General features: G+C 42.2%; 1 protein-coding gene across 1 annotated transcript; it reads left to right on the top strand.

Moving 5' to 3' along the window:
- The first annotated feature begins 78,503 nt into the window (after positions 1–78,503).
- Positions 78,504–281,673, top strand: FSTL4 (follistatin like 4). Its single transcript, XM_050979863.1, has 15 exons — positions 78,504–78,724; positions 83,115–83,250; positions 93,676–93,709; positions 145,472–145,720; positions 186,995–187,251; positions 190,734–190,854; positions 245,689–245,855; positions 256,822–256,942; positions 263,075–263,236; positions 264,258–264,392; positions 271,075–271,193; positions 273,895–274,044; positions 274,644–274,751; positions 277,696–277,805; positions 280,971–281,673. Exons 1-15 carry the CDS (start codon positions 78,504–78,506, stop codon positions 281,671–281,673), a joined length of 2,793 nt encoding a protein of 930 aa, XP_050835820.1.
- Positions 281,674–288,358: the final 6,685 nt, after the last annotated feature.

Here is a 288,358-nt window from a genome sequence, read left to right as displayed (position 1 = left end):
ATTTCACAGGTGAATCATGACTTCAGTTGTCCAGTTTGTAACACCTTTGAGGGCCTTGCTTTCCCCTGCAGAGGAAAGTGTTCTAAAGATCATGACCTTCTACAAATCTGTTTTGTTTCAACTCTTAATTGTTTAAAGACTGTCATTATGCATCCTTAGTTTAGTTCTCCCACTCAGCCTCCAAAACGTTAATAAATGGCAGAAAAATGTTAAACATGGCAGAAAAATTAATATACTTTACACTACCAGCCTTTTTTTTCTTTTAACAGGTTGCTGCCTGTAAAATGTGTTTTGAAATAAGGTTTTGCAAAACTACTCAACTTACTCTGGAGCATAAACTTGGGATCCAAACTTCATCATTGGGATTTGTTTAAAAGTCCTGGTTTCTTGCCTGGCAATCACTATTTACAACAGTCAGCACAAAATTACCAGTCTGGAACTTTGAAGGCATTAAGGCAATTAACTTCTCATTTTGTGCTCAAAAGAAATCAGACACTGTTAATGAAATCCTGTATCTATGTTCAAAACTCTCCTCTTGCATGGACACATGGTATTTGGTGCAAATATCTCTCCCAATTCTGTATATACAGTGCAATGCCTGCCTGGGCAATGTGTGCATGAATCCAGCCTCCCCAGGACTTTTGGCACAGCATCATGCCCTAAATAAGTGGTTACTCTGGATATCCTCATTCCAAATGCAATTTACCCTGAGTGCAGCCCAGATGATGCCTGCAGGACTTGGTGACATGCTGAAATACAGTGATACTTTTTCTTGCATCTGCCATTTGTTACCCCAGCTCCTCTTGGTCTGCCTTACACAAAATTGGAATTTGGTCCAGAGAATTGGAAGGCCAGGCTAACTTTTACCAAGAAGATGTTGTAAAGGGCTTGTTTTGTCTTCTCAGCCTGTGTGAGTTTGAAAAGAACAAGCTGTGAGTTTTAGGGGTTCTCTAAAAGAGCCCTGTGAGGTGTTGATGAAGAGCATGCTGAAATGTTGAGCACATGGATGGTGCCATTTATTCTGATAAACATTGCATGTGGTTACTGTGTTTTCAGACTTCATCCCTTACATATGCAAGCCATGAGCTGCTCACCTGGCTGCCAGCATGGATAATTTCCAGGTGGATGTTGTTTTGTGTGCACAACTCCATGCCTACTGTTAAAAACTGGGCAGAGTTTTAGTACATGAACAAACAGGATGACCCATACTGAGGCATCCACAAGCCCTTCCTCCTGTTGGTACAGATAGCAGCAAGCACAGTATTTCTCTGGGTGGACAATTTGCATGGTCTGTCATCTGTGAAAGTGAGAAGGTTTAAAATGCTCCATAGTAAATTACTGGAAAAGTCAGGCATTGATGCCTGTGGGACTGCTGGGACTTGTGCAGGGTGTACTTGACCTCCCCACTGCTTCACTTATCTTCCCAGGTACATCTGCTCAAAATTCATCTCTCCTGAGTGCACATTTTTGTTCCGTGACTTGTCAGATTCACTAATGTTGATCCCTTACTTCCATGAACGTCAAGACAACATCCATTGACACAACTGGACAGACACGCCACTGCACTGGCCAAACCACCTCAGAAATGTAGACATTTTTCTAGAAGTGTTCTAATAAAATATTGTTCAGGTTTGCTTCAGCAAAGTACAAACAAGAAAACCATTTACCTTGATCTTGCAGAGATTTTGACTAAGGGATACCATTAAGGTTGAGGAAAGTGGTTAACTACAAAGATTTATTCACTGTGGCATTTCAGTACTTAAAAAGAGGGGTTATAAAAAAGAGGATAGTGATAGGAGAGTGGGGAATAGTTTAAAAATGAAAAGAGGAGAGATTAGACGTTAAGAGGAAATTCTTGACTGTGAGGGTGGTGAGGCCCTGGCACAGGCTGCCCAGAGAAGCTGTGGCTGCCCCACCCCTGGAAGAGTCCAAGGCCAGGCTGGACAGAGCCCTGAGCAATCTGGTCCAGTTGAAGGTGTCCCTGCCCACGACAGGGGGCTGGACTAGATGGTCTTTAATGTCCCTTCCTACCCAAACAGTTCTGTGCTATACCTCATTAGAAGATGTAAAAAAATTTGTTTTTATAATTTTTTTTAATACTTCAGGTTTCATTGGTTTTCTGTGAAGTTCTTTATTTGTGGGATACATAGACTTCTGAGATGTTCTAAAACTTGAAAAAATGCACTTGCTCTGTCATGGCTAAATGCTTGTCCTACTAATCCAAACAGCATGGATGTTTTACTGATTATAGTTCATACTCTAGGAAGCAGGAAGCAGCTCTGACCCCAGTGTCATGGTTTGGGTGAGAGGATGTTGCTGGGTCTTCAGTACAGCTAAAGGTGCAATAAGAATCCTTTTATGTTGGGTATATGGCCACAGAAAGCTGGATAGAGCCTAGAAACTCTTCTGACTGCCCTGCAAATAATCAGGGCTTGCAATGTTTTTTTATTACAGACCTATAGACTAAAATTTTCAAAAGCAAGTCTGGCTCTTGAACCTGTGCCCTGATGGGTCACTTGGATATAGTCTCCATAATTCTCAAGGGCCATTGCTTTAAAGGTGGCAAGTCAGGGCAAATCTGGCACATAAAAGCTTGTGAAGCTCTGGCCAGCACCAGTTTTGAAAACACCCGAGTGCTGGAGTGAATTATAGCGATACACTGACAGGCAACACAGCTCTGCCTCCCACCCCACCCACACAATAAAGGAGCTGTTAATTTTCATATGCCAATTTGTGCACTGTGATCTCCTGGGAGCTGCTACATGTTCATTTCATGGGAGCACAAAGCCATGGGCGGGTAGGGTGGAGAGTGAGCAGCAGGATTTGGCTCAGCCCTTGCAGTAAAATCATCCACCATTCCTGAACCCACACCAGAACATTGCTTAGCCTATGCCCTGGACTGCAAACAAATGTGTGAGCTCTCTTATTGCATTTCAAAGCACTCCCTTTCCTGGCTAGTTTTAGTTCTTGGTATCTTAATTATATTTTTGCAGTTTCCTCCTATCCCAAATAGCCACACCATCATTATTGCAATAAATGGAAACATGCATGCTCAAAGCTGTATGCTTTTTAATCAATGTTTGGAGTCACTTCTACTTGCAAAATTTGTTGTTGTTGTTGTCAAGAGCTAAGCCAGCAATCCATGATTATAATGGAAAGACTAACTATAATAACTGGGCATTGTATCACACTGAATGGCTTTCATTTACAAAAACAAGCAGCAATTCAGTGATATAGATGCTGGAGTTGCTTTGAAACACTGTCAGACCTGAGGGGTAAATAAATATCTCAAAAGAATTGTGGATTATTTCACTTGCAATGCCTACAACAAAGGGAGGAGCAGAAATAGTTGGGGTTTAAAAAAGCCTGGTACTTGGTCAGGGAAGGCATCCTGCACCACCTGGTAGAGTTGTGGTGCAGAAGGGACAGACTGGCAATCTCCCAGCAGATCTCACGTTGTTGCACATGCTATATTCTTCTGTGAAAAGCCTTTGAAAAAGCAGTTATAAAAATTTCTGCAGAGAAGTGTTATGAGCACACTCTGCTGTTATTTCCCTAGCAAACCCAGGTCCTTGGTTCAGTGTCCAGTGTGGGCACTGGTGCTAACTAAAGCCATTTTGTGCAGGCTCTGCATCATGGGATGCCCCAAGTTCATGGTTTGGGTTGGAAGGGACCTTGAAGATTGATTTGTTCCAACCCCCCTGCCATGGACAGGGATGCCTTCCACTAGAACATGTTGTTTCAATGGCCTTGAACACCTCCTGGAATTAAATGTGATCAACTCCTGAACCCCTGAAAGAGCAGATGGATGGCATGAAATTTAAGGTAGCTTTGTTACCTCAGAGAGATGAATGTTGAGCCCTACAGTGCAGCTGTTATGGCCCAGCACATTGTTTTTTCTACTGGCACTTTCTTTCTTCTCAGTGATAAGACCCATAATATTTGGTGAAGAGATGAGGTTAAAATCTGACTCATTTTCTAATAGTTGCTGCATGCATAAAAACAGAGGGAGGGGGAAAAGAAAGGGGTTGTTTTACTGAAGTGTTTAAGGGAATTTATGTCAGGGGTGGGGAGTTTCAGCAGATGGAAATGGAAGCTGAAGTCTGAGAAGGTCCAGCTTAGCCAGCAGGTTGTCACAAACCTCTCCCAGAGATGAGGCTCAGCCCTGGCTGATGTGCAGCCACATCACTGTCACTGCCTGTTTCTGCTGCACTGCCTCACTGCCCTCAGCCCATATCAGTCATCCCACACACCCAACAGCAGCAAATTCCCTCCACCAGTGCTTCCTCCATGGGCTGAAACGAGGAGGAAAGGCTGTGAAGCTCCAAGGGATGCATTGCATGAACAAAGCTCAATACAACTAAATTAATCTCCATGTTGCTTAAATTAATGATGCTCTTGATGGTGACAAGCCAAGGTAAACTGGGAAGGTTCCCCTTCCCTGAACAGGAGCTCACATTGTGCTTTTTAGATCTGTGAACTGGAAAATTAATGTGAGGTTTTACAATCTCCTGTTGTACTTGGAAATGTAGGGCTTTGATATGTTTCTCAGAAATACATATTTTTAAAATTATACTTTGAAAGTATTGATTTCTTTAAAAGAACTCTTTATGTCATAATGATTTTTGCTATACACTTTATGTAAGTGTATAAATAATGTTTACAGAATGATAGGATATTTTATAATGTCATATATAAGCCAGTATTCCCCAAAAGCATCTTCAGAGCAGTGTGAAAATTGTTATTACTATATGAGCTCTTCACTTGTACACATAAATCTACCTTCCAGGTGGGTTTTTCATACCCTGATGGGACTGCTGCATTTAACTTCTTTTTCAGTCTCAATGTACCTTAATTTTAATTGGGAATAATAAATTATCATGGTAATTTGAATTATTCTCAGGCAGAGATTTACAAATAGCAGGAGGTAATCAACATTGTTTGTTACTCCCACTGGAAAGAGGCCTGAGATGATGGTGGTGTAAGGAAACTTGAAGAAAAGGTAGTTATATGCTGCATGTGAATTAGAGATGTGACAGCAGGGAAAAAAAAACTTATAAAAGCATCTGCTTTTTCCAAGGAAGGTAAATGTGACACAGACACACGAACTAGAGAGGAAAATGACAAGCAGAAGCTTGTCTGCATCCTCCACTGCTTACCAGTGCCTTCTCTAATGGCTTCCTCTATGATTTTGTTCTTCCACTAGTGATTACTTCAGTGACTATCAGGCCTAAATCTGATTTTAGAAAACATTTTTCTGTCTTAAGTGGGAGGAAAAAAAAGTGAATATTTGTCCAGGTTGTTTCTAATCTTTGCTTCCCTCTGATTTTCTAGCATTAGTAATTTTTACCTGGCAAAAATATGCACAGTATAAGGACTTGGTATGAAAAAGGAAGGCCCAATAGCCCATTGTTAATGATACCTACTCTGTTATTCCACTGTCTGCCTAAATGGTTTATAGCTCCACCTGTTCCCCTATTGTACCTTTTATTTCTGCTGCTACTGGACTAGAGGGGGAGGTAAACCTTTCAGCACTCTCCATTGACTTTAGAATAACAGTTATGTTGGGTTTGCTTGCTGTTCCTACAGCACATTCTGTACTGTTTTCAAGGAAATCTTTCCCCACCTCTTTTTACCCCTGTCTTTTATCCCCCAGCATTCCCTTGCCTCTTGCATGCAGAAAATGAGAAGTCTGCCTTGATGTCTGCTAGATTGTGGGTTGCCAGTTTTCTTCTTCCAGTAATTTCCTAATGAACAGAGATGCAGGTGCTGGAAGAGCTTTGCTTGACTCCAATTGCTGTCTCCTAGAGCAGTCAGGATCTCCATAAAGGTTTGCTATTCTCACTATCTCCTGAGATAATCCACATTTAGCATTTATCTTATGGAGGCAATTTTGTTGAGACTATCAATGGCTTTTTCCAAGTCGATAAAGTTAATGATGATGGGTGCACAATTCTCCTCTGAAACCTTCTTGTTTTCCTCTTAGCTGCTTGTGTGTCTCTGATTTCACCTGCGATAAAAATATCCTCTAACCAAGTTTGTTCTGATGCTGACAGCAAGTCTATGCTGCGCCAATGGCTACAATCTGTCAGATTACAGTAATTTGGCAGGTTGGCAATTAAAGCCATTTTCCAGTTGTTTGTTGCTTTCTTGTCTCTCTGGGTTTACTTGCACTGCTTTAACAGCCCCACAGTTGTTTTCCTACATCCTCTTTTTATGTGCTACTTGGCCAGCCCCTAAATGGTTTCTGCTGCAGCCTCTACCTTCCTGACTGTGAGGAAACTCTTGAAAATACTTTTCCTTCTGTACTAGTTTCTTATCCCAAGCGTTGGCATATGCCACAGGAAATCCTCCACTGGCAGTTTTTCCTTCATCTGCAACATTTTGTAGTCTCTCTATCAATTTTTTTATGGTTTTTTTTTGTGGAGGTATTTCTCAGCCTGGCATGGGAGGGCATCAGTCCCAACAGGATGACCATTGTGGCATCTTCCTCAACAAACCAGATTTCATTCTGCTGAACTAAGACAGAACAGGCAACAATCAAGGGGAGCAGAATAAGAAAGAAAATCACAGAACCATAGAATGGATTTGGGTCATGAGGAACCTTAGAAAAATTATCAAATTCCAAACCCCTGCCATGGGCAGGGACACCTGTGACCAGGTTGCTCCAAGCTCCCTCCAGCCTAGGCTGGAACAGTTCCAGGGATGAGACATCCACAGCTTCTCTGGGTAACCTGTGCCAGGGCTTCATCACCATAAATTTCCTGCTTTCTGCATCAGGTCTTATTTGATTAACACATAAAAGAAAGAGACAGAAATAGGGGAAAGGTTCCCTGAGTACAGGGAGAAATTCTCTCAGCGCAGTATTTTTGTCCTACATCAAAAAGCACAAGAAAATATTTCTGCCTTCTTGGCACTGAATGTTTTGCTTTCTTAACCTCATTTTCTTCACCCCTGGAATCCCCACAAGGATGAACATTACTCGTATTATGCTGGAAAACCTTGTCCATCCTAAATAATGTTCTCATTTCTCAGGAGGCTGCTGAGAGCTGAGGCTTTCTCCTCCTCCCTCTGCTCCCTGACCACAGTTGTGGCTGTTTCCTCTGGGTGTCTATGCTGCTCCACTGGTGAATTTCCCAATTATCTGACATTTAGGCAAGTGATTATAGTCTTTCTGTCCTGGCACAATGGTCTGGCTTTGTTCTGTGTGATTTTTTTTATTGATGTAAATAAGTAATGTGGGTCCTTGTAAGTAGGACCCACACTTTTATGTTCACTGACTATAAAACTGAGATCAGATCTTCCCTCATTTGTGAATTTAGCACATGCCTGATGCTTCAAAGGATCAAAAATCACTGGTAAAAGTCAAGTTGGAATTTCCTTCCTATTTTAGACTTGTACTGATATTACTTTAATTGCTGTTCTGGGGATCAGTGAATGCAAATGGGCAGTTAGACATTTTGGTGCTTATTAACACATGCTGGTCTACTAATGTCATGCAAATTGTTAAATCTGCGTGGGAAGATTAGACAAATAGTAGCAGATGTATTTTTATCTGCTGTGTTATGTGCTTGATTTTTTTTTTGCAAAACAAATATCCCTAGTGGGAGAACTGCCATATTTGAAATTACTTTTTTATTTTTTTCTGAATGCTTGAGAAAGAATGTTTTGGTATATCTCTCACAGTGACTATGTCAAGGATGACTTAGGATCACTGCTAGACAGGAATACAGGCTGGTTTGAGCCCAGAGACTTTACTGGTTCCAATTCTAAAATATGACCAGATTATATTTGTTCTGGGATGAAAAGTGAAAAGGAAGCAATGCATCTATAAAACACTTGGCATGGAAGAGAGAGCAGTTTTGGAAACAGTAATGATAGGAATGACTTAGAAATATGTACAGAGAGTTTAAATAATAGAAGGAGTGGTGGCAGGACTGTGCAGAGTATCTTGATCATACAGAAATCATTGTCACTTATTGTTTTGTTAACTTTTAAAATAAGCTCTTTCCCATGTCAAATTTTGATCTTGCATTATTAAGGTCATTCAGCTCCTGAGGAATCTGAAAGTTAATTGTAAACTTTGGTTTCACACCTATGGATACAGACACACAGGCACACACCCATATAAATATCACATTTCCAACAGCTAAGGCACATATACAAAGAATTTCAGTAGCTTGACAAAAAATCCTTGAAGAAATTGTTCAAAGCAAGCAAAAATATAATTTTTCTTCTGAAAAACACGTAGCATGCTGATATCTAGGCAGATACCTGTTTTGTTTGAAAACCAGACTAAAAAATAGATGGTAAGTCCTTAGAACATTTGAAGCCCTGGCTTGTGGCAGCTGATCTGTGAGCAGGGAAGGGAGCTGCTTGTTTGTCCTTTGACTCAAGGGCTTTCTGCTGCAAGTGATGAGGGCTTAAATGTGACTGAGGAGGAGATTTTGTCCAAAGTAGGTCAAGGGAAGAAAATCTTTCGTGTTTGCCCAGAGCCCAACTCATCCCTGGAACAGGAGAGACCAATGAGAACCACCAGCTTGTGGCCCCACAAACACAATTATTGGGCACTGTGTCTTCATTTGGATGCCACGCTCAGTTAATAACCAGATCCCCACCATACTTTTTTATTGCTTAGGCTGAAGGAGAAAGTAATTAAACTTAATAGGTATTGCCCTTGCTTTAAGGCCACTATACATTTTAAGCTGCCAGCAACAGCAATTAATACTAATAGAAGTCATGATTCCTAAACAAAAACATTTGTATGCCAAGTAATCTACAACATGTACTTTTGGGAATTTTTTTTTAATTCTTATGCATGCTTATGACCATAAACTTGCTGCTTCATGGGGTTCCTTTTTTCTCCAATTTTTAGTGAATTTTCTTTTTTTTTTTGTGTGTGTGTGTATCTCCAAATGTCATTTTCCCCCTAGGGTTTCTTAAGAGAACCTGTAAGTTCACCATAATGTAAAATAAAAATGATATTAACAACTTTTAATTTGAATGCAAGTAGGAATTTTAAAATACTTATTTTGTATTGCAAGTTCTAATAATGCTGGGTAAGCATTGGGCATAGCTAATTGACCATATGGCTCGTTGATAACCACATGGTGGGAGATTTGTATCATCATTAGAAATATGATGATGTCAACATCTTAGTGCAGCTCAGCAAAGAGGTGGGTACAGCCAGCTAAAATCCTCATGTTCAGATATAATCTTTGACTCGTGATAGACAAGGTTTAACCTAGAATTAGTGTCCTGTTTTTCCATCATAAATCATTTTCTACTTACCTGCCAGACTTTGCTTGGTTGGCTGCTGCATGGGAAAAGATCAATTTTTGCATAGAAGGAAGACAGAAATTGCTTCTAATTGTTTTCTGGGGCAGCCATTAAATCATCCAAGTGAAACCTTGGTATATTTCCATGAACAACCCGTTGCAATACTTTAATGACCCAATTATTTCAGTTCTTGAAAAAATGAACAAGTGACTTCAACTCTTGCCAGCTTCCCAAGGACACAAAGCCAAGTACGACACGTATTGTCTGTTCTGTCAGAGTGATGCCAAAATTCCAGTCTGCTGGGTGCAGAACTCCCTGCAGAGCTTTGCTTGCTTGTGCTGAGCAGAAGAGAATCAGCACAGCATCAAGTTGTGCAGAGAGGAGAGGAAAACTTTTCTCTGCAGCTCTGAAGCTTAAAAATTCTTAAGCGGCAAAAAGTGAAGCACTCACCTTGGGTTACAAACCTTAATCAGTGCCAGGGAGCTGTAGGTTTTCTTGTGAGGTTGAGTTTGTCCACCTTCCAACACTAAATTGTCATTACACCTTTTCCTCACTGTTCCCTAATACCAAACATTCCTCTGTGTGTTTGCCACTATTCTGTGCTGCCCTTGGGCCAACTCAACGAGCTCAGCCCCAGGAGCTTTACACAGAAATAAAGATGTGCTTTATTTTTCTGCCACTGGCTACAATCTGAGTCCTTCTTGTAGTCTTTGGGTGTTTCTTCTCCAGGCCAGGTTGGACAGGGCTTGGAGCAACCTGGTCTAGTAGAAGGTGTCCCTGCCCATGAGAGGGGGTTGGAATGAGATGAGATCTAAGGTCCCTTCCAACCCAATCCATTTTGTGATTCATTGAGCTGTGAATACTTCCATGTCCTTCTTGATGTGTTAACTCAGAAACTGAAGCAGTTTTGCTAATGTTGCTTTTGGAGGCAATATTACCAGTATGGCATGCTTCCTGCCTGTTGCAATTTTTGGGGAACTGGATAAGGACAGTCAGTCTCTACTGGAAAAAAACTTAGTGACAAATGCCCCAAATGTTGTTTTAGGAAATATGTTTTCTCTGTAAGGATATTGACCAAAAGGCCATTAAAAATTACTAGGCATCAAGAAGGTTACTGAAGGAAAACAAAGATCAATTGATTTCTTGCTTTACAAATATGCTGCTTATCCTATTTAGCAGCTGCAGTTTTGCAGCAGTATTTCTTGTAAGGGCAATTATCAAACTCTTAAAATAAGTAATGTGGCCAGGAAAATCCTCTGGAGATATGTATGAGGAGAGGGAAGGAAGGCAGGAAGCAGTCCTGTGGCTGCTGAGGAGTGTGTCTTCTGTCTGGCTGTGTGGAAATCATTTATCTCTGGAGGTGGTGCTGGGCTCCACTGTCTCCCTTTGATGTCTGAGTGCTGGATTCAGAGCTATTACTGTGAAAGCCTCTGCTCAAAGGTTTGCAGCAGGGTCTCCTCATTTACCATGCACTTGTAAGTGGGTGTGTGTACGTGCCTACCTGTACCCTCAGTCTTTATGAAAACAACAAGTATGACTTTGAAGAAGACCCTTCCAAGCAGGACAAGATGCCATCTTTGTTTTGTTGTTTTCATTTAAGAGTCACAATGTAGTCTGTTCTTGTTGCTGTCTTCCATCTCTTCTTCTCCATAAACTAGCAGTCAAGTTCAGTTTAGGTTGATCTTCTGCTTCTCGTCGCCTCTTCTCTCTCGTCATGCGCTTCTCTTCTCTGCTTCTCTGCTCTCTCTTCTCTGCTTTCGTGCTCGCTCGTCTCTGCTCTTGCGCTTCGCGTCTCTGCTTCTCTTCTATTCGTCGTCTGCTATCGCTGCGCTTCTCCGCTGTTCTCTTGCGTCTTCGTCTCTTCGCTTCTCGTCTCTTCTCTTCTCTCTCTCGTCTCGTCTCTTCTCTTCTCTCTTCTCTTCTCTTCTCTGATCTTCTCTTCTCTTCTCTCCTTCGTCTTCTCTTCCTCTTTCTCTTCTCTTCTCCACTGAAATAGGTGTGATAAAGATTTCATATGACTTCTTACTTCTCAGTTTTGTTTGTACTGAGCAAAGAGATGGAATCAGAGCACCCTCTTTAACATGACAAACTCTAAGCAGAGTCCCGTGAAAATCTCTCCAGACCTGTTTCCAGAAATTTCAGAGCAAAGGAGATGGAAATAATTAACTACTGGCTTCTAGGTTGCTGGGATGTACATGACCCCAAAATCGGTGGAAGGTAGTGGACGTGACTTTGGTTTCTTCAGGAGATAAAGGTTCCCAAGAGAAAGTGACTGGAACATGAAATTCGTTCTGCTGGCAGGGTCCCACTGGCTCTGCCATCTGCCCCTGTGCCTGCTAACCCCTCTCCAGCTTGGGGACAATCTGCCTCTCCACTGATCTCTAAAAATTTGTTTTCTCCTTAGGTGAGCAATGTCTCTCAAATTCCTTCATCATGTAGTGTAAGCATTTAATTTTTAAAGACTTGTCTTTTTATTAAGTTGCTAATTAATTAGAGTTAATAATTCAGACCTTTTTTCTGTCTCTGCTCCTGGTGTCTGACAGGTTGTTTCATTGCCTCTTTTCTACTTTCATGCTCTTCTGGGGTCTTCATCTCTCTGCCCTCCCTCCTTGACTTTTCCTCATAGCTTGAAAAATTTGACCCTTCTTTAATATCTCTGCTGGCATTTCACTTAATGATCCTATTACAAATTCCTGAAGCCCTTTTCACTCAAGATTCTCAAGGCTCTACCAGTATCAATTAATTCCCAAACACCTACATTTTATCATGCAGATTTTACCTGTGGTAAATTGGGGCATGGAAAAGTCAGACAGTGCTCAGCATCACAGCCAAAAGTAGCACAGCTTGAAAAGGGGTTTGATCTTCAGCACTGCTGAGCATCTCTGACTGCTGCAGCCTTCACTTGTGGCTCTAGGGGGTGAAATTCAAGCCAGGGTAGATTTAATCCTAACACAGTTTTCTGTTTCCTGTGTGTGGATGGGAAGGAAGGATCTCTGTTGGTCTACACACTTGTAAATGCATACCTGAGGTTAGCATGCTATTAGACTGAGCTCAAAGATGTGTTAGAGTGCAGGGTAATATTTAAGCTCCTCAAATAAATATCCGTGTCCCAAGCAATCAGTGACATAAATATATAACATCAGGAAAGCCACTCTTATCATATCATTTTTGTCTCTTGTGCTTTATCTTTTTCAAACACATTTATCATGAACGTATTTATCATGACAGAGCTGAAATTTGCCACCTCAGTACCAAATTCTTTAATGGCTTTTTCATGTGAGCAGCACTGCAAAGGTCTTGTTTTGATGTGCAACAAGACGGACATATAAAGATAAATGCCTTCATTCTGACCCTTACTTATTCTTTTAGATTGAATTAATGAGTTTTCGTGTCAATACAAATTAGATAAATAGCTGGAAGAACTTGTTAGACTATTTCTGGTGGTTTGGATTTTTTAGTTTACTAGAATTGATTAGGCACTTGTTGACAAAGGCAAGGGAAAGAAAAAAAATCCATCACAATTATGCACATTTTGCTGCAAGGCTTGAAAGGGCAATTTGGAAATCAAATGATAAAATGGTTAAACAGATATATTAAAAAATTGCAAAGAAACAAAATGCCTGCATTTAAATTGTCAGGCAAGTGTTTATGCCCTTGCTCTATGTATGTCATCAAATAAACAGCAAAAAATCTTCATATCCTAAAATGTCCAGCTAATATCTGGAGATAACATGGGGGATTCTCCCCAAATCTGTGCAGGACCAAGCATGGCTTGGTGATGGGAAGAGGCTTGAATGGAATTCTGAGCTATTCCCTCCCATCCTGCTTGAAGTCAGTGACAAAGCTCATGGTGGTCAGCTGTGGCAGGCCAGGGGCACTAAGAAGATCCACCCTGGAGTGATGTTGGGGACAAGAGGTGAGCAGGGAACAGGCACACAGTTGGTCATTCTGGATGCTGTGGAGAAGGAAAAAAGAGCAATAGTTTTTCCTTCTCGTTTAAAAGTAGAAAAATATGGACAGCCAACTTTATTCTCACTCTTTGAGATAACAACTTATTTGCAAATAGTCAGCAACTGCCTGTTAAAAACTAATATGCAGCAAATCTGGTCACAGTGTGGCACCCAGTTAATGAGCTCGTTCACCAGAGGTTTTGTGTTGTGGTCAGGGAAAACACTCCTCAATTAGGACTTTTCTGCAGGAGGAGAAGGAAGTTCATGAAAATTAATTTGTCTCTCTGATCATTACCTCTTCTGACTATTTATAGTGCATGACACTCTCCCACTGATGCTGTGTTTTTCTCCTGACCTTTCTCCAGCTCCTTCTGTGGAACTTCTCCCTGTGTTTCAAAGCTTGTTTTCAAGGTCTAACAAGGAGGGTGGCAGGATCTGAGCCAAACCCTCTGGTTGGAATCACTCAATGGAAAAGACATGTGCCCATTCATGCATATTTGATACATCACTTCTAAAAATAAGTGGACTTTTTTTAATCAAAGAACAACGGATTTTCCATTTTAAGTCAGAAATGAGTCAGGTGGCTTTGCCATGCTCAGCTGTGGTCCTACACCTTTTTCTGCAGGGTTCAATTCCAAAACAATATCTACAGAAAAGGAGGGTAGATGTTGATTTTCAGCTTGTTGTAGGGATTTTTCCATTTTTTTTTTTTTATTTTCAGGATGTTGGGGGTAGCCTGAAGGGAACAATGGGTTTTCCAAGTCCTGTAAGATAAAGTTGGAGGACACAGCAGAGCCTTGGAAAATAAATATAAAATTTCAGTACGAAGTGTAAAATTTCACATCTTTCAGGAGCAGAGCAAGGTTTTCTTTCCCCTACAAGAGCAGGTTTTCTTCCCCAGGCTGCTCTGAGTCTTTGTCTCTGGCAGCTTCAGGCAGGGACAGGGGCTCCTCTGTGCTGTTCCAGGCAGATGCCTTCATGTCTGCAGGTGGTTGTGCTGCCCCACCACAGCTCGCTGCTGAGCTACAGGACACACAATAATTAAAGGAATTTATCTCCTCTTCCCACGATCCTGCCTACCACAGCAGAAAAACATTCCTAATAAAATAATCTAAACGGAATGGGAAGGAAAGGGAAAGCTGTATGTGCTCAGTGTTACTCCTCAGGAATTGCTCTTTTTTGGGGTGAAAGTGAGCTTTGCTAGCCTGAACATCAGAAACTCAGGCTGAAACTCTGAGTTAAAATGAATTCATAAAGCAATTAGGGACTGAATTAGGGGCTGGCTCTGGCATTCCCACCAGGTAGGAAGTACACTGTGTCACTGTGTTTTTCCTCTCTCTGCATGTATTTTTGCCCTTTTGTTTTTCCTGTAATTGTAGAGAGAGGCTTTCTCTCGATTTTCCCCTCAATTCATAGAGATCTTGTAATTTATCTCAGGCCCCATAAAGGCACTTTTTCATGCTTGCTGGCCCTATAATGATGGTTTCTGATATGCAGGAGCTACTTTCTATCTGCTGCTGGTGGAAGGATTGATGCTGTTCATTTTTCTGCCACACACCACCATAAGGAGAAGCAATGGAAGGGGTTTCTTCCTGAGACACAGCTCCTGGTTTCTTAATAGGAGAGCAATAAATACAATGTCTTCCAGGCATTAAGAGAAAGGGAAGAGAAAACCAGAGCAGCATCTTTTTCCTCCATCTGTTAGTGTGTTTTCTAGTTCTGAATTCCCTTTACCTGCACAAAGGGCTGAGCTCTGCCTTTGCGTGCACAAAAAATAAATGCAGATAATTCTGTTAAATTTAGCTTTTTTGTTTGTTTGGGTTTTTTTGCATTTGGCATACTTTGTCTGAAATCTTACTTAAGCTTCTGTTCTTGGTTATTCCATTGTAGTTTTGGATAGACTCAAAAAAAATCCATTTATAGTGGCTGGCTGCAGCAGCAGCATTGAGTGCAGTCCTGGAATGACTGGTGCACAGTTTAGAAGGTTGCTAGAGAGGGCTGTAAATTATGTCATGTGTGGGTCATCAATTATATAGATAAAACTGTGAAGGAGAGTGGTTTGTCAGAAAAGATAAGAAAAGAGGGACTGAACCTAGATATATTTTCTGTGCTGATAATCTGGTCGTTTTTAGAAGTGAGAGGAGTCACTTGTAGAAGCCACTTAATAAATTTAATGACTATTGGAAGGGACAGGATAAAAAAAGAGCAAGGATAAAATGTTAAGTGAGCTTGCAATTGCAAAATCAGTGCCACTTTTCTTTAAGTTTGCTAATGACTGTAGGTGTTGTCTGGGAGGAAAGCAGGGGTTGAAGGGGATGTGGTTCCCCTCCTCTGACAGAAGGGGAAGGGGCCCTGTTTCAGGGATTTTGGAAGGGGGTTGGGTGTCACTCAAGAGCTCCCAGGTTCATCAGGTGTTGTCTCAAGTGATTACACTGAGGATGTGACAAGATCAAGCACTTTCCCCCCAGGGTAATGTGTGCTTCCAGATGTGAAACAGCACAAGAAAAATGGGGGCATTTTTATCATTTTTCATCTGTTCTCCAAATGGAAGCAGGAAGGAAGAAGAGGAAGGCAATTTACACATCCAAAAAAAAAAAAGAAAAAAAAATACACAGAAACCTTTTGAAGTATTGAAGTGAGCTTGGTCTAGATTTATTGGCATTTCTCTTCTTCCTTCACCCAGAGGTTCATCTTACCCTGTGCCCCTTCACAGTGGGGAGGTGTGGGGCAGAGCCTTCAATCCTCAAATGCAGCTTCAAAGAGAGGGAAGAACAAATCCCTCCTTCTCCCTTATTGTCTCACTGGGGTTTTTCTAGAGCAGGAGACAGAATGAGTTCCCATGTGTCAATGAGAGAAAGTCCTCAGAGCTCTATTAGGGAAGGGCCCTGGGCAGGGAGTAGATGACAAATTTATACAAACCCTGCTTTTACTGATACCTTGAGAGTGCTTCTGCAGGTGACCTAAACCACTCCTTCCCTACAGCAGGGGTTTTCCTTCACTAAGTTGCTCTACGGATTTTGGTGAGGTGAAAGTTCTTCAGGAAAACATTAAGGGGGATTTCCCCACCAAAATAAAAAGAAAAAAAAGTGGGAATTGTAAGGAGGAAATGGGGAAGGCTGAAATGCACAGCTGTGTTTTTAGTTTTAGTAGTCTTCCTGTCCAGTCATTGAATGGACCCATTTCTGATGGAAATAAATTGTAAAACTCAAAGCCCACAGATGGAGTTCATGGGGTGTTTCACCAAGGCCCTTTGCCTTCCAATTAACAACCTCCTTCCAACACCAGCCTAATAATTATAAAAAATAAAGAACTTTGTGGCTTTATGTGCCAAAAGACGACAATATTCAAACACAGAAAATTTTACAAAGAGAACTGGAGGTTGCCCCTGCACTTTGCCTGCTGCCACCTCTGCTCTGTCCTGGAGGGAGGACACTGTCACCAGGGTGCACTGCCCTGTATCCTTGTCACCAGGGTGCTCTCTGAAGCCATTCAACATAAAAAGCTTTGCCAGCTCCCATGTCTGAGGGAAGGCTTCCATGGGCAGCTTTTCATTAACAGCAAATGTGTTTGAGAAATTCACTTCTGCTGCAAATCTGCATGACTCTGTTGAAATTATATCAAGTTACATTCTCAGTCAATGTGGATTATTATTTGATTTTATAAATTGTATCAAGACAGTATTTTTTTATATTAAACCCAAGAATTTCCTTTCTCTGTACCTTTTTGCTGACAGAAGGCTCTCACACAGCAAAGTTTACCTTTCATTTGTTCTTGTGTAATAACCATTAGGTCTGCTGAGAAATCCCACGTTTCTTATGCAATGTCAACACCTACTTCCATTTACTCTTTCCCTTCAGAAAACACAGCATGAATCCCAGATGCTGCAGCATGCTGGTGTCCTTGACCCATTGGATTGCTAAGAGAGAGTAATTAAAGGGAACAAATTGATGACTTTTTAAGGCTGGTAAAGCATACAGCTTTTTGCTTTGTCCCTGTTGCAGTGGTGAAGTTCATTAGGCAAGGGAGGTTGAAGGATTGCCAGGGGGGTCACAGACTCACTGTTGGTACTTCCCACAGGCCAGAAGTCTGAATAAGTTTAGGAATGCTTAGTTTCATATTTTAAATTTATTTTTTATAGTTTGAATCAAACAGACTTTGGAGACTTCCTCTGTTACTAAATAATTTTCTCTGTTTGGAGAGAAGATAGCAAGGTTAAACAGGAAGATCCCATGTAACATTTTTATCTAGGATGTTTACCAACTGAATCTGCCAGCAATTTGTTTTCATTTTTGACTTTAGATAAAAATCCACAGTATTTTTTGTGGAATGTGTCAAAGTCATGAGATGCATTTCAGATACTTGAATAATTCAGGCACTGATGCATGCTACAGCTCATCTTTCCATGATAAAGTAACACAGACGTTATGCTCAGAGTTTTAAATTTTTTATTCCCGTGTGTTAATACAACAATGATTCTGAAAAACTCTTTCAGTCTCTTGTAGTGAAATCTCCAGTACTCTTCAAAGTTTTCACAGTAATCATCTGTCACGTCTGCAAATAAATCTGATGCCAACATATGGTTCAGGGGTTTCTTTAAAAATATACTCTAGCTTCAAGTTAGACTGATAACAGGTACAAGATAACTTCCAGAAGCTTCAAACACAATTTCACCTAGAATTAATATTTCTGGTTTTGGTATCTTTCTTTATTTTATCTTTGTTAAATAAAGAAATAGAGCAGGGGCTCACAACCAGCCATTCTGAACTTTGAAATTGCTGTGTGAGATCTGGGAAATCTTATTGGACCCCCAAAAAAATCCTTATGTCCTTCCCATCACAAGAGTTACTCAAAACAACCAGAAAAACTCTAATAAGTGGTCTTTGCTGAAATGGATTTATGCCTTTCAGATTTCTTACTAACAGGTCCTTTAGGCTGCTGTTGCTCTGGCTTGATGGTGCTCAGCTGAAGGGCAGCTTGGAGTGGAGTTGCTGCCAGGAGGACATCAGGGAGATTGCAGTGGGAAGATATGTAAAATATTGTAAAAATGGGAGCTGCAAAGGTGGGAGGGTACAATGGATACCAAAGCTTCATATTAGAACAGAAATAATTTGTAGAAATTATTGATTGAGGAAAAAGAAGGTTATTTGGGACTTTGTCTTAGGTTCAGGGGTTTGTTGTCCCTCCAATGTGCCATGTTGGGAAGCTTGGGAAGTGAAGCAGAGGGACAAATTTCTGGAGGCAGAGGAGCTAAGGGGGGTCCTGGGGATTTCTGTATAGTGGGAGGCTGCATGAATCAAATAAGCCCTGAGAACTGCCAAGGTGACAGTGAGCAACACTCAGTGGTGTGGGCTCAGAGACTGGGGAAACCAGGGGCTGGGGGTAGGTACAACTGGGAAATTGCCCCCTTTACCTGGGGGTTACATCTGGGAAGTTGCTTGCTTTATGTGGGGGCTATGGGAGGAGCAGGATGCTGTGGGAACTCGTTTCTGCCTGGCCATGCTGGTGGCAGGAGCAGTGGGGTCAGTTCTCCTTCGTGGCTGCATCTTCTTGTCCCATAAAGGGCTTCTCCTGGCACGTGCAGCTCTGGGCAAGGACCTGCTGTTTGTTTGGCTGAGATGGGCTGCTGAGACTTCAGAGGTGGATTGTGGGCAGCTGACTCTCTGCAGAATGCTCCCTCTTGCATGTTAGAGGTCTCCTATTGCAACCTTAACTTTGAAGAAACGTGGCACTTCTGAGCCTGACCTCCTGCCATGAGTGCACAGGGAGGGTCCTGGAGCTCAGGGAGAACAGGGAAAACAAGTGATTTGCCAGAAAAGGTCATAGAATAAGAATGGAGACTCTCACTTGTAAATATTTTGCATAGTGAATTAATATTGCAGATATGCCTGTTATAAAACTAACTAGAGCCGTGGAGGAGAGCACTGCTACAGCTGACCAACAGATACTCAGCCTGACCCAACACTGATCAAAGGGGGTTTGAGCTGTGGTGCATGAGCTAAAGCAGTTGATGTGTAGGCACTTGATTAAGCAACACCTGGGCACCTTACTTGGGTTAACTTACCAGGTGCTTGGGGAGGGTGACCTGTGCATCTTGCTCCAAAGTCACTCCCTGAGTCAGCCAGGAAATTCAGAGCAGACCCCAGGAGTCTTCTTCACCCGGCCCAAGCAATGTCATTTACACCCTGCTCAGGACTTGCTCTAAATTAAGTGTAAGAAATTTTATATTTATATTGTACCATTCATGTTTTTAATATGATTTAAAAGGTGGAATGCTATTTCCACTGAAGACTGGGGTTGAAAAGTCCCTTGAGTACTGAAGCAGTTAACTTTCAACAAAATTTATGTCCTGAAGAAGTACCAAACTGCGTCAATTTAATTCCCAGGTCACTGGATTTCTCCTGGTTCAACCAAAGTAGCACAGAGTGTGTTTTTAGAATTTTCTCTAGTTCATTTGTTCATTAGTTTATTTTGGATTCGAGCCCACAGAAATCCCTCTGGAATGTGAACATTGCACAGCTTTTTATATTAAAATTCTGCTCTTTTTAGGACAGGTAGAATGAAGCCATTAATCATGTACCTTAGGACACATCAGTAAATGTAATATTTAATATGCACATCTTCCTATGCAATTAGATTGAAAATTATGTGTACTTAAAGACCCTCATAAAACTGGTGGAGGAGAGAGTTGCTTTATGCCAGTAGGACGTGGTAGGACATAAATACTTTGAAGTGAAATCTTGAGCAGACTACAGATGTAGTGCAATGGGCTTATTTCCCTGGAGGACCAGTGGCCATTAACCCAAATTGCAGAGTTTGTTCTGTACTCCCCAGAGCTGCTGTATTAATGCACCTTTTGGGTTACCACCTCAGGTACTCCTGGGGCTGGCTGGGAGGTGCAGAACTTGTCCTTCAGCTGCTAAATGCTGTTGAAAGGGCTGCTTCAGGCACAGCACATTAAGGAAGCTCTCATCTAGGACAAGAGGTAATGACTTCACACTGACAGAGGGCAGGTTCAGGCTGGGTACTGGGAGGAAACCTGTTCTCTGAGGGGGCACTCTGGTTGCCCAGAGAAGCTGTGGCTGCCCCATCCCTGGAAGTGTTCAAGGCCAGGTTGGGCAGGGCCCTGAGAAACCTGGGATAGTGGCTTGTAGAACCTGGAATTCCCTGCTCCTGGCAGGAGGCTGGAATGAGATGATCTTTGAGGTCTCTTTCAAAACAAACCATCCTGTGATTCAGTCTATAAAGCACCATCACACATACAGACACCATTTATTTATCTCCTCTTTCTTTCTACTTATCTCCATTTTCCGAGCCATCCTCTAGTGGACCAAGGACAGTGAAGCATGTGTGCTTCAGAAACATGTATAAATGGACATTTGAAACCCAGGTGGGATTTTTATCTCCTCCTTGTATTTCACACTTTCTTTTTTATCCCTCTTCCACAGTAACAGAAATATTAGAGAAAGAAATAAGACCCATCATGACCACATACAATCTGTCTGGGCATATCCCTCACATTGTAGGAAATATAAATATATAATGAAAAAGCCCTGCCTGGACTGTGTTTATTTCCAATGGGCAATGATGCATTTCAGCCAGCCCTAATAAGGGTCTGGACTCTGGTGGGATCTCATTGCTAGGAAATGTCACTAGGAAACTGAAGGGAGTTCTAACTTAAACCAAGCTCTCTTTTGTTTCATAGCAAATTCAAAAACCTGCAGTCATATTTCAGTAAGGAAAGCATTCTAGGTTAAATGGTTAGGGAGAAAGGAAAGGCTTTTCATCCAGTTCTATTGCATCTTTTGGAACAGTCTGAAGTCAAGACTTGAGACATTTTTCCAGCAATGAAAGCTTGTAAAGACTGTGCCTCATTCTCAAGTATTTCCTTACTGTTAAATTCCCTAATACAGAATGTTAGGTGATGGAATTCCTATATTTGAGTGTTGGGACCCTGTTTACAAGTTTTGTGGTATTTTTGCAGTAAGTCAGTAAATTGACCTGGGGGTTCACAGGTATGGCTTGATGGAACAAGTGACCAAAGAATCTGACAGTCTGATCTTCAGGAGTTTTACAGGATGTTCTTGTAGCCAAGGACAGACCTTATAAAAATAGAAAGGATGATTGTAATTGAGGTTTCAAAGACAAACAGAAAATTACTGCTCTATTAAGTATTAAAATTCCTGCTCTCTATCTAGTCCATACAGGGGTTTTGGATGTGTATTTAGGTTAAAGATTTTCACATGTGAATTTCTAATTTTTAATATATTTTGGAGCACTCAGGGAACACTGAAACCCCGTGGGACAGCTCAGTGTGGATTAAATCCTAGAGGCCCATATGGAGTGATGAGAGTCCATCAAAGGATGTTTTAATAGAGGAGGTCTTGGATTAGGACTTGTAGACTACATTTTTAGCTCAGCCACACACCTCATGTCCAGTCAGTCTGTTCCCTTTTTGCTAAAATAGGATGGATGTTTCCATTTGTCAGGAGTGGTATTAAGAGAACAAATCCAATACCTGTGAGTGTCTCAGATGCTGGTGATACAAACTGTCCAGCTGTTTGTGCAGAGAGCTGAGGTCACTAAAACCAAAAAGTTTTCACCTTCTGTCTTTAATTTCACCACACACAAAGAAAAGGAGTATTTGAATGATACTCTACAGGAAAACAATCATATTGTTTCTCAAGCTCTCTTTTAATTTTTCTTTTTTTAACTTTCATATACAGAAAAGTCCCCAGTGGAACTATCCAGTATCTGTTATTTTTTGAAAGTATATCTTGTTTGGCAGGTGTGTGCAAAAACTTTGATTTTGTGGAAGGTGTAAAGATTACTTTCTCTGCCTGGGCTGGCTGATGCTCTACACCCACCTGAACCTCACTCCAGTGGCTGTGATGAGGGGGGAGGCAGCTGTGTTCTTCCTGGCTTTGGGAATAAAACCCACTTCCCTGGGTGCCTTCCAGCTGTTTGGTATTTCAGGTTTTCTCCATGGGGCTCTGATTTTTCAGCATTACTCTTAGTCTTTAAGTAACTTTTCATGCATTTTCAACTCTGCTACCTTATTCTCTACCTGTTAATGAAACATGGGCTGTTTGGTACAGTTTCCTAATCAAACTTCAGAACATCTGTGTGTTTAATAAGACTGCCAGTCTTAGCTATTCAGGATGGCTGGATGATGAAAACATTTAACTTTCTGATTAAGGTATATACAAGTCAAAGCTGTGCTTCGGCAGGGTGGAATTAAATCCAAGTGGTCTACAGTTTTCCCAGACAACAATAAACTTCTCTTAGTTTTCAAATGTACATCTCAAACAGAGAAAGCTGAGGCAACCAAAAACTAATCACAGTCAAGGAACTGGCTTTAAAATTCATGATCAGCCTTGTAGAGAGATCTGTACACCATGGGAGATGATTGGGAGATGAAAGTGTAATGCAAGTGGAGGATCTGGTATTTGTGACCTTCTTATGGTTTGCTAATGTTACCTCTTTTATAACCTCCCACAAAACTGTTGAATTTGAGATGCTCCAGGTGGTCCTGACCTGGCATCCAGGTGTGGGATGGTGGCTGTGGTTGGGTGCATGACCTGGACTGCTGGCCTGGCCTGGCCAGGAGAGCCAGAACTATAGAAGATGAGATGGTACCATTCCTGAGAAATTCCAGAAAGAAAAGATGAAATCAGAGGTGAAAAGCAGTTCAGGAAAGCTGAAAGAAAAGGACCAGGACAGGCATTTTTGATTGGATTTTCTACCAAAGCATAGTGAAGGCTTTACAAGTTCATAAAATGGTGTTTTAAAATATAATCTCTTCAGGCAAGAGAAGTAGATGGAGGGGGTTCCTCTGTGATGGTAAATCAGGCTGGTGACAGGAGCCAGCAGGTCCCAGATCAGCTGGGCAGGAGCTCAATTTCCTTTTGGAGCCCAATTTCAAGCACCGAGGGATGGGTTCAAAGATACAGCTATGCTCCTAACTGAGATTTGTGCCTTTGAAAATGTCCTTCCTAAATTTCGGTGCAATCTCCCTGCTCTTGGTAGATCATGAGAGAGTTTATAGTCTCCTTTTATGTTTACCTCCAGGTAAACATGGGGGAGAAACACCTTTTATTGCTGCAGATTACAGTGAAATGAGGCCATGGGATACTCAAAGCTTATAACCAGGATTTCTGACTGATAGTTCCAAGAAGTTCATTACAAAAACAGGATATCATCATCAACTGGTGAGGGATACACATAAACTGAGCTGGTTAATGGGGTCCTACCCTACTTGTGGCATCCCTGAATCACCTGTACCTGGGCCTGAATGGTTCTGGAAAACTAATGGCAGATGACTCTTACTGAGAGAGACAGATACTAGCTGAAAAAGTTAGGATATTTGGCTTTATTGCATATAATCAAGGTTTTTTTTGTTTTTTTTAATTCCATCTTGATAGGTGTTAACTCCCTCTAAAACTTTAAATATGCATATAAACCTTACTGAGATAAAGTTGCTGTATTTAACAATCCCCTCCACCCCCCATTTTCTTTCCAAGACAAAATGTTAGAGAACCTGTAAAGAATTTCCTCAACAGTTTTATGGTATGAAAACACACAAAAGGGTTTTCAGCCCCCAAACAGGCAAAGTTCCAAGTTAAAGAAGATAAAACAGACACAAAGCAATTATTAATATTCAGATTTGCCTGTCAGACAGTTAATAAAGATAGTGATGTTGAACATGGATTTTCCTGTATAGAGTTGCTGCATTGCCTGCTGTATGGTAGGACAGTGATCTCAAGGATCTGACCTCTATAAGTCAATAGAAACACATGAAAATCAAACAATATTAAAGAAAGACAAGAGAAATGCACTATATTTTTACTAGCACTTGGAGAATTCTAGATTAAAAGATAAAAACAAAATAAGCATCTTCTAGGGCCTGCTGTTTCCTGAGAGAAATCTATAACCTGTTGACCCCCAAAAAACATCCTCAGCATCTTCTGGCTTTGGTTTGATGATTTCCCTGTACTAACTCAACACTGAGAAAAGAGCAATTAACAAGAGTTGTGGTTGAAGAAGTTCAGATTTATGGAGAACACCTGACTAGCACAGCCCCAAACCTGCTCTTCATTTTCGAGAATGATGCCACTCCCTCTGCAGTTACTGCTAAACAGTGCTGCCAACAGGAGTTAATTCCAGATGTGAAGGACTGTCCTAACTCCAAGAGATGAAAGATTACTGCAGAACCTCATGGGGTTTAAATTGAGGAAGTTTTAGGAAAATCTGTTAATGACTGGCATCAAGTAACATGTGGTCTTGGAGCTGTCAGTAAGAGGCATCCGAGCTCCCTTTTGGGAATTTTCTGCAAAGCTCCATTTTGATGAGGAGCTCCAGTTGTTGCTGAGGAGAAGGGGTAGGTCTTTCAATTAAAGTGGTTAAAGTAATCTTCTGATGCAGAAATATCTTATTTGATATGAGTCCTTCCATGATTATTTTAAGAGCAGCTATTTATTGGACTGACAGGGTTTGGTACTTTAAGGATTGCAGCACTTGAACCCAGACCTCCTGTATTGCAGGGAGGGTGGTAATCACCATGCCACAGTGTGGGTATTGACCCCCTTTCTGTCTGAATTCCTCCTTCTCCTGCTTCTCTCAAAGTGTCTCATTTCAATTATAATGCAAATTAAAATCCATTTCCATTTATTAAATGAATCTTTGTTTTCCAGCCAGTCCTAATCGAAACCCCAAGCCAGGCTCTGTTTCTGTACTTCTCTTTGGGGCTGATTTCAGTTGTCTTTAAGGCAACTTGCTGCCATTGCAAAGAGCCCTCAAAGTGCTGGATATTTCAAACACCATTTTTACTTGCTGGAAGACCAGAGGGTTTGAAAGGCTTTAGCAGTTTTATCCAATCCTTCTCTGGTTGAATTATGTGTCCTTGAATTACACACATTTACCATAGACCCTCGCTAAAAATATGAGATGTTTCTTGGATTTTCTCCAGAGATTTCATTCACTAGGAATACTAAGTTTCCTGTATATAGCTCTCAGTTCTCTCTCTGTCTTCCTATATGTTTACTCCTTGTCTGCAGTTTTGCCACTATTCAAGTTTATGTCAGCTGCTGACACCACGATTTTTCCTAGTTTGAGGAGAGGAAGCAGTGCTGGTTTCCCTTCCCAGCCCCACCATTTTGATGCACAGTTAAGCAAAGCTAAAACTAGAAATTATTTCAGAGAAGCACAGTGGAAAACATGGCAAGAAGGAAGCAGCTCAGCTCCTCAATTCCCTCCAGTGATGGAGTGACAGTTTCAACAGTGAATTTAATCCCTGCTTAATCCAATCTTCCCAAGTTAAATATTTCTTTGATCTTCAAAGAGAAAAATATGTCATTTTCTCAAATTCTTTATGTCAGAGGAAAATATTATCTGGAGATGAAGGCACTCGTGTCAGAAGGCCTGCATCACCTATTGTTGCATTTTCCATCTTCCTTCTGTGGCCAGCTTTTCTCAGCCTCTTCCTTTTGTCAGTTTCCACCTGGAAGAAGCTGCTCCAACAGATCTGTTCTATAGAAATGCTGGTAGCTAATCTATGGCAAACAGGGGTGCTGAAGTTATTCTGTGCTGTGCACCAGGCCAAAACCTAGAGGTACTCAGGGTGTTCCCAGGTAAGCCATACCAAGGGAGCTCTGGAAATGAGCTGTGGTGCTCACCAGTGTCTTGTTCTGCCAGATTTATTTTCTTTTCCTCACCTTGCTGCCATGAAGTGTGGAAATTATGCTGAGGGAGCAGGAACACTTCTCTCTTGTCATGAGAGGTTGGGTTTGCTCCTAAAAGCTAAAGGGGAAAAATCTCCCTAGCACTTACTAGTTCTATTACAGGTCTAGAATTAAAAATAAGCAGGAACCAGAATAATAGTCTGCCTTAGTTGGGGTTTAGTATTTTATTTCTTGAAAAAAAAAATTAAAATGTCCATAATATGATGCTTAGGATTTGGGCTTTTTTTCATGAATAATCTCCTGTACCACAGCCAGCTGCATTTTGTATTGAACTTTTCCCCATACAATCTCACAGATGAAAATGAATCCTGTATTTACCACATCTGGCTGAACCAGCTTCATGTTCATGGCACTGGCATGGTCTTGACCTCAGACTGCAGGCTGGAGTTTGCTATTTAGAGGCATGTCAGCACAGTGACATTTAGATTTGACAGGCTTTGGTCACTCTGTTCCTTTATTGATCAAACCTGCTGTACTGTGAATGGGTTAGTCTCCTAAGCTGTATATTGTATTAATACTAGTGATAAGAGAGCATCCGTGGTGCTATTACTGATATACATCTTTAGTCCATTAAAATGCAAATTTTAAGGTGTGCAGCAGTAGAAATCTCTGCAACTTAAAGCACTGAAAAGCCTGGCTAATTATGACTCCAACTATTTTTCAGATAAGTGAGCAGTAAGTCATTATAAAATTTGTAATGTGAATCCTTTTATTTCCCTTGTCCCCTGACTATTGAGCTGCAGATAATCTCATAAGGCAGTCTCAGTTTCCAGAATGAGTGCCCAAGGGTTTATTCATTATTCTAAATTTGAAAGCAAATAGAGCCACGAGAACCAACCCATAGTTCCTATTATTTGTCTAAAGCTACATAAATATATGCAGCCCCAAGATGGGTAATTTATATCAACAAGACCAAAGATCAAGGATTTTCTTATCATGTAACTATCAGATGCCTCTTCAGTTTGCAGGGATGATTTTTGGGCAGTCCTGTTTCTGGTATCTTCTATTTCAAGGCTTGCAAGTACTTAGAGATTTATGCCATTAAATATGACTCAAGGACAGATCTGGCCTCTTTGCCAGCACAATGCTGCCCTTAGAGGACAGATATTTCAAAAGTTGCCTCAAACCCTTTCATACACAAGTACCCCATGGTCTCCCAGGAAATTCCTCCCCTGAGCACTTAACTCTGGTGAGCCATTGCACCACTGTAAACATGTCAGCAAAAGAAAGTGTTTTTTTCATAATACAGTCAGAAATTTCCAGGATCATTTGTGCAATGGCATTTAGGTATGCTTGAGCCTGAACGTCAATTTTTATATGTGTGAATACTCAGCAGGCAAAGTGTGCTATAGATTTCACTCCATCTGAATTTACTTTCCCACTCTTGATCTGGTTGTCTGGTATTTTTATAGTTATTCCTGTTTGAACACAGATGGCCCCATTGTGTAGCAGTCTACAGAATGAATGCAGTTGCTGTGATTAAATAAAGATACAGGAACAATTCAGCCTTCTACTTCACACTTATGATCTTCCCCTTTAATATGACATTTATGGTGACCATTTTTCTCATTTTCCCAGGTTTCAACTCTTTTGGCCAGGCGATTAACTGTGTATGTGTTAAGTCAAACATAAGCCCTTGGCAATATGGCAGAGTGGCTTTGTAATAAAGCAGGTCTCAGTATTTGCTCCAAACTGAAGAGAAAACTTTTCTTTGAGTTAAAGTTTAGTTAACTTTCCTCATGTCGATTTTTCTTTGACTCTATTTGAAGAGTCCACCTCCAGCTGGCTTTTGAGACACAACCAAGATCTTTGAAAGATCAGCAGCTACATTAAAGGAAGAACAGAGAGCAGTGCCAATACAGCAGGTTAAACAGGAAAGTCAATGTCAGGGGCTTTAATTACAAAAATGACACTGTATGGCTGCACTGATGTACTTTGTGATAGTTATATGCAGCGCTGGAGAAAGGCAAACCAGATAACCTCTGCATAGGGTGCAAACAGGGAGAGATTTATAAATGGCGCTTATTGTTCCAGCTCCTGCTGACTTTAGAGCACAGAAGGAAGCAGTCCTGAACCCCTTTTCAGGGGGACTGAGGACCATCTATCACCAGTGTGGGTTTGGGGTCCTCTCCCACAAAAATAATCTCTGCCACTGGGACTCAGTGAGAGCTGGACAGCAGCAGGCAAGTGCTCCTCGGCCACAAAACATTTGAACTCCTCTCAAAAGGCAAATTCAGTTCGATGCTCTTGGAAAAGGGGCTCTTTAGCTCATTTGAGGGATGGGGGACTGGAGGGAAAAAAGAGTCTCTCTGTTAAAAAAAAGTATGTTCTGGTTTCGAGGCATTTTCTAAATGTAATCGGACAAGTGCAGCTCCCTCAGCGACTGCTGCCGGAGACTTTACAAGCAGAGAAGGAAACACTTTTATGCAAGATCCCCTTCCATGCACATGGCTGCTGGCCCTCCTGCAGGACCCTCTGTCCTGGCCTTCCAGGGTACCTTATGCAATGGGGATTTTTACTTTTAAGCTATAAAGTAACAGAATAGAAGTCTGGGCTGCAAATGCTTTTGCAAATTAAAAAAAAAGGTGGGGGGAAAAACCCACTGAGACCTCAATGCTACTTATGCATGGGTGAGTTGTTCCACAATTTGCACGTGGCCATTGCCTGGAACCTTTGCCTGCAGGAGTGTGTGGGCTGGTACCAGTTCAGGATCTCTCCCTCCACTGGTTTTGGGAGAATTTGACTTTCAGATTTGAAGTGCCTGGCTTGAGTCCTGCTTTCTGAGACAAGCCTTTGGCATGGAGTCGTTCTGGGGTGTGGGTGGCATTTCTCTTCGTGTTAAGCTATGGTGGAAGGGAGACAAGCTAATGCCGACAAAATTGGCTTTTTCTGCCTCTGGCCACTTCAGATCAATGAGAAGATCTATGGAAACCCTCAGCCTGGAGAAAATAAAGAAAAAACAAAGGGAGAAAAGAAAACCTTTCTCCTGAGTGATCGTTTAAATCCCTCTGACAGCCTTGGAAATGGAATTTCACTTTCTCCTCCACAATTCCAGCCCAGATTGTTTACTCTTATCTGCAAGCTTGTCTTCACTAGTTTTTTGTGTTCAGTTAATTGATTGATTGCCACAAGACTGTTAGTTACCACAATGGCAAATCTGCCTGCGTGCTCCCCTAGCACTTGAGGCAGTGCTGTTACCCTGAGCCATGTCCCCAAGTTTATTCTGGAGGAGAATTTGAATAGAAAAACCTGCAGCATCTTTCTACCTGTTTGTCTGTGTCAGTATAATATCCACAAACAATGTCTAGATGTAACAAATATTGGCCCAGATTTGTGGCACAGGAAGTAAAGGTGACCTTCCCTATTAAATAAGGTCCTTGTAATTTTAGTAGCTGAGGTAAACCTTAGCAGGATTCAAGTAACATGTTAAGATACTGATTCCCACAGTGGAGATTGTTTGAATGTATGCTGAATAAAGCACAGGCAGCAGACTGTGGAGGAGCATCTTTAAATTAAAACTATAAGTTTAACTCTGTCTTAGCAGAAAGCAATTACCCAGGCTGAAATTTGACCCAGCCATCAGAATTAATACACCATCATTCTTGAAGAAAAAGCCTTTGTATATTTAGATTTCACAAGCAGATAGAGGACTGGGTTTATATCTCAGGGGAAAAAGACAAATAGCAAATAGGAGTAGCTCTTGCAGTTGGCTTATTACAGAACACAATTAAGATGTCATCCTTTGTATGGCTAGTGCCACATTTCCCATCACCTCTGTGGCACTTTACAGTGTGATTGCAGATGTGGTTAACACCTTTGCCCATACAGCTATGATGTTTGCATGCATACTATAAAACATCTTGCCCATAAAACTTTTTTTTCTCCTATATAATTTGTTATGCCTGCATACTGGTATATATTTTTATTCAATCTTTTACATATAAATGAGTTTTATTGAATAAATGTTGCCATTGTCCATCCTCCACACCATATTTTAGCTCTGTAACTTTAGTGAGTTTATGATTTGTCTTCGATTCTATTGCAGTAACAAGTTTGTTTATTGCTTTTTAAATCTCTTGCACTGACACTGTGTAAAATTAAGGACGTGGTTAAATTCTTTATGGTTTCAGAGTGTTTTTAAAATTTCACATTTCCATAAAATTGGATGACCAGTGCCACAAATCAAACCCAAGACACCATGGCTAGGTAGGTCCGAGCTTGTGGCAAGTTGCTGCACAGTTTTAGTCAGAGGATTGAAATACTGTATAAGCATTTTCTTCATCTAGTTTTATTGTTTTTCCTTTTGTTTTACAAGTCCATGTAAATCCAAGCTGGGAATCAGTTTGTGGCTGGCCATAATTGAAGATTTTCTGAGTAAACCAACCTAATTTCCTCTTGGAAGGCAGAGGATGTTTGTGTGTATATGGAACATTAATGCCAGGGCAGTGTGGATTTGAACAGGCTCATCAGTTCCTATTATTGACAGAAACTAATTACACAGCCCAGTCTGAGGGCTAATACATGCACAAATAATGTAACTATAACAAGAGAGGTCTGCAAACATTCAAAATAAAATGAAAAACCACAGGTCCTAATCCTCCTCTTCCTTAAATCAGCAGGAGATTTGCCTTTTGGTGTGACAGGTTGTAGTGGTATCTGTAAGCCAGCACCAGGTCTGAAGGTGATGGGGATCACTCTTCTCTGGCTGGTAGAGCTCAGGATGGGACTGCAGCAAACTGGGCTGGAAGGGGCTGGCAGAGTCCTCGTGTGCTCATGGGGTCAATCCAATATCATGCTGGGGGCGAGGTCACATCTTCAGAGAATACAAGCATTGTCCTACATTTCATTGTCCTATGCTGGATGCTACTAGGCTTCATAGACCATTTCCAGGATTTTTGTATCGTCAAGGTTTTATATAAAGTTAATTAAAATGTGATTAATCACAGATTTCCTAATGTAGAAAGGTTTGGGTTTTTTTTTAATAATGCCATAGTGACTAAAATTGTACTTGTATGTGCAAGCACAGGAATGTATTTGTGTTCTGTGTGCGCCTCTGGTTTTGATGGGGAGACTTAAAATAGTCAAAATGTTGATTATTACAGGAAAACCCAAGACTAAGGCAAGTGAACGACTTCCAAACAGCCTTTTCAATAGAGTAACACACATTTTTCCTTTTTAATTTTTGGTCTAGTAAATGGGTGATGTGTCCATCCCTTTGATTTCAGCACTGGGGACACTTCTCAGCTTATAAAAAGATCCTTGTGGCTATTTGGCTCCATTTCATTTGTGCTCTCTTTTGAGCACAGAAATGCTCTCCCTGCCAAAGGTGGTGGTTGAACTCCTCTTGTGCTCTATAGCCTTTCCTACAAAGCTTCACATTATAGGGTCAAGAGAGAGGATATCAGATAAAAAATTAATCACAGCCCCTACATTCTCAGGTAATTCAGTGTGTTAAGGAAATGGAGGAATTTCCATGGCAGTGAAATGGCAAGTAAATACTCAGTGAAACTCATGGCAGGGCTCCCACTGCCTCAAAGGGTGTGAGAGCCTGACCATAACTCAGGCACCAGTAAATTACCACTGCTGTTCCAGGGAAGATCAGTGAGGTTAGTGATTGCTAGCACGGTAATGGGGAGGAATTCAGGGCCAGGGGAGATGATCCAGGGTGAGAGGAAATAGCAGAAGGAGTGAGTCCTTCTCTCTCAGCTGGGGAGTGAACAAACAACACAAGGACTGGGAGGTGATTCCTGAGCACCTCTGATAGAGATGGGGAAACAAATTAACTCCAGCAACAAGGGGGGGGGGTGAGTTTCTCCTTCTGCTTCCCCAGAACATGAAAGAGCCAGGACCTGAACTGCAGCAAGGGTGGCTTGTGCTTGCTTCCTGTGTGGATCCTAATTTTGTCAAAGCAATATTGGGAGTTTTTTGGGTGCTGAGATTGCTTTCGTTTTTTATGTGCCTTAGCTTCAAAAATAAGGGCACTACACTAAACACCTATAGGTTGGATTCAGGTCTTTACACCTATAGGTTGGATCCAGGTCTTTAAAATGAAACAAAGTGCATTTAAAAGCTTTATTTAAAAATATGGATGCTAATTTCCACTTTTATATCATCCCTCTTGCTTCACTATCTGCATTTCTTCCATGCACTCTAAGTATCATGGCTAACATCTGACATGTGTTTCGTTCCTCCTATCATGCAGTATTTCAAAACCAACAGTAAATTCTTTGCATAATGTATGGGCTGCTTTCCTTGGAGGAATACTGAGACCTGCTTTCCCTGCTATGCTTCAGGGACCAGGCTGTGCCTGTGCTCAGCGATACAGCCCTGCTCACAAACCTGAGCTCTGCTCCCTGGTGAAGTGTTTCATGTCTATAAATGTGGGGATGCTTTATGAGGTCCACACTCAGCCCATGATCTAGACTGCTCCCCAGCTGCTTCTTTTGCTGTCTTTCCTAGAGATAAAGGTGTGTCTGAAGCCCTTGCAGGTAGATCCCAGTGGGCTGAGAGGTTGCTCAACTTGGCTAGCAGTGACTGCAGGGAGCTCAGGGAAATCTTTACTGAGAATTCTTTATCTGGAAATCTGCTGGGAATATAATTAGGTAGCGAGTCCAGGGTGAGTTGCATGCTGCTACAGTCAGCCTGGTTTAACTAAATAGGTTATCCTCAGTGAGTGTAACCCCAGCTCTGGCACTGATGCAGGAATGCAATGGGAGTGCAGCCACGTGTAGGGCAGCCAGAGGTGTGGGGCTGCAGCAGCATCCCAAGGATTCCTGCACTTGGCTCTGTTGGTAGAGGAAAATGACATTGAAATTACTCATACAGAAACAACAGCTGCTGGGAGTATGCTTATTTGCAGTGTGGATGTAACCATATTTTGGAGCTGGCAAATGATGCTAGGTCAAATACTCCAGGGGTCAGGCCTAATTAAGATATTGGGATCAGATTCCTAATTAATTATGCCAGGGAAGTGAGCTCTGTATTGTTATGTGTGAGTTGCTGCATTCAAAGGTAATGCACATGGGTTTGTGAAGTGGAGGGAGATGTGATCCGTGGTGCAGGAGCTGTGCTGGAGTCAGAGCAGCCACCCAGAGGGGCCAAGCAGCCTTGGTCACTCAGAGCTACAAAGCCAATTGAACAGTGACTCATTTTTTGGGAAACAGTGGTGTGCCAGAGAGTGTTCCACAATCTGCCAGCTGCCTTGTTCATTGTAAATAATTGTAATAAATACTCTGGGAATTTTATCTGTGCACTGAGGGCACTCTGCAGCCACCCTGCTGGCCATCCTCAGAGCACAGTGGCCACTGCATCCCACCAGCACCAAAACCACCACAGGTTATTGAAACACCTTCCAGGAGTCCTTCCTCCAGCTCACAGCAGATACTTACACTGTGGTGATGCTACTCCTGTTGTACAATTCCAGCAATTATTTTACATTGAGCCACAGCTCAGTTTTTCTGAGAAGCAGCATTTAATGATCATTTTTGCTCCCATGGGCACATGTGGCCAGTTCCACTGAACCCATGTGCAGGTCTCAACTGGCATTGCTTAAAACAAGGGGCAGACAGTCAAGACAGAAATTATAAGTGTCTCCAAGGATGTAAAAGGTTGCTACAGAAATGATTGGTACAATTCTTTTACCCTTGTGTCTAGAAGAAACAGGTTCATACTGAAGGAGAGCAAAATTGGACATTAGGGAACAGCTTTTCTCATGTTGAAGATAGGAAAAGGTGGGAATAGTGCTAGAACAAGACATCACCCCCCCATGCAGTACATTTTAAAAGGCTTCAAAACTAGGTTAGACAAACATCTGGGACTATAACCCTGTGACAGCCATGGAAACAGACTTTTTATTGCAACTCCTCCTCCTGATCTGTGGCTTTCCCTGCTGCAGTCTTACAAGCCCACATTCTTACATAAATTTCTCATAGCTCATCTTTGTAAATAACTAACAAGGGTTTGAAAGGGCAATTGTGTAAGGGTCTTTCCTACAGACTGTGGTATTGAATGAGAGCTTCTGAAACTGCCATTGTACAAGGGACTGCTCAAATCCTAATGACATCTCATTTCAGCCAACAAATTTCTCCTCAGGCCAGTCGGATTTTGGAGTTACTGAGTAACTTATTTGAACTCTCTGTGCTTCAGAGTTTCCTGGATGAGAAGACAGTTATGTAGAAATGGAGAGCAGGACACAGTGTCCTGGTTTCACAGAGGCAGCCCATGTCACTGAGTGTGCTGTCCCTCTTGGTTTTCATCAGGGCATTGGAATGACCCAATTTTCCCCTGCTTTGCTATTATCCTCCCTTGCTTATAGGAACTGGTGATCTATAAAATCATCCTTCTTTGAAGAATGTCAACTGCTAAGACTTCAGGACAAGCAGTGGAAATTGCTCACAGAGAAAAGCTTCCAAAAAACCACAGTTTCTGGACTAAGTGATGTGGTTTTCTGTGGCTAGGCTGCTTGGCTCATATCCACAACACGTTGCCCAGGGTTCACTGCTTTCCAGGAGAACCAGTGAATAAACAGGCAAAGGATTTGGGGAGGTGGCAGCCAAAATAAAGACATGGGTAACAACAGAGATTGTCACCATTACATCTTCAGACCCCATCTAATTCAAGGAAAAAACCCTGATACTAACACTGCATAAAAATGCAATATAATCAGATGTTATTACAATCCAGGTCTGCTTGAAATTCATATGGTTTGGACTGAAGTTCACTTTATATGTGCCTCTAAATAAGTTAATTTGTTCCCTACTTCCCCCTTACTCCTGTATCTTAATGAATAACAGGCTTAATCACTGCAGTATCAAGATAGCCTTTTTACAGCCATGGAAATGTTCTTTGGTGTATAATTTGTATATGCTTCACTCATCTATTATCATTGTTCTTTCTAAATGAGAAAATGCAAATGTTGCACCAAGGGCCTCATCTTCACAGCTTACCAAATGTAATTCCTGACAGTAACATGAAGTTGTTTGGCATAATTTTCCTGTTAATAAGCTGCCAATTACAGTAATTTAATTCTTGGTTTCCAAAGACCAAAAGGTATATGATGATTTCCAGTGCCCTCCCAATTAATGTTTTGGGTTATTATTTTGGTATGTCTGAGAAAACAGAGAAATGGGGAGGACTCAGTTGTTTAAAGATAATACCAATGCAATTTCCTTTCAAATGTTCAGAAGTTTTTCTTATCTGAGAAGCAAAATGTGATTTTGTGTTTATGCAATCCCCCTTGCATGTGCACATTCATAGGTATAAAACAACTGAAAACAGCATCAGGTATCTGTATTATATATGAATGTGAGTCAGCTTGAAAATCTACCAAACAAAACTTAGTGAAACACCTTAGAAACACCTGCCAGCAATGAAAAACTTTTTTTTTTTCTCCCATAACTTCTGTTTGTTGCTCAAATGCTTCCAAAACTCAGGTGATTATGCAGCACTTTATTAAAGTCAGTGGGAAATACTGCGAGAGAGAAGGGGAAAGAATACTTAAAGAAATGTTTCTGGTTGTTGGGAAAGATTGAGAAGTATTATGTTTAGAAGCAATTACATTTGGAGCAGCTCTTCACACACACTGTTTTCTGCTCAGATCTCAACTTTTCTTATTAAACAGAATTTGCATGAAAACAGAATCCCCATTTCTTAAAGAATTTGTCTTCTCTTCCTGTTATTTCCCATCTGCTCCTGACATCATCATTCTCCTGATACAGCCAAACAATTTCTGAGGCAAGTCAGGCTGATTTTTAATTGAGGAGTAAGCAATAGAGAGAATCTTGGGAATTAAAGGTGCTGCTTTCAATGCAAGTATCTCAGTGAGTAAATGTGGGAAACAAATGGTTTGATTTAGGGAGGAGTTGAAGGAAATAACTGAGGTGGGTGGAGCCTTTCAGTTACCTTGCTTTGGGTGATGACTTTTCCCATCCTACTTGGAAGCAGTTCAAGAACCTGTCTCATATTTTCTGATGTATTATTTCTTTCAAGAATACATTCACTGACTCTGTGAAGAGATTTTGCAAATTTTGTCTTGCATAGTTGCAGCTCAGTTAAAAAAAAAAAACTCAGCAAACCTCCCCCCAAAAATCTAAACCCTCAAACCCTAACAAACAAAAAAGGCAAGAAAGATTTCACCCTTCTCCCACTGTGGGATTTGCAATTGTAAGAACTTGGGCTGACCCTGCTGGAGGACAGAGGGAGGCAGCAAGGGATTAGACCCCAAATGTAATATTTATTGGACATGCAGGAGTCAGGTTTGGCAAAGAAATTTCCATAAATTGTGCTAAAGTCTGTTCTGGTGTCTCCAAAAACCTGGAGTCAGCTGTTTCAGTGTTGTTGTTGCTGGTCCCTGTAATGAAAATGAATTGACTCCTCTGGAAGCATGGTTAGGCCAATGCTAAGCTGTTTCTTAAATTCCACCTTCCTGCAAGCTGTGTTCAGAGCACAAAAGCCCAGGCAGTGCCATCACCATGTGGCATCTGCCCTGTCCCCCTCTCAGATGGATGCATCACCCAGTTCCTCCATCACCTGAGCCCAGCAGCCCCTGTGCCTGCAGAGCTGCCCAGGACCTCCATCAGCTGAGCCCAGCAGCCCCTGTGCCTGCAGAGCTGCCCAGGACCTCCATCAGCTGAGCCCAGCAGCCCCTGTGCCTGCAGAGCTGTCCAGTTCCTCCATCAGCTGAGCCCAGCAGCCTCTGTGCCTGCAGAGCTGCCCAGTTCCTCCATCACCTGAGCCCAGCAGCCCCTGTGCCTGCAGAGCTGCCAGAACCTCCATCAGCTGAGCCCAGCAGCCCCTGTGCCTGCAGAGCTGCCCAGTTCCTCCATCAGCTGAGCCCAGCAGCCCCTGTGCCTGCAGAGCTGCCCAGGACCTCCATCAGCTGAGCCCAGCAGCCCCTGTGCCTGCAGAGCTGCCCAGTTCCTCCATCAGCTGAGCCCAGCAGCCCCTGTGCCTGCAGAGCTGCCCAGTTCCTCCATCAGCTGAGCCCAGCAGCCCCTGTGCCTGCAGAGCTGCCCCTGCCCCCTGATTCTGGTAGCCAGCAGAGCGGTTTGCTGGCCCAGCTGGCTCAGTGCAAGACCCACACAAGTAAGGGGTGTCCTTCCCCCAGAGGTGGTGGCTGAATCCAGGGTCCTGAGGCACGTGCACAAGCCCTGTGGGTTGGGATTGCTCAGCCTGGGGAAGGGAAAGCCCTGGGAAGAGCTCAGAGCCCCTGCCAGAACGTGGAGGGGCTGTGGGAGAGCAGCAGAGGCACTTTAGGCAAGGGTCTGGAGTGACAGGACAAGGGGCCTTCCCACTGCCAGAGGGCAAGGTTAGATGAGATCTTGGGAAGAAATCATTCCCTGTGAGGGTGCTGAGGTACCGGCACAGGTTGCCCAGAGAAGCTGTGGCTGCCCCATCCCTGGAAGTGTTCAAGGCCAGGTTCGATAGGACTTGGGGTAACCTGGGATAGGGGAAGGTTCTCCTGTCCTAGGCAGGGGGTGGAAGGAGATAAGCTTTAAGGACCCTTCCAAACTAAACTAAAATTTGATGATTAACACCAGGACAATGTTACACAATCCAGTGTTTACAGCAAGGCGTGCTCTTTGCAGAGAAATTGCATTTTTTTTCTTCGAGGGAAAAAAATCCAAGAGAGCTTCTTTGGGGACTTTATTCAAACATGGAACACATTACCAAGCTGGTTGCATACCTTTGATGCTGATGCTTGGCCAACTCCCCCCCAGTGCAAAGCCTCAGGCAAGGGCTCCAACAAGAGAGGTTCTTCCAATGCCCTGAAAGCTAAATTGAAACTAAGTTATTGAAGATATTAAAATTTAAGAAGGTGCGAGTGCCTGTGCTAGCTGGGTACTTTTTGATAAGTGTGTGCTATTAATAGCACTTTAAAAATCCCAACTCAAGATCTGCAGTATAGGTACTTTTCAAGATGCTTTTGACTATTATGAGATTAATGGATACGGGGCAGTTTGAAACTGGTACATTAATTTTAATCACTTATCTCCGTTTGTATTAATGAGAGAGAAGTGGGCAAATCCTACAGAAAGACATGAGAGTATATATCTTATATACTTTAAAGGCATAGGTGGTGCTTATGTATTTTGAGTTCAAAAATTCTTGCCAAGCACAGGAAATAACTGACAATGGAATTTTTACAGATATCACTGCCCAGCTGGGCAGGGCAGTGATATCTGTAACTGTGGCAGTGCCACTTCTCTGTTAGGTTAAGCAAATTCTGAAATAAATCTGGAGAATTAAATAATTACATTTCTTCCCTCTGAAGACCTTCCTGTGTGGACACTGGGAGAGTGCTGGGGTATGTTTGCCTGTGTTTTTACTGTGAGTGCAGTTTTATGAGCATGTTATGAGTTTTTGCACTCAGTTGAGTGTTTGGTTGGTACTTAATAACTCAGATCAATCATATCACTTTCAACTTCCTTTGATATAAATTTTATTTTTTTTTTTTTTTTAGTTTATAGACTTGAGACTGCTATTTCCTTGCTGGCCTTGAAGCTAGCAGGTGCTCTTCTTTTCCAGGCTGACCTCTCTCCCTTGCTCTCACTGTGAGCTCACTGCCATAGCCCGAGGCTGGAAAAGCACAACAAGGGTCTGCCCTGGAACTGGTGTCAGGATATTAAATGGAGCAAGGAAAGCACTTTGTATGGGAGTGACATCCCTGTGAATCTGACCAGGGGCACCACCTCAGTGCCCACCCACGTTAGGTCTGTGCTGTATCAGCCTGAGGACCAGAACCCCGTGTCAGTCAGGGCTAATGATGCACCCAGAGCAGGGCTGGGGGCTGCTGCCATCCTGCAGGCTTTGTGCTTCCTCATCAGGCAGCCCCGAGGTGATTTAACACAATGGGATGGGATGAGTGCTCATCACTAGGAAGCCTGCAAATGTTTGTAGTTATAATTAGGAAATGTTCTAACACTCCTATTAACCTGATTGATGTGAAGTCTTGCTTAGGCAGAAAACTGATTTTTCCCCAAGTGACTCCAATAGAAGATCCATTTAGTTTGAAATGGAACTTAAAAGGAGTGCAAATTACTGGTGATCCCTGTAACCAATGAACAAATGATTGGTGCATCTTCAAGGGTTTGTAGTGATGGGAGAAACCCCAAGAGGAGGTGTGTGTTATGAGAGGGTGACACTTTTTTATCCTGTAGGCAGGACCACAGCAGTGTCTGCATGGACATGTGCTCCATCCCACACCAGGCTGTGCCACTGGTCCAAAGCAAAGCTTGCTGACACTGCCCCATCCATACTCACTATCAAATTTAGGATGTGTCTGTCTAAAAGGACAAGATCATTCTATAATTGAGCACAAGAACCAAGTCAAAAGCTAGGCTGGCTTTACCAGTGCTCTGACAGAGGTGTGTCATTCAAGACCAGGCTGCTGTTTGTGAGGTGTTGAGCTGCCCTTGCCACCTTGGGTCAATGCTATTTCTGATGCCTCTGTATTACCTTCCATGGTACCATGAAGATGTGCCCTTGCTGACCTTGCAGGGGGACAAAGAAATCTGCTCTCTTTTTAATATCATTCTAGGAGGAAATGGCTGCTTTTCAGAAATAAAATGGTTTCTGTTCAAGGTTTACCCAGTACAAATGCAATAGTGATGCAGCTGAAGCTGTGCTCTGGGCCTCTGCACAATGCAGAGTTTCTGACCTAAAGAAAAGCTTGTGTGCCCAAAAGCATTTTTGTTCTTTAGGTGTATTCACTGGTTTAATAAAAGCTCATAGCTCTCCATGCAAACCTTGCTGTCTAAGCCATGAATTAAACTCCTGTGTTGAAAAGGACATGGCATTGACCTTAAAACCCCTGAAAACTTGTTAATTTTAGGCAGACTAAAGAAGATGTATAGAACCAGGGTGCACCATGCTTCACTTGTAAACAGGCAAACAAAGTTCTGTAGTACAATGAGAGGACAAAAATGAGCTCTGAGTAGAGGCAATAGAGAGCCACAATGACAGTCATTACACACCACTTTGTCCCATGATTATTTATGTATTAGTTGAAGCCACAATAATGTTAAAGTCACCCTCACTAAACATACAACACTTTGTATTTTGACAGCACTTCATAAACATTAATGAATTAAGCTGAAGTAAACACTTCTCTAAGATCAACCTTTCCTGAACAGAGCTGCAAAGGCAGATTAAAGGCAATGAGGAGCACATTGCAGTTCAAGCACAGAAAACCCCTCATCACCTGTTCAGAACTTGAGGGGAATAAATTTGGACCTTCTGTATGCTGCAGACTCATTAGTGAAGTATCAGAAGTGACTTTTATGTGCCTTGTAATTTGAACATTACACTAACATAGGGTAGGAAGGGTCAGGAAAAAAAAGTGGTTCAAAAGGACCTTGCAAATTTTGGACTTACAGAAAGGGAGAAAATCTGTGCTTATGTGCTTGGGAAAAAAAGTGGAAGTTTTTCTCCAAGTGAATCTTGCATCTTGCTGGTTAGTTGCCAAAATCCAAGCGATGCCACCTTCAGGGTGTATATTCATGTAAAAAAACCCCAAGGTGTGAACCAGCACAGCAGCCACTGATGTGAGTGCTGTGGGGATGGTCACAAATCAGGGGCTTTGTTTTCTGTAAGGAAGGTATACAGAACTGTTTGCTGACCATGTGTCTTTTGGTAACAGCTGCTTTTTGGGTGACCCCTGTGCTCAGCAGAAGCAATGTTTTCTTTGCCTGATGCTGTGGTTCCCATTCTGTGCCCTGGGGCTGCTCCCACCCATGGACACAGCCAGGGAGCACCAGACTGGCTGCAGGAGGTGCAAAGTACTCACAGGCCAACTTTTTAAAGATCCTTCACACACAAGTGCTACTTTTCTGAGTTTGGGGCAAGCAAAACTCAAATATCTGAAAGTTTTTCTGCTGAACACGCAGGAACTCCTGAAAGCTGACTAAATTCCCCAAAAAATACAGACAAAAAACTTTCTCAGCATCTTAATGATCCCTTTGGGAAAGCTGGCCAAGTCAGACAGTAACATTCAGTAAATCCTTGTTATCTGTGCTTGCTTTACTAATGAGCCTGAGTATCATATTCAAATCCCTGTAGCTGTGTCTCATATATTGGCTGCTGTGAAAATAAAGTATTTCCATTCAGCCAGTGGTGTATATCACGGGCAGCTTGGCTGTGCTCCCGAAATGCCTTTCCTGTTATTAGTGTACTGTGGGCCCTCAAATGGTCACTGTGATGGATAGCATGGTGGAGGCCATCAGAGGGCAACATTTCAAACCAAGAATGCTACAGCTATTGGAGGGTAATTGAGATATTGTGTATTTACACAGGTCTGCCTCAGAATACTCCTTTAGCAAAGGCCACATTTGATCAAGGGCTTTCCTCAGACCATGGTGAAGTCAAATTCAAAGAGCAAGAGGAAAGAAATTGAAAGGGAAGCTGGAAAAATTAGATGGAACATTTAGTATAGCCCAGCTAATTACTGGTGATATTGTTTGGAAGCAGATGGATGAGACTTCCTTTTGGAGGCAGGATTTTTCAGTGATATGATCCAATTTCTTTTGATCAAATTGATCTTTTTGATAAGCAACATTTTGGGTAAGGCTCTCCTTCCTTAGTGTGTTCTGCTGCTTTTTTGAGCTGAATGAAGAGGTAAAAATTATTATTTGTAGATTTATGTAGGTCTGTGTCCCCTAGGACCATAAGTAAAATCAACAGGCTCAGAGCTCTGCTGAAGTTGTGTTTGGGAAGCTGTGCTTGGTCCCTCTATCCTAAACAGGGACTGGGACTGCAACTGCTGTGAGGAAGGCAAAAGGATTTTAGAGTGAAAACACCCAGCCAGCCTAGCAGATAATTGTACTTTTCACTTCCAACCTTTGGGAATGCTTCTAAATGAGATAGAGAAGCAGCATGGGTGGTTATAAAGAGGCTTGCAGGGAAGGTGTGCTTCTAAGTGAATTGTTGGTTCTGAGAGCACAGGCTGTCTTTGTGTGCAGTTTTTATGTCCTGCTGCTTCATTATCCCAGTAACTTATTATAGTTTTATGTCTGTGTTGTGCTGCAAATGGACTGCCCATAATCCCCTTTTTATAGACTTAATCTGGTGGGTGATAAATGCCTATGGATTCAGCACAGCATCTTCCTCTTGCTGGTGGGGCACAGTGTGAGCAATTCCTGGGCAAGCTGAAAACACCCCTCAAGCCTGTATTTTAAAATCCCCTCTATTCCAATCTGACTCTAAATGGGTGCTGGTGCTGACATTTCTGTGTGAAATACAGCGGTGTGTTTATTTCTGGAAAGATCACTGCCAGCTGTCCTAGCTGCAGTATTCTGTATGCACACTGTGCTAATCTAATTAACATCCCCTCTGGAACCTGGAAGTTCACATTGGACAAGACTCTAAAGCTGGTTTTGAAGATTTTGGTAGCTTGGGTGCTTGCTGAGACAGGCTGGATGAATTCTAGAAACTGCCTTCTCAAACATTCAGTGAAATAACTATTACGATTTCACATTACCTGTACACACAAGCCAGTTAATTTGTTTTCAGTGAACATTTGTACAAGTGAATTATTCACCCATCTGCAATATTTATCTTTAAAATGACTAGACAATTCAGCTCTGTGTGGAGATGTGCCTACGTATGAATTCATAAATCCAAGATCACTGGCAGGACATTTTCTGCAGCAGCTGATGATCTATTTATTCTCCTTTTCTTCTCTCCAAGGGTTAGCCCAGACCCTCCTGCTTTGACATGAACAACAAGCAAACAGCTTGTATAATATTTAATACTTCCTAGTTTCAATATGAAGCTTCAACAATGCTCCCCACCACTGCAGCTTGTCAGGTGAGCAGCTCTCAGATTATTATAAAGCAGCTTTTTTTGTGCTAATTTTTTTCTTCCCACACTGCAGACATAATGAGCATAAGGGATTATGTGATGAGCTGAAATTACTGAGCTAAGTGAGGAATTGAAAATGCAAATGTAGAGCCTTTGCTACTATGAAGGGTCAGCTCTGAGCCTGCTAGCAGAGGGAATACTTTTGGGAGGGAGTGTTTCTTTCTGTTCAGAGATGCTCAGAGCTCCCACAGTCCAGGGCAGCACAAAGAGGACACAGAGGGACACAGAATCACTGTTTTAGATAATCTTACCAATATTGCATTTACTGGGATTGCCCCAGGGCTGGCACTGCCCCTGGCAGGAAAGCAGCTGGGATTGCTCTGTGTTTAGATGGCCAATGCTTTTCCTGGAGGTAAAATGGGAAGAGCAGTACTGGCATTGAGAGCTGCCTAACATAATGATTCAGAAAGTTGTTTCAACAGCTTTACCTTAACAGAGTCTCAGCTTTAAAGAGCAGTAAGGATCTTTTTAAAATGCCTTTTCTGTGTGGTCATTAATAAAGCCATTCTTTGCCAGGAATGATGAGCTTGAGGGAGAGATTTGGGAAGGCTCCACGTGAGCCTGGAGATTTGGGGCTTGATCTCAACTTGTACAAACTAGAGCAGTTCCAGCCAACTAAGCAGTAATTTCCACAACCTTAGGAAGTAGTCCTGAATATCCATGGTTTTGAAGAGCAAATTTGCTGAAGCATTTGCTTAAGATCTGCATTCTGTGGATATCCCAAGACTTACTGAAGTGCTGAGGACTGAGTAGTGCACTGAGCTGTGCTGAGGGACAGCTTTTACCAGCAGTAATTCCTACACTGACACTTGGGTCTAATTGCTGACATGCAGCATACAAAGAACTCTACCTGAATTTCTCTTTAAAGAGTCTCTTTTTTCAAATATTTTCTTCATCCCTCTCCTGAAAAAATGAGAAAAGCAGGCTTCTCTGAGACAAAAGATTTTTTTTCATCAGGAAGGAAAGGTTAGATTTGGCCCAGCTTTAAATTATTCTGAAATGACTCACAGATTTTACCTTGAAACTGAAGTGGTTTGCTGCATTAAAGAGACTTGTGAAGAAAGCTGCTAACACACAGTAACCTATTTCCACCAATTTTAGGATTTAAGTTCTGTTAATGTCTATGTACCCTTTGTTAACATCTACATGGAGAACAGAGTGTTTTACACTTGAACTTTAGTATCTGAAAGTGAGAACAGTGCAGCTGCAGTTATGGAGCAGAAATGATCAAACCCACTCTGGCTCTGACTGTAAAGTACCCAAAAAAAAAAGCTACTAGAGAGTAGATAAGTCATCTCGTGTGACAGGAAAGATTTGCCTAGTAAAGGGAGAACTAAATCAAAATTCTCCTGGATTAACTAGACACCAGCTTTCTAACCTGTGTAATTTTGTTATCTGAGCTGCTCTCTCTGCCGTGCCCCTGTCCATGGTGCTCTAATTAGAAGGATAACTAACAGAGCAGTGTGACATTGCTAACAGGGACAGTGAAGTTTTAGTTGAACACGCAAATTAGCTTTGAGGTTTCCTGCAGTCCTAAAGATTTTATGGTAATTTTCCATTTCTGCATAGGCATATTTGCATTTAGCAAGAAAGTTTAGCTCTAATCATCTGTCAGGTGTTGCCAATCTGCTGTCAGCTGGCTAGAGCCATCAGCTTAGAGAGTTTTTATATTACTGTGCCCATTGTCTTTAGTGGGCATCTGAAAGCTGGCTCCTGGGGACTGCTCAAGGATATTCCAGAGCCAAAAGGCCACCAAGGCATCAGTCTGACCTAGTGAAACTCCCAGACCCATTCTGCAAAATGCTGTAGGCAAACTGAGCAGCAGAATCTGACTGCTAATGCCTTGTGGAGCATTCCTTACCTCCCACTCTTGTTTTTCCATTTTCCTTTGATCTGATCTGCTCAAGCACGAGCCATGGTGTAACCCCTGATTCTGCCCACAATTAGAGACATCTGTAGGTACCTTCCACAGGTATCATTTGTATGAACACCTCTTCATTTGGCTACTGCTATTGGAAAAAAAAAAGAGCAATCAAGAATAACTTCAGAGCATAAATTCCCTGGATGTTTCCTCTCTTAGCCAGGTTGTGTTTTCATTACAGAGGCTGGGACAAGGCTCTTGCTCCTTTATTCTCCTGCTGTGCTGAAATGCAGGTTCTATTATAATGGGGCTTTGAGTAACCTGGTCTAGTGGAAGGTGTCCCTGCCCATGGCAGGGCTGGACTGGAACTAGTTGAGATTTAAGGTTCCTTGCAACCCAAACCATTCTGGGATTCCATGAATATCAATCAATTAAAAACATGGCATCCCTGTAACCTGTCTTTCATTTACTTTTCAGACTGGAGTGGTTTTTAGTGCTGTCCAGTGTCCCCCCTCCTTTCAGCTATCACCTTCAAATTTCACATGTCATAAATTTCCTTTGCTTTTCCAAACTATCCCCATTATTATATTTGGTCACAACCTGCACCTCTTCAGACCCCAGGCAGCCAAGCTGTTCCCTTGTCCCTCCTGCACTGGCCTGCTCTCTGTAGCTGCAGCAGGGTGGTGTTTCCTGGCCCCTTCTTGTGGCTGCAGTCCTCTGAGCCAAAGGCACAAAATCCTGCCTCACTGCCCAGTGTGTTTTCAGATCATGCAATGATTCATGCCAACCCACAGTTCCCCCTCCTGCAGCCCTGAGGGAACTGTGACCAGGTGCTGTCAGCCCAGACCTCCTTTGTTAGCCAGTTCCTTGTCCAATTGATTATTTCATCAGCCTCGCTGCTTTAACAGCTCTATTGAAGTTCATGTAATTCCTGTTTCCAGTCTCAGTCTTGCTGCCTCTTGCTCTCCCTTTCTCAGAAATATAAATCAAACATTAATATTGATCAGCATTTAATGCCAGGCACAAAGGAAAATCTGCTTTCATGTGATATGAGCTATTAATAAAACATTAATGAGGGCAAAGGAGAAGGTTTCAAACATGATGGCCAGCCCATCTTTCCTCCTCCTTAAGCACAGGAGGCAGGTGCCTGGACTTTCAGCTGCATTGAAATTTGGATTTGACTTTTAAATCCAGATTTGAAAAAGTCTAGGGACTTATTACTCAAAAGGATTGACTGAGGGACCTCAGATGCTTTTATCCTCTGTATACAAAGGATGTTTTCTCATGTACCAGTGCTCTGAATTTTAGCACCAATCATTCTATCAAAGTTGGACAGGTTAACCACTTCCAAATGCCTTGCCTCATTTAGCCAGACATTTACTCATGTGCTGCTATGTGTTCCCCATGAAAGTACAGTCAGATTTCCAATGGTGTGGGCTGGTGCTTAGAAAGCAGCAACTGAGCTCCTCTAGTCAAAGGGATTTTTACAGCTGAGTGCCTGCTGTGGTGCAGGGAGGCATGGGCAGCTGGACACTGCTTGTCAGGAACCTCTCACATATAACTCAAATGCTGAAAGTGCCTTCTTGTTATTCCCCTATCAGCTTGAGAACACGGGGAGGGACAAAATAAGGAATTCAGGTGTAGAGAAAAGAACTAGAAAGTTAAATGCAGTTAAATCTATTTGGAGGATTTTGAAATAAATCAGATTAATTTGGCCTCCTCATAACCAAAACAGAGAGATCATATCTCAGCTCAGAGAGACAGGCAACCTCACTTTTTGCTGTGTGAAGGGAATCCAGAGACAAAGCTAAGAGAAAATTGAAAGGCAGGAAAAAATTAAAAATGGAAGAGGAATACAAGAGGAAAAGAGCAGAGGTCCCAAAGAGAGGAAAAAACCCACAAACATAATGAGAACTGCATCTATAAAATAAAAAGACCTCAGAGCACTCTGTTGTAAAATTAGTTTTCTCTGGGCAGACTGTGAAGCAACTTCACCAGATATATCCAGCTACTCTGGCAACACAAAGGCATTGCTGAATGCACTCCTGGTGCATTAGGTTTGATGCTCTCCTGGCTTACACCTGGCTTTGATGTGGTTTAGGCCAGGGTGTGTGAGAGAAGATGTACTCTGAGAACAATTGTCAACTAATAACAGTGTATTACAAAAATAGGGCTCCAAAGGTTATGAGAGCTGCCTAATCTGAAGATCTATCATTATACTTCAATCATCAGATCCTGCTAGGGAAAAAAAAAGCTACTCCTGGCTCTTTTTTTATCATGAACTTTGAAGAAGCTTCAATGTTTACCAGTATCTGCTGATTGTTTGATCTTCAAGTTAAGTGTAGCCCCTGATAGATTTATGAGCTGCTGAAAGAAAGTGAAGAAGAGTTGTGTTTCTGTCACACTGTGGAGTAGCTAGAGACACTGAAGTCCTCTAAATCATTATTGCTTATTAGGAAAACTTTTGTTTTCACTGCTGCTGGATGACAGTTCATTTTAATGTTGCTTTCTGAGGATCTTCTCCATCAATGACCTGCAGTCTGTGTAAGTGGAAATGTAAAGCAATTGACATAAAATCAATATTAATTCAGGAGTGTGTTGGATTTTTTCCTCTGTTTCTAACAGGTATTTATCAGGGTGTTATGACCTGGTAGCCTGAGGCAGATGAGCTTCCAAATGCAGGACCCTAGGGTTTGAAGGGAGGCTTTGAGCCCTGCTGTGTTGTGTGCTCAACTCCAGATTGAGATTGTCAGCTTTGTGCTCCTGACTTTTATCAAAACTGCCCACTGCAGTTATTTCCAACACTTGGGGACACTGGTCTAAGTTTCACAGCTGATTCCCTCAGAAATTTCTTGAGCAACTGCTTGGTTTTAGTATGTGTTTGAGTAGTGTGAATTTGGCCCAGTTTAATTTTTTATCATTTTAGGTGAAAGTGAAGGTGGAGAAAAATATAGGTTTGGTTGGTTGGGTTTTTGGTCATGTTTTTTAAGTAGGTCTAAAGCAGAGTTTGTCACTTGTGAACTTAGAATCAGGATTAGATTTTCCAACCACCATAGCAGAGATATTTGAGGAAAATTTTAAGGAAGATTGAGCAGATGTTCTGGGATTTTATTGAAGTTTCTCCTGACATGTAAGAGGTGAAGTGGAAGAAATCCCAGGGATTTGGGAAAGAAAAGCTGCTGCCTAAGGATCAGTTTGGCACTGAAATCACTGCAGGATACATATGGTCTCCATGCTGAAGGCTGAGTTACAAACAATTTCCTATTTAAAGACAGTACAGTATTTAATGTAGATTTGAAGCAGGTAACTCTGGGAGAGCTCCAAGGGGAACCTCTGCAAGGAGCAATGAGCCAAGGTGGTTCTAGGCACAACATCTCAGGAGACTGAAGGGGAAATAAGCTTAGATGCAGACAAGGGGGAAAACCTTCCAGTCTTTGCTCAAGCACTAATCTAAACAGCCTTGCCAACAAAAGTTTGAGCTCAGGGACTTTAGGGTATATTTTTGGCTTTTCAACTCTTGTTTTAATCTAGAGCAAATTTTTTTATTACTTCCAGCCTCAGTTTCCTGCTCTTGACAAAGGGATGTGTGATATTATCTCCCTTTACAGCATACTTTGCTGCCTGTTCCATAGAAGTGTGTACTAAAAGTTTAGCCCCCTTTGTTGTACCCAGATATTGGTTTTCCATTAGCCATAACCAATGGGGAGAAAAGGCCCATCATCCAAGGAGGCTGATCATGGAGCCTCTCTCTCTCATTAGTGAGAGGAGAGGACAAGGTCAAGGCAGCTGTGCATATCTGCCTCTGCATGCCATGCCTCTGAGAGGGATGGAGGAGTTTGGTTGTTAACCTGGCACCTTTAACCAGGTATCTATAAAAAGTGGGAAAATGATGACTCATCACTCTCAGGTCCTTCCCAAGTGCTCTTGTTAGAGGCTGTTTGCAGTGGTCCATAGCTTTAGTCTGCTAAGAGCAATTCTGTTCATGGTCCTGTCTGCCCAGCAGATGAGCACAATTACTGACAGCAGAAATATTCTGAAACAGAGGATATTAAGCAAGCACAGGGGTGACTGATGTCTGCTGTTCTCCCAGTGGAGTTATCACTCATGTGATTTAAGTTCTCTTCAGTGACATTTCTGCCCTTGAGGATTTCTCTCCTCCTTGGCAGAGCTCTGTGCACTGTACTTGAAGGTTTGTAAAGAGCTGTGGGGATGGATCTTCCTGTGCAGGGCTGTGCTTCCATCAGCACCACAGGCATTGGCCGAGCAGGGCTTTTCCAGAGAGCAAATGTCACAAGTGTCCCAATGCTTGAGTCAGTTCTCTGCTGTTCATTTTACCAAAGCTCAGGTCCTCATGTCAGGCTGGAGAGTCCTCAGCTCTCTGAGAGTCCACAGCTCCACGTCACCCTGCAACAGCACTTCTTGTCAAAGGGGAGCCAGGCTGATTTCACAGATAAATGCAATAAATACTGGGGAGTACCATTAGATCTGAAATGGGTTTCCCTCGAAACTCTTTCTGGCTTTAAGAACACACTGCTGGAGTGGCATTTGTGGAGGTCACCCCTAACATGGCTTATGAGAACAAAGAAGAGGCAGAGGAGCTATTCCTGCTATATTGGCCAAGGCAAAGAATAAACCCATCTCCTTACATCAACATATGCATCAAAGCCTATAAATAGTCAAATAAAGTAAGCTCATACAGTATCAAACTAGAAAAATGTGATGTAACAGCTTCATTATCATATTTATGTCTTCCTAATTACACTCTGCTGAGATCACTTGCAAGCCTGTATAATAGGATCCAATGTATTTGATCTTAAGCTGTTTTCAACAGAAAGCTGAAATGAGAGGTGAGAATCAGAAAAGAGCATGAAAATTATTGCCTAACATTAATACTAAAAGTATTTTCTCTTGAGAAAACTTTCCTCCTGTGACCCATTTTCTAGAATCCATCTGTATATTCGTAACATGCTCTGGGAGCTGGGACTGAAGACCAAGAATCTCACAGGCTGGGTTGTCCATATGATAAGGAAAGTAGCAACTATACATGGGGAAGCAACTTGTGGCAAAGGGAGACTGTGCCTCCTGCACAAATCATAATATTAACCAAAGTAATATTAGTATCTGGACTCAGAGGTCCTCTCCAGCCTTGAAATACTTTTGCCTTCTGTATTCAGTATTGGTTTTGGTCACTGGTGATTTTGAGTGAGAGTTGTCAAAAAAAATGTATAGAATTCCTCATTTGGGAGTTATCAACTCTTACAGTAAACAGACAAGGAAAACTATCTGATCTTTATCATAACATGATAAAGTGACTCACAGAGTTTAGGAAAAGATTGTTTCAAACTTCTTCTTGTCACACTGTGCTTGTCAGAGTTTGACAAGCAAGTCTCAATGGCTCCAAGTGCTGCTGATAAGATTGAGGTGTATTAGGAAAGCTGCTTTCTCCTGGGCATGAAATTACTCCAACAGTTGCTAAGGAAATATATTCCAGTAATCTATGGCCACTTCACATGTGCTGCAGATCACTGGCAATTGCTTCAGCAAAAATAACAGCTGTATTAATCATGTGTAAATTCCTCAGAAAACAACTACTTGCTTTATGCAGCAGTTAGGAAAGTGAGTTGATTTAATTAGTGGATGCACATTTTGTTGAATGTGTGCATATTATTAGTCTACCAATTTCACAGATGCAAACCCTGAGCTCACAAAAAAAAAACATCTTAAGAAATCATTATGTCAGTTGTGTGCTCAGTGTGGTTTGCACTGTGGGCTCTCACACCAGCAGGATCAAATCCAGCTGAGTCTCAAGGCCCTGGACACCTGCCCTGGTCAGTGATCCTCCTTGTGAGGAAGTTGGTTCTGACAAATTGGTTCTGACTAATTGGCTGGTGTGCAGGACAGTGGCCCTACAGTGTGATATAACTTTACATTAGAAGCACTGCACTGAGATGTGCAGGATAGCCTGTCCAAGAGGTCCTTGCCAAAGAAGCTTGTTTGTGGGACTGTGAGTGATGACTGAAGAAAATGAACAGGGAAAGTTAGAGGAAATGTTCTGAAGAGTCTTACTGAAGCTTTTTTATTCTGTGATAGTCTTATCCAAAGCTGCAGTAAATATGAGCATTGCCAGAATTTATGCAGAGTCCTGGCTTTGGGGACCACCACTCAAAGTTAGTAAATAGTCCATTGGCTGGATCAAAACAAAGGGTAGTGGATTCAAGCTGAGAGAAAGTAGAATAAGATTAAATATTAGGAAGAAATACTTCCCTGTGAAGGTGGTGAGGCCCTGGCACAGGTTGCCCAGAGAAGCTGTGGCTGCCCCATCCCTGGAAGTGTTCAGGGCCAGGTTGGATGGGGCTGGACCAACCTGGGATAGTGGAAGGGGTGCCTGTCCATGGTAGGGGGTGGAAGAAGATGAAGTTTAAGGTCCCTTCCAAACCAAACAATTCCAGGACCCTGTGATTCCCAGACTCTGTGTTTGCTGCCCACTCCAGCTCACTGGAGGCAGCCCAGGGCTGTGTTTCAAGGGGTGCTGAGGGATGCTGTACAGCTGAACTGTGCAGCCTGTGCTGCCTGTGGAGCATCCCAAAGTGCTTCCAGGGTGGCTGGCAAACTTAAAAACACCTTGGCATAAGACTACTAGGCTTTATCCTCCCTATAAATTTGTCCAAGGACTGGGAGGGTTTCAAGGCACATCAACCTAAAGAAGTTTTAGAGTGCAGTGGAAAAGAGCTATAGAGCTGCAATTTACAGCCAGGAACACTCACCTGGACAATAAGAATCCTGGTGCATTGAGCTGAAAAATATGCTGCAGTGTATGGTATTGGCTTGTTTGTAATAAACCACTAGCCTGGTACATTTTATTGGTTTTACAGCCATTTATTGTTTTGTTTCCAGAAATACAGTATGTAGGCAAAACCGATAAAATAGTTTATTACATAGCAATTGTTCAAGAAGGGGAAGACCTATCAGAAGAGGTATCTCTTAAAAAGTATTTAGTGGGTGCCATGTATTAGGGGACAAAATAAAAGAGATGGTTGAAGACCATCACAAGTTCTCCTCTGTCTTTAGCTGGGCTGGAGAGAGAGTTCTTCACAAGGCCTTGGACAATTGTCAGTGAGCTTTAGCAGATGAATCTCAAATAAGAGCACAAAGCAGAAGAACAATATTTACTGTTGGATATTTATCATGCTTTTATTAAAAGGTTACCCAGTGAGAAAGGAGAGAGAATCACCTCTGAGATGCAGCAGTTTGACACAACACCTGTTGCATTCAGGCATCCAGCTGTGGCTCTCCTACCCTTTCCTTTGGATTCTTCTCTTGTGTTGTTTGACATGCTTGTTTACACTCAAGTAAACTCTTTAAAGTAGAGTTCAAAAGTAAACTCTACTTTCTCATGTCTTCTTACCTAGGCAGCATATTAATACAGTGCATTAAAAGAGCTAACAAATCCATCTGTATGTTTGCAAGATGGGGACTCTGGATTTCAGTATTTGTACAGTGAGGCTTGTTATTGACAAAGGATCAATTAGTCAACCTCACAGGACCAAACCCAAGGAGATGCTGTTGTAAGAAAACCACCAGAGTTCTGATGATTTAAGACAGAGTAGATTTTACCGTGGTTTATGCTGGGGATTTTACCAGAAATCTCAAGAAATGTACAAAATAAATGGCAAAATGTTGTATCAAAGCAGTTAGAGATCAGATAGCCTTAGAACATTTTTTCTCTTCTTTGATTAGGGCTAAATAATTTATGTCAATCTTCAAGTGCTCCAGAGCAGCTCAGCATTTCTAAGAGCAATGTTATCACTCTGCCTCTTCAGCATCCATACACCCTGTAAGGAGCAGCTTTTCCAGGAAACAATGGAGTTCTGTGGTGTAGTGTTTGTCTTTCCAGCCCCCTTGAACAAGACCCTCCTCCTTTATATTTCCATGTAGGTAAGAGATCAGCTCCATTGGTTGGAGTGGGGAGCTGGTAACACCAAGGTTGTGGGTTCAGTTTGGGTCACTCACTCCTGACTTGGACTTAAGGATCCTCGTGGGTCCCTTCCAACTCAGAAAATTCAGTGATTCTCTGTGAAACAAAATAAAAAAAACTCCAAATAAAAATTCCCTCCATTTCATGTGCTCCCAAAGGTGCAGGTGGTTTTGGTTTTAGAGGGACAGAATGGTCATGGACCATGATCCCTGGCTTTGGACATGCAAGTTTGGACTATCAGCCATAGAAGGAATAGCTCTCCCCAAAGGATGCCTTTGAGAAACCAATTCTCTGAACACACGTCAAGTATTTGACACCAATCAGAGAGGAATGTTTGGTGGATACTCAGTTCCACCTGCAGCCTTTCAGCAGCTTGAAATGTTCACTGTATCCAGGTCCTATTTAACCTTTCTGTTCAGCTGTCTGTAATTGAGCAGCTCTTCCCAGCACACCCACTACAGCTTCATCCTTAAACAGCAGGAACGAGTTCCAACCTATTATTGCACTGCTTAATGAGCCCATTCAGGTTGTTTTGGAAGAGTAGTCCTCATCGTCTTACCCCAGGGATTTAAATAGGCTCATATATCAAGGCCAAGCCTTGATAATTCCTTTATTTCTGGTGGCATTTTAAATCACACAGAAACCAGGAGCTTCTGAGCAGGGAAATAACTTCCTACCATTAGGCAGCACCTATCACCAACCAAGATCACTCTTGAAATTTATATTCTTAGCTGTGGCACTCGCTCAGAACTAATGAATTGGGCTGGGACAAACAAATCACTTTTTCAAATATTAAGTATCTCATCAAAGGATTTGTTTCCAATGATGTGTTTTAGCAGTAAGAGGCTAGGTTTTTTTCCTTTTCTTTTCTGTGTTTTTGTTTAGTTTCCAAGCCCATATGCAATTCTGTATTGCTTCTTCCAAGTGTATCTGTTAGAGTTCTCATACCAAGCCTTTATTTTAGTATACTTTTCTTGGTGTACCCACATTCTCTGGTTTCTTCCTTCTCCCTTAAATTTCTTTAGCCTGTGAGTCAAAGGTTCATTATAGTGACGAGAGAGCAAAACACTAAACCTTTAAAATCAAAATAAGAGCTTTTCTTTTGAAGAAATAATCTTCATTACAGTAATAATGAGCAATTATAGGAAGTTGGTGGCATTTCAATAATCGTACTCCTATTGTTTTGCTCAATAGTTGTTAGCTCACATTCTAGAGAACTCCTTTTTGTACTTCCAAGATCATCCTTGTAAAATGACAGATTTCCTGACCTTTTCCCTCTTCAAAGGATTTTCAGTGAGCACAATGGTTCCACAGAATAATTGTTGATAGCACTCCCGAACCCCAGGTACTTTCAGCTGAACCTCTGGCAGAATGAAGTTTTTCAGCTGCAGAATGAGAAATTCTCTTGACCCCTGTTGAGAAAATCCCTACAGATGGATTTCTTTATAAATATTGTTGTAGAAATAGAAATTTATTAGAAAGGCAGGAGAGGATGATACAGCTCTTTCCTTGGAGTGATTTTCATGGGGTTTGGATCTTCCCTTGCATAAGGGCAGGAGGATTGTGGCTAGAAGATAAAATTGTCTTCTGAAAAAAAGAGGTTGAAAGCAGTAGAAAGAACAATTATTTTCCAAAAGTTCTTATTTAAGCAAGAAAATCAGGTCTAGACTTGATTTAGGATTCAGCTAAAGGCTGACAACAGTCTGAATATAGCTGGAATTTTAACATGAGATTTGTTGCACAATACATATACTCTAACATATTAATTGCTCAGTATTACTGATTCAGTGGGAAATTAGCTCACTGATGTAACTCTGCTGCTGCTGAGTCCCATGGTGATATCCAAGCTCTCCCTATGAATCTTTCTCCACCATTTTCTCCATGAAGTTCTCAAAATATATCCTGGTGTCACAGGATATCCCTCTGCAGCCTTGCTCTGTGGCCATGCTAGCTTGTTCCTTCTGGCCAGGTTTGCCATGTATCCCTGAAAGGGTTTGCCCCACGGATGTGTGGTGATGAGAAGTGCTCTGAATTCATTTACTTGTGCTTCTATTCCTGATGCCAGCTCTTGAACTCAAGTACTTCTTTGGTCTTTCTTTGTATTCAAGTTGATTGAGAGGGTTGAGCCATATACAATATTCAAATTGCTTTTATGCATGAAGAGATTTTCAAGAAATCAGTGCACTCTTTTGAGTGACATAATTAATACATGAACTGGCTGCCCTTTAAAGACAGCAGTAATGTTCCTTACAAAGACCAATGCACTAATAGTACATTCAGTAATGTACTTTTTAAAAGCTAAATTCTTCATTGTTGGTATTTGAGTAGGACACAGAATTAGGCATGCTGAGCTGTATTTATTAGCAGAAAACTGATTATTATTACTGACCAATCTGCTTTTTAATGATTCAGTGAGCATGTTGTTTTTTATAGTAATGAATACGGGGCTCTTAATCAGGTGATCTGACAAGTGTGCAGTTTGTCCGCAAAATTATGCTGGATTAAAAGTGGTTTTATGAAGAATGAAAAAGGGGAAAGAACCTATAAAATGTTGGCATGTAAAGGAGAAAGGGTCAGGAAATGCTGAAGGAATAGAGCAATTCTTTGTGTTTATCATGCAGGTATTAGGCCAAAATTCCCAGTTAGTGTCAGAGATACATTATGCTCAACTCAAGACAAATTTCAGGTCTGGTTTTAACATTTTCTACTGAAATCCAAAGGAGAAGGACTAAAATGTTCTTTACAAGCAGGAGGGTAATATGGTACTATGAAAGGCCTCTGTAAAAATCAGATGTCTGCAGCTCCTCTGGGCTCTGGGGACATGTTTACCTTCCTCTAGTTAAAAAAAGAAATATTTATTTTTACTTTGAGAACATATTTGTCTCATTTCTTACTCATTTATGTGCCCCTAAGGTATCTCAGTCTTTCTACCATCCTGTTCCATTTTCTGATACTGATCTTCTCTTATTTCATACCCCTGAAAGTGCCTTCCCCTCTACCCAAGGGCCTGGCCTGGAGGATGCTGATGGGTCTTGGGGGCTGCTCTTCACACTCACCACAGTCAAAGCAGATTTCACACTGACAGTCTGTGAAAGGAAATAACTGGCTTGCACCTGACAACAGTGATCAAATGAGGCTCCGTGGAGACTTCTGCTGACTTTGATGGCCTTTGATCAGTCAGTAATGAGTCACTGTCACCAGTGACCTTTATCAATGTATAACCTGAAGAATGAATACACTGCTAAAAAATACATCAAACTTCTCTTTTTTGATTTGCCTTTATTTAGCAATCTCTCTCCCTGTTCTGGTCTCCATGACTGACTAGAGTGTACTTTTGAATTTCATTCTGTTGATCCAGTTGTAAGTGGGTGTCCAGTTCTGAGGTTCAACTTAAGAGTGATTGATCACCTTCCATTGCAATTTACTTCATAAAGAAAGCAAGAAGAAGCAAACTTTAAAAGAATGATCCAAAGAACTTGTTCATGGAGGACTTCATGTTCCAAGAAGTTAGACAGGAAACTCCCTAGGGAGCAACTCCTAGGATTAGCACTGCTGCTTTTCAAACTCTGGCAAAACAGCAGAATTAACACGCCAGTTTTTGTCATGTGCTCTACATTCCATTTGGATAATCAGTGTCCGTCTGTGGCTGCTGTTCCCCAGGCCACTCAGATGCTGAAGACTGATCAAAGGTTCATGAGGTCAGTGTAAAGAACCCCACTGATGCCAGCATGCTTGCATCAGCTCCAACTCACAGCACTGAGGCCCTGCTCATTGGGCACAATGTAAATTAATGTAAACAGTGCATGTTGCCTGCAGGAACCACCTTTGACTTTATAAAGTTACTTCTAAGCTTCAGGTCCGAATTTATGCCTCGAGAATTTCCACTGAAGCCATTGAAAATTGTGTTTAAATAAAACTCTTGGAAACAATAGTTGTCTGTTACATGGGAGGACCAGGTATACCTATTCCTTTTTCCTTCAAATTTCTCCTTTTCCACAATCAATACAAAGAATACTTGATTAAAACTTCATTGTAACAGGTATGTTTTCTTTATTTGCTTTGGGAGAAAAGCCATCAAATATGACAGACAATGGAAACAAGGCAAGAAATAATTTTCTGCTTTATGTTCTTAAAAAACTAAATGGAGCAAGGAGGCAATTTCAACTCTAGTCTCACAAATAACCTTACTTTTTTCCTCCTAGGTTCAGTATTATCTTTATATTGTGCACTGACCTCTTAAAAAAGGGCGTGTGTGAGGCTGATAGAGAATAAGGACCATCAGTGAATCAATATAGGTGAACTAACTCCAGAAGTAAAAGTGCATTGGAGAGAAGCAATATTACATTATTTTTGTATTGTCTGCAACACCTGAGCCTTGAGTATCATTTGGAAATACAAAAATGTCCTTTTATCTATATTGTGAGCCTGAAAGGATTCCTTTTCTCTTTGCTTTTTTTCATCAAAAGCTCTTGTCTATCATTGCACAGTATTTTGTATTGTCTTCTGTAAAACTCTGAAATGACTGTTTAGATTGAATGCCTCAAGTGAGCACTAGGTAAGCCAAAGAACATTGCATTTCCTTCCAAGACCTGGCAGACAGATGCATCACTCAGAACCATTTTTTCTCTGTATTACAATCACAAGGTGCTTTAGTGCTTTTGTTTCACAATGAGGAAAATTGCTCCCCTTTTAACCTATCTTGAAAACCACTTTGTGGCACTTGTGAAATTTAGTGTAGAGATCCTGTAAAGTTTAAACTCACGGTTGTGTAAGCATTAGACACTGATGTTGTCTGCAGTGGTCCTTCCCAACAACCAAATAGATGAGAAACAGTCACTGCAGCCTCCACCCTCAAAGGCTGAACCCCCACTGCTGCTATTCTTATTTGTAATGGTAGAACTCAGGTAACTGTCAAAAACTGGGCTGCATTCTGCCAGGAACCATGTAGGTTCAGAACAGTAGATGCTCTATGCTCTGATGAGCTCAAAATTTGAAAAGACAAGGAAGCCTTCGAGTGAGGTTAGGAGTATAATCATGTTTTTCAATAATCTCACATCAACTGATGGATTTGTGATATTTTTTAAAAACAGGATCAAATACAGTCTTCAAATATTATGATTCCCTGAAAAGCTTGTTCAGTTAGCTTTGAACACTAAAAGCTTTTTAGTGTTCAAAATCCCCTGGGCTGGAACTGGATGATCTGTAAGGTCCCTTCCATTCTATGACTCTATGATCCTAGAACACTATTTTGTTGAAAAACATTGATGGTGTAGGGAACATTTCGACACACACAGCCCACTAAAAACAAACCTAGCTTCTTCTCTAAGCTTCCAAGAGCCATTGTCCTCAGATGGCTGCAGTCCCAGCCATTGGAACCTGTAGCTTTCCAGCACAGGTTTAAATCACACCACAAAGCACTACCATAACTGACTGGTCCCATCATGAGAACTTCCAGATATTAGCAGTTGCAGGGGTGGTGTGCTTTGATTGCAATATTTGTTTTGAAGTACCTTTAATACTGTAAAACATTTTTTAAAAAGCATGTTACCTAAAGTTAGAACACTTTTAGCCTCCAGGAATGAAAGATTCAAAATTAATCTTTATCTAGGCTAGGCCAAGTGAGCTCATGTCTTACATTATTTATTCTGAAGGTCAGCTATTATTCTTTTCAGTGTCACATCTGTAGACATTCAGTGTTTCCCCACATCCTCAGTGGAATGGCTTTCTACTAGTAACAAACTGGGAACCAGTAGAGATTCCACAAACAGAGGTGGCTTATTTTTGCATAACATTGTGTTGATTTTCTGGAAGTTTTTGTAGTAAAAATCAATAGGAACCACAAGATGGGGAACTGGAGGTCTAATGTTCAATTTATATTGAGTTGGTAATAAGGAATATTACGGTAATTAAGAGATTTTAACAAGATATTTGTGTTGTTTTCCCTATGGAAGACATGGATGACTAAGAACACCCTGTGTACTATTCCTGGAGATGCTAAGCAGTTGCCTGTGTTTTGTTCCATATTTCAGTTGTACTTTGAGAACTTTTCTCTGTAGTTAATGGTTTTCTCACAAAGTACATATTCCCTCTTCTGTGCAAACCTAACTACTTCTCCCTGAATAAGAGCCTATTATGGCAATTAAGAGCTGCTGGTAGCCATGGAAATATTCATGTTTCTTGACCTGATGAAGGTGTTCTGCTCTCCTGCATCTCAGCTTTTGGGATAATTTACACATTCCTGATTTAGATGATGCAATGCTATTATTGCATTTTTTAAAATATGGGGCATAAATCAGTGAGAGTAGTTGCTTCATACAGAAAAAGAGCCAGTTCTTGGGTGCCCACATATTACTTCTAACTGAAATCAATCCTGCTTTGCTCACCAAAGGACAGAACTTGTCCTGTTCAACAACAAAAAAACTGAGCTGGCCAAGAAACAGTGGGACGTGCACAAGGAGAAAAACATTGACCTTACTCTGATGTAAAAAAATAAAATGTGAAAAGTCCATAATTTAAAGCTGCTCCAAGTCAAAATAAATAATTCTATCATCAATTATATACAATTTGTCCGTAACATAGAACTATCTTAACAGGTTTTTTTTTGTAAAAATCAGTCCATAGATCTTTTATTACCTATGCATGTGTGTAAACACACACATATAAAATCTCATGCCACAGCAATAACTTACTTTGATTTATCAAGATTAGCTCTTTTTAGTGTGTGTCCATGAATAGTTATCCTGTTGGACTCTCTGTACTATATGATCTGCAATAACCCCAGCAGTAAAATAAGGGTTTCCAAGTGTGACTTCATTGGATTTACTCCCATATTCTGCATGTAGAGTACAACAGCTTGAAGCAGTGCCACCATGAGAATTAGCTGGAGCAATAAAGCTGAAAGCATCCTTTGCCAGTAGCCTTAATTCACACCAGCTTTCCCTTCCCAGGATTGTCTCTATTAGGCAATGACTACTTCTGAAATATTATTTAATAGCTGATTATTATTGCTAAATTATATGAATACTTTTTTTCTGTGATTGGACAGAGAAGCTGCTTTGGATTTCAGGTTCCTGGATGGATATGTTTGCAAACATTTTGCCTGCCACATTTATTTAGGAGGAGCTGAAATCCACATTTCATGAACATGCTTTCTGAGTCCTCTAAATTCCTTTTTTACAAACACATCAATTACTCCAGCAAAGGCAGTGAACTTTTCTCAGATATGAGCAAAAATAATTTAAAATTTGGATGAATATGGGCTTATTTCCTTGCTTCACAGCGTCTTCAGTTTTATTTGAATAGAAGAATGTATATTGAATTAGGTAATAGAAGCTATGTTGGAAAGTCCTTGTCATTCAGCAGTTGCAGAAGAGCAATCTCAGGCAATGTGGCTTGGCTCATCCCTGCTAATTCTGGGATTTAACTGAGCCACGCAACTGAACCTTGGTTTTGGCATTTGCTAGCATTGCCCTCCTAAGACAGAAAAAGGCATGTTATTGCCTAAAGAAAATCAACTCCTTCCCAAATGGTCATGACATAAAAAGCTCATTTTCCTGTTTGTGTTTTTTTTTTTTTTTTTTTTGCATGCCAGATAAGCCAGCTCTATGGAACAGAAATCATAGATTAGCCAGCCAGCAGCTTTGTCTGTGGAAATAGGTAAATTTTACTCCTACTGAGAGGCTCAACTAAGTAAATTTGTGAGCTCTTCCACAGAAGAATGACAACATTCATAGACCTCCTTCTAATTTTTTCCCTACCCCACCTTGACTTCACTCAGCCCTGGACAGGCAGGATTGACTTCCATCTCTCCATGGTGCTCCTGGAACTGCCAATGGATTTGTTAAATTGTGATAATAATTTTTAGGGGCTGTTGGCCACAAATTTGTTATGAAACGAAGTAGCTCTCTTCACATGAGCTGTCAGACAGAAATTACTTTTAGTCACTATCAGTCTAAATTTCAGCTGGAGGCTTCAAGGTGATGGCCATGAACTTTGTCACCTATTAAAGGCCCATGAAGCATCCAACTTTTTCCATTTTTAGCTAGAATAGGACTTCTAAACTCCTGTGCTGGAGTAAGTGTTGTTTATATGCCAAAATTCTATAGCAGTAAATGAAATAAATCTATATTTCTTCTGATTACCTCCATCAAAGTTGACTTAATTTCTTTAGGCCAAATTCTGTGCTCTCTTCCTTCTTCTGTGGAAAGCAATAAATGTTTTCAATAAACTCTTGGGAAAATTTCTGGCCCTATGGCAGTAAAACTCAGAAAAATTATCCAAAACTTATATATGTATAGATTTTATTAGCTTAAAAGTACCTTTGTTTTCTCTGTGAATGTTTAGGATTTATCAAGTACATGGCAGTCTTGTTATGCTCATTATAACATTTCACCCTTAAACCATTGGAGTATTGAGCCCATGAACTCAAGGCTGAGGCTTTGAGATCTTTAAAGACTGTGGAAGGAGCTCAAAGAGGAGAGGGAGCATCAATAAACTTTATATTGTTACACACACAAGGACCAACACCGTACTTTGCATTTGAATATTTCTCTTCAGTGCCTTTTGCTTACACTTCATTTTTAATCAGGCACGTTGAACACAGCCCAAAACAAGACCTTTACCTAATGCTGAGTTTAATGACCCCTTTAATACCAGCAGAGCTGTCCTCCTTCACTCCTGCTGCTGTTCCCTGGTAGCCGTGGAGCGTTAAACGTGTTATAAAAATGTCTTTTTGGTACGGTTCACAAATTAACTGAAAGGCACAGGGAAGCAGTATACTCATCCAGCATGAAATCAAAATCTAATCAATGCAGATTATGTTAGATTAGCTAAGCAAGTAAACAATTAGCCAAGTTAATGTTACCTACCATGTCCTTCAGCACTGAACAGTTAAGGAATTTGTCTTCCCAGACATGTTTAGCTCCAGCTCCTGTTTGTGACATTGCAGGTTCTTGGATGAATTTTTCAAGCTGCTATCTCCTGTCAGCTCTTTATTTTCATTCTTTTGTGAGTCTTGAGCAAAAAGGAAGGAAGTGTAGGTAGGAAGAGGGGAGTCAGCTGCTTTGGAAGGAAATGTGGGTTTTGATGTGGACGTATGATGCAGAGTAAGGAATTGTCCTCAGGCACACAGAAGCCTCCCTCCAGGTGAATTACACAAGATTAGATGTTGCTCACCCCTCTAGCAGGGTTGAGGAGCTGTGAATCTACACCTGTGAGACAAAAAGGTTCTAACCACATATGACTGCTTTATGGCAAATGTGAAAACTAAATAGGCAGCTGGCTTTGATTTTTGTAAAAACCTACAATAGCTCAGGTTGGAAGGAATGCTGAACACCATCTGGTTCCTTCTCCTTTGTCTCAGGGAGGGACACCTTCCACTGGACCAGGTTGCTCCAAGCCCTGTCCAGCCTGGCATGGAGCACTTCCAGAGAGAGGCAGCCACAGCTGCTCTGGGCAGCAAGATTTTTTGGGGGGTTGTTGGGGGTTTTATTATTATTTTTGTTGATGTGGCCACGTGAGTGTCTGAGTTCTCTCTCTGAATTCCCATATTTTTCAGTCTGACTTTTCTTATGAAGGTCACAGTCAGAGTGGAATTAGCAGCTGGAGCTTTGGTAGAGAAACCTGCTCCATAGCTCTGCCCTTTCTTTTAGGTCTCATGAAATTCACTGTTTACCTGCTGTGGACTGATGGGCTTCAATACCTCTGTTGTGTATGCACAGATCTTTTAATATATTGCATTTCTCCTTTTATTTTTTCTGCCTTGCTTTCATTTGTCTTTGGATTAAGATCAGCACACCAACAAAAATAATTAATTTAGCAATCTCAACCCAGCTTCTGACCATCCATTTGTTAATATCACTGTTACCAAGCCACAGAAAAACTTTGAATCTCACTTCAAAGCTCTCACAGTAATGTAGGAATTAAATTGAGTTTATTTGAACAATAAACACCCTAAAACCAAACATGATCAATTTTTACCTGCTGTTTCTACAGAATTGTTGAATGGAATGGATCCAGTGGTCATATCTAAAATATTACCACTATCTTCTGTCATTAACATGAACTGTTTCAACTTTTTTCATTCTAAAACTCACTTATATTTTTGTTGGGTCTATCCCTTGCAAAATCTCGCTCAACCTTCAAAATTTTTTATGCTTTGTGAAGGATTGCATCCTATGCTAAACACTATTATAGTTGGTAAAAATTTTAATTCACAAAATTAGTACTCAATCTGAAGAGTGACTTCTATACCTGGTCAAATGATCCAAACTTTTCAGTGGGATAGAATGAAAATCCCAGAACTTTTAAGATGATTTAAGCCAAGTTCAACTCACCACATTTTAAAACCTCTCTTACTAGGGAGGATATTGCTGACATTAAGTAAATAGTTTAACTTTTCAGCACAAAAGTGAAGAAGGTCAAGTACAGTTTTATTAACAAGTATTTGGGGTATTTTCCCACATTAGCAAATTAATTATATTTCTTTTGATCTTAAAAGGCTTTGCTGAATCATTGCTGGTTCCTTTTTTTCTGACAGAAATTTTTAGGGATTCTGAGGAATAAATTTCAAACACCCAAAGCCAAAACCTGCTGGTGTTTATGTGTTTCCAGATGGCAAGTACATGAGGGATTGGAAAGAGTAAATAAACACCAATGTCTATATAATATTTTTGGTTTTAAGCAAAAACAACAAGGAGAAATGTGTACAGAAAGTCTTAATGGGCCAGATACTGGCTAAAATTTGTGATCCTAGTTTCTTAGCAGTGCAAGTAAGGCTTTGTGGCTGGCTGGCAGAAGCAGTGGGTGGGGATGAAATGAATGTAAGCAATGATTTCCATTGTGAAGGTTTCCAAAATTTTCTGCCTTTTTGTCAGCTGGCAGGTTATCACCATGTTGATAATGGAACAAATGTGCCCTCCCTGTGACCCAGTGATGGGCACAGGATGTTCCTGTGCAGCTGAGAAAGCCATGGGAGGAGGAGGAACAGGGTGGGGATGGGCATTCTTGGGGCTCAGCACCAGCTGCCTGCTGTGCTGTACCCCTCCTGCCTTTGTGCCATCCTGGGGAGCTGGCTGAACCCCTCTGGGCTCTATTCCAGTGAGAAGAACAAGTGTGTGGGCAGGGGTGGAAGCAGCAGTGAGGGGTCTTCAAGAGCTCTGAGACCTTCTCTCCCCAGCAGCCTTGGATTGATCATGGATTGCACAAGGATGCTTTCCCTTCCCATTGCACCTCATATACAGTGTGCCTTTTCAAAAAAACTATGGAAACTTTCCCATCTATGGCCTTTCCCCCACATTTTATCATTTGCTTCCAGACTTATTTTGAAGGGTACTTGGTTAAAACCAGTAACACTTCCAGAGCAGTCTGCCCCTCTCTCCCTTAAGGTGCAGCAGAGGAAGAGACATCCCTGGAGTACCTTGAGCCTACCCCACATGCCATGTGCAGCTCCTGGGATGCCCAGTTAGTCCTTACTCTGCTTCCTTTACTCTCCCTGTGAAATCTTATCCAGCAAATGGCCTGTTTGAAAGATGAGTCCAATCCCAGGGTAATGTATTGTTTCCTTTATATTTAACTTTAGCTGATCCCTACAGTATGAATTTTTTAGCAGGAAAGTGTAATCTGTCTGGGAGATCTTGGCAACAGAGTTCATAAGGACTGTGGAAACTTCTCAATCTGAAGAATTAAATGCAAACCCATGAGGATGTGTTGTTATCAGAGGTGGTTTGCAGAGAAGTCCAAATCCTGCCAAGCACCACTGACATTTTCTCCTGAGAAAGGAAAATGTTTGGCATCATCTGGACCTTCACCACAACCATCCAGCTCCTTGGGGGCCTTCTGCAGGTGCTCTGTCCAGCTCCTGGCCCTGCTGCTCAGTCACAGAAGCACAGAATGGTTTGGGAAGGAACCTAAAGGATCATCTATCCTGCCATGAGCAGGGACACCTTCCATAGCCCAGCCTGCTCCAAGCCCTGCCCAACCTGGCCTTGGACACTTCCAGGGATGGGGCAGCCACAGCTGCTCTGGGCAGCCTCTCCCCCTCAGAGGGAACAATTTCTTCCTAAGATTGAATCTAAACCTCCTCTCTCTGTTTCAAGCCATTCCCTTGTTCTTTCACTGCAAACCCTGTGAGTCACAGCTGCTATTATATGGACACCAGGAGCAAGAAACAGAAAAGGGTTTTAGCACTCAAGTCAAAATGAGACTTGTTGTTGTTGCTGTTGTGTTGCCAAGTGTACAGCTGAACCCTTTCCAAGCAGATCTTGGGGAGACATGGATTTCCATTTATTCAGCTGCTTGACAGATCTGGGGATCGCTGCAATTGATTGTCAAATTAGCAGCAGCAAGGATGTTCATCCTGTGATGTGGGTCTCTGGAGGCCACAATGATACAAATAATCCAAGGAAAAATACAGGAAAATGTTACATGTCATAGCCCTATGCCAAGAGAATTCTAATGGAAAAGAACCTAAATACAAAAGAAAATTTTGATTAATACAGTTTTGTTTGATTCATAAATAAGACTGATTCATATAAAAGGTTTCAACTTTATCAAGCAATAGTCATAGGCTGATTTCAGAGACCTTAAAGTTTGAAAGGACTCAAACTTTAAATCATGTTGCCTTTTAATTTTGAATATAAACCCTCTTTGAAAAACTGAACTTGCAAGGAAATTGTGTTGTGGTTCATTAGAGAAATTTTGCATTCTCAGCACTTTTTTGTAAAGAAAAAAGGCAATCAAAAATTTTGCAATCTGTTTTAATTTTAAAGCTTTAGATTACATAAGTACTTTGATAATGTAAAGAAATCTCTGTTAGAAAAAGGGAGCAAATTAATTTCTTGGTCATTTTCCAAAATTTCTTCTAAGACACATTTTCTTATTTTATGCTGGTCAAGAATGCAGATTATGAGATCAGTTCAAATTTAGCAAATGCTGAAGTCCTAAAAGTGTAACTGAAGGCATATAAATGAAAAGTTACTGGGCTCAGGGAATTGGGATTAGGGTGAATTACATGTGATTTTGGCAAGGATTTACACCATTTTCGACACCGACTTTTCAATTAAATTCTATTTATTTTAATTTTTTTTCTAGTTTATCCACTTCTAGGGCTTGATCCTCATTGTACTCCCTCATTCCTGTTAATTTATTTGGATGGAGTAAGTCTTGATTCACAGAGTTATGGAGGTGGAATGCTGAACTATTCCAAATGAGCTAGGTTTGTGTGTACCTGGAAATTAATGGGCAAAAAAGGGTAACCACAAGTCAGGATTTACAGGTTCTTCCTTTCTCTACACCATTTTTAGGATTATTTTTGAGAAATAATATGGAACAGAAAGGATCAGAGTAGCTTCTGGTCAAGAGCAGATGCCTCTTGCATCCTGAAATCAGAGGACTTCTGCTGGTTAGTTGCTATGCCCATGCAAAGTCCAGCAGGTGCCTGTGAAAGTTTGTGTGCTCTGATTCACTTCAAACAATGTGTTGTGCAAGGACTGTAAAGAAAAAAAACCCTATCAATAATCAAGGGGTTGTGGTTAAAAAAATTAATGGCTCTCAATATAAAATTGGATCTCCAGGTCTTCACTCATCCTCCTCAGAACTAGTTCAAAGCTATCCCAGGTAATAAAAGACATTGCTAAAATAAAAGACCTATCCAAGCTAATAAAAAACTTGACAGAGTTACTGTGTGTCATTTTCCAGGGAGCTGTAACTACTGCTTATAGCCAGTTCATTGGGAGCTAAGTACAGAGCACAAACACAGAGGAAGCTTTGGAAGAGGGGTGAATTATGGGTGGATCAGATCAGACACAAAAGTGCTGTGCTGGAGGTTAAAGCCGTTCCAGAAGCTGAATGCCTTTGCTTCATAGAAAAGGATGTGACAATGAGTTTCATTTAAAGACTGAATTCATTTGCCACGGGAACAATGAGGTTTTGCTTTTTTAATCAAAATGCAGACAAGTAATTTCTTAGGCAAGCAAAGCTCTGAATTATGCCAGGGAAGATACAACGTGAGTAAACAGTCATTTCTGGAATATAGCTATAAAATATTATATAATACATATACATGAAATAAAGAAGTGATTGAACTTGTCATTTAATTGTATTATCAGATTTGTAGCTTGTGAAAATGTCAGGGAAAATAACACAGTACATAGGAAGGGTCAATTTATTAATTGTGGATAATTTTTGAGCCAACTCCAGTCACAGCTATTGTATTTCTTATTTATAGGTATTCATCAAGTGGCTTGGATAAATAATTCCAACCAGCACATCAGTTTTTTATGGTCTTCCTACTTTGATTGCATCCTGGTTGTCTACCAGGATCAGTGACTGTTTGTGAGGCAACACAGCGTCATTTCTACCTGGATGCCTGTTACATTTCCAGTGGGAGGGTGACCCTGAATACTGGTGAGTTTGAGCTCTTTGATGATGTGACATTTGTGGCACTCTAAACATTTGTAATCTTTGAAAACACAGGAGAAAAGGGGTAATTTATCCATGTGTGTTTTTCTAATTCTTGCCCACTTCCTTCCAACTCTATTACAGCTGGCTTCATTTGCTTCCTAAAGTTGAATCAAACAAAAACTCCAGTTAGACAGTTGAACTGAGGGCCAAATCTTGGTCTAGATACCCATTTTCACTCCCACAAAAACTGGGAGGTTTTTAGGAACAAGAACCTAGGACTCAAACCCATCACTTAACAAAGCAAAAATACCAGTTGGACCTTGAACCAAGACATGTGTGCTTGGAGCATGTTACTGTCATTATTTTCACCAGAAAAAGCACAGGAGGTTTCTACCTCCTATGTGAGGAGAAACATTCACATCCCTGCTCTTGGCAAGAGTGCCTGAAACAAAGCCTCACCCACACAGATTTCCTGGACAGGCTGTTTCTGTGCTTTCTTGGAAATGCAGAAACATTATGGATGTCTAGAAATAATTTGGAGGAAGTTTGGTCACCTGAGAGGGAGCAATAAAGTGCGTGCTGGAGAAGGGCTGCACGCACTCTCCAGCAGGATTTCCAAAACTACATCCGGCATAGGACTTGGAACACAGAAGTTCATGGATTTTCAAAGTATTTCAAGGCCAGATGTAGTTCTGGAAATCTTGCCACATCTGTAAGTGAATGAGGGCAAAATGGAGGAGCTAATCAGGAGCTCTTCCTTCCTTCCCAGGGGAGAAGCTCTCCACATGGAGCTAAAAGCTCCCCACAATGCTCACATCTTCCAGTGGGGCAAATCATCTCTCGTGTGAGGTGGAAAGACATTTGGGAGCACAGAGAGTGGGGCAGGAGGAAAGTGGAAAGTTTTATCTACTTTGCATGGGAACAGCGCTGTAAAAATAGGTTTTGTCCTGGTTTTAAAAGTCTTTTATATTAAGTTTTATCAGGTTCATGCCTTGACTCCAGCATCCCTATAAAGGTAAAGACCTCTAAGCTTATTTCCTCTTTATGCAGTGGCTTCTTTTAGTTTGAAGTTCTAGTTATTTGAAGAAACTTGTTTGTAGGTTGCTTGGTAAGCCTGGAGTGAACAATTTTCCTGGTTTTCAGATTTCAGTTTGGGGCTTCAGGCAGGGAGAGAATGTTTAAATTAAGATATTAGATGGTGCTCATTGCCCTGGGGAGACAGGGTTCAAAATCTTCATTAAGGACATGTGAGAGGCAAAAGAAATAAAAAAAAAGGATTAATTTCTTCATGTTATTCATAGGCAGGAATATATTGTCTTGAATATTAGTTGTGGGTCTTGTCCCTCGAGACCTGAACACGCTGACAATGAGGAGTCTTGAGCAGGTTCTCAGCCTTTAGGGAGTTACACAATGCATGAAGAAGGTGAGATGAGAACAGGGACTAGATCTGTCCCTATTCTCTTATTTCTTCCTGTTTAAAATGCATCAATATTATAAAAAAAAATACAACAAAGAACAAAATAAAAAAAAACACCAAACAGTGGCAGATTTTGTAATTCATCAAAGAAAAAGTAGAAATACCATTTATAGAGCCTGCAGCTGACACAACCTTTTTCCTTTCTTTTTCCACCTGAATCTGAGCTAATAGGAATAATAACTATTTTTTCTGCCCACTGACCCAAAAGATATGTGTTCTTGTGCTAATCCACTCCTACTGGTATTGACTGCTGGTCCCCATGGGTTTGCCTTGCGGAGTCAGAAATAAATTACCCATCCAAATCAATGAAACTCATGCCTGTGGTTTACACAGATGTAGCTCTATCACCCATACACAAGTGATAAGTGCTTGCAGAGTACTTCCACACTTCATCCTTCCACCATGTTAAAGCCACTCTTGGGAGAAAGCCACTCCTCAGCATCTGGTCCCTTTCAGACCAGTGCTCTGCTCTGTAGCACTGTTGGGTTAGAGAAATTGAAATATCTTCAGAAACAGCCTTGCTTTTGCTTCTTGCTACAGAAACAATAAGTTAATTGAGGGTTGTGCTGCTGGTGCCTTGGTGGCACTGAGGTTACTGCACTCCCTCAAAGCTCAAATCAAACTAAGAAAGCACAGCTCCTTCACAGCCTGTGTTGTGTCTGGTACATCCTGGTTTTTAGTTAGGTTAGTGCATTATTTATCAGCTGCCAGATGTAGAGAGTTCACAGGCTGCAGGATTTGTGTTGTGAGTGAAAGAAGCACCAAGTCACCTCTCGGGCTGCTGCCTCATGATTTGACAGATTCTCCAGTAACATTAAAATACACAGAAGAGGGATGTATGTACCAAGTTTGTGCCAGTAAGTTGTGGAAGTGATTCAAGAGCTCAACAGCAGCACTAACATTATTTAAAGCCAAGAAATCTCAGGCTGAAGAGAGCTCTGTGAGAAAATTCTTGCAGATGCTGTGTTTGTAGGTTGGAAATCTCTGCTGAAGCACAGGCAGCCACATGGAGCAGCATCACCCAGAACATCCACAACCACCAGAGAGCAGCCACAGTGTAGGTGAAATATCTCAGTTCAGACTGCATCAGGAGCTGTTGTGAGGGTGAGAATGAAATAAGAGACTTTTTACATGTATTAATCTTATTTAATACCACAGCAGCAACTGTTCATCATAATATCCTATATATTATATGTTTTTCATCAGAATTTCTCCTTCTAGGGACAAAAAGACTTTGTAGATCAGTTTCCTCTATTGATTTAGAATCTGAACCTCTGCTTGGCTCTTTTAGTTAGAAGTCAGCTGGAGACCTGTTACTTTCAATAGCATCAAAATATGCATATCCCAATCTGATTGCCTGAAAGTGGTCATGGATTTAGCTGTTTATACTCATTAAGTGATGCTTCTTTTTCTAGAGGCCAAAATCAAAAATTATTTGGAAAATAACAGAACTGGAGACAAAATGATGTGGATGGCACCTGTGGAGGTCGTTCAGCCCAACCTCCTGCTCAAGGCAGGGTCTGCTAGGGCAGGCTGTTCAAAGACTCATCAATTCAAATTTTAAATACTTTGAAGGAAAGGTGCTACAACCTCTTTGAGTCCTTATTCCTGTCTTGAACTGCCCTTGGGGTTACTTTTCCCACCCTCTATCCACCAGATCATGCATCCTGCACCCTTGGCCATGCACATCCATTGTGTGCCCAGGGGACACACTTGGTTCACCTTGCTGCCCTCCCTCTCTAGCTGCAGGTGCAGTGATGTCCCTCCTGAGTCTTCTCCTCTAAAGACTGAACCTATTTAGATATGCTTTTATTATTTTTATGACATTCCACTGTAGCAAGCTAGAGAATTTTGGTTTATTTTAATTCGCTATAATATTTTTTCAATCTGTATTTGTAAATAGCCAAGATAGGAAGATGTACTTGTGCCCTTTCCTTTTATACAAAACTTCTATTGGCTCTGTGCAAACTGCACACTTTCAATTAATTCATCCTAATTTTGACTTTGCTCCCATTTTGGTTCCTTCCACCCCTGAGTAACCCCCAGCAGTGTCACCCTGCCATTCCTAAAGAAAGAACATGAAACTGAAATTTATCCTGAGGAGCTGAATAAGGGGCAGGTGGTGAAAGCTGTGTTCAGCTGCAAGGATGCTGGAGGAAGAGGTCCCAGTCTCATGGCACAGTGGCTGTGAGAGCACACAGCTATGCACCAGTTCATGGTGCAAACAAATCCTTGGGGCTGGGCTGGCTTTCCAGGCCTTCTCTCTGTTCTGCAGTGCTGCAGCTGTTGGTGCCTCCTTTAAACCAGCTTAAGTACCTCCCTGTGACTTGTAGTGGTATATTTGCATTGCAGCACAGATGTACCCAGTGTAACATCACATAAACCTCTGCAAAGACAACATCTGGTCCATTAAGTGCAGTAGAAATACTGTTATTGGTTCCAGTAGGCCTGCTAGCTCATTTATTTATTTTGCATTGTTTTCTAGAGAAAATAAAAGTCACTCACATGATTGAGTGACCTGTCTAAACTAGTGAGAGGTCTGACCCATAGGTTTGGCTGCTGAGCAATGACATGGCTGCTTGAACAACTTTTCCAGATTTTATGCTTTCTTCCAGGTCACTATTATTCTCAGAACAGAAAACTCAAAGATCTGAAATCACCTAATAGTTTGAGGGAGACAATGCCTTATAAAAATGTCATTGCTATTGACTTTGTGGAAGATTTGATTACGATGAATTGTCAAGGAAATGATATAATACTAAACATTGACAATGTAATATCCAAGTGTAATTCTGAACAATAGGAGACAAGAGAAAAAAATACATTTTCTTTTATTGCAGCAGAGGCTGTTGCTAAACGGATAACAGAGACTCAGGGTAGCAGCCACTGAAAGTGATATGTTTGTGTTGGAAGAGTTACAGTAGAATTTTGGCCAAACATGAAAAATATATAAGGAAAAAATAATTCCATAAGCAGCTGAAACAAATCTAAAACTAAATTTTTACCCCTTAAAATATTTTATCAAAACATGTCACAAATGGGCTGCCATATACAAGGCAAAACAACAAAAAATCAATTATCTATACAAGGTCCCAAGACAGATTTGTTGAAGCTGTTCAAAACCTTACTTTCTCATTGGTGAGTGCTTGAGCCTTAAGCATGAGGAATTTTGACTACTGGCTCAAACTATGGTCCCAAATATTCTCTGTCATGCTTGGTTATTTCCCCACTTCCTCTCTTCTCCCTTGAATTCCATCCAGCCAGAGATTTATAACCCATTGTCTCACTTCAGCTGGAGATTGTGCTTCAGAGCAGCCAAATAGCTGCCCACAAGGAAGTAAAAATCTTAGTACAATCCCAACCAGAGACGTTTTATCTTTAAAATATGGCATTCTGAAGCCTCATGTCCTCTGGTTTTATTAGCTCTTCTAAGAGGGGTGCTTAGCTGGCAAGTGCAGCATCTGCCACCAGCTCCTTGCAGCTTTAGAGCCTCAGTGCCAACTTCCCAGCCTGGGCACAAATTTTACAGGGCACAGTGGGTGCTGGTGGAGGTATTTTTCTGTTCCCAGCATCCCAGTTCCTCCAGGATCCAGGCACTGCAGCAGTGCACAGGATGCAAGCCTTTCTTGAGCCAAAGGGAACTTGGTACCTTGGTCACTGCAGAGAACAGTGGACCCTGCCTGTCTCTGGGAAACCATCCTCTTTTGAGGTAAACAATCCTTTTTCGAGGCAAACCATCTTTTTCACCCCACTTCATGGGAAGCAGAGGGGTTGCTGTGGTGCCTCAGAGCCAAATCTTGACCTGAGCACAGCAGGTACAAACCCTGCACAGGAGTCTGTCATGTAGAGGGGACTCTGCATGGCCAGCAACACTAATTTAGCACAAGGGGAATATTTCAGCCTAAGTGGTCTCTACTGTGTATAAAACACTCAGTACCAGTAACATTTGCTTCTTCTCTCAGTAGTAAAATATATTTATTTGTGAAGTGGATCCTAATCTATCTCAGAACAGTGTTTTTAGTCTTTCACAGTAGCATTTATAATGATTGAAAGTGTAGGCTGGAGAGGACATCTTTCCGTAGCAATGAACAAAAATAAGAATAACTTTTCAGTATTACCATATATCAATAGCCAATTATTTTTGTAAGGATGGGTTCTGGCTGGCTGCTAATGGACTGACAATGAGATAAGTCTTTCAGGAGAGAAACCATCGTTTTAAAGATGGAGTGGCTGGCCTTTTAATTTTAAGGCATTATCAAAATCACACCTTTCACCTTTAAAAATTGTAAATGATCACAGCCTTGTTCTAAATCATTTAATTGCTGTTTTAACTGAGCCTGGCTCATGCTTTGCAGGGGTTTGTCTTTCTTAGCACTGATTGTGCAGCTTAATTTCTTAATTTTTCTTGAAGAACGACAGCCTCCTTGCTTGTACTCTCCCTCCCAGCTGCTTTCTGGCCATCTGTCCGTAAAGGCAATTTTAGGAATCTGCAGACACTTCACCCTTGCCCAAATGCATCTCTAGAACCTGATACACAGCACAGATATGCACGGGCACAAAATAAAACCAATTCAATGAGATAAAATGTGAAGATGCTTTAGAAAGCTTTTTCCAATGTTTCAGATGAAGCAGGCTCACATTTCTTGCTGTTTTTTTCTTCTGCTTATTCTTTTATCTTCACCTGTTTCATCCATCTTCCTCTTTCTCTCTGACACAGGAAGTATGATGACATGGATTAGGAGTCCCGTGTCTCTATCTCTGCTAGAGCTCCTTGCTTTAAACTTCCTCTCGAAAACAAGCTTGAAAGAAAGATCACCAAAGGCTCTAGAAAATGCACCAAGACTTGCCTATGACTTGCCTGTATTTGCAAATAGCCAACAAGCTTGGGAAAAATCTAAACACCTTGTTATTACCCATGTTCATGGATCAAAGTCCCTTCTTGTTTTCAGATGAATGCTGCCCACTGCTTTTGATGGTGTCTGGGAGAAGAGACCAAAAAATATTCAGAGATGAGGAAAAAAATGGGGAAAACTGGTGCCATTCCCAAAGCCACAAGTTGGATTGATGGCCAAGGGACCTGCTCCCACTGGTCCCTCCATCAGCCCTATATTTGGCCATGTGCCTGTGGCTCCCAGGACAATGGAGAAGGAGGGAGCTGCTCAAAATTGCCACAGCAATTTGAATTCAGGTCTCCAGGGCTATTTTTTTGAACACTACACACGTTCCCTACACAGCAACAAGCCAGCTGCTCTGACAACTCCCAAGAAATAAGAAATGTGCCTTGAGTTCCTGTGGCATTTTATATTCCAAACTTTGCCCAGTGGCTGATGGTTCCTTCCTCAAAGAGACATATTGATTGTGGGTACAGTAAGGGTAAGTGTGGTAGTGTTCAGTATTTTGAGCTTATCTGTTATCCCATTCCCACTGTCATCCAGTGCCCAGACACTATCAAACTGGAAGCAGTAACGTAGAAAATTACAAACAAATCAAAAAAGACTACAGGTGTGAAATGAATCAAACCACTGCTTCTACTCTTCGTGTTTCCTTCGTGTTTACTTCTTTTACAACAAAAAATTACAATTTTTCTATTCTGGACTTACAGCTATGAAGGCAGGGATGAAGCGCTGCAACCCAACATGCACCAAACATTTAGGAAAACAGGACAAAGACAGAGGATGGGTCACCAAGGCCAGCACATTGCCTAGATCTGTGCCTCAACACATTTTGACCGCCCAAAGAACATTCCACTGCTGCAGACATTTGTCCACAGGAATTCCAGCTTGTAATGATGTGGGAGAGCAGCACCCAGAGAATCCTCTTGTGTGTTTGAGGCTCTTGACCTTGGTCCTCTCCATTTGCTGCATATTAAACAGGGTGATGTGATTAGAAAAGTTCAAGTCCAAGCTCCATGTCAGCTTTTCAGAGCAGCCCCTCGTTGTGTGCTTGCTGCACCCTGAGATCAGGCTCTGAATATATGTGTGTTTGTATGAAGATGACCACATTAAATTTAAGAAGAAATAAATGGTAATTTAACTGGCACAAATACACAAGGCTGACATAATCTCTAAAGGTTTGAGGCTGCTATTAAATTTGTTCTCCTTGTTAATTTGAGAGCAAGAGGATAATGAAAAACTGGTAACTCTAGAGGTGAAATAAAAAGTAAGAGAAATACAGTTGGCAGGGATAATTTTATGCACTATCAAAGAGAAAAGGCTTTGCTAAATGTATGTAGGCAAAGATACACACTGTCATCTTAATGAGTAATTAAAATATGGACTTCTAATAATTGAATCATGACTCTTGTCACATTTGTATTTGTTTAATATCTCTAGTTTTGATTGAATCTTGTTTTGAGTTCCAATCTTAATCAGGTCTGATTTAGGCTCTTGGTTCAAATAACTCAAAGTGATGAGCATGAATCTTGTTGTCCTATTACTTCCTCAGTTTCTTGTTCCCAGTGAATACAATGTTCTTTTGAAATATCATTATTAGCTACTGCATTTAGCCAGCAAGACTGGACAAGTGAGGTAGGTGGGTGATATGCTGATGTTAAAGGTTTGAATTTTCAAATAGGAAGCCTCCTCTCTTCTTCTCAACAACACTTGCTAGATTTTTAAAGTACTTCAAATGGCTGACATGGTTGCAAGTTAATTCCTTTTCTGGTAGAGCACAGGGAGCCTTGGCTATTTGCACTGCTCTGTTGTGCTGTTTTTTTTGTAAATTAGGAAAGAAAAGCTGTGTAAGAGACGATCATCTGTTCTTTAAAAGTATTTTCCTTAAACCAACTGTAATGGTCACCCTGAAATGGGATTGTATCTTCAGTGACACAGAGCTGTGCCTCACCAATCTGTTTAAAATTTCTCATCAAATTCCTGAAGTCCCATCAGTCAAAGCTAACAAGAGGTTGCAGCTCCTCTCACTGAAGTGCACAAGGCTGGGACTGGAACAAGTCTCTTCTTCTTCACAGTCCTCAAATTTGCCCACACCATATCAAGCTATTGTCTCTTGCAGCTTCAATTCCTCTAAACTTTCAGAGTTTTGTGGTTCTAATGTCTATTTCTTTAAACAGAAGGAACGGGATCATGCTTTAAATCTCATTACAGTGAACAGGTTATCCTGTGTTTCGATGGAAAAAAAGCTTATTTCTCCCCTTTCTCTGACTAAGATTTTTAGGTGCTCAAGTCTGTCTTTAAAACCATCCATTTTTTCTCTTCTTTTTAACTACAATCATTGTTTTTTTGGGTCTCTTCAATTCCCAGTTCAAAAGAAAGTGACAATTATTTGGCTTCAAACTCATCCAGCCCTGAAGATGAGGAATTTATCACCTTTTCATTGCCAGCCTGCTCAGTTATTTTTCCAGTTCTCTAAGAAAGCTTTTTGCTTTGCTCAGCTTCACAAAGGTGGGTGAATCAGGGCAGGGAGACAACCAACTCTCTCCCTGAAAAGCTCCCCCAGCATCTGTTCAAAAACACCTCTTGGGATGCAGACACCCTTGCACAGGGCTGTTAAAGGTCTCAGGACAGACTGAAAGTGTTTGCAGAAGTGGGGTATGGAGCTGGCTGGAGTTGAGGGTGTGATGAGGGGTGCCTCCATCTGCTTTTTATAAACAAGACTTGCAAAAGGTTGGAAACACCAAAAGATTTTGAACCAGAATGCCAGAGAAATGCACAGGACCCAAATGAGTGAGAGAAGGCACTAAAAATGCTCGTAGGTACCTCCTTCTGTCAAAGGGAAAGGAACATTTGGCTTGGGGACATGGACACCCTCAGCACCTGGGAGCTGATGGAAGAGCAGATTTTACTTTGTTGGGTCGAGTTGTCCAACACTTACACTGTGTAAATTTGCAGGGCAAATTAATTCCTTATTTAGCTGTTGAGATGCTCAGGGTGCTTATTTAGAGGTTCACAAGTAGGTGGTGAGCCCCTAGAGCTCCAGGGAGGGACCCTGTCACCACAGGACACAAAACAACACACACCGCTGCTCTCAAGGTGAAAAAAGGGAACTTTATTTTCTGACTCCATCATTTATAGATTTCCAAAATTGACAGTGGTTTGGAGAGTGAAAGTGCCACCTCTCCAATGATGCTGGACAAACCAACAGTCCATCAAATTTCTCCTCCTCCATAAAAGAATGCAAAACAATAAGTTATTTACAGAAAGGGTGTGGGAAAGTTCGTGACAAGAATGTAAACATCAAAAGGCTTAGAAAATATTTAAAAATCAGGGTGACAGGACCCCACAGCCTCTCACTGGGGGTACACAGCTGATGGCACAGAGAGGTCCTGGCAGGCTCATGGCACTGCCCACAGCTCACTCTCTGACCTGCCTTGGCTCTTGAAGAAACACAGCAGCCCCAGCCTGTGCATTGAAAACTGCACCAGATGATGTAAAATGAGCAAAATGTTCCTCCTGCTACAAAAGTGAGGTGGCAGATATCACCCAGGCAAGCTGCTGGTGGGGAAGGAACTCTATATCCTCCAGCATGTGTGATATAAATAAACACAGGCTGTGCAGATACTTCAGATGTCTACTAATGCATCTTGTATTTATGTCCGACTTGAAGAGATACAGAGAGATTAGTAAATACTTCAAATTGACAGCACAGACATATTTTCATAGAATAAATGATGCTGTAAGTGGAGAGACTTTTCTTCCTTCCCTTCAGGAAATGGGGAAGAATTGTCTGCACTGATATTATTTCCAATTTTTTTTCTCTCAGGAAAGAAAAAAGATCTCACCAGAGATATCCTATTTGTTGCTGATTAGATTTCAGTGTTATTTTTTTAAAACCTCAGATCTCTTAAACCTATAGGGCACCTATGAAATACAGACTCATTTCTTCCAGGACACTCTGCAAAGACCTCTCTTATGTTGCCCAGGCACAATTCACAGTGGATACTCCATTTTTAAAATTGCATTTGTGCTTTCTTTTTAAAATCCAAACCTTAAATCTGCAATTTCATATCGTCCTGAAGAAGGAAACCACAAAAATCCAAATCCCTATGAGCCTTTGTGATGGTTTGGGAGAAAACCTCCATTTATTTGCAAACACTGAAAATATTTTAGTGGTATTGGATTTAACAGGCCAGAAACAAAGGTTCTGGAAAACCAACCAGTCTGATCACTTATTTCCTGCAGAGAAAATAAAAAATAAATTCCCCCAAATTTAGTCATGAAAGAGCCACTTCTGCAACTTTGTGCTGAATTTTGTGGAATGATTTTTTACTAGCACATTTTCTCCTGGACTTAGACCCAGTTTCCCAGAGTAGCCCATGTCTACTAACCGTGAGGGGGATCCTGTCCTTTTCATGCTGAAGCCAATAGCAAATCCAAACTAATTCTTCAGGCTGTAAGATTCTTTACAGGAAGAAACACAGAATTTGACATGTTTTATCAGGTCGTTTAGACTGCTCCTCTCCTGTTGCTAATTCTGAGTGCTCCATCTCCTTTGCCTAAATCTCCTTGCAGCCTTTGGTACAAATACCCACATATTCTGGTTCTGTGGTCCTGCCATGCCTCCTGCTCGTGCAAACATCCTTGTTAAAAGCTAGATAAGAAATTATTATATTGATTTTTTTTTGTAATGAGATGAGAGGAGAGTGAATGAATTTTAATGTTTGCCTCTCTATGAACATGGTTATGTGGGAATAGAAGGCACACCTCCAGAACAGCCCGATGCCGTGCAGTGCCTGCTGTGGCAAGTCACGGCGTCCCACCGCAGATAATCCGGTGTCCCACGATGTCTCCCCCGTTTGACGGCCACATGGCGAAGGGCCAGCGGTCCCGTGCCGCCCAGCTCCGGGAACGCATCATCCCGCAGCAGCTCTCCGAGCACGGAGCTGCGGGGGGCGGTCAGAGCGAGGGGCGGCTCAGCAGCCGCATCCCGAGGTACCACCGGCCCCACGAGCATCCCCCGGTGTCCCTGACGCCCCGCGCTCCTGGCACGGCTCCGGGATGCTCCCGCCGGGATGCTCCTGCCCGGTGCCCGGTGCCCTCCACCCCCGGGGCGGTCCCGCCGCCCGCACAGGTGCCGGGATTGGGCGGAACATGCAAATGCAGCGCTGACGTCAGGCGGCTCCGGCCCGGAGAGCAGAAATAGGGCCGGCCCGGCCCGCGCCGCGCACTGCCCGCACCGGCCCCGCCGCGCTCCGCCCCGCCCCGACCGGCCCCGGCTCCCGCTCCTGCCCAGGTGAGTGCGGCCGGAGCGCCCCGCGGGTTCCGCTGCGCCCCGCGCTGCCCCACGCTGCGTCCCCATCCCCGCGTCCCCATCCCCGCCCGCGGCTCCGCGCCGCTTCCCTGCGCTGTCCGCTCCCCGGGCGCTCGGGGGCCGGGCGGTCTCTCGGTGCCGCCGCGCCCCGCCGAGCGCTCACCCCGCGGGCCGGGCCAGGTAACAGGTGTGTGCCCGCCGGGAGGCGGCGGAGCGGGCGGGACGGGCTGCGAGCGGGGACCTCCTGCGCCGTGCCTCGCGTCTCGCACCGTGGACGGTCCGCCCGTGGGGTGGGATGGGGCGGACGCCGCTGCCGCCCCGGGGGCGCAGGGCCCGCGGTGCCGCAGTGCTCGCCCGGCGGGGCCGCCGTCGGTGGCGTGGGTTCGGGTCCGGGTCCGGGCGCGGGTCCCGACACGGTCGCGCGTGGGGCTGGCGGTTCCCGGCTTGGCCGCCGGGTGGCGCCGGCGGAGGCGGCCCGGGCTGGCCCGAGCGCGGGGAGCGGTGCCCGGCTGCCCCGCCGTGCCAGCCGCTCGCCGCCCGAGGAAGGGATGCCCTGGGACTGCTCTATGTGACACCTCGGAGAAAAGCGGCTTTGAAACGTGTCGTGGGGCCGGCTTTGAAAACCGAGGCGAAATCTCTGCGAGATTCAGGAGTTTCTTCGTAGTCCTGCATCCGTGTTGGATTGATGCTCCCCAGATTTATTCTGGAGCGTTGAAGTGTCTTGGAGAATTTCAATGAAATGAAATCTTATCAAATTTTGTAAATGAAATTTAATCAAGTGAAATATTTTTAAGTAGCTTTTGCTCGAATGAAGAGTCTGGTTTGCACTTAAACATCAAAGCTGATTCCAATGAGTTCTTAATGCACCCAAACTTTAAGCATTTAACTGCGGACAAATAATTATTCGGTTTCATTATGTCTTGCCAAAACTATTGGCTTTTCTACTTAATTTCGTAGCTTAGTTGTGTAGCACTTAACAAGAAATTATGGATGTTAAAATTATTTTACCAGCAGTGGAAACGCTGTTTAGATAAGGCTGGAGCAATTGGAAAGGTTGATGGCAGGAACTAAGGACCAGATTCTTATCTGGTTTTAATAGCATCAGTTTGAATAGAGGTAATAGTTATGTCCAATTGTTTTTTTTTATGCTATAGCAACAGTCAGAACTTCAGGTAATTAAGTTCAGCCTTCTTCTGATGTGAAGCTTGTTGGAAATTATTGAAAGCTATTGCAAACCAGTAATTTCTCAAATACGCTACAATTTAAGTAGCCCTGTAACAAAACCAATAACTGCTTTTGGCAATTTTTTTAATCTCATTGTGGTCACCGTAATTGAATTTGTGAAGTTTATGTGTTATGGAGGAGAAAGTTGTAGGATCACTGCAGGATGTCGTTGCTGCCTGTCACAGAAATGCATTAAACAGTTTGTGCTGTTCTCCACTGAAATGGCCAAGATGCTCAGTCCCTGTTGTTTTTCAAGGTGACCCTTTTTGCTTGAGTAGCTCCCAAGCCTGTACCCTAAAACCTGTGCTTGTCTTTGGCTGGCATCTTCTTGCTGTTCTTCCACTGGAGACACTGCAGCCATTTGCTGTAAATTCGAGGCTCTCCCTGTGTGTTGGTGCCTGCCCAGACCCATCTGGCCTTGGGATGGGTGTTTTGCTGTTGCCATTGTGTTTGAGCTGCTTCAGATGACTGTGCATAGCCTGGTGCTGCTGTACTTGTGGTGTGATTCCTGCTAGAGCAGTGCCAGCTGCAAGGAAGGCTGCTCTAGCTCAGAGGAGGAAACCACAACCTTCAGGTAAACTTCTTGGCTTTGCATAGTATTCTTCATGTGTATTCTTTATCACAAGGGCCAATATTTATTCTTTGAGTACAACTGCTTGTTTTATGCAGACATTTCCACAAGCAAGCTTTGATTTCTCTGGACAGTGATCTCCATGCAAGCTCAAAATCCAGCAAATCTGTCCCTCCCTTGAGCGAGGAAAGGAAATGGATAGTAAAACTTGCCTGAGCTGACAATGGTGGTCTGGATCTATTCAATTAATTTGAATTTTTCTGTTGACTTCAGAGAAGTTTTAACCTGCAGTCTGATAGCTGTATTGTATGGTGTAGCTGGGTTTTGCAAGGAGCCTTCCCTTTGGCTCAGGGTAAGGCTGAGCTCTGGTTTAGGATGCCAAGTGACATGAAAATGCTGTGTGACTCCAGAGTAAGCTCTCTGTTGATATTTATGGTACGTATTTGTTGCTTGATTGAGGCTATTAAGATATATAATGTATATTAATGTGTCCTCCTCTTACTGTGACTGAGAGCAATTAGTGTGCTGTCAGCATGCAATAAAAATAAGTGATTTCTAAACTGAGTAAAGATGTTCTAGAAATTCTATGTATAAAGCAACCAGAGTTTTATCAGGTAGAGTCTGCCCTTTCAGTTTCATCTGTGTTACAGATCCTAATCCAAATATCTTCATGCTTTCTGTCAGTTGTTTACTAAATATACGTTAAACTAGTGATTTCCCTGTTTTGCTCCAGGATTGTAATTTCAAGAAGGATATGATTCAGAGGTCCCTAGAACTGCTATGTTATTTGTTGTGATTGAATCAACTGAGCACACAAAATACCTCTATTACAGGAAAAAAAAAAAACCAAAACGAAAACCCTGTGAGGAACAATGTTGCTGTGCAAGAGCAATTCATAAAGTAACAATGTACTTGTCTCTTATTGATGCAGTGACTTTGGTTTATTAAATATTTATTTGTAGCCTCAGTAACATTACATCTGAGGTTCATAATTGGAATTTAGAAAGACTAATAAATTTTGATTTCATCCTGAATGCTGTTCATTCAGTGTGTTTACATTAGTGCCAAGAAAAGGTATTGCCTGAGCTCTGTGGTCCTGTTTGCTGTGCTCAATCTAGTGATGGGGTGTCTGAGCAAACAAAATACCTGAGGTTGTCACTGCTAGTGTAAATGGCCACAGCTCCAAAATTAGGAGTGATGCACCAAGGCTTGGATGTACCCTGTGGCAAATAGAAGGCATGAAAACACTGTAAAATGAGTCTTGTCAAGACAAGGTATGTCATGGTGAGTTAATTCAGCTTGGCTGGGTTTTGCCATTAGCAGGTAACCCTCCTTGCTGATGTGTATGGTTCCAGCCAGGCAGCAGCCTGTAGAAATGCTGTCACTTCATTAAGGGTCATTATGCTTCATTCATGGGTCCATTTTAGCTTTCCTCAGCCATCTCAGAAATGGTTCCAGGCCTGAATATTCCTTTGGTATTTTAATGGTAGAAAGTAATGACACAATCTTGTGTTATTGTCATGGAGGAAGCACAGCTCCTGGTTGAGTTTCCAGGGCACCAGTGCAGGGTTGTGGTGTGTGAAACACAGGAGTTCCTTCTGACACCACTTTGGGTAACTGCATTGGTGTTCTTTCCAAATTCAGTGAAAAACTACACGAGACAAGAACCACTGCTCCAAGTGCATGCAGATTTAGTGGGAATCCCTCCAGTTCCCCAGTGATGATGTGGCTTTTGCCAGGGAAATGGTGCTGCTCCTGAGTGGTGTGAATGTGGCAGGGATTGGAAATGTCTCTGCTTGGGACAGAGGAACATGAGTGCAGAAATCAGACCCAGGTAGGACTCACCTCTGTCATGGCTGGAGAAACACATCAGCCCTCTTCAGCACAGGGTTTGTTTTGTGTCTTTCAAGTTGAGGTGTGTTTGGTGACCCTCTGGGCAGGTATCCTCACCAGGAGGATGAAGACTGTCCCTGTGTGCTGGTGTCAGCTGCCAGCCCTGGCTCACCCTACACACCTGATTGTGTAGCCAAGGGGGCTGCCAGTGGCTGTGTCTGCTCAAGGCAGTGTCCCCCTGAGTCAGAGGGGAATAATGATATTATTTTCTCTCACATTGCTGGGAGCCTTCAGCAGTCAGAGAAGCAAAGGTGTGTGTCTGGCATTTTCCTGAAAATCTGCTGAGGGTGCAGGTGTGAGTCCCTGACTGTGAGTGACCCTGTGCTGCTGGGGGCTCTGGAGGAGGGATAAAATCCACCCTGTGGCCTCTGCAGTGCCACAAGACCATGTTTTGATGGAGTTTGCTTTTAGCCACAGTGGTTACAGAAATCCCAGGACTCTGGTTCTGCAGGTGCTGTGTGGCAGCAGGCTGGGATCAGCATGTCCTGAGGAAGATAGTTTTGGGGTAAAACTACTTCAGTGTGTGGATTCATTGCCAGTACACTGGAGACTGTAGAGCTCTGTAGGCACCAAATGTGGACAGACACTGTCAGCTGAAGCCTCTGTGTTACCAAATCTGAGCTGGGTTTTATTTTAAGATGAATGTTCTATAACTGTTCCTTTTTTTGTTTGTTTTTTTAACAGACTTGAAACGATGACATCAAGGAGCTTTTGGTGCTCTCTTGTGCTGCTGGGGGTTTTCCCACTGGTCACAAGGGGATGGATGGATGTGGACCAGAGCAGGAGCCTGTATTCAGATGTGGGGAGGTTGCATCCAGAGGTACTGTACACCAGCTGCTGCTGCAGCTCTTGGGTTTCTGTTCTGGGGCTGTGGGCAGGCTCTCCATACTGCAAACAGAAAACAAGTGTGGGCTTATCCATGTATATTTGTATTAAACAACTCCGGAGGAGGTCGGGGAAAAACAATGAAACAGAAACTCTTACTGGATACATTGACATCATCTGGAAGTGAAATTGTGCATCTGGCTGTTGTAGAGATGCTGTCTTTGCCCCAAAGACTTCACAGTGTGCTGTGTCCTGGGGCTGCTGACATCAGTGAAGCTAAATTTAACAAGCAAACTGTCCTGGCTCTTCACTTGGATCAGTGGACATTTAGGTGAAACCTAAAAAAAGCTCTTTTGAAGGAAAGCTGAGCCATAGGTGGTTCTGGGAGAATCAGCAAAATTACTGCCCAAAGTCTTTCCCTCTGACTTCCTGATGTGACACCTTTCTGAAGCACAGAGGAGTAGAAAAGGGAGCAGGGAGCTGTGGCTGTAGCCAGCAGTGATCTCCTTCCCCAGTGCCCATTTGCTGGGGCAGGGCTCAGTCCTGGGCTCAGGGAGTGCAGAAGCAGCTGGGCCTGTTTCCAGTGCTGAAGGTGACAGTGTTGGCTGCTGTCACAGGGGTGTCCCTGGAGCAGTCCCTGTCCCTGCAGTGTCAGAGCAGCTGTCCCTGTGGACACTGGATGTCTGAGCCAGAGCTCAGCACTGCTCGTGGCACAGATGTACACTCAGATTTTCACAAGTCTCAGGCTGAGACGTGTCAATAAAGCCCCAAAAATCTAGAACTGTGACTTTGTTGAGCTGGAAATGATGAATGAATGCTGAAACAATTTTAGCTGTTTAATTAGTTCCTGTATGTTCCTAAATGGTTGCTCAAATGTCTGAAAGTGAGAGATGGTGCAGAAGGACAGGAAAAGGACACTTGGCTATTTTTTAGCTGCCACTGCCTTGAACACTTACATGCTGGCAGACACATCAGTCAGTGCCAGGCTAATGATAAGTCCTTGATGGATTCATGTTGCAATTGGATCTGTTTAAGCCTCGGGATTTGGTTGTAGTTGGAGGATCCCATTTCTCCCAGTCACACTCAACAGATAACCAGTTATCTGCATTATTGTTTAAGCCAATTAAAAAAGTGCTTTTTGCTGCTTAGCAGGGCTCAACAGTAATTTCAATGGTGTTGGATGTTCTGCAGCTGTGAGGTCTGTTTCAGGTGTCTTTTGTCCTTGAGGTACCACCCTCTGTTCTGTAGACAGGAACACACACCTTCCACACCTCCACTGTTATTTTGCTGCTGTGTAGGCTCAGGTAGTACACTGGCACTTTGCTAAACCTGTTCTTGCAGATCAATTTTGCTTTTTTATTAAAAATTATTAAATATTTTGCATGCTTGTGTAGTTAAAAAAAGTCTCATTCTTTGCTAATGCACATTAGTTTTGATTTTTTTAAGAAAGTTGCTCTGAGGAATTAAATTCGTCACTCAATTTACTTTAACATAAATCACAGAATTATTATATTACTTGAAAGACATTAATTCATTTATCTTTCTCTAAAGACCTTAATGTTATTGTACCAATTACTTGATCATACTTGAGGTGGAAGGATCTCAGCTAAAAAAATGTATTTGCTCAGGTTTGCACAGAATTTAACAAGTATAAATAGTAAAATTATGAATTTACAAAGAATGCTGTTAAAATAGATTCAAGAAATGTAAGTTATAAATCAGATTTTTGGAAAAAGTATCTGTACAGAAAACTTGCTTCCACAAGAAATAGCGTTTATACAGTGTGGCACCAAACACCAAAATTAATCTGAAAGCTCTGGGCATAGCTTTCAGATAGGTCAGTGAAACTGAGATCATCACCTTTTGAGAGTAAACAGCAGGTACTTTCTCTTTCAGAAAATAGTTATCCATAATGCCTTTCTAGTCACCTGAAATCCTTTTCTGGCATTATGGGGCTTTGTTCAGTTTGGAGCTCCTTATCCGTGAGAAGTTTGTTAGGTTCCAAATTTTATGGTTTGATTAATACATAGATCCATTAACATGCATTTAAAAAATACTGAATCACAACTAGAAGTGCTCCTAGCAGGTCACTAAAACTGCTTTAAAAATGAGTAAAATGTTAATTTTCAGGTCAAATAATTTTGAAGTCTGCTCTGATGGAAAATTCCTGTGAACCTCATCAAAGCAAATACGTGGGTATGGGTCACTGACCTTCACTAATACTTGCTCTGATCTACATAGGAACAAGTTTGCTGAATCAAAAACATTGCTTAATTTATGTTCAGATTGCTAAATCAATTTCTTCATGGTATGTGGTAGAATTATTGCAGCTGTGCTTTGAATTTATTAAAGAAAATAAGACTACAAGGCTTTCTGATCAGAAACCAACCCTCTAACATATCAATGGTGTGTGTTTTTCCTGATGCACAGCCTTTCACCCCTCAAGTTTATGGGGTGCTCCTGAGAAGAGGTTTCTGTTCTGGAGTATTTTTAGTCCTGATTAGAATAGTTAATAAATATGTATATGCAGTATGAAATTCCAGTTTCAATGAAAGAGCTAAAATAGAAAACCTAATTTAAAAATAAAAAATACAGCATTAGTGTTTGACTGGAAAGCTGCAACATTCCTGGTTTGTATTAATTTTGCAGACTTCTGCTGTGTTGTGTGAAATGTCTCATAGGCTGGATCCAGGGGTTGCTGGAAAGCTCTTGAGGCTTCTGGGCATTGCATGTGGACTTGGGTGAAGCTTCTCAGGGTTGGACCCTGAATAGGATTTAATCATGAGATTAAATCCCATTCAATGGAATATATATGCTGAAATACCAGATTTATAGAGCTCACCATTCTGGGGTGTTGTTTTTGGACCAATTTTTGCCTCTGTCTTCAGCAGGTCTGACTGCATGTTCCAGTTGGATGTTCTAGAGGTGACTGCAATTGATGGGCAGCTCTGTGCTGGCTAGAAGGGCTTTGGGTGGTCCATGACACACCAGGTGATGTGATCTGGGGTCACCTCTTCCTTCTGGAAAGGAATTCTTAAAGGATGCAGCTTTCTGAGTCATTGCCAATGGTGGTAGAGAGAGTTTCCAGTATGAGCAGAAAAGAGACAAACAGTCTGGATCTGAAATGACCCTGGAGTTTGGGTTTGGAGGAGAATTTGGCCAGGAGGCTCTGGTGGAAAGCCAGCAGTGCTAGTCTGCTCAGTCTCTACTCAGTAGCGTGCCCTAGTAGCTCAGGCTGATTTTTTCAGCCTCCTGGGGTGTTTTGCAAAGCATCTGAAAGGGAACAGCCAGCTTCTCCCATTCCCTGGTGTCTCTGTGAGAGGCTGATTTCCTGTGCATGCTGAAGCCAAGCTGGTTTTGCCATGGTTCTTGGGGCAGACCTTGCCTCTCCTTTTGTGAACCTAAAGTGAGCAGAGCAGTGCTGCAGGTCTTCATCAGCCCTTCCAGGAGCAGAGCTCCTTTAACACAAGTTATCACAGAGCTGCATTTTGGAAATTTAAATTCTCTGTTATGTTTTCTGGGGCACTGCTGGTGGGTAGCTTGAATAATATTGTCCTAGCTTGATAGTGTGAAAGTGGAGAATCATTCTGTTTTGTGCTACATGGAGAGTTGTTTTGTGCTGCATTTTTAAGTATTTGGATGTCACCAAGCTCCTGAGCAGTGCCAGTAAAGGCTGGCAGGCATTCTGTGGTCTGTTTAGGGCTACAGAACCATAACTGCTCTGTGGTTTCTAGGAATACTTAATTGCTTTAATTTGCCTTTCATGCTGTGCTATTTTTGCCACCCATCCTCCTACTTAAGAAGTCTCAGGAACCCGTGCAGAGCCCCCTCCACACTCCTGTGGGGAGAAGAGCTGGGTCCCTGGGGAAGCTCCTCTGCACAGAGCTCACAGGTGATGCTCCATGTGCTCATTTTTCAAGGCACCATAACTTTATTCCTGCTGGCATTTGGCAGGTATTGCCTCTGGCTATCCATTGTTTTTGTTCATTAATGGTTACTTGAAAGAGGACATAGATTCCCACCCCTGGAAGTGTTCAAGGCCAGGTTGGATGGGCTCTGTGCAGCCTGCTCTAGTGGAAGGTGTTCCTGCCCCTGGCAGGGGGTGGGAATTTAATGATCTTTAAGGTCCCTTTGAATTTAAACCATTCTGTGGTTCTGTGGCACCTGAGCTGCTCAAATCTCCAAGTATAAATGTATGGCAAACAGCTGGATCAGACCAGCCCTTCAGTGCCCTCATGCCCAGAATAAAGCCTTTCTCTGGAGTCCACTCACAAACCTCACCTGTGCTTGTCTCAGAGCATCAATTATTCCTGATATTTCCAGTTATATTCAGATTCTTAAATGTTGCATCACTTACTGCTGCATCTGAAGATGACAGTAGGTTATTCTGGGCAGCAAGGGATTCATAGGGATGATTTTGGGCTCCTTCCCCCAGCAAAGTCATGTTTCCTAATCTGACAGACTAGGAAGGGATTTTTTTCTGAAGTAAGGTAAAAAATTGCAAAGGCTTTTTTTGATAAAGGCTTTCTGCTTCTAATTCAAATACAGACACAATTTCAGAGGATGAGCTTGCAATAAAACAGGCCCAGTGTATAAATTTTATATACAGTTGAAGATCTAATATCCTGGTATTTATTTTAACTGTTAATAATAGTAATGTATTGTCTACCATTTGAGTGTTCTTCCTGCTTATCAGTTTGGAGAAAGGAATAAAAGAATTAGATTTAAATTTAAATCTATACTGTGCTGCAGCCTGTTGCTGCTTCAAGCATTAATGAAAGTACAGAGAGACAAGGCTTAAGTTTCTTTTTCTATGACTTTGGTATGTAGTGATAGTTCACTCCTTGTGACCTGCCTTTATGTAGTATCTCTAACAAGCAGTAATTGCTCTTTTTGTAGAGCATCCTAAATCTTAACAGGTATCTTATCCCTGTGGAGATGAGAAGATTTTGCTCTGAGTGCTGGTTACCAGAGCATCTGCAGCTCAGGGTGCTGTGGAATGATTTGATAATATTTATGTTAGGTGTGTTGAGGTCCTTCCTCTGCATCCCCAACCTCCCTCTCTACTTTCTTCTGTGTACTCACAGGGCTTAATAAGTGTTGTATCTTACAGGATGCTCTTGTACTTGTAGTAGAAAATGTGAAGTTTGGAACAAGGCAGGTACTGTACACTTGAATGACAGCAGAAAATTAGAAGAATTTTGGTTTACATGAGTGGTTATGGCTCAATAGTGAGTGTCAGGCATTGTCAAGATGCATCTAAAGCACAACCTGAAGATGAAGCCCACTTGTTTGCCATCCCTTACAGAACAGAAATCCTGCTTCCTTTGTGTGTTTTTAAACTTCTGGTAGGATGCAGTGTGTGACAGCTCATGGTGGTCCTGCACTGCCCAATTTCCTGGGGCTGTCACCTTCCAGCCAAGAGAACAGGTCCCCTGCTGCTGCAAGGAGCAGTGTGAGGTACATTGGGTGGTAATGACCTTGGGTTGGGGGTGCTTGGATGCTGTCTGGGAGCAGAGGGATGTGGGCTCCTGGTGCCTGGCTCTGGGCTGAGCTGTGGCACTCACTGACTGCAGAAATCAAATTTCAGGAAGTTTTTCTCATGTCACAGTTGAGCAACTGTGAAAAATCATACTGAGATGGGGAAATGCTGGTATGATGCTGAAGAAGAGAACAAGAACAGAGTAAATCATGTTGCAAAAATAAAAGGAATGAAGGCAATCTTTACTTTGTTATGATGTGACAGAGGGTAAAACTTTCTGATATTCTGTTCAGAAACCACTCAGCCTTAAAGGACTAAATGTTGAGCAATTTTTTTTTCCAAATGTAGCATATTCTGCCTTTGAAACAAAGGTTGTAGCATTAGTTTTTAAAGGAAGACAGTTTTACTTGAACTACTTTTGACCACCAAGCAGGGAAATTCTCAGTTTTTAGATTAGAAAGAGTATATCCACAAATTTGAGATTTATAAAAGCAGCTATCCCATGAGCTTCCCCATCACAATGTGGAAATTTATGGAGCAATACCTGGGTTTCTCATCTGGAGTCCAGAACTAATAGTGAGTAAAATCAGAGATGCAGTAATTATCTCAATTAGCCACCGTATGGATGAGCAGATGATGCTGTGTGATGTGAGACATCAGAGCTCCTCTGTGTTCATACCAGACAGTACAAATCTAAATTGCCAGTGCCTGCACTGATAGCAAGCTTTCTCCAAACAGCAGCTTGTGATCTATTTTTTCCTCATGCCGGATAAAAAGAAAAAAAGAAAAAGGAGAAAATGCTGATTGTCAAACTAAGCTGTGTATTAGTCATATACTGTGCTGATACTCCAGTCCCCATGCAGAGTGTCCCAGCAGCCCTGTACTGAGTGTCATTTCATAGAATGGTTTGGGTTTGGGTCAAAACTTGTCTAATTCTACCCCCCTGCCATAGGCAGGGATGCCTTCCCCTATCCCAGGTTGCTCCAAGCCCCATCCAGCCTGGCCTTGAACACTTCCAGGGATGGGGCAGCCACAGCTGCTCTGGACAACCTGTGCCAGGGACTCACCACCCTTACAGGGAGGAATTCATTCCTGATATCCGATCTAAATCTGCCTTCTTTGCATGACCCTTCACTGGAGTTAAGGAGGAGAAGTCTCTGAAGGGAGGAAAAAAAATCCATGGCATGGTAATCTGTTAATAGGAACAGCCACTTCTTTATTAATTTGTAAATGAGTTAGGACTGTATATTTAGAAATTGTACAGCAGTTAGGCTGATCCTGAGAGCAGGTCCCTGGAGACCTGGAGTGTGCAGAGGTAACAACTGATTTATTGTGAGACCCAGCCTGAGCCCAGCTGCAAGAACTGGGTTTGATTTATCTGCTTGCACTGCCTTGTCTCCCACAAAGGGTCTGGCAAGGCCAGCAATGCAGGGAGCCTGTGGCTCTAGAGTGTTACCTGTTCTTCTGCATCTCTTCTTCTGCTGCATTAATTGTTTTATTGTTTTTTGCTGCTGGTTGTGTTTTTTTTTTTTTTTTGTAAGTTTTGGAGGTTTTTCCTCCAGGTCCCCTATATTAAATTTTGGTCATAAAAAGGGGTGCATTTTTACTGAATCTAAATCAGTATTAAAGGACAAGAGACTGAAACCATTGCAGGGTTATGTGATGGATTAGTGTGCTTGAGGAAGTAGGTATCTCTTTGGTGTCTGCTTTGGTGATCCATGCTCAGCATCATTCCCAACTGGGATCAGAGGCCAGTAACAAACAGGGATGGGAAATGCACAGCCACGTGAAAATCTCTTAATACTGAATTCATCCTGAGAACTGTTCAAGGCCAGGTTGAACAGACCTAGTGGAAGGTGTCCCTGCCTGTGGCAGGGGCTTTGGAACAAGATGAGCTTTATTGTGCCTCCCAACCCAACCATTCTGTGATTCTGTACAAAACAACCCCAAAGTGCTTTTGCTGCTTGCATCCATTGCTAATGACCACAGGAAAACCTGTTTGTGGCACACTGGCTGCCAAGCACTGTTTCCTGTTGTGTATTCCTTCTGTGTTGTTGTGTTTTAACTCTGCACAATGAAGTTCCCAATGCTCTGTGCTTATTATGAGTGAAATTTGATTTATCACTGGTGCTCTGCTCATCCATGGACCCAGGACTCATCACTGATCAGAAGATATAACATAAACCAACTCTTATGCCTTGGCATTCCTTCTGTAAGAGCAGAAAAGGGCTTTGTGCAAAGCAGTTGTTAAATGGCCTCAGGTTCACACAGGTGTTGGTACAAGCAGGAGTGGCAAATGGCATTGGTGCCACACTGCAGCCACAGGGGAGTGAAGCAGTGTGACAGCAGCTACTGAACTCTTTGGTTTTGATTTTCACCCCTCCTAATCCAGCTAGAAATATTTCTCATACTTGATGACTCTGGGGTGCTTGGTCTTCTGGAGATGCAGTTTTTCTTTAGCTGCATGTCTGGTGAAAGGCAATCCTGAAGCAAACACACTGCATTGATTTCCACATAGTGGTTGGGCACTTCAGATACAGAACAGAAGGACCTTGCATTCTGTACTCAATTGACTGACATTAAAAACTAGGAAATAGGTACTAAAAGTGAACCTTGACAAATAAAACTGTTGTATTGCACTAATGAAATGCTATTTAAAGCAGCACATGAAGAAGCTTTTTAGAAGGAATGGAAAATCCAAAACAGTTTTTTCCCTTCAAAGCAGATGATTTATGCTCTGATAAAATTAGATTTTTAGTTAAAGGAATTTGCAGTCATTAAATGGTGCCCATGAAATAAGTCTCATTTATAACCATCTGCTTTATGGCTTCTGCAGAAAAGTATTCCTCAGGCAATGCATTCAAGAACTTTGGTGTCATTTTTATCCAAATACTTTGGTTCTCTGCTGGTAACACTATTAAAACCTCTGAAACCTCTATATGATTTTTCTTTTTTTAGTTGAGATCAGTATCATCTTCAAGAGAAGTCTACCTGGAGCTGCTCCCTCTTTGTACTGTACTTTAAGCCCTGCTGTGGCTGCTAGGCATTTTTCCTTTTTTTGTTTTTTTTGTCTGTCCTGAAATCTTGAGCATTCTCAGTGTCATTGGAGGTTTCCCTGGGGAAGGGATGTTTTGGGGGACACACCAAGTGCTGCTGTTTTCCCAGGAACAAGAAGTGATGGCTTGCAGCCTGACCTCATGTTCTCCCACTGCAGTTCTAGCAAGCTTTTCTTCTGAACCCTGCATCTGGTTTTTTCGGATAGTTTATATTCATCAGAGCTTACAATTATAAGGGGAGCAGAATAAAAGAAAGGAAACTTTGAAGACCATCCTTTCTCTTTCATGATGTCTGTGCAGACATGGAAATAACAAAAGGGCATTTTATAAAAGTGAGATGAGACTTGGATGTTTGTTTAATAGAGCCTTGATAGTCTATTTCCTTTTGATCAATATAATAGTTGTAATTAGTTTTAGTATTTCTAAGCTTTTGAACTGCAGAGAATTCAAACAGCTTGTTAGTGTGAGAGACTCTGGGGAACTTTAAAAGTATTCTTCTCTTTTGCATATATTGCATGTACACAGGCCTAATGATAGCAGCTGTAGCTGAGTTTTTTTATCCCATGCCCCACCTCTCAAACTAATATTTTGAAAAGCTCAGAGAGGTCCCTGGAGTATAACTGCCTGCACAGCTCAGAGCTCTGCTACATAAAGAGGATAAATGCTTTGAAGTCTGTATTAATCCTGAATGCCATTTTATCTATTGCTCAGGATCACTGAGGTGGTATCCTGCAGGGAATAATGACAGTATTTTTATAAGCAAATACCCTTTTGTTTTTTTTTTTTTTATCCCCTTCAGCTGACTAGAAGGGTGCTAAGGAGACAATTTCTGCTATTCTGATCCTTCTCTGATGTGGTGTTGAGGAAGGCAGCTTTGGTTGTGTGAAGGAAGGAGAAGCAGCATCTCACAAATGACAAAGGACAGGATAAACTGTCCCCGTGTTTGGGCAGGACATGGGTGATGTGAGGTGGCCCCTGGGCTGGAGGAGACCTCAGCTGTGGCTCTGTCCTGCCCTGGGACTTTCCAGAAGGTTCTGGGAGGGGGCAGGAGGCAGAAAGAGGCATTTCTGTGGCAGCCTGTGGTGCCCAGAGCCTCCCTTCTCCAGGCTGAGCAGCCCCACCTCTCTCAGCCTGGCTCCACTGCAGAGACACTCCAGATGGTCTCCACAATTCCTCCAGTTCTAATACTGGCTGCAAGAAATAACTCCAACCATGGAAATTTGGACATATTTGTAATTAACCCATAAATAGTGTTAGTGTGTGGAATTAAATATTTATTCCTCTGAAGTCTCACCATTAGTATAAGGAGATAGTGCTGCCTGGGAATGCAATACCTTTAGAAACAGTGTTTTAAAACAAGGCTCTATATTAGAGATGGTTATAATGATTTGCAAAAGAAATTATATGGAAAAATATTATGTAGGTGTGCATGGGTCGAAATGAGCACTCAGCTTTCAGCATGAGTAGTCCAGTGGCTTTGAAATTATTCAGATATTTGAAGAAGTCTCTGCTAAAAATATCTGTAATGGTTTCTCCTTCCACAACCCCAAATCTTTGGTGTGGTAATAATAACCCTCCTAACTGCTCTCTTTTAACATAAATAGAGGGGGAAAAAAAATCAATTTTCAAGACAAATGTTGTGCTTTACAATGTAATTTATCACACAGTGATGAGTCATTTTAGGTGTTATATTTATCCATTAAATATCTGTGGACAAACTGAAATGTGTGCTTGTAATTGCTCCTCAGTTATTGTATTGAGCTGCATAGATGCTTCCCTGGGTCAGTAATTCATGTTTTTAGGGGGGGTTTGTTCATCCTGCCTTTGAACAATTCTTGCATTTAATAAAAAACACCACAAAAAATTCTCTTTTTCCTTATAGGACTCCAGAAGGTTTGAAGTTACAAGAAGAAAAGGTAGGAAATCTGGTTTTCTTTCAGTGTGTGTGTTGGTGTTGAGTATTCTTGCAGTAACTTTTTAAAATAAGCATGACTTCACACACTTGAAAGGTTGTGCTGCTGTGGGTTTTCCAACAGTCTGTGCCTGCTGCTTGTCTGACAGTTCTTAGTGTTGCAAATTGTAGAATTATTATTTTTTCCCCAATGAAAACCTGCTCTTTTAGCACAGAATTTCATGGTGGTGTTGGTCAAGGTTTGGGTGCTGGCAGGGCATCTAAATGGCTTTAAGCTGAAGGAAGACAATTTAGATGAGATATTAGGAAGGAATTCTTCCCTGTGAGGGTGGTGAGGCCCTGGCACAGGCTGCCCCATCCCTGGAGTGTCCAAGGCCAGGCTGGACAGGGCTTGGAGCACCCTGGGATAGTGGAAGGCCTGGCAGGGGGTTGGAGCTGGGTTAATTTAAAGGTCTTTTCCATCCCAAAACGTTCTGTGGTAAACTCAGACCCTGGCCAGTTCCAGGGAGAAGAAGGTGCAGCTGAGGCTCTCCATGCTCTGCCCAGCACAGCTCCACCCAAAGGTGCTCTGAGCTCAGCTCCTGGGCACTCTGCTGCCCCAGAAACAACTGGCTGCTGCCAGGAGTGGCTCTTTGATGGCTCCTGGCAGCTGGGGGAGAGTTGGCCATCAAAGAGCTCATTCTGGTTATCATTAGTTTTGATTTTGTTCAGCAGATGTTTTCTGGATCAGGCAGTTGCTTTCCTCATCTGTCTTGGTAGAATGTGAAGCAGGTGGCACTCTCCTGTTCAATGGATTCATGCATTCCCTGTTCCCTTCCAGCAGCTTCTTGAGTTGTTTCAGGCATCCCATATGTTGGGAAGAGGTTGTAACTACCAAGGTTTTACTGCATAAGCAAAGAAGGTCGGGTCCAAGGGTAAATTGTCATTTGGGCAAATATTTTTTTGTTGTTGTTGTTTTTTGTGGGTTTTTTTTCTTCTGTGAGGCTGAGGCAGCAAGAGGCTGGAATTAATTTAAAATACAGCTATTGCTAAAGGTGAAATCTACTTGGTTTAGGTGTCCAGTGCACGTGTGTGTTTGATCAGACTTCTGCCCCTCTTTGTGAAGAAATCCAGCTCTGTTGTACTTCCCTCAGTCTCAGGCTGAGGAGGGCTCTTGGGTGGGTCAGGGCTGCTTTGGGATGCAGAAAAGCCCTTGGTGTTGTGGGTGTGGACACATTTCAGTCATGCCCTGGCTGTGGTTTGTGGTGCAGTTCATTGTAGGCACAGAGACTGGGTCCAGCCTTGTGGATGTACCTCCAGTCCTTTTTCAGACGGGGGTTCTACTTCCAAAACTTTCCTCACAGTGAAAGTGACCAACACATGTGAGAGCTTAAAGATAGCAATTCTTGAAATCAGGACTGAGTTTACAGATTGTGTGCTTGGAGAATGGTACTGCAGAGCAATAACAGAATTTGGAGATCAGTGCCTCAAGACACAAAATTTCCAGGCTAAGTGAGGCTGATTTCTCACTGCTTTCAGAGGATGGGTAGAGACTTAACTTTTATTTTGAAGGGTAAAACCATAAATTTTTTTCAGAAGTGAATTCAATGTAATGGACTTCAGTTAGAAGCTTCTTAGACCCATGGCTGGAGTGAAGGGGATGGCAACTGAGGGAGTTAAGATGTATAGATAAATTTGGCTTATGCCCAGCAAGGCAATATGTGGATTATCAAGAACTGCAAACTCCTCAAAAGTCAAGAAAATGCTAACATGGTAAATACCTCTTGATAACAAAAGCCTGTGGATTTGCAGAGCTACCTGGGGATTTTCAGCAATGTTTAAGTATCTTCCTCTCTGGAGTTATTCCTCAATAGTGCCTATAAAATAATTCAACTAAAGGCTCCTTCAGAAACCTGTTCAGTATTAAAATGTGCACAGAGCAGATATCATTTGGTGTCAGGAAAAAAATAACAGGAGGGTCAGAATGTTTATTATGCACACAAAAGGATTTCTTCTAAATCTTGTGAAGTGGTATGAGGTGATTTTGATGAGGCCTTTTTCCCCCTAAAAATGGTAATTTTTGCAGATAATGGTTTTTACCTGAGGAAATGAGATGATTGGAAGAGATTGGGAGTTGGGTTTATCCTTGTTCTGTTCCCTTGGTAGAAATTTTGGCTCTCTTAAAAAGCTGAAAAACTAAAAAATATTTCATAGAAACACCCACAAATGTGAGAGCTCAGCAGACTTACTCTGTATCTGTTTTTATTATCCCAGGCTTATGGATGATCCAAGATGATTAAAAAAAGAGCTTTTGGTGAAAGGAGGGGCAATCCTGGTTTAGACTTTTCAGAATTTATCTTCATTTGGGGACGAAAGGTTTGAATCCTTTAGATTTAAAGGAGACTCTTTTCTTTCAAAGGGAGCAAAGCCTTGATTGTTGTTGAGCATGAAAACACTTTTTTCTTTTTTAGTTGTGGATGAGTGTAGTTAAACTGTCAGGTTTTGGTTTCCACAGTGTCAGGATTACATTTGCTGGAGAAATTTTGAACCTGCTCCAAAGCCCATTACAGGCAATGAATGGTTTTCCTTTGACTTCCATGGCATGAGATCAGCAGTAATTACATGAACTTTTAATTGCTGTGGTATGGAGGAGAGATGCTTCCCTGACTGCAGCTGGCAGCCACCTCTCAGTGATGTTTGGAGACTGATTTTCTTCTCAATTGAAATGGAAATGGCTGCAGAACTATTTTGTTCCTGGGATGCCTAACTGGTGTGCAAATATTACCCTTTTTGACTAAAAATAATTTCTTAATTAAAAAACCATCAATCTGAGATTTGAAGATGCAGGAATATTTTTCTAAATTCACTTGAAATCTGCTTCTGAGTTGGTCACACATTTGACCCACTGTGGTGGGTCATATTGTATTGTATTATCATCCATATTATGCCCATGCAATGGTAACCAGAATATGGGGTAGGGTGCCAGGTTTGTGTTGTGCTTTGAAAACAAAAAAACTCCCAACCAGCCAAAAAAACCTCTAAACACAAGCTCAAGAACCCCCAGCATGTGATAAACAAGCACAGGATTTGAATACCATCCCTCTACATTGCTCTGTTGAACTTAAATCACAACTTTGGGACAGACAGATCTTTTTTCACTAACTGAATCTTTTTTCTCATTTTTGTGTTAATTTTTAATGATTTTTCTTGCCATAAGTGCAGAGGAAAGGAGAATGGAGCCCAAAAGGGAATAACCTGCACACTCTTTGTTCTGGTCAGGGCAGTGTAATACTGCAGGAGAGCAGATGGGGAAGAGCAAAACAGGAGTAGGGAGCTGGGAAAAGCAGCAGTTTGTGCAGATCATGTGGACACAGCAGGCATTTAGTGAAAGAAAAGGATGAGGTGTCAGAATGGTTGGGGTTGGAAGGAACCTCAAAGCCCATCCCATTCCACACCCTGCCACAGGCAGGGACACCCTCTGCTATCCCAGGCTGCTCCAAGCCCTGTCCAGCCTGGTCCCGGACACTTCCAGGGATGGGGCAGTCACTGCATCTCTGGAAAACAAGTGCCAGCATCTCACCACCCTCACAGGGTGGTGATTTTTCTTCCTAAAATCTACATAGTCTGAGGAGAAGTCCCTGTGCAGGAACTGGGAGACTGAAGGGTGTGTGTTAGATTGGAAGAAAAGGGACCAAGCTTGTAGAGAGCACCTGCAGACATTAGGCTGGACAGAGGCAGGGTTTCATTTTAAAGATTGGTGACTTTTCCCTGGGTAATGAGTGTACATGAATGCATAACACTTACCTGTTGCTGTAAATTACACCATACAACTCAGATATGTAGAAGCCACATACATTTGTGTCCATCAAATTCCCCGTGTCTGGCAGAACAGAGCCTCCAGTGGTTCCCCCAATTATTTTAATGACAAGGACACAGGAACTAATTCTGCAACTTCTGGAGCTAACAAATGTTCCCATTTCAGTTGGCACTGTGGGGCTGAGGGATGCTGAGTATTAGAACAAATTGTCTGCTGAGTAGAACTGTGCCCAAGCATATGTATAGTCACATTAAGCATAAAGAGCCAGGTCTTCAGTAGACAGAAATAAGCAGAGCTCTGCTGAATTAATGGACCACCTTTGCTTTTTACTAGCTGAGGATCTAACCCAAGGACTTAAAACTTTTAATTTGTTTTTATGTTGTTCACAATCATCCGTACAACAAATGAGTGTCAAAAGATGCTTTTGAAACCATTCAGCCAAGAAATGTTCAGTCAAATTGCTTCTGCTCTGACCATATAATCTTATTAAATGAGATGCAACTCTAGATTTATTCAGACAGATGACATCACACCGCCATAAAGATACAAACTTTAAATATCTGGTTTGAATTAAAACTTCTTTGAATTGACACTTGTCTGGAGTTTTCACAAGCTCTGTGTTGTGGATGTCCTATTTGTATATATTTATTACAGACACACAATCCTCATTGTCACACTGTGATTCCTAATCACAATGTGGAGCAATAGAATGTAGCACACCCTGGGCTTTCTCAAGCTGCTAGAGTTTTATTGAAAAATCTCTGCATCAATTAGCAGTGGTAGAGGATCCAGCCAACAGCTTAAGAAATATTTCATTATTCTCCACTTGACATCAATTTTTATGTCCTACATGAAAAACTGAGTCATGGTTATAAAACAGTAATGCCCTTCAGAAATTCTGGTTACTTCGTCCTTTCTTTTCGCCCACTTCAAATGTTTGCCTCTCCATGGAAGATGACAGGCACTCCAAAATTGGCAGGAATGATAAGTTGCTCTCCTGAAATCCTTCAGGAGCACAAAGTGGTCAGCTGTAATTACTTTTGTAGTAAATCACCTATTAATTTCCCATTATGTTGTTTTGTTCCTATTACTGGAATAAAAAAAAATCTGTGTTTTTTTTCCTTATGAGTTAGTCAAAACACACCAAAAATCAGGAGCTGTGCTTATGTTGATCTTTAGAAGAAACTGCACCTCCACGATCTGGGTTGTCTGGCTATCCCAGTTCCAAATATTTACTTTCATATTAAACCATCTGGATGTAGGTATATGCTCTGTACACAGCTGGGTGTTCAGAAACACACTGGCTGAATTTCAGGACATTCCTCCAAAGTCTGAAGGACAGATTTTACATTAAAAATCCCTGTTTTGAATCACAAGTTGGAGTATTTTCCATTTTTTTATACTAGTTTTAACAATTACTCAGTCTTTACCTGAAGGTTTTTTGTCCATGTCAGCTGCTTTATTTTCATAGAAAGTTTCATTATCTCTGGCTTTGCCATTCACTGACAACATGTGCTTTGAAATCTGTTACTCAGGGAAGGATGTTTGGGTCAAGATATTAATCTGATGTTTAGTGCCTGTGTTTCCAAGGTTATGAAACCACAGTTTCTCAGATTTTTTTGTACTTCATCTCATTTGAACAGCCTAGCCCTGGATGGGAAGGGCAAAGTTGCTTGCTCCCACACACCTATCAGCAGTGGTTTTTAATTTTAACTTGGCATATTTTGTGCTCTTAAATGGCAGGATTTAAAAGAGGGAGTAAAACCCTGTGGAGGGGAAGAACCTCAAATAATCAACACATTAGCCAGTGTTGGGCACAGTAGTAAATTAAACAGGACTGTGAATGCTCCTGGGCAGTGTTGCTGCTGCTGTGTGTACTGCCCATGTGTCTGGGATGAGGAGCAGAGAATTGCAGCTTAGCCAGGGAGTTTCTGAGCAGCTCCTGAACCAAACAGGGCTGGTCCTGGTGGTCACATTGGGCTGACAAATGACTGTTCACAGAGGTGGAATACTTCTGAAAATGGGAATGCAGCCGTGGCTTAGCTCAGCCCTGCCATAGGCATAGCAAACCCCTTGTGTGCCCAGCTCTCTGACTGGTGGAAACAGAGTGGCTTTGCAGAGTGAAGCTTTCTGTAAAAGGATCCATCAGTTTGTGTAGGTGAGTACTCTGGGGCAGGAGGAGGAATGAATTCTCTTCATGGCAGAATGGGCATGACTCTTTAGTAAATAAGTATAATAGAGTGTGGCTTTGCTAGAGCAGCAGATTGATGGACCTGAAGGAGCTGAAGTGAAAACTTCTTGAGTGGCAGGAAATCAGGAAGCTGTTTCCCAGCAGCAGGTCGGATCAAGCAGGTTGTGGACAAGCTTAGGAAGTGGACAACTTCAGTTCCCATTGTGGGAAGAGGGAGAAGATGGAGACGAGCCAGAAATCTGAGACCTTGTGAGGATTTACAGGGAGATACAAAATAACATATATATATATATATATGTATTCCATACCACTGTGCATCATAAATAAGTATCCCCAGTGCTGAAGCTGGATGTGCCTGAAGGCATCTCTCTTTTTCCATCTGAAATCAGAACAAACTTGTGCTGATTTGGCAGCTGAAAAAGCTGCTTGTGCTGTTGGCTTCAGTCAGGCCTCGACTCCACAAACTTCTCTACTTTTTCCGTCTAGACTGGGAACTCTTCTGGAAGATGCTGCTTTGTCCTACAAACCTTGTTTTGGCTGCATCTTCAGCCTCTCCAAAGCACTTTTCTCTAGCTGTAAAGCAGGACTAGTTTGCACTGGTCTTGTAAGATAACCTGTCTTTAAGAATAAGAGGACATATTTTTAGGCAAATGGGCTTTTCTTGACTTAAGTATCATCAGCAGCAGCCAGGTTGAAGTACAGTGAGATTTGAAGTCATGTTGGATTTCATTTTTTTGGTTGTTTTCAGTGGTGCACTGTTCTTTCTGTGAAATACTTTTGTGTCCAGCCACATAACTCTGGTGAAATGCTGTTGTTACAGAGAACACTGCATGATGTGGAAGCCCCTCTCATATGGAGCAGACATGTGATGCTTGTACATGATATTGAAAAGTACAAATGCACTGAAAACCCAGAGTCTTCAGACCAGCTATAACATAATCTCATTTGTAAGGGTTGGATAAAAAACTGGCAGCAGATGTTTCTGATAATGGCAATATAATGTAATATGTAAGCACTGTCAAACAAATCAGTTTATACAGCATGTCTTAGATATTAAAAAAATGAGTAAACTTAGACTTTCAAAGTATCCAAAGTCCAGGATTGCTTCTAGCTCCAGTCAGATTTTTGAGTCATGATTTTTGAACATGCTAGTAGTCTACTTGATATGTGGAAGAGCTTGGTGCACTTTCAATTTCAGACTTAATAGGTTTCAACATGCCATTTCTTCCTGAACTGAGCTTTAACTGTAAGGCAGAGCAATTAGGGTAATATTACTGGAGCTTCAACTCACTGCTCAAATATGAGCTAAAAATAAGAGAGGAATAGCCCTCTTTGTGCTCTCTCAGTTCAGGTACTTGCTCCCAGGTGGTCACGGCCTCAGCCTGTGCAAGGTGGAGGTGCTGAGCCTGTCACTGGGTGAGCCCAGCTGAGGAGGGGCTGGTTTATGGCAGGGGAGGCTCTAAGGGAGCTCTGGAGGTGACCTGGGCAGTGGTGAGACCATCAGCAATCCTTGCAGTGCTTCCTCTGGGGCTGTCCTAGCCTTGCACTATATCCTGCTCTAGCCAAACCCAGCAGAATGATAGAATCCCAGCATGGTTTGGGCTGGAAGGGATTTGAAAGCTTATCTCATTTACAGCCCCCTGCCATGGGCAGAGACACCTTCCAGTATCCCAGGTTGCTCCAAGCCATGTTCAAGCCTTGGACACTTCCAGGGATGGGACAGCCCCAGCTTCTCTGGGCAGCCTGTGCCAGGGCCTCACCACCCTCTCAGGGAAGAATTTTTTCCTAACAGGATGTGAAGAATGAGCCATTCAGGTGTTTGGGGCCATAGCCATGTCCCTGGCTGTTGTTGAAGCAAATATTCTGCTCTAAATGAGTGGTTTGCAGGGGGCCCCACTTTGTGTGTAAATGGTTCTTTTGGACTTTACATTTCTGAGCAAGATTTCATTTCAGTAATTAGCATGTGTCAGTATATTTTTAATAAGAACTTAGGAGCCTGTGAAATGGTCCAGTTCATGGTACTTGGGAAAGAAAAATCTGCTCTGTATAAGGTAATGTAATTACTTTTCTAAAGGAGTTTTTATTATGCATCTAACTGCACATTTACTGTTCTTGATAGACCCAAATAAAACCAGAACAGAATGAATAAGCCATTGGGTAAATAAAAGAGGTAAAGCATTTATAAATATGTATTTAGTCAACAGAGCTGATTGGCCACTCTGCAACTGCTCCAAGGTCTCAGTAATCCAAGTTTAATAGCCTTCCATAAATATTTCCTTGTTTGTTATGAGACAGGAGTTATTTATCCATGCCATGCTGCTTGATGAGAATTTTTGTGTTTGATGAGAATTTTTGAAGAGTATTAGGCAGGTTTGGTGTTTTGCATATTGCATAATGGGCACTGTGTGTTTATGAAGTAGCATCAGACTGATCCTCGTATTTCTGTCTCCATCTCCTCCTCATCATTATCCTTGCCTCTCCCTCACAGATGGTATGTATTTTTGTCATTCTTTTTACTCTCTCAGTTTTAGTGAGGTGAAGATGTGCCTTCTTTCTCCTGAATTTCTAAGTTCTGTGTGATAAAGTGTCTCCAATGATGTGGCAGTCATTAGGGCTGAATATCAGCCCAGATGCTTTTTCTAATTGAGTGTAAAACTATTAGACTCATTTCAGGTATCACGAAACTCATCCAGTCACATGTTTAACCAGGATGAAGCTAACATATGTGAAAAATTATTCTGGACCTATAGACTTAAAAGCTGGTTCCTTCCAAAGGCATAAGTTGGATTTTGGCTTTTAAATTTGTTCAGCATAGGGGACCATAACTGTTATTGATGTATCTGTTCCTGGGGTTTGTGTGCACAATATTTGTTGCAAAGGCTGAAATCTATCTTGCACAGCCAGCAGATAATAGCATCAAATTATGCTCTAGCTTGGAAAATAAAAAAATACAAGAAAAAAGTGTTGTGTTTTCCATCTGCAGATTTGGAAATTTTTCAAAATGTCACTTCTTACAAGATTTCAATTTAGTTTCTCATTGCAACTGCAAAGTAGGTGACAGTGGCATGCAGTGTTCCTGCCTCTAGTTGTTTTGCTGTTCCCATTGAAATTCTATGATGTGAATTGCCTATAACAGGATCTTTTTTCTTTACTTTTCATATCTGAATGCGTTAAAGGATAATTTTTCTCTCACTTACTGAAGCTAGGTTTTTTTTATTATCCTGGTTTTTACTTCTTCTTTACCCATAATTGTTTTTCAAAAATTATTAGTTTTCCCTAAATTATATAATAGCCATATTAAGGTTTGAACTCCTATTGCCTGTTAAATACAGAAGTTCATCAGCTGCTTTTAACAGAATCAACATTGTGGCAACACTTATTCCCTGGGAAATAGAATCAGTGAAGCCAGAAATTGGAAGCAGCCCTGTGCAGCTTCTCTGCTGTTATCAACAGGTCCAACTCTGTTGGCACCAATGTCAGTGAGGGCTGACCCATTGCCAGAGACATTTCCATGGGAAAACACCAGTTTGTGGAAGGAGAGGGTGGCTGTGCTTGGAGCAGATACCCCAGCCTCTGAGGTGCCTGTGTGTGCACTCCTAGATGCTGCTGGGGTTTCCCAGGTGTGCAGGAGTTGGGATCCAGGCTGCATCTGAGCCCTGTGCCATGATGAAATGACAGTGTGACCCACAGAAGTTCTGATCCATGAGGAAGTACATTCTCTCTGTCATTGTACTTGAGGCTGTGACCCTCAGCAGCAGACAGGATGAGACCCTGGGAGGGTCTGTCAGAGAGGGGCTCAGGGTCTCACTGCTCAGCATAGCTGGATTAGTGTGCCTGTTCCTGATGCTGCTTTTGGAATGAGCAGCTGCAGTCATAGGAAAGTTGGAGAGCAGTACAGGTTTTAACAGGCCTGTAAATCCAAGCTGGGTTTTGCCATCATGACGATGAACTGGCCAGCCAGGGCTGCAGTGTGTGTGCTGGACAGAGGACTGTAACAGCTTCTAGTGGGCTGGGGGTCTCAAAACCACTAAGGAGCAACTCTTTACTGTAAGGCAAAGCATGTTGATTAATTCAAAGCCCTTACCAGTACATTAAATTATCCAGAAAGCCCTGACTGCTCCTCAGTACTACAAGGTGTCCCAATCAGAACTGTCTTCACATAAAGGCAGCAGTAAAGAAGCAGAGACAAGTCTTTTCCTTTTGGATATATAATAAATGCTTCCTGCATGGGGAGGTTTGCATTTGGATGACACCTGTAAGTATATTCCAAACAGGTCAGCTGGATTAGAGAGAGTGCTAGGTGATCATTTTTGGTGAGTCACAGAGTTTGTATTATCCCTGGATCATCCTAACATGTCCTGGGAAGCGTGGAGGTGCTGGTGAAATAATTGGATTCTGAGTGAACTTGAAAATGATTTCTTGATTGACTGTGAGACAATGCTGAGAATGACTCTTCACCCTTTTAATGTTCACCCAATATAAATAACACCACCAGAACAAGTCCTGCCTGATCTGTGTGTTGGGCATTGCAATTCCCTCCTCAAAGGAAGCGTGTTCATCAGGCCTTGTTCATCACATCTGGGCTGTGTTCCTTCTGACTCAATGATCCCGTCATCATTCACACATCTTTAACTGAGCACCCCCTAGTATTCTAAAACAGAAATAATAGTTACAGCCCTCTGCCTTTTCTTTCACCCCTCTGCCTTTCCAGCAGACAGAAGCTCTAATGGGATTATTTCTCAGGATGCTGTTTGCTCACTGGAGGGTGAGAGGCTGTTCTTGTCAGGAGAACGGCGCTGCTGGCCTTGCTGAACACCTCTGCACAGCACATGGATTTCTCTCTGTTTGGGAAACCTGTGGGATGATCTTCTGTTTCAAATGCCATAGCAATTAGTATTTGGAATTACATAACTGAAACATGTTTTATTGTACTCATTTAAAAACAGGAACGATGATGAAAATCATTTAAAGCATCCAGCTTATTTTCCTTTGCATCCAGGAGCTAATTTTGACTCGGTCCTCTACCAGTGGAATTTCCATTTCGCTTTCCTGATTTTGCAGCAATAATTTTCAGACTTTCCTTGAACCAAACCTGTTGTTGGTTCTTTCAGTGCATTCTCAGGGGACGAGAGGATTTCTGTCAGAGCAGCAGAGCGGTTCCTCTCAGGAAGCTGACTGGGAGCAGGGAGGGGCAGGGAGGGGGCAGCGGCTGGGCGCGCGCGTGCCCCCGTTGCTGATGTGCTGATCAGCACACGGCTGCTGTGAGCAGGGCTCTCCAGGGACAGCCAGCTCCAGAGGGAGAGCCATTAATATCCAGCAGCTCTGGCAGTGGGAGCTAAGCATAGTGCACTTATTTAATTTAGACATTAAATCTCTTTCTTAGCACAAACAAACGCTCCTTTGCTGGCTTAAAATTCTCCTCGGCTGCCGTGCGGATGGAGCTTTTGTCTGCAAGCCTGCACTTTTGGGAAGGGCTTGGAGGGGGATGTGGTCACAGAAATATGGAATTGTTAAGGCTGGAAAAAGCCTCTGGGATCATCGAATCCAGGCTTTAACCAGGCACTGCCATGCTCCTGGGAGCTCTCCCAGGCTCTGTGCTGCCCCATGCTGCTTCTGGGGTGAGGGGGTCTGCATGTCTTTGGTGGCTCCAAGGGCTTGAGGTCATTAAGTAGTTAGAAGTGCCTGGTCAGAACTTCTCTGTTGGGTTTGCAGTTGAAATAGACAGGCAGAAACTCAACCTCAAACTAGATGCCTTTGGCTCACTTGCAAAATCCCATCTCCAGTGTGTAAACAGGCACCCTCTAGCATTATTTATAGGTGAAGTGTATTTGAGCAAGAGTAAGATCAGATGAGCTGATAATTATTAAAATTTGGATTTGTGATGGCTTAAATACAACAAAGTTTTTAGGTTTTTGGTTTTTTTTTTTTTTTTTACTTCTGGTGAGAAAGGGCAAGTTTAGATTTTGCCTCTTCATGAACAGATATGAGGCTAAGCATTGTCTGGATCTTCAGTGAAACAAAATCCTCACTACTCGATGTTACAGGTGCCTCAGTAAAAATAAATGGTATTTCCCACAAATACCACTTATGTTAGTATTTCTCTTAATTCCTGGAAAATTTGCTGGTACTACCCCTGTTTCCTTCAGGCAATGCCTTATGACAAAAAGAAGGTCTGAGGTTTCCAGGAACATATGCATAAGCTCCAGGCAAAGTTTGCTAAAGGCAAAAGGTTGGGTTTTGTTTCACAAGATTCATTTAGTCCTTGACAGGACACACAAACTTTCTTTTTTAAGGTCAGATAAAAATCTGTTTTCTGTGCTGTTAATTTATCTGGTGCTAGAATATGAAGGTCGTGGTTTGTAGGGAGAAGAACTAACTTTTACTAGGCCAGCTGAGAAAGAAATGTGGGAAGCTGTTGAGCACGGGAGCTGTTCATCAGGTCTAGAATGTTAATGGCAACTGTCAGACAGTGAATTCACTCCCATTATACTTAAACAGAATTTGCTGGTTTTAAGGTTAGTGTAAACACAGTCTTTTTACTTGCTATCAGAATCTAATGATGTGTGTTTGCCAGCTATAAAGATAAAAATGGCTTTCAGTTCTCCCATTCTTACCTCCTTTGGAGTTTGTTTTTTTGTTATGGTTTTCTTTGTTTGTTTTGGGGTGTTGTTGTTTTTATTTTTTGTCTTTCCTTTTTGAAGGAAGAAATATAACTTTGGAGAGTGTGTCCTGTGATGCCAATTGACTGCAGGACTTAGATAAGAGTGTGACTTGGAGCCAAAGCTTTGGAGGTACCCTGTAATGGGGGGGATGACAGTGGAGTCTGAGATGGGCATATTGCCTTTTTCCTTTATTTACTTTCTAGCTTACAATTTAGATTGGATATTTTGGAATTTCCTTGGTGGTGGTGGCATGGATGGGCCCCCCCTGCTGTGAGTGTCCCCTGCAGTCCTGCTGTGAGTTCATTCTGTCCTCTTGAGAGTAGGGCCAAGGTTTCCATCTATGTAGGGATAATGTGTGCCATAAGGAGTGCTGCTGTCTTCATGCTGAAATGGTTTAGATGGGATATTAGGGAAAATCTCTTCACTGAAAGGGTTGTCAAGCCCTGGCACAGTGGTGGAGCACACATTCTCATGGAGCAATTGAAAAGGTGTGTACTGTAGGTGTGGCACTTGGGGACATGGTTAGTGCTGGGTTTAGCAGTGCTGGGTCAGTGGTTGGACTCAGTGATCTTAGAGATGTTTTCCAGCCTAAACATTTCTCTGTTTCAATGCTTCATGTGTGGATGACAGCATGGGGGGTGCAGCTGAATGCCCAATGTGTGGCACAATCTCTGCATTAGCTGTCTGGGATGTTATTTTGCCCAGAGCTAGACCTTATCTGGGAGCCAGGTTGTTAGAAATTAAAATTCATGGAGCAGATCCTTAGAGCAGATGATGTTTGTCAGGGTGTGATGCTGCACTCCCAGATCCCAGCTCTCTGCCTGTGGGTGCAGCCAGGCTGGCCAGGCTGCCAGCTGGCACTCAGGGCTGAGGGGTTTAGCTGCAGGTTTCTGCTTGCTTCTTGCACTGAGACCTCAGTCAGGATTTAATAGGAATTAGGTCTGATAGAAGAAGCTAAAAAATAATGATCACTTCCTCAGTGATACATTTTTCCACTGAAGATTTCCTTCTTCTGCATCCTCTGATAGGAAAAAACACATGAAAACAGGGTTCCCTGGAGTGCAGACATCACCAAAGCTGGTGTGATTTCAGAGATAAAATCAGCTGAAAACTAATTATCATAATATTTAACTTTCTAACACTCTCACAAGTGTCAATATCCTCTAAACTGATAGTCATGATGTGCCTTTTTCCTTACAGTGTTAGTGAATCCTTTAGGTCTCCCTGCCTGACAGTGGCAGTCTGTCATTGTTGCTGATCCAACTCTATTGACTCTGAGCTCTAAATAATTAAAATTGTGTGCTTATAATGGGGGGAAAAAAGGCAAGAAACTTTCAGTAGCAGAATATCCTGCAATACTGGAGTGTAGCTTTTAGCATTTCCTTCCTAATTGCTGTCTCTGAATTTGCAAGAAAGATGTGACCCTCTGAGTGAGATGGGCTGGTATTAGTGAGGTGTGGAGTCCCACAGTTATCTGTGTAATTACATAATTATTTGTCTGAGAAAGTGAGGGTTTTTTACATGGTGAGAAGAAAGCTCTCCTCTCCAGGTGGGACTAATGCAGAGCAAGTTTTTAGGGCATCACCTGGAGGAGGAAAACGCACAGGAAGGAGCTTCTGCTGCTGTTTCTTTTTGCTGTGTGTATTTTGTTTTTAAGAATGGGAGCACAGCAAAGTGGCTGATCATTGAAGGCCATGAGCCAAGACCCCATCCCTGACATGTCAAGTCTTACTGAAGCTTTTGAGGAAGCAAACCAAAACACTGAACTAAACTCTCTTGATGCCCGAGAGGCTCCATTCTCTATTCTGGTACTTCCAGTAGCAGAAGCACACAAGAAATTTTATGAGAGTGACTAAAAATAGTCTTATTGATTCCTGGAGCTTAGTTAGTCTCAGTGATCTGTCTATGCAAACCTCATTCAGTTGCTATTTTCTGCCTTTGTCGTGATTTCAGGGAGGGAGGTGTAAAGGAAAGGTAACATCAATTGACCTAAATACAAGCTGGAAGTGGAAAACAAGGGAGGAACAAGAGGGAGATTCTGGCTCCTCTGGGATGCTGCTGCTCCAATGCTTTATCCTGTATCAGCCCTGCTTGTGCTGAGTGTATGGATTTACTGGGTTTGTGTGCACTATTTCAGCAATAATTTGCTTTACTCTGCAAGTCAGGGTGTAACTGATAAACCTGCTGTTTGGTGTTAATGGGTTTGGGCACCCTAAGGTGTAATCTTGACTGTCTTGAGTCTACTACCCAAGTGACTTGGGTGCAGTAATAATTTAACTCCTACTCCCACAATTTTGGGAAAATAACAGGAATTCTTTGTATATTTATATTGACCATATGTATGTTCTCAGATGGATTTCAGCTTTTTATATTGAATTTTATTGGCTGTTGGTTTTTTACCCTAAAAGTCACTGTGTTATCTTAATCATAGCAAGTAACCTTTCTCATGTGTGAAATGGGGATAACACTGGGTAAACTTAGAACTGTTGCGTGGGGTGGTTGAAGTATTTTGGTCTCTTTAAAATAAAGCTCTGTGTGTGTGTGTGTGCCAGCAATGTGCTTTGCTTTCTGCCCAGGTTCAGTTGATGACACTTTGTGAGTCAGTGACAGAGCCAGCTGCCAGAATTACTGATGGGTTGGGGTCACTGTGATAGTTGGGTCAGAGCTTGCCTGGTATTGGGGTGGGCTTTGAATATACCTCAGCAGCATCCCTTGTAAGGTCTGCAGGACATCTCTCTTACTGGAGTTACTGAGACAGGAGGGTGGATAGGCTGTCCCTCAGGCTGTTCTCCCCCACTGATGGATGTGTAGAAGGACAGGCATGTGGCAGGACCACGATTTGCCCATCAGAAGCCCATAGTGGGAACCTCTGTGCTTGGTGAGGGCGTCATCTTCTCTGCTTCTCTGGCCCCTTATCCAGCAGGGCTCCTTTCTGCAACATAGTTCAGACTAAAGTGTGCCTGATGCTGTCAGATGTTAAATATCAAATTATATTCGGGCATGACATCTTTGGGAGCCTCACTGGAATGTCTCTGGTTCCCACTGTGCTTGCTCTGCAATACTGCATCATGTGCAGGTGGGCAGGGAGTGGATTCTTCAAGTCTCTTAAGAAAGAGCTTCAGAACTCTTCTCTTGAAGGAAACTTCATGGCTAAAGGAAAGTTGATGGGGTCCCCCATGAAAACAGCAGCAAAATGAAAAGGCTGCCAGGGACTTTGCTTGCTGCAGGGAGGAAAACTAGGAGGGAGGGGCAGGAAGGTGAGGGAGATCTCAGTTTCTATCCTGTAACAATTAGAAAGGGTGAGAGGGAAGGGTGAGTGGAACAGAAGGGAAGCAAGTACTTGGGAATGCAAAACCCCCAGGTCTAGTCTGCTTTACCAGCCTAAAACCTGATTGACTTAGTTATTCATGGAGGTGAGGCGGTGACTTACAGGATGCTAGGAGATGGATTTGCTTTCTGCAAAAATTACTTGCCAGGCAGCTGCTGGTGCTTTTCCTGTGTGCATATTTGGAGCCAGTGCTTTTCCTGTTGAGGAACTCAAAAGAGTAAAGCTTAGGTTCACTCTAAAGTCATTTTAGCATGGGATGCCATGGCAGATACTGGCATCCTTTCAATGCTGAAAGCTTGCTATGTGCTCTGGTCCACAGAGTATTTCTGGCCTCACTTCTGCATGGAAAACTGTCCTTCTGCCCCAGATTTCCCTGGAAGTCATGGCCTCCTTCCCATGACCCTGCAGCATTGCTGTGGGCCAGGTCTGCTTGCTGAGATGCCTTCACTCCCCTCAGCCCATGCTGCTCACTGTGTCTCTGGTGGCAGCAGTGGGAGTTGTGTGCTTGGCTGTGTTTGCAAATTTGGCCTTTAGCTGCTTGCTCTCCCGTTTTGTTGACGGCTGGAGAGATCATACAGAACATTCAGAGGGATGTGGCTGTGTGCAGTGAATAACAATGAAATGCCTGGTTTGTGTTGCTGCTTGAGCAAGGTTTGAAATAGAGTCTTTGTGGTGTTTGTGTTCAGAGCTTCTCTGGAAGCAAGGGCAGGCTTAAAAGGAAAGAAAAAGTGTCAGGATTTCACATCCTAGCCACCACCTCCCAGGGCAGCACCCCTCTGGCTGTCAGACATCACTGTGCACCTTCCAGAAACCCTCCCTGCCTTTAACAAGTAGCACTAAAGGGTGCTGGAGGTGAATTATCTTCAGAGGAGAACTCTGCTGTCAGAGTGGGTATGACTGCTCTGTTTAGCTGTGCTGAATTATTTTGGATAGTGATTTCTGTGGTATGGACCAGCCTCCAATGACTCTGTGATACACAGCTCTGCAAAACAGCTCCTTAGAGCTGTCTCTGGGGAAGGCAGTGCTTTCCACTGAGAGATGAGATTGCAAGGGTTGCACTTGCCTCCCTTAAAAACAGATAAACATTTCAACAGCATGAGGTGACTAAGTGTTATCCTGGTATTTTGTAACTACTTCCTTTGAATAGAGCAAGGCTTTGTTAATACTATAGTGCTGGAGCAATACTCTGCAGCTGACATTTGCAAAATCTCTTACTGTATTTCATTATTTGAACAGATCTTACTCAACCCTAGAGGTTTTGCTTTAGTAAAGGAAAAGCAGATGTGTACATGTGATGCAGAGTCATGAAAGAATATGGGTGTGCACCCTTGCTTTTTTCTTTCAAATAGGAGATTCAGACAATAGAAAAAGGTCTTTATTTCATGGCCATCTGTGATCCTCCATTCAGTTAAACCAAGGGACCCCAAATCCTGGGAGTGCAGGAGCCAGGGAGCCTATGCATGCATTTAGTGTAAGTGCAGTAATGTTTGAGCCAGGAAGGCATGGCAGCACCCCACCAGCTCATCCCTTTCAGTACTGACTGTCCTGGATTTTGCTCCTGGTTGTTTACCTGTAGGAGGTGAGAGAAGACTGAAGCCTTTACAGATTTGTCTGTGGCCATGGGGAACACAGAAAAGGGCACATGGTGGCATCAGCAGGAATAGATCATGAGCACAGTGCTTTATCTGGAGCTAGTGAAGATTTTACTACAAATAATTCATCCTGCTCTGTCCTTCTTATCTCTCCCTCAGCCTCACAAAATGTATTTCAAATACACAGTGTCTCCCTGCTTGAGCCAGTTATCTGCCTCTCAACAGCTACTCATTCTTCCAAAGTACTCTATTACTGCTTGGATTTGATTTTTATGTATATACAAACATTTTGTATTGTGCTGCCTGTGTGGATGCAAAACTGCCTTAGCTCCCTGCACTCCATCTCGCTGCAGTATTGATGTTGCTATACATGGTGGTAAAATTAATGAAATTATGTTCTCTATTTATGAACTAGTTTATTACTTTAATTATTTATTGCTACTGCAGCTAATTTGATTTAGGCAATATTTAGTTCTGTTTCAGTAACTTCATTTTAAAAACAAGCTGCTGGTTGGAATTCATTGGCATTAAGAACCTGTTATTGATTAGTTTGGCCTCAAACTGTGTGATGAGGAGAGTGGCTGTGTGCCATGCTAAGCCTTCAGCTCAGAATGTTAACAGCAAGCTGCACTTATTTTTCTGGGAATATTTCTTTGGAAAGTGTGTGAAGACTTGCAGGTGTGTAAGGAAAGTCAAAGCCCTTCAACAATTTCTGCAGCTTGAACTTATCTTTATAAAAGAGAATAAAGAATGCAGAACTGAATAACTGCAATACATCTCCCACTTTTGTACCTCCATCAGAGTGTTCAGGCATGCTGTTTACTGCAGCTTTTTGTTGGGAATTGGTAATATCACCTGTAGTGGTGACATGCAGATGCTCATCTGTGCATCTCTTCAGTTCTGCTCTCCAATTTCAAGAGCTTAATTCAAAACCTATTAAAATCAATCATAAGGCCTCCTCTTTCATTTCATTTCATTTCATGATGTAGCTTCAGTGACTCCCTGGCTTTTCTCTGTGCTGCCACTTTCTGCTGGCTCTTCATGATTTAAAGATGAAGAGGTTGAATGGCTTCTCTTCTACCATCTCCAGTTACCCAGGATAAAGCTCAAGGGCTACACTTCAGAGCAGAGGCAAAGGTCTTGTTTGTAAATTAGAGTTCAAGGTTGGTTTGCAGAGTGTTCCTGAGGGGTGATCCTGCTTTTCCATTCATCCCATAGGGACAGTCTGTACTTGGTGACCTGTCCTGCCATGACCCTGCAAGGCTTTGTCCAGAGGTGAGGAAATTATCTTGAAGATTTAATGCCAGTTCCTTTGCTCTACGGTAGTTTCTCTGATCACAGTCATTCTCTTTGGAAATGAAGAAAGCCAAGATTGTCCAAAGGTTGGGGGATGTTTTTGGGTGGTCAGCCACAGCACTGGGTTTGTTGACAGCCCATTTGAACACGTGCCAGTTCAGCTCTCTGCTGTGCCCAAGGCAAGAAGGTAGTGCCAGCCCACTGCTGCCCAGCCAGTGGAGGTGGGGCTCTGCTCCACTCCTTGGTTCTTGCACTGGGTCTGGGAAGCTGCAGTTTCAGGTCTTTGCCTCAAATGCCACATGTGCTTCCAGCAGATAGAAAATACTGTGAGTCCTCATGGTTTTCTTCTCTCCTAGAGATGCACATCATCCTTTTTTCTGTTCTTGAGCTCTTCTACGGAAAAGGGAAGGGCTGAGGAGGCTTTTCTGTAACCTCCTTACTCTGATGAGTATCTGTTGTGGTTTGACACTGATAACATATTTAGGACTTATCATCAAGACCACATTAAGCACACAATCTTCACTTAGAACAACAAAGTTCCCCACACCAGATCCAACAATAATCCCAGCACAGAACAACAAAGACAAATTACACAGAAATACATCCTTGGACCCTTCGCTGCAATTATGGTACAAATTTCCTACCATAATTCTACTTAATATGATTCAATGCTTGCTTTGCCCATTGTTTCTTCCAATTAATATCTTTATCTCAAAGTCCTCATGATTACCTGCAATTCTCCACCAAAAAGAGAATTGTTGTGATTTGACACTGGCCAAACTCCAGGCACCCATGAAAGCTGCTCACTCACCTTCCCCTCCCATAGCTGGGCAGAGGAGAGAAAAAAAATTAACAAAGGGTTTATGAGTTTAGATAAGGACTGGGAGAAAACACTGTAAGGGCAAAACAGGCTCAACTCAAAGGTACAAAGGGAATTTATTATTATCAGAGTCAGAGGAGGATAATGAGAAGTAAAATAAGCCCTTAAAAACACTGTGGATGGATCTCTGTATCCCCTGTGGATCCCCAGGAGCTGCAGGGGCTCACCTGCTCCACCATGGTCCCACCATGGCTGCAGAGGAATCCCAGCTCTGGCCCCTGGAGCATCTCCTGCCCCTCCTTCCCCACTGACCTGGGTGTCTCCACGTTGCTCGCTCATGTGTTCTCACCTCCTCCACTTCTCCAACTAGAAGAAAAATTGTGCCTGTCTCAGTTCGTTTTGATTTTCTTCTCAAATGTGTTATCAGAGGGGGGTTACCAACCTCTCTCATTGCCCAGCCCTGGCCAGCAGCATGTCCATCCTCAGAGCCACCAGGGACTTGCTCTACCCAACATGGTGGGAGCTTCCAGCAGCTTCTCACAGAAGCCACCTCTGTGGTCCCCTGCTGCCAAAAACCAGTCTGTGCAAACCCAGCACAGTATCCTTTACTTATTCTGTACAACAGTGTGCTGTTTACAGCATATGCAGTGATAACAAACAGCTGCTACATCTCAAGGCAGAGGTGACTGCAGCAGTCCTGGAGTGCCAGTGTAAGCTCACATCAAATCCTCGTGGATGAAGGGCTCTGTTAAAAATGTAAGATCATTATCACTAATCTTGAAAGTGGACCCGTGCATTTAACATATATGATTATAAACTTGGAAACAAGATGATTTCATCTGGTGGAGCATCTGGGAATTGTTTTTTCATTATCACGTTTTAGGGAGTGAAAACGCTTCCCACTCTCTCGGAGGATTTTGTGGGATTAGTTGCTGCTGTTTGCTGTGAGGATTCCTGCAAATGTTTGTATAATAATGTGCAGCTCTAGTTCACTCTGCATCCTTCTTGGGGGGTTTTGCACAGCCTTCCCCAGTGATGGGATTGTTCCCTTCAGATGGCAGGGAAAATAAGGAAAAGCTTTTCCCATGATCAGTTTGAAAAATGATCTGACAATATGTGCAGGAGTTTACTGATGTGGCAAAGTACTTTCTTGTGCAATCATTTTGGGAATAACCATACTGACTCAGAAAAATCACCTGATAAAGTGATTTATATGAATGATATTTTCAGTGTGAAATGCAATAGCAGCTATGCACTGACACTTTGACTGAAGGGTTGTGAATTCCCTTCTAAACCCCTGAACTGCAGGTCCCACTGTCCAGCCAGCAGCTCTGACCACACATTTGCAGAGGTCTCTGGTCCTGGTGATTGAAATTTTTGCTTATGAAGAAAGTGCTTTCTCAGTTGGATTTTAAGAGAAGTGGTACAGTCAATCTAAAGTCAGAATGAGAGTGTTCTTTTATCTGATAAGGACAGCTTATCCCAGGATGGATTTTCAAACTGTAAGGCTATTTGCTATTGTGACAAAAACTGACCTTAGACTTTTCTATTAGAATAAAGCCCAGTAAAGGCAAAACCAAAGCATTTAATTTAAAATGAGTAAAGACTTCATTTCATCAATTTAGCTGCCTGGTTGTTGCTCCTCATTGTCAGAAATTTTACTAGAAATAAGATGCAGAGAAAGATAAAGACATAAACAGTGTGGGAATGGGGAGGGGGGTACTTGGACTTGGTGGAATTTCTACACTTGGCTGGGATATCAAGCTGATGTGTTGAAGAGGCAGCAGCAGCTTTTTGGGAGTGTGGGACCAGAAAAGTGTAAAAGTGGTGGAAATGTCTTGTAATGGAAAATGCTCAAATTCCTACCATGGAAAGGACGATGGTAGGCTTATAATTTTTTTCCAAAAATAATCTACTTTTGGCCAGCCAAGCATGTTTAAATTTGATCAGTGCATAAGGTTCTTAAATCACATCCTTTCACAGGCTGTTTTAAGAGTATTACAAGTCTCTCTTGAGATTTCCTCTTTCCAGAGGTGAGAGAGGAGATACTGATGGGGGAGCAGGCAAAGCAAGGTTGCTTGGGAATAAGGATACTCCAGAGAGTCTCAAAGAATAAAAGTTCAATGGGAAGTTTCTCCCTGTTGTTCTTGCATAGAAACAGGACAGTACAAGCAGAAAGAGTGACAGAGAAAAGAGAAACTTGTAAATAACTTGAGCAATACTAGCATATAATAGAATTTGAGCATATGACCTCTCATAATTTCTTGCCCACATTTGAAAGGCACCTTAAGGCTTTACTGCAAGGTCTTAATCAGCCTCAGGTCTTGGTGTCTTCAATCTTATAGATCTTTTCACAAAGAAGATGTGAGTAAAATGGAGTTCTTTTGAAGACTTTTAAAACTTAATTATTTTACAAAGGTAAACTTAATTAATAGAATCAATTGACACCTGCAGCTGAGCCAGCTAATACAATCTCTTTCCTCAAATGTTTAGCCTCTACTAATTGACACTATTGTGCAGTCTGCTGTAGCATCCCTTACTTTGTTCAGCCACGTGGAAGCCAGAGGTTTCTTTTGCAAGAACTCAGAGTTTGAACTTAATGAGCTTGGAGGTCTTTTCCAACATAAATGATTCTGTGATTTAACTGTAACATCAATTCCAAATCCCAAATCTGCACTTTTCTTTGAAGATAGGAGTGTTTAAGATGCATTTCTTACTTTACAATGAGGCAGTGTAATTACCAAACCTGATTCCACTGAGCACGTCTCTGTGGCTCCACGTGGAGTCATTCATTCCTCCAGAAAAACCATTTCAAATCTTGTCAAAGTCAGAAACTTAGGAGCATGTACAATATGGGAAGCCATTCAATGATTTAAAACAGAGGAACTCCTGTTATGCCTCTTGCTTTGCTTTCAAATCAATTCCATCAAGAGAATTTGAAATCAATGACTTTAAACTCCTCTGTGCATCCATATGTCTCAAGGAAGGACTGGGGATGTTGCTGAAAATTTAAATAATGACTTTGGAGACCAATAGCAACATGAAATGAGTACATCTGTCACTCATTGCAGTCCCTGTGTGTGGCAGGAAAGTAGGCTTAAAAATACACCAGGTGAGACAGTGCCCCTTGTGACATTGCACACCAAGTTGCACTCCTCTTGATAAAGGTTAAGTTTTAAGGGTTTTTTTTCTGATAGCACAAACAGGTGATTAAAGTCAGGTGAAGTTTTGTGCTTGTACAGTGGCTTGGATATAACTTTAAAACATGATGGTTAATAAAAAGGATGAGAAGTAAAAGGGGATGTTAATTTTACTTGGTCTGTAATATTGCAGCAGTTATGTTCAATCATTTGTGAGACAGAAGGCTGTAAAATACATCCTGTAATGAGGTTACAGTAAAACCAAACATCATCATCAATAAAAAAAAAACCTCACTATTTATTTGCTCATCTCTAAATAAAGTGTGATTGGAGTAAATATGATGGGAGACATTTAATTAAACTGAATGAAGGAGTGTTGTAAACATCACATTGCAATGAAAACAGAAAATTAATATGTTGGCAGACCTCATAGTTAAGACTCCAAAACACATTTACAACTCTGTCCTTTTGATAAATGTTTCAGTACCTCTGTGAATGCCTTCAAACTGATTCAAGCATGTCCATGTGCCATGGTACCTTGCCCAGCCTCTCTTGGGGCTCTTGTCCTTATTATTTTCAGTTAAAACATTGCAAATAAAGGTTTCCATAAGGAAACCTGACTAATACCCACAACTCCATAAAATGGAAATACAGCTTGCACTGGAAGGATTAATGAGTGTGTTGTCACAGATGTCAAACAGTTTTGGTCATGATGGCAGTAACTCTTTTTCTGAGGATTGCTTTTTTTCTCTTTTTGCTATTTTCTGTAAAAACATCTAAACACATTTTAATTGATCTGGTATTTTGCTAATATGTTTCTGCTCTGTTCTTCTCTTTTGTTTTGAAATTGCTGGATCCAGAAATGAGGATCCTATTCCAAGAGAGGAAACCTTGTCTAATGATGCAGTTCCTGCTAGAGGTGTTAACTTGGAACAGCTGATGAAAGCCCCAAGTCTTCTGCCTTACTTCAGTAGAGTTTGCTGCTTGTATCCACCATGCAGAACTACTCTGTTGCCTCTATGTAAATCTATGTAAATCCTGCCTCCTTTTTTGTGTCTTTTTTTTTATTTTTTGTGGGTGATCTAGTCAGTTGTGCTCAGACTCTAGTTTCCCCACTGGACAAGCTGTTGTTGTCCCGTGGCTTTGTAGAATCACCACAGGGCACACTGATGAGTTTGGCTCTCAAACACCTCTGCCTTCCACAGTGGGAACAAAGCTTAAGTTTCTTTGCTGCTTTTCCAACTAGACCAGTTCCCAATTAGAAGGAAGCCTATATGCCATGTACAGAGCTGTGCTCATCAAAAATGTCAGAATTCCTTATTACATACAAAATAGAGGCTGTGAGTTGGGTTTCATGGGAGAGGTGTCAGAAGCATCAGCATACCAAGCTGGCAAGTACTGACTTTGTGCTTTTGGAGGACTTTCTCCATAAAACAAGGTCGAGAGGAGTTGAGGTTGGAACACCAAGTACACTGCACAGACAGATGAAACCAGAGACCACTAAAAGCCCTGTCTCTTCAAGTGTACTTTGTGATGGGAGTGCATGAAAATCCCTTGCTGCACGTCCTCATCTATGATGGTGTTAATGGAGCTTTGAATAACGCAGTGCGGCACTGCTGCAGTCCCATGGTTTTATCATCCTGTTCTCATTATTTCTACTTCTTCTCTGGGAACCAGACTCATCCTTTCTATTCTTTCTCTTGTTTCAGACATAAAGTTAGTGCAGGATGCTGCTGGGATGGCATTGATGTGTGTGCAGGCTCACTGCACTGTCCCATGCACGCTCTGCAGCACAGACAGATCTTGTGCCTAGCAATTAATTCCTGTTTCTGCACTTCCTTCCTGCCATTCCCCTGGACCTGGGCTGGGAAAGATGTACCACAGCCCTGGGGAAGCTGGGAAACATAACAACTTTTTTGTCTCTGCTTGTGTATTTAAATGAGTTGGGAGCAGAGCTCTTGCTCCCAACGTTGCTCTTGACATTTTATCAATACTGCCTTGGTTAGAAGTTCACTTCTGTTCATTAAAGCTCCCTTTTTAGATGCAATGTGTCACTTCTGCCCAAGGGAGAAGGAGGGTGTCTGTAGGAGGGGGGTTGCTGCATTGTTTTGATGTTGTCAATTCACAAAGAAATTGGTGATATCAGCACATTGTCTGATGCTCCCCTCCCATTGCTGGAGCTGATTCATGTTCAGATTAAAACTCCACAGGTTAAGACCCCGCAGCAATTTTGACTGGTACCAACCATCTGAACTTGAAACTGTGGGTTTTGTGGAGACAAATCATCCTTCTCTTCCCTACCCCCCTCTTCCATTTGACTTGCCAGAAAGCAGCCGTGGCTATCACCTCAGCAAGGCCAGATTTCAATTTCAGCACATGTTTGTAGTGGAAAGTTTGTTTAGAGTCATGTTCTTAAAGAATGTCTTAATGAACGTTGCTTAAATCCAGTCTGTGAAACTTTGCCTGATGATTCCTATAGAGTCTTTTCTAATCTGGACATCAATATGGTGACCCACAGGCTACTGAACTACTAAGGAAAATTCTAGGAAGATGTTCAGGCTTCTTTAAAGGCTTTAAGATATGCCCCATGTTTATAGCTGTAAAGGAAGATGCAGTTTCTTTTCCCTAAAACATAAAACAGTCAAGCTGAACATGGAAAATTGGATAAGAGGCTCTTACCAATAAAAACTTCCATATTTGCAGTGCTTTGTGGTTTTCCATTCTGTGCAAAAATGAGCTATTGGAGGTAGGTGATGATCATCCCAAAATGTAAAACTGAAATAGCAGGTCCAAACTGCTGGTGATATGTATAAATCCTCGAAGGAAGGACCCAGCTTTCCTTGCTCTCTGAATTGACTATGCCTTGATTCATATTTATTAAGTTACGATAAAAATTCTTGGTGGCTTCTTGAGAAACAAATACAATATTAATGTTGGCAATTAACCCAGTTGTTCTACCATGCAAAAGGTGCAATTTTCCTCTTAATGAAAAATTTAGATCTGCTTTGATCATTTGGAAAGCATGAAGTAAACTAATGAAGCAACTTCAGGACATGAATTCCAACATTCTCACGAGGTAACTACATAGCAGCATTCCTTGTGGGCCCAGAGAATCTAACTATAAACTCAAAATGGAAAATCACAGAAGAAATTGCAATTAATTTTGCAATGCATTCAAAGAGCTGGAAGGAATTGTGTCAGGCTTGAAAGTGTATCATTTATTCTCTTTGCTGATGCATATAGTCTCTTCCTTCTCCCTGAGAGATGGCACCAGCTCTCCAAGTGAGTAGAAAAGCTGGCACATAAACATTTCTAGGGCATTAATAGAGTCAAGCACAGAGTCAAGGTATTGATAAAGCAAACTGCAACGTGTGCAGAAGGATGTCTGGCTGTGCATTGTAGGAAATGGTGTGGTGGTGACAAGTAACATGCCCAGGGTGTGGATTCCTCTGGTGAGAAGAAAATCCTGTTTGGGTTGTTCTAGGGGTACCTGAGATTGGTGATGACTTGGGGGTTTACCTACATGTTGGTTTAGCATAAAAATTAATGTCCTTGAAAGGGAAAGTTAGATGAAAGGGCAGAAAGTCTGGTGGGGAGCTTCTGACGGTGCTGGCACAGAGCTGCAGCTCAGGCAGCCTGTGAGCAGCTTCAGCTTACTGGTCTGGGGCTGCAGGTTGCCAAAATCCCTGCAACAAAGCCAGGCTCTGCCTTGTGTAGCTTAAATGACTCCTTCAGGAATGGATCTGCTGCATCTGTTCAGGGGAATAAAGGGATGGGAAATCACAATGGTGCTAATTAATTGTTGTGGAAAAAGTTTATATAGAATCAGCTTGGAAGGTTGGAAAAGACCTTTAAGATCATCAAGTCCCACCATCAACCCAGCACCACCACCATGGTCACCACTCAGCTGTATCCCCAGGTGCCATATCCACGTGTCTCTGAACACTTCTGGAGATGGTGACTCCACCACTTCCCTGTGCAATCTGTTTCAATGCCTGACAATATTTTCCATGAAGAAATTTTTCCTAATACCAAGTCTAAACTCCTGGTGCAACTTGGTGCCATTTTCTCTTGTCACCTGTTGCCTGTTTTGCTCTGTCAGTCTTCAGTTCAACTGCTGAACTAGCACCAAGGTCTGCCAGGAATGAGGAGCATTCACACCCATCAGCATTTGGGGGCCATGTTTGTTTAGAAACCTTTCAGGAGATACACAAATTATCACTGCTGTGAACCTGGCAATAGGGCTGTGAATGACTTCTGTTTGAGATCCAACTGCATTGAAACTGTGAGAACTAATAAAGGAGACATTCAAGCACAGGGAAAAGCTTTGCAGGCAGCTTGCCACACTCCTGCCTCATGAAGAGCAGCAGGATCAGATGAGCTGAGCTGAGCAGCTGAAGCTGTGATGGGAGGCCCTGCAGTACCCAGCTGTGCTGGAAACTGGACCCAAGGCATGGTGTGACCAGGACCAGTCCAAGATGGAAAGGTGCTCGTGCTGCAATTCATTCCTGCTGTCACTGAGCCTAGAGAGGAAAGTCCCACCAACAAAAGCACAAGGCTGAGGTGACAAGACAGGACAGAGGAACAGAGCAAAGAGAGTTCTGTAAAGTTCATCAAGTTCTGAAAAGGACAACCCACCCAGAGACTTTTTTTTGTACTTCAATATGTGCATCCATGTGTATAATTGAAAGAGAAAGGTATTAATTACATTGAGAGAAAAGTGCCAGGATGTGTTTTGAAAGGTATTCAAACATTTTGATAAGTTCTGGAGCACTTCAAGGGGTAGCTTGTTTTTTTCATAGCTTGGTTTGATGTGAAGAGTATCTCTACAACGTGAAGGAAATTGTATCTTGGAAAAGCATCGAGGCTTACATCGGCTCAGCTGTCATTTTCATGCTAATAGCTTATTAGAAGCTGAGTTAAATTGAAGACAGAAAACCTTTAGGGTCTGTTTAAGGCATCATAAATATGAATACTGATGTCTCTTCATGTAACTACTTTTATTAAGGAAAAAAACCAGAGCAATCATTTATCTTGTAAAGACCTTACTAAAAAGAATGATTAGGATGTTGGGTTTATTTTGTGATACTTTTTGCATTCTGGAAGTGATCACACTCAGTGCTGTGGTCTCACTCTCTGTGCTTTCCTTGCACCAAGGCTGCTGACACGAACCTGACCAGTGGAACCTGTGCTGCAGGAGGTCTGGCTGTGCACTGAGCCTCGGGAGTGGGCAGGGCTCAGCCTTGGCAGTCACTCCCAGAAAACCAGCAGAGAAACTGTGCACAAATTCTGCAGCAGGTTTCATTTGTCCCCCTTGCTTTGCAGTGTCAGGATCCAGCAGTGTCAGTTTTGTGACATCTGCCATCCACTGTCATGGGGCACAGTGGAACTGGAAAGCAGAAAACACATCTTTAGAGACAGCTGAGTCTTACAGCATGAGTAAAAAATGTGGTATGGAGACCTGCTCTCTCAGCTGGCAAGGACAGTGTTTACTTCTGGTCATTAATGTTTCTCTCTTCCTTCAACATGGAGAAAAATCCCAAAGTCCAGAATAGTGCAGGATGAGAGAAGCAATCCTCAGGTAATGCTTTAGATCATGATTTCCAATCTCATCACTGTGCCAAGAGCCCAGTTACTGTTAAGCACTGAATTTTGATGAGGTGTTTATGCACAAGGCTGGGAGGTTAAGTCTGTTGTCTCAAAAATCAGCCCTCCTTGCCATTGTCTGAGTCTTGCTCCTCCATCTTCTTCTGGAACAGCCAAAATTAACAGTTTTGATGATGTCACACAGGTGAAAATGTGAAAGATTTAGAAGGATTTGTTCACTTTGGCTGCATATAGAAACTTCTTCCCCTCACAGAAAACATTAATTAACACCAACCACACAGCAATTAAGGGTAGTTAATATTTACATGGCATTTTGAATGGGCATGGTGATAAATTCCTATATGATTTTCCAGAGGTAAACTTAATGTGCAATCCATGAATAAACAACAAGCCACAAACAAAGCAACGTGAATGGATATTAGCATTTTGCATCCCTGTCCCTTCTGTCATTTATCCTTCTTGCTCCTGCTGTACTGGAAGGCAAAGGCAGTGGAAGTTGGGATTCTACATCAAAGAAAGTTTCTTGCACTTGACTCTGATTTCTTTGCTTCATATTGACCATGCTGTCTCCTAGACTTTCCCTGTATTAATGGATATTTCTCCATTCTTCCATAAATAGATCATGTAGGTGATAAGTAGCTCTTTGAGAGTGTAGGTCTACACACTCAGCAAAACTACATGCAGGGAGACTTGCCAGAAGCAAAATCAATCTGTTAAACTTTGAATATTTCAAAGAAGTTCAGTACTGCGTGTGAACAAAGATGCTGTAATGCACTCAAGCACTTTTTTTTTTTTTTTTGGCTACAAAAGCATATCTGGTGAAAAAATAGCACTGCTCAAATATTCAGAAGTGAAGAATGCCACACAAAAATTAATTGTTGAAATGGCTGGTCTCATCCTTCTAATAATCCAGCTCAGATGCAGGTCTTTGATAGTCTGCAAACTGTTGTAATTTGGCTAGGCTGCAGAGCTTCAAGGAGAGGATTAAAGCTTCCCCTGTCCAGAATGCATTCCCAGTTGTCTGAATTAGCTGGGCTTTAGGAGGTCCTGGCAGTGCTCATGCCAGAGCTGCTGCCAGCACAGCTGTGCTCCTGCAGGACCCCAGCCTGGCAGTGTGCTTCCAGGCCAGAGAATCTGCCTGTCCTGCTGTGGCACGAGTGCCCCTGCTGCTGGGGTGTTCAGCTCCTCCAGGCTCTGTGCTGTGACTGAATCCAGCAGGAGCAGGACCTGAGCATTGCTCGGGTGCTGGCTTGTGGCCAGAGGGTTCCCCTTAGTGCACAGCCAAGCTGATGTGCTGTAAATCTCTGAAAATCTCATGGGATTTTATTTATGGTTTCTTAAAGGCCCTGTAGGTGTTTTTTTAAAGAATCATTTTTGTTCTTTGTTGGTCCTTAAAGTTTACTAAATATCAGCATTCTTTAGGTCCATGAAACAGCCATAACCTCTCCTGTTCTCCAGCAAAGCTGTTTCTGTTGTATTTGAGGAGACACTCCTTTCTCTCTCCACAGACTATTGCAGTGTACCCTGCTTAGGGCTGTAGGAGAGCTCACAGGGAGAATACATTGCCATGGGTTTATGTTTTCAATTTAGGTGTGATGGAGGACCTGGGTCTGCAAATCTCCTCTGTATTTTTACTGCATATGTGATGTTCACTGCTTTTGTAAACACTCTTTTCAATCTTTGCTACAAGTTCTTAGTTGCACAGAATTTTAGTAATAGAATGTATTTAAATAATCTTTTGTACAAAGGGATTAATTTTATTCCTTATATTCTACTGAATGTTTATTGAAGAAGACATAAAATAATTTTGAAGACTTTTCTGAATTTCATTGGAATAACATTAGCTTACCAATTGCACTGGTTTTGGAGCCTTCCCATACTCCTCTCCCTTTGCATACAGCTGTATGCATCTTCACCCTTCCTATATCCAATTACTTTTCAGCAGCAAGGGATTCCATCGTTCCACTCACATGGCTTCTGCTGTTGCTGTCTATAAATTCTTGACTGTGACACTTTGACTTGTCCCTCCAGCTTGCAGGATTCCCAGGGAGCCCAGCAGTGACCAGCTCACATAACTGTATAGATCTGCACTGGAGCAGTTTCAAATGCAACACATCAGGAAAGGATATGCATAACCCTCTATGCTTTTATTGTCTGGTTTTTTATCTTTGCTTGTAAGTGCAGTTGTATTCTTCTGAAGTGATTTAACTTGACCCTGAAAATGCTGCAAACAAGTCTCACTTGGTAACCAGAGCTGATGAAACAATGGCAAATAGATGCCACAGGCTATCAGGTTTTTGAAGACCGAGGGGAAGTAGCTGCTGGGCTTAGGAGAATTTTATTTGACAGCACAATGATGAGTTTTGGCTCAATATTTGCTTGGAAACATCCTGATCTGGTGCAGAAAGCAGTGTCTCCCACTGGGATCATCTTCACTGATGAGGAAACTAATTCTCCATCCACCAATTGTGCTGTAAGGAAATCCCTGTTCTCTGTGTGGGTACATAGGATGGTGTGGGTTGGAAGGAACCTTAAAGATATTCTTGTTGCACCCCCCTGCCATGGGCAGGGACACCTTCCTCTAGACCAGATTGCTCTGAGCCACATCTAACCTGACCTTGAGCACTTCCAGGGACAGAGCAGCCACAGCTTCTCCCTCCTAGTTCTTGTTTCCAGGGGAAGGGGCCCTGCCCAAATTACAGGGGAGGTGAGACACAAAGAAGAACCTATGAAATAAATAATTTCCTCATCCCTCTTACCTATTTCCCTTTTTCATTGAGAAAATGCAACAGTTCTGGCAAAAGCTGGTGCAGCCTCTCCTGATGCTGATGGTGTCTGACACAGCATTAATGTGGAGTCAGACATGAAAAACAAGGCAGGTAGCATTGATTTGTTGTTTTCCAGCTTGGTTAAGTTCCTTCTGATTGAGGGGAAGGATTTGAATGTAGCTTGGCAGTCTGGAGGGAGCACATGCAACCAGGAGTTGGGTTTCCACCATCTTCATGGTGACACTCCCACACTACTTCCAGGGGATTCTGAAATCATTATTAAGGGTGGGACCCCAGTAATGCTTCCAGAAAAAAAAAAGGGGCAAGGGAGGGCAGTTTCCCTTGGGTCTCAGAGATCCTTATGGGTCCCTTCCAGCTCAGGATATTCTGTAATTTATCGTGGTGGGTGTTAAATGCAGCATCTGCTATCCACATTCATCTCCACATTCATTCATGCATGAATGTGGATATGAACATGAATTTAACTCCACTGTCATTAAATTCCACACTTTAAAAATTGCAAATTTTGATTTGTATGTGGGGCAAAATGCAGGTGAAGGTGAGCAGAGGTATTAAATGCAGTCTTGTATAAATAACCAGAATTCTGCACTCTCTTTGAAGGCACTGCTGTGCTGCTTTCTGCCAGTACCTGAGCACTGAGCTCTGCTGGGCAGGGGGTTGTGCTGAGGCCTCGTGGAAGGGCTGTGATCTCCAGCTGTTCCAAAGGGGAAAGGCACTGTAAGGATCAGGAAGGCAAAGCCTTCACAAGGGGGTTCTCAGACAGCCTGTGTTAGTAAGAAGGGTTTCATGAGTAGAATTGCTTTGTCCCTAAAATGTTGTGGATTTAAAAGTTCCATTTTTTTTTTAAATACAAATTTTTAAAAGAAATAGTGAACATCTTCCCAAAGTTTCAATTTCTTTTGTGCTTCATTTGAAGTGAAAGAGCCCTTTTTGCCATGCCACCTGCCTACACCCTGACTCCTGGGGCCCTGGATCAGACAGATGAGTGTGATGGGGCTCAGGTGTGGGTGGGAACAGGCAGGAAGGTTGAGTCCTGCTGATGCATCACACCTGGTGGTGTGGTGGGAGGTGGGGAGGGGACCTTCAGTGCTGGTAATTCTCTGTTCCCTGGAGTTGCTGCCTTGGTGTGCCTCTCCATGGTCACACTGAGAGAGCATGGAAGAGGATTGGGAGTCATGAGCAGGAGGCAATGTACCAGACAGAGGTGGATGTGCCAGGTGAGCAAGCTCTGGAGTAGCACTGGGGAGACAATTTGTGGGCTCTGATGTCTGGCTTGACCCAGCAGGACTTTGCCAGGTGTGCAGTGTGAATGGGGGTCCTGGATCCCCTGCAAGGGCTGGTGCTCACCCAAAATGTGAGCATGGGAAGGTCAAATGTGCATTTGTTCCATGCTCCAGGGGACAGGCAATGCCAGGCTCCTTATGGTGCCCAAAAGCCAGAAATGGGTTTTCTGTGCTGGAAAGCATTAATCTTGCTCCCCCTCAAATACAAACCCAAAATAAGCCTGGGGCTGGAGGCTCCCAGCTGTTGGAGGAGCAGCTGTGTAGCCTGGGCTGTGCTCCTCAACCAGGGGTGAGGCAGAGCCTGGCTCATGCCTGATGGGGGCACATCCAAGTGGGATCTAAAGACTTTGTGGAGTAGTTTGGATTTGTAATTGTAAGGAAGGACTTTCCCCCCAGGTGAGTGAGAAGTGCCTCTGCAGCAGGGATGCCCTGCTCTCTCTGGAGCATGGTTCTGCATGGCTGTACATGCCCAGCCCTGGAGGAGCCCACAGGGATCACTGCAGCACTCTCAGCTGCTGTTGGTAGTGAGCATCCATTGCTCTGCTGCTCCAGGGGGCTGTGAGGGGACTTGGGCAAAGCTGATGGGATCCTTCCACAGAGAACAAGTTAGGGAATGTTTTAAAGCTTTCATGCAGAGATAGCCCGTGGTGCCTGAAGGAGGCTGCAGACATACTCTGTTTGGGTGTTCAGGTTGGAATATGGGAGTTTGGTGTTTTCTTCCCCTATGTTTTCATGACTCAGGCTGTCTAGCTCAGAGAGAAGTATTTTATCAAGTCATTTATCTTTCTAATTTCCTTGAAATTTTTTGCTAGTTCCATGTGTGCCATGCATTTTAACACCCTGTCAGTGTAAGGGGGCAGCAGGGTTGCATACTTTGTGTTTTGTCAGTCAGGTGTAGCATAGTCCAGGGCTTTTACTGAGCTTCATGGGTGTGTGGTGGTTCAGGTGTTCAAAGAAGCACTGGAAATGCCTCTTTAAATTCTTCTCCAGCTACTGGAATAAATCATAAATAAACTTAAATTATGATCTGCCTTCTTTGCAGATTTCTCTCCCCACCTTGTGTAGCAGAAAAATCCATGCTGTAAATCCCCTGTGAAGTGCTTTTTGCTGGCAGTTCCCGTGGCTGCATTACAGGGATGCTCACTGCCATATTTCAAATCTTGGGCACCTTTTATTTTCCTCATGCAAGTGTGCTCCTGGGTGCAACTGGGGGAGAAAGACAGCAGTTTGTCTGGATGATGCGCTCTGCAAGCTCAGATAAGAATATCATGACCTAGAAAAGGAAAAAGAAAAAGGTAAAAGAGCCCCCATAACTCAGGGTTTCCTGTTCCTCCAGATAAAATGGAGCATGCTCAGCACACCTGGGGATGGAGAACCATCTCCTGGGAAGCAGTGAAATTAAGAAGTGCTGGTGCTGCTGAAGGTAAAAATGAGGGATTGAGTCTTTTGTGTTTTTCTTACAAGAGGCTTCAGCTCTCTGCCCAACTTCCATATTCTGCTCTGAGAGACAGAAGGGAGCAGCTGTTACCTCTTGCCTCCATACCTGCTCCACTTTGCTGATGTTGTCAGCTGAATCAGAGGGGGAGGAGGGGGGGAGCAACTTTTCTTGCTGCTTTCTGTTTACCAGGCTGTGTTTCAAGATTCAGTTGGGATGTGTCTCTTCCTCTTTGTGCCATGGACATGGATGTGCTGAATCTGCATGTGGGATGTAAAAAAGGACTTTTGGACCAAAGATTCAGGCTCTGTGCTGATGCTTTTTTTTATGGCTCAGCTTAGCCAGACTTGTCAACTGAGCACAACAGAAAGGGAGAAAAAAAAACCAAAAAAAAAAAAAAAAAAAAAACAAAAACAAAACAAAACAAACCCTAAAATCAGGTATTACAGCACTAACTGCAGAAAACTGGTACTTGGAGTGGTGATGGTATCCTGATTAGTTCAGGGTGCTGTGAAACCAGATGATTTTTTTCATTAACTCCTTTTAATTTAGGGATTCCTGTCTTCAAGTTCTCTTCAAGTTCTCTGCAAAATTCCTCTGCTGAAAAGAGTTTTTCTGAATAACAGGAACTGTGACCAGACTGTAGGCTTGGCTTGGGCCTTCTAGGTCATGCATTCCCTCAATTCAAGTCAACATTTGTGGATAGCATAAGTTATATTATGCCACTTGAGAGTCTAATTGCAGAGAGACTGGTGAGGCAGAGAATGGATTGGTTGAAAAAGCTAATTTTCAGGTGGGACTTTTGGCAGTCTCATTCCCAATGCCTGACCCTGATGGGATCCCTAATTTCTGTGAGTTCAGGTTTTCCACTGAAAACAATATGCTCTGGGTGAACCTGAGAATGGTGGGACAAAGCAGTCACTGTTCCAGGTTTCTTTTGTTTCCATAAGAAATAGTGACTGATTTGGATTGAATGATCAATTGATACCCCTCAGCATGCAAACACACTGAATTAATTTGATAATCCCTCTGGTAAAGAAGAATATTTTTTGTTAGTATACAATAAGAAGAAATCATATCCTGAAAAGGTAAATGTCATGATCCTGATCAAAATTTACAATAGCATCTCAAAAACTTGTTGCCACTGCTGAATACTCATTTCCTTTCCTTCCTCCTTTCCTTCCTCCTTCCTTCCTTCCTCCTTTCCTTTCCTTCCTCCTTTCCTTTCCTTCCTCCTTTCCTTTCCTTCCTCCTTTCCTTTCCTTCCTCCTTTCCTTTCCTTCCTCCTTTCCTTTCCTTCCTCCTTTCCTTTCCTTCCTCCTTTCCTTTCCTTCCTCCTTTCCTTTCCTTCCTCCTTTCCTTTCCTTCCTCCTTTCCTTTCCTTCCTCCTTTCCTTTCCTTCCTCCTTTCCTTTCCTTCCTCCTTTCCTTTCCTTCCTCCTTTCCTTTCCTTCCTCCTTTCCTTCTGGAGGTACCTTTCAATACCAACTGCATCACTAAACATTTCAAGGTCTGTTGGTTTAGTTGTTGGTTTGTTTTTTCCTTTTTCCTGCTGTTAGTACCGAGTGGTTTGTGCTTGACTGATCACTCCTGGTGAAATCCTGTGTGCAGCAAGCTGTTGGTGGGACAAGGTGGGGGTACCCAGCTCAGGAAGCAGTCGCTCCATGGCGTAATGGAGCTAATGGCACTACAGCTGTGGGTACATCTGATGTTAAACTACCATTATTTAAACTTTATGATGCAAGAGACTGCCAGCTCTCCCACTTGCAGCATATAAATTATGTCAATTGCTCATGCACTTTTTTTAACCCTGATTTCTCTTGAATTATGGATGATAGACAAGGCCAGAATTTGCTTTTAGTGTTCCCTTGTGACTGTGTGTGTGCTGAGTGCACTGAGCAGTCATAATCTCAGTGTGTGCAGTCAGGGGATGTGTAACATAATTTGGGCTATGACCATATAGCTTGTACCCTTAGCATTTAGGGAGTTCCAACATCTGAAACTTGGAGCTATTTTGGGGCAGGGTGGGTGCTTTGATGCCAGGTTTGACCTGCCGAGGCTGGGAGGTTTCAGAGCTGTCAACTCCACATCCCTGGTGGGTTTTTGAAAGGCAGTGTGATGTTCCCTTTCAAGAGAGCCCTCAGTGGTGGGGATTAGAGCCTGTCTTCCAGGCTTCATTGTGGGGAGGAATAATAGCTCCTGTCTGTAATGAAAATATTATGATTGCCATGCTTTGAAGTTTTCCAGCCCAAATGTGTAGCAGGGAGTGCATTCAGCTATTCATTTAGTTGACTGAATACTCTTGTGTGAGGAGGGAATGGGTTTGCCTGGAGCAAATTAAAGCAGCACACTCCAAAGGTGATGGGGACCTGCCAAGCTGCTGGCCTTGCTGCAGTTTTGACTATTGGTACTGCTCCTCAGCAAGGAAAACCTTTTAAAAGGTGTCAGTGCTGTGCGTGGATATTGTAAAACTTTTGTAGAAGCAAGTCAAGGCACTGCTGCTTTTAAGATAATTTCTGCAGCATTTATTGAATAATGTGTATTTTAAGGTGTACTAACAGCAGGTGTTTGTAAATTATATGAGGCAGCTATAAACAGTGTGTCTGCACTCCTGTTGCTGCATCTGGATTCAAATAAAATTTAAGACTTTTTTTTTTTCTTGCTTAAATATGAAGAAAGCTTCACTCCCTGGCATATTGATTTTACAAGCATTAGCACTTTAATCAAACAGCTCTGAAGTGTTGCACTTCATTAACTGATCTTTAGGAGGAAAGTGCAAACTGTTTGCATTGGGTGAAGCCTGTCCTTGCTGATAGCACTTGAAATGCCCAGAGCTGGAAGATGTTGGACATGAGTCGTGCTTGGAGTGGAGGCAGCAGAGCTCAGAGCTGTGGAAATGGCTGGGTGGAAGAAATGAGTGTAGTCAGGTGTGGGGGCAAGTTTTGCTACAGGAAAACCCACAGCACTGTCAGGGAACAGGCTCCCAGGGCAGTGCTGGAGTCCCCATCCCTGGAGGGATTTAAAGGCTGTGGATGTGGCACTGGAAGATGTGGGGTAGTGGTGGACTTGGCAGTGCTGAGGGAACAGCCAGACTTGATGGCCTTGCAGGCTCTTCCAGCCTAAATGTTTCCATGATTCTGTGATTTCATTGGAAAAGTCTTTGGGCTGGTGAAGCCATATGGAAGCAAATCTTAGTTTAGCTCAGAGGAGATGGGGATGGGATGTAAAATTCTTTAATGTGGCTGAATGAATCCTCCTGCAGAACAAGGTGCTGCTGTAGGAGCTCATGCAGCAGGATCAGCCAGTGGGAATCTGGGCTGGACACTGCTCCCAGCTCTGCTGCCCATTGCTGTACATCAGGCTTCTGAGGGCACTTGGGTGGCCAATACTGCATTTCTAATACTACAATACTGTTTACAGGCATAATTATGAGGTCTTATTAATAGTAAGTATTGTATAATGAGCACATTTACAAATAATGACTTCATAATGTTGCCTTAATCATTGCTTTAAAAGTGGCTAGAACATTAGCTTATTACAGTAATGTTTAAAATCTAAAGTATGCCATAGAAGTTTTATTTCCTACCATATTTTCCTTAGTCTTCTGTTTTCTTTTTTTTCTTTCCACACTTTTATTTTTGACATTTTGGTATATGCAGTCACCAGGAAGATATATTTACCAAAAGTGCTGTGGAAGCACTTCCAAGTCTCTCACTGGCACACAAATGTGTAAAATACTGTTATGAGACCATTTAATGGGTGCAGCTCATTTAGACAGGAGAGAGAGGTGCCTGTTCTTCCCTGCCAAGAGCCTTGTGGTCCCTAAGATGCTTTGCCAGCACAGACCTCTCTGAAGAAAATCCCTTAATCCTTGGGTGAGCAAATACGATGAGAATGTTCCGTGCTTTGTTGTGTGCTATGATCTAATTGAGATTTAATGCATTCTACCATGTCCCTGCTGTGGACTCCCCTTGGACCCTCTGGTACAAAGCAAGGTGTTGCAGCTTTTTTTTTTTTTTCTGGGTCCCAATTTATGCCTTCCAAGACTTTCAGGCATTTTTTTTTTTTTTTTTTTAGTTTGCACATGTGGAATAGTTGTGCTGGCAGAGATGCCCAAGAAGGGAAGAAATTAGATCCTTGGTTTTCCTTTCAAAATGCAATATTTGCTTTCAGAGTATTGAATATGATTCTTTCATATTCCCACCCCTCTGTTTAATAACTATGTATTTGCTACTGATCATGTTAAATACATCTGCACCTCACACAAAGGTATCTAATCCCACAGCAATATTTCAGTATCAAATCAGTTGGAATTGCCAGAACAAATGTGTGTAACAAATCCAGAGGGAGGAAGTTTTGGGCAGCTTTTGGAGCCCAGTAGCTCTGCTCCTGTAAGGGGATTCAAGCCCACAATGGTGCCTGTGCCAGCCTGGGGACACTGAGCCCCTGTCCCAGGTTGTGCCTTTCTTTTCTGATCAGGGACATGCATTTGGTTTTCACATAAAAAAATCCAAGAAAAATGGTTGTTCTCCTCACCCCCAAACTCCATTCCTGAGAATTCGAGCTCTCTTTCTAACAGAGGGACATTCACATAGGAGGGGATGCTGTAATTTTTAGTTGTTTTATATGTTTTAGCCACTAAAGTGGGCATTGTTGAGGCAAATGGGACTTTAAATGTGAACTTTGGGAAACTTGATTGCAGTTCAGGATCACTCCTGCCATCACACACAGAGCAATTTGCCTGTTTCTTGGTTTTTTTTTTTTTTCTTCCCCTTTCCCCTCCTTGCCAGCTGCCCATTCACTCCATTTCACTGGGAGACCCAAGGGGTTTTTTTATTTATTGACAGTCTCAGACCTTTTTTCCTCCAAAATGGGCACTCTGCATGTTGTTCCACCTGAGTAACCTGGAGGCAGCCATTGAGTGCCTGCAGGTCCTGTGGGAGGCAGTAAATCACCCTCCAGGATCCCTGTGGGCACCTGCTCTGCCAGTGCAGCTCCCATTGGTGTCAGTGAGGATTATGAACATGAATAGTTGGCAGCTCTGGTTTGTCCTTTAGGTAGAGACAAATATTTCCATTGTAAAAGGCAGATTTTAAAGTTAAAGCTGTGCTACATTATTTAATGCAGAAAATTTAGTGCAAATAATACCTTCTCTGCCTTTTTTTTTTTCCTTTTTCTTAAACATGAGCTCTATCTCATGGACAAGGCCAGCTGTAGCAGCTCTGAAGTTGTTTGAATCTCCCATGCTGGGTGTTAATGGGAACAGGAGCAGTTGAACACATGCACATCAATAGGAGACTCGGAAGCATAAAAATTGAGTTCTCTCCTGCCTTTTCCTTTCCTAGAGAGAAAATAGGCCCCATTAGTACAGAAAGCTTTGGCAAGGTGGTATTTGCAGTTTAAGACTGGAAAGCAGCTGCCATCCCCAGTGTGTTGTTCAGCAGAGGACTTCACTTTTCATTGCTGCCAGTAATCCTATTTACTGTGAGCACAAAATGCCAGCTGGGTTTTGGCTGCTGGATGTGAGGTTCTGTTGTGAATGGGCTGATGCAGTTTTGTGCTGCAGTGGATCTGATGGAGCCACACACAGGGACACACTGCCCAGCCACTGGCAGGGGCTGTCAGGCCTTTCCAAGTCATGGTGTGATGGGAAGAGCCAGGCTGGAGGGTATCAAACACAATTTCTGTCTCTAAAGCAAACGTTTTTGGAAGTGAACTTTTTTCCCCCAGGCCTTTGCAGTCATCCCTGTCGTGCTGCTGGTGTATTCCTCTGCAAGCTTTAGGCTCCTGCATTGCTGTGCTGAGCTCCAGAATATTCCAGCACACCAGGCTGCTGGGGAGGCATTGGTGGGTCCTGGATGGGGTCTGCAAAGTGGGGGGACCTGGGTGCCTTGTCAAAGGGCAGTACCTGCTGCCTCTCTGCTGATAATTCACCCCTTGAGCTCCATGTGCTTATGGAAAAGAGTTGTGTCCTTGGCACAGCATGTTCCTATTCACTGTTTGTATTTATTTATTTATTGCCTTTACTCCTGCAGAGTCAAATATAGTGACTCTCACTGCTTTGGGTTTTTTTTTGCTTTCCAGTCAGGCATCCAAAAAGATTGGTGGAAATGCTGCCTCTTTCCTTTGATCTGTTTCATCATTGCCTTGCTCCCTCCAAGCTGCCTAAGAGCTCTGTGTGCTGATCCAAAGGGACAAGTGGCAGTGACAGAGGCTGGGGTGACAGACCAGGGAGTTTCTTGAATTGTACCCCCTTTTTACAGCGAGTTTTACTTCCATTTTTCTAAGGCATCAGGGAATGATCCTGTAAAAGCCCAATTCCAGTCTCCTATCCAAAACACAGTGCCTACCTGTTCTTGGCTCATGCTGGGCATCTCATGTCTCTGCTTTAAACTGGTGCCACTGGTTTTCTGGGGCCTTCATGGTGTTCATCTCAGCTGTGTGCAGATGTGCACACTGCTTTGAGCTCCCTGTGTCTGAGCTCTCCTTGTCCTCCTCTCACCATACCCGTGTGGATCAGCCCCACCACATGCCCTGCACCAAAATGCCTTTTGTTCTGTTCCCTTTCTTAAAAAAATAAAAAGCCCCATAATGCTGCCTTTGCCCAGTATACTCTGATGTTGATGACTGATGATTGCTGCTTATTCCAGCTTTTTATCTCAAGCTTTTTCTCTTCTGCTATTAAATGTGACCCTCTTGTTTTCATTTGGTGCCTTTGTATTCAAAGGGAAACAGTGTTCAGTTGATTTTATCAGTTGTTGCTTGTTTCTATTCCGTGTACAGAGCACTTTCAAAGGGAAGGGAGTGAATACATGAACTCTTATTTTATAGCCACCCTTTCAGATCTAGCTCTCCCCACGCTTTCCTGGTGTGGGTGACTGAGAGGGCTCCCACACCCTGAATTCAGGCTGCTGGCTTTGTTTGGCAGCAGGATAAATCCTGGATGGACTCTTTGCATGGCTTTGGACCAGCACTGATGCCATGGAGGGGAAAAAGCTCCTTGTGGGGGTGAAGGGAAGGGGCTCTGCTCTCCTGGGCAATTTCCCAAACCAGATGCCTGGCCATAAAAATAAAGAAAATTTAGATTAAATTAAAACCATCTGAAACAAAAATATCACCATTGCAGAAACCCTTAATTAGTTATGGATTTTTGTCTATTTTTTATCTCTTCAGAATTTTTATTTTTAGATTATGAGTCTCAACCTGAGAAACCAGTGATACATTCGACTCCTCACACTAAAAACGAAAAGCAGCTAATCTTAGCATTTTGGTGCTAATGCTCCATTTCTGCACTGGTACCTTCAGAGCCAGCTTTAACATGATATGAAGTTTAAAGGCTTTTCACTTTGAAAATAGCTTTTTAGTATTTTTTTTTTCATCTTACTGTGTTATCCTTTCAGTAGTTTCAGTAGCCAATAACTCTTCCATCAGGTAAATGCACTTTAAAATGCTTCCTTCAGCATAGAACAAATACAGAGAGAGTAAAAGGTTTGTAATGCAGGAGAAATGGCATTAATTCTGCTGTCCTCCTTTGTAGAAGAGCACAGGGAAAAGTACTGGGGTTATTTACCTCAAGAGTAGGAAGAGATCTTGAAATGTCATTATTCAGAGGAGATAAATCTTTAATCACAGTCAGAGTAATTTCCATAATTGATGCAAAAGTAAAATCCTCAGGGAGGGACTGAGAAATAGGTTTGCTCTGGGGACAGAGCCTCAAAATTCTGGGTATTAACAATGACTGTTAGGTCTGGCAGACACTTGCTGACAGACTCAAGGGCTTTGTTCACCATGAGATGAAGGTTTCCATGTGTTAACATTGGCTTCAGATGGAGATAAACACAATGGTGTGTCCACAAAATACAGGTGTCCTGGCTTAGACAATAAATAGAAAGTTAAACAAGTGGAGAATTACAAAATTAGCTCTAGGTGCAGAAGACCTGCATGCAGTTGCTTTTTAAAATAGTGTTTCTCCTTATTTCTTAGTCTTGGAAAGGAGTTCATTAAGGATAACAGAGAATGGGAAAGGGGAGTGCAAATTGCTATTGATTGGTGTTGGGCTGTGGAGATGTTTCAGTCTGGTTTCAAGCTCCTGCAGCATTTCCTGCTCACTCCCACTGACCAGCACTCAATTACAGCTTGGGGTGCTGCAGTCTCTGGTGCTAGAGCAAGGGCAGCTGCTGGGGCACATCTGGAGTCAGGAATTTGGGGGGATGCTTGTAGTTTTTTTATATTTGTTGGTAACATTGCAATTAAAAGCAAATCATTCTGCCTGGCCATGCACACAGCTGAGTGCAGCTTGTGCTCCATGGCTTGGCTTGAGCAATGACCTGAGCCCAACCTCTGAGCTGCTGAGCACAGCTGGGGTGATCTCAGGGTTATCTGCAGTCCCAGTGCAATATGTACATTTGTTCAGGACTGTCCCACTGGAAGATGTTTGGTTTGTTTGGATTTGCTATCATTTAAATGTGATTTGTTCCTGAGTTTTTCTGGACCTTAACAGATGAGCACTACATAATGTATGTAGAGAACATTTTAAAGACACATCCTGCTCTTACTAATTTTTAAAGGCAGTCCCAAGGGTGCATGCAGTCCTGCTCATGCTGCCAGCAATGTGCCTCACATGTCTGCCTTGCACATCCCTGGAAGTGTTCAAAGCCAGGTGGGAAGGGCTTGGAGCAGCCAGGTCTGGTGGAAGATGTCCCTGCCCACAGCAGGGGGGTTGAAACAAGATGATCTTTAAGATCCCTTTCAAGCCAAACCATTCTAGGAACGTGATTCTAGGAAAGCTATTTTATAAGATATCCTTTCTTCTGTATCCCAGTGCAGATATAACACACCTTTCTTCAGTATTTGTGGCATTGTAATTCTCCCCATAATGGACCTGTTTGACTCCTGCTTCACACTTGTGCTGTGTGGTAACACTCCTGCACTCATAATCTATGAGGCTCTAAGGCATCTAGTTGGGAAAACATAAATGAAATGTCTGGGGGAAAAAAATGTGAAAAGACACTGTGCTTCCTGCATCACACCTAAATCAGCATAAACCTCAACAGTTTCAAGCTGGAGGTTTATGCTGATTTAGGTGTGATGCAGGAAGGGCACTAATCCTGTTGCTAGGGCTGCTCCTCAATCAAGAAAAATGTCTGAGTCAAATACAGGTTTAGCTTTACCCAGGAGAAAAAAACCACCCAAACACAAAACAGCTGCACTAACACAAATCCCATTACAACTTAATAGCTTTAATATTTTTTCCCCTTTTATTTCCAGCGAATGTTAACTTTTATAGAAAAGCATCAGTTCTCAGAAACAGGCTTACAAAACGAATCCAGTCCCTAATTTTCACACAGAGCTCTCTGCCTTCCTCTATGTGTAGTAGTAAATGACAGAAGCATTGCAAGTTGTACATAGATGAAACTATTGATAGATTCCATCTGGAAGCTTTTACCCTTGTAAATTAATCTGCCTGGGACCAAGGGGCAGAAGGAAGGAACAGGAAAAGACTCTATAGATTCATTTTCTCATTAGATTTGCCTGAATTGTTCTTTGATATTATCATCCTAAAGATTTTTTTCCCCCTTCCTAGCATGCATGATCTTCCTTATCTCCAGGGGATCAAGCAAGGAGGGCAGATTTAGATTAGATATTAGGAAAAAAGATATTCTTCCCAGTGAGTGTGCTGAGCCTGGCACAGGGTGCCCAGAGCAGCTGTGGCTGCCCCATCCCTGGCAGTGTTCAAGGCCAGGCTGGAAGGGGCTTGGAGCAGTCTCACCTAGTGGAAGGTGTCCCTGCCCATGGCAGGAGGTTAGAATGAGATGAGCTTTAAGGTCTGTTCCAACCCAAACCATTCTGTGATCCTGTGGTTTAATTACTGTATATTTAGCTTGTACCCTCTGCCAGCCTCCATGGCTTTCCAGTCTGTTGTTTCTACCTCTTAAACACCTTTGGGTTGCCTTTAAGCAAAGCCTTTAAGATGTTCATCAAGAACATGACTTCATTTGTAGGGTTGAAGTGTGTGACATGCACCTCTTAAAGAAAAGAAAATTAAATGCTTCTGGAAGTGCTGACACTATGGTGACACTAATGGAGGATTCTAACCTGTCACGATGAAACCTCCTGCAGTAGCATTTAAACAGTTGGGTGCACGTCAGATGATTTTTTAATTTACATAGAGCTGAATTCAAAAGCAATGTAATAAGGAAACTGAATGGGTATTAATTATAAAAGCTTATCTATTCCTCTTCCAATTAAAAATAAATAATCAGAATAATGTTGGGGTTTTTTTATTACTACAATGATGAAATATCTTTCTGCTTCTCTTCTTTGGCCTCAATGAGCTTTATAAACTGATGTCTGAATGAGAAAATAAATAGGAAACTGGAAAAGTCTTTCTATCCAAGCTGAAATAACATTGCATTTGTGCATATGTAAGGGGAAAATAGGCATGCAGTAAACAAATTGATTTATTTTCTGATAAATGGTCTTATTACAAAGTAATGAGTCAAAAAATAGAAAAATAAGAGATTTCTATGAGACTGAAGAATGCTCCTCAGAAGGGAACAGGGTGTCTTTTGGTCTTGAAAAATTGGTAATATTGCCAGAAGTTTTTACATGGGTTTTGTAAGTGATGGCCAAGCAAGTTCTCTGCCACTGCAGCATGTCCCAGTACACTGGGTTTATTGATGTCACCCTCCACCAAGTAGAAATGTTCCAAATGAGGGTAAAATTGTGAAAATTTTAGGATTAGATGTTGGAAAATAGGTGGAAGTGAGAGATTTCTGCCTGGTTCCAAGGAGCTTTGGGGGCAGCTGTGCAAAGGTCTCTGGGTTCGTGGTGGTGGTGGAGGAGCCCGGGGAGGCGTGAGCACCTTGTGGGGGAAAAGCCTTGGGTTGTGTGTCCAGGGGGAGAGAGGGGGGCAGGGAGCAAGCCAAAGGCAACATCCATGGACAGATTCAAGGGTTAACAGCTGGGAAAGATCCAGGCTGTTCAGCTTCCCTCCAGGAGCTCCACTGGTAATGTAATTGGAGCACGGCAAGTCAGGAAAACAGGCAAGTCATCTGCAGTTATTTTATTATTGGATTGTAACCTCCCCCTAGTCCCTGCCACAAGAATTTCATTGAAGGAATAGCAGAAAGATACATGACACAAAAGATAAAAGCCCACTGAAAACAAGGAAGGGGAGCCAGGCTTGTACTGAGAGTAGGAGTGAAGAAACAGGACAGACACAAGATTCATGAGCAAGATTAAAGGCAGCAAGACTGATTTTGAGCAGTGACCCACAGGAATTGCATTGCCTTCCTTCAGAAGAACCTATTCTTCTGATATGGAGTTTTGCCAAAGGAACCAAAGTATTAATGTGATCTATTCCCTTCAGGTTTGAGACTGAAATTTTTTTTTTTGGCTGTGGAATACTGAGACAATGAAAACCACAATCAAGTAAAATACATGTGTGTGCACATGTGCATATGCATGTTGCTACTATGCTTCCCTGGGTTTCTCACAGCACTGAAAATATGGGTGGCCAAGGAAACATTGAATTTAATCACAGAACCAATAAATGGACTGGGTTGGAAGAGACTTGAAAGAACATCTTTTTCCAGCTCCTCTGCTGTGGCCAGGTATAACTTCCACTAGACCAGCTTGCTCCAAACGATGTCCAGCCTGGCCCCAAACACTTAATCCTTCTGATAAATGCAGGAAATGCAATAATCTTCTGCTAGCACTGTGCTGCCTCTTGTCCAGCTGGTTGTGGGGACCTGCTAAGCAGCTCACAAATGCAAGGAGAGGTGTGATGCCAATGGGAACAGCACAATTTTACCTTTGTGTCTATACTTGCTGCACAGGAGTCAATACTAGAATTGTAATCAAATTGCCTTCAGCATGCAGTGCCTATCAAAGATAAATTTAGATAAACATTTAATAAAGAGCAATTTTATTAATTGCCTTTTCATCAGCACTTTTGAGAAGAGAACAATCAGGAAAATTGTGCATAGTGAAGTTTCATGGCCAGGGTCTAAACATATGTGGTCTCATACCTGTGTTGGTGTTTCTTCCTCAGTAATCTCTGTATATGCTTTACATAGTTTGGGTCTTTTCATCTCAATGTGTCTTTTGTCTCTTTTTTCCTGTTAGCACCCTCACAGACCACAATACTATCCAAAAATAATGTTTGATTAAGCTTTTGATCTCACAGTGGTTAGATGGATTTGAAATGGGACAAAATTAGGCTAATCACACTAAGAATAGCATAGTTACTTCTGATTTTCAAATGCCTTTTCATGGTATGACCTCCAATGGTTCTGACAGATACAGAAAGCAGCATTAATTCCCATTTTCAGATGTAAAAATTGATACAGAACATTTTTCTATAGTATTGAGTGCTTCCTTGGTGTAGTTTGCAGGGTAAGTGCTCGCTGTTATTGAGCTTCTGTTGAGAATTACAATTTGTTTTTATTTGGTATTAAACTGCAAATGCAGATTCAGCAGTTCCCTTCATTCTGGTGTCCTTGGTGCAACTATCTGTCACAACCCTTCTTTCCAGAGTCTATTTTCCTTTCCCTTTGGGTCAGTTTTGTTTTTTAAAGTCTGTGAATTCTCCTGAAATAACATGACTATCTGGGAAGTCTTGCTATCTTTTGTCCTGAGGTGGCTGTCCATATTGTCCTGCCTTTTGTTTCATGTAGACCATCTAAACTGGTGAAAATTATTGATTTTCTGTCCTCCTCTTCCAAGGCTGATGTGTCCCTTTCCAACCTGCTCCAAGATGTGCACACACCCACAGAGTCATCTCATAGATCTTGAAAGAAAATGGTTTGTACCTATAGCAGATCATATGCTTGAAACACATCTTATTCTCTGTGTTATTCTCCAGGACAAGTCACCATTTTTGCTTTATAAAAATAAATAAATGATAGCAACATTAGGCTGGTAACAGAGGCAATGAAATTGCTGTTGCCTTGCCCAGGTGATTTACCATGGGTTCTCTGCCTCTCCATTCTCATGTCAGGCACACAATGAAAAACCCAGGAACTCTGAGAGAGCTCTCATAAGAGAGACTATTATGAAACTCCTGCTTTGTTTCCTTTCTTATTGTATTGTGGCAGTAAGGACAAGTGCAGCACACAATTTGCTTGCTGATCATACCCCAGGCTCCATATGTAGCTCAACTTTGGTTGCTTCCAAGCATGAGTTACTCAAGAATCTACTTAAGATGTGCTGGTAAGGAAGGTTTAGGAAGCTGTGCTGCAGTGTCTGACTTTTTCACCAGCAAAAATGAGTTGTGGCAAGGGAAGTGCATGGGAAGTGTGTGCTTGTGTGTAATCTGTTTGTGAATGGATGGATGTAAATGCACACTTGAACTATACATCTGTCTGCAGCACTGTCATGGAGGGTTGGATTTTATTTTTATTTTATTACAGCATTTGCAAGGTGCATCATTGCCTTGGAAGGACTTGGTATAGAAGCTTCCAGTTTCAGTCACATATAATAAAAGTTTCTAGTTTTAGCCCTAGCTCCGATGAAATGTCTGAACTTCCTTCAGCAATAAACCTGGATACCCAGCTGCCTGCTGGAGCTCAGTGTTACTTGAGGGCATGTAGGGAGATACAGGATGGGTAAATGAAGGTGGTATAGAAGGTAATCTTATCCCCCAATGAGTTGCAGCTGGACCAATTACTAAAGAGTAGAAGCAGGCCTGATCTTAACAGGCCACACCTGTAGGCAATAAGAACAAGTGGTATAATAAAAGAGTGGCTTGGTGAGGTCTGGAATCCGATGGCTGCTGTAAGGACCAGGAACAGTCAGTGCTTAGAGGCACTGCCTGTGAGAAATACTGAGAAGGTATGAAGCCCTGGTGATATGAAATCCTTGCACTATAAGGGTGCTAGAACTTGTGCTAGCTAAGACAACAAGGACAAACTTCCTTTTAACATATAAATGTAATAATTTACATTTCTGCTGTGTATAGCCACTTTCTATGAGCAGTGATAGGATGGAGCTGTTTGGTTTTTGGGTTTGCTTTCTGCAATGGGTTTGTCTGGTTGGTCCTAAGTGAAACCAGTTTTTGTCCTGAACCCAACCTTCCTTTGGGAGTTTTGAGGAAGTAAGCAATAGGATTGTATTTGGGAGAGAAGAAGAAAAAACATGTGTGCCTTAGTCTGATCTGTAACACATTTAGTGGTGTGCAAAAAGGTAGATGAAGTCCCTCTCTTTAAGAATTAAAGCACAGTTAGAGGATGTGCATTCTCCAATGTGGCAGGAGCATCTTCATTTCCTCATTAAAGTCTTGCTTTAGTCTGAGCTTATGAAGTTCCTGAGCTCAGTTATTTTCTGCCTGTACCAAGCTCTTGTCAGTTTTCCATTGGAATTCCAAATTTCTCAGGGGCGACCAGGATCTAATTTGAGAAGTCAAGTGTGTTCATGGGTGTATGAGACTGGGCTTCCTCTGTCCATCCTTCTGTCCTTAGTGCAGTGTAACACCTCAGACTCTGGCCATGGTGAGCATCATTAATAGTGTTGAAGAGTGTCTTGTTTTGCAAGATGATAGACTTTTTACCTATGTAAATTACTTTCTTTGCAACTAATAGATGGAATAAATTCTGCCTTTTTCATGCAGTACAGTGGGGCTCATAAATACTTTGTGCAGTTAGTTGGTAGTTTCACTTGATTATCTTTCCCATTTCTGTTTTTAATAATCCTTGTAAGAGTGAGGAGTTCAGTCACTTTCAATAGTTCCCAGAAAAGTGGTGGAAGGCATGTTTCATACCTGTGAGCTGCACACCAGTGTCCTGCCTGTGGGATCCACCTTGATGCAATAAGGAAAGTCCCTTCCCATGGTCCATGGTGCTGCTCCAGATAAATCAGTTACTTGGATAAAGACAGCAGTGCTTGCACAGTCAAACACTTCCTTTCCTCTCTGTTTGCTCTGTTCTCTTTCACACCCTGTTGCTGTCCTTGCTGGGCAGGGGGTCCATTGGCACAGCTGAGGGAGCTTGTGGGGAGCTTTAGTTCTTCAAAGGATTATGCAAATAATAATTGAATTAAAGAGCTGCTGTCAACATTGCGAGGTTCTGGCAAAGATAACTGATGCTAGCACTCTGCCTGCAGGCACACAGATTTCAGAGTGGACTTGGACAAGGAGAAGCACATCAGGATTCCAGAATACTTGAATATTTCCTTTCTGGCTCTTTGTGGGGTATTTTTCTTATCCCCTTTCCAAACTAAGCTGTTTAACCAGGAGTTGTCCATCTGGGAACACAGAGTAAATTAAACTCTGAATAAAATGAATAAGGCATAAATATAGCCAGGGTTTCTGGGGTTTTTCCATGGTAACTGGGATAGATGAAGAACAGAATAAGTATTTTATTTATTTTTATAAGCTGTTTCTTTAAAAAATCTTTGATGTATCATTAAAAAACTTTAAAATTCCATTCTAATAAAAATGTTTATTTTCAGTTATGCAAATTTTATATTAAAAAATCCAAATGCCAGAATTACTTGAGGCTCTTAGGAGCCTTTTTGCTGCTCTCAGGGCAGGGTGCAGCTGTCACCTGCTCAGATGTGACCTGGTGCATTAAATCAGAGCAACACCTTGAATGAGGAGGCAGCAATAACCTTCAGTGAGATGCATAACACAGTCCTTGACTGGTGCAAGCTCTGAGAGATCAATTTTTAGTGATCAAGGCAGCCCCTGAAGGTCTTTGCTGTAGTTGTACCTGAATTACATTTATACTAGCTGCTGAATTGTGATTTTTAAATAACTTTAATATCAACAACAGTCTCCAAACATGTCTTTTGAGGAGCATTGTGATGGAAAAAGGCAAGTACTGATGCAGGCCCATCCACTGAGAGGAGGAAGAAGGGGCTGGGCCAGAGCTTCCTCAAGTTCTCATCCTTTGGGCTGCTCTGATTTACAGCAGGCACTGATAGATAATATGACCTTTACAGTGAGGTCCCCCTGAGGTCACAAAATTTGCATTTCTGAGGAGAATTTGCAAAAATTCTGGAACAATTACTGAAGTAAGAATAGAATAGTCAGATACTCCTTCCATGAGCTATACTTTTGCACTGCTCAGAGATGCTTTGACCTTCTAGTTTATTACAAGTCAGGAAAAGTCAATATTTCTTAGCTTGCCAAGTTGGAGGAATTTTAATGAGTTATTGAGTCAAATAGGTAATCCTCCAATAACAGACTTTTTTCCCTTTCAGATTTACTGTGATAAAAACAAAGGCTTAATGGGGGCCAGGAAAAATGGGGTTTTGTTAGAAACTTTTGCTTGTCTCTGTGCAAATGCTTTTAACCCCTTGACCACAAGTGGATGAAATGGAGCTTCAACACTGGGACATTTTGCATTGGCATGAAATGCTGGGCAGGCAGGGGCTGTGTTGATGTTAGCAGGGAATTGAACATGATAAAATGAGATTGAAGAAGTAGCTGGTACTGGTGCTTCTCACATCTTTTTTGCATCTGATAAGGAGCTGGATGAGATCTGGTCTGTGCTCCTATGCTGAACTGTTTGGCTGCTGGAAAAATCTTTGAAGGGAAAAGCCCTGGGTGTACCTTAGAAGATGTTGTGGTATCCCAGGTGCTGTAGGGTGTGTTCCACTGGGTGCTGCAGCACACCTGGAGTAGAGCTTGCACTTGAACATCCTCTGAGAGCTGGAACACACCAAAACCTTTCCAAGAGCCAAACCTGCATGTGATAAATGTAGAGAAAAGGGATTTGCTTCCAAACCATCCTGCTGGTCCAGACTGAGTCCCTGGCTCTAGGGCAGACAGAGTCTGACTGTTGGAAGGCTGTGCAAGGCTGCCAGGGGTTTTTTGCACAAGGAAAGGCTTGATCCTGGTATAATTGTGCCTTTTGCAATTGCCCTTTGTAATGCTCAATTTGGTGAGCTCCAGTTAGCATAGAATGATATGATTTCCTGACACACTCTTCATTGAGTGTAATGCTAATTATTGCTCTGAGTAGTGGCTTGTTTGGAAGTGCCCTGTCCTGTGTGAATTTTAGTAATGTTCTCTGTAGGCCTTTAAGTGAGGAAACTTCATAAGCAGAAAATGTTATAGCACAAGGGCAGCCCTTTTAATAATATCAAAGACCAGAGTAATATTCAGAATATCATATCCAGTGAATTCTTAAAAGTAGCAGAAAGTTATTTGTCACTGTCTGTCATTACTCATAGCGTAGGAGTAGATACTGATGGTCCCTTTTGCCATGACTAGTAAAAGGGACCTTCATTCCCCTCAGTGATACTCAGTAACATTCCTTTCAGTAGCAGTCTTTCTTGGGGGTTATTTTTTCAAAAGCTCTCAACAGTTGTTTGTCTGAGCTTTCCTTGAAACCTGTGTGAGTTTTAGCCTGGAGGATATTCTGCCTCTGGACGGGATCTTCTGGCTCCAGGGTGAGAGCTGGGCTCTGAATGTGCGCAGGAGCTGAGTGCTGGCACTTGGGGCACTTTGAGTTTTGTGGCTGGAGCTGTGTAGGGTTTCAGAACTGCTTTCTGAATGTAACTCGTGGTCAAAGTGTGAGCACTGAAATGCTCTCAGTGGGTTTTATTCTAGGCTCTAGCTTTGTGGAGAGCTAACAGAACAAAGGGTTGTGTGTCCATCACTCTCCGATGAAGCACTTTGAGCACACGCTCAGTGCTGTGATAAGGGAGAGCTGGAGGTCTGGGAGTGCAGATCTGAGCGCTCTTCAAGCTGCTGCTCTTCAAAGGGGAGCCCTTTTTACCTCCAGAACCTTTGTTGCTCCTGTCAGGGCTGTGCTGCTGCAGCAGCTGTGTGGCCTGTTGAGGTGACTGTGGCTCATGGTGGCGTTTTCTGCTGTCCCCAGCGCTGCAGGGGCAGGAGGGGCTGCGGGCGCCCTGCCAGAGGAGGTTCTGCGGCCAGGGCAGCAGGTGTGTGCTCAACAGGGACACCCAGCAGCCCGAGTGCAGGTGTGTGGAGGACTGCAAGGCCAGCTACATGCCCGTCTGCGGGTCTGATGGCAGGTTCTACGAAAATCACTGTCAGCTGCATCGAGCCTCGTGTCTGCAGAGGAAGAAAATCTACATTATCCACAGCAAGGACTGCTTCTTCAAAGGTAGGGCGTTGTTGAAAATAAATACTTCTGTAGAGCTTTCATTACTTGTCGTTATCCTGGTAAATGGCTGAATGGTGTGTTTTATTTCTAAGAGCTAAATTTTTCAGGGCTGATTTATTCCAGGACAGCAGAGAACATGCGCAATGTTTTATGCAGCTATTAAGCCCCTGAGTGCCATCGTCATGCAAAATGTAATCATACTGGGAACTGGTAAATAATTAACATCACTGTATGCATTGTGTGCTCTGTGGTTGTGCTGCTCAGTACTTTCAGCTGCTGCTGTAATAACTTTTTACAATCCAATTCATTTGGAAAGGCTTTGAACAAGACGAAGATGTTAAGAAAAAGTAGATGGTATAAACAAAAGTTTGCTGCAACACTGAGAAACTAAAACCTAGTTAGGCAAATGACACAGGCAAAGGAAAGGAGCTGCTGAAATGAAATAACGAATGGGGACAGACTTTAAATAACTTTTAAGGACAGTTCTGGTTACCAGTGGGATTTATACATCTGGAGCTCTTTACTGGTTCAGTAGCGAATTTCATTGTCATCTTTGCACCAAAGCCAGTCCCAAATCTTTCTCATTAATATTTTGTATGCCATGTACCATCCTGTCATCAAGAGAGACTGCAGGAGTAGGAGCATGTGATAAAATGCCAGGGAATGGAAGAAGCTGTAAATTATTTTACTTCTAATGAGAGGTCTCATAAAGAGCCTCACTCGAGTATATCTTGAAAGATCATTGTCAAATATGACTCTGTATACCTACAGGAAGATTTGAGTGGGTTGTTGCAAATATATCCAGTGACATTTACATGATCAAATATGAAAATAGCTCCTTTATCTTCAGCTCAGTTAAGCTCCCAAGGAGATTGGCTGTATACAGAGCTATCCATCCTGAGTTCTTCTTTGCTAACATGATGCTAGAAGAGCCTATTTAAGAAACAGGAGCCCGTTTGAAAAGGCTTATTAATATGTCCTTGTGATACCCTTTGGAGATTGAAAAGCAGTGCCATTCTTGTGTCTTGGAGAAGACATTGTGTCTTTTTGTGACTAAATTTTTTCCAGTGGTACGTAGGCACTGCTTTGCCAAGTCTCCTTTGTTTTTAAGATCTGGCTGTGGAGAGGACAGCACAGCTGGTCATAGCATTGATTTGGTGAACACCCTGGGTTAGTTTGTCACAGGCAGCCTCTGAATTTACCAAAGCAAGTAATTAGGATCAATGGACCTTTTGGAAGTTAACCATGGAAGGGGTCACCCAGAGGCATATTTCAAGCACATATCAAGGCAAAGAGGGATTTTTTTGCTTGTCACATTAAAAAGGAGCATCTAAAAAGGACACTTGTGCCTTGCTCCAACTGCTGTGCTTCTGCCTCTGGGTATCAAATCAGATCAGGGGGGAAACAGTCTCCATCCCTGAGTAAGATGCAGGTGGGCCTGTGCAGCATGAGAAACCTTGCAAAGAAAGGGAAAGTCTTAATTTCAGAGATGCTTAGCAGCCCCCCAGTCAGTTCAGGGGGATTTTCTTTCCCTGACTACCAAGAACATTCCTTGGTTTTTTCATTCTTGACATCACCCACCTTTTTATGACAGTGTGTCTGGCCTGGGTTTTTATTTGTTCCTTATCACATACAGTGTTAAAGAAAATGAGTTCTTATTGCAGTAATCAGCCCCTGCAGTGGCTGTATTATGCCTAATGATAGAATGTCACGCTTGAATACTTCCCTGAACACACCATGAAATGATGTCAGAAAGTAGGAGTTTTGTGTCCCAGTTTAAAGTAACCCTCGAACTCTTGCCAGGGAGCACTGCTTAAATCTGCTTTTCAGCAGAATAACAGCTTTAGGGAAGGCAAGAAAGAAACAAGCTCACTTCTCTTCCCACGTGAATAAATAAAAATGTACTTCACACCTCTGTCTGCGGAGATAATATACAGGAAGAAGTTTACCTTAAGTGGGGAATAATCCCACAGAATGGGACTCCATAGAAATACTTGGCTTCAGCCCTTTTTTCTACCATGCAGTTCCTGAGCAACCTTCTGTGTATTGCTCTGTTTATTGGTACTTTGGTCTCCTGTTTCTAAATCAAGAATGATAGTGGTTTCTCTTAAATCAAAATTTTCAGTCAGCAATTAAGGTACAGGTTTTTAAGCACTATTTCAAGTGCAACATCAAATGTAGGACTTTGACTGGAGAAAAACCTTTAGGGTGCAAAATTACAGAATCTCAAAATGGTTTGGGTTGGAAGGGACCTTAATGAGCCTCCTGTTCCAACCCCATTGGTGTGGTCAGGGACACCTTGCACGTGTTTTCTGTTTGCTTTCAATCAGGTAGATAATTTAATTATTTGGCTACAGTCAGACTGATAAGTGGGCTGCTTCATGTTTTTTGTCCCCGTTGACTCGTTCAATTAAGATTTAAATTCCTGTGTAGAGCTGAGGGATGATGCAGAGTGGATGTTTGTGTGTGCTCTGCCAGTTTGCCCAGTTATCAGTGACAAACTGCATGGACTTAAAATAAGACAGAGATCAAATACAAATTCTACATTGGCAGAGCTAGGCCTGTCCACAGTAAACTGACAATAAAGCAAACAGCAGACATTTGTTTTCTTTTGTGTATTTTGGGAAAGGATTTTTTGATCTTTTAGCATATTTATCAGATGTGAAGTGCTTTGTAAATACTAGTGGGTAGCAGATACTCCTGTGTCAGTGGAAGATTTGCATTCTGTACCAGCAATAGTATTAGGAAAGGAGAAGAGAATTTGTCCCTGGAATAATTACTGGTTTCTCTTTGGTCCAGCCTGGAATAAAATGGCTCCTTGAAATCTTGAGAGTCCAAAACATTAAAAAATTCATGGAAATGTGAATGTAGCAATGAGAGATCTCAGCAGGAGTGATCTCCCCAGGCTTTGTCCTTCGGCCTCTGATGCAGCTCAGTTCCCCTTGCACAAAACTATAAATGCAGTCCCTTTTCCGCAGTTGATAAAGCAAATAGGTGGGAAATTTCACTTGGGAGTTTGAAGTCACAAGGGAAATACTGTGAAGCAGAAGCCCTAAACCCAGAGATCTCAGGAGAAATGTCAATCCCACTCATAGCCCTTCACATTCTCCTTGATCTCCTTGTCCTTCCTGGTGTGAAATACAGTTTGGTTTTCCCTCAGGAAAATGTTCTATTTAGGACTTTTCCACCATGTGGCAGGGTTTTTTCATTTTCTATATTTTCAGTATTTTGTGAGTTTCTGTAGTCATTTGATTGAGGTGTTGGTGATTTTTTACTTGGTAAGAAATTACATAAATATAAAAGTACTTTTGCTGTGTGCTGAATTGGTCAGGAAAGAAGTTTTTCTTCCCCAAAAGCTCTCCCAGTACTTATGAAGACTGGAAAGATAGCTGTGCTCATATTGACAATTGTCCCATGGATGTCCAGAATGAGCACCTGGCCTGAAAATGTCTCTGTTTGAATAAGTGCCTTGGATAATGAGGTTACATCATTTTAACACAGTGTTTTGGACTATATTTTGCTTTTTCATAGCAGTAGTCCCCTTTTTTCCCCACTGCTTTTCATTTTTCTTTCCTTTTGACTGTCTACACCCACTCTGTCTCTTCCCTCACTTTTCTCTTTTTATTTTTGGCCAGAGATAACTGTGCAGTCACCTTTCAATAATTTTCCATCCCTTACCTTCTTCCTTCCACCAGAAACATCAGAGCAATGCACTTCCCTGGCAGTTTGCATACATTACAGAAATTCTCTTTAGAGCTGTGCTTTTCCATTTTCAGGATTTAGGAGTAATTTTTCCCTTTCTTTCTTTCTCTTCCTGCGTTTTTCTGCTTGATCAGCAATCTCAGAGCTCCTGTGCACCAGCCAAGCCCTTGCTGAGGAAGGCAACCATGTTTGCTTGCTCAAGCCCATCCATTATTTTCTGTGGTCCTGACATCCTCTCTTTATCCAGGTGGATTGGGTTTTTTATAAAAAAGCTCAGCTTTTCTTGCCAGCCTGTACAGCAGCTCTGTGCTGCAGCTGGTCAGATTGTGTTTGTGCTCTGGCATGAATTCAGTCCAACTTAGCTGACCAAATTCTTGAACTTTCCATTATGTAAATGCACTATACCTGTGTTGACTACTTAATGTGGTTTTTTTTGGCCGTTTGGTCCACTTGTACCAAAGCTCTAATTTTATGAAACCTGACAGAATTTTATGCAGACAGACAGTGTGCTGTAAATGCATGTTCATGTCTGGTATTCCAGTCCCATTCTCTTCCTTCCCTCCTTCTCTACTGAAATGTCAGTATTAATTTTTCAATAATTTTGTCCTGTTGCTTAAAATATGTCTATTTTTTTTTCCTTTAAGCAACTATCTGGCAGTAATTTTTCTCCTTAAACAAGGTCGTTTCTTATCCCATAATAAATCATAATTTTGTACATATTTTGTACATAATTTATAAGAAATCTCTGTGGAAAACCACCTGCTTTGCTTCTTTCTGTTACACACACACAGTCCCACTGTTTTGAGCCTTACACTTTTGCTCAGAACAATATTTCATGCCATGAATTTATATGTAAAGTCTTCTGGAGTGTGCATGCCTGTGTGCAGGGCTTTGTGCATGTGCACACGTGTGAGTGTGTTTGCACATTGATAGAGCCAGAATAATGTGTTCTCTCAGGACATTTATGCACAGGTAGTGTAGCAGAGGATGGAACCTGGATCTGCATGGAGAGAGAGTGAGCAGCAAAGGGCACAGCTGACAGGAGATGTTCAGCTGATGGAAGGAGATGGCTTTCCCTTGGAGATGGGTTGAGTGCTGGGACAGGCTGCCCAGGTGCCATCTCCATCTCTGGGAGTTTTCAGAACCTGGCTGGGAACAGCCCTGAGCAGCCTAGTCTGACCTGCACTAAATGTTTTGGGCTCTTCCAGCCCAAATTATCCCATAATCTTATGATTTCATGACCTTAGGTAATGGCATCTTTCATTTTCAAACACTCTTATCTTTCTTCCAGTTCTCAAAAAGATTTTTTTTCTAATTAAGGAAAATGATAATCTTGTGCATGTTGACAGAAAATTTTCTATACTTGAATGTAAATAAATTACAAACCTGGGAAAAAAAACCAAACAAGCAGGCTGATAACTTGTATCACTGCAGTAATCTCAAATACATATGAATTCAGCCTCAGGTGGTGGTGGTTTATTTCCTCTGTACTTTATTTGTTGTCCATGTGTTAGTTCTGAGCTTTGTAACTTCCAGGAGTAATTTGTTCTACGGAACAGCATTTCAAAACATCTCTGGGAAGGTGTTGAATGTTTGGCTCATTATGTGCTTGCAGAACAGGCAGACCCGCTCCATTGCTGGTCTGCAGACTGGAAGGAAATCTGCTCCATTTAACACTCTCTGTCTTTCCAGCTGGAAAAATCCTGAGTGTGAACTAATGGCACTTTTCCCAGCTGGCAATTAATATTTGCTGATTTAACTTTGCAGCAGTGCTGCCAGACTGCTCCGGTGGCAGCGAGCTGGGAAGGGGCGGCTGGGAGGAAGGCAATTAATCCCTGCTGGAGGAGGCTGGGGGCTTTGACGTGGAGGTCAGGCCTCTAATGATCATTTCGGTGTCCAGTGTAAATATATTAGGAGTTTGAAGTGTTATAAACAGAGATAAGTGCTGTATAAAATGAAGGAATGTGTTTGCTGTCAGTAGAGCTGATACAGTTCTTAATAAACTGAATTCCAGAGGGATTCCTTTCTATTCTCACACTGCCTTTTCAGCTCCCTCCACTTAGTCTTTTGGGGAGGGATCAATTTTACCTGGCTTTTCAGGCTGACTGCTCTTAAATGTGATTTATAGCTTTACACCTAATAAACAGACTGCATCAATCTTTGGGGTAAATTATGGAAATTCCATTGATTTATGTGAGGATACGAATAAGGGACTGCTAGTCTGCTCCTAGCTTTGGTAATAGAAATTTTCTAGGAATAGGTTTAAGATCTTGAAAAGTATTTTCCATTTTAAGAGAAAGCTGAATGCTTACATTCCTGAAATTCATGGAAGGGAAATCTTGGCTAACAGTCAGTTGTGAAACTCCCTGGTATAGGTGGGCTTTCACTGGAAATTAAATGCCAATAAGAGTGGGCAAAGCCTAGGCATAAGAAAAAGAATCAAACATAGGAGAGATCCTAAAGAAGTCTAACAAAAAGAGATCTTTAATTAAATATTAATTACATATTAGTAATAGAAAACCTTTGCTGGGGACCTCATGGCCATAATGGCAATCCCACAGGTGGGAGGGAAAGTGAGACTGGAATCCTGCAGTGGACACTGAATCTGACATGGTCAATCAAAAGATGAATTATGCCCGCTGGAACTCCTCACAGCAGGGCCATTACCTGCCTCTGCTTAGCCAAAAATAAAAATCTGTTTCCCTGGTGCTGGGACTCTGCACAGACCAGTGACAGATTTTAGTTCCAGTCAGTAAAGCCAAAATTGAGGAACACACACAATGGATGAAGCTAGTGGAAAAAGTGGTGTTATCTGATGTGATCCGTGTCCAGCATTCTTGGTGTTTTTATAGCTCCAATATATGGCAATAGCCATTTGGGGAGTGCAGAAATAACTGTGATGTGGCTTTTTATTTTTTAGATATGAAATTGTGTAACATTTGCTTAGAGCAGTCATGACCGTGACCCCAATGAACAGTTTTATTTGGTGAGTGTTATCTGTCTCATCTTATTTAGGGCCCAGTCTGTTAATCTTCTCCAGTTGCCAGTCTTGACGTGTATGGCCATAATATCTCCCATAAAACCAAAAAGCTTCATATTATGTATCAGCTAGTGAACAAAGGAGTTCAAGGATGTTTCAGCAGCAGTATTAACATCTTAAAAGAGAAAAGTGACAATCTTTCTGATTTGTTTCCCCGTTGTAACTGAGGATGTACTGGTTGAACTGGAGTCACTGAAGCCCATGGATAATGGAATGGGCAGCTGGAGGACCATGCCAGCACCCAGCACTGTGTAGCAATCCCTGCCCTCCATGAATGTAAAGAATGAGAGGAACTGCTTACGTGTTGAAAATAGAAAAGCTCAGCCTAAATCTCCATGGTGTAGAGGAAGACAATACTCCAGGAGGTGGTCTCAGTTTGAAGCCTCCCAAGTTTCAACTTCATGTTCTTGAGGGCCAGGAAATGAGATGCAGGTGGCTTTAGGGAGCCATCTGCTCCAAGCCTGGGTCTGCTAAACCTTCCCTGCAGTGCTTTCTGAAAGCTGAGAGGTGTTAATGAAGCTTTTTTTGAAGCACAGCCTTAGCAGTTGTGATGGGGGACGGGGCAGAGGAGGAGGATAAAGAATCAAATTAAAGTGTGTGGGAAGAGAAGCAGGGAGGTGGTTTGTATTTACCAGTGGAAGTTCCTGTGCCAACTTTGGTGCTTCTTTCTGCAACTCTTGTTATGTCAGGGGGCGTTTCTCTTTCTTTTTTGTCTATTTTTGTGTGCTCTTTGCCTCTGACACGTGCTTGTTGCAGTTTGGTGGCACTCTGAACTCACTGTGTCCACATCACTTGTCTTTGCAAGTCACGTTCATGTTTATTGTACATTAATTTTGGAGCTCAAAACATACTTAAATATTGAAGAGCCTTATGTAGGAAAAGTTTTTGCTTTTTTTAGTGTGTTAAATTTAATATTAGCTCTCACCATTCCGTCAGCGATTTTCCAAAATGCTCTAAGTGGTGTAAAACTGGAGAAATGCCAGCAAAGTGGGGCATTACAAAGTCATGATTAAAAGTGACACATTTACAGAGCTCCTGCATTTCTGAACCTCTCACAGCCCTGAAAAAAAGCTTGGATGCTCAAAAGTTTGTCTGCTTTTTTTCCCCAACTCAATTATCTTAAAGGTCTTTTCCAAACTAAAATATTCTGTGAAGTTTCTACATCCATAGTTTTCCCAGTGGAAGGAAAGGCTAGCACGTGCCAAGTAATTTCAAATGAATGACAACAAATGCTGTAATACTTTTGAAGTCACCTTTATTTCCCTAAAATTATGTAAATTTTATCAATAGAAAAATTGCTGACTTGCTTAAGGCCCCCACAAGTCAACTTTTGAGAAGCAACATGCAGCTTGATGCCAGGGACTCTCCATTGGGCACCTCCAGCTCTGGGCTGAGACAGGGGCCAGGGAAAACCTTAATTTCAGAATAAATAAAAAAGCTCCAAACCTGAGAGAGATAGAGAGATTGCTTTAAATGAAAACTGAAAAGGTTAAAAGGTAGAGATGAGCATTCAAGATTAAGATGATTAGATCATGGTAAAGGGCGCTGGAAGCTGAGTGAAGGAAAACAAATGGCTGGAATAAATTTTAGGGCTGGGGAGACTGAGGCAGGGAGATTTAGAAGTGCTTTAAAGATAAAAAGAACTGATTAAAATCGCTGATTAAAAGCTATTCAGTACAAATGCTAATTTTTCTGGGTGCTCAGTATAAAAATCCGTGGAGCAAATTGAAATTTTGAGTGCCTGGGAATACCAACAGGCTGGATGCTGCAGATTCAATTAGGTAGCTGCAAGGAAAAAGCTGGTCCAGCATCCCCCAGCCTTCACTCCCTTCCTGCCTCTCCAGCAGGATTTAACAGGCAATTCTTGCTAATATGCTTGAGAGGGCTGAATCCTACCAGAGATGTCCTGAAGTCATGGGAATACGAGTTGAAATGAGCACTCCCCAGCATGGGGTACTGATAAAGCCCCTTGTAATTTCCCAGTTGTTTTTTTGCTGTAGAATTGAAGCTGTTCTCTCCTCAGGGGCTCCTGGGGTGTGCCAGGGGTGAGGTTATCTGCCTCTGTTCCCCTGCCTGAAGTGGAACTGCTCCCACAAATAATAAAACTTGACATGGGGAGGTAATGAGTGATCTGCAGATTTATTCTGTCTGCTCGTGGCTTGAAAGCTCTTTGGGTAGAAACTTTTTTTTCCCTGCTAAAAATCCTATTAATAGAGATTAATATCAAATGTAAATTACATAGTTAATTATCAGTGCAGTTGTAGGAATGGGTGTTGGAGGGGTAGCAGTGTGTAGGAGCATCATAGAATCATCATTGACTGCTTTGGGTTGGAGGGGACCTTCCAGTTCATCCAGTTCCAGCCCCCTGCCATGGGCAGGGACACCTTCCACTAGGTGAGATTGCTCCAAGCCCCATCCAAGCTGAACACTTCCAGGGATGGGGCAGCCACAGCTGCTCTGGGCAACCTCTGCCAGGGCCTCCCCAGCCTCACAGGGAAGAATTTCTTCCTAACAGCCAACCTAACCCTGCTTTCTGACAGTGTGAAGCCTTTCCCCTTGTCCTGTCATTGCTGGCTGTTGGTGTAGGGATGGGTGCTGTGGCAGGGGGGGTCTGTGCCCCATCCCTTTGCCCAGGGCTGGTTCAGGTGGTCCTGCTGCAGTCCAGGGGTGCAGCATTGAGCCATGGGTCACACAGTGCAGGCACCAATTGTCTGCCTCCTTGCTATGGATTAGCACCACTGCTCCCCTAGCACCTTCCTGCAGGGTCTGCTCTGCTGCTGGAGTCTACATGCAAATCCCACTGCCTCTGATTGAGTGGGGATCAATCACAAATTAAGGAGTAAGTGGAAGGTTTCCAGGTGAGATTTAATAAGAAGGCCTTTACAGATAGTATTTTGAATTTTCCATCAAAGTGTCCTAGAATGCTTTACAAAGATTAATGAATTAGACCTCACAACACCATTGCATGCCAGGAAAATAGTAATCCACCCATTACAGAGGAGGAATTGCAGTCTAGAAGAGAGCCAGTGACTTTCTCAAGGTCATAGAAAAAAGCATCAAAACTCATGTTAGATGATCCCAGCCCAAAGTACTCTGTCCCTATAAAATCCCCTGGCTGGTTTTTCTGTAGGTTTTGACAGGGGTGAAGGAGGGGTATGGCTGGGCCAGAGCTCCAGGACACAAAATCCTTGTGCCCAAGCAGGGATGAAACTGGTGGTGAGTGGTCCAAAGAGGAGAGTTGAGCCTGGCAGGGTGGGATTGTGCTGTCCTTGGCACAGCAGCTTTGAAAGCATCTGGATGCTGTCCTGGCATGAAGAGATGACCCATCCTTGGATTTGCAGCTCTGGAAGGGAAAGGAAGTACAGGAATTACACAAGTTCAACTGTAGCCTCCTCATCTCATAATGGTCTTGGTGAAATAAATATCCCATGGTAAGGAGCCCATGTGATGGAGTAAAACAGAGCTCAGTCTCTTCTGCTCTTTGATTTAAAAATTGAGAAGGAATGAGCCATACAATGGAGAGGGGGCTCACAATTGAAATGTATACAAGTATTTAAATATTTAAATGTAACCTTTGTAATAAAAAAGCTGATTGGTGTGATGTGTTTAAAGAAAGATTTTTTTTTCTGAATGAGGGTTGTTTGCACTGCAAAGAGCTGAACAAAGGCTCACCTGGAAGAGTTTGCCATGGTGGGCATGGGGTTTGTCTCTTCTCCAAGTGACTGCAGTCTCCTGTCAGAATCTGTCAGGGCTTTCCTCTTCCTTCCTTGCTTTTAGTCTGCCATGCTGGCAGTTTAGTTGAGAGTTTTGCTGTTTTTCAGGAATAATGAGGGGGATTTTATTTTTCAAGTTATTTCAAATTTCAGTATGAAATTTTAGCGGGGGTTTATTAATTAAATATATATCCTTATTTACCTGCTCTGGCACAGCATCCCACCAGGAGGTTTTGTGGCAGGTTTGGAGATGTTGGTGCCTTATGGTCCCTCTGCAGTTTGGAGATGTACAAGAACCCTGAGGCCACAGGACAATCCTGGGCATCCTTGTCCAACACCAGCCAATCTCCTCACCAGAGGTTTTCCAGTGGAATCCATGGTGTTGAATGCTAGTCATTGTTATAGGTTGGGGTTTTTTCATTTCATCTAGAGCAAGCCAAGTGCTGTGCAAACAGTGAATATTTAGTTGTATTGTCACATGTAAGCATTTTGCTGTATCCATGGCCCTGTAGTTTGCTATTCATGAATATTTTAGCAAATTGGTTTACTAACAGGAGTGTTGCCTGGAAGCAAATGTGCCTGAATATTTGTAGAAAAGCAGATTTAACTTTGGGTGTGCAGTTACTTGCTGTGGGAGCATTATCTAAGCCCCATCTTAATGTTCCTCTGGGAGGAGCAGCATAGCCAATTAAAGCAGATCTTGTTTGGAAATGTGATTCTCATAACCTGCCCATGATAAACTGATACAAGGAGCTCCATCTCTGTGTACAGACTGACAGACAGCTGGGTCAACCTTGTGCAGCTCACCCTTGGCACAGCACCTGGGTGCCTTGCAGATAGACTGGAAGCAATAGCAGCATTTCTTGAGAGCTTGCAGGAATCTCTGATATTTGGTCCATTTTTTGGATCAGAGCTGTGCTGAGGGAAAGATTTAGAAATACATAGTTTTGGTTGGTGTGCCCCATGTAATGTGTAAGTTTTTGAAGGGTAACTGTGCTCTGGGTTCTGCTGCATTCTTCTGGCTTGAGTTATAAAACAGTCTTGAAAGAAAATTGCGGCGGTGCTATTTTCATATGGCCAGTGTTCAAGTAGCCACACTTGAATTTTAGAATAGCTACAAAAAACTGAAGTGGCATGAATTCCTGCTCAGCTCAAGGGCTCCAGGTGCTGTGAGCTCACTGTGAGCTGCACAGGCTGTGGCAGTGCAGGACTGGGGGTGGGTGTTTCTTGTTCAGGGGCTCGAAGGGAGGGGAGAGACCTCGGTCCCCCTCCGAGTGGAGCACCAGCTCTGTCTCCAGCACTCCCCTGTTTGAGCTGTGCAGGCATCCCAGCACTGCAGGGAGAGGGAGCTGCTCTTCCTTCTGGACTCAATGCCTTCAGTGAGGACAGAGATTGGATTTTAGGAATTAATTCTTCCCTCTGAGGGTGCTGAGGCCCTGGCACATGTTGCCCATGAAGCTGTGGCTGCCCCATCCCTGGAAGTGTTCAAGGCCAGGTTGGATGGGGCTTGGAGCAGTCTGGGCTAGTGGAAGGTGTGCCTGCCCATGGGAGGCGGTTGGAACTGGATGTAATGAGCTTTAAGGTCTCTTTTGATGCAAACCATTTTGTGATGATTCTATGAAGTCGTGCTCACAGTGCTGCACCTCTCCATCCACAGCTTCCCATTCCTTTCCCATTTGTTCCCTCAAATAGTTACCATCAGACTTCATCCCTCACCCTCTGTAGGCATGTGTGAGATGTGCCCATTTTCTTGAGAGTTTTTGCCTTAGGAATAGTTTCTCATAAGCAGAAACTCAGGAGTCAGCCTATCTAAATGCAGCTGGTACAGCCCTCACAGCATTTTGGAAGAGCTCTGCATCCAGCATTTAAGTGAGGTGCTCAGCACATCTGGAAAGCGTCTGTCTGAGATTCATAATTTGGCATTGTCATTCTTGGAGTGACTGTAAAACAGGGCCTTGTGGAAAATGCTTAATACTCCTGGACACGTTGTGTTTTGTGTTAATGGGGAAATGGCTTGTTAGGTCCAAACTAACTGGCAGAAAATCTTGCTGGAGCTGTACACTGTTGAGGAAGTAAAAAGCTGTTAAGGCTAAAATTTCAGCCTCTCTGAACCCAGTAGATTTTGGCTGCATTTTTACTGGAACAAAATTGAAAGCTAATGAAGGCATTTGGTGGCCCCACACTGGCTTTCAGCTGGCTTTTATTTTACATAATGAGTTGGGGAAAATTGGAGTGTGGTTACTCTGGGCTCACTCTAGAAATGGGAACAGGTTGCAGGCTGCTGTTCTGGGCTCGTCAGTTATAGCTAATTCCTTTGGCTCTTTTAAAACAGAAATGCTTTGTTTTCCTTTGCTAAAGGTGGCACAGGCAGCCCACAGGGCTGCTCCAGCTACAGCCAGCCCAGCATAATCACTGGAGCCCTGCCCTCCTGAGCAGTTCTCTCCCAAATCCATCTTCTTTCTGGCCTGACAGGATTTTTTTCAGGTCTTTATTTAAAGTCATATTTCACCACTTTCTAAACTTCAAGGCAGTTTCCTAATAGATTGAATTTCTTCAAATTGCTTCTTTTTATGTTTTCAGAAACACTGTGTCTCTTTTTAATTTTTTTTTAAATTTTCTGCACTAGGCTGAGGGGTTTTTCATAATATTATGTGAACAGACATCTCTTTTTTATTTCTTTCATCTTTTCAATCTTGGTGCATTTATCTACTTAGCACTTCCTTGCAGTCAAGATGAAGAATTGGAGAAGTGTTAAAGGAATGCTTCATTATCCTGTTTGGTACTGTTACACCCATGAATGTGAATCTAGTTTGTACTGACAGCTCATCTGTGCTGCCTTGTTCACACAAGTGGAAGTCTTTGGTAGCCTGAGCTCAGGGAGTGCTGTCCTTCTGAAGTTAGGTTCCTATTGGCAAGTGTTCTTTTGCATGAAGATAACTTATTTTTACTGACACTAACATGCATACAGTCTAACAATATTTAGAAAAGAAGCAGTATTGAATCCCCAAATCTTGTCCTCCTCCTCCTTAGAAAGGCTCCAGAGAAAGCCATTGTCCCCAACAAGGAGCTGGAGAACTCTGACATTTCCAAGTAATGGGGTAGAATTACTGCATCTCCAGATATCTTTAACCTGTTTACTGACATTTCATTCACATCATCTCATAATGTTCATTGGATCAGAAAACAGCCTGGAGCCGCATTTGCAAAATGCTTCATGAAATGTTTTGATCTGGGAATGTGAAAGCATTGTATAGGATAAGGTATAGGCTATTTATAGGACAATCAAATGGGATATCATAGTTCTTGATATTTTTTAAAGTTTTTTGTGGGTTTCCCCATTTGTTATTCTAATTTTCTCCTCCTTTTGGTCACTGAGCAGGCATTTCCACACTCCCAGTGTCAGGCAGGAGGCTGCCATGCTCTTGGATGGGATTTCCTAACCAAGCATAAACTGGAGTGAGCCATGAGAAGAGCAGTGATCCTGACAAATATCTTTAGCCATATTTCAGGTGCCTATGTAAAGGGGCTGGTCAGTTAGGACACAGAGCTCAGCCTTGCTGCTGGAGCACCAGGCAGGAAAGATAAACTGCAAATGGAAGCTGGAATTTAAAAAAATCAATGCAGGGCAGAGGAGAGCATCAGCAGTGGAAGGATCAGGTCACTCAGGGTCTTCCTCAGTTGTATTCTGGAGCATAAAAAACCTACAGTGGCTTTACCCAAATTTAGAAATGTGCCTGATGGCAACAGGCATCTGCAGTCAATAAGTTCAGAGGAAGCTGGGAATAGGATTATGAATGTTTGTTGTTTTCAAAAAAAGAAATACCAATTTTTGATTAAAATGCAGGAAGAGTATTTTTAGTGGCTTTGGAAATTTTATTCCAGCCCTGCAGGTGGCTGTTGCTCATTGTATGCTTTGGCAGGACTGTCATGGCTTTTAAATTATGGCATTGGAAAACCTTCTAAAAACTTGTTCAAAGAAAGGTAAAAAAATTATGTAATTTAGGGTATTTAGGAAGAAAATACTTAACAGTCATGTAGAAATAATGTTCTGATTAGCAGTCTTAGTCTTTGTCAGCTTCTGAGTGAGCAGGTGCTGTCTAAAGCCAAGCCAGGTAAGGTTTATCCCTCTTGAGACAGTTCAAATACTGAGTAAACAGGAGCTTTATTTATGAATGTTTCTCTGATAAGTCCTGCCTTTCTATGCTGCATGAATTTGTACACATTTCTAAGATACATGTTAGCACTCAAGTTCATATTTTTTAAAAGTTTAAAACAAAAAAAAAATTACTATTTATATCTATATTTATTCTTCTCTGACATTAATGGTAAATACTGTGAAGTGGTCTTGGAGGTTTTTTCCAACCTTAATGATCCTGTGATTCTATGTGAGGAAGTTCCCAAGCACTTTGGAAGATGTTGGTGTTAATTTTCCTTCATTATTGCATTTGGCTTGATGCTTATTAGAGTAGGAAAGAACAACCCCCCAAATGTTTCATAACAAAAAGCACAGAGCAGGTAAAACAGCAGCTATTGATTTATTGCTGTTGTATTTCCACCATCAGCTCACAGTTATCTTTGATGAGGAAAGCACAAACCCAATGATGGAAAGAGCTTTTTAGCAATAATGGCTGTTGGTAGGAATTTAGTACCTGTAACAGATAGAAACTGGAGGGAGAATTTTTCCCTCTGTGCCTTTTATTCCTGTGAATTCTCCCCAAATTTCAGAAGCTGGGGGGAGATGGAAGGATGATGGGTGATGCAAGCAGGTTTTGCACTGTGGCTCCCTCTATACAAACTCACTCTGCTCCAGCCCTGCACTGCTGATCCTTACAGCAAAAGGTGCAGACAAAGGGGAAAATAATAGATTTTGTTAGTGTGAAACAGAGAGGAGAATTGCCATGCTTTAGGTCTTAGTTTTAGGTTGATTTACTCTTTTCTGTATATTATTTATGTGATGAGGGCTCAGCAGTTACAATGCAAGACCAGGCTGAAGTTTTGGTCTGAGGGATCTAGGATCTCATTCAGGGATCTCTTTCAGGGATCAGGAACACTCAGGCAGGTGGCATGAGGTGTGCAGTGCAAGGCACCAAATAAAGACAAAATAGGCTGTTTCTTTTCTTTTGGGGTGTTCTAGACCCATTTTCAGCACACTGTTTTGAAATGATGATTAATTGGGTATTTTAATTAGCTGCTAAATAGTTCCCGACTTGATCACTCTAATTACTTTTTCTTAATGTGTGCTGTCTTCATCCAAGGGAGAGCCTGTGTCAGTGCTGACTGCAGCTTCCCAGGTCTGCCTGTGCCACTGGGGAAAAGCCCATGGGAATGAGCTCTCTCTTCTGCTCCCTTAGTTTTATTTTCAATTCCTTGTGTGGATTTATGCACTATAGTTTTTTTCCTTTGGAGACTGACTATAAGCATCAAGCTGAGTAGTGGAGACTTTGCACACTGAAAAAAGGCTCTTCTCTGCAGCTGTTTTCCCCCCTGGCTCCTGGGTGAAGGGCCTAAGGGCACCAAGGGGCTTTTTTACTGATTTTCTGTGGATGCTGTTCCCAGGTGTGGTGGTCAGAAGTTCTAAACAGCAGCACCAGGAGACAGGACAGCCTGCTTGCTTCTGCAGAACCAAGGGAACACTGAAAAGGTGCCATGCTTTGGAGGAAAACCTTTTAATTTCAGTTTCATTAAGTAATTTCTGCTAAAAACAGCACTGTAAATGTATACCTCAGTAATAAGTACATTGTTTAAAACCAAAATTAAATTAAAATAGTTAAAGACCAAAAAATCAGGTTGAAAACTGAGGGAAACTGCAGCTCATAAAAAAATTCCTGTCTTGAAGGACTTGAGTCAATGCAAGAATTCTCTCTGCATGAATAAACTGTAATAATTTTTAAATAATTGCTGTTAACACTTTTGGTGAGTACCTAAGTACATGCTGACATATGGTGTGTCAGCATGAAGCACTGATTTAGAGTTTGATGTTCTATACCAGTTTTCAAGCTGTTGGATGTAAGCTGGAGGAAGCATTATGTAAGCAGACAGGTGGCAAGGATTCAGCAGCTTGGTCAGCAGGTGGGATTCTGGCTTGCTGCTCACCATGGAAAACCCGTGCTTTCCTCCTACCTCATTGACCTCTTTTCCCCATCTCCATGTTTTGTTTTTTCTTTTGTCACTTTTTTAGCATCCTGTGCTTTGCTGGGGGAGCCTCCCCAGCCCAGCTGGGGTCTTTGAGGCACTACAGCTCTTCTTAAGGCAAAAATCAAAATTTCCTCACAAGACAAGGGAGGAGGAGGAAGAGTAGGAGGCACATTCTCCTTTTATGCCAATAAAAAAGCTTCTAAAAGCTGCAGGTGAGCATTGCAAATCAACTCTGTGAATTTTGCAACTTAAAGACATCCTATTTATTGTTCTTAAAAGCATGCACATTTTCCCAAAGCGTGCATGCTTCAATAACCCCCTTTATGTACATTTTGTGTAATTTCTTGCTGTGACAGTTGCAAGTGAAGATGCTCAGAGCTGTCTTTGGAAGCTTCAGCAGTCAGCTTTTGAAAAGGAAACGCTGGCACTTTTCCCAATTTTCTGCCATCTGTTGGAAACAACCTCCAAAAGCCCAAACTTCCACCTACTCTGTAAAAGTTTCCAGGTAGGAAATCAGAGCAATACAGACTGGATGTAAGGTAACACCATATTAGTGCAGTGTGTGTGCAACTGCTTATTCCAGTTAGTTGCAAACCACAGGTAGCTTGGGCAGAGCCCCCACAGCCCACGTGCAAGTGTCCAAGGTCACTTTGGCTCCTTTAGGGATGGCTTGTACATCCTGATTTATGGAAATTATCTACATGAAGGTCTATCCAAGATGCTTGGCACAGAGAAGGAACAGTGGTTTGGTCGATCCCTTCTTTTCCCCCTTGTCTTCCCTCCTCACTTCTCTTCCCCATCTTTTCACCCTGCTTTTTAAATGTTTTTTCTGTAACTCACAAAGCTGCAGTGTTTTCTGGGGAAGCTTAACAGCAGACACGTGCTGATTGTGGAGCAACATGAAACCTGTGATGTGAGGAGCAATTGAAGACGTCTCAGCTGGAAACAAAGCTCCTTGCCAGGCTCAGCACAGCCGAATTTGTCAGTGCTCAGCAGGCAGCAGCAGATGTGGGGCTGGTGTTGAAAGCAGCAGGGCTGTGGGGAGCCCCAGGAGCAGGGAAACCTGGAGTTCATCCATAGGGTGCTGGGAAATCACCTGTGCTGCCTCTGACATCAAAGTCTGCCTAGCTCTTGCAAAAGGCACATGCTCAGGGAGTAAGGAGTTCTTGCACATGCAGGAGACAGGCAGGGTGAGAGTGGGGTGTTACAGGAGATGATGCTTTCTATGCCCATCAGCTATTGAGCACTCAAACTGCACCCAAAATTGTATATAAATAACCCCCACAGGAATCTCAGCTGATTGAACACATGTTTTAAAAACATCATAGAGTAAGAGGGGAAGGAGGCAATATGAATGAGTAAATTTTACATACTGTGAGGAGGTAGGTTTTTTGTTGTGCTTGGACTTTTGGGGCCTTACACAACTTTTGCTAAAGTTGGGTTCTCATTTTTTGCTTTTGAGTGTTATTATGATTGGATGAAGCCTTAATTGTTGAAGCCTTCAACAATTGCACTGCAGTAAATATCTGAAAAAATGAATGTAAATAGGACTTAGCAAAGGAAATGCGAATATGTTCATTTGTGTAAAATGTGTCCTCATATCTCACAAGCAAATTTACATTTTTAAGGAGCTGCTTTGAAACACCATCTGCAGAAATCCCTTAATACTAAATAAATAAATCTTTATCTTCAGACTAGATTCACGTGTAGAAATAACCAAATATATTCTTAATACAAAATAATTCTCCAGCATCTAATGCACTCTGTCTAATGCATCATCATTTTAATGGATTCTGGTTTAATTGCTCATACCCCCCAGCTGAAAGCCACAGCTGAAGGTGGTTTTTCCTGGTTCTTCTGAGGACTTGTTGATATCCTGAGAAATTGCTGGAGTCATAGCCTAAGCTAAAGCACTTTTGCTAAGCATTTCCCCTATGTTTGGAGTAGGAGTACAGCTCCAGCAAAGGACACTGCAGGCCAGGGCTGTGGGCTGATGCTCATCAAGGAGCCCTTGGGTTTTGCACCCCAAGTCCCTGCAGCCTGGTAAAAGGTAACTGATGTGTCGTATTTTGCTCTGTAAATCAATGCCATATTCCCAGTGAGCTCAGACAGAGTACTGATAATTCCTAATATCTCTGTAAGCCTCAGTATAACAGCAGAGCTTTGCCATTGATTCTGCAGGCTTATCCCAAATCAACCTCTATTAAAATGGAATTACTTGGCAGGAGTAAGTCTGGGAAGAGCTCTTGACTTTTCCTGATGGTTTTTGGGAGCTGTTCTCAAATTGTTGTGGACACTTTAGTGCTTCCTCAGATTGATGTGTCTGTTACTCTGGCGATGGCCAAAGGTTACCACAGGGAGGCAGGACATGGGTTTGGGTTTGGTGCTGCCTGTGCAGTGAAAAGTCCTTCTGGGATTGCTGACCAACCATCACAAGTCTGGCTTTCTCCTGGTGAGTTTTGGTTTCTCTCAGTGCTGAGGTAATGGCTCTGCAGACAGCTGGGGGGATGTGGAAGCTGTGGGGGGATTTGGAAGCTGTGGCTGTGCTCGCTGCTGGAACAGGGAGTGTGAGTCAGTGGGGGTGAGGATGAAAGCGAGTAGTTATAGATGGTGTCTGCTTAAGTCTTTGATAGCTTGTAGTAAAATCTTACCAGCAACTCAGTTCACGTCATGTCTTAAACTGCTTGTGAAATGAATATAACTGACAGCTCTGCACGCAGCAATGCACCGTTTGTGCACAGAATATTTTTCATTTGAAGGAACCCAGAGGCAGAAATAGATGAAATGCTTGGAGCGGCAGCCTGCGTACCCACAGCGTGTGTCACTGCGCCAGGGATGAGTGACACACGTCCTGATGGATTTGGGATGGCAGCAGCTCAGATGCTTCTCTGTGCTGATAATGAAAACAGTGCCCAAATCTGATCTGAGATCTGAAAATGGGAAAAGTGATACAGGCAGCTGAAGTGTATCATTTACCTCAGGAAGCCTCATCACTTGGATTGCCAAGGGAAAGTTAGCAAAGAAAACACCTTCCAGTCCTCAGCTTAACCCCCCTGGAAGGGAGGATGCCAGGATGTGACCAGGGCTGCAGGGTGAATGTTTATAGGGCAGTTTGCCTTTAATTTGCACCAGTGAGACATAAATTCATCTTGGGGAATTCCCCTGGTAAAGCACACAAGTCTGTGTGACAAGCTTCTTTTCCTTTTTTTTTTTTTTTTTATTTTTTTTTTTTTTTGGCCCTCTTGCATGTTTTCTTTCAAGAGAGATGAAGGTACATCCTATTCCCAGCTGTCCTTTTGCTCTCTCGGGTTGCAATGCTGTGTTACTTCATAAAGTCACTGAGGTTGGAAAGGCCCTCCAAGATCATCGAGGCCAGCCATTATCCCAGCACTGACACTGGCAATCCCACCACTAAACCATGACCCAAGTGCCACACATCTGTTAAATGCCTCCAGGGATGGTGACTCCTCCATCCCTGGGCAGCCTGTTCAGGCTGAACAACCCTTCCTATGAAGAAACTTTCCCCAGTATCCCATCTAACCTCCCCTTGTGCAACTTGAGGCCATTCCCTCTGGTCCTTTCCATTTCCATGGATGGGGCTCATTATCAGTGCTGGGGGCTGGAGCTCTGTGTGCTGCTGTAGATGTGTTAATCATCGTGTTGGAGGTGGGGGTGAAGTCAGAATCTGCTCATGAGAGCTTGTCATTAGCACTGACATTATTAGAATGCCTCATTCCTTTTTCAGCAGGTGTTGTTTTAGATATATAACTGAAAAAGGGAATCTTCTATGACTAAAGATACTCCTGAACAGTGTATTTATGGCTCTTGTTACACTTTGATGGTTGTGGGATGTTTTTTTCTGGGAAAAAAATGTTCTTTCTGTTGTATTTTATGAAGAATTGGTGACATCTGGTGATCACTTATAATGAGGCCTCTCAAGACTGCCGACAGAAATAAACCTTTTAGTCACAAAGATTTGTCTTGCAACGTGTCTGAGAGCGACTGCAATTAGCACAGAATCCCTGCCCCCCGCTCAGCTCGGGAGCACTCAGAACCTGTGCCAGGGCAAACACTGGTTTGAGCATATTGCAAAATGAAAAAGGCTGCTCCCTGGCTCTTAGGTCTAATTGAATAAAGGCCTATCCAAATGAAAAGGGCAGCACTGATGCTCTGGTCCCTGTGAGATGGGTGCAGGGGGCTCTCGGTAATGTCAGGGGGATGCTTGCAGGATCAGAACAACTCTGTCTTCAGCTAAATGCATTTATATTTGTGGGCAGAGGGTAGAGGCTGTTTTACCTCAGAGTTTTGTCTCATTTAAAGTCTAATAAGGCAAAAGTGAAATAATGGAAAGCTGGTTTGGAGTGCTGCAGTGTATTGATGATGAATTGATCAGGTGGGAAGGCTCCATGAGTCTGCACAGTGCTGGGCTTCCCAGTTGGCACTGAGGCCCTTCAGATGTATCTTATGCATTTGATGCACCTTTCAAGGAACACGGTTTTAACTCAACTTTGGTCTCAGGATGGTGAATTTTGCTCTGTGTTTCAGGAGGGAGGCAGCTGTTCATGTGCTTTGTGAGGTGCCAACCTGCAGCTGCTTTCACTGAGTGGAAAACTCAAAAAACCTTGGGTTGGATTTAATTTTAAGAAAGATCTCTCCAGATTATCTGAATTGAGCATGTGTAAGGCCTGCATGCATAATCTCTGGAGAAAGTGTGGGTTGTTGTGGATAAAGTGAGTTCTGAAGCACAGAAAGAGTGGCCACAGTAGCATTTCTTTTATTTCTTTGATCAAGTGCAATCTTCTCATGCTGTTCAGTTTTATAGTCATTTTGGAAATAGCATCTTTCTAATCACATCCAGAGAAGTGCTCTCCCTTCCTGTCTGTGTGACTTTCTCTTTACGATCCCATGAATAGATAATCAATAGAAGAGGCTCAGTGCTGACCCTCCATTGTTTTCTGGTGCCACAAATAGATGAAGTTATTGATAATAGCTCCAGATTAAGTGGAAAACAAAGCAATAGCTGTCTCCTTGCAGGCACAGGGTAATGCACACACTGATATGGAAACCATATCCTTATCAGCTTTTTATCTCACTGGTTTGTCAGGGGAGATACCAGTGCAAGGAACAGCTTGGAAACAGCAATCCCTTAATAACTTGTGCTCTGCCCTGAGCAGGGAGGTGGGACTTAGAGTGGTGTGACCTTGGTTTGTGGTTCTCAGTGGCCAGATACTGAGAATTCTAGGATGGTTTGGGCTGGAAGGGACCTCAGAGAGCATCCAGTTCCACCCCCTCTTCCTTGGGCAGGAACACCTTTCACTAGACCAGATGGCTCCAAGGCTGACCCAGCCTGGCCTGGCTCAGTTTGAGGGGTGGCATCCTTGGCTTCTCTGGGCAATCTGTGCCAGTGCCATCACTGGCAGCACAGAGCTTTGTCAGCCTGTGTCACGGGCAGCTCATCCTTGACAGTGTTGGGGTGTTGCTCTGTCTTCTCTCAAAAGGCAGACATTATTTTGGCTTTTTGTTAAGGAGATCATCTGCCTACTAGGGATATAAGCTGCTTGATTCCTGTGAATCCCAGAAAAACAGCATTTTGGTTACCTATTTAGAAAATGGATACATCTTAAAAAAATATTTTTATATTCTGTATTTTTAACACTTTTCCTGTCCAGGAAGGAGAAAGATGCCAAGTTCTCTGGGAACTATACAGGAGTGTGTTTTTCTGAGGATGCCAGGGAGGCACTAGGAAGTTGTATGTGACATTGGCCTTAGCTCTTCTTTGGGCTCAGCATTCACTGTCTGTGCCAGCAGCCTCCTTGCAGTGAGTCAGGGTCATTTCAAAGCTTGCCAAGTACTGGGTCCTTCATACTTACCCTCTAACAAGGTCTTGCTTGCTGCCCTGGAAGTCAGAATCTGATTTCCTCTAATGGCAGATTTGTTCCAGAGGTCAGGAAGGGCAGCTGTGAATTACTATATGGCTCCTTATTCATTGTCCGTATAAAAGAGATGCTCTTGAGTTGGAAATAAAGGTGGAAGAACAGCAGACCTTTCTGAAGGCTTTTTAGTATGTGAACTAGATCCTCCTGATCTTGCTTTGCTTCATTTCTGGCTTCTGTAAAACCTCCTACTCTAGCACAAATGTGCCAGCAACAGAGGAGAGGGTGGATGCTGGGCCAGGTCAGGGATGCTCTATCTGTTCATGGTGGCTGGTTGCATCAGGGAAAGCCCAATGTCCCAGGAATAATTGGGAGGAAAAAGTCTCTACAGGAATACTGCTGGAGGTTTGTTATCCTGCAAGACTGGAGCATTTTTTTGGATAAATTTTATTGCAGCTACTGGGCTGGGAAATGTCTGTCTTGGTCCACACAAATCATCTGAATCCCTACATGTCTTAACTCCCTGGATTAATGTGAACAGACACTTAATTGAACTGTGTCTTTTTCTTCTTCTGTTAATTTTGTTTTGTTTGTAAGCAGTGGGGAAAAGCACTGCAGGGAGGTATCCAGCCACCACTGGAAATATTAGTTACTTCTGTCATGTTTCATTCTATACTCCCAACCATGTTTTCCAAAACTTTGTTGCCTTACCTGTAGTTTTGCCCTTCTTGGTGGTCCTGTTGTTTTATCTGTGCTGTTTTCTGCAGACCAGATTATGAACTTGAGCCATCTCTGTTTATTTCTCAGCCAGCCAGTGTGATCTGGGGACTGTGGGAGAGAAGATTTTGCTCTAACATGTTTGGCACCCTGGCTGGCTCTGAACCTCATTAGGAGCCATCATCACCAGAAAGGATTTTCTACTGGGGGATGTTTTGATTTGTTTGATGCTTCCCACATCTCCACCACCTTACAAGGGCACTTGACAGCATCACACCTTTCTCCTGAACCACCAGGACTGACTCAACTCATGAGTTGTGCTTTTCTCACTCCAAAAAATCATGACCATCTAGAACCAAAGGCAGCTCTTTGAGAAGGTCCTGATGATTTGAAGATCCCCCCCAAGGCTCAAGCTGGGGGAAGCAGGGGCTGTGGATGTGGACATGAATGTGGTGGTGGGTCCCAGTGCCTTGTTGTGGCCCCAGTCACATCCTCTTCTTCCTCAGCACATGAGCCTGTTGAGCAGTGTTGAGGAGGATGCTGGAGAGGAGTGGAATTGATCTGGAGCAATGTGCACACCTGCTTTCTCAGGTATCAGAGATGGGAATGGTGACACTGACAGGCATCACATGCTGAGCTGCTGCCTTTATCAAATAAAAACCTGCTTTGTGTTTTAGGGACTATGCAGAGAACAGAGCTTGTGATTGCAAACACAGCTCTACAGACTGCATCTTAGAGTCTAGAATGCTTGCTGTGTCTGAATAATTGCACTAAAGAGGAATCAATAACCTGTAGATTTTAGAGGAGTAAAGGATGTTTCCTGTCTGCTCCAAGTGGCCATGACTTGGGTGGACATTGAAGTATTGCTCCTCTTGCAGGTAGGCTGGATAGAGTCACTGAAGGCCTTGCCTTTGTATTTAGTTTTCATTTCAGTCTGATTTTGTGATCTGTAAGCTCTATTAAGGTATTTAGGAGTTACTATCAGCAGTATTTTGGTAAGAATATACAGATAGTAATCATGGTATGAATAAGGCCATTTCTCATTATTTCTATTGACTTTGATGTGCTTATATTATCATTTCAAGATAGTGATTTGAATTTAATACTGTTTAGAAAACAAATACATGTCCAAATTGGCTCCAGATGTGTTTCATTTAATTTTGTGCCTTTCAAGATGTTTTTAACAGCTGATGTATGATTGTGGTGGGAGACTGCCAAAACAGATGCTTTTTGTTTCAATTCAAAGAAGCAGAAACTCTTCATCTAAAACAAGACAGGATTTTTTTCCAATGTTTAAAAAGAATCTCTAATTATATATTTTAATGAAAGGAAATTTCTTTTGGCTCTGCATTTAAAGCAATTGTCAAACATAAATAGTTCTCCTGCCAAGACATCCATTTCCAGGTATTGCCAGCATTCAGGTTAGGAGACTTTAGGGCTAGAAGGGTGACAATGTGACCATCTCCTGCATGAGCTGAAAGGGATGCATCCCTGCTAAAGAACACCATTTAAAACACTGCAAAGAGAAACATTTTAAACATTGCAAAGAGGAAGAAAATAATGAAGCAAACAAGTCCAAACCAGGTGCTGAGGATGTTTTGAAAGCTGTTGGTTCTGACTCATTAGATGCCTTTTTTTTCTGCAGAAAATACTAGTATTTCCCTTGTAATGCAGCACTAAAGGAAGAGCAGTACAGTTCCATTCCTAGAATTTTTATTTTCTAATTTGGAATGTGTTTTTCTTAGAGCATAAGCTTTCCCATGCAGTGGATACTTACTTGCAAAATCACATGTATGTCCCAAGCTTCACTCACTCCTATTAGGGACCTGACTGACACGGTTTAGGGCTGATTTTTGACCTTCAGGTTGCCAGTACTGAATTTGCCAGCAAGCAGCTCCCCTGTATCCTGCTGTCTCAGAGCCGTGGGCAGTTGGGCCCTAGTGTTGCTGCACTGTGTCTTTGTGTGTGCATTATGTACATAAATCTATAGAAAGGTATTATCATGATATGCATGTCCTGCTGAGATGGCTGAATTTGGGGCCATGTGCTGCCACCAAGGTCAGGATAGTTTAGATTAAAGAATTCCCAAGTTTCTAGGTCATTATGCCCAATTCTGGCTTTAGCACACAGAAGGAATAATGGAATTTATTGTCTCCATTAAAGCATGATGTGTGTTAGAGTGATGCCTAGTTATGCTTCATATTTAAACTTGAAAGGAATAAAAACAATCCCAGACATATAGATCAATGTATGTTCCAGGTTCTGAGAGATGCAGCTGGATATTTCATTTTTGTAAGTTTTATAGTCAAAACCTTCATCTGCAGTCTCATAGTGCAAGGCACTAATGGCTGTGAAAAAGCACTGTCAAAAGGTGCTGCTATGGAGAAGGCAAACTCCTTCTCCCCCCAGCCCTTGATACAGATTTGGGATATTTTCAAGCTGATAGGCAGTGTATTAGAAAAGCTGACGTGCAGATAAGCAGTAGCTGATGGCTGGAGCCAAGGGGGATTAGTTTCATGCTCAATGCTGAGGACTGCTCCCATTTTTTCTTTACTAGTGCAGCCTCCACAAGGCTTGGCCCTGTCTCACAGCATTCATGGTGGAATGATGGAGGATGCTGCTGGTGACATCCCTCCCTAGAAAGTGTCCTGATTTGTCAACCTTCTTAGTGCCAAGGCTCCTGCAATTGTACTTTGTCAGCATTCCACTCCTTGAAGGAAATACTGCAGCTGCAGTCTCTTATGACTCAGTCCCTTTGCAGGTACCTCTGCCAGGTGTTTTTTAGATGTGCCATTATCACCATCTTGAGCAGTGCTGTTTGGTTTTTACCTGGGGTGTTCATTGCATCCCTCCCTCGCAGAGCACCAGCCAAGGGAGCCTGTGGGGAGGGAAGTGCCAAGGAATGAGGCATTAGCCAAAGTGTGTTCACTACACCTCCCTCAATTACAAACACTTACAAATACATGCTCGTGGAGTGCGACCCCTTCTCAGATAAAGCCTTCCTAAATGGCTTTGAGGAGTTAATAAATTAAAACTGGGGAAACAAATTTATTTCTGTGTCTCTCTAATTTCTAATAATGGGGTTTTTTTCAAAGTTCAGGCTTAGCTTCCTTAAAATGTATTTTAACCCAGAATCAAAGAATCACAGGTTGGTTTAGATTGGCAGGGACCTTACAGATCATCTCATTCCAACCCCATGCCTTGGGTAGGGAACCTGAAACACCATGGAGATCTTCTACCTGACATGAAAATTGAATTCTTTTGTAAGATGTAATGAAATAAAGTTTTTACATTTGAATATCAGTCAGAAAGCAATTATGCCATAATATGGCACAAAGCTCCCAAGACAAAAGATCCTGATAAAGCCTTGCAGGGAAGGGCTGTTCATTAGCAGGAGGAGACCATGCATGGCTTCCCAAGGCAGGGTTTGGAAGGCTCTGGGACTGGCTTCTTCTGAAGCTTCAAATGCCCAAAGTTTCCTATAACAGCTTCCTCAGGTCTGGATGTGTGGAGTGAACAGCAGATTCTTTCAGAAGGGAGTGAATGAACTGGAAGTCAAAAGGATTAAAGAAGATTCTCAAAGACATGGAAAAAAGGTGACCTGTGGAGTGGCACAGCCAGAGAACAGTCTGGGTTTTTGTGTGTCATAGGAAACAATGATCAGATTTTAATGAGTATTACTAAAGATGCTGCTCCTCTGACATTTGCTGGTTTGCTCAGGGCCCTGGTGTGTGTTGTGTTTTCCATGGATGTGAGAGGTAAGAAGTGGTGGGCACAGTGATGTGCAAGGGAACTGCTGCATTTCTGTAGTTTCACACTGTGTCTGTGGTACAAACATCTCCAGCTGCAGAGGTGGCATTGCTGGTGACCTTCTGCACCCCTTAGCAGAGATCCAGATGTGTAATCTTTCTTTTTTGTAAAAGTCAATGGGTTTACACTGCTGCTACAAATCTACTCACAAATACCACCACCACATTTCATGTATGGGTCACTTGCAATATCTTTGAAATATGAATTAGACCAAGGGGCTGCTGGCTGGTATATTTGGGATGCCAGGATACTGCTTTATGTGAGATAGCAATATATTTTTTTCACAGCTGAAAACAAATTTATCTGACAGCCATAGATATATTTTCTACTTCAGTGATTGCAGCTCAAAACATTTTGTGGTTTTACAAATTCTAGCATATGAAGCATAAAAATTCATAAAAAGAATATTAGTTTGTAAAGTTTTCAGATACTTGGCTGCCATTGTATGAAAAAGAACAAACCTCAAGAGGTTACTTTGGTTGCCTGGAGAAGTTTGAGCTGGGAGCTTTGTCCCATTCATGTGACTGGCCACTGCTTATCAGAGGGCATCAGCCAACAGAGGGAATGGTTAATTTGTTTTCATTCTGTTGATGTGAATGCAGACAAAGCTATCAAATAATGGTCTGAATGTTGTGTTGTTTTTCTTACAGAGGTCATTCCAGCCCAGGGGGATGAGGTTTTTGGTGCCCCTTTCTTTAGGGAGGTCTGGAGGGAGCCTGTTGAGGCAGAGCATGAGCTGTAGCCCTGCAAGGCAGGGACAGAAGTGCCAGTGCCAGCTGTGCTCTGCCTGGACAGGCAGCTCCCTTGGGACCATTGCTCCCTCTGTCCCAGATCTTAAACTCTGCTAATTCCCTCTCAGTGTAGTGCTCTCATGGATCAGAACACAGTGATTTGTCATTCCTGCTTTACCCTGGAATATGGCACTCTCAGTGCTGAAAATCTTGAGGAAAAACATGTTTCCATCCCCTTATTTCTGTGGTAAGAAGCTTCCCTCTGTAGTTTAGTGACAGATATAATGAAAAATCCCACTGCCAGCAGTTGGTGTGGGGATATTGTTATCTTGACAGGCCTCCAGCAGATCTATTCCAGGACTGGTACCCTGAACTGCAGAAAGGTTATTTGATTTGTCAGTAGCAGAGCACTTCCAGTGCTCAGATAACTGTCCCATTCATCATCCATCATTATAGTGCTTAAGAGAAAATATTAAAAAGAAATCCCACAAAGAAAGAGGAGAGGCATTAATCCCCAAAATTCAGCCTGTAGCAGCGGTGAGCTTTTATTTATTCATTCTGTTGCTTGATCTGCTGTATTTGCTGTTCATAACATGGATTTAGAGCAGAAATAAAAATCTTGTTGCTCCTGTTGCCTGGTCTCTGAAGGGAGGGGACAGGAAGCAGTGGTGTGGGTTTGTGGTGTGACTGGGAAGCTAGAGTAGATGAATTTGTGTTTTTCTCTCTGTTGGAGCCCTCAGAGTTGTAAATGCTGCAGCTGCCTTTTCTAGACAGGTCAGGGTGTATTCAGAGGTTGAGTTGAATGCTCTGGTTAATTGGGCAGGTTGGTGCAAAAGGCATTGGAGTCCTCTGCACTGTTTGTCACATGGAGACAATTGGGTTTATCACTTTACATAGCACAGGGCCATTCAGTCATTAAGTGCCACAATTTCACTCTCCAACTGTATTGGTTTCTGGAGTGCCATATGTGTCTGGCACTATATATGTGTGTGATTGTAATAACAAAAATCCAGCTATTCTTTTGCAAACCTTTCTATCTACTAAATGGAGTAATTTTGACCTCATTAAGTTCTGGAGGAGTAGGTAGGCACTGGTGTCTACCTGTTCATGTTGTAAATGTTTCCCTTTAATCTGTTGTTTCTGGACTAATTTAACAGTTTTCTGTGTGAAGTTGCTTACTCCTTTTTAATGCTTTATTTCCCCATTAGAAGTACTTTCTGTCCCTGGTGCATGTTTTCCTCTTCAGAAGTTAACATTTTATAATTGCAGGAACACCCTTTGGGGTGTGTGTTACGGTTCACTAATGAGATGCCTGAGAGGTCTCCTAATGACATCTGAACAACAGGCACAGCACATCCTTATCAGGCCATTGCACACGTCCTGAACAATAATAAATACTCCTGCTTACTGTAATTACATGTGCTGCCCTTTAGTGCTCTGCAGAGGATATGGGAGACTCCACAGTTCAAGTGCAAGGTGGGAAGTGCTGTAAATCAGCAGTGTTTTGCAGAGGATTTCTCTGAATGCCTTGAGGATGTGGAAGGACACACAGTTTTGGGAGAATTGTGGTGATTTCCTCTTGCTTTTGGATTGAAAATGTCATGAGAACTGCTTCCCTGTGTGTGCACATACTCTGTGCTCTTCCTGTTGTAAACATCACACACCTTCAGAGTAGGGATGTTCTTGAGAGAACAGGTAACCATAGGCAGAGGGCTCAGAATTGCTTTAAAAACTCTGTGGTAGAGGATGAAGCTGTTCTGTGGCAGATCCTGTGGTCTTGTGATAGAAGTAAGAGTGTCTCCAAGAAGGTATCAGAGAAAACCTGTGCACACAAATAGCCAAGAAAAAGAAAAAATGTTCTTGACTGCATCCATCACCAAGCATGGTGCATGGTAGCCTTTGCAGTACACATTGCTGGCCTCTTTTCCTGTGCATTCTTCATACAGATAGGACACCAAACAGTAAAAATGAAAAATACCTTTAGTCAGATTCATGAAATCTCAAGCACTGAGTGATAGTGAAGCATTCCTTCTGACAGCAGAGCCAGTGAATTGTTTGGAAAGGTGTTTCAGAGCAGAACAGAATCTGCAAAATTTACATTAGTGCCGGAGGACTTTAATGTTTATTAAAGCTTCCAAATAACACATTTGCTATCTCGAAGTATTTGATAGATGTACCAGTCAGCCATAAAAAAGTGAGCATTGGTTACTTCCCAGAGGAATCCAGACAATTTTGCTTTCTCTAATAGGAATAAGGTAGAGGTTTGTAAAATGTCAAACTGCAGCTTGCGTAGCATCACCAGCTGAAGCAGGCACAGCGAGCAAATGTCCTGTTTATCTAACAAAAGCCTGTTTGGTTTAGTTACTTTAAATTAAAGGGTGTCTGCATTAAAGCACTGAAGACATTTCTCATACAGAAATGAGGAATAAGTGTTGGCTACAGTGATAGGCACGTCTGGCTTCCTGCACACTCACGTGAACTGAGATTCTTCCTCACATAACTGCTGAAGTGAAGAGTGAGTGAAGCTAATCATCACTGATCGTTAATTAACTCTTCCAGTTCATAATGACAGGTTTTATCCTATATGGTTTCAGGTGCTTCGAATGGCCAGAAAGACCTTATTTATTTATTTCTGTCCTGCAGATCTCTCAGGGAGATTTGGCTTGTTACCAAAGCAGCAGTCCCCAGACATTAATGGTCTGAAAGGTTAATTCCCTTCATTTAAAAATAGCAATCTCAGGGATGAAGAATTAAGCAAAAGCACAGCATCAGGTGTAAACTGGTGCTTACTGCAGATGATATTACTGGCTTTCAAACAACTCCTCTGCTTGATGTATTTGGTTTGGGTTTTCCCTTGTCTGTGGCGATATGCATCAAGCCAAGGGTGATAGCTCTTAACTTCTTGTCCATCTCCTGCCTCTGCTGCCTGTGTATTGAGGCTGTAATCCATCACTGACACAGCATCTGATGCTGCTGTGTGTACAGATAGAAGGGTCCCAGCAGATCAGTTGTGCTGTGTTTATTCTGCTGTTTGTGTTTTGGCAGCACTTGAGGCTTTACAGACATGCCAGGAGCTCTCTGAAAGCGCTTTGAGGACCTTATCTGAGAGCCTTTAAATGGATTGGACAGACATGGACAGGGAGAAGTCTGTAGGTCAGTACAGACTTCTCCCAACACCTAAAATTCCCTGCTGACCTACAGCTGTCCTCCAAATACTGCTTCATAGCCCATCACAGTGAAACTGTGCTGATCAGAGCCTTCCTGCCATTGCTGGTGCCCAAAGGTCCAGCCCATGGAAAGAAACCTGTAATCTAACCATCCTTACAGTAAAAGCACAAGGAAATATGTCAAATTAATACCCTCTAGTTAATTCTTGCTAAAAGCAGAGTGTTTGGTTTTACCACCTCTGTACAGACTGAGTGTGGAGGTTCCTGGAGGGTCCCATTGTGCTGCCATGAAGCATCAGGGCTCTGGGATGCACAATTGACCCCAGAAAGTACAGATCACACAAATGGAGATGGCATACAGAGTCATACACAGTAGGTTTGCCTTTAATTACCTTTGATTTGCTGAAGTGATGAAAAAGAAATTCAAGCCTGGATTTATAGAGAACACCCCTGTTTTCAGGAGTGCTGCTGTATCTGGGAGTGGGTCTTTTCACAAATAAGTCAATTTCCTTTTTTTTGGTCTTTTTGTTTTGTTTTGTTTTCCATACTGGAAAGCAGTATTGTTCTGTGCAGTATCTCTTGTGGGTCTGATTGAGAATCCCCAGCACTCACCTTGAACCTGCCCAGTCACCTCTCTTGTCTTATTTTCTTCTCTTTCTTATCCTTTATAAAAACCTCACTGTCTTCCCAGGCTCTTTCAATACAGTGTTTCTCAATCACTGAAGCAATTCATTACACTGTTTGTTTTGGGATGGGATCTTCAGTAATTAGACATTCTTAAGCTATTATTGTTGCTATTTTTTAAAGACCTCTATAAGGGACATTTTTCTCTCCTGCTCCTCTCCTCCCTTATCTGCACCTTAGAATGCAGCATCACTAGTTTAGCTTAGTAGCTTTTAAAAAGCAGAACAATGCAATCTTATTGTATATATAATATAATTTAGAGAGAGTACACAACAGTTACAGAGAGTTGAGTGTGTGAGAGTGTGTGTGTAAGATCACATCTCTGCGGGGAGTAATAGATTTACAGCAGAGTGGGCTGTGTTTTGAGTAAATTAATCATTAGAAACAGACATTTTTCAGCATAGGACTCATGCATAATTCACTCAGGATTTCTGTTATATTTACACTCACCTAATAGTTGAGACAAGGATATAGGAGTTACGAGTTGTTTGCCTTGACTATGTGGTGTTCCTTCATCTGCATTGATGTTCATGACATTGTTTCTTCCCTCTGGTTTGACAATAATTTTTATTTTTTTAACACAAAAATAACAGCTAATACTCAGCAGACAGCAAATATAATCAGTTTTTTTGCTTGTTTGCTTTTGAGCTTTCCCAGCCCAGGCATTGCCATTAGTTGCATCTTCTTTCTGCTAAATAGTTTTTGGGAATGCTGTCTGAGTAGATCTTTGGGAGAGATGTCCTGGTGGAATGAGAGCAATCATCCCCCAGATCATCTAGAAATCCCTGGCTGGGGAATGTGTTTGATAGTACAAAGTAGTGTGTGCCCACCTTGTAGTACCAGGAAGGCTCTGAGCCAGCTCAGGGGTGGGCACTGGATTTTGGAAAAGCCACCCACTGCTGACTAGAAGCCAAAGGTTCTTGCAAACATGGCCACAGCCATTTTGTTGTCAACCACAGAAGGACAAAATTCCCAGAAAAGAGAGAAAACCCAGTCATTGAGAATGTGAGCTGCCTTGGTGAGAGGCGTTGTACCCCACAGCTCCTCGAGAGGACAGGTGTAACGTGAGATGAGCACAGCAGCAGAGCAGGACTGGGAAGGTGATGTGGAGGATGAGACTACATTTGATGTACCAGATATATGTGTAACAAAATTCAGTGGGTGGAAATTGAAGCTAAACAAATTAAAAATAAAATATCTTTGCCCACTGAGACTAAGTAATCATTTGAAAAAATTGCTCTTTGATGCTTAAATTAGGGCTGGAAGCCTTCCTGGGTGGTGTGCAAACAAATTATGGAGCTGCAGCAGGGAAAATCTTGTTGAACTTGGGGCAGGAGGTCAGAGTGTGCACATAATCCCTCTTGGCTTTAAAGGGCTATAAAGCTGTGGCACACTGCCTAGGTGGTGGTAGGCACTTGATAAATGATGTTTATTTTGTGTTTTCCCACCTGCAGGCTTCCTCCTGCCTCCTTCCCTGGGGCTGCTCCTGCTCCCTTCCAGGCAGGACACAAATCTAGAACTTGCCTTTGGACTTGGCAAACCAAGCTGTAATTCTTGGGCTTCCCAAGAAAGGCTGCAAATTCATCCACCTCTTTTTGTGCATTTGGGGCTGAGGCATACGATTCATTTAGCTTTATGCAGTTTGGAAGGTAATTGTTTAAGGTAGGAATAGAGGTTTTGTTTATAGAACTGGGAATTAATATTCTCATGCTGTAAGTTTTTAATATATTTTTAAAACTCTCAGAGTAAAAGATGGGTGCTTTTTCTTGTAATAAAATGAAATATTGAAACAAATATACACCGAGGCAAGCTTTAACTCTTCCAGGTTGTAAATGTCTATTGTTTAATAGTATCTACTTCATGGCATATATTCCATTCCATTTCTGTGATAAATTTGGTGAGCTCCCAGTTGCTGCTAAATTATATATGGATACCTGATAAATGTATATCTTATTAGCTGAAACACATCCCTAAGATAAGCAAGTTAGTTTGGATTTTTATTGTTAATTGAATTTTTTCAGCAGAGGCAACTGAAGGATGTTCATGAATTTGCATGAAGTTAAACATCTGCTCCTCTTAGCAGGAACTGAACCAGAGTTTCACTTAACCTGTAAATTCAACTCAGGAATAAAACAGGCACTCAGCCTTTGAGGGGCTTGGCTGTGTGTAAAGGAGGCAGGCAGGTAATGCTGTGAGGGAACAGGATGTAATTAGCAGCGTTGCCTTAATGTCACATCTGTGGTGTGTGGCTTCCTCTGTGCACAGAGATGTCTTCAGTGGTGTTTGGAGGCAGCAGAACACTCCCTGTGTTGTTATCAGGTGTTACAGGAACACTGCAGTGGGGTTATGTGCAGTGTAATTGCTGCAGAACACAGCCTGGTGTTTTATAGGAAGCTTTCTCTGAATGGTCATTTAAATGGTTGTTATCACTGATTTTTATCTATTAAGATTTGGGTTAATTTCTCTTCATCATAAATTGATTTGCTCAGACCTTGCATAGAATCAGGGAGTCATTAAGGTTGGAAAAGTCCTCCAAGATCATACAGTCCAACCTTGAGCCAAATATCCCCATTGCCACTGTCCCACTGCAAAGTGCTGCATCTGCTCATTTTCTGAACTCTTCCAGGGATGATGACTCTGCCTCTTCCCTGAGCAGCCTCTCCCAAGGTTTAACCACTCTTTGGAGAGTGGTTAAATGGAGAATTTTTCCCTAATATCCAACCTGTAGTGTTTACAGCCTATAAAAATCAGTTGGGAAGATTCAAAACTCACAGATATCTCTAAATTGGAAGAAATTGTCAATTCCAAAAAGGTTTCTTGATGTTCTCCTCCTGCAGCTGCACTTGCTCAGAGGAGTCTGTTCATGTAAATTGTTGAGAAAAGCAGTTATTTTCTTCTTTCCAACCACACAGGAAAACTGGGAGGAAAGTCCAGCCAAACTCTCCATGCATGTGCAGAAACAAGCAATTAAAGGAAGAGAAAGATAGATAGAAAGAGACAGGTAAAAAATTTGCATGGCAGAATGGGGATTTGCAAGGAGACCCCTGAAGAAGTGAAGTCATCTTTAATTTTCCTGTCCCCATGTAAACTTGTTCCGTGGAGTCAAGCAGGCTGTAATGCAGCAGATCATTGGGGTAAAGAGTTCACATAATGTCTCACTCAGGTTCAGCAGTCTGATCTTTTGGGACCACATTTCCACTGTTCAGCCAACACTTTCATTTTGCATGTAGGAAAACGGGCTGGTGCTGATGAGGAATTTTGTCATAAATGGCACAAGAATTAAGGAGCCACACTCAGAAATAAATTAATAACATTTTAGCTTAGTCATTTTCTGATCCTTCTAACAATGCCAGGTAAAACCTGAGTGAAACACAGGGAAAGGGCTGTTTTGAAAACAGAACTTTTTCTCCAACACCTTTAATTTTGTCTAGAAATGTTATTTTCAGTAACTGTATCTTTTTTGCCCTATAGATACGGATGAGAAAACAAATCTCAGCTCTCTCATCTCCTGCACTGAATTTCTTCCTGGAGCTTGGAAACTGCCATAGGAACAGCTGAAAATTGTCAGCGTGGTCTGAGAGGATCTGTCAAATAAATTGACACCCCCAATGCCTCCTGCCTTAGAAATGACACTCTTCAGCCTGCTCCAAACTGCTCTTTATTGCCACATGTGGTGGTGCTGAAGGGTTGCCTAGAAAATTAGTGCCACTGGAGTTCCCCCTTCAGTGGTGGGTTATTTGTGCTGGGCTGTTATCATCCTCCCCGCGGGGACAGTGAGCAGGAGCACTGTCCTGCCCTGGGGGGTGGATTTCAGGCAGGTGGTGGTGAGATCCAGGAGCCAAACGGGGCTGGCAGCTCTGTGTGGGCTGCTGGGTTGTTGTGTCCTGTCTCAGCTGCAGGGATAACACACTGAGTCCAGCCCTGTGCTGGGAGTGGCAGCACAGTGTCAGATTTTCAAGGGCTGCAGCCCAGACCTGAGAGCATGTGGACTGAGTACCCCTGCTCCAGCTGGGTGGGGATGCCACTCAGGGGAAACTTCTGGAGAGTTTTTAAAGGGTCACAAGAAGTTTGAATCTCTTTGTGGTGTTTCTTGATAATCACACACTCTTATACTCAGCCTGGGTGCTAATGGCTGCTCAGCTTCTCTCATGGATTTTAGGAAGAGCTGCAGGTGCCACCTGCCATTCTTGCAGCCCGTGTAGTTTTGCTGAGAAATAGCTCAGGAGCCAGTGGGACTCAAATCCCCTAAAGACTTCTGTGTGTGTTCAGGCTCACATCTGCTGTCAGGGGATCTGCACACCAAGGTCTCAGAGATTGGTGCTCTGTAGGTGTTATCAGATCATTTTTGATATTTAAAGAAGTGCTGACATTTTGAGTAATCACTGTATTGTAAGGCACCTTGCACAGTAATATTTCACTGGGAGATTAGTTTCCCCATCAAAGGAAGCTCTTTGCTTCCTCAGTTTATTTTTATTTTGTACCCTGCATTCCTTTGAAGGACACTTTCATCTCCAGCCTTGCTGTTCCTCTCTTATCTGCTTTTACTCAGAACTGGGTTGAAGATTGCTGTGAGATCCAAGTGTAAAAACCTGCAGCAATTCACAGAAACCAGGAGTAAAATTTTTAAAGAGGACAATTATTGAGGGAGCTGGATTAATGGTCTGTCATCACAATTTAGCTACATTCACCACTGACCTTTCACAGGGAGGATGCTCTTGATAAATGTAGATCATTACTGAGTTCTGACATAAAAACATAATGGCATTCTGTGTTCCTTGGCAGGCTGATCAATATTTTATCTGCCAAAGCATGCAGAAGTGCTAAACAGGATGAATTACGTGGCTGCTGCAAAACAGAGCAAGAAACAGCATTGCTTGGAGCAGAGCATGTAAATTTGACAGTTATTTGCCACCTTTTAGCAAACACACCTTCTTATGCTGGATTTTTCTTTTACTCTTCTTCTGTCCTATTGTTTTTCTTTCCCTGTCTCTTTTTTATTTTTTTTTCAATTCAAACAGTTTCAGGCTTCACTGGGTTTGAAAATGCTCTAAACTGATAAGAAGAGCTTGTTTCATTGGAGATCTTTCCCAGCATGAAGAGGGAAATAATGGACAAGAATTGAAGAATCAGTTTAGGGCATGGCAGAATAGCAATTTTAGCTCATCCAGAATTTGTGTGGGTGTCTCTGTGTGTTTTGGCTCTCCAGCTGTGTGGTGGGGATGGTGCCTGAGTACACACAGGGGGTCAGCTGACAGTATCACACAGGCACCTGGAACACATGTGGTGCCATTTCTGGTGTTTGGAAACAGGGCAGGGAAGGAATGCTTCAAAACCCATCTCTGAATGGTGGTGGTCAGCTAAAATCATAGAATCACAAAGCCCTGTGTTAGAAGAACCCGCAAGGATCATCAAGTCCAGCTCCTGGCCCTGCACAGGATGACCCCAGAAGTCCTTCCACGTGCCTGAGAGCATGGTCCAAATGCTCCTGGGGCTCTGTCAGGCTTGGTGCTGTCACCATTCCCTGGGGAGCCTGTTCCTGTGTGCAAACAGCCTCTGGGGGAAGAACCTTTTCCTAACATCCAAAGCAAACCTCCCTATACAGCTTGCAGTTGTGAGCACAATCCAAGTCCCTGGGAAGCTCTAACAAGGAAACCAAGCTGAGAGACATCCATTAGCAAGACCTACCAAGGAGAGCAGCCTGAGATGAGATAAACTGCTAATGATGAGTTTGTGTTGCAAAGGAAACTGCTGGGGGCAGTCAGCAGAGAGAGAGGAGAGTGGGGATAAGTGAGAGGGCACACAGACAGCTCTTCTGACATTCTTTTTGCTTAACAGTCAGATTTGTAATACCTGGAAGAACAGAACCAGAGGTGGCAGAAGCCTAAAGAGACAGTATTAAATAGATAAAGTTGGTAGATGCTTGGCACAGTGTAAGAAGATTACAGATGTCAGGACAGCAGGAGAGAGTGAGAGGGAAGGAGGGGAAATACAGAGCTTTGCTCTCCAAGACTATAAACCAGCTCAGTGTCAGCAGTCTCTAAGGAATTTAGGTTAGAAGATGCAATAATAATGCTTAGTAAATAAGGGGAAGGATCTTTGCTGCAGGAGAATCTTGCTGTCTTTGGTATTAACTTTCCAGATGTTTTGAGCAGCCTGAATGTGTCTCCTCCCTAACTTGGCTGAGCAGGCAGTGTCTTTTCTAGGACACCCATGTCTGGTTGCTGAACACCTTATTTTGTGTGAAATAAAAAGCATTAGGTCTGGGTTGTGCAGCAGCTCAGCACATCAGCTCAGACATCCCAAGCACAGATAATTTCTGAGCCAACACTTTGGCCAGACTTAGTATTATACTAAGTTGTAGTTTCAGGTCACAGTACTTCAACTGACCTGGAGAAGTTTTCCCTCTGTTCTTTCACTACAGTAAGAATAAGTATATAAATTATACATGTATACTTATATGCATAGATAGATAAATAGATATGAATATAAATTACAGTTGTAGTGCATTTTTCTATCAATCTTTCAGTCCAAAGGAGGAAATTATCAATCTCACACCCTGGGACAGAACTTTATTGGTTTTAGTTGTGTGCTGCTAAACAGCTCAGCACTGCTGGGCTCTGACCAACTGCTTCTGTGTCACTGCAGCCCTCAGATGTCTGGGATGTCAGGGAAAACATGCAAAGGTGTGAGACCCATGCAGTCTGTCACATCCACACTCTGGAGAATGGCTTGGGATCCACTTCCAACAGAGCTGGAGAGTGTGATTTTCTCCAGAAGGAAGTGAAAGTATCGATTTGACAGGGGCTAGAAGCACCTTCTGACTTACTGCCTGCAGCATATGTTAGCAACATGTGAAACTGGACTTTTTTTTTAAATAAGAGACATAATTGTCTTACTGCTGGTTTTCTTTGATGTGTTCACCATGGACTGGCCTTACCCTGCTGTGCAGGATAGGGGTCTGCTGGATCCATGACCCTGAACATAGCAACAGTGTGATGGGAAAAATGTAATATGAGTTTATAGCAGGATTTGGGAATTGCTGCCAGCAGCTGTCCCCAGCTCTGTCCTTCTGTGCTTTCCTTTATTTCACTCTTAGTGCCCATCACACTTCCCTGGAAGCTGCAGCATGGCTGTGACCCCCAAGGTAATGTGAGCCCCTCCAAGGTAGATGGGCACATTTACCTTGGGCTGGCTGGCAGCCCAGATCAGTGTGCAGTTTTTCAAGAAGAGCAGTTTTGTGGTGGCTTTGTTTTCTGGGCATGGAAGAATGCAGGAGGGTTGTAATTCAGTGAAAGGAGATCACTGTCCCCTGGCTCACACCATGCTTGAGGGAACTGGGGGGTTCAGCCTGAGGAAAGGAGGCAGGGACACTTTCTCCCTCTCTACAACTTCTTGAAAGAAAGTTGTAGCCAAGAGAGGGTCGACCTCTACTCCCAAATAGTAGATGACAGGATGAGAAGAAATGGCTTCAAGTGGTACCAGGGGAGGCTTAGGTTGAGGATTAGGAAAAAATTCTTTTGGATTGACTCCATCCAGCCCAGGATCATGGTGGAGTCCCCATCCCTGCAAGTGTGAAAAAAACCCCTGTCAGTGTGACACTTGGGTTAGTGCTGAGGGAGGAAGGCTGGGAAAGCCTTGCCCAGGTAACAGCAAATATCTACCAAAAGAAGTCCCAGCTGTTGAAGACAAACCTGGAGGGTGTAAAGGAAGAATTGCTTTGGCCTGTCCTTGGGGGAGCACAAGGTAAGAGGGTGAGCCCACCAAGGTGTCACCATCTACATTGCCTGTAGCACTGCTGGTGCTCACTAATGGAAACCACAAAGCAGAAACAGAAGTGGAAGAAAATTAAATCATTTTCTCTACCCTCATCAGCCCTAGATACATTTCTGGGATTATGTTTTGATTGAAAATAAAATTCCAGATAAGAGAAAAAATACTATTGCAGTAGCTAAAACATATATACAACAGAATAGCTTAACTAAATGGGTACAGTAATCAGGTTTTCTCTTCAATAAGCTGGTGATTGAATAAAAAAAAATATACTGCCTTCTCAAACCATCAAATGACATGGTTTGAAATAAAGAAGTCAAGAATAATAAACTCAACTAATAGCAGCTGAATAGCCTTGTTTTTTCTGTAAAACAAGAATGATCCCAAGTGGGACCCAGTGCTTTTTGGAGGTTGTTTAGAGGGAAGGAAAAATTTATCAGCTGCTTAATATCCCTGAGCAGCAGGAAGCTCTCCAAACTAGATGGGACTGAGTTCAGGGCAGGAAATAAGCCTTGTCTTGCAGTTCTTGTTCATGTAGCAGGAGGGCACTGACCTGACTGGTGAGCACATGTTCAGCCTCTGTGTCCTCTCTCACCTTCTCAGGTCATAATGCTTTGGAAGTTGTGAGCACAAAATATGAAGGGTGAAAAAAACCTTGACAGTAGATGGGTTTTCTATCAGAGAAGTGCCTCCCACCTGGAATTTTAATTGGGTTTCAGTTGGAGAGGGACCAAGAGGTCCAAAATATTGCAGCTCAGCAAGAAAGGGACAGGAACATTAGTTGTCACTGTGCCAGATTCTTCTGCTGTTTTTCAGAGGAATAATGTTTGGAGTCTTTGGGGAGCTGATCTACAAGGGTATTGTCCCTGAAACTGAAGTGGGACCATGTTCTCTTAGATTTAAGCTTAAATCTTAGATTTAATCCTACAGGATCAGTGATGGGATTTAAAGAAAAGCTTTGTTTCAAACCCAGTATTGCAGAAAGTAAGGCTTTTACATTCTAGGGAAGTTACACTATGGACATAAGGACATCTGAGGGGAACAGCTGGAGGTGCTGATGCTGCTGGTGGGGTGTGGTTGGTACCCACAGAGTGTGGGACAGCTGGAGCCTGAGGGTGCTCCAGGGTCTGCTCCAAGGCTCCTGCAAGGCACCAGGTGCTGTGCTCTGCACTAAAGAAAACAGATTTGCACAGAAGGGCAGCTGCCAATTCTCATTCTGCTGAGCTCTGCCAGCCAACAGATGAGCAGAAAAGGGGCAGAATATCTTGTACCACTTTGGGTATGTGGATGCATTTCCTTGAGGAGGGAAAGAGCTGTGGATGGCTGCAGGCACAGTGAGAGCTTTCAGGGGCAGGAGAGTTCAATCCGATTTCTTCAGCCAAGCCAGAGTCACTCCAGGGAGTGTCTTGAGGACTTTTCCCTGGTAATAACTCTTTTCCCTGGTCAGGGACAGGACAGAGTTTATTTCAGCCTGCAGTGGGGTGATGAGAGCAGGCACTGGTGACACCACAGCTGCTGGGGCTCCCCACAGCCCTGCACTCCTCACTGTCCTTCCTCTGGCCTTCTACCACCCCAGGCTGTCTATAAGGGTTCCTTGATGACATAGGGTGACAGTCTGAGGTACCAGCTACATTAGTGGAACTTTCTAAACCTCAGCTTCTCCAGGTTTATTTTTTACTTTACGGGATAAATTTATTCATATAGAAAAGCATAGAGCCAATTTAATATTTGTTGGAGTTACAAAACTGAGTGTGGCAGTCTGTAACAGAAGCCCTGTAAAATCTGGAAGGGAACATGCTGGAGAGTATCCCTGACAGCAGGATTTAGAAAATCTGCCAGCTATTACAAAAGGTAACAACTACAGGAGCTCCTCAAGCGCAGAGCTGAGCGGAGCTGAATATGCAGATGTATGTGCCTCATTTTTCCTTTTAGGACCTCAGTCCTTTGAAGAGATCCAGGTCAATGCACGTGGTGCAGTAATGCTGTCTTGTCTCTCAGGGAGCAGCTGCACAATGGCAGACTACAGCCGGCTGAAGAGCATCCTGCTGGACCTGCAGGCTCGGCGGCAGAGCCCGCCCGGCAGCCTGGCCAAGGACAGGCCAGCCCAGAAGCACTTCCTCATTGAAGAGCTCTTTAAGCACTTGGATCTGAACAGTGATGGGCATCTCAGCAGCTCTGAACTGGCTCAGGTAGGTTCATTGTTCAGTGAGAATGGAATTATGAAGTGGATTTTCATTCAGAGTGTGAATTGAATGTAACACAGCAGCACTCTGGTGGGAATGGTCATTTGTACCTGTCCAGTCAGCAGCAAGTACAGGAGGAAAGCCTAACACAGTCAGTGAGTCTAAGACAGTCAGTGAGTCTCTCTCTGCATCTCCCAGGAGTCAGCATTGTCTCAAGCATTTGAGACAACTCATCTCCAAACAAAAACTGTGGCAGCTTTCCAGCCCCATCCATACTCCTCAAAATAGATAATAATCCTTGCTCTGCTAACTGACATCTTCTGAAGCATTTCCAGTTAGCTGGCTTGGGGAAAATCAATTTAGATTTTTTTAGGTGCATGTAAGTTAGGCAGCAATCTCTTAGTTCTCCTCCCTGCCTTCTGGACTGTGCATTAGCATAGAGTAATGTGACAGCAGAGTTGGGATGTTTGTCAACAGGTATATTGTCCTAATATTCACACAATTCAGCATCCTAGGCAGATGCTGAAATGTGGATTAGCAGAAATTGATAGAAAAGGTAAGAGCTTGAAAAAAGGATTATTTCTAATTTCAGGCATGCTGTGCTGTTGGAATTCATCTCCTTGGTAAAGTGAATCAAACAGCTGTCCTGGGCACTCAGCCTGGGCACTCTGTGTCCTCAACTTGCTCTTTGCACGTGCAGACCTGGGAAAACAATCCTGTGAAAGGTCTTTCCATTCCACTATGTCATCCATGAGAAGAATTAGAAGCAAATGCCTCCTAAGAGCCCTTTGAAGCCAGTCCTATCTAGGACCTGGTCCAGTTTCCAAAGCTGTTCCTTCATAGAATTATGGAATAGTTTGGGTGGGAAGGGACCTGAAAGCTGACCTCATTCATGGGCAGGGACACCTGCCACTGGACCAGGTTGTTCAAAGTTCACCCTTGAGTGTCTCATCTGCACTCTGGCTTCCCAGGGAGCACAGAGTGTGCTGCAGGCACGAGCCTGCTCCTCCCTGAGCTCACTCCTCTCCAGGGCAGTTTGTGCTGCATTTTACTCCTCAGGCTGTTGACAGGATGCTTGATCCTTTCCACACAATGCAAAGTGTCAGCATAAATTCCCTTAGATCTCAGGGCTATGAATATATGCAATATTTCCTCTGAAGGCAATGATTTTTTCATAAAGACATGGTAGCTATACGAAAACACTTTAATCTGAATTCAAAGCCAGATTTTACATAGTGGCATCTAAGTGTCTGTTCTATTGTCCTATGTTTGGTTTTTTTTTGCCCTTTTTACATTAAAATTATTTTATTAGGATTTTAAAGCTCTCATGGAAATAAAGGTTTGGCAGCCTGCAAGCAATTGTTATTGCAGAGGAGCTCAGGCAGTGCTGTAAGCTCTGCCTCGAAGTTCCTCTGGGCTTTGTTTGCAGATGTGCCTGGAGCCCAGGTCTCTCTTACAAGTGCAAACACAGACATTGGCTATTCTTATTTTAATTCTTCTCACTGTTATCAAAATCAGAAAATGTGCCTGAACATCTGGAGCCCACTACAGTTTGATGGACCAGAGTAAGTTCATCCCTAGCCAGGAGCCCTCTCACCCAACCATTCTCCACGCAATCTGGCCTCCAGCATGGCTGAGCTGACAGTGGGATCACCCCTCAATAGGCAAAATAATGCCTATTAATGCACAATTTAGATAAGCCAGGAGTGCTTTTAGTCCTGAGCTGAGTGGCTCTGGTCCTGGTCCCCTTGGTGGCTGCATGGCTGAGTCCCAGCCAGGCTGGGAACACATCTGTGGGCAGCTCTGGGCTCTCACAGCAGAAGGATTCACACTTTGTTTGTAGCATACCAATTCTTTATTTTTCTCTTTAAAAAGATGATTTTTATGTGCTCTTACAAGATCAGTTTATCCACCCAGGTTTCAAGGTTTTTGGGTAACGAGCAATTTTTAATTACCCAGGTTATAGTCTTAACAGAACTATTCTTGCCTCTTTCTTAGGTAGATTTGTAATTGATTTGCATTAGCTCTCTATTTTGAAGCTCTCTGCAACTTTAAGTTTCCCCCAAAGATGGGAATTTCATTGCCCATGGGCAGAGGAAGCTGAGCTGAACGTGATGCAGTGAGATCTTGTTCCCTCTGGCTGCTGGATGAGCTGGTGCTGTGCCTTTGCTTTGTTTTATTTAAAAGAAAAATAGTCTCTCGAGCACTATAACTTTGTCTGCAGGAAAAAACTCAAGGCAGGTAACTTGCACTGCTGCAGTAAAAAGTGATTTTTAAGACCTGGAAGTGGATCTTTAGGAGGCTCATTGCAGAGGGATTCACCCCACAGGAGAGTCTCTCCAGGGGGGATGGTCCTTCCTGATCCAGAACCCATCTGTGTCTTCTCCACAACTGAATTGCTTTGAGCAAAACAATGGCCACAGATGGCCCATCCCCTTCTATTTAGAGCTGGATTGCCTCCTGTCTGCTGGTAGACCCTATCCAATATTTTCCCTCTGGACCCAACAGTGAAATTGCCATGTAGTTTTGCAACCATGGATATATAAGGCTATTAACAATGGTGGTAATTGGAATATTATTTCCATTTAAATCTTTAATGTATTTTAAAGTCAGATTCATAAATCTACTAAGTGTGTCACAGCTGAAGTGTTTTCCACTGGTTTTTTTCCTGACATTAAATCAAAAGGACTAGTAAAAACTTGTCAGTCTTATAAAAAGTTAATCAATTTTCTATACAAAGGGTAGACAGAGGGAAATTTCCATCTTTAGAGGATTGATTTTGGAAGTTATGGTTGATCTCACTTTTATTGAATATTTTTTACTTGCTAGGTGAAGGGTCATTTTTTTAGGATTATTACTTTAAATTGCTTCAGCATAATGGGTCAAGACTAGAATAGTAAATAAAAGAATCCCTGGCCTACAGGAAAAAGCTTTCCTGTCTGGAAGATGCAACAGTTCAGCAATTTTCTTCATGTTTTGCAATAAATTCAGAGAACTCAAATGAAATGCTGATAAAACAAAAGAAGCAAAGTGTCAGGGGTTGGGAAAGCACATCAGTGTTGAGTACACATCCACTGTTGCCTGTTCTAGTCCTAAAATCAGGGAACACCATTTTGTCCTTACTTACAAAGGAGAAAGGAGAAGCAGACTTTCCTTTTTCCCTGTTGAATATTTATTCTTCAGTCCATTTTCAAAACGAAAATGCTTTTCTGTGCAGCTGGTAAAGGAAGGGGCTCTTCAGTCCATGGTCCATGAAGTGCTGCAGGAATACGAATATCTTGCTAGAAGGCAAATATATAATGGTAGATATGGTAATCTATCTGTCTGTCTGTCTGTCTGTCTGTCTGTCTGTCTATCTATCTATCTACCTACCCATCCATCTACCCATCTACCCCAAAGGTCATTCCATGGGGAATCTGCCAGGTGAGCCCTGCCAGCAGTGTGTAGCATTGCATTACATGTAAGGTTACCTGTTCTCTCTGCTGCAGCTGATGAAGAAGGAGGACCTGGAGGGTGATTTACTGGGTTGTACACTTGAAGACCTTCTCCAGTTTGATGATTACAACAATGATGGCCACCTGACCCTGCAGGAGCTCTACACAGCCTTCCGTGAGTCCCTGCTTTGGTCTGTCCTGGCTTTTGAAGCATGGCAGTATCTGTGAGTCTTCCTAGACATGGTCAGCCAAGGTGATCTGATCCCTTTTTTGTCTTTAATGCCATGAAAACACTTGGCAAGGCTTGTTTCCAAGGTGTCTGTGCTCCTCAGCATGGAGCAGGAGGTTGGAACAGGTGTGTCAAGTTTATTGTTTTCTTCTGTGTCTTGTTGTGCTCCTTGTTGATGGCAAGGGAGAGATGGTGGTCTGGCCAAGGTCTGTAGACCTGAGTATGAGGTTTGATTAACCCTAAAGAAACAAGATGGAAATCTGTCCAAAGGGCCTCTGGTAAAATGAGTTAGTTTGCTGTGGGGAAGGTGTTTACTGAATATTTTGCCTGGGAATTATGTTTTCTACATTTTGTTTCCATGTTAATGAGTGTATTAGAGTGTGCAATTGTGATACAAATCTCAGCATCCTGTACAAGGATCTGGGGATAACAGAGCTACTTAAACAGTGGGATATAATAAGTACTTGAGTTATCCCATTTATCTTCATAAATTTATGCTCTTGCTTTAAGCATTTGTTGAAGTCCTTCCCTGGAAAAGGCTCACTGTCTCCTTCATCTGAGTGATAAAAGTTGTATTGTTGCCCGTTCCTTTGGAATACTAAAGAAAAAGGGACATGGGCAGGGTTATTCATTAATCAGGACAGTGAACTGCAGAGAACTTGGGTGTGGTTAAGACATTGTGGCTAAAACTGAAGCAGGATTCCACCCTTGACTCTGTTGAGTTCAAGGAAAGGGCCAATAACAAGTTGGTTCCCTCTTAAGCAGGATCCTTTTCTAAAGAGAGTAATGTCTGTTTTCTTGATTTACAGCTGTTCTTTAAAAATCCCAATTTAGATAATAATCACAGAATGATTTGGGTTGGAAGGGACCTTAAAGATTATCAAGCTCCATTCCCCTGCCATGGGCAAGGACACCTGGCACTAGACCAGGTCACTCCAAACCCTGTCCAAGCTGGCTTTGAGCACTTCCAGGGATGGGACAGCCACAGCTGCTCTGGACAACCTGTGCCAGGGCCCCACCATCCTCACAGGGATGAATTCCTTCATAAAACATCCAGTCTAGCCCTGCCCTCTGTCAGTTTGAAGCCATTTCCCCTTGTCCTATCATACCATGCCCTTGTCACAAGTCCCTCTTCAGCTCTCCTGTAGGCAGCCTTTAAATATTGGAAGGTGTTTAAAGTGCTTTAAGATTAGCCCCAGTTGTCACCATGGGCCTGTTTGAACCACACATGCTTTTAATTCAACACAGCAGATATACAGCAAAACATAAAATCTCATACATTAAGAAAGCATAAAGTGTATTAACCCAGCTATAAAGGCTTGACATGCAGTTATTTGGGAGCATACTTAGATCAATGGGTTCTCAAAGTCACATCAACTTAAACCTAAATTCCAACAGTTATTTCCAAGGGTTTTGGTTCAGGGAATTTTAAGTAGGCAATGAAAATAAGACAAGTGCAAAATATTAACCAATTAATAGCAATAATATTGATAAACTGCACAATTATCGTAACAAAACACAAGCTGTAACAGGGACTGTTTGTCAGAGGAATTTTGTGTCTGAACAGAATTGCTCACCAAGTGAAGCTGAAAACTAGACTGACTTCCCCATTTTCAGTTTTCCCAGAATCCTGACTTTTATCAAGAGCAGGTAATGGCTCACCAGCTTTTAATTTAAAACCAAAGATAATTGCTTGCAACTTTTGAAATTCTGGGGAACCTGGAAGCAAATTTAGTGCCTGAAGTATATTTCTTCCCTCTACTTTATTAAATGATGGAGGAAAAAATACTTTAAACACTTAAGGGCACTCTTTGGTTTATGAAAATTTTGTTTATCAGATTTCTGCTTTGTTATGAGTCAGGATTTGGCTTGCAGCACTAGTTTAAAGGAGCATCAAATGTGCATCCTGCACATTTCCCCTATTTTTTTGCCTATTAGAGAGATCTTTTTGTTGCTTGAAGTTCACCCAAGCCATGAATTGTGGCTGCCACAGGCTGGCAGCAAGGTATGGGCAGGGCTGCACAGCAAGCTGAGTAACATAATTACCAGAATTCAGTGACATCAGAAAGTCTCAATCTAATTTAGCCCCTCAAAAACTGTCACATCTGTTTTGGTGCTCTGTTGCACTGGTGGAGTGTTGCAGTGTTGGAAAGGTTTGAAAACGACCTTGATAATGTGAAGAGCTTCCCAATCTGACATTCTTGTGCTGCATTAGAAGTTGTATTTCATTTTAGAGAGTGTTCTGCCTTGCTGTAACTCACAGAGCCCCAGGCTGGCCTCTTTCTCTCACTCCATGTGTGTCTCTTCCTTTCCCTTGATCCATCCTCTCCTCTAAGACCCTCAGGGACCCAAAAGTGATTTTTCTTCCTCAGCATGTTGATCATCTGGAAATAAATGAAAAGAGCATGAATGAGAGAAATCCAGAGTCTTGGATTTTCTGAAATGTGGTTTTGCCAGTACCAGCACTACATCTAATAGGTGCTGTCTGTAATCATAACTTCTATCCATGCTAATAGTTTTCTTACACATTTTAATGCACAGTTTTGGATTATGGACAGAAATAGTGGCCTTCTTTCTAAACCTACCATCTTTCTTCTGGTTTTCTGAAAGTTCTTTTGTTCCTCAATCCCAAGAATAGAACTGTTAAGCATTTTCTTGCATCTATGAGGATGACTAGAAATATCTGTTAACGCAGGATTAAAGTGTCAACTTTCAAATTGCCTTAATCATACACAAGTAGTGCATGAGACAGATGAAACACTCTCCTGGCAGCTCTGGTAAGAACCACTTGTAGGTGTCTTCTAATTCCTCATTAATAATTTTTTATTAGATAAGAAGTCTCAGGACCATAATTAAAAAAAAAATTGATATGATGATCTTGAGATTTCTCACATGCCAAAAATAGAGTACTAGAAAGATTATTTGTCTGTTGTCTTTTCTTCAAGTTGTCACAAAGATTCAATACATGACTAATAAATGAAAGGCTTAGATGTCATAAGAGCTAAAGCAGTGCATGCATCTCATTAATCAGCACAGAGACAGCCTGGTGAGTTGGCGAGCACATCACCCAGCTGAGTCACACTTTTAGGAATGCTCAGATGGGTGGTTTTTGGATATAACTTCTGGCACTGTGTCTGACTGGAGGTCGTTAAAATTAGGCAGGACACTTCTGGCATTCCTGTTGTCTTCCTGTTTAATGGGCAAGTGGCAGGCTGGCAGATGTGAAAGCCCAACCTAAGGAAAAAAATCTATGTAATCTTCTAGATCTGTATCCTCATCATCATCATCAATATGGACAGGTTAATTTGTAATACAGATAATTGAGGGAGAGGGAAAAGATGCATCCCATCAAAATGCCTTTATCCTGTCAACACTGTTTAGCTAATAAGGAGTTATTAAACCAACAGTAAAATCCCCTTAAATTCTTGATCATGGCCCATTAAAGTACTTTCCTGATGTCATAGGTGGACCAAAACAACCTACAAAGGAAGTTTGAAAGAAAAATTGTTATTTTTCAGTCCAGTCGTTATTTGCCGTGGTCTGCTGCATGTAAGTTACATGTAGAGAGAAAATTGCTGTTTCTGTAAGATGAGAGGCATGCCACCCATGGATATATTGCTATCTAAAGAACACAAGCAGGGACATTTTTCCTGCAGGAATGACTGCAGCAGCAGCTGCAGGATTAATGTGCTCTTCTCTTAACTCCAATTAAGGAGTATAAGACAATGTTTTTCTTTACTCCCTGATTCTGTTTTAGGCCAAATCTTCCTTTTTTAATATGTCCTTAATATTAACCAAAAAAGCACAAGGAAGAAGTATTAAAGGAGATGTACACACTTTCAGCAGGAGGGCAGGGAAATGCTGGGTCACAGCCAGGGAGGGTGGATGGTGCCAGCCCCACCATGGGCTGGGAGACCAGCTGGAATTTGAATGAACTGGGTGAAAAAATGAATTTGAGAGCCTGGGCTGGGCAGAGGTGTCAGGTAAATCACTGCCAATGCAGAGGCAGTGTGGGACTGGCTCCAGATTTACTGCAGTGATCCTAAAATCTCCAGGAGTTGTTCTCCCCACAGCTGTGTGGTGTGGAGAAGGGAGCAATCCATTCCTGATTCCTCCAGAGGCTCATTAGAAGTGGAGTGGAAGACAGATTTATTTTTGAGTTGTGCATGTTTCTGATTCACTAGAAACTACTTTAGGACAGAGCTTTTAATTGTCCCAAAATTGTGGGGGTCAGTGCTGACTGGGTAAAAGCAAAGCTCTGCATTGAGAAACAGGGAGTGAAACATAAAAAGGGACTTGCAGGGTCAAGCGGGAGAGGAAGGTGTTGAGGGAAGAAGAAGCTTTCAGCAGGGTATCTGTTCTTGGTAGATATATCAGTGTATCCAACTCTATGGTCTCATAATAAACAAGGTGATAATGGTGAATAAATACTGTTTGAGGAAAACAAATACCTCTATTTGCTCTGGGTGGGTGTGCATGCACTCCACACACGTGTGGCAAGCCAGCTGTTCCAGCAGCAATTGCACTGTAAAATCCACGTTCAGATGAAGTGTTTATTCACAAATTCACAAAGCTGTTCTTGACGGCACAGCACCTACAGTCAGGTATTTGTTGCTGTTTCCTTCCAGCTGGATTGGTCAAGCCCAGATAATTACATATTGTGAGATAAAATGTTTTGCTTGCAGTGTTTTCTTCAGCAGTGTTGTAGCAACAGTTATCTACAGAATCAAATTATAGTTCTGAAATATTGACAGTTTGTGCCCCACGCTCTCCCTCTCCCGCTGTCATCTCCCTGGGATGTGATTTTTCTTTCATGTTGCTGCAGATATTGGTACAAACTTGGAAATAATTCATTAGCTTACCAGCATTGATTGCTTCTGTGAGCGATGTGATATCCCAACTTCAAACACTGCTGGGCAAGCAGGGGAGCAACAGCCTCTGCTTTTGGTTTGATGTGGGGTTAGAGGAGCTACTCAGGAAAGAAATGAGGTTTCCTTTAGCTGGCCAAAGCAGCCCATTCCTGATTGCCTCAAGGAATGGTCTGCAGATGTGTTGCAGAGGATGAAGGCAACTTATTGGGCATTTAGTGGTAGTTGTAATATTGTTGTTATTATTGTAACTGTTATTATTTTCATTATTAGCATATTAATACTATTTTAATAATGCAATCTTATAGCAGAAGCAAAACTAAAAAGATAAAAAAGTCAGAGGAAAAAGCAGAAATTGAAAACAATTTGGCTTGATTCCTGCAGGAAGTGCCAAGTGGCTGAACTGGGATGACAGAAAAACCCAACAAGCACCCAAGTCAATGGAACAGCCCTTTGTCACCAGCATTCCCATGGCTGAGCCATGACATCATCCTGGATTTTTAGGCATTTTAAGGATGGAGCTGGTGTGTGTTGGAGGCAGACACAGCAGCTCAGCACAGGGGAGAGTGCCCAAAGACTTGTGAGTGAGCAGGGCTGAGCTCTGGGCACGTGCTCAAGGATGGAGGTGCCTTTGATCAGCTCCTGAGATCTCCCTGCTCAATATGTTTTGACTTTAGATCGTTTTCAGAAGCTCCTAACTCCTTGCCTCACTCATAAATGCAGTGTAAGATGCTTGGCTTGAGCACTAGGAATGATCCTGCTGCATCTGGAAATGTAATTTTTGTCTGGTAGGATGCCTCAGCTGGGGATATCACAGTGAGTTCTTCTGTACTGGATTTTAGTGGGCAGCTACTTCTTGAATGTTGAAAATTTTCTTGCTTGGATTTTCTTTTTTTTCCTTCTTTTTTTTCCTCCCTTCCTATCAAAGAAACACATTCTGCAAAGAAAAAGGGTTGATTTCTTTTTCTGTCTGTCTTTTAAAGCTCTTCTCATTGTGAAAACCTTTTGCCCTTCAAGTCTAAAATATATCTCAGGGCTCCAGCAAAGTGCCCTGCATTGTTTGCAGTTCCACAAAACAGCTGTCAGAATCAGGTTTGTTGTGTAGTTTCAATTGTTTTGCTGCATTTTGAACAAAATGTATCTTCTCAGAAAAAGAGAAAAATCAGAATTAATTTTTAGCAAGAAAGACAAGTTTAATCTAAGCAAAAAGGTTTCAAAAGCTAAAATGTGGTTCCAGAGAAAAAGTTAAAAGTGCTCAGATGAAGAATAATTATGTTCTATGTGGATGCATGCTTGCCAGTGGAGAGAGGGACATGGTTTTGCCTTGGGCTAAAAAGAGAAATGTTTCCATGTTCAGATCAGACATTAATTCATTTAATCAGGGCTGCTGCTCAGCTTTGTACTACACCCACTTTATATATTTTGGCATTATGACTTCAGTTAAGAGAGCCTCCTCAAATAAAATTTTAGCAGAATTCTGGTAAACATAGATGTGGTTAGAATGATTGTGGTTTCATGTCAAGAATAGAGGCCAGATTTTTTGATGGAAATCCAGGGAGGGTGACACTGGTTTGGCTGTTCCCACATCAGAACTCACACACTCAGGTGTCAATTGCCAAACTCCAGTGGTTTTTCCAATAGGGAAGCACAGAATGGTTTGGACTGGGAGGGACCTTAACCTCATCCTGTCCTAACCCCCTGCCACGGGGACCCTTCCACTGGGACAGGTTGCTGTTCCATCCAACCTTGAGCATTTCCAGGGGTGGGACAGTCACAGCTTCCCTGAACATCATGTGCCAGGGCCTCACCACCCTCCCAGGAAAGAATTTCTCCCTAATATCTAATCTAAACCCAGGATCTTTCATTTAAAGCCATCCTCCCTTGTTCATATCTCTCATTTCCAAAGATACCATCTGTAAAATGTCAACAGTCTTAATAAGCAACGACTGAATAAGAGAAAGTGATTTAATTACAAGTTGTTATTGGAAATCTATTGTCTACAAATTGCAAAGAAAACTCACTAGAAGACAATGTAGTGTTGATCCTAAAGTGTTTTTCAGGGTGCATTGATCTGTTAATCTTGGTTTCAAATGCAAGAAATTGCCATGTGGAGTAGTGCTTCAGAGGTGATGTAGTACAAACCATATCAAGTGTCTACACACACTCTAGCAGGACTGGAATATTTAAATATTTATAGGTATTTATGAGTGACTCACTGGCACATAAACCAGGCAAATACCATTACTCAAAAAATTATTTGATCTGCCCTGGCAGTGCTCACTGAAGCAATTTCACATGCACAAATAATAGTATTTTGGGTTACTTGCAAACACAGAATTATGGCAGTGAAGAGCAAATACAAATATTGGTGAAGCCATAGAATGGCTGACAGTGCTGGACACGTGTTGAGTCATCACCTACCATTAATCAAATGTGTGGCTGTGGCACTTGGGGACATGGTTCAGTGGTGGCCTTGGCAGTGCTGGGGTAGCAGTTGGACTTGGGGGGCTTTTCCAACCTAAATGATTCTCTGATTCTCTGTGCACCTTCCAGTCATGTAGTTAGGGGTCTAAATGATATAATTTTCATTTTCTAGGAGCTGGGAATGAAGAATTGCAGGAGTTCCTATGACTTCCTTATGATCTTGCAAAACCAGAGGCAATTTCTAAAGGAAAACTGGACCCAAACTTTGTGTTGTTTTGGGTTTTGTTTTTTGTTTTTTTGGGGTTTTTTTGCTTTTTTAGTCATAGTCATTCTGTCTTTCTGAGGAATTTTTGAAGCAAAAGCTTTATTTTTATGAAGCAAAAATGGCATTTTGTTAAAAATGGGCAAAATTACAGTTACAATGCCTAAGACTTTACATGAAGTCAGAGACATGATATGGTAGGATCCTGAGCCAGATCTTGTTTTATTATATGCAGTCCAGAACATTTTAGCTGCATTTTTCCTCTTCTTTCTTGCTTTCTCTCCTTGTATTTCCAAGTGGGTAATGTCTAGAGTTTTATTTTTCTTTCAGATTCTGCCTTCACTTGAGGAGAGCTGCTGTGAATGGTCTCTCTGCCTTTACAGGCACCTCATGGATGCTTTGAATTGCTTCTCCATTTTCATGTTCTTCATCTTTTCTTCCACTGGCTGAGCAGATTCATAGCTTTTAAGGCCAAAAACTTTCCATGGTATATATAAAAAAAAATTACCTAACACAGCCTCAGTCCCAGCAGAGTAGGTGCAGAGGGTAAAACTTCCTTTACTGCCCTTCCCCTCCCTTGGTGCTTTCCTCATCATCCAGGCAAGGATCCTGTTGCTATTGTGTGTTTTGTCACTTAGTGACCCTTTCCCCAGCATTAGTGACCTTATCTGGTTCCCTTTTTGAATGGATCCCTGTGAGAAATGCTTTTAGAGATCCTTCCATCAGCCAGTTCTTAGTTCATTTAGGACAGATTTTATTGACACTGTACAGCACTACAGAGCTGCAGTGCTAATTTTGTAATCAAAATGCCAGAGCAGCCATCAGAAAATTATTGAGTACAGTACATATTCCCAGTGCAGTGATACAATTTATGGAGAGCCACAGCCGAGATGTTTTTATTTCATGTTCTTCACAGGAGAAAATCTCCTTGACAAATCCAGTATGCCCAGATAGAAACTTTAAAAAAAGAACAGCAGTAGAAAATTGAACTGAGCTGAACTCAAAGGTTGATTCTGCTTTAATACTTCCAAAAAGAATTAAAAAAGGTTCTAGCCTTTAGAAAAAAGTAGAAAGCTTCAGAGATGCTTCAGTGGCATCAGGATTTGAGGGGAAACTCAGCTGTTGCTAATATCTGTCTTTAGCACCACCATAAAAAACTCATTCTCATGATTCTTGATGATCAAAACTTCAGAAAGAATATCAGAAGCCATCAGGAGACATAAATAAGGGCAGGCTCAGCCCTGCTGTGCCTCTCAAGCACTGTTCCTGCTGTCAGCTTTTTCATCTGCAATACATAAAATTCAGCTGCAGAATTTTTGTTTCTCTTTTTGCAAACAAGTAGAGGCACTACTAAACTCATGCTTTATGCCACACTTAGATTCCTGTAGCTTTCACCACAGTTCAGACACTGATATTCCAGCAGTGTTATTTGAAACTTGCTGCTTAGAGAAGTAATTTGTGGCCATGATTTAACAGAAGGAAAGAAAAAAAGGAAATGTGCTAAGTATATATCTGTTTATAATTTGTCATTCTGTTCATCATGCAAATCTGAATAATGTATTTGTAAAGATCACAGGTCCTGTCCTGGACACTTGGGATGGTGTCCTGGACACGTGGGATGTTGTCCTGCTCTGTGGCCAGCTGAAATCCAGTATTGAGTAGTAGCACCATTTACCACAGACCCAAAAATTGCAGGGGGTTGGGAATGCAGAGGGTGATGGAACAGGGAGTGAGAATAACAATGATTACACAGCAAAACACCAAAAAGGAGTGGGGGGAAAAGAGAATGAAAGTATCCTCACCCTGGGATTTCATAGGGTATATATACATCTTTTAAATATGAAGTTAAATGAGAGAATTGAGAGGTGGAAAGACCATGGTAACACTTCAAATACCCTTTCAGAGTGTGTGTGAGGCTAAATTTGTTACAGAATTGCTATTATCCTCCTTATTTTGTTTTAAGATGTATTTTTATGAACCCATTCACTCCAAGATGCACTCATGGAAAGACTCCAGTATGTTAATCAGTATTTATTGAATACCTCAGTGTAATGGGATGGACAGGCACTGTGGATTGTAATTAATACATTGACATTCAGTGACTGTAGCTGAATGGAAGATAAAAACAGCTTAGTCTTAGGACAGGGTGTACATTCATCTTGCAGTGCTACATGGACACCCACCGAGTCACAGACCTCTCAAAAAGAATGGAAATGCATTTTCTTTGCCAAGCAGTAGTTTTTTTGGCAGTAGCAAAACATACTGACATGGCAGAAATACAGCATGTGGGCATTGGAGGGGCTGCTAGTGCATGAACTCCTCTGGAGAGCAGCACATCCCTCCAGCATTGTCCATGAATGAGAGGGATGCTTAGCACATAAAAGAATAAACTTGGCTGCTGCCATCCAGGTGAGCACAGCTAGTGTCTCCTTCTTACCCTCCTTCCATCTATCCCTTATCCTGCTGAGTTGAATTCTGTGAAAACAATTGCACTGAGGGAGGGATTTGGCTCACAAAACATGGTTTTCTTTCCTTTCTCAAACATAGTGAGAGTAACCCACTTACTGCTGTGGTGCATTAGCACAGGTAGGCTCTGAATGCAATGCATTAAACAAATTATATGAGCTGCAAATAACGTGGTTTGGATTCCAGTACATAAACAGGGCTTCAGCAAACATGTAAACCAATGGCAAAAAGCTGCTTTTCAGATTTCACTTTTCCAGCCCTGCAGTGAGGCACTAATACAATTATGTCAAAAGTCTGTTGAGCAGATAGAAGTAATGAACTGTTGGATTCCTGCTCTGTGAGAGCTCTTTAACAGCGGACGTCGAGGAATGAAAGATTTCCCCTGCACCAGGCATCATGTGTCCAAGAGCTTTGCAAGTAACAAAAAAAGAAAGTGGCAGGTTAGCTTCCTTCTCCTGACTCTTGGGAGGGGATCAGCAGCTCTGAGCCATCATTGATCAGCACTTCTTTTGTTAAACATTAGGCAAAAAAAGACTTGGCAGGTGTAATTTCCTTTAAGGTGAAAGCAGGAGGGAAGAGGGAAGGAAGGCTGGGGGGCTTGGTACCACCCTGTACTGAGCCATCACCTTCATCCTCCTGTGCAGTCACTCTCTGAGGGGCAGATCTTCCATCAGGCTCTGCAAGGGCCCCATGAAACAAAAAGTGCTTTAGTATGTGTTAGTGATCCACTAATTTCCTATAATGAAAGAAACTTCGAAGAAATCAACAGGGCCAGTGGCAAAGCAATTTCATTACATGTCTCATGTCAGCCCACTGGATAATTTACTCTGAAGATTAAATACAAGTTGCTCGTAGAAGAGGTTGAAATATCTTATGAAGTAGTTATACCACTTGTGGGGATGTTTGACTTCCTATGGTTATTATTGCTTTTGTTATTAGTTTTTGTGGGCGATGCCCCATAGGAACTGGATTGTGAGGCCCAGCTAATTTAAAATTCCAGCATCAAAAGCTGTCAGATAAAGTCCATTTTAAGTTGCTTGAAATAACAGATGTGTTTCAGTGCAGTGGGGGTAACTGGTGCTGGGCTCTGTAAGCAGCCCAGTAAATGCTGCAGTTGTGGTATCACCTGTACAGAGACAGTGGAGGTGCTATGTGACATTCACTGCTTCTCTTTTCATCTTCTTGTGAAGAATTACTTAATAATCAGAGAAATCAAGATGATTTTGCTGTGCTGAAGTTTCATCTAATTAGTCTTCTGGGTGGTTGTGCTGTCAGAGCCTGAGTGAGCCCCAGGTTATGCAGGGGCTGCATGGTTGCCCCCAGCTGACATGCCCAGTCTCCAGCAAACCCAGCAGTGTCTGACTTTGAAGTGTGCTACTTCTTGTAAATCAGTTATGTATCTGGTTTGTGTTTGAAATACAAATTCTGCACACTCTGAGTCCTTGCCTATTCCAGTTGCAAGCTGGAATAACAGGTTACCCAGAGTAGTTGTGGGTGTCCAATCCTGGAAGTGTTCAAGGCCAGGTTGGATGGGGCTTGGATGGAGCAACCTGGTCTGGTGGAAGTTGTCCCTGCCTGTAACTTTAACCATTTTTAAATAGCTTATTTACTCGTAAGTGGAATTGTTCTTGGGCCACAATTCACCTGTCTATACATATTTGCAGTCTCTTTTGACCCATTTCTTTTGCCCACTCTAAAAAATCAACAAGACATTGATCACCAGGGCAGCCTGTCTTTAAAATAAATAAATAAACCAGTAACAGTGATGCCTGGCTTTCTCTTCTCAATTACTCCATTTTTTCCTACCTGCCTCTCTCTACTCTGATGGAAATAAAGGGAAAAGTTTTTAAATTAAGGTACAAGAGGAACAGGAACAATTCCTATTTTGGCAAATTATTGTATTTCTAAGCCTTGTCCTTGTATAACTCATGAAAATGTTGACTATGGATGTCCAAGAGATGTTTCCTTTGTTGCTCAGGAATTATTCTGGGTCAGCAACAGATGGGTCTCAGCTGTTAGGGTCTATAGCATCTCTCAATTCACAGGGGCTGAAAAGCTGGAAAAGTCAAGAGTAACTTTTGTCTCGTATCTCACAAATCTCTTTCTACCCAGAGTAAGAAAAAAACCATTTTTTTCACTGTTTTAAATCCTTCTAAGCATATCTATTGCAGGACTTGCTGTGTCCTCCTCCTCTGGTCATGGGCTGTCTGTGATGTCCCTGTGCTCTCCAGTGTAGAAAGAAATACATTGGCACTACACATGGAAAGGTTACATGTTTGCTCATTCCTATGCTACAAACTTCTGAGATGCATCCACGTAAGCCTTAGATGTAGAAGTAATGGTGGGATTTTGTCCAAGTGAATTAGATGTTGCAAGCTCTGCTGGTTTCTAAGGAGGGATTCCTTTGGGAGATATCTCTGCTCCACTGGATGGACAGCACCTCCCTGCTTTCAGGAGTTTCTTTTCTCTGAATTAGTTGGGCAGCACATCAAGAGCTATATCCAGATCTCACATGATATAATTTTATTATGACTGCTCATCCCATTGGTAGCCTGTCCCATGATGGGGGAGGTTGGTGTCAGCCACATGGAAATGCCCCTGCCAAAAAACAGGGTCTTTCTGGTCAGTGCTGATTTGTGTGGTCTGTAGCTGTGGGAGTGGTGTTTCCTGGCAGGAATATGTGTCCTCTACAAGGTGAAGGATGGAATGATCCATATATTAGATAAAGTCTTCAGGATTTTGTATGCTTGAGCACTGTTACAATGTCGACACCACAATCTCATCAGATCACAGGGTTTTAGTTAAACTAAAATGACAAGACATTTCCTTGGACTTTACCCATCACCTGAAGAAATTGGTTAGAGTCTGAGTTTGTAGAGCAAACACATTGAAATGAATTTGAAGAACTTCTGGAAATAGCAAGACCTACATGGGTAACTTCCTTGCAATTTCTATTATGAAGATTTCATTTCTAAAATTGCAAACTGACTGGGAATTATTTATTATACTACCTGAGAAATTTCTTGGTCTTTCTATCTTTGTGAATTACTTTCTCTTTTTTTTTTTTTTTAATGCAGCAAAGAGATTAACCACTTCTCTGCCATAGCTATTTACACCTTTCCACTGAGCCTAATGCTTTCCTAGAATTAAGAGCAATCCATCTCTGGTAAGTGGGATTCAGGCTTCCCTTTGTTCCACAGGACAGCAGGGCCAGACAAGGGGAAGGGTTTGGCTGCCCAGTCAGTCTGACTTGGCCTCTCAGTTTTCAGAAGAGTGTTTGTTGTGTGGGTTTTTAATAGTATTAGACTTTCTGCTTTTCTGCCCTCCAGCAATGACCCTAGAAGCCATAAAGATGCCCTCCCTGCAGCCAGCACCAAACAGGCAGCTCTTGGCACTGTCAGTGGAGTTGGAGCAGGGCCAGTGCCTGAAGATGGCCCAGGGAGCTCCCACTGTGCCCAGGGATGCTCAGTGCTAGCTGTGGCCCTGGCAGACACAGATCCCTCCCAAGGACATTGTCACTCCCTGCTGCAGAGGGTTGTCATGCTGAGCATCGCATTTTCCCCTCTTGGCTAAAGCCCAAACTGCCTTCTAGCTCAAATGAGACTGTTGAAGAATGCTTCATTTTCCCTGTGCCCTCAGAGTGACTTCTCCCCAGAGTCTGACCTTGCTGTCTCCAGCTGAAGCTGCTGTGAGAGCTGGGGGTCCAGGGGGGAATCACTGCCACCAGCCACTGCTCATCTCTCCCTAGAGTGAGACAGCCACACCCATGTACCGCACACTTTAAAGCTGAGATGCTGGTATGCTGAGGAGTGATTTACAGTGTGGTAAAGGATCATGCTCTGGGTTTTTAAAAGCAGTGGTTTGCTGTAGGAGGTTCCTCTCAAAGCCCCCCCTTTCATCAGGTACAGAAGGAAACCCTAGGACAGAAGGGCCAGATTTTCCAGTTATTTAAATGCCATCATTTCATTGCAATAAGTAACCTAACTGTGATCATAAAAGTTAGAGGACCCTGGACCATGAAAGAAATTCTTCACAAGAGAAGATATTGTTTCATTTTTATAGAAAAGAATGAACTGTTCATTATGTGTTGGGAACAAAGCAGCTCTGCTGATGGGGGAGGATGCAGACTGTTTATAACCATCTTCCAGAAAAAGGAGGTTTGGGTCCTGGATGGACACCAAGAGTCAAGGCATGTCTCTGATTGGGAAGGCTGAGGAGGACGTGGGGGCTGCTGCCTCCAGACAGCCCCTTCAGGAAAGGACAGGAGCAGCCTCACAGGACAGGGTTGGAGCAAGGAGAGCATGGTTGGTTGGTTGTGTGGAAGAAGGCAAAGAAAGCAGTTCCTGGTGTTCATAACTAAGCAAGACTCTGTTGGAGCAGAGCTGCAGCACAAGGTGGGCTGGTGGCACCCCTGCACTGGGTACTTGTGGTAGCTGGCTGCAGCCACCCAGGAGTTGCCTGGTTCCCCTGACTGTTGCAGGGTAATATTTGTGATGTCTGGGAACAGCTGTATTACCCTCTCCTGCAGCTAAATCTGCTGTAATAGTGGCAGGAGCAGATCAAGAAAGGATCTGTGGAAAAAACTTCCAAAACAGAACTGAGTAACTCTGCCCTGCAGAATATGGGACTGTCCAGCCTGTCTCCCAGAAAAATAGCACCTCTTGCAGAACATGGTAAGAAGGAGAATGCAGTAGCATCTGTGCTCCAAGGCTCTGTGTCCTTAAATCAGAGAACCTGAATTTACAGAAGTGAACCACCTGTCATTTGCCTTGTAGGGGATTCTTTTTAAAAGCAGCAACGTTCCTTTACATCACCTGCATGTCAGGGCAGTACATGGGGTCTTTTTCCATCATGTTACCTGGCTGGAAACAGCAAATAAGGACACATGGAAAGATTTTACTTTTTTCTGAGCCAGCTCTCCTACAGGAGGCAGGAAGGAGCCTTCATCTCCAGCTTGATGGGCTGTCTGAAAAGGTTCAGTCCAGGATCTGACAGCAGTATTTCAGTATTGATCACCTTCATCCATTTGCCAGGTAGCTATTTGCTTCATCTCTCCTTCCCACTTCTCCTAAAATTGTTTGGTCTAGGTATTAGTTTCAGTCACATTTCTTGAGAGGCAAAAGTTTTAAATGTGCCAATATCATTAAAAGCAACTGAAAAGGAAACAAAAAATTGCATTTTTGTCCCAGATGAGGGGAACACTGAAGAATAAGCTGTGACTGCCTGGGTACACACGGGGGAACACACCGATGAGAAGGTCCTGCCAAACCTCCCACAGGCAGAGAGCATCCTTGGGAGCTCACATCATCTCAGGTGCCAAAGTCAACCTACCTTGGGCTGCTGCTGGATAAATCAAAACTGCTCCAGTTCCAGTGCTGAGACATGCTCTTTCAGGAGCATAATCAGATGCTCAGATGGTTTTTTGTTAAGTTCCCTTCCCACTGAATTAGTTTGTAATAACAGTAAGAGCAGAATGACTTTGCTATAACCCACGTTTTACTTTCCCTGGTAGGACATGATGTTTTTTCACAGGGTATTTATTATTCATCTGTTCCTATTTCTTGAAAGATTTTTGAAAACAGGGTTTTGAGCAGTTCCCCCAGTCCAGGTTAAACATGTCTCACCACAGCTGTGTTTCAAACTGTTCAGCTCTGCTTTGCTCATTGTTGATTGTTCAGATTCCAAGAGGTTGCATTTGGCCAGGGAGGAAGATTCATCTTCCTTTAAGCTGTCTCTTCACTTACAGAACCCAATAGGCTGAAAACATAAAGTCCCATTTAATTCTTTTGCTCTCCTTACTTCCAGAGATTGTAATAAAAAATAATTAATCCTGATGCAGCCCATGTGGCAGCTTGCAGCCTTGTTGATGTTTCTCTGTTGCTCCAAGCAGAGGGAACTTGCATTGTTGCTTAACAAATTGACTGCTTAGAATTGTTTAGAGAAATAATTTCTCTTTTAGTCTGTTCTTTTCTTGGGGGTATGAAAAGCTTTCAGTAGTCAGCTCTTTATTACACCTGTGGGCAAGCAGAAATATGTTAAGAGAGGACATAGAGTTTATCTTTACTGCATTTGCATAAAAATACAATTCAAACTATTTTCTTTTTCCATATTTTTTCTCTCCACAAAGAGAAGAATAGAGGAGACACAGTTGTGTTAAATTGGTGTGTGTTGTAACATGGCAAACTCTTTCACACCACAGAATCCTCAGGGCAAGAATTCTGCCCTGGCTGTTCACGTGGTGTAGAGAAAACTGGGAGTTGGGAAAACCAACTGACTTTGGGTATTCTTGTGCTAAGCTAAACTGTACACTACTATCAGGTGCTATCCCATGTTCTTAGAAGTTGATTGTCATTTTTGAGTCATCTAAATTTGTTCAATGCTAAGTCTTGTGTGACAATACATTCAGAATTTCTGCATCATCTCATGCAGAAAATAAAGAATGAAAGCTGGAAATCTGGTTCCATGAACCTTTTGGATAGATTCAGCCTGGCTGGACTAATTGAAATAAGTATGAAACTGTTCTTATTTCATTACTTCTTTTTGGTTAATATGATGATTAAATACAGGCATGAGATGTTCTGGTAGATTAAACTTAAGCTAAAACCAATTATTTTAAGTGATTTCAGGTAGAACAACTTTCTGGGGTTTTCTCAGCATCCATTTTATGCTGGCTTGCATAAGGAGTGGGTCTGTGTCCCTCTTTTGGTAAAGAATGCACACAGAGGGGCTGTGGGCTTTCTGAAGCACTAGCAAGGAAATTCAAGAATGGTTTTCCCTATTCTTTCTTAAATACATTACTTCTACAGTTCCAACAACAGTGGATGGTTTCCTCTGTCTTTTGTTCCCTTTGTCCATTATCTCATCAAATAACATAGCAGCTTTCCCATCAAAGTTTTTTTGGCCTTAATTGATCACATAAGGTACATATTTCACAAGAAAAAGTAAATACTTCCCAGTTGTGCTTGGACATCCAAGCTAAGGGGATGGTGAGAACCTGAAGGTCCTCAGGCTGGGATATCTTTTGCCACATCCTTCATCACAGGTTTCAGATGCACCATTCTGCTCTGATGGCAGGTAACAGGTGACCTATGGGCCTGTGCAGCTTTTTTTGTAGATTTTTTTATATTCCTAATAAAATGTTGCTGTTCTTCAGTCAGAGGACTGCATCATTTAAGGATTGCTTGTGTCTGCCTAGAAACCAGAGAGAATAAGCACATGCAACTGATTTAAATAGGTCTATGGTGATGATGTAATTTGGCATTCAGGCCCTTGTTGCCATTTTTTATTTACTTATTTAGTGTTTATCATCTCTATAGAAAGCCTCAGTTCTTTGCTGCTTCATTAAATGCTGCAGTCTCCTCCCATCTCTATTTAGATAGATTGGACAGATCCTGTTAGCTTTCTCCTGGTGATGATGGGGACAAAAAAGTCATTTAAACATATTTGGCAGGCCATATATCTTAATGTTAACAGTAACAATTCAACAGGAAAAAATCTTGTGACTGCAGGCCAAATGAAATGAAATTTGGGCTTTGGGTTCCCTGGGGGCCAGAATCCTCTTGTCTTACTTGATGTAAACGAGATGGGCCTTTGAGCTGGGTAATCAGGATGGAGAAATGATGTTCAGGGTTCTTCACTGGAGAGGTGTGGTCTGAATTCCCTTCCAGGTGGGCAGGTATGCAGAGAGCCCTGCACAAAGAGGTACCTCAGTGACCCAGAGTGCTGATGGCTGTGTGTAAACCCTCTGGGAGATGCCAGCCACACCCAGCAAACTGTAAAATCTGCTTTTCCAGCAATGAAAATAAAGGAAAGGAACCAAGAGCAAATAGGGATGACAGGCAAGGGTGTTTCCATACTAGGAAAAAATCAAACATGTTGTTCATCACTGCTGTTGCAGGGGGAGCCCCTGAGGTATAAACAGGGCACAGACATTTTTATTACTGTGCCATCAAACCCTGCCCAAGGGATTTAAGGCATTATTGCTGGAGGCAGCAGTCAGTGTAGTCAAAGAAGCATCTAACCTCAGTGAAGAAATTATCTAAGCTTCTTCCTATAATAAAGTTTATTTTCCCAGCCTTAAATGAAAGGGGAATATGAGTGTCTGGGGTGGGAGCCCTGCCACTCCCAGCAGGCTCTGTGCTGCTACCTGCTGTCACCAAGCTTTTGTTTCAGCTGTGAACTTTTGATAGCAGACACTTCTTCTGAGTTGCATTTATTTACCTGAGCCACACAAATCCTGGGGTTTTATTCTCCACCTTGTGGTTTGTGCCTAGTTCAGGCTGGTTGCCTGTGCCAGGAGGGAACCAACTGCCCAAAGCGCTGGAGACCTCTTGGCCAGATATTGTAAAGGGTTGATAACCTCATGGGCATCAGAATTTCAGCTTGGAGCCCCAGTTTTGTGTGTACAATACAGCAGCAGAGTGAACACCAGGGGCTTGGGTTCCTCAGGCAGGTGCTGCCCTGAATCAGGGCTGGCATCTGTCTGCCCAGCCCCATGGGATCAGGCCCAAAGAGATCAGGCCACTTGATGCACTGATGCTGTTTTGAGGTGTTTAATTGCAAAGGGATATGTAGCATAACTGGACTGGCAAGGCTGTTGGAATCAGTGGAGTTTTCCTGGTGTGCAGCCAGTGTCTGTCTGGGATGGACCCAGGGCTGCCATGCTCTCCATGACCAATAGATGGGATCACTCATGGCCACCACGCAGCTGTCGTGGGCAGTGATGCCAGGCAGTCTCTTCCATGCTTCCTTTTGCTGCTGTGAACTGATTTCCAGTTTTGTGGTGTCAGCACGTGTTCTCCTTCCATTAAACTCTCACCCCATTACCCTGTTCTCTTGGCTTCAGCAGTGATTTCTTTGCTTTTTAAGGATTTGATCCACTTGTTAAAAGCTCCATGACAGAAAATCCCAGTGCTTTCCAGGCATCAGATTCTGCAACACTTCTTTTACAAGTGTTTGTGTGGTTGTAAAAAAAACAAACAAAAACAACGTGAAGAAAACCACACAAGCAAAACCCTGAAATTAAAATGACAGCAGAAGAGAATACAGGTGCTAGAGAAGAGATCTCAGCTCTGTTGTCATTTTAGAAACTTCATTATCCAGTTATGGGGTTTGATATTGCTATTGATTTCACATAGAAGACACTCAAGTGCTACAGGAATGAGGATTGTATAAAACCCAAAGACAGATCACTGCAAAAATATAATAAAATGGTGGTTACAGCTTACATTTTTGGTGAAAACTGCCACTAATAGAATTCTGTAATGAAATTGCTCTTTAAATGAATTATTATTCCAGAATTTTCTGATTAATATAACTCCCCTATTATGTCATACTCCAATTAAATTAGACAGGATATTATTTTATGTGATATTGTAATTAACTAAACTGGAATTTGGCCAAGTAGTCATAATTTATACCTGGACTGTGAGAAGATGTATGATGATTTTAATATTTATAGTTCGTTGAGAACTACCCAATTTTCACATTAATCCAGATGATGATATTTTGCCTTTTGTTCACTGTTAATACTTTAGGACTGATTTAGGACTTTGTGAGTCCTACCTTCAAACTTTACTTTCTTTCAAATATTCCTGTGTCTGTGAAGTGTCACCTACACATTTGTTTAAGGGGGTGACATTTCAGCCAAGTTAATGTTTTGGGGTGCTAAAAGTAAAAGGTGATGACCCTGGCACAGGTTGCCCAGGGAAGCTGTGGCTGCCCCATCCCTTGTTCATCAAGAGGTTGGACAGGGCTTGGAGGAACCTGGGGCAGTAAAAGGTGTCCCTGCCCATGGCAGGGGTGTTGGAATGAGATCATCCTTAGGGACCCTTCCAGTCCAAGGATTCTGTCCCTCTGTGTCTTGCACATGTGGGATGATGGTGTGCACCTGAGTTTGCAGTGGAGCTGTGCAGGGAACAGGCCAAGCAGAGAGAGTGCTTTGAGTCAGGGAGAGAAAAAAAAAAAGGATGCCTGGAATCGATACTTTTTGATTTAGACTTCTATTTTATAGGATTAAAAATGTTTCATGAGTGACCCAGAGGAAGAATGTAGACTGGAGGCAAAGTAGAAATTATTACTGTATCTAATAACTTCCAGATGTCCAGCAATATTTTGAGTAAAAGGGTGAAGTGCCAGTTTCTAAGCATTATATGTTATCAGTTTTGAAGTGAGGTTTTGATTTTGGCTTGTTGCTGGATTGAGGGTTTTTTTTAATTGCTACACACACAGTTTTTGCTGGAGAATTTTCAAAATATCTGCCTTTTTTCTTAGAGATTAATACCTTATAAACAATATTTTTAGTAGCTGGGAAATGGGAAGAACACAGTGTGTTTTGCAATGTAGTTTTACATCATTCTAGTCACAGGTTTAACACAAAAAGCAGTTCTTTTATATAGGAGTACAAATTGCTGCACAAGGTATTTGGACCATTCTCTTCTTACAGCCTGGCAAGCTATTTATGGAGCTTTACAGGACTTAATGGATTTGTCATGGACTTAACATTAATAGCAGCCTAATGTAAAGTTGCCCATCCTCATGGTATTTTATTTCTTCGCTGGCTCTGCAAGGATTTTCTTGGCAGTTTGGGTGAGGAGGGAAGACCTCTCCATTGTGGCAGTGGAGGGAAAAAAATTCTGGAAAACTCTAGTGTTTTGTGTGAGTTTCCTGATTGTATAAAAGTAGCCCTTTGTGTAGGCCTGGAGTAGGATTACCTGTGTGGAAGTGCCTACAGTTTCATTGTAAGACAGGAGTAGACATGACAGGTCAAAGCCATGAGATCTCTTGTGCACAGCAACTCATCACTGTCAACAGCAAAGTCATGGAATCACAGACCTGCTTGGGTTGGAAAAGACCTTGGAAGTTCATCTCATTCCAACCCCCTGCCATGGGCAGAGACACCTTCCACTATCCCAGGTTCGCTCCAAGCCCCATCCAACCTGGCCTTGTTTTTTTTATAACCTCGCAGAAAAAAGAAAAATTAACCAAGACAATACCCAAAAATTAACAACAAAAAACCCCTCCAAATGTTAAACTCATCAGCATATATTTGTTTAGATCCCAGTGTATAAAAACCTGTTGGTTCTTTCTCTGTCTTTAATAAAAGTAAATCCCTTTTCTCACCTGGCAGCTGTCAGCAATGGGAACTTCACCCTTCAGATTATCTTTTATTGAATCTTGAAGAAATTGAATTGTTCATTGTGTGTGTCAGCTGTAGTTTGCTAGAACACTTCTGTCCCTCCAGGAATGGGCTGATTGCTGTAAACAGAGAATTGATTTAGCCTTAAATTTTAGAAATTCAGATGCAGCCCTGGAGCATGTGTCTTCATCCTGTCCTTTTAACATTATTGTGGAATATTTATCACTATGCATATATAGCATTAACTGCCCATCACCCATAAACCAGATCTACTTTAAATATAAAAATATATTTTTTAATTTGAAAAAAGAGGGCTTTTTTTACAAATATGGATTGCATTAACCTTTGCCCTTTTCTCTCCTAATATCCATACCTCTTTATGCAAATGTAAGTTCATGTCTTCTTGCTTCTGTGTGCAACCCAAACATCCAAACTCCTTCTCAGTCTAAAAGGTCAGAGATCTTTTCAGAAGAAACAGATTTAATTTTCCACCTCTTACTTCTGTCAGACTCAGCTGGTGGTTCCTTGAGCTCCAAGTTTGGGTGTTGTTGTGTGGTGGGGTTTATTTCTGATAGACAACAGCCAAATTCACTGTACTTGGCTTAGCTGGCTCTGCCTCCTCCTGTCCCAGCCTTCCTGGACACTGTCCCATCCACCCTGTGAGCTGGTGTGTGTTTACTGGTGGGCACATCCCTTCATCACTGTGCAGGTGTTCACTCTCTTCCAGGTGGTCTGACCTGCAGAAAGCGCCACAGTACAGAACCACAAATACCTTAAAATTCATCACTTGATGTAATTAGTGGGATTGTTAGTTCCTTCTGTGGATGGCACAAATGTGAACTGTTTCCAGCAGGGTGGTCACATCCACTGCCCTGCACACAGCTCTGGGCTGTTTGTAATGCCTTGATGCAGTGGAAGATGGTGTTTAGTAAGTGGCATGTGGGGCTCTTTTGCAGATATTTTACATGAAATAAAATTACTGTGGAGCTGCAGGAAAGGAAGCTTAGAAGCATTCTTATATCAGAACTGAAAACTAGGTAAGGATTGAAATCCTGTCTCATTCAACATGACACCATTCTTTTTTGTTCTTTAACAATTGTAGGAAATAAATGTTGTGGCAGTAGCTTGCATAGTGTGAGAAGTCTTGTAAGATTATGAGAAGGTGCTTAGTAGAAGTCCCAGCAGGAACAGATTCTTCCCAAGCTGCCAAGGGATTCATGAGATGAGAGGAAGGAGAGACCTGGATGCCCTGTGCCTCAATTAAAGGGCTCAGTATGTTGCTGGGAGCTGCAAAAGGACCAGGTGGTGCCTCACCTGACACTGGCAGAGATTTCTTTATTGGGAAATGAGGATGGTTATACATTTCTTTTGGAGAAGTTCAGTCTGTGGTTTTCAAAAGGGGATTGAACAGGGGATTGACAGTTTAGGAAAGATGTTTCCTGATATCTAAGAGCAGATAGTGTGCAGGGACCCTCTGTTTCAGAGAGGAGCATCATGTGATTTGTACATGGTGCTGTAAGAGCCCATACCTGGTAAGCAAGCAGACAGCAATGGAGTCTGTCTGTCCCATGCCTTTGCTGAACTATCACTGTTGGGTTTTTGTACAGGGCTGAGCAGGGGAGATGGGATGAGATGGGTTTTGTACAGGGCATGACCCAGAAGAGATGAGGTTAAATGATAGTGGCTGGCATTGGACAGGGTATTCTGAGACTTGTGCCTCCCTTGGGGTTTTATTGGACAGTGTTTGGGTTTTTGGTGTTTGCTGCATTGTAGTGCACTGTATTCCCCACTGGCACAGGACTGGAGACCAAAGACTCCTACCCTGAGATGACTGGTAGGATCTCAGCTCTTTTGAGACTTCTTTTTCCATCTCCCAGCCTTATTTTTCTTCCTGGCCTCTGTTGGACACCAAAAACAGTTACTTGGTGGGGGTGAAGTGGTTTAAGCCTCTTGTGTTGAATCAGGGAGCAGATTGGTTGTGTTATGTGAGGATCAGCAATGGAAGTGAGAAGTTCTGGGTTTCTGGATATCTGAATTAACACTGAGGATGCTCTATCCCAGCTGCAGCACAGTAATATGTCTGTATATGTGTTTATATTTGTGTGTGCACATTTTTTATGGTACTTGAAGAATTGATAATATTAATACAGCAGTCCCCCATGTTATTCCAAGTCAGCCTGTTTAAACCTTCTACACAAATGTGTATCTGCTTGGAAGTGTCTGTATCACCTGTTCTCTTAGAAACATTTGCTGATGTAGAGGAAAGAGCTCTGAAGACAGACCCAAAGCACTCTCTGGCAATCTGGTGGCGTTGTCATTTCATAAATGAAGAGCTGTAGAACTTGTAGAAATAAATTGCTTTATTCTTTGGTAAGGAATTCAAGCTGTTTTCTCCTCCTGATCCCAGCCCTGATGGTGAGAGCCTGCAATGTAACCCACAGCTGCTTCCCCCCTGCTCATTCATTCCAGGACAGTACCACTGCTGTAGGACCCTGTGGTTTTTCTTATCTCATGAGAAACACTGTCATTTAGGGTAAATATTATGCTGTTGCTAATGGGTTTAAAATTCATTTCAAGTTTTCCAATTACATATTTCATTTATTTCATGAATGTGAAATGACACTGCAGAGAGCAGAGCTATTCACAGGCATGCACTGAGCTGGAGAAGGTTTTGCTTCTCCATTTTCCATTAAAACCCACAAACATGATTATTGAAATGGAAATTGTTCTTGTTTACTCTGAGGCTGAGATCATAATGTGTACCTACCCCTACTGTTTTATGTGAAGGTAAAAATGGTCCCTAATGGCCTGTCCAAGTTCTGGCCTTGGGTGATGGCTGGTGGCATGTCTGGGAGTTGTTTTACAGGCAGGAATACTCTGCATGAACACCCTTTGTGTTCTTCTCAAGACCATGGGTTTATATCCATTTTTTCTTGCAACCTGCCTGGCTCTGCCTGCCAAACAGTTTCTTACCATAGCATAATTATTGAATTAATTTTATATATAGCCTTGAAAACCAGAACATCTTGCTGGTCCCCTCTTTCCTCTGGGGACAGTTAGAGGACAGCACCACGTGATACAGATCAGGTTGTCACATGTGTTTAGACATTCAAAAAGGATGTAAATACCTGATGGGAATTCAGAAGTGAGAGCAGATTTTAAGTGGTTTCTCAGTGGGAGATGAAGATCTGCTTGGCCATCCCTGAAGTTTCATAAAAATTCAAATTATGCTAAAAAATTAATAAATAGCCAAATGAGAATAAATAGCCAGATCTAAAAAAAAAAAAAATAGAAGGACCATCCCAATTCACAATTCTGCATGGAGTGAAGCCACAAAATCCTGCCTATTTTTTTTTTCAGCTGTTGTTGATTTGTGGCAAGTTCATCAAATCCTGTTTAGGGCCTTTATATATGGATCATCTGCTGTGGTACACTTGGAAGAGAGCCCAAGTTGTAGGTGCATGAGGGCTGTACACTGATTAAATTTGCAAATCAAGCGTAGATTCTGAGGGTACAAACCCAGAGACCAGCAGGAAAATGCTCAGGATGTATTTATTCCACCCCAGAATAAAGAGCTGTGCCATCTTTAAATATGAAAGCTTGGTGTTCAGGGCTTTATTCTGCAGACTGAAGAGAGAAATCAGATTTCTTTGTTCAGTGATCAGAAATAAAAAAATGCATGTGTCAGAAAATTGCATTCATATCTTTATTTTTCATTTGTGCATGAAAAGGATCAATGAGAACAAATGCTTGGTGCAAACATTACAGATGATAAATTATTTTGGATGTCTTTTCTCAAAGCATAGGGAGCACTCAAGTGCAGCAAACTATCCCAGTGTCCCAGGCACTAATAAAATCTCAGCATCATTCTTAAACCCACAATTCTTCACCAATCTAAGATACATAGAAAGATAATTTAAGTTATTTCATCTGAAGCTGAGAGTTTTACCTTTCTAAAATGGCAAACTGATTTACAAGGCTTCTCCTCTAAGGTCCCTTAAAGTAAATTACCTGTCACAAGGGTTGTGGATCCCTGTCTGCATGTTTGAATACAACGTGTGACAGATTTATAGTGTTAATAATGGGGCTGCCATGGAAAGCTCTCAATTTGCAACAGGAGGAGTGGAGAGATGGCAGTTTGGTTATTTAGCACCCTGCTTGTCTTTCCCCTGAAGTTCTGAGAAGAGCTCAGTTGCCAATTATTTAAGATGTGCATCCTCTTTGTGATGGGACCTCCCAACAGTGCTTTCAGTGCTCCCTCCCCAAATCCATGAGTGTCCCTAGCTGCCCAAATCTTTGTCCCTACATCTGGAGCACAGTGCTCAGCAGATGAGGTGGGGGTGCACACTTCCATCAGTGAAAGACAGCTACATTCTTCATCAACAAAAACCTCCAGATCAACCAAGTGATTCATGTTGGCAACGTTTGATAACATTCCTGCAGGAATAGAAATAGTAAAATTGCTATTTTAGAACCTCTTTAATAAATTTCAGTATCACTGGGCTGACATCATGTCTCTGCAGAAATTCATATACTCATGTGTACATCTGTGAAATTAGACTGGTGCACTTGAAATAAAATCCTGAACTTTATGAACAATTCTAGCTGGGCCCTGTTGTAATAATATTTCTGTGTCAGACAGGGATGAGTGTTTCCACAAAATAGAAGTAGCTGCTCTTCCACCCCTTCATAGGCTGTTTTATATAAATTCTTGCTGCAGAGCCCCAGTGAGACAGCCTGTATATCATACTCATCTGAGAGGAGTTTACATTTCATTCTCATTTATCTGTAAAGAATGCACACAGCTCTGTGACAAGGGAGAGATGAATGGAGCTGCTGATGGGAAATTTACTGCATATCTGAAATGCATGCAGAGGCCTTTGGCTACACCTCCTCTTTTTTAACCAGATCAATTTGCTCTGAGCTTGGAGAAAAGCATTGTTCTCTCTTGGTGAAGCAGAGGGTCCTCATGTGGGCAGGGCTGCCTGTGGAAGGGGTAGCACAAGGTCTCAGAGCTTGTCAGAAGCTGCCATGAGTCCATACCCACGCTGTGTCTTGAAGCTGCCCGAAGAGAGCACAGTCTTTGGGTGAGGGAGTCAGGTCTTTCCATCCTGTGAGAATGAACATGGTTTTTCCATCTTTGGCAATTTCCTCTGCTCAACTTCACTGTAGTTCCTGGTGGCCCATTTCTCCAGTGGGTTGAGGTCCCTCTGTAAATCTCATACAATCTCTTCTAATTTCTCCAGGTCAATCAAATCAGGCTTGTGGTAGTTTAAAATTCAAAAACCATCTAAGGCTGGGAGGGGCATGCTCATCTGAAGGACATGGCAGAGTTCTTGCTCCTGGTAATAAGTGTTGGCCAAGAGCCAAGATGACCTTTCCAAAATTTCACTGCTACCCTGAGGAGGGGAAGAGCCACTACTGCAAGACTGTTCTTGCAAAGAGTTGGAAAAGCTGCCTGGGGCAAAAATCCTACCATGGAGAGTGGAGGCAAGTGCTCTCCTCCAGTATTAGTGATTTTTATACCAGCACTGGTGGTATAAACTTGGGAGAGCTTTTGCCAGCAGGGCTGATGGGGTAGAAAATTACACTCTGAACTGGATAGAGAAGACCAGTCAGAGGATGCTGCTGTGCCCTCCTGCTTCTTTTGCTGTCTAAGGAAAATTGAATTCTAACAAAGTTCACCAATTCTAAGTGAACATGTTTCTGTGCCAGGCAGGGACTTCATTGGAGAGTCACACATTCATTACGTGTCTTGTACAAAGTGGTAGTTAAACAAAAAAAGAGCAAGATAAAATCACAGACAACCTGGAAATCATTAAAGCATTCCAGAAAAAAAAATGGAATACCAACACTAATATTTTTGTTTCAACACTAATAATAGTCTGAAAATACTATTTCTGTATCATGCTATTTATTGAAATACCAGTGCTGTGTGTTTTGGTTTATTTGCAAACCTTGTGCCATCTGGATCTGAATCAAGTAAAAACCCCTTCCAGTGGAGTAAGAAATAAGGTGTGCTTAGAATATTAAATTTCCACAACCATTTATATTGCATTATTTTTAATTACATTAGCTTTCTTGCCACATCATTATTTTGCAAATATGTTCCTGACTAAAAGATGTGTAGATGTTTTTGCACTGTTATCTTCCATCCCATAGTGTAGCAGTGCCTTTTGGTATTTTTTGTATGCACATAACTTAACTGGGAAATTCGTTAAAACTTGAAAATCAAACCATAATTTGAATATTGGAACTGTGTGTGTTCTTTGGCATCCTGAGGTTGCTTCACTCTTGCTGTTGGCATTGCTGGGTTCATGCTGTGCTGCAGATTTCACTTGGAGGGCTGTACCAACCAGGAAACTTCTATTTTCCTAAGAAAATAAGCAAAAGGGACTTTAAATGAATGCAATAAGCAGGTCACCTTCACTGCTGTTGTAAAAGGCAGGTTTAGTGAAAAAGGCAGAAAGGCAAGTTCAGTGGGGAGGTGATGATGTACCACAGTTAAAAATGCAAAACTTTAGAGAAAGAGATACCTTATATGGGCCTGGCCTTGTGATGAATCAGTCTGCTGATTTATTTTCTCAGTTGAGCCAACTTTGACAGCACAGGTTTGCTACAATGGGTTTTTATTCAAAATGATGTTTTAGCTAGCATGTAGATAACATCTGCATATTTTACCTTGGAGTAATTTAAAATGAAGAGATAACTATAGAAGGTGAAGCTTGCTTGGGTAATGTCTACATTAAATTATTATAATTGAAAATTAGACTATTCTAGTCTATAAGAGCCACACACAGAGCTGTCAATTTAATTGCATTATTGTCCATTCAAGTATCATGTACAGTCCCTTCCAAGGGGTGGGACATTAATGGTGTAACTACAGTGAAAAAGGAAATAATTGCTAAGATTTGATGTGGTTTTCCTATTGATCCTTCATTAGATGTTTTCAGGGGTCTGCTGCTAACCCAGGTGGAAGTCCTGGGCAGAGGAAATAAGCTGCTTAGGGTCTGGGAAGTCAAAATTGTGTGTAGCATCCACAGAGCCTGAGGAGGTTCTGAGTAATCTTTTCTCTCTGTTCACAGCAGTCTAATGCATGGCATTATAATGTAGAGAAAGACATAAATTGGTCCCTTAATCAGTGCTCAGCTCTGATTCAAGGATTTTGATAGAAAAGTGGATATTTAGATCTATTAAGTTGGGACCATCAAGCAGTGAGAGGCATTGTATTCCTGCAAGTGTGACTCTGCCCATATTTATAGGCAAACCTTAACTTCAATAATTTTAGAATTCTAGTGCTACTAGTTAATTAAATATTATTGATCCCTGATGTGGTTCTTCATACAGTGCTGTAAAAGTAACACCATGCTTTTTCCTGTTTTCCATATGGGAGAGCATTTTGAGATGTTTTCCTTATTGAACCATTATCTGCACTTCCCTTTCCCATCCTGTGCTACCCCTGGGTGCTATTTTCCTGCTGGTAATTTGGAGTTTTACTCCATTTTTGCTCAGTGTGCACTTTTCCCCAATCTTTTGGTTTTGGTGTTTGACTTTTTTGTGTGCAAAGAACTGGAGAGAGTTTATCCTTCTCTGATATGTGTTGAGTATGTCTGTAGGAAACATCCACAGCCTTCCTGTGGGGTGCCAAACACCAGTGCATCACACTGGCTCCATCAGCATTACTCAGATGCTGTGAGATCCTGCATCCCTTTTTTGTTACAAAATCCTTTTGTTCATGGCTGTGTAATTAGGAAAAAAAATCCTACAAAAATCTGTAATTTACCTATCAAGTAATGTGCAGTGTTTGTTGCTGGATTTGGGGTTTCTCTGTATGCATGCAAACTAAACGAAAGCAAGTCTGTAATATCCAGCAGGGTGTTAATGCTAAATTGCTGCTTTACATGTACTGCTGGAATTTAAACACCATGCAAGAATATAACCAGAAAGTTGGAGGTGTGCTTGGCTTAAGCAGCAGTCAGCTAATTAGATCCATGAGCTTTTGAGTAACCTTTTCTGGGGTTTGTTGCTTTTTACAAGGAAAATCTTTAAAAACTTCCTTCATAATCTAAGTGCTGAATGTGCCACAGAGGGTTCTGACCCAGCAGTAAAAACCCCACCATAATATTTGTAATATTAAATTTACTGTGTTCAGTAACATTTATCACTGTCACAGTGATTATCTGCCTCTAATTAGGAAAGAGCAGGGAAATACCTCAGCCCTGGTCACCACAGCAGGTGAGGGGTGGAGGTGGGAGGAGGTCTGGTTAACCTTGTGTCTAAACCCCAGCAGCAGAAATAACACTGTTCTGCTCAATCCATGTGATTCTCTCCTGACACCTGCAAGATCCCAGCTTACAGAAACTCGTTAACGTGCATTTTTTAAATATCTGATGCAAATTACCATGAAGTGCCCTTCATCAGTTAAGAACAGCAAGTGTGTGCATCTTGTTGCTCAAGCTGTGCAGCATCCTCACCCTGCAGACCTGATGTGGGATGCAGCTGGGCTTCCCTGTGGTTGTCAGGTGCTCTGCACACCCTGGTCAGGGGAGGAGCAGGAGCCATGGTCACTTGAGGCAGATGTTGTCACACAAGGCAGTCACTGCATGGGTCAGTCACACTCAGGATGAAGAGGCAATGTGCACTGCTGATGACTGAGTGGAAATTTTGGGTGATGTCAACCGGGTGTTCTCAAAATCAGGGACTAAAGGTGTTGCTCACCCACCCTCTGTCCAACCTCCACACGTCTGTGGATGTCCAGCCAGTATGGAGGGACATGGTGAGATGCCATTGACCTGCAGAATTAAAACCAGCACTTTTCTTCTTCCTGCAATTTACATGAAGTTATTCTAGCACAGAAACTGTCTCTGGTTATTTTTCATTGCAGAGAGTGAGACCACTGGTCAGGACACATTCTGCCCTTCCAAGGTAGAAGAGTTTTGTAATATTTTTATACCTGAAATAACCCAGCATCGATGCATTGGACTCAGCACATTTGTGTTTTGCCAGGATAGGTATTTCTTTGAGGGCTGCTGTAAGCTCTAGCAGCAAAGCTCATTTTATGCCCCTATAAATGGCATGTGGACAAGGCAGATTTGCTGCTGTGGCTTATCACAGCTGCACTACTATCAGCAGCCTTCTCCTAGCAGGCACCTCTCTTCAATTTCCACTTTGTCCCTCAGCCCCCTGTATAACCAGAAGACTTTTGAAAATCTTGGAATAACTTGCTGAGGGCCTTTTATCCATTACTGCTTTTAAGCATTTAATATTTAAATGCCATTTTATCATCCTAATATTCTTATTATTGCCTACACATCCTGCTGTTCCCTGGGGTCCTTATCAATGTAAGCTGCCTAAGAGGGCCCCATGTCCATCCACTCTGCTTCCACCCTGATGCTGGTCCTGGGTGCATCACCCAACACAATCACATGATGCTGATACATTAACAAACTCCCAGTTTAAATGTTCCCTCTGCATAGGGCAGAAAAAATGCAAAGTAAGATATCCAACTCTTCCAATGACAGTCAAGGGATGAAATATAATTTGTATTTTTCTGCAGTAGCACTGCAAGTTGCATTGCTGTATGAAAATGCTAACAAGGCTACAGTATTCCATTAGTAATGAGAATGGAATAAATTATCTCCAGATGAAATTTTTAATTGAATTGCAATCTAATCTGACTAATATATTACAATAATAAGAATATTAGGATAATAAAATATATTTAAAACCTGAGTCATCTGAAATGCTAATACTGGTGCTGGGTAAAAGGCCCATAATGTTTATATGTCCCATTGATTCTCAAAAATGGGCAAGTAATTTGCTGTTTGGCTCTGTGGAGTCATAAAGCTCCTCTCTGATGTGTGCTTGAAGTGTTTGTTGTCAGTTTTAAATGTTTCTTCCCAACAGCAGCAGTACTGGGGACCACCTTAAGTGCAGTCATTAGCTAAATATATTTTGTATTAGGCTACCTGAATATTCAGGTAATGGTCACGTGGAAAAACCTTAGTTCCATCCCAGTTTCCTCTGGGAGAGGACTGGGTACTCAGCGTCCCCTGGAGTGAGTGAGAGGGTTTTATTGGTGTTGGTGAATTAGTTAAAGTTGTTGATGTGTCCTGGTGACTCTCCCTGGGTGACTGACCTGAGCAGCAGGGGATGTGGTTAGCAAGCAGGTTGACTCCAGTATGGTGGAGATTGCTTTTGTTTGCCCTGGAGATTGGATGACTCACTTGAACAGCCCTGTCCTGTGCTTCTGTAGAGCTCATACAATTCAATTGTGCTAATTACTGGCAGGTAAGGCATTTCCTGGGAAAGCTCAGGTAGGAAAAATATCACACTGGCCATTGAACCTGCTTTGTCAGCTTCTTGTTAGCAGAAATGCAGCTGCCTTTGAAGTGAGTAATTTTATATGGGAGATATATAATAATTTGTATTTGTGTAAGTCCTGAAATGGACTTTTCCTGCTTGACTTGAGTAGGAGTAAAGGACACAACTTTAACTGGATTCCTCAGGGAACTCAAGGACAATATACTGTGCTGGTAGCACAGCATGGGGAGTACTGGTCTCTTCCCACCCTCTGCCTTCCATCTTCACATTTTTCCTCCTTACTGTAACCAAATAAGCCATCTTCCATTGAGTAATCCAGGAAAACAAGAAAAACTGTTCATCATTTGACTTTTCCAGGGCTATGAGGTTCAGTCCTTAGGCCAAGAAGCACAAAAGCCTTCTGTTGCCACAATCTGTTATAAAATTTATTGTGCCTTAATTGATCTTTAATCGCCCCAGCTTGGTTAGTGCTTATTTACTGCTGAGTAACTCCTACTCCAGAACCCATAGAAATAAAAACTATTCCAGGAGAGAAATTGCTGACTGAAGACTCCTGCTCCCAGTCATGGGAGAAGCAGCACACTCAGAATCCTGTTAGATGAAAGCCTGTGAAGGAAGAGCCAGCCTTCTGTGAATGGAAAGATAAAGTGCAGTCATAATTTAAGCTGTTTGATGTAGTAAACAGTTAGAATGTGTTTTGCAAATTCCTTTCTGTAGGAGTGAATCACTCCCAGTTCAGTCATTGCACAAATAGGCAAAGCAAAAGTGTTTATTGTGCATTTCCATCTGGGAATTGAACAGGTTTAGTGGGAAGTGTCTAAACTGATGTGTGCTTTAGGAGTGTGTAAGCATGTGTGCATCTATAGATACAGGAATTCACACATTCATATACTGGGAGCATCAGAGGCTACCACTTCAAGCCCTTGAAAATCATTGTATGCCAGATTTGCAGTTAGAAATAAATAAAATAAATTGGATTGTGAGCAGTGGAAATAGCCCCAACCCCCTGGTCGCTGACAGACTTTGAATCCTTGTTCAGATCACTGAAGCTGCCTCTGTTGGAGGCACAGGGGCAGCAGGAGGCTGTAGGACCCGAGAGGAGAGCAGTGGGTCCTGTGGTCCAGCTGCCTCCTTGATGGTCACACAATTGCAGAATGGTTTGGGTTGCAGGGGAATTTAAATCTCATCTCATTCCAAACCCCTGCTTATGGGCAGGGACACCTTCCACTATCCCAGGTTACTCCAAGTCATATCAAACCTAACCTTGAACCCTTCCTGGGGTGGGGCAGCCACAGCTGCTCTGGGCAACCTCTGCCAGGGCCTCACCACCCTCAGAGGGAAGAATTCCTTCTAAATATCTCAATACTACCTAAATCCACCCTCCTCCAATTTAAAGCCATTCCCCCTTACCCTGTCACTCCATGCCCTTGCCCAAAGTCCCTCTCCAGCTCTCTCGTAGCTCCCTCCAGGCACTGGAAGGGGCTCTAAGACCTTTCTGGAGCCTTCTCTTCTCCAGGTTAAAGAACCCCAGCTCTCTCAGCCTGTGATGAGTTCTGTGGAATGACCAGAGTGTTGGTCATGGGGAGAAGAGATGCAAAACTTGAGATGGGAGGAGAGGACTTCTTAGGAGGTGAATAGGGACAAGGCTTTGAAAGTATAACATGGTTTCAGAAGGAGCCATGAAAGAGCAAATGAGGCAAGAAAGGAGAGTTTGGGAAAAAGATGAAGCTTTCCACTGCTGCCCAACTGCTGTGGGGCTCTAGGAGACCATGTGCCTGTGCATGAGGCTGGGAGCAGAATCCACTCAATGCTTCCCATAGAGACATTTTTTCCAGTCCCACCTTTGCCAATCCAAATGCATTGGCACTGAAACGCTCCATGCCATGAACCTGCTGAAAATGAATTTGTAGTTTTTATTTGCTTTCTAAAAATTGCATTAAGAATTGCTCAGAAGCTTTTGGTAACAAGATTAGAAAAATGCCCAGTGTTTGGTCCCTGCTACAGAAAAAAGAAATTTATTACTGCTACAGTGTGAAGGTTTAATACTGGATGTTTTGCAGTACTGGGTTTAAACCTGGCAGTTAGGCTGCACTTGGAGTCAGGTATCTCCCTTCAGCTTAAAGCTGGATTTAGAAATGAGCTGAAGGGATACACTTCTGTGCTGTCCTGATGTCCTCAGTCTGCACTGCATAAACAGTGCCAGCCCTGCCAGCTGGGGAGCCTGACCTTTAGGATTACAATTAACTCCTTTCATTTCAGCTTTTCTGGTGAGCAAAAAGTTTAAGGCTTTAATTTGTAAATAGCCTGTGAGCTAAGGAACACAACAGGGAAGAAAAGAAGGAATTGTGGCTTTGTCCTCTGAGGGGGAGGCTGACCCTTGTGTACTATCAAATTTAGTCCTAAATTTATTTTACCTTCATTTTAAAATGCCCTTCAGCTGGCACAGGAGCTTCTCATGCCCTGAGCTAATGCATTCAACAACACGGGCTGTTCAAGGTGAGAATTGAATCTTGTTGCCCCTTGACAGAGATGGAATAATAGTGTAATGCAACAGAACATATTTGAAATGCTAATACTTGCCACCTGCAACTTAATTTTATTTTTTTTCTTATTGCTTTTTTTCATGACATTTCACAGTCCCATAGTCTCAGTAGATGGATCTGCATCATAAAAATGACACAACGATGATTTAAGGGGGATAGTCAGTCTGAGTGAAACGGATGGAGTGCTTTAAGAGTGTCAGTTTAGCACCTATTACATAGGGTCAATGTTCATTTTCAATACATCATTAAAGCATCCTGCTAAATCACTCAGAAAATGTTCGCCTTCTCCTTTTGAGCCTCCATGTTAGATTACAGGGATAATGAAGTGTAACTGCACATAAATGGCAGTATTGCACAAGCATATTTTATTGTTTTCAGGGCCACTGTTTTAGGTTGTTCTGAATATGAAACATTAAAAAATCCACAATGAAATACTGAGTACCTTCTTAGGTGATAGTTCCCATACTTACATTTGCAGTCAGCTACCAGCTCCATCAAATTTGATAATCTAGTGAAGTCATTTTCCCACTCTATCAGTTTTACAATATACAGTGTTCACTAAACTAATATCAATAAAATCAAAACTACCCAGAGCCTAGTAGCTAGTTCTTAAATTACATTACAGAAGATGTATTTCTGTTATTTTGAGAAGAACCTGGGAAGCCCAGTTATTTCAACAGAAGTCACTTTGCCAAGGTCATTTCAACGTCAGGGTGATCTTTGCTGTCTCCAGGTGGTATTACCAGAGCAGAGACTCAGTGATATCTCTCTCTGTCAAAATTAAAGTTTGGATCATCAGGGTAAATTTAAAAGTCAAGCTATGAAAAGCAGGAATCATGACTTACAGGTATAAAATGTTAAATCGTTTCAATAAGTCATATTTTTTCCTTAATGCTGACCCTTTCTATGATACATGCTGGCAAACACTTGGTATGAACCTGAATTCCATGGATAGCATATACAAATACTGAAAATATTTACTTCTGTTGTACTGAAACAGGGAGTACAAAGCTGGCATCACCCTAGCAGGGAAAAAAAAAAAGTCAGCTCCCCTCAGGGCTATAAAATATTTATTTACTTTTATTGCATTTTGTAATGGAAAACGTGGGTTTTATTTACAGAAAGGTGATGTAAATGTGTCCTGAGGCACCTGTTTTTCCTCCCACCTCATCCAGGACATCTGACTGAAGGGCTTAAATTAATACCTTGGTTACTTCAGGCTTTCACTGCCTCCACAAGTCAGAGATGGGTACCTCCAACTTTTTCTGTGTCATTATGGAGGACACCTCCAGTTTCAAAATCCTTAGTTGTAAATCACATCTGTTAGGAGCCACCTACTCTGTTGTTTTGGATAGTGTCATTTTGATGAATAAATGACAACAGATGAAGGCAGAGTAAGTTGGGATATGGAAATGGGAATTTTGAGGATATTCTTATAGGGAGCAGTGGGAGCAAGCTGAGGAAGAGGTTAGAGCTGCAGAGGGGCACAGAATTGGATAAAATCTAGCTGATGATTGGGCTGAATTTTCAGGAGAGCACGGTTTTGACCAGTTTTTTCTGGTTGCCTTTTCCTTACATAGGAAGTTCAGTTGTGGGAGCCATACAATTTTTCTGATGTTGTTCTCCTTCACTCCAGGTTAGTGCAGAGATCCTCTTTGTCTGCAGACAGAAAGGACCCAGACAGGCAGGGCCATGAGAGGCTTTATGGAGAGTAGGAATCATGATGGGAAAAGCTCTGGGGTGGATGTGGAGCAGATGAATGGAGTGTAAGGTGGCACTGATCATTGTGACATGGAGCTGGAGAGGGTGGAGGAGTCTTCCAAGTCAGCTAATGATGCAGGCATTACAGGATTTTTAATACTTCAGTTGGGAAATTCCTGCCATTACCAAGACATTTGTCTTAATGACAGGCTTACTTTAGAAAACGTTCAAAGCTAATAACTATACTCAAGGATGATAGTGAATGTTACTGAGTTTTCCCCGTTCACCTGTAAAGGGTTGTAAAAGCCTTCTGCCCTACTGCCAAGAAAGTCTTCAGCAAGCCATGTCCTCTGCTGCTCAGCTCCTCCAGACCCTTGCTGCCTGGACTTGCAGGGAAATGTTACTTGGGAAGCTGCTGGATGACAAAGCAAGGAATAATTTGTCAGAGAAAGGGTACTTGAGGAAATGCTTTTTCCCAGTACAAGTGAAACGAGCGTGATCTGCAGTGGAAACTTCTTATGTGAAGAGGGTCGTAATCCTGGTCATTGTTCCCAAGAGCTGTGGTTATTTAAGCACGTGGTATTTGTTCATTTTCAATCCTTACAGGAAGGGTATCATGGGTCTTCCATTCTTTTTCTAGGATCAGGTCACAGGCCTGGTTCAAGGTTGGCACAAGTCCCCTGTCCCCTCTTTCCTTCACCTTCTGATCTGTGTGGAATAAGCCCTTGAGCATGAACTGGGGTTGGGGGGCTCCCTGCAGTCCAGGTAGGGTGAACCTTCATTTGGGTCTAAGGAAGGACGTTACATTTGAATTTGTAGAGAAAATTACTTTCCACAGAGTCAGTAGAAGGGAGTCCCCTGAGCCGATTCAGAGACAATTTCTTGTCTTTTCAATTTCTTTTCTAGCCTTCCCTTCAAAAAGAATGCAGTGCTCCTTCCATATTCTTGACTTCAGTTAATTGCCTGAAAAAAATCTTTTTGAAGGTCTGTTTGTTTTATTTTGTGAGGCTGCTCTGGGTTCTGAAGTCTGACCATATTTCCTTATTATAGCACTCTCTTACTCCTTGGAAGTGTGGCAATATATCAGTATTATCAGGTCTCCAATTCTATCACTTTTTGAAAGCCTCAGTGGGCAGTTTCAGTATTTTCCTCATAAGTTAAGAGGAAATGTCCTTTATTTATGCCCTACCCTCAACCTTTCTGGTCTTGGGCTGGTTCTGGGGCTGTAGTATCTGTTTGACAGAGCAGTGACACTGCTCCCTGCTGTGATGCCTATAGATGGCAATCAAAAAGACAGTTCACAAGGTTTTGTTTGTCTTCTTATGGCATAAGAGCTTTGCTTTGACGTTCTTGCTGTGCACTAACTGGTGGTCTTACAGGTTTGTCTTCAAAATGGATGAATAAATTAACCCTCACGTCCTGCTGAGAATTGCCCAGGTGCCTCAGTCAGCAGCTGCTCCTGCCATGGGTCTGTGCTTGGGGCTGATTATTTCACCTTTGCCTGCACTGAGCAGCACCTGATTTCTGCACATGCAGCTCCTTTGTCACACAAGACTTCTGGAAGACTGTTCTAGTCTTGTTCATGGTTTAATCTGTGCCACTCTTCAGGAAGCTGCTTGACCTCAGTGACCTTGAGTTGTGCCAGGAAAAGTTTAGATTTGTTATTAGAGGAAAGTTATTAATGGAGAGGGTTGTCAAGCCCTGGAACAGGCTGCCCAGGAAAGTGGTGGGGTCACTATTCCTGAAAGGGTTCAAAAAACATGTGAATAGTGTGGACATGGTTTAGTGGTAAATATTGTAGTGGTGCTTGGTTAACATTTGGGTTTGATGATCTCAGAGGCCTTTTCCGCTCTTAACAATTCCATGATTCTAGACCTTAGTGGCTTTCTGTTGCATGGAGAAGGGACATCACTTGCCCCAAGTCCAGCAAGTCCAGCTCCACATTTCTCCCCACAACCTCATGGATGGCTGTCCCCAGGACAGCACTGGCCATGGCTCAATTCATGGTTTATGATCATGGTCCCAAGGCAGCTGCAGCACCTCTGTGGCAATTGGCACAGCCAAGAGGGTGTGCACAGAGGCAGCCCTGTCCTGCAGAACTGACCTAGGGCACAGCACCTCCTGTGATAAGGACAGACAAAGAATTACCTTGAGACTTACTATGCCATCTGATTTAAGTATTCTGGCATTTTACTGACAGGTCAAAGACAAAAGGTATTCTGTAAAGCAGCACTGCACTTGCTCAGAAATGCTGCAGCTGATGTTTTTTAAAGGATTATTATTCACCATGTTTTAGGCAACACTGTATACACGTCATACCCTCTAGCAGTAGCTCTCAAACATCTCCAAACCTTTGAACCAATAATTTATATGATGCATTTTGTTATTTCTGTGGATAAGCTTGTTCCACAAATGATCTTGAGGTGAATTAGTCATAAAAAACCACTGTACCTCATTTAGCATAATTTCGTTGTAGAGGCTCAGACACAGTCTGATGGTGTGGAAAAAGTACCCCTGTACCTGTGGATGGCCACAGCTGTTCTCCAGTGAAACCCAACCCAATGAGAATGCTTTAGCCTGAGTCATATATGTCCCTGCATCTGAATGTTACACCACTGTAAAACAAGATACTAGGGGATAAAACTTTAAAGGTTGGTCATAAAAAAGGTAATAAATGGGGATATACAAAAGGCTGATGGGAAACTTCATTTATTTCCTTGAGTTATGGATGACCCCATAATTCAGGAGTGTTAGAGCGAGGCGGAGTTGTGAAAGTCATGAAAGGTCATCAATAACAAGTGGAAATAAATGAGTTAGTCTATTGTATTTTCTGTTTGTGTGCATCACTCTGTGATAAATGTGACACCAATATTGGGATGATGAGGCTGGGAGGGAGCCCAGGAGGAGCAGAGCACCCCACAGCAGTGCTGCTAGTGTCCTAGTGACCCCCTAGGACACAGGGCCATCTTCTCAATGAGAACTGAGGACAAAGAAAAGCTTCTAGCTGAAATAGAAAATAGGCAGGAAAGGTGCCAGCAAAGCAAAGGTGATTTCTTGTTCTTGTCCCATAGACAATATTGCCATGGGATGGCACATCCTGTTTTTCTCTTGGGAGGGGGAGCTTGTCTTCAGAGCACATAGAAAAGCTGAGCAAGGATCAAAAGACTCCAGCAATACCAGCTCAGATGACTTATAAGTGTAATGTAACAGCATGAAGGTGCAGAAAGTCTTAAGCTGACATCTCCTGTGGTGTTAGGCTGTTAGTTCAGTGGTTGTGTATTTTAGCCCAGCCCCAGTCTCCTCTGAGGCTGTTTTTTCAGGTTCAATGGTAACTTTCCCCACTCTGCCCTCCTGCAAACCCCCACAGGAGCCATGGCTAAAACAGGGCATGACGATCACTGAGAACTCACACCTTGCTCACACTTTAAGAGGAGCAATCCAAGGAGCTAGCTGTGTGTACATTGCTCTTCCACCCATAATGGGATTATAAAGTAATCTCGGAGAGGCTGGAAGAGTAACCTTGGGAAATAAGGCATGTGTCTGGTTCTGGTTCAGATATGCTGTGTAACTGCAGCTAAATAACGTCTGTCTCTGCTTCACCTCACCATCTGTAAAGCAAGGATTTTTACATTCTTTCCATAAAGGAATATTACTGAGGAGAGAAAAAAAGCAGCTATGAATTGTGCAGATACTCTTGTCCTGGTGAGCCAGCCGCACAGCAGTGCTCAAATGGAAAGTCACTAGAGGTAGCTAAAGAAACAGAATTTTGATGAGTCAGTTAAAGAGCCAACACTCTTCCTTGCTGACAGATATTGAACTTCAAAATTTGGTTAGAAGGCACTGTTTTGCTGACAGTACTGTCTTTCAAAGGACGTGCAAAATCAACACCTGACCATCTGTAGTCATTTAAGATTCACCCATAAAATATTTTGTAATAGAAGGGTTGTTAACCTTGACATCCTGGGCAAATGCCAGCTTCTCCCACTCGGTGTTGATCATCAACAACTCACATCCTCTTCTCTCATGAAATACTCTTTTGAGTTCTTGGACACTGGATGCTGTTCATGCCTTGAGCAAGTGCAGATTTGTGTCTCCCACTGCAAGCTGCAGCAAACCATAAGATTCAGTGATGTAATCCAGGTAGACCTGAAGTGAGGCTGCTTTAGACCTGAAGTGTCCCCATGACTGTGTCCCCAAGATACTGTGCCATGCAGGTTTCTCCTCTCCTGCACAAGCAGTGCTCTGGCAGGTGTGGCAGCCAGACTTCTCCTTGGAGTGGTCTTCAAGCATGTACAGGGCTGATGAGCCTGACATTAATGGGAGATTGGGAAGAAGGTGTCTCTGTGCTTTCTACCAACCTCTGCAACCCTGCAGCAGATAAGGATGCTTAACCCTCAAACACACAACAAATTCCAGTGAGCAGTTCACTCCCTCAGGTATTGCTGACAGAAGAAGGTAGGAAAAAATAGGTTAACCAAGTGCCCACACCACAGTAGGCAGCATCACGAAAGATCAGCATTTCTGTGCCTCTCTGCATGAAAATATTGGGGAGCACTGCTGGCTCTGTGTTAGTGTCCTTGGCTTTTCTCCTTCCTTCAATCACTGTCTTCCATAACTTGGGAATAGAGGTCCCATTCAGCCTGAAAGGGGCAGTTCTGCTGCAGTTTATGAATGTTTTGTTTGCTTAAACTTCTGAAATATATTACTCTGAATCATTAAGAGCCTTTTTTCACAGTATGCCCCTGACTTCATCCTTGATGTTTCCTGTATTGCTCTTGATTTGCACTGAGTTTTGCTGATTTGCAGTGCATTGAGACAGTCATATCTTCAGCAAGGGGATTTAAAATTACAGGAATAGCTTTAGGTGGAGTAAAGAACAGGGGTGCCTGTGGGAGTCACAGGCACACCTTGGTGCACACCTTGAGGTACCACTGATGCTTTTCATTTTCAGGAATAGGTACAGGCTTCATCCTACACTTTTTGTTCCAATCTACCTGGGGAGCTTTATCAAGCATTACCACAGCCCTGCTGTGCTGTGAGCCTGTGTAATCCAAGCTCTGCCTTGCAGAATGTCTGAGGGATTTTTCCTGAAAAGTTCATCCTGCCCATGGCTGGAGGTGGGGTTTGCCTGACTCATGGCAGGAGCACTGTCGTCTCCTTCTTATAATCAAATCAGGAGGAAAATGGCATCCTCCTTGATCTGGCCTAAAAAGCAGTGTCCCTCAGCTTTTGGCACTAGTTGGAGGCATTTTCACTTACAGGATGCCCTTTTACTAGGATCAGAGGCAATCTTTTCAATTCCATGTGTTGGCATTTTGCTGTCTTGTTCAATGTAGTCTTGGTAAGGGGAAGGGAGAAAATAGCAGAAAAAATAGAGAAGTTGGGGTTTTGGCAAAAGATGAAACATGAGACAAATCAAAGAATATTCATGTCACCTGTTTAAATAGCATAATCTAGGTAATGCTTATTAAATCCTTCTAGAGCTATTGACAGGAGCACTCTGTGTTCCACTGACAGGAACATTCACTCATTCACCTGGGGTCTTGCCAGAGACAGAGAGATCCCAAATACTGGTAGCTGAGTTGGTCACTGAGTTGGTTTCACTTTTCAGAGTGAAAAGACACAAAATCAGAATTCAGCAAGAAGAAACAATTTTTCCCACGCTAGTTTATGACCCTTTTGGGGATTTGTCAATACAGCTCAGGACTAAGGAGACAAGGTTTGCTCTGCTCAACACAAGTAATTTTCTCTGACTATGCCTTGATTTCTCATTCCATCTTCTGGCTTTCTTGCATATTTTGATTGCAGCTCTCTTGGGCAGGAACTGCATTTCTAAAATATTTTTAATATATTTTTGAGCACAGCTTTGCTCTGTGAAGCCCTGGCCTTGGCTGGGCCCTTTTTATGTCTGTGGCTCACACGTAGAATCCACACCAAACCTTGTCAGGCATCATGTGTGGCACTGGAACAGCATTGGGACTAATAAAATAATAGTTCCATAAATTACCATTAACTGTATACCAAATTAATAATAACACAGTTGAACCAATTAAAAATGTACAATTTGATTACTTTGAAGGGGCATAAGCCACAAAGGACTCTGCATCAATTAAAATACAGCAGAAGGCTTTTCACTGCATGCCCTGCAGGTATGTGTTATATCTTAGTGGATGAATGTCATGTTGTGTTTGTGAAAATCATTTCATTAGCAAAGCCATAATTTACAGAATGGATAATAAATACTGGCATCTACAAGTCAACCACTGATCTTGTTAATACTTGTATTGGCTGAGGGGTTTGCATTGGAAATTTTTAACTTTGGCATTACCATTGTGAGCAGTAACAACACTTTAATGTTGATTTCAGTAGTTTTCTTGTCACCGAGGTTTAGCTTAAATAAGATGTTTCAAAAGCAGTTGAGCCATCAGGGCTGGTGTTTTGGCCCTTTATGATGTACTCATTTGTATCTGACCTCTTGGGAGTAAATAAATATAGTGTGGGTGTTGTTTCTGTGTCTCTTCATAAAGGAGACCCAGAGCAAGGGCTGGTTGGAGCAGGTGAGGAGGGCTCATGTTCAGCCAGGAGCCATCTCTGAGGATGGACCCTGTTGAACTCTTTCTGTGGTATGGTTGTTGTAATGTGCACATGGTCATGCATTCTGAAAGAACTTCTGGGCACTTCTTCACATTAAGCATGCATTATTTCTTGGGAAAACAGAGCATCTGGCTTACAATATTTGTGATGAGTGCTGTGCTAAATGTCTTAAAAAGAAACTGTCTCCAGACTCTTGATGTGATGAATACTGTTATTTGTGGTGTTTGGCATATGGTGGCTCTGCTGGCAAATAACTTAGCATTAAACAGTCTTTCATTTGGCCCACTGGGTTTCTGGTGTGTTTTAAATTAAATGTATATTTAAAGATTGTGTTGATATTTAATTTATAGACCTAATCAGCAGTAATTCACTATATATAATGCACTGTGCATTCCTCAAATGTTCAGTTCGTTGGGCTGATTTTAATTTGTGATCATTAAATGTAAACAAGGCATGTATCTGCTGCAATTGGCCTAAAAAGGCAATATTAGCAGCCCTCACCAAAATGGTGAGATCTAGGATCCTGTTCTTTCAGTGCAAGAGAAATCTCTGTGCTGTGCTCTTTAATCACTTGTATTGGGAGAAGGTGTGGGTAGCACAGAGCATCTAATGTCACACACAAAGAGATAACGAGATACAATTGATGGCAGTCGAGGAGGAAACAATTAAAATATAGGAAAAAATTAAAAGACCATTTTCATAGGAAGAAGGAATGGAAATGTGCCCATTAGAGAGAAGCTGTAGCTGCCCAGTCACTGGAAAAGTTCAAGACCAAGCTGGATGGAGCCTAGAGCAAGCTGGTCTGGTGAAAGGTGCAGGGAGGGTGGAACTGGATGCACTTTGAGGTGTCTTCCAACCCAAACCATTCTGTGGTTCTATGGTTCCATGATTTTAAATACTGTTGGTTGGAAGAGTTGATGAAACACATGTTAAAGCAGGCTGGTGGTCTGGAGAGCAGAGGTGGGCTGAGCACTGGGGGGGTTTGGCACAGCACAAGTGGGGCCAAGTTCTGGGATGCAAACTCAGGTGCAGATTGCGCAGACTCAGGAAGAAGCTCCTCTGGTTTTGGCAGAGAAATTCCTTTGGTGAGAAGAGGTGGGGACTGTCCCTGCAGAGGCAGGAGCAGGACCAGGCCGTGCTTTGCTCCATCAGCTTCTGCTGGACCTGGGAGGCATCAAATCCAGAGGTGATGCAAGAGCTCTGCTGGGGCTGTGGGGAAGGGAGATGGGCAGCAGCTGTCCATGGGATGACTGGTGAGGGCTGTCAGTCACAGTTACAGTCAGTGAGATGGGGTGACTGAAGCTCAGCAGGAATGGGAGATTTTGGACAGGTCAGAGCTGGGATCATGCTGAGCAGAAATGAGGCAGAAGGGCTAAAAAGTTCTTTTTGGCAAAAAATCCCTCTCTAAGGCCACATAACTCAGCTAAAGCAAACATGTCAAAGGTGCTCACGAGCATTTCTGAAGACGATTTAATGGTGAAGGGTGTTACAGAAAAATCCAGGGAGCAATGAATCATTGCTGCCTTCAGAGCTGCATTTGAATAGTTGAAAATAAGGTTGAGGATACAAGATAAGAAAAATAAAATTGTTGAATAGCTGCTCTCTAACTAAATCCTGTCTGTTCTGTGCAAACCTGGTGTATGCCAACAGAATGAGCAGGGTGCTGGGCAGCCCAGGTGATGGAGGCTGTCACTGCTCCATGCTCCCCATCACAATCAGAATGTTCTTCCAGTGCCAAGGGGTTTTATGTGACATAAGACTTATAAGCTTGAATGATAAAGAACAGCTTCCATAAATCATTTTGCTCTGCAGATGTAAAAGTTTCAAGATGCCGGTGTCAGGTTGGTACACAAAGTACAGCTGGCCACATTTTGCCAGCATGTCTTGCTTTTCAATATGCTTTTTAATATGGTAGTCTAGGTGATTTGTTTTTCCTGTTACTTTCAAGGATGCAGCATTTATCATTTTTTTTGCTGGAATTCAAGTTTCTTGCAGCAGAGGCTTCAAATCTCAGCTTCAAAGTATTTTTGTGTAGTTAAATTTCAGTTTTATATGTGGATTTTATCTGTGAACCTCAGAGGGGCTTTAATAAGAAATCCAACATGCTTGTGGGTATTTGTGTGACACCTATTATCATGGTTCCAAGAAATCTTTTCAGACACCCTATTCCTAGAATGTCCTTGAGAGGTTTCATGTAGGGGAAATTGAGGCAGAGTAGGGTTTAACTGTCTAGACAAAGATGAAATCTGCTTCTCCTGCTATGACTACAGCTTGACACTCTCTCTGGAGCTCTCTGCAGAGATTTCTGCTCCACTGAAGAAGCCACTTTGGTGGCTGTACTTGCCTATTCCTTACTGGTCCCTTCCAAACCTTTTGTGGTCCACCTTGATTCCAAATCTTGTCCCAAGGTCCCAGCTGCCTGCCCAGCATTGCACTGAGTTCTGATGAATTAGCCAGTTAAAGGGTCTCCTCTGCAAGGGTTTCTGCAGAGAAGGGTTTAAGGAGGACAAAGCCTGCCCACAAAAAGCAATGCTGTGTTCCCTGCTGAGAGCAGGAAACCAGGGATTTTCTTTAGGAGCTGTACTTTGCTTTCTGCTTTCCCTGCACCTTCCTCTCCAGAAAGAAATGTCATTGAATTACCTGGTTCTTTGCTGTTCCTCTGCACATCCCTGACTTTCCCCTTAACTCCAGTCAGGTGGTTCTGAATAAGGGAGGGACGTGGTGAGAGTGCTGATGCCAAAGTTTTTAACCAACTAATGTGTTTTGAAGATGCAAGATGTTAGCTGGATAAATGTTGCTGCAGAGCAAACTTGCTGTAACCTTGCAGGATCCCCACTAGCCAAACTTGTGCTACTTGTGCCATCTCCAGACAGGTACATCATTGCAGCACACATTAACTGGTCACCTCTCAGGGCAGGACCAGCAGCACCTCAGGATGAGAAAAAATGCATCACAGCTGCTTTGGGCTGGAAGGGTCCTCAAAGATCATCCAGTTCCAACCCCACTGCCATGGGCAGGGACACTTTCCACTAGACCAGGTTACTCCAAGCCCCATCCAGCCTGAAGTGTATGTCAGGCTGTGTCTTGGAATTGGCATGAGCACAGGAGAGCAGAGTCCTTGCATTCATTAAGCATCCTGAATGTAGCTTTAGTCAGGAAAGATGCAAAATCCAGATAATCACCATAGCTAGATTTGCAGTCATCCATAGAAAGCAATGAAAGCTCCATGAAAAATATTATTAATGCTTATTTACAACTCCAAAGGTGTGCTCACCCTGATTTGGTTGTTTATGAGCACAGTAAATATGGGAATGTGAAAGAAACATGCCTACTTGATTTTAAATGCTGGGGATTTTTTTTACAAACCCTTAATCTGAGGTTTAGAAGAAGTGCAAGGTTAGTTTCTGGGATCCTTGTTTCCTGGTTCATCCATTTTTCCATGCATCACATTCATTGCATAATGCTGGCCAGGAGCTCAAAGGAAAATGGACAGAGAGTGAAATATCAGAGCAGTTTGATAAGGCCATTTTTGATGACTCAGGGGTTGTAAATTATATGTGAATGTTTCTTGAACTCCAAATATCCCATGGCCTGACTTGTCTCTACATTTGAAGTAATTTCTGTACACATCTTAGTGGTTCCCACGAGTCATGTTGAACTTAATGTTCTGACAGTATTTCCATGATAAACCCTAGGGGTTTGTAGAGCATCCATAAAAATTCACTCCAGGGAGAAACTTTCCGTGCCACATCCTCCACTAGAAGCTATCTTCTTCTACCTTAAATCAGATATAAATCAGTTCAGCTCTTGTAACTTAGAAAAGTTACAAAAAGAAGTTTAGTGGTTTTGTGTGTTTTTTTTTCTGAAACTCTGAAATGCCATAGTTTAAATATAGATAGTGGCTGTTCAGAGTCTTGTTGTTTTGACAGAACTTGCCTGTGCTAAAGATTTCCCAGTCTCAAAGCTAAGGAATTTCTGGATTTGGAGAAACTTTTTAACTCCTAAAAATGCTGACATTTTACAAGAGACAACTATTGCTTTTGTGGCAATGAAACAACTGGTGCTAATTGTGGCTTACATTCCCTGCAGGATAGAAAATGTGAAACTCAGAGAGCAGCTGCAACACTTCACATCTGACCCCAAAAACTCCTGATCTTTATTTTCTGGTGGGGTCAGTGAGAGGTTTTAGTTCTGCTCTGCCACAGTTATTTGGAAAGAGGCAGAGGAGGACCCTGTAGTGTGATTTTTAACTGTTTTTAAGAAAAAGAGACGAGTCTTTTGAGTCTCATGTTAAACTGGTGTGAACAGGATGCCCAGAGCAGCTGTGGCTGCCCCATCCCAAGGCCAGGCTGGATGGGGCTTGGAACAACCTGGTCTGGAGGAAGGTGTCCCTGCCCAGGGCAGGGAGGGTGGAATGAGATGAACTTTAAAGTCCCTTCCAGCTAAAACCATTCTGTGATTCTGTGACTCCCTGAAGGAATTCTGAGAGCCAGTTAGACCATTAGCAATTTTACTTTTCAGATTAATAAAGTGGCTGGGGAAATGCATGGCTGCTGCAATCTCAGCAGGATGCTCTTGGTACAACATGGGAATATTTTATCAGAAATTAATCATATCAACATTGCTCTCAATCTGTGGGAAATAGGAATTTAAAATAAAAACAAATGCTTTTATGTAAACTTTTTTCTAAAATAGACTACTTATGCCTATTTACATAATGAATCCATCACTACCCTCAGGAGATTAGATAATTAAGCACTGAACAACTTATATTTATTCATGTACTTTCAAGAATGAATTAATTATCCCTTCCTGCACAAACTCAATGTTCTCCCTCTGATTAGTAGCAGGAGGACAGTGATGGGATTTTGTGATGGAAAGTGTGTTGCTTATTTCCTTTAAAAAAAAAGGAAAACAAATTGATCATTAGGATAAAGTACATAAAAAAGCTGCTTGGTTAAAAGTCAATATAAACAGTTTTTAGAAAATTTATTAGCAATGTGAATATGCTTGATACAGATTCATATGAGAGAGCTGGACTTCTTTTCTTTAAAGTGTATAATTTTTGGGAGGACTTTGTGCATAATTTAGATAATTGTTGAAGCAGCTGTCTGAGCAGAGTTTGGCTCTCCAGATGTGACATTTCTAGTGCAGGTGGCGCAGAATTACTCACCTGAAGATTCTCTCCACTCAGTTCTTGGGAGCAGATCACCAAGCCAGGCAGGGTGACCCAGGTGGGCTCAGAAGGGGATTGAGGCACCCTCTCAGACATGGCCCCTGCCTCCAAATCTCAGGTTCAGGAGATCTGAATTGATCCTCAGATGGTCTCAAATCCAGCTGCTGGAAATGATGCTCATCTTCCCCCGGGGCATTCCTTCAGTCTTCCAGAGAGGAGCATGCAGGTATTTCACAGAAACAGGACAGTGTGGTCTCTGTGAAGTTCTAATCCCCTTAGAAGCTGTCCCAAACTCTGACATTAAATATTTTTTTCAAATTAGGCTTTATTTTCTGTGGCATATTCTCATTATATAAATAATCAACTGCTCTGAGCAATTTGGTCCAGTGGAAGTTGCTCCTGCCCGTGGGAAGCAGTTGACAAGATGAGCTTTGAAGATCTATTCCATTGTATGAAATGTCATCAATAGCATTTTATGGACACAGTTGCTGAAGAAAAGTAAAACGTATCATAACATTTAATTATTTCAATAGCTGTTTTTCTCTTACATTTGTTCAAAGTCACAGTGACATGGGCTAGACAGGGATGAGAGGAAGTGTCTTTACCACCATACCAGAGCTGAGTGTCATGGGGACCTGCGCACATTTATTTTGAATTCCACAACAAGATGGGGTTTAGCTTCAAATGTAAGGTTGGGACCTACCTTGGGGAGTCATAGCCTGTGGCCATCAAGAGTAATGACAGAAGAGTGCTTCAGGTACTAAATTCTGCCAGATATATAGTTATGACTTAAAAAACAGCATTAGTAATTTAGTAGAGAATTTACAATAAAATGTTTTCTGAAGTGGCCCACAAAAAGTCCTGAGGATTTATAAATTACATTAAGAACCTGAATTATTGCAGTTACAAAATAAAGCTGAGGTATGAACATTTCTACTCAGCTTTAGGAATCATTTTCTTGTTCACAATAATTAAGCTTGCAATCCTTAGAGGTATGTATTTTTGAGGGACACCAAGCTCCTGAGATGTACCACAGTGGCAGCTGGGCAGTGGTGGGTCACACCAAGGGTGGCCAGAGGCAGAGCCACCTCCTGGTGGTGTTTTTCACAGGTTATAAAGCCAGAAACCTCATCCCAGTCACCTGCACTGAACTGGTGGGGGAGCTGTAGGAATTCTCGGGGTTCATTAATTTTGAACTGCTTTAATCATGTTCATTAACAACTCTAAGGTCGTTAATTAATAACATAAACAATTTTAGTAGCATGTCTGGCTTTCCTCTAATTCTAAGTTGGCATTCAGAAAATGGAGTTTTTTTTCACTGGGTGATGGATAATCCTTTCACCTGACTCTGGGCAGGTGAGAAGATGTCAAATGTGTCTGGGTAAGACCAGCTTGTTGAACCTTAATGACCAGCAAAATGTGATGGCATGGCAATGTTTCTTCTGGAGATAATCCTAAAACAGTCAGTGGAATCCTAAAACAGTCAGGGTAGTTTGTGTACTGAGGTTGTTACTAATTCATTTATTTGGTCTATAGAGTAGGGTAGAAACTAAATCAAATCCTAATATGAGTAATTTATGAGCATATTATACAATGTTGTACAGATTCAGATCCGGTATGAATCATCCTTCATTGCTTTTAGCCTCTCCCTGCTGTGACTAACCAGATGATATCCCATCCCAGTGTGTCCCCACATCCCAGCCCAGTGTGTCCCCACATCCCAGCCCAGTGTGTCCCCAGCAGTATCACTAGAGTCCCTCCTTGGCTGGCCAAACCTCACCTTCAATTTCATGTTCAGAAATGCATCTCACAAATAACATGGTCATTTTAAAATCAATTAGCTGCAGTTGGCTCAGCTTTAAGAGAGTCTAAAATTTCTCCAAACTCTATGCAGAGCCAAATTCATCTCATCAAAATTATAGGAGAAAAGAGTAATTATAAAAGGTATGTCCTGTTTTTAACTATGTTCTATTAGTTGTTTTTGTTTTCTGGATTCAGTTATCTCCTCACCTGAGAATGTGTTCAGCTAGAGAACTCTTTTATCTGTTGAAACAAATGCTAAAATCACCACTGACCTTCATGGCCACAAGGCAATAAACAGATTTTACTAATGCAGTGCATAAACACAGCTGTAGGACTTGGGGAATTCAGTAGACACTAAAGTTTCCATCCCATTAAATCACCCCTGACTTGAACCATTGCTGGGGAAACACGATGTATTTAGGGCTGTGTTACCCATGGTTCAGTTCACAAACAACAGGTCTCTCTGCATTAATTTGGGGGCAAGAATCAGTGCTGGAGACTTTCTTTGAAAGTCATTCTCCTGTTGAACATCAAACAAGGCTGTGTTTTGCTTCATGTCTCCCTTCTGAGGATGAGTTACGGGATTTAAAAAGTGTTGCCTTGTCTCATAAGCAGGATCTAAGCAATAGAACAAGAGTAGATTAAATATTATGGGGAAATTCTTCCCTTGAGGGTGGTGAGGCCCTGGCACAGGATTCCCAGAGAGGATGTGGATTCCCCATCCCTGGAAATGTTCCAGACCAGGCTGAAGGGCACTGAGCCGCCTGGTTTTGTGGAAGGTGTCCTTGACCACAGCAAGGGATTGGAGTGAGATGATCTTCCAAGCCAAGCCATTCTGCAATTCTGTGAGACTCTTTTTCAGCAAGGGAAGATATCCATGAACAACTGTAGTAATGATTAAAGGTGGCAACAATGCATTAAAATGTGTATTTTCTTTAGATTTAAGGGGAGAGATCTCATTCATGATATTAGGCACTATTTAAAGTGTGAAATCTGTTTCTGTAGGTAGTGCAGCATGAGCAAAGGCAGGTGCCCAACATCACCAGGTAAATTATCTCCATGCCATGCTACGTCAGTGAGGTTTTCTCCATAGGTGTTCATTCCAGACTGCTCCCTGTAATGACCTCAATTATGCATGTCTTCACTGTGAAATTACGATTGCCTTTGGTGGGCTGCAAATGACAGCAGAGAAAAAGATGGCCATGATAAACCAGGACAACAGGTAATACCTGCTGCATTAGTATGCAGAGCTTGTGAAGGTGCAGTGTAACTCCAGCTCAGCACCTCGAATAACGCTGGAGAGGAGGAGGGACAGAGGAGAATGTTCGGCAATATCTCGACAGTTTTTTACAAGGAAAGGAATTACTAAGACTTCACATTCTCACATGTCACCATGGGACCTGGTATTGCAAGAAATTTAATGTAAGAACATCAAGATGGTGACAGCTGGGTCACCAGAGGTGCTCAGTGCTTCAGGCTGAATATCATGCCAGGCAGGAGAGGTGGGAGAGGATGGACAAGCGTGGTTCCTCCCCTGAATAACCCCTTGGCACTAACCCCCAGCATGGAGGGAGGGATCCCTTACCCTCCTGAATAAGGCAGATGGGTCTGGAGATGGCACTGCCCTAATTCCTGAACCACAAGGTGTTCAGGCACTGAGCTGCTGCCATCACCAATGGAGAGTTTGTGGTGTCCTGGTTGCCTTTCACTGACCTTGATTTTGTTCCACATTTGGTGTCTCTCATCTCCATGATCAGGGATTAGTCCTGGTCCTCTGATACACAGGCACATGCTTACACCAATTCCCTTTTAAAGGGATCATTACAAAGGCTTTACCCCTGTCTGGAACCAGTAAAAATTGAGTGAAGAATGATAGCATGCCATTCTCTGATGATAGTATCTCTCTCTGATGGCAGAATAGTTGGCAGGACCTTTTTTCCAGCTGGGATAAGCTGAGGAGCTGAAATCTTCAGCTGAAATCCCAGAGAAGAGTATCAGGTTTGCCACAACTTGGTCAGCAAGGACTGATACTGGGTGAACCTATGGAATGTAGAAAAATGGTTTGCATGCCTCATCCTGCAGGATTTCCAAATGAAGATAACATTGCTTGATTTTCAGACCAAATTCCATTCCAGTGTGTTTTCTTCTGCAAATGAGCACCCTTTGAATATTGCCTATTTGTTCTGTTCAGTTTTATACCCATGGTAAAAATCCTTTTATCTCCTAAAGGTTTTTAAAAATAAAATGAACAGTGTTCAATACTTAATCTAGAAGCTCTACACAAAATCATTATGGTGACTTGAATAATTTTTGCACATAAACCAACAGCAGCAGTGTCTAAGCTCTATAACTTAATACAATATTGAGTCTTTTAAAAGAGTTTTAAAAAGCTCAGCCCTCACATCATCTTAGGGAACCCTGTTAGGGAACCCTCCCCAATACACCTGCTTGTGTAAGGAAATCTTTTTCTGTTGAAAACAAAACAGCAATAACTGAAACCACACAAAATAATTCTGTATTAGTAGAAAGGCTTTTGGATGTTAATTAGAGTCCCTCAAATGTACTGGTAATAAGATGCTGTCAAATATACTCCATAGAAATACTCTAAAAAGGAGTGTGTTTGTATTGTTAAAGTGGTCTGTGCTAATTACATGCTTTAACATAAAAAACTCATCTCTTGGCCTCATATGGTTCATCCAAGAATGGCAGCTGTGCAAGGTGTCTTCTTAATTAAACCTTAATGTATTTTTCATTACTGTGCTTCTAAAAAGCAAAAGCCAAAGCCTCTTTAGCAACTGTTTGCAAGATGGGCAGGAAGCCTTAAATTCCACTGCAAGAGAGCACTGAAAAACCATTGCTGAAGAAGGAGCTTATGGAATCCCAGCATGTGCCAGGGAACTCAAGGCACCATGAAAAACAGCCGAGGGAATTAAGGAAAACAGCAGTAAGATGAAAAAACAATTCTCTTGTAAATGAATGGCCCTCTATTTCATTTCTCCTCAAGAGGAGATGTCCTCATTAGCCCTACTGCATGCTACAAATTATTATAATTATCAGTTCTTTATCCTGTCAAGTGCACTCCAAATATTTTATTCATTAAAAGAAGCTCTTCATTATGTAGAAAATAACTACATTATTAGCCCCTATGTGCTGTTTACATGCTTCAGGCAGCTGGATGGGGGTGGTGGGGTGGACTATCCATCCCTGGAAGTGTTCAAGGCCAGATTGGATGGGGCTTGGAGCAGCCTGGTCGAGGTAAAGATGTCCCTGCCCATAGCAGGGGCTGCAGAGATGGTCATTATTGTCCCTTCCAGCCCAAATCATTCAGTGGTTCCCTGGGACATCTCTATTCCTATGGCCCACTGGCCCTGAGTTGCCACATCCCTGATTTCTTCCAGCAGGTACCTGAAGGCAGTGTGATTCAGTCACATGTCATATCTTCCCAGCTTAGTTGCTAGCCTGCTCAGTGATCTTAAATGGGTGATGTTCTCTTCCCAATATTCCTTCATCTCCCCTTTTGATTTTTAAGGTTTGATGGTCAGACTGTGTCAGTCTTCTCATGTAATGCCTCTGGAGCCACCATAACACAAATTGTAGCACCACATTGGTCAAACATTCTTAATTTGGTTAGCCCTCTATCAAAACTGTAGTTACCTTTTATTTGGAACAGCTTGTACTCTTCCTGAAATAGCCCTGGGAATTTTAGGTGGGAGAAGTGCTCAGTGCTGGCAGACACACCAGTGCTGTATGGACCCTGCAGCCCAAAGTCAGCCTCAGATCCACAGTGGTGAGCACTTTGTGACACGTTAGCTTCTCACTTAGGTGGAAGAAGCAGAAGAGAAGGGATGCTGAGCTGTTGGAGTATGTTTTCACAAGGTTCATTAGGTTTTCATTAGGTTTTGCACTAATTCTTCACAACCAGTTGCTGTACCAGAGCACTGAGTCTGTCCAGGCTGCCCAAGGCTGCTGAAATACACTGAATATTTTAGTGACAGATTTAAGAGGTTTGCTACTCAAGAGATGTTAAAGCAATTTTTAATTAGATAGTATGTGAAAAGGTGGGAAATTGTGCTTGCAAACGTCAATATTGGGTTTTTTTCATTTTTATTCTATGCAAGTGACATTCAGATCTTGAGTGGGATGTAATGACAGAGTTGTGAGGTAGGTGACAGGATGAAGAGTAACTTCACCAGTTGATGGGAGGGAGTAACCTGACCCCTGTATGTCATTTTACCATGTCACCACTGCTTGAAGGGTTTTTTTCCCAAAGCACGTGGCCTTGGGTGAGGCAGCATCAGTCTCTTTCATCTGTATTTTACTGCTGTTGTCAGCAGTGGACATGAGGAAGGAGGAGCCTTGGTGCTGGGAGTGGTTGTTGCATTCCCCAGCCCAGGTTTTGGAGTTGGCTGAAGCAAAATAACCCCAGCTGTGAACATTCCCTGTTCCTCTCAATGGGCCACTACCTTGAAAGACCAGTTCTCATAATTTACATGCAATACAGGTTTCTTCTTGCAGAGCTTGGGAATGAGAGGAAGCAAAAGCCATCCTGTGAATTACAAAGCTGTGGCTACAGGAGCTTGGACAATGTGGCCTGACTGCCCAGTCGCTGTCTCACTGCTGCCAAAATGCTACATGATGGCAATCTGCACCCAGGGTAGTTCTGGTACCAGGTCTGACCTTTCTGTGTGACCACACAGGGCAAAAGATGCAGGCACATCTCACATCAGTGGCCAGAAGGAAACAATGTGTGGTTTCAGAGAGCTGGTGGTGAGTTTGTCAGTAAGGTCTGCTGCCTCCGGAGTTTATTTTATGTGGCACATGTAAGTCAAAATAACTAGGGTTTTTATTTAAATAAAATATTTGAAAGCTTTTATATTTTAGGACCTCTGAATCTCAGGTGCCATATGTGGCTGTGTTTGGTAAACAAGTTTACAAGCTTGGTGGCTTCCAGTGTTTGGGAAATTTGAAGCTAGGTTTATCTATATTTCAGTGGCAGCAGTCTGACCTTAATTCTTCCTCAAGGAACAAACATGACTCATTCTTGTACCTTTTAAAAGGTACAAGAATGGTACTTTTTGAGGTACCATTTTTGGTAGGAGAGCCTCTCAAAGGCTCTCCTACCAAATAGAGGTAGTGGAGTGAGAAGTGTTATAGAGAGGAGTGTTGTAGAGAAACAAGCCCAGATGATCTCAAGCTGGAGAGCCTTTGCTTGTCCTGCTGGTAGCTGACCATCATAGTCCCCTCATGCCACAGCTAGGATGCATCAGGAAAGGGGTGAGAGAGTTTGATGGAGACAGATTCAATTTGCCTTTTATTTGGCTTCATTGTTGATGGGGTTTTTTTGTATAGCATAGGTACCCCATCTCCTCGCCAAAATCCTCCAAAGTTATTGCCAGAATGAGAACAGACATCCGAGAGGGGAGAGGAGGAGCAGCTTCCCTGCGTGGTGTTTGATGTTGTCCCCGTTCTCTTGCCTTTTGCAGAGGTGGTTCAGCTGAGCCTGCCCGAGGAGCTGAGGGTCACTGTGACCACCATCACCGTCGGGCTCAGCACCGTCCTGACGTGCGGCATCCGCGGGGCGCTGCGGCCGCCCATCGTCTGGAAACGCAACGGCGTCCTCCTCAACTTCCTCGACCTGGAGGACATCAACGTACGTCCTGAGCCTCTCCTGGCACTGTCTGTCCTACCTTGAGTGTGGCCTCATTGGGCAGGTGGTGGTTATAAGGGTGCAGCTTTTGTCTTATCGGTATGGAAAGCAGAAGCTGGTGTAATATTTAGGTTTTGTGTGAATATGTCTCAGGAATCAAAGCAAAGCAGCGTATGTGCAGGGGAGAGCAGGAATAAGTTATATGAAATCATGCTGCTTTCATTGAAGCTTCTTTCATTGGTCTGGACCTGTCCTCCAGAGATCTCAAAACCCAGGGGAAAACAGCTCTACAGAGCACTCACTCCTCAGGGTGTCTTTCCCAGTACAGTGAAACAGGTTCATCAAGAAAATGAAACTAAACATTCATGGTGGCTATGAATCTCTCCTCTCTTTAAACCAAATAATCTGTTTTTATCTCTGAGCCTCCTGTTTCTCTTGCCTTTGAGTCAATTCTCCTCTCTCATTCCTTGGCTGTTATTTCTGACAAGCAGTTTAAAAATGGGATTATTCAGCAGGGTGTGGCAATGCCCTCACAGGAAGGAAGATGAATCTCTTTTAATTCACAGTGCTGGTCTGATTTCTGAGTCATCGTTGGTAGTAAAGACAATACCTGAATGATGGTATAAACTTACTCATTTATTTAATAACATTTAATTATGGAGAGAGTGGAAAGTAGTGTACAAAAAATATGGTCTGTATTTCATTTCTCTTTTCATTAAAGTATATGGTAAATCAGGTTTTATTTTAATTACACTGCAGCAAGAGTTGATTTATATTTTTGTTCAGTTCTTGTTAATTTGATAACCACTCAGTTCAGAGTTGTTACAGTCAATACTATAGCTCCCTAAATTGTTGTGTATCCAGGATTGCTGAAATGGGAAAAATCTCTGGTTTATTCTTCTGCAGTAAAATGTGAAAATTACAGCACATGGGACAGAAATACACACAGAATCTCAGTGCTTTATTTGTTGACTCTTCCTTAGCAGGAAAATTGTGTGCACCATGTATAGGTAATTACTGTGTGCACAAACTTAGTAATTAAAGCCATCTAAACATCTTTTTATTTTCGTCACAGCAAGTGTTAGCTTTTTAAAATTTTTTGTATTTCTTGTCACTGCTTTGAGCTTGACATGGAAATACAGCAGAGCCTCTGAAGGCTAAAAAGTGGTCTTAGGATTTGTTGCCCAAAAATAATTAAAATTTCATGTATTTAGCTTACATTTATGAAATTTTGGTTATGATGCCATTAATTTTAAAGAACTAAATTTCCTGTGTGAACTGGACACAAAATGACACTTCAAGAACCTGAGTAGAAATACATTATTGAAGGACTGATGGCACCTGGCTCTGAGGGTTCATTCGCAACTTCTACTATTTTAAACAGAATGTTGAATAAGTTTTCAGACTGAAATGCCAGTTCCTCACATAATTTAGCACTGGCCCAAGTGGATTTCTGGTTTGCTTGTAAGTAATTCTGTTTCTCATTGGTGATTCTTTGTTAAGAGGCTGAGTTATGTCCTTGCACATGAGCTGACTGGTTCCTGAATGATTCAACACTCCCATGGAGTGTAATACAGCAAGAAAAAACATCACTTTTTGATCTGTTTCACATAGTATATCACTGAGAAACTATACCAGAAGAGCACTCTGAGATTGTTACAAGGAGAAAAAACAAGATTTGTGCCTCAATTTTAATGTGTTACATATCAGTTTATGACCTCAATCACCTTGTCATAGAACACCTGCTACTAGTGAACATCAACTTTTCTAGTCTAATGAACATCTCCACAACTTTTTCATCTTTAATTACACTCTGTAAATATTTTATGTGCTGTATAGACACTGCTGTCTGCGTTCTGGTGTGATTGCTTGAGGAGGCACAGTTTGGGGATTGCCATTTTTTATTTTCCCTCTTCCACAGTGGGTGTTATGTAGGATGCTTGAGCTCAGGCATGTCTGCTCTCTGGCTACTGAGGATGGGCACCTGCCTGTCTGAAGCACTTGGTGGCAGCATGGATGGTCCTTCAGCTGCTGAAAGCAGCCTTTTATTTATCATAGAACCTCAGAATGATTTGGGTCAAAAGGGACTTTAAAGCTCATCTCATTCCAACCCCCCTTGCCATGGGCAGGGACACCTTCCTCTAGAGCAGGTTGCAAAATCTTCAGCCTGTCCTTGGACACTTCCAGGAATGGGGTATCCACAGCTTTTATGGGAAACGTGTCAGGCCTCACCACCCTCACAGGTAGGATTTTTTCCTAATATCTAATTTAATCCCACTCTCTTTTAATCCATTCCCCATTCTCCTGCCACTACATGCCCTTGTTTAAAAGTCCTTCTCCACCTTTCTTGTAGGTTCCCTTCAGGTAGTGGAAGGACACAATTAGGTCACCCTTAATCCTTCTGTTTTCCAGGCTGAAGAATCCCAATTCTCTCAGCCTTTCCTTACAGCAGAGGTGCTCCATCCCTCTGTTCATCTTGGTCTTTTCTTAAACACCAAACAGCTCAGGTCAGGGGGTGGCAGCAGACAGTTCAAAGCTTCAGCCTTACGTGTGCACAAACTCACATTAAACAATAATCTATTTAAAGGCCCTGACAGCAGAAAGTAAAGGCAGTGTGCTTCTTAATGTACTTGAAGGTAGTTAATTAAATTACTTCAGTTTTCCTTTAGTACGCCTCAAGCAGAAACTCAATTGCATTTCTGCTTTTCACAATAAGGTTGGCAATTTGGCTAATTGGAAGTGCAACAGGAGATTAATTGTACCTTTTTAACTTCAAGAAAATCCTCCCTGCTCTTGGCACATTGCTAATCACATACAGACCTACAGGATAGTCACGCACTTGGAAAAGTCCTGGTATTATATTTCAATTAAACTCTTTCTCTTCTAAATGCTAATTCAAGAAATCAAATGAAATTAGAAGCTCAAGTCTGAAAAAACAGAATCCTGCCAGCTAGGTGTGAGAGCAGCAGAGGAAAGGCTTTGCTGAAGTGTCCTTTGTTGCTTTATTCTCTCCAGATTCATGACAAATGTGATCTGAGAAGGTGACCTGTGTTTCAGGGTAATACTTGGAGGAACTAAGACAGTCAACAAAGACCTAGATAAGCCTAAATTTGCACAGAGCTGAAAGATTGAAAATTACTATAAAGCCTAGTTGTTTAACTGCATTAGTTAAATCACTTTTATGTGATATCTTGATTGGCAACAAAATATTTATAATTTTTCATTGCTCTCTTAATCAGAAGCTTTCATAAGCAACTAGTAATAATTTTTCATGTCCTGTCTATGGGAGCTCTGGTAATGAGTTGTCACATAGCTATTGCAAAAGAGCCATCCTAATGGTACATGTAATTAAACAGTTTCTCTTGCAAACATTTAAGATTGCTTTTAGCATAAAAATATTATTTCTCCATAAATTACCCATCCACATTATTTATCCATTAGAAGTCCCTTTACGGTTCCACTTTAATAAAGTCACATCAACTTTTCTCATGCAGAAAATAACTATAATGTAGCTGAAACTGATAAATTTGTTATAGCTATAAATTGATTTCTGACTACAAAAGTGAAGTGGTTAAAATGTGTCATCATTCAAAATAATATACTTTTGCCTCCTAGGAACAAGTGATATTTTTTCTCAAGTATGTGATTATGAAAGCATTCCTCAATTTGAAAATAAATAAACTCCTCATGGAGTCAAATGCATATAGTATTTATAGGGTATTGTTTCAAATGATTTGACATTATCTCCTGAGAAACATGTGTAAATTGATATAATTTATAAATACAAGTTGCTCCTTCGGAAGCATGGTGAAAGAGAAGTTCACCATAAGAAAACAAATATGGTGTGGAGGTAGATAAGAATTTGATGAATTACCAAGTGTAATCCAGGTAGCTATAGCCTAAACTCATTAGTGCCTTTCATTACTCATTTCATTTTCATCTGTACACTTTAGCTCACACAGACATTGGGTCATTAGTTCAAAAATAGAATTTATATAACCAATTGTGTAAATACAGATTTCTTCATTTCTGCTGATGTCAGGGAGGATGACACAGCCTTGCTCTCTCCAACATCCCACCCAGGGACAAGCACAGAGCTCCAGACCACAGCCTTGACTGCTGCTCTTCCCCACCCCCTGGGAAATCACCTCCACATGCATCTCATGGCCCTTACAAGAGCTGTGCCTGTCTTGAGACACATTTCATGCCTGCTCATGAGTGTCCCTTTTCCATGTATAACATTTGAAACCCAAAGCAAACAGCCAACCTTTAAAGTGCACTTGGATTATTTTTCTTTTTAAAAGAGTCTGTATGAAGACAGTGTATTCATGTTGATGTTTTTAATGTAGCTTCACTGTTAAATAATAAAAAGCTCATGTGTGAATAACCCCATTAATTCCCTTCTAATAGAATTTAGGTCATTAAAATGATCAAACCCTGGGCCATCCTAGATACTGCAGTGATGCAGTGATGGGAGCAAGTTATAAAAAGTTGGATATTTACAACCAAGTTTTTTCTCTTTCAAATCAAAGTTTACAAAATTGCTTATAGCTTCTTAATGTATTTACAGGCTCTAAAATAGAGGTTAAGTGCAAAATTACTACTGACAATATATTCTGAATATATAGGCTCACATTTTGTCATAATGAAGATTACAGAAATTGTATCCACTTGCATTTTTAGAGGAATGTACCTACTATTCATTTTCCTTGTCATGTTATCTCTGAGTTTCTCAGGATGTAAAACTCTTTCTTTTTTTATTTTAATTACACAACTATCTAAGAAGTTCGTGTCCATATTTTCAAGGCAAAAAAAAATTTGACTCAGTAGCATGTTGTGTTAAATTCTTTGAGCAGAAAAACAAGAAAAGATAAATTAATTCCCCAACAGGCTGTGTTTGCAACAGTATTCTAGCATTTGCTTAAGGCTGAATTTCTCTCCATGTAAATGACTAAAGTGATGTGTAAAACCAAGAACAAATAATATTAATGAAGCATAAGTTTTCAGCTTGTCTCTAGAAATGAATTATTAAAAGCATCAAAGAAAGTGATTTAAGGACCCATGATTAATTTAGTTTTTATTATTTTTATATGAATCACTCATAAATCTATTGTAAAAAAGATCAGAGGCATTTCATTAGTAAGGAGAAATCATTTCCAAAGTGATAGCCATTGTTGTAGATTTTACATAATAAGAATCTCATTAAATGCTTGGGTACATTTTGTTTTAAAATCCTGTAAACATTATCAGAGAGAGATTTCTAGGACACTGAGGATCAGGCAAACTTTTTTAGTGTGAACTAGTTAATACTGGTTGCCTGGCTGGTGACTGTGAGATCAGGATGGTGTTTTTCTTCCTCTGGAAGCGTTCAAGGCCGGGTTGGATGGGGCTTGGAGCAGCCTGGGACGGTGGAAGGTGTCCCTGCCCATGGCAGGGGGTTGGGCAAGATGAGCTTCAAGGTCCCTTCCAAGCCAAATCCTTTGGGGTTCTAGTGGAAAACTGGTGACTCCAGCCAGCCCCTTTGTCTGGACTGGTTTTGTCAGTAGGCGCTGAAACCACGCTGAGGTCTCCAGCTTCCCTGGGCTTGGGAAAGGGCTGGAATGGAAGGGGTTAAAAGTGAAGTGAATTATTAATAGTAGCAGTAATAGTAGTATTTGGAAAGCAAATCTCCTGAGAGAAGAATCACTCAGGGAACTTCATTCCCTCTGCCAATATTTCTGCTATGAACACTTGAAACCATCATGGTGAGAGGGTATTGACTGTCTTTAGGGCTTCCCTCCTGCCCAGTATTTATTAGGAGCATTCAATATCTAACTTGGGTGGATTTAAATCACTGTGTGGGTGTAAATGGCTTGAGCCAGGGAGTGTGTAACCCACAGTGCCATACTGGGGGGTGACTGGTGCCAGTGTGCCCTCCCTGAGAGCTGGGGATGTGGGGAATCTCTGTCTTCATGTCACTGGATTGACCTTTCTATTTCTTCTTCCTGTTTATGGTTTGAAGTCATTTGGGTTTTTTTTCTCAAGCAACTGGAAGTTATCCTAAAAAATAATAAGCATCTATGCTTATTCCTCTTTAAACTTCCTGAAAACCAAGAAACTTTGACAAAAATTTAAAGGGTTTAAAATGTTGGAAAGACCCTAAGGCATGTTAGAAAGCTTCATGAAAATCTGAAACAGGCAAAAGGTGGGTGGCAGTGCCCTGCACCCTGTGGCATCACAGCCAGCTCAGCATCCAGGGTTAATGTGGCTCCTCTCTGCCAGCTCCTTCCTGGGTGTCAGAGCAGGAGATTTGTGGAGTTACAATCACAGGCTGGAATTCACTTGAGACAGAATGTGAACAAGATTTACAAGTAATATGCAATGTTTTACACATCTCTGAGCACGGTGTCCCTGAACCATGGCAGAGTGCATGACCAGGGAATGCATTAGAATGGGAATGAGATAAATAAATATGAAAAATCTTGTGTTTGGAAAGACCAATGCCTTGGGTAATCAGTAGTGATGGAAAGGAAATACTGTACCAAAAAAAAAAAAGGTATATATCCATTTTCTAGGATCTGCTTTTTTATTTTTTAACAACTTTTTGGTTTGTTTTGTTTTTGTATTTTATCGATTACCAAGCTGTTGTCAATGTAAAATGCAGGGTGATGCATTTTTTTAAATCTTGAAAAGTTAAAACATATTCTGAGGTCATTTAATCAATCATTTGGTTGAAGGGTAAATGCAAGACATGAAAGGAGCTCATGAAGGACAGAGAACTTATTTGAAAAAAGGAAGAAAACAAGTGATACAAACTGCTAGAGAATTCAATTTATCAGCTGCCACTAGTTGACTTTATCAATTATGAGAAATTATAACTATAGCTTTCTGAATTATTTTTATTTGAAAAATGACTTTATAATGAAATTCATAAGGTAGAGGTGATGAACACCCTGCCCTTATCTGGCTGCTTTGGTGCAGGGCTTGTGATTCTGTGGAGTTAGATGGGTACTCCCTCTAGTTTCATCACTTCTCTTTCTTCCTCTTCACAAGAAAATAGTGAGATACCCCATCCCTGAGCACCCACATCCTTTGCAGAGACAGCCCAGCCCAGGAAGTGTTCAAGGCTGGGTTGGATGGGGCTTGGAGCAGCCTGGTCTGGTGAAAGGTGGCAGGAGGGGGTTGGACCATATGAGCCTTCAGGCCCCTTCAACCAAAACCTTTCCATGATTCCATGATAATTCACCTTCCATGGTAAATGAGGAAAACCAAACTATATCTCAGAATGGTTTTGCCTTTCTGCTGATTGCCTGTTCTTCTTCATGGGATCATACATTTAAATCTCTTTTCAATTCACTGTGGGGCATTACTGGGGTCAAGTAGGGCAGTAACAGCTCCCTGGGGTGTGCAGCACTTGCTGAGCCTCCCAGACAGCTCCAAAATACTGTTTTAAAGCTGGGATAGATTTGGGGAGAGAAGAATTATGTTGCATCAGTTTTATAGATGTTTTTGTTCTGCTCTGTCTGCTTTCAGGCTTGTGGTGACTTGGAGAACTGGCTTAACAAGCAAAAGCCATCCAATCTGAGTCAAAATATGTGAAAATATTTCCTCTGCTTTTTCCCATGGTGAATTATTCCCATTCCCTCTGCCCACCCATCCACCTGCCAGCACACCAGCGCAGCTCAGCTGTCAGTGCTCACTCAGCCCCTGTTAGCACGGGGCAGTGGCCTGTGAGCAGCTCCTCAGAGCTCCCAGAGGCAGCACAGCGTGCAGGGGGATGTGGGACACATCCCAAATACATCTCACAGCTTCCAGCTGCAACACAGCACTCCTGACTGCAAGATGTGAAGTTGGAGGCTATTAAGGAATCAAAGACTCATCATGTCTTAATGCTCCAGGGCTTGGGGTTTTACAGCACTTCCAAATACACCCTTATGAAATACACAAAGAAAGTGCTTGTGCATAAGAATGCATCCATAGATATAAAATGTAGCAGTGCAGTCCTGATGTACTAACTACATCCACAGGGAAACACTGGGAGAAAACCATGAGCTGCAATAAACACACAGAAAGTCATTAATTGGTTAGAGAATTCAGTCTTCTTTTTGCAGCAACAAAAGGTTCAGTGTTAAACATTTAATGCCACAATCATTTTCTCCTCACTCCTAAACACTTTCAATTCTTAATAATTGTGTAGTTATATTTGAATTTACTGTGTGTGCAGGTTCTAATACAGGGTTGATAATTCCCTTCTATGCCTGACATGGTGATATGGTGCTGACCTAAATCATCTTTGATAAGTTTCTTTAAACACCAGAAATCAGAAAATAGGTTTTAAAAGTCACAAACTGTGCTTTTACCAGTATAAGCCCCTCTTTTCAAGAAAAACACATTTGGAAAGGAAGTTAATAATACAATAGTGTTGCACCTGTTTAGTTGTGCAAGGGATTTTTGCTTATATTAATACATTTGTATGCACTGGAAAAAAAAAAGATCATCCTTAAAAAGACAATAACAGAGCACAAGCCAAGCATTCAGAATATTTTTCAGTGATATTTTAAAGGACATAACATACTTAAATAGCGAAGATTATATTGTCCTGTTTTTCCACAACTCCTTGGAGTAAATTATTCTATTAAAGTAGCCATCCTGCTTTTATTAATCTAAACTCAATTTTAGTTTCTTTTAACTTACAAAAACTGTTATTAAGTGCCCTCCAGTGCAAGAATTTTCTGTATCTCATGCAAATACCATTTGAACAGGGTTGGTGTCTTTTCCATTAGCAGTTACTCATGCATCTTTGCTTTCCATCAGGAAAGATCTAACTGACCAAAAAACAGGCAAATGCTTGAAATGGGGATTTTTGAGTAGATATTTGTAATCATGTATTGGAAAACTTAACCAGTTTATCCCATAGCATAGATGCCTGTCACCAAGGTGATAATAATATCTTAGATCCTTTTGATTATAGATAGTGGATTTCAGATAATCTATGGATTTACTCTGGTTCTTTATAATTGTTCATACATTTGCCCATTGGAGCAGCAGAGCCAGCAGAGCCAGGCTATGATTGTGGGTGTGTCTGTGCCCTCTCAGGGGAAGGTCTGTGCTTTGGGAAGGGTTGTGTTCCACCAGTAAACTCCTCAATTTCTCAGTGCTCACTTTCAATCTGCCTTAAAACATGCCTAAAAACCAGGCAAGCTCTCAAAATTCTCTCCCCTCTGCCAGTGCTGACCTGCCACTGAGAGGTGAGCCATGAATATGCTTCTGAGTGCCAGACAGAAGACTTTGGAGAAGGTTCATGAGCTGACAGAAGTAGTGCCAGATCAATCCATGCTGCAGGAGAGGGGCTGTTTTGTACTTCACTTGAAGGGTGCCAGCTGGCATGGCACGTCTGCTGCAGAATCACAGCTTCCTTCAAAACATGTTCAAAGTGTGGTGTCTGGGAGGGAAGGTTCAAACTGCAAAGCACATGCACCCTGAACAGGCAGGGAATGTGAGATGTAAGGAGCCCCAGAAGGTTTGGGTTTAGAAATCAGCCCATGTGCTGATCAAAGAACCCCAGCCTGTGATCTCTGAGTCCTGGGCAGGGCTTGGCAGCAGCAGGTGGGTGTGGATGGTTCCTCACAGTGCTGCAGCTGCCACGGGTGCAGCAGGGAAGGAGCAGGGTCAGAACTTCTGTGTGTGGATTCCTTTCCTCCAGCACAAAGAAATCAGGACCAAGTTCTTCACTGGGAGCCAGCAGATCAAAGTGATGTCCCTGTTTGATCTGTCCCCCCTGGTGGGTTCTGCTGTGGCAGAGGAGGCAATGAGCTGTCACCTCTCACTGCACACACTGCATGTCCCAGACACAGGGCTGGCAGCAGGCAGGACCTCCTGGAAGGGTTTCCCCTGCACACCCTGGGCTGCAGGCTGGCTTCCAGCTGCACTTTGGAGCTTTGAGAACAAGTCCTTGTGTTTTCATAAGCAGAACCACTCTCCAACATTCACCCTGCTGTACTGGGTTTGTGCCACCCTCACTCAAAGTTGAATTTTCCCATGATATTGCAGTTAAATTACTCAAAGATTTCAATTTAGCATACTTCACATGTGAGGATGATTACAGCAAAATCTTTCTTTCAGCTCATGAACTGTTTTAGAGTGTATCCTCCCCAGTTTGCATGGAAACACAAACACTGTGAGGCTGCAGAGAGTCTGAACGCTGGTGGAGTAACAAGAGAAGGTGCTTCATTTAGCCATCAGTGCTGTGGTTCTCTTAGCTATAATTTGGTAAATAAACATTGAAATTAACGAATAAATAATGAATTGAAATAAATTCCTAAGCAGGGTGCTTGTACAGCGTAATCAAGTGCCAAAAATGTCTCCAATAACTCAACTCAGATCCTTCCCATCTGTAATCAAAAATTGAAACAATGCAAGAGCAGGACTAGAAAGATGAGGGGGGATGAAGAAAGATATTTGTTAAGCAGTTACAAAACTAAACAGGTATGTTTGAGAAAAGGCTTTTTGTCTTCTTCCTTGTCTCCTGCCTAGGATATTGCCCGAGATAAGTAACAAAGAGCTTCAGTTCTTTTTCATCAGGTCTCAAGGCTGCAGTGCCTTTTCTAAGAACCAGCACAGATAAAGGAAAACTTAACCCACCCAAATGTTAGCATTTTATGCATCTGAGGTTAACAGGTAGATATTAAATTCCCCCATAAATTAAACAGCTGGAAATGGCCATCTTTTTTATGTGCAAAGAGCACCTTGTTAGCAACAGGCACAAAAGTTCATATTCTCAGATGAGTCACTTTACCTTACTCCTAAATTGCTGCTCATTTTCTCCCTGTGTGTTGATTTATGAACTTTATAGCCTACTGTTCAAAATTCAAGCTCTGTCCCCAGGCTGCATTGCTACCAAAACCTCTGAACAGGTAGTATCCATTCATGTAGTGCTTAAAATATTGTTACTAAATAATAAGGCACCTTTCCTGTCTTTTGTTCCATTCAGGATTTTGGAGAAGATGATTCCCTCTACATCACCAAGGTAACAACTATTCACATGGGCAATTACACCTGTCATGCCTACGGCTATGAGGAGCTGTATCAGACCCACATCCTTCAGGTGAATGGTTAGTAAATGGCATATGTGACATTCCATGAAAGCACTCCCTGAGAAAAGTTGTGTGTTAAGCTCATTCACACAGAGATGTGTAAAGCCACAGCCCAAATTATCTGTGCACGAGAGCAAATGCAGCTCGGGGTTGGCTCACTCGCGCTGTCACACAAGCAATCAAAAATAAAAGTATCAAGGGGAGATGTGTATAATTACCTGGGCTTCAGGAGATACCTTCATTGTTAAACAAGCTGTCAGTGACATTTCCATAGAGTTAAGAGCAGCGTTTCCAAGCATCTCTTAAAGTAATTACTACTTTTGTCGACAGAAGTGTTGCCTCAATAATTTCTTCTTCCAGAAAATAATTTCTGTTGCATGAAATAGCCCGGGATACTTTAATAAATACAGCAGTGTTTCCAAAAGCAGCTAACCTCCAGCTATATATCCAGATTATTACCTGTTTGTACTGAGCTTGGTTTGCTGAGGGCTGTTTACACTGGCTCACTGGATTGCAAAATGAGGGCAAATCATTTTACAGGTGAGAGAATCAGACAATTCCAGCATTCTCGTGCATCTCCATCCCCTGGACTACATTTGTGCCTGGTGGAGCTGATATTCAGGTGCTCACTATCTATCTCCTGACCTCAAACTCACTCAGTTGGATTTAGTTTAAAATTACATTAGATTAAGCCAGCATTTCATCAAGGGACCAGCCCACGGAGTATCCACCTCCCCAGCAGCAACAGCATTCTCCAGCTTCTGACCCTTTTCCACATGTGCTGATGATGCCCAGCAGTGTCTCCAGAACAGGGCACCCCTTAATAACTGTGGGTACATTCTGGTATGAAATGGGATGTACACTATGGGATGTACTCTGGCATGAAAGCATTTATATTTAAGGAAAATTCAGTAACGTTATTACAGGGTGTATATATTATAAGGAAAACTAGTATTAATTCCTTTCTCTAGGTATGTGTTGACCTGCACAAAGGAGAGCTTTCAGCTGGTAAGAGCAGGTCACAGAGGTCACAGAGGTCACCTGCTCTCACTGTGGACACAGAGGTCAGCAGTGAGAGGAGAAACAGTAAAGAGGGATACTTATGCATCTTAGGAAGAGCCATGGTGGTTTTGTTTTGAGGTTTTGTTTTGACTCCAGCTGAGGTCTTCTGGACATGTGTCAGTGCTCCCCCCACCACACAAGTACCTGGAGGAGAGCACAAAGCATCTGCTTGATCTGAATGAAAGCTGACTTAATGTCTCCACATAATAATTTGTCATCTTTTTGAGAAAGTAAACTGTAAATCTCAGCAATGTGGATAACTAAGCCGTGTATGCTGCAGCTGAGAAAATAGGTTTCCTTCCTCAAAGTGCTGTTTGTTTGATGAATGGCAGTTGAAAGAAAAGCCAGCTAACAACTTAATCCCATGTCTATTATGTGATGTATTATGAGGCCTGAATGGAGTTTAGTTGGCAGACAACAATGTAGACTTTATCAGCACTGAGAATAGAAGGCCCAAAGGCTTTGAAACTTAAACCAGAATGAGAGGAGAGCTGGATGGAGGGTGGGGAGGGGGTGATCTGTTCCATACTCACGCTTGCCACTTAGATTTAACTTGTTATTGAAAGATCACATTTTCTTTTTAAGTGGAAGTTTCATACCAGAGCTGCATGGGGGCTTTCTTACCAAAAGAAGAATGCTGTTATACAAAGAACACTGTCTGTGCGGGCTTTTTAATATGCTATATAATCACTTAATACAGAATAAAAAGCCTTGCATTCTGGTATTAACTCAGGCTTGCTAGAAAACACTGCAGGGTCTAGAAATCTTTGTCTCACAGCATCTGATATTCCCTCATGAGCCATTAGGCTTTGCAAAGCTGGGTTTCTGCAGTTCTTGGTGTGGCTGCCCACATGAGTATATTCCCTCCTGTCCTGCCTGTGTCACAGTTTCCTCCAGCAGCTGATGCAGGGGTGACAGCCCTGATGGCAGGAGAACATTGTTTGCCTTCAAATGCATTGGAGGGCTCCCAAGGCAGAGCCATTCACAGAGAAACCTCAGTTTTAGTAACTTAAAGGACAAATTGAGGAATTTTTCTTGACAGGAGTAGAGGGAAGAAACTGAGCCAAACTGAATTGAGTGAAAATGCTGAGAACCTAAGTGTAGTTGATGGGCTCTGTTCAGCACTGGGGCTTGTCTCTCTCTGTCTGTATCAAACTAAAAACTCCACCTTCAGCATGGAAGGGTTTTTGTTGCTTTCTTGTGCTGGACTAAAATGGTAAGAGAATGTGACAGAAGCAAATCAGCCAGAACCTGGGTGTATCTGCTCGCCTGTCTCCTCTAGGGAGGCACTGATCTACTTTCAACATCAAAAACTTGGGGGTTTTTTATATCATTAAAATTATCAGAATTTTTCTTTTCACACCTCCCAAGTTTTTCTGTTGGGAGAGAATAGAGAAAGAAGATCCAACTAGAAGTAAAAGGGTTTGTCCCTCACCCTTCCCAAGCCCACTGTGTCTCTACAGGCAGGTTCTCATTTTTAGACTGTTTTTCAGTTAAATCAGTGTTTTCAAAGCTGCAGTAGTTCTTCCAGCATCCTTTGGTCCTTTTCCATACCACCTGGGCCCTGTCTTACTGTTCCCACTAAGACATATCAGTGAGCTCACAAAAGAATCTGATCTTAGTTACATGTGCTCTCTTCCTCTGCTTTTATCCAACATATTAGATGCTCTTTAACTTATTTTTTTCTTTGCCTCTTTTTAGAACTTTCATCTAGATTCTTACATTGATTAGGTAATATAGAAAATGGGAAAATACAAGCTTAAATAGAAAGTTTGCAGCCCAATTCTGACAACAATAAATGTTTCTGATTTTTGGTGCTCTACTACTGCTCAGCTGCTGAGTGCTATGCAGTGTTTCCCTTTGTGTCAGATGGTTCAGGATATCCCAAATAACATGGGTAGATCCAGATGCTTATTTTGACCAGCAGAGATGAGAATCCTCTTAGGCAGAAAATGTGAAGGTCACCAGTGAATGCCCTACCCTGCTGGCTCACATCTGGGCATGAAGCATGAAGCACATGTGAAGTGCAGCCTGTTTGATGGGAAAGGTTTTGTTGAGCCCATCAATCTTAGGATTCACAGTTACTGGTAAAATTTAGGTCAGTGTATTTATGCAACTTGCCCTTAAGATTTTTGGAGGAAAAGAAATTGCTGAAAGGCAATGTTTAAACAGTTTAAGAATGAAAAGTTCATCTTGCATTCTGGTATCTTTGATCCGGAGGAGCCAAGAAGAGCAGGAAAATTTTGTTCTCTCCCATGTATGGATATTGCTTGGGAAATGTGTACACTAACTGTTGGGAGGAAGCAATTTAGCACTTTCAAAAAACAAAAAGGTCCTGAGGATAAAGAATCTCATAAAATAGTTATCAACTATGAAACTTGGTAAGTCTCTTGGTAAATCAAGAGATTGCTGGGTGTAGGGCATCATTCTCCTTGGTCCTTGCACTCAGGAAAACATCAGCATAAATCAGAATATTGTATTCCTTGAAAATAGTTTAAAAAAAGTCATTTGATCCTCAGCCCAATTATAAGGCTCCAATAGGACAAATTTTCCAGTAAGGGAGATGTTACATACATGGATGTTTGATTAATGTGGCTTTTCAGGAGAAAACATAAAATGCTGCAAACCCCTTTCAAATTATAAATGTAAAACATGTTGTGTAAATGATTGATCTGTTAATTATTGCTGCACCCTGGAGTACAGAGCTCCTACAGCAGCAGTGGATGTCTTTGGGGCCTTGGTGCCACCGTCTGTGCTCACTGTGTTCTTCATCACCTGAGCTGTTTTGTGGCAATAAATTGGTCTGCTCACCAGTGAGGTGCTGCTCAGTATGCAGTGGTAGGCAATCTACCCCATCTCATGCTTGTTTCAATGCCTCTTTCTTCCTACTTTGCTTAAGATAATGGCATTTTTATATTGCCCTTGGCTGCAGACACAGTAATGGTTAGCAATGATGTATATTCACCAAGGGAAAAAGCAAAGGGTAATCCATATATCCCAAAGTCTGGAATTGAAATCTTTGCAAGTTTAATGTGCTTACTTGGAATGTATTAATTTGTAGCAAGGACAATAAAAATATATTCTGCAGTTTGCTGTTATCACAAGGCATTTGCATGCAATAATTTACCTGTGCAGTGAATTATGTAAGACAAGGGAGAAGAAATAAAAAGTTTAAAAATAGAAGGAGAAGGGAAATTATAAGAGAGCAGAAATGGAGGTGAAGCACATACACTTTGTAGGTGAAAACAAACAGTTTCCTTATTAATTACTCTTGAAAAGATACCTTGCTATAATTTTAAGTAAATTTTCATGCAGAGCATTGATTTAGTGTCTAGGACCTGTGAGCTACCTTTGGCAGTATAAATCTGTTGTGTTTGCAGCCCTCCAGGTAAAATAGGTGGATTATTCATGTGCAGACTGTCAAGGTGTGAGGCCACAATGTGAGAGATGAAAGTACAGTCTGTTTGTAGTGCCCTGATTCTGGGGGGCTGATGGCTGTGGCCAGCCTGAAGTGCTGACACAGCTGCCCAGATGAGCAGGAAAGCCTAAAGCAAACAATATTAAGGAAATAACAACCCACAGGGGTTTTGAGAGCATTAAATAGGTGATGACTGGGATGGGCTCTGTCTCTGAGAGCTGGCAGGTGAGAAGACACTTGGCTTGAAGTGAAATTTCTCTGCTGCCTTTGGCCATGTGAGATCTCAGCCAAGTCACTTAATTTCAGGATTTGAAAATCAGACCTTCTTGAATATTGTACATTTTTTTCCTTTGCATTTGTAGGAGGCACACTGTCTTTCAGCTGTGAGTTGAAATAAATCATGTTGGCCTTCAATGGACCTCACTTAATCATTTCATTCAAAAAATGTTACTAGTAGCATCCCATCTAGGCTGAACAGAACCACATTGGAATCTGGCCATGATTTTACAAAATTGAACATCTTTCAGCAGCTACATCATTAAACCCAAAATCTCCCAATCTGATGGAAAAGTTGACTGCTTCATTGTGAAACAGAAATACCATCAGCCATGGTATGAGACATCCTCACATTTCCTTTTATTTTTCCTCAAGATGAAAGAGTCTCACTGGTATCTTTCACTGATGTTGCAGTATTGCAATTTTTTTTTTAAGTGTGTAAGCAAATTGTTAAGAAATAGTTAATGGGTGGTATTAAGCCTTGTTGGTTTGAGCAGTGAAGAAAAGATGATTGAAAATCAATGAACATCTCTGAAATTGTAATATAATTAGTAGTTCTGCCAGTGGAGTATATTAAATAGCTCAGAAGTGCCTTTGTGAACAAGGTAAGTCAGGTTTTAAAAACCTCTCAGTGAAAAGAAGTAATTGATAAACACTTTATTTGTTCAGAATAAGAAGTAGTGAATACACAATCCACTTCCTGATGGATATTTACTTAAATACTGAAGATTAAGTTATTTTTTTGTAGGCAAGAACTCAAATTCCCTCCTAGATTCAGTGAAGATCTGAAGTTTATACTTTAATTTTTAAATATGTGAGTACCCACGTTAGGTTTTAATCCAACTGTTAAGTTCAGTTAGTCACTCAATGAAAGTCTAAATACAGAATTGGATCTCAAGGTTGCTCCCTGGTATTGGTATATTAGTTTACTCTTTTCTGTTATAGAATCATAGGATCACAGACTGGTTTGGGATGGAAGGGATCTTAGACACCATCTCAATCCAACCCCCTGCCATGGGCAGGGACACCTTCCACTGTCCCAGGCTGCTCCAAGCCCCACCCAGCCTGGCCTTGAACCCTTCCAGGGATGGGGCATCCTCAGCTTCTCTCATATGCCAGTGCTTGGAAAAGTATCATTTTCTATTTTCTGCCCCAAAGTCAAGCTGTAGAGAAATCATTCTTGTAGCTTGCCCTGACAGCCAGACCGAGTTTATCTCCGTGGTTCCCGGCTCAGAGCCCCTCGTGGCACTGCAGGACTGCAGTGGCTCTGCAGCCCCAGCGCGGTCTCGAATCCCCAATTCCCCAATTTGTCAAGACCTCAGTTCCCCAATTCCTCAGTTCCCCAAGTCCCCAGTTCCCCAGTTCCTCAAGTCCCACTCCCTTGCTTCCCGCAGTGCCTCCGGTGATCCGCGTGTACCCCGAGACGCAGGCGCAGGAGCCGGGCGTGTCGGCCAGCCTGAAATGTCACGCCGAAGGCATCCCTAATCCCCGAATTACCTGGCTGAAGAACGGCATTGATATCATGCCAAAACTATCCAAACAGCTATCGCTCCTCGGTAAGAACAGAATTTTGATTAATTAAAGTATTGTAGACAGGGATTAAGGAGGATTATTTTGCACTTTAAACCAGAAGTTCTTGTGCTTTGCTAAGCCACAGTTGTTGGAAATCGTGTTATAAAACCCCTGTTCTCTCTTTTTATCTCTTTCTCCTGTGAATTTCCTGGGAAATACACTATTGATTGATGTAGGTGGTAATTGCATTCTGTTCAAAGACAGCCTGCCTGTTTCTTCACTGCCTTGCTGCTTGTGTACAGCACAGCAGAAAAGAAATGCATTAAATTATTTGAAGAGAAATTCATTAAACTCTTCGTTCACGTCTAAGCCCACACTGGATGCAAGTCAGCTGAGAATCAGTCCCCAACTCAGCCCTGCTGAAGGAATTGGGCTTTTAACGCCTCTAGGTCCCTGTTAGAATGAGGGTGCAACAGGCATAGCAAAAAGCAAAAACATATGCAATTTTATGTGTAAAAATATTAACCCCATCCTCAACATATGCCCCAGTCTGGCTTTGGTAGATTGTGCCCTTCAGCCTGTGTTGGTAGCACTGATATTGCTGCATGACACACAGAGTATCTCTACATGTTCCAAAGGTTTTAGCCATTGGTCCCACTGCAGGAAGCAAAATGGTAGGAGGAACTGTAGAGAGACCCCTTTAAACCAAAGTTTTTTGGTGATCTGATGAAAAACAGTTTGCAAAACTGAAATTAATTTTTCTTCACTAAAGCCAAAGCACTTTTCTAACAAAAAGAAGAAATAAATGAAATGTAATTTATAGCTTGACTTGAGATTGTTCTTTGTTCTTTTCTGGTGTGGAGCGTGTGTGTGCTGATGGAAAGGAACAAGAGATCAGCTCCCATGAGAACCCCCAAAAACCTCTAGTTAAACTGGGGGAAACACAGTGGGGTGGAACCACCCTGTGGAGCCTTCACTGAGTGGCTGTGGTGATGGAAGGCAATTAAGGCAGGGGCAGCAATTAGCAGCAATGAGGAGCCCTGTCTGTGAGTGTCTCTCTTGCAGCAAACGGAAGCGAACTTCACATCAGCAGTGTTCGCTATGAAGACACTGGTGCCTACACCTGCATTGCCAAAAATGAGGTGGGAGTGGACGAGGACATTTCTTCCCTTTTCATCGAAGACTCGGCGAGAAAGACCCGTAAGCTCAATTTTCCATGCATTTCTCTCTTTAAGTAGTGTTGGAATGTGATGGCTTACATGTAATTTAATTTAATTTAATGTAATTTAGTTCAGGCTATTGCATGCAGTAAGTTGGATCTTACACAAGGTAATGACAGTTCTGAATGCACTTTGATCAGAGGATTGGACTCTTTTTCAGGGTAGGAATCATGCAGAGAAGGTAAAATCTTGTCCAGGAAGAAGGTGTCTTTCATGTGGCAGAAGTATACTGGGTTTGTGATGGGTAACAGCTTTATTGGAGTAACAAATTGGCAATAGATATCAGGGAATCCAAAATGTAATATTTTGTCCTAATCTATAAATCTCATTGATTTCTGTATAAGGCTTCTTTTGAAGCCAGTTACCAGTCAAAATTCTTGAATATTTAGATATCTGAAAAATGTTGTGATTAAATTATTTATTTTACCTGTTTTTACATCACTGTCTGGCAAAATAGGTTTCCCTCAGCGTGAAATTATCTTCCACCTCATGACAAATACCCTCCCAGCTACTGTTCCCACATCTCCCATGGGAGTGCAGCAGTGTTATCTTGACCACCCTGACCCCAAAACAGAATTGCTGAGGGAGGTGATCAGCTGGCCCAGTAGAAAAGCTCCCAGAGGCCTGATCTTTCCCAGTTCTGCCTTCTTAACTGCCTGGGAGATTTCCTGGGTTTATGGTATTACTAAAAGTCTAGGTGCAAATGGGATTTTTACTGCTTTTCTGGCTGCTAATATAGAGCAAGAATTGAAACAAAGTTACCCATAAATATGGGCTTTCAAGGAAAATCTTTGGAAAAGGTATCCTATTCCTCATTAACTGGATTTATGTACTGTTGTTAATATTGGTCATTTTCCCTTAAATACCTGAGCAAGGGAAATTACAGTATGTTGAGAAATAATTGGATCTATCTGGAACAAAAATTCAAATGCAGGTGTACCTTCAAAGCTTTTGTTAATCCTGAAAGAATGCAGTGCATGAAGTTCCAAGAGACAGCACAGCCAAGGGTGGAGCTGCTGTAGCTGCCAGTCTCAGGCTTCTTTTGAAAGATGCTGGTGGGCCTGGCAGTGCTGGGTTAATGGTTGGCCTCGATGATCTTAGAGGTTTTTTCCAACCTTAATGATTCTGTAATTCCACGTTGTGTTTCCTCCTTGAACCTGCACAGAAAACCACAGGCTGTGCCATACCTGCAGCTGCATTTGAAGGTAACAGCTCCTCTTTTGTAGGTCATTGATCTTTGCACAGCTGCCTTTATTTCAGGAAGGATTTTTCCCATGTCAAAGTTTCTTAATTGTCTCTAGAAGGAGCAAATGTGTTAAGAATTCTCTGTCTTTCCTGGTATTTTATTTGACTGAATGTTACAAAATTTTCACCAATTAAACAGTTCATGTAAACATGAGTGTTTATTCAGTTACTTGATACAATGAAAGTTTTGACATTGTTTTGTTGTTGTTTTTTTTTCTTTTCCTGATTATTTTCTGGCTTTCCCAATATTCTGATGCTGCAGTTGCAAACATACTGTGGCGAGAGGAAGGTACTGCAGTAAAGTTCTTTTGTTGTAGTGATAATGTGCTTGTCTGCTTTAATAATTCCATGATGGGCCATTCTCCACTGACTTGCCACTAACCCTATCAACTTTCACAGTCACCAGATTAAGTACAGACCAGACTTTTAAAAGCTAAATTATTCAAATAAGAGATGTCACATTGTACCTATAACTTTGTGCATTTTCCCACTATGAAATAATAGATGACCAAAAAATATATAAAAATATGAATTTTATATATACTGCCAGAAATGTGAGTAGCCTGAGATTTTCAAGCTGCATTAGCAGTCACACAAGTGTCAGAAGTGCTCTCAAATTACCATAATTGAACAAGTAAGGCATAAATTCAATATACTGCATTTTTAAGCAAGCAATTCAAGCTCTTCCTTTCCAATAGCATGTATTGATGTTTTCTAGGTGAGCAACAGAAATTGCGTTCTTGACTGTTAGGCAAAACAAAAACCCAAACCACAACAGGTTTTCTTCCCTCTATCCTTTGAATCAATGCAGGGTAAAGGGGTCCTCATTTCTCCTTGTTTTAATAGGCAGTTAAGAGCTCTAGTTTGATCAGACTTACAGTGTGTCCTTCACAAGGTTAACAACTGTGTATCTTGGAAGCCAAATTAAAAAAAAAGAAAAAAACCCTATCCTGAGCAGCTAATTGACTCAAAGATATCAGGGAGGCCCTTAAGATCACCTTATTTTGTACATGCTTGTGCTGTCATGATTTCCAAAATACCCAGTAAGAAGCATCATGCAGCACTCAAAGGGGCTCTCACACAGGTTGTCCATCTGGCTCTGGAGGTGTGGAGCCCAGGAGTGCAGAGGGGACCCCGTGACCTTGGGCTCCTGGAGGGCTGTGAGCAGGACACCCATTCCCTTGGGGAATGTTCTGAGGTTGAAGTGCAGATGGAAACCAGTTCTTGCATCTGCCTGCTGCTTATGAGGCAGCTGAGATCTTGGAGTCCCTCCAGCTGTGTGGGAAAGGTTGCTGTGCAGTGACAAAGTGCTCTCAGCCATGTCCCCCTGCAAACACCCAAACTCCCTCACACTGCTCCTCCAAGAAGGGCTTTGGGCTCACTGCTTTAGGAGGGTGCAAAGCCCTTTGTCAGTAGTGCCTCCAAAGCAATAGCTGGCCTTCCAGCCCTCAGCAGGAAGCTTTCTGGGTAGCTTGGGCTTGGCACAAAGGATTTTGGGGCAGAAGGAGGGTGCCAGGGTGTGGTGACCAACACCTGGTGCACACTGTCAGTGCCACTGTTGGCCACAGACACACAGAGCAAATACACTGGTTTATTTCTAGAGTCCCTTCCAACCCAAGGCAAATGCAGCTCACTGGGGGTGAGAGAGTTGGCTCAGCCACCTAGGAGAGCTCCCCAGCACTTCTTTCTGGACACCTCACCTGCAGGTTCCTGGTGCAGGGCTGTGAGGAGTCATCACTGCTGATGTTCCTGTAAATGGCATTATGGGCACTAAGAATTGCTACTTCCCTTCTGCTTGGAAATGAAACCTCTAATGCATCTCATCAGTCCTGCATCACCTGCACAATGCTCCATGGCTGTTTGTATACAGTGTCCCTTATGCTCCTTTTTAAAGACAGCAGCTGGATAATCCTACCAGTTGTAGAAGTGGAGTAATATTTAAAGAACAGCTGAAAAGTTGGTTGCAGAAAGTCTTATTATAATTTTGCTAAATAGATGGACTTACTGCTTATCAACCTTGCACATTTTAAATGAAAGTATGAGCAATGTTGAGGCAAAACATGGTCAGAAAAGCAGACCTTCTGTTGATGTTCCTAAACAATTCAGTATCTTTAAAGCAGGTTTATTACCTTGCTGTTGTTCTGTAGTATTTGATGGGCACATTCATTCTAGAATATACTTCAGCATGTGAAATCTTGGCACAGGGAAAGCTGGAAGACAGGAATGGTATTTTTGGTTTTATATTTTAATATATTCTTTCAATTCCTTACTGTGTGCAAGTAGCAATATTAACAAATGTATTGGTAGATTTGAGCTCCTTTAAAATGATCACAACCTCATCCCCACAAGGTCTGGAGTAATTAAAACCTTGGGAAAATGCCTAAACAAAATATGGTGTAGAACAAACTTGTGCTGTGAGTCAAACTTTTAAAACAAGTATTTGGTCATTTTAAAAGTCAGTCTGTCAGTTTGGTCTCAAAACCTTTCAGACCATGCACAAGCAATGCCTCAAGAAATGAGTGCACATAGGGCAACCAGCCAGTTAAACCTGGGCCTGGAAGCACATGCAGTATTTACTCAATGTACAAATAGTTTTTAATTTTGTCCAGAGAAAACCACGAGTAGTTCAAATGTAAAGCAGAGATTTTTTTTTTTTCATGACAGTGTTGATTTCTGTAGTGAGCATTGCTTACTCAATACCTGGAGAAAAGGAGCATTTTGTGCCAGCAGGCAATCAGCACTTATGTGAGTGTATGCACTTAAAAAGCTGAAAGCTTTTTCATTACCAAATGTAAGTTCTAAAGTATTTCCAAGTATTTAAATTAAGTTGAGGAAAACTATTTAAGTGTAAGATCAGAGGAGAGTATTTCATGGTGAGAAATTTGCCCTTTGATCTCAAAGGAGGAATGTATAAATGTACACTGATGGAGACACTGTATTTCTCAAATAAGCTCTTATTGATATCAGGTGTCCTCCTAATGTTTTTTTGTTAGAGCCAACTTCATCTGGATTGGATCATAAGAACTGTTATGTTTAGAAAACCCTCTCCATTCTTAATGGTTTTTTTTAATATTAGGGATATTTTGCTATATAGGTGAATTATTTTGCCTTTCATAATGCCTTTAGGTTTTGAACTAATTGTGCAATCTAACCTGCAAAAGGAAAAAAAATTTTAAACTCCTCATTAGTCCCCCAGTTCCCAACTTAGTATCTCCCTCACTCCTACAAAAAACACAAAATACTTCATTACCCACCTCTGTACTGAAATAATTCCCAATTCCCTGCACAAAGGAGTTGCGTCAGTATAATAAAATATTGAGTCTGTTCTACTGATGTCTGTTCTACTACTAAATAATCTACATGAGATTATTTAGGATGCACCCAAACCAAGATTTGGCAAATGTTTCATATGTGAGAATAATACACCTAGTTTGCCTAGTAAAATCCTGCTTGGTCTAAATATCAGTATGAGGATCAATCTCTGGGGAAAAAGAATGGTTTAATTTTAACTGACAAACTTTTTTTAAAAAGAGAGTAACTGAATGCTCTCAGGAATTTGTAGTATATTTTAATCAGTCTGCACAAAAAATTGGACTAATTTTACTGTAAAAGAAGTAGTAGAACTTGCCAAGTCTCTGACTCTAAACCTGTTGAGGTAAAATTTTTTAATCAAAGTATTTTTGTGGGTAATTAAGGTCTTCTTAAATACACCCTCATTGTAATAGGATCATCAGACAAAATCACACCACACTTGTGCATGACAATAATAATAAGCATCAGTAGTCGTAATTGATTGCCTGCCTGTTTTCACTTCTGAGGATTAAAATCCTTTACCCATGAAATGTCAGCACTCATTCCAGGCCAGGGTCAAATTCTGCCCTCTGATGTGATCATCAAATCCCACTAAAGCGGGTGGGAGTTGGGTGGATGCTGGGAGTGCAGGTTTTGGTCCAAAGCGCCTGAATGAAATGTATTACCAAAATACTTGGGGAAAAATAACTCTTAGTCCATGAAATAACTCTCAATGGAGCTTTTTCCCTACCTGTGTGATCCTGCCCTGTGCAATCACATTTGAGGATCACAGCTCTTGCACCCACCTGATGCCCTGACTGGGGAATGTCTGTGCTCTGGTTCAGAGACTCAGCATGAACCATGTCAGTACAGCAAACACCACATGCTGACACATTGTTCTCTGAAGTTGCTTATTTGGCATCAAAAGAAGGGGGCTTAACAAAAACACCCTTCTAGCCTAACTAAACACAGCATGGTTTACAGCATTTTCCAAAAATGCATTTGTCCAAATTATCCCTATTTTTACCGCCAAATTTCCTGTGATGATTTAGATCTCAATCCTGCAGACAGTTAAAAAATGTGAGCAGTACTTCGAGCTGCCACCACAGGACCAGCAAAGGGAATTTTTGACACTGAACACTGTTCAGAGCCATGGAATGGGGACTTTATTTCTCCATGGGAAAAATGGAATCAATTAGAAGGTACAAATTATAGCATCACCATATTGTTGGCAGATAAAGTACACTATCCACACTGCTAGGGGTGACAGTGGTCATTGCAAACACTTAACTGGTGGTGGTGTGAAAAAATGGAATGATTGGATCTTTGAAACTAGAGGGTTTGAAAGGATCCTGAACAATTCTTAAAGATCTTGTCACTGCAATTCCGTGTAGCATGACAGAAGTGATAAAACACAATCTCCTAATGGCAAAGCAATGACAATCAGCCAGTTTTCCAAATCTCCTGGAATGCCCTGGTTGGATAAATGAGTGCTAATGCAATGCTGAACTACTCCACATTTGTGAATTACAGTTTGCAAGATTTCAAAAATGTATTTATTTTGGTGGCTGTAGTTAGTTCTTTCAGGTAGTTTAAGAAAATAAAGAAATCTATATATTTTCATTCATGGTTCAGATGCTAAACCCTTCCATTTAACATCACAGTTACCAGTGGTCAGGTTGCCTGTAGCAGGATGACCTTCACTTCAATTTTTACTAAAGCTTATCTTTCAGTTCTCAAATTATTGTCAAGCTGTTTTTAATGAAATCATAGGAAAAAAAAACAAACTCATAATCTGAGGGGGGTAGCAGTGCAACAGAGAGGCTTCTAGAGATCAAATCCTGTTTTGGTACCTATTTACAAGACCCAGCCATAATTATTTGGGTACTCCACCGCCACCAAGGCAATGCATTTTTGAACGTGTTTGTACCTCTTCACTCCTTGAAGCCCTTGTTGTGACATGAAATTTGATTTGTGAATGCTCCAACTGCATCCAAATGACCAACTTTTATGTAAGGCAGATTTTGTTTGTCGGGAAAGGAGGACAAGTTCTTTAAAAAAGTCCTAACAGCTATGGATGCATACCAAAAAAAAATCCAACTCCTTCTTCTTTATCCCCCTTTAAGGCCTGAGTGTTGGGAATATGTTCTATGTCTTTTCTGATGATGGGATCACAGTCCTTCAGCCAAACGAATGTGAAATCCGGAGACATATCAGGCCCGAAGAGAGGATTTTCACAAGTTATGTAAGTCCTGAACCCAGCAGCTACAGCTGACAGCTGGGAAACTTTCTCTTAATCTCTTCAAAGGTTGTTATTGCTAAAGGACCTGTTTGCCACAGGGATCTTGGAGCTTGGTGGGCTTCATGCAGCATCCCTGAGGTATAGCATCTTCTCTTGAAAATCAGGGGATTCATGTAAGTTCTAAGGCTGACATGGAGGATTTACTGAGAGGCTGCAGGGAATTTGGCTAGTTATCACAAAAGCAAAGGTTTTCATTTGTCCTTTTGATCTATTTACTTATCCACGCCCCAAATTTGTAACTGGGCTTTAGGGAAGGTACAAAAGTCAATAGCAGACAGATGTGCACATCATTTACTGGTGCTCCTTTTACTGATGGCTCCATAGGCAAAAAAATGAGCTACTTTGGGCCACTTTCTGCTCTTTGGAAGTGCTTTGCTATGTTAAACCACAGCAGGGAGGCAAATAAGAATGCCCAGAAAATGGTTGTGCCATGAAGATCCTCTGCATCTTCTGCACTGAGAGAGAGACTGCACTGTGTGTTTGCTGTGGGCACTTTTCTGTCTGCACTGAATTTACCTAACCCTTGCTTTAGGAATTACAAGGAAAATTTCTTCAGGTGTCAGAAATGTCAAGCACTGGCTTGTAGGCAGTGGAGCTCAACATGGCCAGTGGGATAACACGTGCCTGGAGGCTCTGAGAGGTCACTGTTCTCAGTGACCTGTTATGTACTCCTGCACAGGAACATACAGCAGGCATATCCTCATGAAACTGTCAGTTCTTAAAAAAAACACAGGTGCTGAAATACATCCAGAAACGCTTTTTAGTCACTCCTTTCCTTACTTTCTAGCTTTTAAAAGGGGAAGTTGAGAATGTGGCTAAAACATGTGGCTCTTCTACAAAAAAGGGCTCAGCCTTGATTCCTTCAATTTTGGGAGGAATCTAAGGCTAGAATTGCTGTCATGAGCCCTGCAGGTTGGGTCAAGCTCTGCATCTTATGAGTCTGTAGTAAGTAATTTCTAAATCTCAATAAATTTGTGGTTGATACTGGGTTTTTTTCCACCAGATTTTAATGTACCTTAGAAGAAGTCCAGACTGATGCTCCCCACAAGGCTAGTCCTTACCATGGACTTAATGCTATTAAGCCACATCTAAGATTTACAAAGACAGAAATCCTGTGGTTTTTTTCTGAAGAACTGTAAATAATGAAGAGGTGGTCCTGGAGAAACAGATCAAAAAGAACAAAACAGAGAGGGCATTTAAGGAAATAATGTCAGCACATTGGTGTGCATAAGAGGGATTTTTAACATCACTTGGCTGCTCTGCAAAGACACCCCTGAGGAATTCCTACAATCCCCAAGGACCCTTCCCTTGGTCTGGGGAGAACTGACAGTTTTTCCTCCCTTTTATATCTTGAGTGTTTGCTACATGGACAGTGTCACCAGCCCAAGGAGTGGATCTATAAAAAAGGTTGCTTCATTTGCTCAGAGGGTCCAAAAGAAGGTGGAGCAGCTGCAGCTGAACCCTGTAGCAGAAAGACTGATAACTTTTCCCTGCTCCCCTTGGCTTGGGTGGATGCTGCGTTGTGAGAGCTGAGGATGAGGAGGGCAGTGTGAAGGTGCCTGACTACATGAATGCTGCTGGAAGCCCAAGTCTGAGCTTTTGTATCATCTTCTAGCCTTTAGCATACATTCCCAGCCTGGCTGGAGGAACAGAAAGGAAAATGCAGCCAAGTTATTGCGTTTTGTATCTTCAAACCTTACTCATGGTCTCCACCAAGACACTCAGCCAGCAGAGCTGTGCTGCTTAGATGTGACAGCTTTCTATCCACAATTGTTGCACATGGTGTAGGTCCCTTCCAACTCTATTCTATTCTATTCTATTCTATTCTATTCCATTCCATTCCATTCCATTCCATTCCATTCCATTCCATTCCATTCCATTCCATTCTATTCTATTCTATTCTATTCTATTCCTCCAGTACTGACACAATGCTGACATTGTTTTTTCTTGTACCTCCTCTTTCCCTTAACAAGCTCTGGTCCAGCTCCAGTCACATTTCCCTTAGGTAGGTTGGGCCATTATTTAATTTTTACCCAACACAAGGTCTAAAATCAACAGTTGTGCTCACTGAAATTTATATGTGTTCATTCTCATTTTACCCCAGTTTCCTCCCCAAAGCCTGATCTGACACAAATGCTCTTCCAAATAAAGCATCTTGACAGAAGGAAGAGCAATGAGAAGTAGCAAACATGCAGAGAGTTGTTGGTGAGACCAAAAGTGACTCTTCAAACTCCTGTGCAGAAAATTAAGACTTTATGAAAAATATAAAGCAGTGACTCAATTAATGTAAATCACTGTTCTTTCAAAGCACAGAGTGATAGTTCTGTTATTAATAAATGCTGACAATGCAAGTCTTGATGAACCACAGTGTGCTTCAAAAGATCAATCCATAGGCTCTGAGGTTATTTGAATTCAATATAGGTTTGCAGGAGGTCCAGCTGTTTAATGTCATTGCATAGAGCCAGGCTGAAGTGTGGTACCTGATAAATTAATTATTTCATATTTTCCAGGAAAGAAAGGAGAGAAATATCATCCTAATGGATTCCCCAGGGATTTTTTTCCTGCAGTTTACAAGGCTAAGCTTCTTGCTGCTCCAGGCCCTGAACTTGTAAAAATTAAACTTTCTCTTTTTTTAACCCCTCAGGAGGAGATCTGTCCTAGAGTGGAAGGAGAAGACACTCAGTCCTGCCTCTGGGCTTCAGCAGTCAATGTCAGAGACAAGTACATTTATGTGACACAGCCAAAGCAGAACAGAGTAATGATAATTGATATCCAGACTCAAAAAGCCATACAGGTACTTACAAGTGAACACATTATTCACTGATGACAAAAGACTTGATACAGGACAAAAAAAATCAGATCTTTGCCCAGTGGATCTGCTGGGCAAGGATCTGCTGATCAATAAAGAGCTGGGCCTATGTTGCTTTCACCAGTGTTATCACATGGAGCTCACTGTTCTGTGACCTCACTGGCAGAATAAACTCCTCTGTGGGCTGGAGATCACAGTCCCAGGGCTGCCTCTGCAGCCAAGCTTACAATGAGTCTGGTAAAATAACACTGGGATGAATTCCTGGCTTAGCTGCCTGACCTGGGTTGTAAGCAGTTTGGAAAGAATGTTCATAAATGGAAAGAGCTGGTGTGGGTACAATTCAGGCAGAAATTGGCCCTTGCTCTAGTGGCTATATGTAACAGCATAAGATGGAGTGATTTCTACCCAGAAAATGGCACCAAACAGCCAATTTTTCCAACTGCTGCTGATCCCCCACTTGATTTGAAGGCAAAGCTGCACAGGAACATAAGAGTGGTGCATGAGAATGCTGCAGGGAGCTGATGTGATCTTTGTCATGTTCATTTGAGTCACTGTGTAAATAACTCTCTCTGGGTTTTTTTAAGTCCGTGGATGTGGACCCATTACCAACCAAATTACATTATGACAAGTCCCACGACCAAGTGTGGGTGCTCAGCTGGGGGGACATGAGGAAATCATCACCCACACTGCAGGTAAGTCCTTGCACTTTGGAGCCTCTGCTCTTCCTGCTGGCTGGTGGGTTGCAGGTAATTAGCCACATTTAATGGTCTGGATATAAAGCTGCTGTTTCATTTGCAGATCCAGTGAGCTTTACTCATCCCTCCTCTGTCCATCCTCACATATTTTTCCTGCTGTTTAATTTGGTTTTGAGCAATGACTGTGCCACGGGCTGACAGCAGGGCTGCTTTGTGCCAAGGTCTGATTTGTTTTAAGACTGGTGACAGAGCCAAGTGCCAAAAAGTTACACAGCAAGGGCTGGCAGCTGGCTGTGAGCAGGACAAGAGTGCTGTGCTCTGCAGCACTGGTGAGGCACCTCAAATCCTGGGTTCTGCTTTGGGCTCTCACTACAAGACAGACATTGAGGTGCTGGGATGTGTCCAGAGAAGGGCAGCAGAGCTGGGAAGGGTCTGGAGCACAAGTCTGGCAAGGAGCAGCTGAGGGAGCTTGGGAGGGACCTTATCAATCTCTACAATTCCCTGAAGGGAGGTTGGAGCCAGGTAAAAGTCAGTCTCTTCTCCCATGTAAGAAGGGATAGGACAAGAGGAAATGGCTTAAAGTTGTGCCATGGGAGGCTGAGGTTGGTATTAGGAAAAACTTCTTCACTGATAACTTTCTCCAGCCCTGGAAAAGGATGCCAAGGACAATGGCGGAGTCACTGTCCCTGGAAGGATTGAAAAGACCTGCAGATGTGGCACCTGGGACACAGTTCAGTGCTGGGCTTGGCAGTGCTGGGGAAATAGTTGGGCTCTGTGATCTTAGAAGGCTTCTCTATCCTCATCAATTCTTGATTCTGTGAGTGTTTCACAGTAAAATGCAAGAAGAGGCTCTCTAGGGCATGAAGAAAAAACCAAACCAAGAGAAGTAAAACCTCGGGGACAAATTGTGTTATTGGGTGTTAGTGATTCCAGTGCAGGGGTGCCAGTGATATCTGTGGCCCTCCTCCATGCTCAGCACCACCAGACCCACAGTGACACTGGGACACAGCTCTGCACATGACTTGGGACAGCCAAATTAGTTTCCACTTCTGCGTCACCTTGGCAGATTTACTCTTCTGTTGACAGTACAGAGAACGTGGAGAATTGCCATCTAGTGGGGCATTTTTCTGCTGCTGTATGTTGTATGACAGAGTTGACACCAGCTGATGGATCTGATTTGATCCATCCAGACATCCCATTCTCTGGTGGTGGTTTTCTAGCACTTGCTGCCCAGCCTTTCTGGAAAGAGGTGTCACGTGAATACTTCTTCTGCCAGAAGTGTTTGCTGCTAAATCTACATTAAAACATTCCCCAGCAGGCAGAGCAAAAGGGGGGCTGTGCTTTCTGACCTAAAAACCAACAAGTTGGAGTCTGCATTAATTGTGAGGCTACCCAAAGCTTCTGCTGGAAATAATGCCCCATGAAGATGGAATGGGCCATCCCCACCATCCACATGCTCCATCCAGTGCTGACTGTCAGTAATAGAGACTGGACAGCTACTCATCACAGGCAATTTCAGGAAAAGATGCCAAAACCAGAATGGAGGCCCATAAATGAAGGTTTCCAGGGCAGCAGCACCAGGTTGTCTCATCTGGGGATCTGAGTTTCCTGTACAGGGTATAAGGAGACAAAATGGGCTCTTTTTACCCTTTCTGACTTAATTTCTTCCATCCAGCTGTGAGAAGCTTCTGTAATTAGAGGAGAGATGGCACAAGCATGTCATTATTAGGGAGAACACACCATCTGCACAGCTGGAAACTTGTTAGAAGGTTCCAGGTCTCAGATAGTCCTTTCTGTTACCTTTATGATGTGCAGTTACACACATAGAGATGAGATTAGCATCATCAGCAGCAGATCCTTTCTTTTTTCTGACCTTCTTTCCTAAAAGGTGGGCAGTGACTAATTGGGCAAAGTTCCTTCTTAAAACCTGCAGTGTTCAGTTGCAGACATGCAATAAAATACTTTCCTTTAATGAAGATGCAGCTGCAGAGGTTGATCTAAATTTCCACTCCTCTGGAAGTCAGGGATTTATCAAACTGCCTGTGCAACCAGCTAAGGTGATGCTGTTGTTTGGCCATTACTGGCTTGTTGGAAGCAAATGTCTGGCCTCTTGAAAGCACTGTGCCAGGCTGGGCATCCTTCTTGAGCAATCTAATTGGAAGAAATCTAAATGGCATGACCAGAACAGCTGTCTGAAATAAACCTTTTAGGGATTTAGCATGTCTTTCATGAGTTATGTAGCTATAAATTCAAAGCAACAACTGCTGCAGATTAGAGCAGCAGAAGGTCCTAATGAATGGACTAAAGTCATCTTAAACCCAGCAAACAATTTGAGCATTTAACATTTTAATTTTTGAAAGCTTTTCCTTTCTGGAGCATTGGAGGAGCTGAGTTCCCCTGTGCATGGAGATCTGTGCTGTACTGGAGGACAGGACCAGGAGACAGCCAAAGGGAACTTCTCTGCTCCTCCCTGGACTTTATATTGATGGATTAACAGTTTTTCTCCTTCAAAGTGGTAATTAACTGCTGTAAATTTGTGTTTGGTTCTTTCAGGGTGGTAAATTATCACTGTGCATTTAAGTGAGATTAATAAATATGACCATGAAGTAAATGTTTACTTTAGACAGTGAGGGATAAATTATTGTGGTCCTACTGGTGTCATACTGCTTCAGCTCCTGCTTGACTGCTCTTTCCCCAGATGTAAACAACTTATAAGAGTCAAATTGTGTACTTACCTTACAAAGGTAAGTAAGGTAAGTACACAATTTGGCACACCTTTTCAAGACAACTACACCAAACAGTGTTTTGAAATCCTAAATCAATTGAGTCTACTACAGCCTGGAAGGAGCCTCTCAGTACTGTGCATGTCTCTAATCTGTATTTACCTTTCTGCCTTACTCAGTGCTTATCCTGTGCTCAACCTTGTGTGTATTTATTGTAGGTGATTCCAGAGGCAAGCACTGCAGAGGATCCCCATGTTATCCACACACCCTTTGAAGGAGTGGATGATTTTTTTATACCACCTACAAATCTTATTATTAATCATGTTAGGTGAGAAATTCTTTCAATGAATAATAATGGTGACCATGCTGCTCCTTTCTCATGACCTTAAAGCACTTTACAGATATGAATGAAGAAATGAGTGAGTGAATGAAGGAGTGAATGAATAAATGAATTTGTGATGAATCTTAACTACATTTATCCCCATTTTCACACATGAAGTGGAGACATGGTTGAGGAAATTGCCAGTAGTTATTCAGCTAATCAGTAAAACAGCAAGAAACAATCCTGGACTTCCCTTAGACCATGCACAGGCATTCAAACCTCCCCTTAGTCAGCCCTCCCTCCTTGCAGCTTATGGCACCCTGCCCTGGCTTACTTGTGCCAGGAGTTTGATGGCCCAAAAATCACCTTACTTGCCACAAAACTGTTACAGATCTGAGCAGAAATCTGTGTCAAGGATGTATTGCTTGAAGTGGTAAAAATGTACTGTGCCTGAAGCATAAGATGTGGTTCTTTCACATGCTCCCAAGTTGTTCTAGTATTGGATCTCTGTGTGAGCTTTATGGCTGGAGAAGAAAAATTGTGTGCACTGCAGATAAAAAAAACCAAACCTCCATGAACTATCAGTTTTGAATGTTAATGTGATGTAGTGGTTAATGAGGTTGTGTAACTAACATACTAATAACCTGGAGTAATACTGGCTGCTTCCCAGCAGGCACAGGAAGCCTCCCATTAACATTATCAAAATTGATGATAACTGCACAGCAATTTATACTATTATTTCCATGTTATAACAACTGTTTACCATCTTCTGTCCTCTATGGAGTTTAACTAAGTTAAACACTCAAAAAACTATATGTAACTCTTTACAGTCATCTTAGGTTTCCTGTAGGAAACACCAAGAGAAGGGGTTAAACTAAAATGATTATGTGTTGAATCTGTTCCAAAATAAATAATTTTGCCTGCTGAAACACTAAATAATGATGCATGCCTCATGGCTGTCATTTGTAATTTTTCTCTACTTCATTTTTCTAGTTTTCTTTCACAATTTCATTATGGCTAATAGTAGTGCTAGGAGGTAGATGACTCTGCTGAATGTTAAAGCCTGAGCTGAGAAGGTGAGAATTGGATTCAAAGACAGGAAGGTGCAACAGTTGCACATTTTTGTTTAATTGTCCTTTAGCTTCTGTGTGATTAGTTGGCTGAAATAATAAATATAGATTACTGTCCATAGTTTTCCATATGCAAAGCTGCAGATGCTGTCCCTGATTTCCTGTTGCATTTGTTCAGGGCCAGATCTTTGTCCATTCTCTCTCACCCTCAGCACAGAAAAGAATAATTGCTTGCAGGCTAATGAGACTCATTGAGATGATATTCTAAATTCTCCACTCAGAAACAATAAATGGCAGTACCAGCCTTTCCCAGGAAGGTGAACATGTAAGCAATTTCTTCCACTAGCCAAATAATGTTTGTATGCAAATACTCCTGCATATGTATTTCAGCTCTTATTTTAGATGGATATCTAGAAATGTATCCATTTTTATTAGTTCCAAGGGTAGACTGTTGTCTATTAAAAACTCTCTAAGTGCAAGGTTTGCTTTGAGATTTCAGATCACAGATTTCATGAAAGGGCTGAGCCTCTTCTGCCACTGTGGGAACATAAAATATATCCTGACCCACTTCTTTAAATGGAAGTTTATGATAAAGATAATTTCCTAAGTTCTTCAGGCATTTGGCCAAGTATTAAGGAAGTCTTGGGAAAAAAAAAGAGCTGTAAGGGAAAGCACTTTTTAAAGTGTACTTAAAATTCATTCATCCAGGAGAAATACAAGTGTCATATCCAATTTCCACACACACAGTGCACTACGACTCTCCACTGCAGATACTTTGTGAAGCCTCTAATGGATGTGAGTATAATGGGGAAATGAAAGGCTCAGCCCAGTGATTTTCATGGGATCAAACACTACACTGGCTCATTCTTTAGAAGTGAAATCATTGCTGAGTGTCTCATTGACAGATGGATTAAGAATAAAGAAATAAACCTAGTGTTTCAAGCAAAATATGTATTTTCTGCACAGAGGCACGTTGTTCTCCACATTTCACGAGGCAATTTTACATCTTCTGAGGAAGAGATACAACACTAAGCACTCACTTCATTTCCCCCTCTCTGCATTGAATGGATGAAAAGATAGTTGATGTAAAATTAGTTTTTTTAAGTCAGTGTCAGTTAATTCAGTGGAACACAAGCAGGCTGTTTCTAAGGGCTCCCTCTCAAATTAAGCAGAAACCTTTCTTGGCTATTCTTGACCTTTTCTTGTCTTCAGCAAAGGTCAGACGTGCTGCAGTATATATCTTTTACAGAACATTTATCCTCTGCTCACTGTTTTTTGCCCTGTCTTGAGACAGAAAATAAAGACCCCTTATCTTCAGGGCACCCTGGTTATGTTCCTCAAGAAATGTTTTACACCTTCCCTGGGCTGGCAGGATGGTTTTTAAGAGTCTGCTCTGCACCCAGCCTTGCCATCTCCTGCAGTGGTTCCCAGGCACCACGGGTACCAAACACAAACCACAGCTTCCCTCTGGTGCTACCAGTTAAGAGATGAGATTAGATATGGTCTTCATTCAGTAGTTATACATTATATTGTACACAGCTATACTTAGTATATATAGTTACTCTCTGACCTCAACCTGGCAGCAATATGCTTTATTTTGAATGCTTTTCTATTTTGGGATTGAATGTTTGTGTATATATTGAATTTCATTACTGTAATCTCAGACAGAATAAATACAAACCCTGGTCAGTGTTAGCCTACTGAACACCCAAACCTTGATATCACTTCTATAGAAATTTGTCTTCCCAATAATTTCCAAATAAGTTCCCAATATAAAGCTGCTGTTTCATTTGCGTAACCCAGTATTTTATGCCCAGTTTTTAAATCCCAATAAAAGAATATGGCTCTCAAAGATTCAAACAGCTAAGGAAATATTCAGATTTCCAGGATCAGGTTGCTGATTTGAACTGAAATATATCTCTCCTTCTAGGATGTTTTAAAAGCACTAAATCAAGACATTTCTTACAAAAAGAGACAGCATTATTGCACACACTCCCAAAACCAACAGAGTCAAAGTTCCCAATTCTGCTGACCGTTGTCTTTGCTCAAGCATGTCACCACGTCTCCAGAGGTGACCTCAGTGCCTTGCTTTCCTTTTCAGGTTTGGCTTCATTTTCAACCATTCCAAACACGCGGTTCACAAGATCGACCTGGAGACCGTGACCCACATCAAGACCATCCCGCTGCAGGCCTACGGCTGCGTGCCTCAGGCCATGGCCTACACTCACCTGGGTGGCTACTACTTCGTGCAGTGCAGGAGGAGCCGCGCGGCGGGCGCCGCCCCGCAGCTCGTCATCGACAGCGTCACCGACGCCGTCGTCGGCCCCAACGGCCGCGTGGCGGGCACGCCCCACGTCTCACCCGACGGGCGCTACCTGGTCAGCGCCGACCGGGCCAGCGGCAGCGTCACAGTGCAGGCTCTCACTGTCCGGGGGGAAATCCAGTTGGTTTATGAGTTGAAAACGAACGTACGCGTGTCCGATCTGACATTTCAACCCTCGTTCACTGAAGGCAATCAGTACTATGTATACGCTACTTCGCGTCTGCAAACTGATGTGCTTTTTGTGGAGCTGGCAACGGGGAGGATGAATGTACTGAAGAATTTAAAGGACCCTATCACGTCCAAAGACTGGCCCTGGAGCAGCTACAACAGAATTATGAAAGACAGTGGATTATTTGGACAGTATCTCATTACACCAGCTAAAGATTCATTGTTTGTTATAAACGGGAGGCAAAACACGTTACGCTGTGAGGTTTCAGGTATAAGGAGGGGTAACACAGTGGTCTGGGTTGGGGAGGTATGAAAGGGCAGTAGCAGTGGAGCCTTCAGCAGGCAAGGACCAGTTGGACCTTTACACTGCAGGACATGAGCAGTAGCATTGTATATTTTTACACTGGGAAAACAAAAAGACAAAAAAACGCTGTATAGGCTTCATGGTACAACACTGGTCTACTTGCAAGTTTTATAATATAAAGTATGCTCTGCTAATAGGAAGTGGTTTTGAAGGGATATTTTTTATTTGTGGGTATGATTTGTGGTTATGAGAAAAATGCTGGGAAGCAAATAATATCTCCACTGAGATATCATAGAAGCCACAAAACCTAGTAATTCTGTAGAACAAAACAGATTTTGACTTTCCATACTGAGGAGCTTTTATGATATGTCCAAGCATTGGTTTTCTTCCCTGTGTCCCTTGCCTGTTGGCTGCACTGACTACCCCACCCCAGCACAGGGAGACAGAAACAGCGAGGACTATTCACCTTTGAATATTCACCTTTGGATGATGAGGGAAAGTAAACATCAGAGTAGTTTTCAACCCAGAGAAACCTAGGAGAGGGATTTAATGAAAACTGATCAGTTTTCTCTGCAGGATGGCTTTGAGAGGATTCGCTGATGTGATTCCAGAAGGAGGCATCACAGAAATAGTAACTGTCAGCTCGCTTGCTTCTGCACTTCATTTTGCTCTTGGTCCTACTGAAGGCAATGGGATGAGTCCCCCCCTCTTCCAGTGCATATTTGTGTGATTGTATTTGAGAAACTTGCCATGAAATATCCAGGCCATTACCCATCCAGGCCTGGGTAAAAGCTGGAAAATACTGATGGGGGGGGGGGGGGGGGAGGGTGTCAGAGTTTATGTAAACAATTTTGTTGAGAAGGTGGCATTAGTCTTTCAACAGCTCATGAGTGTGGTCAGTTCAGGAACAATATGCAAAATCTACTCTGTGGGGGTAGAGAATTAGTTCTGGTTATCCCCATAGGAGACAGCAGCAGTTCTAGAAATCATTGGTTTCCCTCAGTAAATATTTAGGAGCACTGGAATCACTTGGTTCTTCATAAAATAACAGTTAAAATAACAGAGGTTATTTTAAATAGAAAACTCACTCATTTTCTAGTCATAGCCTTAATTTGCCTATTTCTTTTCAGAACAACCAGGAAACAATTTTTCTTGGTGTTTTTTTTCCTTTCTGTTTATAGTACACTTGTTTATAGTCAATTATCTTTTAGTTATGAGCAAAGACATTCATGTAAAAGCAGCTGAATTATCCAAGAATGCAACAGCTGGCATTGAGAAATTTCAGTCGAGTTCCCATAAAAACATACAGCCATTTATTTGCACACTTGGAAGATATAAAAAACTTTTCTATTTGCATTTTTCTAACTTTCTATATCCATCACCATGAAGTAATGAGGGCAAAAGCAGCTGTGGCAGCAGGGCCAGGCAAGAAGTGGTGCCATCCAAGCACTTGTAACCATCACTTGGAAAATGGGGTCTTCAGGTGGGTGAAACCTCTCTGCAGGTAAAATATCAGTGGCATTGGAGCCACTCATTGGCCTCTGGACAGACCCAGCTTGGTTTGCCAAGGACCTTGTTGCCCAGAGTCTGTAGAAAGCTGCCCTTGAACACATGCAGTGATAGGTAGTGGTGTAATTATTTCCCTCCACAGATGCTTTAAGCCACCCATTCCACAACACACACTGAGGGATTTTAAGCAAGAAGGAAACAGAATAACACTGGCAATCTTTGCTTTAAATGTTTATCAGAAGAGCAGCATTCTAGCGTAGCTGTAGACCTGAGGTGTTTTACACCATTTCAGTTCTATAGAGAATATAAAAATCTGTTCCGACAGACAAAGAAGGGGAGGTGAATCCTATGAATTCATTAACCATGGAGTCCTTGAAATTGTCCTTCAACATCCATGTGCTGAATCCTACATTTCTTTCACTTATGAGCCATAGGAGTTAGACTCTTCCATCATTGCAACATGGACATGTGAAACAGATGGGCATAGCCTTCCTTCAGCAATGCATGGTGTCCATGATTTTGTATTCATCCCATTAGGAAACATCTCCCATGTCAAAGAAAGGAGAAGACCAGCTTTGAAAGTACTTTTAAATATGCACAGCTCCTTTCTTGAACAAAGCTGTATCCATACATTGCAGCCATCCTAAATGTGTTTTACCAAGGCCAAACACTGCTCTCGTGTTACCTTTTATGACTTCTTGAGTATTTTATTATGCCTATGGTAAGTTTTCCCTGTAGAGATGTTCATTGTGTCATAGATCAAGCAAATATTACTTTTTTAAGAATATTAAAAAAAAAAAAACAAACATGTATATATATGTTCAGGTAAATATTCTTGAGGCTGGTTTATATATAGGCTGTGAAAGATGTGTAACAGACCTCACTTTTTCCTGTTTGTTGCAAAGTATTGGAATAACATTCACTTGAAAAAATCCCACTTGGACCTTCCAAAGATGTTCCCTTTGTTCCCTGTCCAGCCCAAGTTCCGGTGATGTGTTTTTCTAAAGTATCCTAATGGTTATATATCATACTTAGAAAATGAAGTATAATTTAGATTGTCCACACTACTTGTGAACAGTTCCAATGACAGTCAAATCTGACATTAAAGTGCTGCACATTTGTTACTCTGATATTTTTTTTTTACAACACAGAAATTTTATATATACTCAAAAAAATGTTTCAGCTCATATTTGCCTTTCAACTTTGTCAAAAAGAGACTACATTTCCTTGTGGGCAATTTATTTCACTATCCTTTGGTTCTCCACCAATTCACACTTAATTCCTAGTTACTAAATTATCAATTAATCATGGCGATTAATCAGAATTGATTGAAATTGAATTAATGATCTTTTCATTATCTTATACACTCATATGTCAGTAGGATGTTCTGACAGTAGAATCATGGAAAAAATAATCCTTGGTTGCTCACTAAGACACCAATGTCAAGATCAGATGCATTTGCCATTCATCACTGTGGTTAAACAGCACTAGGATAGAAATGCAGTTTTATTTTAGTATTTCTCTCAATATTTTCACTTTCTGAAAGGACGTGCCTGTTCAGAAACCATCCACTTTTAAACTGGAAGCAAAGCTCTCAAGTCCCTCAGTTGGAATCTGTGATGTTTAACATACTCTTAACATTAAATATTTTTTTATACAGATAAAAAAAAAATCAACAGAAGTACCAAAATATTTTGGTGGGCTTGTCTGCAGAATGGGTGGGAGATGGGAACTGGCAGGGTGGGTTGGTCCCCCCTGCAGAAGAGACTTCATGAGGGGCAATTGACCAACACTCTGCCTTGAAGGCCTTGGGCCATTTTGCTGCATTGACCTCCTTGAACACAGCTTTGCCCAAGAGGAACACCAGTCCTGATGACCTGTTGACAGGTACTTATTTACTTGATTTATACCATGATTAGGTCTTAATTGCCTGAGTGCCTGGTAGTGCGCTGGGTGTTGTGTAAAACAGATAAAACAAGTCAAGGTCTCAATTCTGGAAGGAGATAATGGCTAATTCCCTGTCTGACCCTACAGCAGGTCAACAAAAGGAACAGGAACACAGGAGCAGAGGCTGGGAGACAGATATGCATTAACCTGGTTATTGATAAGAGATGTGGGCATGCCATAATGCCTTTGTATTTTTTTCCCTAAGACCACCTTTGTCCCTCCCTGTACAAGGCTTTGTGACTCTCTCTCAGGTTACAGGTCACCCTTCCCTGACCCCCAGGACTCAGGGATTTCCCTTTCTGCTGTTTCCCTTAGGACTCACTGCCTCACTCTCCAGTAACTGCTTTCTTAGAAAACCTGGGGGTAAATCCTGCTTTTCTTAAGTGCATTATGCAAGTCAAGCAGCAGCACTGCCCTTCTTTTTGGGATTCCCATCTGAAACCAGCACCCATCAGTTCACCCTCTGCTTTGTGCATTTTCTCATGGGCCCAAAAAAATAAAAGAAAAGAAAAAAAGAAAAAAAATCACCAAAGTCCATAAGTCCATGTACAGGAAACAGAGATCAGTCTTGAAACTGGCTCTTCCAGTGCTGCTGTTTGCTCACTAGAGCTCATTGCCCAGCCTGGCAAGCTCTCCTCCAACCTACAGAAGTGCATCCCCTCTGCCAGTCATGGTCTTCCACAACAGGTACCAGCAGCTGCTGTTTCTGTTTCTAGAGTTAATCATTAGAGAATGGTTTGGGTTGGAGGAGACTTTGAGCTCATCTCATTCCAAGCCCTGCCATGGCCAGGGACACCTTCCACTAGACCAGGTTGCTCCAATCCCAGTCCAGCCTGGCCTTGAACACTGCCAGAGATGGAGCATCCACAGTTTCACACCTGCTTTCCCCTTTGTGCATCTGTATCAGACACGATGTGAGCACAGCTCCTGCCCATCCCTGTGGTGTCCCACTCACTCAGCTGCTGCCAACTTCCCCCAACCACTTCTGCAGAAAGGGATTTTCATTTCTATTCTGTCCCTTGTTAACTTTTTGAAGTAGACTGAAATAAAACACAGGGACATCCCTCCATCTGGAGACCAGGAAGACTCATGTGTTTCTTTAATACTCAAGGTGGTGTGATGGTGTGTGGTGTGGAAGACCAGGAAAATTCCCAGCCAAGCGCTGCAAGCCGAGGAATGGACTGCACCTCTCTGCTAGTGGAGGAAAACCACACCTGAAATATCACTCTTTTTTAACCTGCCTCCAGCAAGAGGGTTGGGAGGTTTTTTGGTTGGTTTATTAACACTTGTTTCTGAAAGAATAAAATAGCAAGGCAATAAAGATTTTTAAAATAAGCCTGAAAACAGAGAACAATGACAGGCAGACAGGAATCTTACATCTGCTCACGTGTGCTAGAAATCAGGGTTCCCCAAAAATGCAAGGGTGTGGACCTGGGGGTCATGCACGAGTGATGGGGGTTGAGCTGAGCTTGGGCTGGGGCCATCTGATGTAGGGGCTGCAAATACAGACCTGACATTTTATGGTTTTTATCCCATGCAATGTGAGCTGGCTGTGCAGCCCAGCTTAAAGCATTGGCCAAAATACCCTCAGTTCTGGCTGCCCAGTACAGTGCAGTGAGATTTACAGCCTGTACAAGCAGAGCAGGATGGTTTGGGCAGGACCAGTACAACTTGTTAAGTCCTAGGCCCAATCTACTCTCTGCACCAGCTGAATTAATGCCCATTACTCAGTTCTGTGGCAGCAAAAGGTCATCACCATGCAGCCCTGAGGGAAGATGTAGTGGTGCCTTCACACTGCTGTTAACGACCCTCCGTGCCTTGGCACAGCATGCTCAGGTGACTTACAGTCCTCACAGATGTGACTGGCTACTAAAGTTTTCCACCTTTGGGGTTTTTTTCCTTGTGATTTTATTTGCCCCTTATTCCAGAAAATCACAAAAAAAGGTGAAAACTCATCTGAGTAGCACAAACGGCTCTTGCATGTCTCATCTTGAGTTTAGGAAATATGAGGATTGTGGGTCATATTTTCCAAATGCTTGTAGCTGAAAACAAAATGCATGAAAAAGAAAAAAAACCACTTTCCAGTTCACAATACTAACTTTAGAAGAAAAAAAGAAAAATAAAAAGAGTCCTGGTTTGGTGCTCCTAGCAAGCAAATTGCCACGTCCCAGAGGCTTGTTTAATTAAGCACTTCAGCACTTCACTAACCTTTGGCTGTCTGTGGTGTCTTTGACACTTTTCCAAAGCCATCAGATGAAGGCAGTGAGCACAGCGAGAGCAGAGAGCCAGCTGTACCTTGTAAACAAGACAAGCACTAAATCAAACCAGCAGCATCCCAGTTTCCAAAGGTCAGACCACTGGCATTTCCAGAAGCACAGCTGCAGTTCCCAGGTCAGCACAGGTTGCTGCCACTGCTGCACACGGGGGATTCCAGGCATGGCCTGATGGCCACATCACCTCTGTGCCATCAGATACCCAGCCCAGAGCTGTGTGCCCTTCAGTTACTCTTCAGTTAAAAGAGAGTGCAACCACAGCACTGCAGTCACCTGAGGTCACAGCAGGGTGTGGAGTTACCTGGAGAGGAGTTTGATGCAAGGAGCATTGCAGAGAGAGTTTTTATTGTTTTATTTATGGCTACAGTAAACTCAATGTTAATGGGCTTTCAGAAGCTGGAATTTCTGTGGCAGAAAGTTCACCATTTCTTCAGAGGATTTGCTTTGAGGGCTGGCAAAGCCTGAGTTGAGCTGAATCAGGCAGGAGAACCAGGCTGGCATCTCCCTTTTCTTTTTCTTTAAATAAGGCATTGGCTAGGAATTTGGGGTAGTAGGGGTTTCTGAACAACTGTACTATTTCCTACTTTTAATCCTCATCCTACTTGGCACAGCTGCTCCAGCAGGCCAGTACCTCCTGTACCTGTCAAAGCTGTTCTGAGCATTAACAATGAATTTTCCTCAGCTGGACATCAGCCCTGTTTGCAGGCAGTTCCATATGAGCTTCTCTGTTAATGTTCCTCTGTATTTGGAGTGTTTCATTGGGTTTCACTCTTAGTTTGACATTGAATCCAATATAATTACTTTAAAATACAGTGTCAAAAATGCTGTTGTCTGATGAAACCACAAAGAGAGGCTAACTGGCTTATTACCAGAGAATCTCAGTATGATTTGGGTGGGAAGGGACCTTAAAGCTGATCTCATTCCAAATTCCTGCCATGGGCAGGGACACCTTCCACTAGACCAGG

The sequence above is a fragment of the Serinus canaria genome, chromosome 13, assembly GCF_022539315.1.
Source record: "Serinus canaria isolate serCan28SL12 chromosome 13, serCan2020, whole genome shotgun sequence".
Taxonomy (NCBI): Eukaryota; Metazoa; Chordata; class Aves; order Passeriformes; family Fringillidae; genus Serinus; species Serinus canaria.
This window is presented reverse-complemented; position numbering and strand designations above follow the sequence as displayed.

Bases quoted from the DNA above. Each gene is read 5' to 3' on its own strand.
- FSTL4 (XM_050979863.1), top strand. From the start codon at position 78,504: ATGCTCCTGCCCGGTGCCCGGTGCCCTCCACCCCCGGGGCGGTCCCGC. The intron at 187,252-190,733 runs GTAGGTTCATTG...TCTCTGCTGCAG, and splicing joins GCAGCTCTGAACTGGCTCAG to CTGATGAAGAAGGAGGACCT. The intron at 245,856-256,821 runs GTACGTCCTGAG...TGTTCCATTCAG, and splicing joins TCGACCTGGAGGACATCAAC to GATTTTGGAGAAGATGATTC.